The 239,453-nt window shown below is 48.2% G+C and overlaps 12 protein-coding genes across 73 annotated transcripts; 6 read left to right on the top strand and 6 right to left on the bottom strand.

The window, feature by feature from the left end:
- Positions 1 to 1,802: 1,802 nt before the first annotated feature.
- Positions 1,803 to 5,716, top strand: MFAP1 (microfibril associated protein 1). The gene is made up of 9 exons (XM_080551717.1): positions 1,803 to 1,996; positions 2,068 to 2,287; positions 2,754 to 2,883; positions 3,176 to 3,363; positions 3,675 to 3,783; positions 3,854 to 4,014; positions 4,263 to 4,422; positions 4,799 to 4,888; positions 5,006 to 5,716. Exons 1-9 carry the CDS (start codon positions 1,918 to 1,920, stop codon positions 5,186 to 5,188), a joined length of 1,320 nt encoding a protein of 439 aa, XP_080407843.1. The 5' UTR covers positions 1,803 to 1,917; the 3' UTR covers positions 5,189 to 5,716.
- A 667-nt stretch (positions 5,717 to 6,383) lies between these two features.
- Positions 6,384 to 7,342, bottom strand: HYPK (huntingtin interacting protein K). The gene is made up of 4 exons (XM_080551718.1): positions 7,117 to 7,342; positions 6,953 to 7,008; positions 6,782 to 6,833; positions 6,384 to 6,598 (listed from the first exon to the last, which is right to left on the bottom strand). The coding sequence occupies exons 1-4, from the start codon at positions 7,303 to 7,305 to the stop codon at positions 6,503 to 6,505; spliced, it is 393 nt and encodes a 130-aa protein (XP_080407844.1). The 5' UTR covers positions 7,306 to 7,342; the 3' UTR covers positions 6,384 to 6,502.
- A 331-nt stretch (positions 7,343 to 7,673) lies between these two features.
- SERINC4 (serine incorporator 4) lies at positions 7,674 to 12,098 on the top strand. 6 transcript variants are annotated; one of them, XM_080551702.1, is made up of 12 exons: positions 7,674 to 7,886; positions 7,960 to 8,106; positions 8,378 to 8,556; positions 8,631 to 8,710; positions 8,805 to 8,898; positions 8,962 to 9,173; positions 9,413 to 9,508; positions 9,584 to 9,710; positions 10,015 to 10,087; positions 10,423 to 10,474; positions 10,594 to 10,747; positions 11,077 to 12,098. In XM_080551702.1, exons 1-12 carry the CDS (start codon positions 7,836 to 7,838, stop codon positions 11,291 to 11,293), a joined length of 1,482 nt encoding a protein of 493 aa, XP_080407828.1. In that variant the 5' UTR covers positions 7,674 to 7,835; the 3' UTR covers positions 11,294 to 12,098. The 6 variants fall into 6 exon arrangements, with proteins under 6 accessions (XP_080407828.1, XP_080407827.1, XP_080407824.1 ...); XM_080551701.1 differs by having other exon boundaries at positions 9,413 to 9,710; XM_080551698.1 differs by having other exon boundaries at positions 7,960 to 8,710.
- A 130-nt stretch (positions 12,099 to 12,228) lies between these two features.
- Positions 12,229 to 15,653, top strand: LOC308176225 (uncharacterized protein). Of its 18 annotated transcripts, XM_080551665.1 has the most exons (10): positions 12,229 to 12,473; positions 12,548 to 13,092; positions 13,197 to 13,550; positions 13,620 to 13,770; positions 13,885 to 13,965; positions 14,071 to 14,209; positions 14,274 to 14,355; positions 14,481 to 14,595; positions 14,733 to 15,115; positions 15,197 to 15,638. In XM_080551665.1, the coding sequence occupies exons 1-10, from the start codon at positions 12,408 to 12,410 to the stop codon at positions 15,294 to 15,296; spliced, it is 2,016 nt and encodes a 671-aa protein (XP_080407791.1). In that variant the 5' UTR covers positions 12,229 to 12,407; the 3' UTR covers positions 15,297 to 15,638. The 18 variants fall into 18 exon arrangements, with proteins under 18 accessions (XP_080407791.1, XP_080407790.1, XP_080407789.1 ...); XM_080551664.1 differs by having other exon boundaries at positions 13,197 to 13,278; positions 13,477 to 13,550; positions 13,626 to 14,209; positions 15,197 to 15,653; XM_080551663.1 differs by having other exon boundaries at positions 13,197 to 13,278; positions 13,477 to 13,550; positions 13,620 to 14,209; positions 15,197 to 15,649.
- A 27-nt stretch (positions 15,654 to 15,680) lies between these two features.
- On the bottom strand, positions 15,681 to 18,919 carry SERF2 (small EDRK-rich factor 2; the record flags this gene model as incomplete). 13 transcript variants are annotated; one of them, XM_080551688.1, is made up of 9 exons in its annotated part: positions 15,820 to 16,046; positions 16,142 to 16,250; positions 16,499 to 17,106; positions 17,188 to 17,265; positions 17,343 to 17,515; positions 17,592 to 17,803; positions 17,870 to 17,958; positions 18,030 to 18,196; positions 18,288 to 18,919. In XM_080551688.1, 7 exons carry the CDS (start codon positions 18,917 to 18,919, stop codon positions 16,502 to 16,504), a joined length of 1,956 nt encoding a protein of 651 aa, XP_080407814.1. In that variant the 3' UTR covers positions 15,820 to 16,046; positions 16,142 to 16,250; positions 16,499 to 16,501. The 13 variants fall into 13 exon arrangements, with proteins under 13 accessions (XP_080407812.1, XP_080407814.1, XP_080407813.1 ...); XM_080551687.1 differs by having other exon boundaries at positions 17,592 to 17,958; XM_080551683.1 differs by having other exon boundaries at positions 17,343 to 17,803; positions 18,288 to 18,551.
- On the top strand, positions 18,918 to 25,112 carry ELL3 (elongation factor for RNA polymerase II 3; the record flags this gene model as incomplete). Of its 11 annotated transcripts, none has more annotated exons than XM_080551710.1 (12): positions 18,918 to 19,052; positions 19,127 to 19,168; positions 19,462 to 19,580; positions 20,084 to 20,244; positions 20,658 to 20,899; positions 20,975 to 21,099; positions 21,313 to 21,415; positions 21,791 to 22,031; positions 22,333 to 22,387; positions 22,736 to 22,907; positions 22,980 to 23,024; positions 23,150 to 25,112. In XM_080551710.1, the coding sequence occupies 12 exons, from the start codon at positions 18,918 to 18,920 to the stop codon at positions 23,255 to 23,257; spliced, it is 1,548 nt and encodes a 515-aa protein (XP_080407836.1). In that variant the 3' UTR covers positions 23,258 to 25,112. The 11 variants fall into 11 exon arrangements, with proteins under 11 accessions (XP_080407836.1, XP_080407837.1, XP_080407829.1 ...); XM_080551711.1 differs by having other exon boundaries at positions 21,316 to 21,415; XM_080551703.1 differs by having other exon boundaries at positions 20,658 to 21,099.
- PDIA3 (protein disulfide isomerase family A member 3) lies at positions 24,953 to 34,043 on the bottom strand. The gene is made up of 13 exons (XM_080551714.1): positions 33,781 to 34,043; positions 33,574 to 33,652; positions 32,466 to 32,583; positions 31,660 to 31,767; positions 30,660 to 30,789; positions 30,049 to 30,165; positions 29,460 to 29,585; positions 28,710 to 28,892; positions 28,047 to 28,155; positions 27,052 to 27,180; positions 26,274 to 26,353; positions 25,661 to 25,718; positions 24,953 to 25,360 (listed from the first exon to the last, which is right to left on the bottom strand). The coding sequence occupies exons 1-13, from the start codon at positions 33,939 to 33,941 to the stop codon at positions 25,241 to 25,243; spliced, it is 1,518 nt and encodes a 505-aa protein (XP_080407840.1). The 5' UTR covers positions 33,942 to 34,043; the 3' UTR covers positions 24,953 to 25,240.
- A 2,693-nt stretch (positions 34,044 to 36,736) lies between these two features.
- On the bottom strand, positions 36,737 to 47,106 carry CKMT1A (creatine kinase, mitochondrial 1A). 2 transcript variants are annotated; one of them, XM_080551716.1, is made up of 9 exons: positions 46,957 to 47,106; positions 40,603 to 40,801; positions 40,056 to 40,151; positions 39,702 to 39,923; positions 39,166 to 39,251; positions 38,000 to 38,123; positions 37,678 to 37,812; positions 37,238 to 37,363; positions 36,737 to 36,986 (listed from the first exon to the last, which is right to left on the bottom strand). In XM_080551716.1, the coding sequence occupies exons 2-9, from the start codon at positions 40,762 to 40,764 to the stop codon at positions 36,870 to 36,872; spliced, it is 1,068 nt and encodes a 355-aa protein (XP_080407842.1). In that variant the 5' UTR covers positions 40,765 to 40,801; positions 46,957 to 47,106; the 3' UTR covers positions 36,737 to 36,869. The 2 variants fall into 2 exon arrangements, with proteins under 2 accessions (XP_080407842.1, XP_080407841.1); XM_080551715.1 differs by lacking the exon at positions 46,957 to 47,106 and adding an exon at positions 46,409 to 46,728.
- A 437-nt stretch (positions 47,107 to 47,543) lies between these two features.
- Positions 47,544 to 100,251, top strand: PPIP5K1 (diphosphoinositol pentakisphosphate kinase 1). 11 transcript variants are annotated; one of them, XM_080551652.1, is made up of 32 exons: positions 47,544 to 47,594; positions 52,304 to 52,464; positions 52,786 to 52,960; positions 55,084 to 55,279; positions 55,368 to 55,458; positions 56,108 to 56,193; positions 56,430 to 56,584; positions 57,579 to 57,680; positions 57,955 to 58,116; positions 59,150 to 59,271; positions 59,706 to 59,807; positions 59,918 to 60,004; positions 60,445 to 60,520; positions 61,043 to 61,152; positions 62,125 to 62,210; positions 62,620 to 62,748; positions 65,115 to 65,236; positions 65,976 to 66,158; positions 68,171 to 68,312; positions 68,947 to 69,170; positions 70,234 to 70,361; positions 70,851 to 70,965; positions 72,400 to 72,507; positions 73,786 to 73,902; positions 74,229 to 74,393; positions 75,453 to 75,543; positions 80,699 to 80,821; positions 86,791 to 86,853; positions 89,443 to 89,622; positions 96,605 to 96,742; positions 97,126 to 97,239; positions 98,461 to 100,251. In XM_080551652.1, the coding sequence occupies exons 3-32, from the start codon at positions 52,814 to 52,816 to the stop codon at positions 99,144 to 99,146; spliced, it is 4,350 nt and encodes a 1,449-aa protein (XP_080407778.1). In that variant the 5' UTR covers positions 47,544 to 47,594; positions 52,304 to 52,464; positions 52,786 to 52,813; the 3' UTR covers positions 99,147 to 100,251. The 11 variants fall into 11 exon arrangements, with proteins under 11 accessions (XP_080407778.1, XP_080407784.1, XP_080407777.1 ...); XM_080551651.1 differs by lacking the exon at positions 47,544 to 47,594 and adding an exon at positions 98,284 to 98,342 and having other exon boundaries at positions 47,981 to 52,464; positions 98,461 to 98,600; XM_080551653.1 differs by lacking the exon at positions 47,544 to 47,594 and adding an exon at positions 47,983 to 48,156.
- Positions 100,252 to 104,840: 4,589 nt separating this feature from the next.
- MAP1A (microtubule associated protein 1A) lies at positions 104,841 to 163,373 on the bottom strand. Of its 3 annotated transcripts, XM_080551640.1 has the most exons (7): positions 163,178 to 163,373; positions 158,374 to 158,475; positions 123,248 to 123,330; positions 122,515 to 122,655; positions 111,827 to 120,665; positions 109,350 to 109,582; positions 104,841 to 108,396 (listed from the first exon to the last, which is right to left on the bottom strand). In XM_080551640.1, exons 1-7 carry the CDS (start codon positions 163,335 to 163,337, stop codon positions 108,241 to 108,243), a joined length of 9,714 nt encoding a protein of 3,237 aa, XP_080407766.1. In that variant the 5' UTR covers positions 163,338 to 163,373; the 3' UTR covers positions 104,841 to 108,240. The 3 variants fall into 3 exon arrangements, with proteins under 3 accessions (XP_080407766.1, XP_080407767.1, XP_080407768.1); XM_080551641.1 differs by lacking the exons at positions 158,374 to 158,475; positions 163,178 to 163,373 and adding an exon at positions 141,949 to 142,092; XM_080551642.1 differs by lacking the exons at positions 158,374 to 158,475; positions 163,178 to 163,373 and adding an exon at positions 139,892 to 141,477.
- Positions 163,374 to 169,290: 5,917 nt separating this feature from the next.
- On the top strand, positions 169,291 to 218,404 carry TP53BP1 (tumor protein p53 binding protein 1). Of its 4 annotated transcripts, none has more exons than XM_080551645.1 (28): positions 169,291 to 169,444; positions 170,682 to 170,771; positions 172,492 to 172,618; positions 178,329 to 178,531; positions 178,851 to 178,921; positions 179,502 to 179,663; positions 180,127 to 180,208; positions 180,416 to 180,561; positions 182,226 to 182,346; positions 185,580 to 185,671; positions 186,686 to 186,933; positions 187,903 to 189,154; positions 200,243 to 200,362; positions 200,963 to 201,199; positions 201,682 to 201,727; positions 202,999 to 203,091; positions 204,066 to 204,567; positions 205,526 to 205,678; positions 206,974 to 207,260; positions 207,600 to 207,776; positions 207,991 to 208,412; positions 208,541 to 208,732; positions 211,355 to 211,558; positions 212,135 to 212,347; positions 212,948 to 213,042; positions 216,274 to 216,473; positions 217,288 to 217,433; positions 218,056 to 218,404. In XM_080551645.1, exons 4-28 carry the CDS (start codon positions 178,449 to 178,451, stop codon positions 218,241 to 218,243), a joined length of 5,532 nt encoding a protein of 1,843 aa, XP_080407771.1. In that variant the 5' UTR covers positions 169,291 to 169,444; positions 170,682 to 170,771; positions 172,492 to 172,618; positions 178,329 to 178,448; the 3' UTR covers positions 218,244 to 218,404. The 4 variants fall into 4 exon arrangements, with proteins under 4 accessions (XP_080407771.1, XP_080407772.1, XP_080407769.1 ...); XM_080551646.1 differs by having other exon boundaries at positions 186,686 to 186,921; XM_080551643.1 differs by lacking the exons at positions 169,291 to 169,444; positions 170,682 to 170,771; positions 172,492 to 172,618 and adding an exon at positions 177,906 to 178,225.
- A 146-nt stretch (positions 218,405 to 218,550) lies between these two features.
- On the bottom strand, positions 218,551 to 234,254 carry TUBGCP4 (tubulin gamma complex component 4). Of its 2 annotated transcripts, XM_080551694.1 has the most exons (18): positions 233,176 to 234,252; positions 232,976 to 233,104; positions 232,330 to 232,452; positions 231,769 to 231,822; positions 231,251 to 231,307; positions 230,573 to 230,652; positions 229,649 to 229,850; positions 226,910 to 227,075; positions 224,778 to 224,902; positions 224,083 to 224,133; positions 223,584 to 223,689; positions 223,121 to 223,228; positions 222,744 to 222,882; positions 222,124 to 222,301; positions 221,141 to 221,275; positions 219,850 to 219,966; positions 219,283 to 219,422; positions 218,551 to 218,992 (listed from the first exon to the last, which is right to left on the bottom strand). In XM_080551694.1, exons 1-18 carry the CDS (start codon positions 233,251 to 233,253, stop codon positions 218,980 to 218,982), a joined length of 2,001 nt encoding a protein of 666 aa, XP_080407820.1. In that variant the 5' UTR covers positions 233,254 to 234,252; the 3' UTR covers positions 218,551 to 218,979. The 2 variants fall into 2 exon arrangements, with proteins under 2 accessions (XP_080407820.1, XP_080407821.1); XM_080551695.1 differs by lacking the exons at positions 218,551 to 218,992; positions 219,283 to 219,422; positions 219,850 to 219,966 and adding an exon at positions 219,978 to 220,340 and having other exon boundaries at positions 233,176 to 234,254.
- Between the last annotated feature and the right edge of the window lie 5,199 nt (positions 234,255 to 239,453).

Here is a 239,453-nt window from a genome sequence, read left to right on the forward strand (position 1 = left end):
GGCTGAGCCTACAACGCTCGACGCTGGGCAGACGGCAGGGGCTGGCCCTGCACAGCCCCGAGTCTGGGAACCTCTTTGCGCGGGTCAGCGGCCGCGCTCCCGCCACAGCACGGGCAGGATTGGGTTCGCCCAGCGGGGGCTGCTGCCCCGCCCGGGCCTGCCCGGGGCGAGGGATTTCCCAGGAAAGAGCCTGCCCCGCCGCCAGCCTCACAGCCCTGCGGCCGCCGTGGGGACTCTGCCCCCGAGGAGCGGGGCCGGGCAGCTGCTGGGAATCAGCTCTGCCCCTGCCGGACCGGGAGCTGGGGCTGCTCAGTGCGGAGATGCAAAAGCTCAGGGGGATCTCATCAGTGCCTAAATTCCTGAGGGCGGGGCGCAGAGAGGACAGAGCCAGGCTCTTTTAGTGGTAGCCAGCGCCAGGGAAAGAGACAAGGGGCACAAGCTGGAACGCAGGGATTTGCCTGAACACCTGGAAGCACTTCTTTGCTTTGTGGGTGATGGGGCACTGACACAGACTGCCCCGAGAGGTGCTGGGGTCTCCTCCTCGGAGAGCTTCTAAAGCTGCCTGGACGCGGTGCTGCACACCCTGCTCTGGGTGGCCCTGCTGGAGCAGGGGTTGGACCAGAGGGACCCAGAGGTGCCTCCGGCCTCAGCCGTGTTGTGGTCCTGGGGGACTGGAGACCTGCGCTGGCTGGGCTAACCCTCCCGCAGGACGGCTCCCAGCCTGAAGCCAGGGACACCAAAAGGAAGAGCTCCCTGCGCTTCCTTCGGGATCGTGCTTCAGCGCCGCGCCCCTGGCTGGGAGAACACGCTTGCTTTTGGCTTTCCTGGCTGCCCACCTCCAGCAGCGGCCCTCCCATGGCTTGCAACAGACCCTTGGGGTGTCTGCGGGGTCACAGCAAGCACTGGCACGCGTGGTTAAAGCACGGCCCGTCCTCCTGCTTCCCAGAGCTTCTGCTGCAGGATGTGCCCCAGACTGAGTCCTGCACCGAGACTTTCCGGCACGTAAAACCTCTTCCTTTCTTCCAAGAAGGCAGCACGGAGCTGCTGATGTTGCCACCTGGTTTGCGGCACAGCTTTGCCCAACTTCAAGGAAAGCCTCATCTCCTGCGGCTGGGTGCTGGCGCTGGGGCAACCTCACAAAAGTCCCCGCCAGGTGTGCCCGGGGCGGCTTTCCTGCGTGAAACCCAGCTGGCGGGTGGGGGCACGCTTACGCAGGCGGCACTGGGCAGCTTCCAGAAAGCCCGTCGGGCTGCCACGAAGGGGCCGTGCCCACGGGCACTTCCCGACGCCTCCACACCGCCGACACCGCAGGGGTGCCCGGGCAGCCTGGGGCAGCGGGGCGAAGCCCCACGGGAGGCTCCCGCTGCGCCCGTGCCAGCCCCGGCTTCAGCCGGCAGCCCAGCGGCGGCGGCGGGCACCCGGCGAGAGGCTGCCGGTGCCCCCCCCGCACGGGCCGAGGCTGGGCGCTCACCGGGGGCAGCCCCTGCGGGTGCCGCCGCCGGGCGCTGGAGCCGGGCCGGGGGGCAGCGGCTGCCCCGCGCTGTGCCGGGGCTCGGCCCCCCGCCGGCGGCAGCACGGGGGGGGGGGGGCCCGGCCCTCCCGCGCGGGGCCGCGCCCCCAGCAACCGCGGCCCGGCCCCGCCCCGCCCGGCCCCCCCCGCCCCGGGCCGCACCGCCCCCGAGCCGCCTTCACGGGCACGCCCCGCCCGCAGCCCCGGCGGCGCGCCGGAAGTGACCCTGGCGGCGCGGACCGTCACTTCCGGCCACCCGCGGCAGAGCGCTCAGGCTTCCGCCTCCGGCGCGCCGCCGGAAGTGGAGTCGCGCTTCCGGTGCGCCGCCGGGAGCTGCCACCGCCCGCCGCGTCCCGTCCGGTCCCGTCCCGTCCCGTCCCGCCCCGCCGGGTCTCGCCGCCGCCGCCATGTCGGTGCCAAGCGCCCTGATGAAGCAGCCGCCCATCCAGTCCACGGCGGGCGCCGTGCCCGTCCGCAACGAGAAGGGTGAGCGGGGGGCGCCGGCGGGCGGCGGGGGGGGGCCCGGCGGCGGCGGCCCGGTAACGGCGGCCCCGCAGGGGAGCTGTCCATGGAGAAGGTGAAGGTGAAGCGGTACGTGTCCGGGAAGCGGCCCGACTACGCGCCCATGGAGTCTTCGGAGGAGGAGGACGAGGAGTTCCAGTTCATCAAGAAGGCGAAGGAGCAGGAGGCCGAGCCCGAGGAGCAGGAGGAGGAGGTCGCCAACGACCCCCGGCTGCGGCGGCTGCAGAACCGCGTCACGGAGGACGTGGAGGAGCGGTGAGTGCCGCGGGGAGGGGGCTGGGGGGCTGGGCACGGCTGTGCTGCAGGCAGGCTGCAGAACCCCCTCCAGAGACTGGCCGCGCGCCCTGCCAGCACCAGAGCCGCCCCGGGCTGTTGCCGCCGCAGGCTGCGTTGGGCTGCGCGGTGAGCTGCCCCGAGAGCCTGCAGGCACGGGGCCAGGGCTCAGCCCCGCATTCAGGTGCGCTTTGGGTGGTGCAGGCAGCCTCTGAAATAAAAGTTACTATAAAAGTTGCCATAACGCGCTACAGCTCGGTGCTGATGGAAAGACGGGGTTCTGCGTAAAACGTGCCCAGGGCAGAGAGCGGCCGAGTGCTGTTCGGGCTCTCCCGTGGAGTTGCTTCGGCTGTCAGGCCCAGTTAAGGGGAGGCTCCCCCAGGGAGCAGTTCGCTTCCCGCAGTCTCTTTGCACTTAGCGTACTGAATTTATCTGGGCTCCGTTGTAGGCTGGCACGGCACCGTAAGATCGTGGAGCCTGAAGTGGTTGGAGAAAGTGATTCTGAGGTGGAGGGCGAAGCGTGGCGCCTGGAGCGAGAGGACACCAGTGAGGAGGAAGAGGAAGAGATCGACGATGAGGTACGCTCGCGTTGCTGAACAGGGGTAGCCCGGAGAGGTCCCCGAGCGCCACGGCTGGAATTGCATTCGTACGGATGGGAGCTGTCTGCGGGGACCGAGCGAGGGCCGGCACTGGGGTCACAGCAGCGGCAGCGTGACGCTGGCTCGGGGGTTACGGGGTGCTGGGGGAGGCCGCCCCCACCCTGCAGGGTGGGCGATCTCACAGCCAGCGAGTTCGGAGCACCGTGCTCTGCACGGACAAGGGAGAAAGAAGCAGGAGCAGGGCTGACTGCGCGCGATGCGTCTCCGTTAGGAGATCGAGCGTCGGCGCGGGATGATGCGCCAGCGAGCGCAAGAGAGGAAGACCGAGGAGCTGGAGGTGATGGAGCTGGAAGACGAGGGCAGATCTGGAGAGGAGTCCGAGTCAGAGTCCGAGTACGAGGAGTACACAGACAGCGAGGATGAAATGGAGCCACGGCTCAAACCCGTCTTCATCCGCAAGTAGGCGCCAGGACGGGCAGCTGGGGGCTGCGCACAGATCCTGCTCCTGCGGCAGGGGAGGGCAGAGAGCTGCGGCGTCCTGACAGGGCACGGCTGGGCCTAAGCGGCAGCGCGGTTCCAACGGGGCTTTGGGCAGGTGCAGCGCAGTGGGAAGCGAGCAGCGAGCTCTGCCGTGTTCCACAGCCACGGGCAGGACCTTCTGCTGCCTGTGCGTGCCTGCGGCCGCAGGGGGAGCGGGCCCTGGGCTGGGCAACGCCAGAAATGAAGTAGCTCGCCAAAAGGCTGAAGGTTTCCGTGCTCCGTGCCTGCAGGAAGGACCGAATCACGGTTCAGGAGCGAGAAGCAGAAGCCTTGAAGCAGAAGGAGCTGGAGCAGGAAGCAAAGAGACTGGCAGAGGAGAGGCGCAAATACACGCTCAAGGTACCACAGGGCGGGCTGGGGTCTGCGTGGGGCAGGCAGTGCAACGGGCTGAGCTCGGTCCTGCCTCCAGATCGTGGAGGAGGAAGCGAAGAAGGAGCTGGAGGAGAACAAACGCTCGCTGGCAGCACTGGATGCCCTTGACACTGACGACGAGAACGACGAGGAGGAGTACGAGGCCTGGAAAGTACGTGAGCTGAAGCGCATCAAACGGGACCGTGAGGAACGAGAAGCGTGAGTATTGTGTGCTCAGGCAGGAGGGGAGTGCCTGCACCCCGCGGGGCAGGGGACAGTCGGGGCGTCTCCTCCCGACCCCCTTCTGGCAGCGCGTTCTTGCCTAGAGAAAGCGTCCAAAGCCCTCGGGGTGCCGTTGCTCCGTTACGGAGCCGGTAACGGTGACCCCTCAGAAGGGCCCCGGTGGCAGCGGCTGCCCTGTCTGGGGGCGCTGGGGGCGTGGGGCTCAGGGCTTTTCTCCTGCCCAGCATGGAAAAGGAGAAGGCGGAGATCGAGCGGATGCGGAACCTGACGGAGGAGGAGCGCCGCGCCGAGCTGCGGGCCAACGGCAAGGTCATCACCAACAAGGCCGTGAAGGGCAAATACAAGTTCCTGCAGAAGTACTACCACCGCGGCGCCTTCTTCATGGTGAGCGCTGCGGCCAGAGCCCGGTCCCACGGCGGGGCTCTGTGGGGGCACGCGGCTGCCATGGGGGCGCTTCCCCTTGCGGTGCCCGGCCCAGGGCTGGGCACACGCGTGGGACAAGGGCCAGCCCTCGGTGGCAGCGCGGCTGGAGTGAGCAAGGTGACGTGAGCCGCCCGCCAGGAGTGGCGGGGCAGGGAGAGCAGCAGCACGGCCTGGCTCGTGCCGCCTGCTGGCAGCTCTGCGGAGCTCTGAGGTTGGGCGGGACCGCAGGTGCTGCGGCAGTCCCGGAGCGGAGCGGCGGCTGCTGGGGGCCCCTCTCTGCTCCTGGCGCCTGCTGGAAGAAGCTTGCAGCTCAGGCGGGTGTGTCCTTCCCCCGCAGGATGAGGACGAGGAGGTGTACAAGCGGGACTTCAGCGCCCCGACCCTCGAGGACCACTTCAACAAGACCATCCTGCCCAAAGTCATGCAGGTGAGTGCAGGGGGCTGACCGGTGGGGCGTGTGCGTGCCGGGGGAGGAGCCGTGGTGCGGCAGGACAGGGTCCCCGCGGCTCCCCGAGGGGCCGCTCACCGGCTTTCCCGCTCCCAGGTCAAGAACTTCGGGCGCTCGGGGCGGACGAAGTACACGCACTTGGTGGACCAGGACACCACCTCGTTTGACTCCGCCTGGGGCCAGGAGAGCGCCCAGAACACCAAGTTCTTCAAGCAGAAGGCGGCGGGCGTGCGGGACGTCTTTGAGAGACCCTCGGCCAAGAAGCGGAAAACGACCTAAGGAGGTGCGCGGGAGGCGTCCCGAGGCTGACCGCCGGGCGGGAAGGTGCTGCTGTGCCGGCTGTCCGAGAGCCTGAGCAGGAACAGAGGGGACAAAGCTGCCGGGCCGCGCTGCGCCGTTCCTGTGCCCCTGCTCCGCACCCTCCCCGGCGGCACCGTCCGCCCGCGCCGCGCAGCCGCGGCCTTCTCCACGCCCGGCTCCCGCGGAGGCTGCCGCCCGCCCGAGCCGCCCAGCCCCGGCTGTGTCACCGCCCCCCCGCCCTGAAAGCGCCTCGGCAGCGCCGGGCACGGCCGTGCGGGAGCACCGCACCCCCTGCCCCCAGCACCCCCACCTGCAGAGGAACTCGCGGACTTCTGTGTCTGCTCCGTAGCATCTCCCTGCGCCCTGAACCCCCCCGTTACCAGGTCGGGCCCTCTTCTGGTTTGGAACAGCTGTAACGACGTTTCCTAACCCTGTTTCTGCGGGGCTTGGCTTTTCTACCCGGGCGGTGGGAGGGGATTGTTTTGATTAAAGCAATTTTTTTCCTAAGACTCGCGGTAGCGGTGTCTGTGGAGGAGCCCGCCAGGCGCTCGGCTGCCCTCCGTGCCTCGCTCCAGGCGCAGATGTGCCGGTGCCCCCCCCGCAGCGCTGCCCCTGCACCGCCAGGGCAGCAGCACGGCTGCAGGGGAGCAGCGTCCCCACAGTGCCAGCTCCCCTGCCCAGGAAAGGGGAGGGCCCCGCGTTAACGGGTGGGACGCAGGTGCCGCTGTCACCGCTCCTCGGGACTTCCTGCCTGCGCTCAGGGCTGGGGCAGGTACCCAGGGGCAAGGCAGGGGCTGCTCCACGCTGGTCCCTGCCTGGCGCTCACGTCCTGGGTCCGCAGCCGCCTGCACGTCCGGCCTCCAGCTGCGGCTGGCCCACAGAGAAGGAAGCAGCAGCGGCGCTCTTGCGGCCGCCCGGTGCAGCCTGGCGTGTGCGCGCCCTGCTCAGGAACAGCCCAGCCCCTCGCAGCCCGTCCCCGGGAGGAGCTCGAGCCCGGTGCCAGCCCCGGGGCAGGCTGACTCCTCTGTGGGCAGGGACCAGCGGCTGCTCTCTGGCCGTGGGACGCAGGGCGGCCACCACACATCTGCCCCCTGTGCTCGCCAGGGCCGGGCGCCCTCTGGAATCTGCCCCCGGGGGAAGCACTCGGCGCTGCGCGAGCCACAGGGACACCTGCTCCCGCTGGTGCCTTTATTCAATAAGTTAACGCGCCTCCTCTCCAGCCAGGCTGCGTCGGGCGAGAGGCCGCTCCCGCAGCAGGGGACGGCAGCGCCAGCACAGCCGCGGGGCCCACGCTTAGTTGGTGAGGGTGATCAGCGCCTCCACCACGTTGCCCATGTGCTCCCGCAGGCTGCGCTCCGCAGCCGCCCGTGAAATCTCCATCTCGTTCATCTGCAGGAAGACAGCCGCCGCCCGCTGCAGCAGGCACCAAACGGCCGCAGGCCCAGCCCGGGCAGGGCTCGGCCCGCCTGGGGCGCCCCAGCCCCGCACCGCCGGGATTCCCCAGCCGGGGCGGTGGCGGCCCCCGGACACCGGGCTGGGGACACGCTGCCCCCCGGCCCCGCCCCCACTTACGATCAGCTCCAGGTCTTCCTTCTTGATGGTGACTTTCGCCAGCTCCTTCTCCCTGCAACGAGGCAGCGCCCGCCGCCGGTGAGGGCCGGGCCTCCCCCCTTCGCCCGGGCACGCTCCGCGGCGGGACGGCTCCGGCTCCCCCAGGACGCGGCGCCGGGGCCGCTCCGTTACCTCTCCTGCTTCGCCTTCTGCTCCCGGGACCGCCGGTCTCCGATCACCGACATGGCCTGGCGGGACGAGCGCGGTCACGGCGGGGCGCGGCACCGGGCCCCCCCCCCGGCCCCCCAGGGGCCCCCCGGGACCCCCACCCCCCCCGCCGCCCCCCCCGGCCGCACCGTCTCGAGGTTGGAGCTCTGGATCTCCTTCTCCTCCGCGTAGTCCGTCACCCTCTCCAGGTCCGCCGCCCCGCTGTCGTGCTTCCGCGGCTTCTCGGCCGGCCGCCCGCCCGCCCCGTCGCTGCCGCCGCCGCCGGAGCCGTTGGGCTCGGTCTCCAGCTCCAGCTCCACGTCCCCCTCGGCCGCCATCGCGCCGCCTGCGCGCCCGCTTCCGGCCACGTGACGGCGGCGGAACCAACGAGAGGGCCCCGCCGGGCGGGAGCGGCGCCCCCGGGGCCCTGGGGTGCGAGAGCGCCCCCGTGCGGCGGGAGGCCGGCGGGCGGTGCCGGGGGGCCCGCAGGGGCCGTGCGCTGCTCCCCGCCTCGGTTCCCCCGCCTCGGTTCCCCCGCCTCGGCCCCCCCTCACCGGCACTTCCCCGGCGCCAGCCATCGCCACGGCACCGGCAGTGCCACCGTGTCCCCACAGCCCCCCGAACACAGCCCCCCCAAAAACACACACACCCCAAACACCCCCCCCAAACAACCCCCCCAAACACAGCCCCCCAGCACAGCCCCCCCACAGCCCCTCAGGGCCTCGCCATGCCCGTGAGCGACCCGCGGTGAGGGGCTGCGGGGGCTCAGCCGCTAATCCCCCCCGGCCCGCTCCCCGGAGCAGATGGCGGGGCGGGACGAGCCGACAATCCCCCTAATCCCGCCGGGGCAGCGGGGCTGAGCCGGGCCATGGCGGGCACGAGGGCATGCGGCCGCCTCCTGCACTCGCTGCTGGGCCAGGTGGGACCCCTGGGCAAACGGGGGGGCCGGGGCGGGGGGCCGCGGGTCTCCGCTGACTGCGCTGCCCCCCCAGCTGTGCTGCGGGTGTGGCTGCAGCCCCTGCCGCGGGCTCCGCGTGTCCACGGGCACCCGCGTCCTCTACACCCTCCTGCATGTCCTGGCCTCCGCCGTGTGCTGCCTCATGCTGTCCCGCACCGTGGCACAGGCCGTGAGGGAGAAGGTGAATGGCGGAGCTGGGCGACCCCGGGCGCTGGGGGTGCTGGGGGTGCTGGGGGTGCTGGGAGCAGCGCGGGTGCTGGCGGTGCCAAGAACGGGGAGCCAGGGGCACTGCAGGTGCGGCCATTGCCCGGAGCGTGGTTGTGCCGGGGATGGCGAGGGCGTTGGGGGTGCTGGGGGCATCAGGGGTCCCACGGTGCTGAGGGTGCGGGGGGTGCCAGGGGTCCCCGCAGTGCGGGCACACCGCCGGTCCCAGCCCCTCGCCGTGCCCGCAGGTGCCCTTCTTGGCTGTGCTGTGCCAGCACCTGCCTGGTGGCACAGACTGCGAGCGGCTCGTGGGCTCCTCGGCCGTGTACCGGGTCTGCTTCGGCACCGCCTGCTTCCACCTGCTGCAGGCCGCCCTGCTCCTCAATGTGCGCTCCAGCACAGACTGCCGCGCTCAGCTCCACAACGGGTACAGACCGGGGAAGGGGCTGGGGGCTGCCGGGGCTGCTGGGCGCCCCCGTCCTGCATCTCGCTGCCCCGCAGGTTCTGGTTCCTGAAGCTGCTGGTGCTGGTGGGGCTCTGTGCCGCCAGCTTCTTCATCCCCGAGGACGGCTTCATCCGAGGTGCGTCCCCCGCCCCGCCCAGGCCAGCCCCTGCCCGTAGCCCCAAGTCCCCCCCGCGTCGTGCCAGCCCCACCACCGCCCTCTCCCCCTGCAGCCTGGCACTACACGGGCGTCTGCGGGGGCTTTGCCTTCATCCTCATCCAGTTGGTGCTGATCACCGCCTTCGCGCACACCTGGAACAAGAACTGGTGAGTGCCGGTGCGGCCGGCTGGGTGCCCAAGTGCCCCGGGCTCTCACCCCTGTCCCGGCAGGCTGACAGGCGCTGCGCAGGACAAGCGCTGGTACCTGGCCGTGCTGCTGGCCACCGCCGCCTTCTACACCCTCGCCTCTGCCGCCTTCTCCTTCCTCTACAAGTACTACACCCACCCGGCTGCCTGCCAGCTCAACAAGGCGCTGCTCACCGTCAACGGCAGCCTCTGCGGCATCGTGTCCTTCATTTCCATCACGCCCTGCGTGCGGCTCAGTGAGTACTGCACAGCGCCACACGGCACGGCACTGCCTGGCGAGGTGCAGGGCTAGCTGCATCCCAGCACCGGGAGGGCAGCTGCAAGCTCCCAGCTCAGCACAAGAGCAGTGGGCACCTGGGGAGGCCCCAGCTCCTGCTGGCCCCGTTCCGTGCCTTGGCACAGGGCTCTGGGCAGGAGACCCACAGGAGGGGACTGCCTGGAGCCCACACGAAGCCTCTGACCCCTCCCCTTGCAGAGCAGCCGCGGTCAGGGCTGCTGCAGTCCTCCATCATCAGCTGCTACGTGATGTACCTTACCTTCTCTGCGCTGTCCAGCCGCCCTCCGGAGAGAGGTGAGTGGTCCCACCTTCTGCGGACAGCCAGCTCTTGGGACACGACCCCCCTCTCTCACCTCCACCTCCCTGCAGTGCTCTACAAGGGGCAGAACCTCACCGTCTGCTTCCCCGGCACCCGGCAGGATGAGCTGCAGACAGAGGACACAACCGTTGCTGTCCTGGGGGCTGCCATCATGTACGCCTGCGTGCTCTTTGCATGGTACGTGTGCCCGTGGCACGGGGTGCGAGGGTACTCGGCATGTCGCAGCGCACCCAGAACTGCCCCTTGTTGGGCACAGCCAGCTCAGCACCGTGTGGGGACCCTGTCCCCAGCCTGTGGCATGGCCGGAGGAGCTGGGTTGTACCCAGAGGCATCTCCCGATGGGCAGGGGCAGCGTAACGTCCCCACGCCGGGCACAGCAAGTCTGCTGCTGCTGTGTCGATGCCAGGTGATGGATGCCTGGGGTGGGCTGGGGCTGGCGCATTCCCTTGCGTTACGCCCTCTGCCTCTCTCCCGTGCACAGTAATGAAGCCTCCTATCTTGCCGAGGTCTTTGGGCCCCTCTGGATGGTCAAAGTTTACAGCTTCGAGTTTAAGGTGAGTATGGACGGTGCCCGCCCCCACCTGTGCCCCACATCCTCCTGCCACAGACGCAGCGCCCAGAGCCCTCCTGAGCCCCAGTTCCAGCCCCGGGGCAGAGGCAGGTTTGCCCAGCTCAGCTGGGGACTCTCCCGTGCTTACCCAGTCTGCGCCAGCTCCCTGCAGCCGGGCAGCTGTGGCACCAGCAGGGCCAGCTCAGTCCAGATGCTGCGGGGCTGCCCGAGTGGGGCAGCAGCTGTGGGGCTGGGCTGCCCCGGCAGCAGCAGGGAGGGGTGGCCACAGGTCCCTTTCCCCCCGCACCATCACCAGCTCGCCTCTCTGGCTCTCTACAGAAACCTTCCTGTTGCTTCTGCTGCCCAGAGAAGATGGAGGAGGAGCTGAGAGGTGAGTGCCAGCAGGTCGGGGAGAGGCTGCAGAAACACAAACGTGGGCACCAGCATCAGACCCCAGGGGTGCTGGCCAGGACAGGGTGCAGGAGCTGTTGTTATCTTGCACTCTCCCAGGTGCAGAGCAGACGTGTGAGCAAGAGGAGCCTGCCAGGGGACAGTGCCTTGTCCAGGATGAGCAAGACCGGGTGGTCTACAGCTACTCAGCCTTCCACTTTGTCTTCTTCCTTGCCTCACTCTACGTCATGATGACCCTCACCAACTGGTTCAGGTAGGGCTCAGGGTGCTGGCCAGCCCCCCCCCCCCTTATCCTTGCTCCTTTTCCCTAACTCTGGTTGAACCACCCTGCCCAGGCTGCCCACCAGCACTGTCAGCAGCCAGCTCTGACCCGCTCACGGTGTGGCCGTAGCCTGGTGCTTGTCACAGGCGGTTCCACGTCGGGCCAGTGTCACCAGTCCGGTCGTGTGCTGGGCAAGCGTAGGGCTCTGTGCCTGCAGACCCGCGCTGCTTTGTCCAACAGCCCCTGCCCAATCCCCAGCGGATGCCGGGGTCACCTCTCTTGGTGTCCCTCGGGTGCTGACACCTGCCCTCTCCCACCAGCTATGAGAACGCGGTGCTGGAGACCACCTTCACGCATGGCAGCTGGTCGACGTTCTGGGTGAAGGTGGCTTCATGCTGGGCCTGTGTCCTGCTCTACCTGTGGCTGCTGCTGAGCCCCCTCTGCCTCCACGGCTCCCCCCAGCACCGGCGGAGCAGCCCAGCCTTGCGCGTCCTGCGGCGGCGACGCGCCCCACACCGTATCAGTGTCTCCACGTAGTCCCTGCTGGGACGGACTGCGCCTGGCCCCGTGCACCGGTCATGCCGTGGTCCTGTGCCCGGGCCCCTCTTGACCTCGTGTCCCAGGAAAAGGCAGCATCAGAGCACCGCAGGGGGATCGAGGAGGTGTGTGCTCTGCTACACCAGCTCGCAGGGACGCTGGTCCTGCATTGAGCTGCAGCCATCGAGGGGCCGGCCTGAGACCACCTGGGTGGCGGGTGCTCAGCCTCGGCTACAGCTGTGGCCCCTCCAGCTAGGGAGGCAGCTCCTGCCCATGCACCCTTCTGGCATCGCTCCTGCCCTGGCCTGGGGCCTGCCAGGAGAGCAGCACTCTGCGCTGGCCACCTCCACTTCAGCTCGCCTGCCTGGCCGTGTCGTTATTGTAAATAGCTCCTTGAATACATTTTTTTTTTTAATGTAAAGCTCTGAGTTAAGCCTATGCCATCTGCCCCACATGCACACAGCAGCCATGGGTCTGGGCACGGCAGGTGCCAGCAACACCCCAGCAGCCCCCAGCCCTGCGGGGGCATGGAGCAAGGGGCAGGGGCCTGGCCTGAAGGGGAGCAGCCAGGGAGCGCCCTCGGTCCTGCCCCAGCTCACAGCCAGCACCAGGCCCTGCGCCCAGCCCTGGCACCAGGGCTGCTCCCGTCCCCACCTCCACCTGATCCCCGCGCCCACTCCCCCCCAGCTGCCCCTCTCCCACCACCGCAGTCACACCACGCTCCCATTCTGCTCGCCGCGGCCGAGCCCAGCCCCGCCAAGAACGGACGGACGGACGGACGGCCGCTGCCCCCGGCACCCGCCCGCGCCCGGAGCGAGCCCGGAGGGGCCGGCGGCCGGAGGGCGCGGTACGAGCGCGGCCGCAGGAATGCGGGCCGGCCCCGGGCCCCCGCCCCGCCCGCAGAGCAAACACGGCGGGGGCGGCCCCGGCGGGGCCCCGCTGCCGCCCGACGGGGGCCCCGCGCGGCGGCTCGCGCCCGACCGGGACCGTCGCGGGTCCGCCGGCGCCCCGCGCCCACCGGCCCCAGGAGCGGAGCGGGGAGGGCCCCGTCCCGCCCGGAGCGGGGCTGCCCGGGGGCTGCCGCCCGTGCCCCCCCCCCCCCCCCCCCCCGGCCATGCAGGGGCACGGGCGGGGCGCGGGCGTCGCGCGGCTGCAGCAGCGGCTCGGGGCCGCCACGCAGGTACGGGCGCGGGGCGGGGGGCGGCTGCGGCCCCGGGCTGCGCCGCCGGTGCCAGCGGGACTCTGCCCGCCCAGGAGAACACCCGGCTGCGGCGCACCCTGCGGCAGGCCGAGGCCGGCGTCTCCCAGCTGCAGGCAGAGCTGGAGCGGCTGCGGAGGGACTTCGGGCAGCGGGCGCAGCGGCGCACGAGGTGGCACGCGGGGCGCGGGGGGCGAGGCGGGACCCCAGACCCTGCCCCACGGCTGCCCCACACAGCCCTGGCCGTAGCCAGGACGGCCCCGGTGCAGCCCCGGGCTCGTGCTGGGCCCGGGGCCAGGCTCCCGTCGGGAAGCGCTGCCCACCCAGCTGTGCTGCGAGCACCGGCAGCCGTCGGGAAGCCCGTGCAGAGCAGCTGGCACGTCCCCACCGGCCTGCTGTTGGCCGCCCCTGTGACACCGGGTGTCCCGGGGCCGTCCCAGCACCTCTGCCAACCCTGTGGGGCCGGGGCTGGAAAGCTGTGGGCAGCCCCAACCTTCGGAGGCCCTGCCATGAGGATGCTGTGTCCCTGCAGAGAGCAGCAGGCCCTGCGGGAGCTGGTGGAGGAGAACCTGGCCTTCACGAGCTACGTCAGGATGCTGCAGTACGTAGGAGCCTGGCAGGGAAGCGGTGGCAGGGGACAGCTGCGGGGACCAGCTCCTGTCCCAGTCCCTGCCAGCCTGGGGCTCAGGCTGCTCCTCCGGGCAGGGCGACGAACAGGAGCCTGTGCGAGAGCAACAGCAGCCTGCGCTCGGCCCTGCTGCTGGGCTCCTGCCTGGGCCCTGGAGCGGTGAGTGCTGCGCAGCGCAGCAGGGAGGGCAGGGACGTGGGCGCTGCTGGGGTTCCCCGCTCGCCCTGCCTGTGCCCCAGCCCAGGTGGGTCCAGCACGGGGGCTGCAGCCGGCACCCAGGGACCAGCCGCAGCCCCGGGTGCTGGGAGTGGTGGACGGCCCCCCAGGAGCCCCTCCGCACTGATGCCTTCCCTACAGCCACCGCCCCCCCTCCAGCCCCGCAGCCCCCTCGCTGACCCCTCACCCTGCCTCCCCGAGGATGCCCACAGCAGGTGAGCAGCGGGTGCAGAGGAGCAGGGACAGCTGTGGCCGCCCCTCCCTGAGCGCTGCCCTGCGCACAGGTACAGGGGGGGCAGCTCTCCACGCCCCCAGCTCCCTGCCACAGGCCCCCGGCAGAACTCAGCCTCCAGCACGGACACAGCCTCGCTCAGCGACGCCGGCAGCTGGAGCTCGGAGGACGCGCGTCCCACCAGCCCCTGCTGGGACACCCAGGTGAGGCCCTGCCCGGTGCCCCAGCTGGGGAGGGGGATGCCGCTCTGCCTACCCATGGCCCCCAGCCCACCCCACGGGCTCAGAAGCCCTGTTGTGATATTTGCCACCCTGCAGGACCCTGCGCCCCCGGCAGAAGGCTGCTGCCAACCTGCGCAGCACTGCTGCAAGAGGAAGCTCCCTGCCTTTCCACCGGAGGTAACCAGCAACGCCCCATCCGGTGCTCGCAGCCCAGCTGGGGAGGGGAGCGGGGGCACCCCCGCTGCGCCGTTCTCCCAATGCCCTCCTCCCCCCTTTCCCCAGGGATCCAGGGCAGCAGAGGAGCCTGCTCCCCCCTGCCCCATGTACCGGCTGGTGCTGGCAGGTGACAGCGGCACAGGCAAGTCCAGCTTCCTGATGCGCCTGTGCATGAACGAGTTCAGAGACGTCTCTGCCACACTAGGTACCAGGGCTGAGGTGGAGGGGCAGGGGCACAGGGAGCCAGGCCTGACTGCTCCTCCTGGCAGGGGTGGACTTCCAGATAAAGCAGCTGCTGGTGGATGGGGAGCAAACTACACTGCAGATCTGGGACACAGCAGGGCAGGAGAGGTGAGCAGAGCCAGCCAGAACCTTGCCCGCCTCCGGCATCCAGCCGGCAGGGCTGGCAGGTCCCCACAGCTGGCCCCGGGCTGGGCGGGGGTCTTGGCCCCCCTGCAGTGACAGCCCTGCTGCAGGTACCGGAGCATCGCCCAGTCCTACTTCCGCAAGGCCCACGGCGTGCTGCTCCTCTACGACATCAGCTCCCAGAGCAGCTTCCTCAGCATCCGCCAGTGGATTGAGGACATCAAGGTAGAGGGGAGGATCCGACAGCCCCTGTGGAGCAGGGCAGCAGCCCTGGGGCTTCCCTGGGGAAGGCTGCGCTGAGCCCCAGATGGTGCTGTGGGAGTAGCAGCAAACCTGCTCCAGCTGGGCCGTTTGTGGAGCAGTGTCTGGGACCAGCCAGGCCTTGGGGAGCACCTGGACCAAAAAGGGCAGAGCCCTGCAGCCCCAGAGGTTGCTTGAGCCAGGCTGTGCGCCCCAGAGCCACGAGCTGCTCCTCGCTCCAGCAGGCTGCTGAGACAGCGCTCCCGCTCATGCTGGTGGGGAATAAGACTGACCTGCGCCCCGGCCTGCCGGAGGCAGCAGGGGTCCGCACGGCCCACGGGCAGAAGCTGGCCATGGTGAGCAGCCACAGCTCAGGACAGGGCCTAGGAGGGCCGGGACCTCCCCCCAACTCGCCTGCTCTCCCCCAGGCCCACAACTGCCTGTTCTGCGAGACCAGCGCCAAGGACGGCACCAACGTGGTGGAGGCTGTGCTGCACCTCGCCCGGTGAGCAGCCCTGCGTGCCGGGTGTGCCGCGCAGCGCCCGGGCAGCGGCCCTGGCTGACGGCACCGCGCTTGGCCCCGCAGGGAAGTGAAGAGGACGGCGGGCTCGAGCAGCGGCCACGGCGTCCGCCTGGATGCGAGCATCCCTCCCCCGAGGGCAGCTCCGCGCTGCTGCAGGGCCTAGCGCAGGAGGCGGGCGGGCTGCAGGACACCGCCCGCCCCCGGCCCCGCCCGGCGGCTCCCGGCCCGCCGCGCCGCCCGCTGCCCCCGCAGCTCCCCCGGAGCCGCCTGCTCGGCCCCCACTACAGCTCCTTCCACCCCAGCCGCAGTCCTCCGCTGGTTTCATTCCTCCGGGCTTCCAGCGCATCCCCGTCCTTCCGCCGTCCCCCAGGCGTCTCCCCTCGCCTGCCCCGCCCGGGCCCGGCCCCCCCCGCTCGCCCGCAGCCGCGGTCGGGGTCCCCCGAGGCGGCGCCCGCGGAGACCTGGCAGCCTGCGCCCTCCCTCCCCTCCCGGCCTCATCTTTGTTTCTCACCGTGAGGCTGCGGCCGCTCCGCGGCGGCGCTGAGCCCCTCCGTCCATCCGCTCAGCGCCGGGCGCGGCCGGGGCCGAGGCCCCACCGGGCAGCCCCGCGGCGCGGCCCCATCCCGCCCCCTCCGGGCGGCTCCAGCCCCCCCCAGCCCGGGCGCACAGAGGGAGGAGGCAGGGCCTGCACGGCTCCACAAGCTACTTTAATAGGAGAGGGGCCCGGGGCCGGCGCAGAGCGCTGCTGCCGGGGCCCCCGGCGGGGCGGCCCGGCCCCGGGGCTGCGCTGGGCATCCTGCCGGCGGGCGACCCGGCCCCGGGGCTTCAGAGGCCCGGCCCAGCCCCGGGCTACTTGGCGCCCTCCTTCTTCTCGTCGGCCTTCTTCTGCTTCTGCTGCATGATCTCCGAGTCCCTGCGGGAGAGCGCGTCGCCGGGCTGGCACCGGCACCACCGCCGGCACGGGCCGGGGACGGGGCGGGGGTGCCGGCGGGGCCGGCCGACGCTCACCTCTGCTTGCGGGCGGCGGCCGAGAGCCCGTCGTCCCGCCGCTTGCCCTTGCCCGAGTCGCTCTGCTTCTTCAGGTTCTTCTGCCGTGCCAGTTCGCGCTGGTTCCCGCCTGCCACGGCGCGGCCGCCTCAGACCGGCCCCGAGGCCCCCGGCCCAGCCCCGGGGCTCGGCCCCGGCCCCAGCCCGGCCCGGCCCGGCTCAGCCCAGCCCACGCCCCCGGCCCGGCCCGGCCCCGGCCCCAGGGTCCGCACTCCCGGGCGCGGCGCCGCTCCCCCGGCCCAGCCCGGCCCCCTCCCCCCACAGTGGCGGGTGGCGGGTCGCGGCGCCGCCGCCCGGCGCTGCCCGGCCCGCACTCACGGGTCATGGCGCCGCTCCCTCCCGCCCTGCGCTCCGCCGCCACGTCCCGCACTGCCCCCCCACGCCCCGCCCCGCACAGCTCTTTAAGGGCGCGCCGCAGCCAATCGCCGCGCCGAGCCTGGCCCCGTCAGGTTCCCATTGGCGCGCCGCGCCGGCTCGGCCCCGCCTGATTGGCCGCGGGCTACGACCGCCGTTCTGCCGGCGGGGGCGAAAAGGCCGGGAGCTGCGGCGCAGGCGCGAGGGCTGCAGAGCTGCGCCCACCGCCCGGGAGGGCGGGGCCTGGCAGAGCCCCGCCCCCTCGTGGAGCTTGGGGGGGGCGCCGGCCGGGCCCAGTCCCCACTCCGGTCCGCCGCCGCCGCCGCTCCTCCGCCGTCCCGCGGGGCGGGGCCCGGGGCCGCTCAGGCCGCTCCCTCCTGCGGGGCCCTGCGGGCAGAGCCGGCGGTGAGCGCGGCCCGGCGGCGGGGGATGGCCGCGCTGTGCGCCGGGCCGGGCACGGCCCCGCCAACGCACCCGGGGCTCCGCGGGCGGTCGCGGGACTCCTCGGGGGCGGCGCGGGCCGCGGGCCGGGCGCGGCGCTTCACCAGGCGGGCGAGCTCGGCGTGGACGGCCTGCGGGGGGAGGCGGCCGGGCTGCAGCGGGGCGGCGCGGGGGCGGCCCCGCCGCGCCCCCCACCCCCCCGGCGCCCGCACCTTGCTGGCCGGGTCCAGCTCCAGCGCTCTGCGCAGGACGAGCGCGGCCTCCTCGTCGCGGCCCTGCTCCGCCAGCAGCTGCGGGACGGGAGAGGCGGGGCTGGCGGCGGGCGCCGGCGGCCGGGCGCGGCGGCGCGGGGCGGCGCGGGGCGCACCTGGCCCCGCCGGAGCAGCGCCTTGCCGTTGTCCGGGCTGATGCGCAGCGCCGCCTCGCAGGCCGCCAGCGCCTCCCCGCCGCGCTGCAGTCGCCGCGCCGCCGCGGCGCAGTTGTTGAGGCACTTGACGCGCTGCTCCCGCAGCTCCTCTTCCTCCTGCGGCCCGGCCGGGGCTGCAGGGGGCACGGCGGTCAGCGGTTCCGCCCCGCCCCGCATCGCCCCGCCCCGGCCCACCCCGGCCCGGCTCACCGGCGCCGTCGAGGGCCCGCAGCGCCAGCCGGTAGGAGCGCAGCGCCGCCGCGAAGTCGCCCCGCGCGAAGTGGACGTTTCCCCGCTCCCGCTTCTGCGCGCCCAGGCGGAGGCGGGCGGCGGGCGGCAGCCGCCGCGGGTCGGGGCCGTCGCGCACCTCCAGCAGCGTCACCTCGAAGAGCAGCGGCGCCTCGGGCGGCACGTCGGGCTCCCTGCGGGCAGAGCGCCGGCTGCCCCCTGCGCCGCCCGGCCGCGCCGCCCCCCGGCCCCGGCCCCACCTGCCCGCGCGGCCGTAGCCGTAGGGGAAGGCTGCGAGGAAGAAGGAGACCTCTCCGGGCTGCATGGTGGGGACGCCCAACTCCAGCGCCTGCGGACACGGGGCACGAGCTGGGATCGTCGGGCGCCGGCCCCGAGCCCCGCACCCCCGCCGGAGCAGACCTGCACGACGTCGCCCTGGCCCGGCACGAAGCTGAGCCGCGGGTCCCGCTCCACCAGGCCGCCGTCCTCCAGGGCCCCCAGCACCTTCACAGACACCTCCTGGCCCGGCCGCGGCGGCGGGCCGCCCTGCCCGTCCCGCACCACGCGCTTCCGCAGCAGCCGGTCCTCTGCGGGAGGCGGCCCGTGAGAGCCGCCCCCCGGGCACCGCCGCCCCGGCCCGGGGCTCCCGGCCCCGGCTCCCCGCGCCCGGGCACTCACCCGTCAGGTCGCTCCAGCCCTCGGCGGCGAAGAGCGGCGTGAAACCGGCGGGGCCCAGCGCCGCGAGTCCGTCCAGCCGCCGGTAGAAGAGCTGCTCCTCCTCGCGGCCCGACGGCTCCGCGATGGTGGTGTGGGGCATGCTGAACCGGACCCTCCTGCCCCGGCCCGGCCCCCGCGGCCGCTCCCCGGCCCCCGCCTCCCGCTCCGGGGAGCCGCCGCCTGCCGAGGGTCCCTGCATGCCCGCCCCCGGCCCCGCTCCCCCCCCGCAGCTGTGACCCGGCCCCGGCCCGGGCGGGCCCTCGCTCCCCGGGGCTCGGCGGCGGGCTCCCGCAGCCCCCAGCCCGCTCCGGGCGCGCCGCCTCCGGCCCCGCCGCCCCGCGACTGCCCCGGGCAGCCCGGAGCCGGGGGCGCCCACGAGCGCATCCCGCCGCGCCGTTACCTAATGCCCGGAAGCCGCTAAGGGGATTAGCGGTGACGGCAGGGCTTTGCGAGCCGCCGGCAAAAATAGCCGGCTCACGTCGAGCTCTGCCGCGGGGAGTCCCGCCGGGGCCGGCCCGGGATCGGCTGCCCCGCCCCGGAGCCGCCCCGCCCCGCCGCGGTGCCGCCCGGCGCGGTCCCGCACTCCGGGCCATGCCGCGGGCGCGGACGGAGCTGCGCGGGCGGCTCCGGTACCGGGGCTGCGCGCGGGGCCCACGGCTCAGCCTCGTGCACGTGCGGCTCTCGGAGGCGGCGGCGCGGGCGCTGCGCGGCTGCCAGCAGCGGCAGGTGGGACCGGGGCGGGCCGGGGGGCGCGGGGGAACGGCGCTGTGCTGGGCTCACGGCGTGCCGCGATGTTGCAGGGGGCGCCGGGGCCCGCGATCGCCTTCCAGGGGAGCCAGGGGGTGAGTGGGGCTGGGGACGGCGGCTGGGGAGGACTCGGGGGGACCGGGGCGCCCGGGGTAGCCGGGGGTGAGTGGATCGGGGCACCGGGGAAAGAGGGCGGACGGGGCGGGACGCGGCACCCGGGCCGTCGGGGGCCGGGGGAGGCTCGGGGCGCCCCGGGACGGTCTCCGCGGGACGGTGCCGGTGGCGCCGGTGGGAGCCGGGGCGGCGCCGCGGGGTGGAGCCGCCGCGCCCCGCGGGATGGAGAGGCTCGGGGGGGGGCGCGGCCCTGACAGCCGGTCCCCGCCGGCAGTGCCTGACGGTGCCGGGAGGCCCCGGGACCTCTCCGCGGCTCTTCGCCTTCTTCCTCTCCCGCTGCAGCCGGGACGAGCCGCAGGCCAGCTTCGAGTGTGTGCGGCTGGCAGTGCCCCGGTGAGCCCCCCGCCGCCAAGCCAAGGGTCTGGTGGGCTGCGGGGTTGCTCACTCGTACACCCCCCCCACAGCCAGCCTTCTCCCACTCTCCTGGTCACCTCTGCACTCGACCTGTGCCAGCAGCACGGCGTCAGCCCTAGCCCTGGCACTGCTGACGGTGCTGCGGACGCCCATGGGTGCGAGCACTGCCCATGAGCAGTACCTCCCATCACTGTTCAGACCCCAGTCATGTCCTATCCTGCTCACGGTCCCCAGTGGCAGCCCAGGACTTTTGGGGTCTGAAAATCCCCAACAGCCTCTCATTGTTCGCAGCATCCTCAGCCCACAGTCCCTGCAGGGGCATTCAGTATGCTGGGGCAGCAGCAGCCTTGGAAACAGGGCCTCTTTGGGGACAGGCTACCTCCTCTCTTGGGGTGCCTGCCTTGCAAGGTCTTCTCTGGGCTTTGCACGGGATAGGGCACATGGTCTGGGCTTAGCTGGCAGGAGATGTTGTCTTCTCTCAGACTAGGTCAGAGCTGGCTGGACAGCGTGGGCAGCATCCAGGAGAAAATCACAGTCTGTGCCTCAGAGGGCACCTACCCACCGCTGCGGGAGCGTGTGTCCCAATCTAAAGAGCCCTGGAGCAGAGCAGTCGCTGAGCCAGATGTGGCTGTGCCTGGCTATGGTGAGCAGGGTGCTGCAGGGGGTGCTGAGCCTCTGCTGCCTCTCAGGCTGAGGCCACACTGAGGACCCACACCCGCATGCTGGCAAACCACCAGGGTGTGATGGCTGCAGGGCCCCTGCTGTCCCCCCAGGAGAGGGATGCTGCCTCCCCTGGGACCTGCTGGCTCTGGGATGTGGCAGCTGCTTGCCATGGCCAGGGGCAACAGCTCTGCAAGTCTGGGGGTGTTGGGCCACACCAGGTAGCAGGAGCCAGCAGTGGCACTGCGAGTGCGGTACTGGATTCCTGTCCTGTCACCCACAGTGGAGTGGGCACCACTGGCTGGGGGCACAGGGGCTGCACTGGGTGTGATGGGAGAGGAGACCTGGTGTGATTCTGCCAGGTGCTGACACTGCTCTCTCCGGGTGTGTCTGCAGGCAAAGGTGTCACGGCTCCCGAAAAGGCAGGCACGGTCTGCGTGCTGCAGCAGAGCTCCCTCTGTCACATCCACGAGGGCAAGAACCATGGGCCAACAGCAGCCAGCCCCAGGGCTGCTGCTCAAAGCCTGGTTCAGCTCCTGGCCCTGCGGCCCCACCGCAAGCATGAGCTCCTGCAGCGGCTGGTGGGGACGCAGGCAGGCAGGCCCGACTGGGCAGGGCTGCTGGCTGCACTGGAGGAGGTGAGAGGCACTGGGGCAGCTCAGCTCTGGGATGTGAGCACTGCGGGACACACACCTGCTGCTCTCCCTGTGCAGGTGGCAGACCTGGATCCCACAGAGTGCTGCTACCGCCTGAAGGAGTCGCTGGTGGGGTGGGTGCAGGAGGACTGGCCAGGGTACACGGCCCAGGAACGTCGGCAGGTTGCCCTGCTGCAGCGCAGGTAGAGCCGGGGGACCGGGGTGAGGTGTGAGGAGCAGGGGGCTGCAGGTGCACGTTTGCTGCTGGGGTCTTGCTTTGAGCACGCTGCACGTGATGCCAGGTGCTCAGCACCCTCCAGGCACAGCTGGATCCACCCTTCTGCTGCCTGGGCACCTGGCATCCGAAGGCGCTTCCCCAGCCTCGGTCTCTGGTGACCCTCCTTCTTGTGCTCCAGCAGTCAGCCCCACGGCCCTGCAGCCCGGTCCTTCCTGGTGCCTCTGCAGCAACCGCTGGAGTGCGGCTCCCCTCCGGGTGCTGGTGGAAACCGTCTGGGGGTGGTAAGTGCTTGTGGACGCCGGCAGCAGAAAGCTCCCGGGTTCACAGGGGGAGAGGGCCTGGCTGGGTGTCTGCTTCCCGAAGGCATCCAGCTGCTTCCTCACTGTGTCCCCTTCCCATGGAGCCCAGCCACCCCAGGGCTCTGGGTTCTGCTCCTGCCTTGTGTCCCAGCCACCCCTGTGTCCTCTGTAGCAGCAGAGGCTGGCCCTGCTGCAGCTCCTGGCTCACAGACACAGCAAAGTGGCTGGGGTGTGCCGGGGCTGTGACATGAAGCAAGGGATGTCGCAGCCCTGGGCTGAAGCTGGCAGAAGCATGCAGCACCAACTGCTGGAGCAGGGGTCTGGGACAGGCACGAGGCAGAGCGAGTTTTCTTTCAGAAGCGCCTGGCACTGCTGGATTTCTCCAACCCAGGAGTCAGCAAGAGGCACCGGAGCTGCCTGCGGACATTTGGCACGAGGCAGCCAGGAGCACGGGGCCAGCAGCAGGCTGGGCCTCTGCCCCCGAGTAGCGACACCAGGGAGCTGCAGGGTGCAGAACGGGGGGAGAGCAGAGAAGAGGAGGACAATGACCAGGAGGAGGGCGCCCCATGCCCCAAGCAGCGCTGCTCTGCACCCAGAGGTGGGGGGGGCATGGCCAGGGCCTGGCCAGCTTGTGTTGCAGAACTAGACCCTAGGGTACCTTGGGAGGGAGGTGGGTGGCCCAAAGGAGGACTTCTGGTAAGCAGAGAGGTTTGGCTCCAGAGCCAAGGCAAACACAGGGATGGTGCATGCCTGGATGTGCTGCCCAGCCTCATGGCCCCCATGCCCAGCGGAGCCATGCAGCTGCCAGTTTGGTTTAGGACAGAGTGCTGGACAGGTTCTGGCTGAGTGGGAGGAGAAGGCTCTGGGAGGGCTTTAATCCTCACTTGTCTCCTTGTCAGACACCAGGTCCCAGCCCAGCAGTTCCTCCTTAGCAGAGATCCCGGATTACTTGCGGTAAGAGAGTTTGGCGCTAGCTACCACATCATATCATCACCCTGAGTTTGCCACTACCTACCACACACCATCATCCTGATGATTTGGGCAATTTGGCCCAGCCCCACAGCATTGGACAGGCTGAGACCAAACTGCCTGTCCAGCCTCCAGTGGCAGCAGCAGCAAAGGTTGCAAGCCAGGTCCCGGGCACAGCAGTGTGACAGCCCTGTGTGCTCACTGCCGCTCATGCTGAGGGCATTGGCAAGACAACATCGCATGGCCAGGCCCCTGCCCTGCCACCAGCAAGGGCTCTACTGCAGCGCTCTTGAAGACACAGGGAAAAGAAGCCTTTTCTCCTTGTTGTGGCAGAAAATACCATACCATCCGCTCAGCAGAGCAATGCAGATCTTACGAGGCAGCATTCAGTGCAGACTACGCTGAGTACCGCTATCTGCACGCTCGCATTGGTAGTGTGAGCCAGAAATTCATTCAACTGGGAGCTAGAATGAAGACATTGAAGCAAGGAACAGAGGAGCGCAAGGCAAGCAGTAGACCTGGGCCATGGGTGACACAGCTGTGCTGTTTCTGCTCATCTCCTGCTTTTGGCTTTCAGGCACTTGAAGCTAAGATTTTGTATGAATACAGCCACTTCAAGAAGGTAAGGCTGCATGCCCAACAGGTACTGGGGTCCCTCCAGGAGCTGATCTTTGTGTGTGGTTTTCTTTTTTTTGTTGTTGCTCTTTTTTTTGTTGTTGTTGTTTTTTTTTTTTGTTTTCCTTTCAGAGTTATCCTAGTTACCAGCAGGAGAAGAACCGCTGTGAATACCTGCACCAGAAGCTCTCCCACATCAAAAATCTGATTCTACAGTTTGAAGGAAGAGGAAGCTCCTAAGCACACCACTGCTGGGATTCTTTTTTTTTTTTTTTTTTTTTTTTTTTTGCTTCTCAGGACCTGTTCTTCCTGGAACAGGGGAAGAGTTGGAAGAATTAGGTCCCCAAAAAGTGCATTAGACTGAGGGTGATGTTGAATGTCCCACAGCCCAGGGGTAGTTGCCAGGCTACTGTAGAAACAAGCTGCCCGCCGTGCTGCATTGCCAGTTGTGAAGTGTTTGTCTACTCTGCAACAAAGCACCTGGACACAGGCAGTAACACTCACCAAGAGCAGGCTCTCAGCCACACTCTTAGAAGAATGTCACCTGTGCTCAGTACCTGGCTACCACAGGTTCTGAAGTCAGACTAGACCAGATGACAAGGATTGGAAAAGCTGCTTCTTACCCAGAGCAGGACAGCACTTTGCCCATTAGGGAACCAGCACTCCAGTGTGGTTTTACAGAAGATAAATAGGGCCTGTTATAATCCCATTTCTTGCATTAGTGTCTGGATCTGCAGCCAGCTTCAGGGATCCTACCAGCTTCAGGTGCAAGGGGGTCAGATTTTGCTCTAGGACACTACCAAAATGGGGCCTTGATACCTGTGCTTGGACACAGACCACTTGGCAGCCAGCAGCAGACTAGAGAAGGTAAATGTGGTTTAGTATACTGATGGAGTAGAAATTCGTGTATTTTAGAATTGATACTGCATAGCTGCTGTAGCCAGAAAACTATGTGCTAAGTGTTGTACGATCTACTGTACCTGGAAGATTTCAGCAACAATAAAAAACTGGTACACTGCCTTTTGGAAGTGTGGGGGAGGAAACCACAAAGAAAGCACTAGTTCTTACCATGGTAACTGCTGCACCAGAGTAGTACCTCGTAAGTCTGCTGTTCCTTGTTCCAATTCACACACATCCTGAGAAACTCATATCCAGGGCAACGGCCTATCTTTGTTCACCCACCACAGCACTCCTGACCTTTCCAATCAGCACATTCTGGGACAGGGAAAGTTAGGACTGCTTGTACCAAGACGGTCAGTCACAGCCCACACCATCTGACTGGAGAATAGGATTGCATTCCTCTCCTGGAGAAAGGCATTGCTACAGTCTGCTTTCTACCAAAAAAAACAGATCTTACAATTAAGTGGTCTTAATTAACTGTCCTAACCACACACAAAGTACAAACAGATCTTCAACAAGCCTACTGGCTGTGAAAAACACCATCACTGGCTTTACCTGTGTTTGGGTAGAATATGGTGTTACTAATGCTCCTCCCCTACAAAAATTAATCCTCCCCCCAAAATTAATTTTGCAAAATTTAAAAGCTTACTTAAAGCTGCTGCTGGTATGCTGCTGATCAAACCTGATGACATACTGCTCTGTAAGTCTGCATGTCTAGATCCAGCAGTCACATTAAGTACTATGTACCTCTAAAGTCACCAAAGCAGCATTACTGCCCTACCAGGCAACATGCAGACAGCAAAAGCATTTATGAACAGGGTCCCTGAACCCTAAATCTGCACAGCTGCAGCACGACCCATTGGGGCAGTTGCTGCTACTATACTCTGGGAGGACTCAGATATGGACAAAGAGATAAACAGTCTAAAGGCTGAGCCTAAAGGCTCTGAAGTAAACTAGACTCACAGTAGGAAGGTGCTGACTAGAGAGCAGCAGCAGCCTGATGCTGTGTTTGAGATCTCCATATGACAGAGACACTTTGGTTTAAGGGGGTCATTTTATTGTTTCACTTCTCCAAATGTACAAAAAAAATTAGAAAATAACCCTACTCCCACCCCCTCCCAAACCACAAAACAAACCAGTCTGGGGAGCCCCACAACAGTGCAGCTAAGAGACGGCAGGAAATTAAACAGAATTAGATACAGCAGCTGGGGCCCCTCAGCCCACATGGTCACTGGCTCTTCACAACCCAGAACTGGCCCCAGTCTGCCCAGTGCTTCCCCAATTCACACAGAGCTCATCCTGACAAGATGGTGAGTGGGTACTTTACAAATCCTCCTTTGCTTTCTTCTTGGATTTCTTGGTTTTATCTTCCTCCTGCAGCACAGGAGTGCTGGTTGCCTCCCGCTTCAAGTAGCTGATGAAGTCACTCACTTCTCTGCCACCCTGCAGGAAGCACAAGACAGTAAGGCAGAGCCTGATCTCCCTGCGGACTTCCCTTTGCTGGGTGTGTGTGTGGGGGTGGTGCTCAGGTGCCAGGCAGGAGACCAAAGCGACCGTAAGCAGAGCTCTCCCCCGTGAGTCTGCAGTGTGCAGCAGAACATTCCCAGCAGGTACCACCAGGCGTGTTCCCAGGGTAACAGGACAGAGTGCCAGGCACAACTCCAGAGAGACTCCACATTATTTGGACACTTGGATTCTACTTTATCTTTTTTTACGAAGCCCCAGGAGAAGCAAAACACTCACCTCATACTTCTTTGGACTCTGCTTCTTGCCAGCTGGAGCAAAATAAATGGTGGGAAAGCTGGGGAAATAGAATAGATGCCTCAGTTCAGGATGTGCTATTTTCTTCAGGCTTTGTCCTTCCAGACTATCAGGCCAACGCTCACTGTGGGAACTCGCGCCCTGCATTGCTCTGGTTTAGCATGGCAACAGCTTCACCAGCTCTTATGCCAGAAGGTATGACCTCCAAAAGCCTGGTCCTGTCTGCACAGCTGGCTGAGCACAACTATGGCCAGTTTTGCAAGCTAAACGGTTTTCATAAAAGCAACTGCAGTGTTGTTCTTACGCTGCTGAGACCAGAATCATAGCAGATTCAAAAGCAAAGCAAGGGGTTCAGTGAGACAGGCCTTTAAGCATGGCCAGGACACCAGAATCCCAGAGGAGAGTGACAGATGTGTGTAGTTTTTATCCCACATGACTTCTTCACACTAAGCAAATGCCTAACAGTTGTATGCCAGTTGCCCCTGAGCTCACATCCACCCCAGGAGACACTTTCAGCTCTTCTGTAGGGACTGCTGGTCAGACAGAAGCCTGAACTGGTCCACTGATGCAGTGCTATAATGGCAATAACACCTACCCTCTGACTTCATATGGAGAAGGCACATCGTTGGCTGTAGCATCCATTTTGGCAATGACAATATTGGGGTCTTTACTGAGCTGTTAGTAGAAAGAGCATATTAATAACCAATCGTAGTAGTTAACACCAGGAACTAGGCAATCAGCAAGGACAGTGATGTCAGGACAGTACCCACTGTACACAAAAAGATCAGCAAATTTCTGTGCAGTTTTCTTCTGCCTCAACAGGGACACAAAGAAGAAAGTCCCTCCTCATTCAGTTGTATGCAGCATACAGCTCCCAAAGGTACCTGCTGAATTTGTCTGGTATAACTTCTGGGGAATGCTGACCCCGGAGAAACCACCTACCTTCAATCTTTTAGATGTAGGAAAGGTGCCTGACAATCAAATAGGAAAACACTGGTCGGATCTGAGAAAATAGCTGTATTTACTCCACTACTGAAAATATACAGGGCAGTGTTATCCTTCACCAGACAAGAGACTGTAATCATTCAGAGGGAAAGGACCTAAAAGAGGAACTTCGCCAATTGAGGACAGTCACTGAATCAGGGAATATTTACTTGCCAGAGCAAAAAGAGCAAGCTAAACCTAACAGCATGGTTGCTACCATGCTCCAGACCCTGCTAATACACTTCTGCATTCACAGGCAATGCCAAGCAAAGTCCTCAAGAAGGCATAATTATGCCCTGTTATCATAAAGGCTAGACAGACAGAACCTGCAGTATTGTTTAGCGCTGCAAAGTTCTAGTTTACACTTGCAACAGAATCCTAAGACCTACCTTCTCCCCCAGCTCTTTGTATTTGGGCTCCAGATTCTTGCAATGGCCACACCAAGGTGCATAAAACTCTATCAGGACGTCTTTGTCTTCTGCATTAACAATTTCATCAAAGTTCTCAGCAACCACCACCTGACAGAGTTTGATCAGACAAGTTAGTTTTTTTCTAAGTCAGCAGGGAGGTAACATGACATACTCCATATACTATGCCCCAGGAAGCCTGGCTCTCCCACAGCAGGATTCACATCACACCTACACAGTGAGCATCAAAATGACCAAACACACATCCCTTCACCACGCTGTAACATCTTTAACTTGCAGGCAAAAGACTAAGATACTGGCACCACCTGCAGGTGAGGTTTGGACCTGGTAACATTGCAGGAGGATGGTAAAATCCTTTATTTTTAATTCCACTAGTTCCAGGCTGAAAAATGAGCTTAGCCAGACTGGCCACGGCATCCCCATGCACACACAAAACAGTGCCCTGCATTCCCTCGTAACACCCACATCATAAAGCCAAACCATGGGAATACTTTCTTTCAGGGCAGAATTTAGTGGGATGAATGTACAGTAGGAATTATACCATCGCCCTAAGGTGATGAGATGAGCATTAACTTTTTAAGGAACAGTGCAGTTGTGACCAGCTCGAAAGCCATGCCATGGGAGAGCACAAGTCAAGACAGCAGGCCTCTGCAGAATCCCCGTAAATTGTGATGATCTCACACTTTGAGGACAAATCACTAGTGTGCTCAAGCAGCAGTTACTGTGCTGACAGAACAGTATGGAATCAAAACTGCAAGCTGCATTTCCCCCTTGCCTCAGAAAACTGCAACATAAAAAGGAGTGAATTCTTTTTCCATCTATCACAGGATAGGCTTCTCAAGATGCCACAACACAGCATTCACAGTATGGGATAACTGGCATATGACTAGAAGCTGCCACTGAAGTGCTCTCCAGCCACTAGTAGGAGCTGATGCTAGCCTTGATACAGCACTCACCTTCACAGGACCATCATTGCTTTCAGGGACAGGCTCCGATTTCAGATACTTTTTTAAATTTCCATCAAAGTAATCTTGCAGGAATCTCTCCAGAGCCTTTCCATCACGGCTGAAAGCAAAGTGACATTTTACAGCCACCATGACACATACAGGATGAGAGACAAAAACTTTCAAGGCTGAAATAAGCTCCTTCCACCCACATAACAGATGCTACTTGCATCTGCGAGAGCACCAGTCTGGGGCCAACTTAGAAGACCCAAGAACAAGCACAACAGAAACCACTAGAGTTTTGACAGGAGGCTGGTTGCATACCCCATTCAAGGTTTTAGGCCTTCCAACACCCTTAAGTTTCTTCTTTTCTCAATAAAAAAAGGTATAACCATTCCCACCCGTACCCTTTAATACATCTTAATTCCTAACCACACATTAAATAACTTGAATTTAATTCTGTACCTTTGTATAAAAACAGGGGGGCTGGGAAGCTCTCTGGAGGGTAGGAAAGCACACCTGACAACTAAGGTATTTTGACCCAGCAGTCATTTCTTCCACCAGGAAGATCCAGTTTTCCTGTTTCCTCCAAGCTAATGAAGTATGATCTGGTCACAGACCCCCAGACAAAAGTCTATCAACAGAAAGGCAACATTGCTAAGTTCAAAAACTTACGAGAATTCTTCCTGCATGACATATTTATCTCCTTTAGCTGTTCTGATGGCAACAACAGGAGCCTCACCCACGCTGCTGTCTAGACCAAATTCTGACAGCTCATGGCCAAAGGTTTTCCGGCTAGCAACAGCAAATGACAGTTTGTGGCCAGCATCCAAGAACTTCTTTGCAATCATCATAACTCTGAGGAAAAAAAAAAAGACAAAACAGAAAACAAAGATGATTCCCTGGAACATTATTTTCTACATGACATAACACCTTTCAAGTTGAGGCACACACTGGACAGGGAATTCAGTGGTGTGAAGTGATACATTCAGCACAGGTAAGTCCTACAGAAGTGGCGTTGAGAAGCAGAGTAAGCAAGCAAGCTTGTGTTTATTCTGAATGAAGCCTGTGCAAACGTTAGGTGCATTCATCTTTTAACCATCAGCTTGATCACTAAGGTCTAAGGCAGTGGTGAATAAGAAGGACAGAATACCATATAACCTTACCAAGGAAATTTCAGTTTAAGGTCAAGGGACTAGAGATCCAAAAGCAAATATGGTGGGGTTCCAAATGATAAATGCCTTTGGTTCTGCAGACAGCAGCCAGCCTGGTAGTTTTGATTAGAAACCCACCTGGAATTTTTCTGAGAGAGAGTAATTCCCATACAAACAGTTTTAAGAAACTCTGTAAATGGAACTCTGGAACAGCACTAACACAGGGACCAAATAAGAGAAGCAGATGAACACCACCCCGGCCACTGCGTACCTGTTACGCCAGTAGTTGGAGCCCTTTGCATTCTTCTCATAATCCACATCATAGTATGCCACCAGCAAGTCCTTCCCCTGGATCAAGTCTTTGTTGTCTTCAGTCATGTGTGGACAGATGCCAAAGCTATCAATGAAAGAGAGGTTAGCAGCTTTGATTTCACTGTCCAAAACCTTGTCTTGATACAGTACACTCCTGTTTCACACCCAAGAATGTTCAGTAAGCAGTAAGACCCAAGTAAGAAACACTTCGCCCATTCATGTACCAAGTCAAATCTCCATCTCTAGCCACAACGTCAGTTAACATATTTGACCTAATTAAAGCCAAATTTGGCATACTTCTCAGGAAGTTTACTATTTCTTAAATACAACTATAGTTGCTAGATTATGGAGTAGATGCCAACAACCATGCCAGGATTTCCAGAAAGAAGGGAGATATCCCAAAGGACACAGTGCCTGAAAGACAGCTCTTACGGAAACTAAACAGGAAGCAACAGCAACGCCAGGTAGAGAAAAAATGAGTTCTGACAGGTCTGAATCCACTTCCAGATAGATGCGTCTATCATGTTCTCCAGTAAGGAAACACTCACATGTTCTCCTGGATAAATTTCTTGATTTTTCCACTGGTGATTTTGTCTTCTGTGTACTTGACAGTGCTGTCCTCAAACTTGTTCGTGAGCCGTGAAGGACGGAACAAGACTATACCCCTGAGGGGAAGCAGATATCATGAATTAGTTCAAAGTGTCCCTAAGCTTCCAAAGGGCAGCAGCTAGAGGAAGCAAAAACCTGATCTCCAGTGACTACCCCCATTCGATGTTCATAGATGCAGCAAGACTGGCTAGTTTCTCGGTGTCACTATTGCATTATATCTATCTGTCAGGCTGTTTTCTGTTATTCAGACAGGACATGGCCTTCTACAGTGAGAAACTAAAAAGAACATAGCAAGCAAGGGGGAGACAAAACACCTCTGCTGAGACATTTCCCACCTGGAGGCAAACACTAACTCTCCCCATCCTGCAACTCTCAATTCCAGACATTTAAACTACATACGTATACACACACACACACACACACACCTGGCATTTGGAAAAGCAACAATACCTTAAACTATGTTCAGAAGCTTAATCCAGTTAAGAACTGGAATCCATGAATTTGTTCCAGATGTCTCAATAACAAGAAATCTTTACATTAAAGAACTTACTCTCCATCTTCCTCATACTTCTGCACCAACTGCTCCTCACTGGTGTGTGCAAAACGGTAGTTATCTCTTAAGTTGTTGGCAGCTTTCATGAATTCAGAATAAGCATCACCAGATGCATCTCCAAAGAAGCCTGCAGCAAAAAGACAGATGGTGACCCCAAACCAACTCAGCAACAGTTACTGTGCAGCTCTCATCATTTATCTTTACAATGCATTGAAAGATGTCTTCTGAATCAAGCCCTCCAATGCATGTCCAGGCCCGTCTTTGACAGCTTCTCTCCCATTTTTAGTGAAACATTCCCTCCCTTCCATCAGCAGGAAGTTACTCAAGAATTAGTCATTCATCTAAAAGAAAGATGTCCTCTGAGCATGAAGATTTCCATTTGCAACCACACGAGACACTGCTAGTGGTAACAACAGCCAATGGTACTAAGTTCAGGACTGCTGATCAATACTCATTCCGTTCCACTTGTATGATGACACCTGATCTAGACAAAGAAAAACTGCTATTGCCACTTGTAAACCATGATCAGCTCATGCAATGCTGACAAATACCACCCTAGTGTACCTTCTACAAAACAAAAGCTACCTCTTGTCAGTCAGCCAAAAGAGCAACAAGCTTAAAAAAAACCAAAACACTACAGTGCCAAGAAGACTGAAAGACAGTCAAAGAATCAAAAGAAAAAAAGTTGGAACGAATCCCCAGAGGTCACCAAGTTCAATCTCTTGCTCAAAGCAGAACCAGCTTCAAGGACAGGTCAGATTGCTCAGAGCTTTGTCCAACTCAGTTTTGAAAAATTTCCAAGACTGAAAGCTTCAAAACTCTCTGGGCACACGTTCCAGTGCTTTTTCACTCTTGCCATGAAAAACTTTTTTGCTCACATCCAGCTGCTACTTCCCTTGCTACAGTCTGATAGCACCTCTCATCCTTTCACTGTATATTCCCAGATTTTCCAGGGCCAAATGTCCACTCATTTCAGTGCTGCACTGATTCTACTCACCCACTACAGAAGCATCTTTATCACCGATGAATTTCTCAAAATCAGCCACAGAACTGAGAGCCACTGAAGCAGGTCCTGCCTGTTTCTTGAGATGACTGACAATTCCATCTTAAAAGAAAAATGAAATGATTGAAGGGATGAATACAAAGTTCTAAAAGACATTTTTCAAGCTTCCTTAAAACAAAAGCTGTTTCTCCAGAATCCACACACCTGGTGCCACGTGATAAATACGATATGAATTGGAAGACTGTCATCAGCACTTTCTCTTAAGTATTTCCATGCCATCACATTGAAAACTAGTCTAAGAAAGGCAGAGCTTTTCAGAGCATTGCCCTTACAAAAAGGATCTTTTTCAATGCTCTCATACCAAGAGCTGCATGGTACGCCTATTAGGTGTAACAGAAAGCTGTACTGGTACAAATAATGCATTCCAAGAAAGCTCATCAAGACAGACACAGAACACCCTCTCACTTGTGCAGAACGACTTCAGAGATCAATTACCATGGAACAAGAAGTTATCTGTATGAGGTCTTCCCCTCAAGCACGTTCTGCATACCACCCATCAAGGGTGCTATGGCTGAGAGACAATTTAGAAACCTTCACCTTTAGAAGAGCTTTAAGGGATCCTAAGCATCCAGGACTTTCACAGCACAAAGAGTTCTGGGAGGGGCAAGGTGTACGTGTAGGTGGGATTCTTCTTTGTACCTCTCAATACATTTAACGTCCCCCATACAAGCCTATTCAGTGTGGGCCTGCCTTCCAGCACTGTTTCAGCAAGCGAGATGCTGAGACTAACAAGCTCTTACCCGCTGTCCTGGGCCCATCATAGGTTCCTGCCTCTTCTCCGTCTCGAAAAATCTTCAAGGTGGGATATCCACTGACTCCATACTTGTTACAGGTGTTTGAATTTGCTGTACAGTCAACCTAAAGGAATAGAAATATTGCTGCTCAGCGACCTAGCAACCCGTATACCCAAAGAAAAGCAGCTTTGCCATTACCCACACCGTCACACATAAATTGGAAGTTTGATGGCTGGAAAGCTCTCACATGCTTTTAACCAAGGCTGGATTCCTTCCACACAAAATGCAAGGATCTGAGAAGCATCTATTTGACTCACATGTAGAAGATTAGAACCCAGGCCTAGCACCCAACCAAGTGGTCCAATGGGGACTCATCACACAGACTACCACTGAGAAATCAATAACAGGGAAGGATGTAATGGGTGTAACAGCACAGATGTAATAAAAGACCCAGAAAAATATTTGAGGAAATACTGGAAAGATTAAATAGTTGTAGGTTTGACATGACTACACGCAAAAAAAAATCTGAGAAAGAGTAGATTATTGCAATCAATGACAGGCTCAACAAGAATTGACCATTCTTAGCACGTTACCAACCCTAACGGTTCCTGCCATGCCTGAAGCAAACAGGAGCCCATAGCACTTCCCACAAAGGAACAGGAAGACCCTCATTTAACAAAACTACGCAAGTTTTCTGGCAGAAAACTCTTGAAGAACGTCCCTTACTTTGTAAGTCACGGGACAACACCGTGACTACATCGCACGCTAATTCTTGGACTAGGACCACGCAGCTCACAGGAGGTTTCTTCCTCCCAGCCTGGGAGGGCCCTCCCCTCCCTCGGGCAGCGGCACACACCCTTTTCACACTCTGCAGGCCAACCGAACGGGCCGCAGCCCCCACAGGCTTCAGCTTCCCGACCGCTCCCTGGTGCTCGAGCCCACAAAGCGGAGCAGCCTGGCAGGGCTCCCAAGGGCCACGGAAGGCCAGGCGCGCGCACGGGCAGAGGCTACCGGAGGGCTGCGACACCGACGCCTTTATTTGACCGAAGTCTGTCCGGGAGCCTCCCGCAGGTCAGCGCCCCCCCGGCTCGAGCCGCCGCGGCCGAGCCCCCACCTTGACGAGCGGCACGATGCCCTTCAGCCGGGTCGCCGCCGACTCGTACTCCGGCGCCAGCCGCTTGCAGTGCCCGCACCTGGGGAGACGGAGGGGTTAGGCCCGCCGGGAAGCCCCAGCCCGCCCCGCCCCCGCCCCGGGCCCTCCTGCCCGCGCCAGGCGCCCCCCGGGCCCGGCCCGGCCCCGCCGCCCCCCGCCGCCCCTCACCAGGGCGCGAAGAACTCCACGAGCACCAGCCCCGGGCGCTCGGCCAGGCCGCTCTCGAAATCGGCGTCGCTGAGCTCCACCACGTCGGAGGCGCGGCCGGGCCGGGCGGTGAGGGCGAGCAGCAGCAGCAGCGCGGCGGGCGGCGGCCGGGGCGCGGACATGGCGGCGGCGGCCGGGGCTGCGCTCCCTGCTCGGCGGCGGCGGCGGGGGAACAAGCGCCGGGGGCCGCGGGCCGGAAGTCCCGCCTCGCCAGCCGGATCTGCCGTGTGGCAGCTCCCGGTTGGGCGCCGTGCCGCGCGTCACGCGAGCCGCGGCCAATGGGCTACGGCGCGGGGCGGTTGGGGAGCCGCGGCGGCCCCGCCCCGGCCGCGGGGTCTCGGCGCCGGCAGGGCCTCAGCGGGGGCGGGGCCGGGGCCGCTCGCCCCGGTGCGGCCGCGCAGGGGAGCGGCCCCTGGGGTCGGGGCCCGCCGGGGCCGTGGCGTTGCTCCGGGGCCTCCCCGCCGCTGGAGCCTAGCGCGGCGCCCGCCCCGTCCCGCAGCGCCGGGCCCCGCCGCCACGCCCGGCTCTGAGCCGCCGCGAGCGCTCCGACCCTGCCGGGCCCCCGGTCGGGGACGCGGCCGTGCCCCGGCAGGGGTGGCGCTCGCGAGGGACTTCGCTCCTTTAACGGCCGTGGCCGTGGGAAGCGCTGCGGCGCGTTGAGGCCCCGGTGTTGTCGCCCAGTAGCCCCTGCCTGCGCCACCGAGGGCGGTGCTCCCGCCCGCCGCGCCGGGCAGGTGGCGGTGCCCCGCCGCAGGCTCCCGGCACGCCCACGGCAGGCGCGGTGCGAGGCGCCGGCAGCTCCGCTCCCGCCGGCGCCCATCCACCGCGACCCCCGGCCTCACCGAGGCGCTCCCAGCCGGCCCCGGCTGCGGGCCTCTCCCAGCCCCGCGGCGCGCAGCGGTGATTCGTGCTGCTCAGCCGCTGGGCGGGAGCGCGGTCCTTGCTGCTGGGCCGCCTGCGGAGGTGCTCGGTGCCCCCGGCAGCCCTGAGCTGCGTGGGGAGCAGGGGGAGCGGGGCGCCGCCTGCCCCGTTACTGCGGGGCCGGCAGGAGGCGCCGCCGCCCTTGTCGCGGGCTCCACGGTACCGCTGGGCGCCGTGCGGCTCAGGGGGCCGGCGCCGAGCCCAGGAGGAGGTCGAGCCCCCTCGCCTCGGCCCCGCCTGCCCTCCCCGGCCCCGAGCGGGCCGGCCCCCGGCATCAATAATGCAGTAACGCAACGGCCCGGGCATTGTCTGCGGCGCGGGGGCGAGCGGGCAGCCCGGCCTCGGGTTACAGGCCCGGAGAGAAGGCTGCCGGAGTCGGCCCTGCGGCGCCAGGCGCTCCCCGACGGCAGGAACGGCGTGAGCGGGCCGGGGCCGGGCGGGCTGCGGCACGGCTCCGTCTCAGGGGGCTCCGGGGCCGCCTCTGTCGGGGGGAGGGCTGGGAGCTGCACGGAGGGCGAGAGTGGCCGGGCTGGAGCCGGGCACCGCGGGCAGCCCTGCGGCAGCCAGGCCTCGCCCGCCGGTCCCTCCTTCGCTCAGCTCGGGGCAGCCCCGACAGTCCCGGTGCAAGGTGAGCCCGGGCCGGTCTCGTCCCGCCCAGGCGCAGGTAGCGGTCGGGTCGCAGGAAGGGATCGAGTGATCTCCAGCGGCTGCTTCTGCCCCCGCTTCGTGTCTCCCGGCTCGTCCGCACGGCGCGGCCGAGCCCCCGCCCCCGCCGGCTCCCGGCGCGGAGGCTGCCGCGGGGCACGGGGATGGCGGCTTCCCGTCCCGGCGTCGCGCTGGGGCTGCTGCTGCTGCGGGCCCCCGGCGCCGGTGGGTGAGCGCAGACCGCGCCGAGACGGGGCCGTGCCCGGGACCCGTCCCGCACCTTCGACCCGTGTCCCGCGTGGGAGCCCATCCCCTGGTGCTGGGCGTGAGGGGCCGGGCTGACCCCACGCGCGGGGCTTTGTGTGCGGGCAGCTCTGGGAACGTGCGTGGTGGCGGGGCGGGGCGGGGGACGGGGCACGAGGCCGGCACACGAGGCCGGCACGGACACGGTCCCACGCACAGATCCGCGCGGGGGCCGCGACCTCCGGGCAAGGCTGCAACCCAGCCGGACAGCTCGGCCCTGCCTGCCCTGCAGGAGCTGTCCCGGGACGGAACGGCTCCGTGCCCCGAGACCTCGCGGCCGTCTCGAAGTCCCGGGCCCGGCCGCTATCGCAGCGCGCCGTCCCCGTCGTCCCACGAGCCGGAGCGCGGCAGCACGGGGAGGCGCCGGGCCCCGGGCAGAGCCCGCCGGAGGCCGCGGGGGTCCCGCGGGTGGCGAGCTCCGGGACTGCCGCGGCCCGCTCTCTGCCCAGAGCCGTGTGCGCGTGCATGTGTGCAGGTCTGCGTGTGTGCGAGCACTGTGACGGGCTCAGAGCAGCAGCAGGGATGTGAGCCCTTTCCACGGAGTGCCAGGACTGACACGCTCTGCTCTGAAAGCACTTTCTTTCCTGCAGGCAGAAACAGAGCCGGGCTCCGCTCTGGTTTCACCTTGGTTCTCCTCCTCTGCCTGCCCCAGAGCTTTCTGTGAGCATCCCTCTAATAAAGTGGCGATGGGAACCCAGCTCTGCCTGCAGTGACACAAGAGTTGCTTTTTGCAGCTCATCCTGTCCCAGCAGTTCTTGGCAGCCTGCTGCCTCCCAGCTCCCGTCCCACATACAGCCCCTCGCAGCCCCCAGACCAGGGCAGCCCCAGAAGCCCCTCAGGCTTGTTCCCTAGGGCAGCAGTGGCACAGGGAAAGCTCAAGGAAGGTGAAGCTCCTTCAAGAAGGTGAAGCTTCTTGAGGGAAGCTCAAGACAGGTGCAAGAAACATAGATTTGTCCAGGTGCCTCTCTGCAGGCACAAGGCTGGGTGGGGCGGTCGGCAGGGCTGGGTGTGCTGTGGGGCTCGAGTAAGGAGCAGACTGAGACATAGCTACAGCAGCGCACATTTATGGGGTCGGGCCTGGCGCGTCGTGGGTAACAACGCAGCGACATGCTGGGCACAGCGATGGCGTAAGCTACAGCGGGAAGCTGGGTCCTGCAGGGCTGGCGCTGCCGTGGTCCAGCTCAGTGCCGGAACTGCGGGACCGGGGAGGGGATGCGGATGTCCTGCCCCTTCTCCAGGCGCCGCTCACAGTCGATCAGGTAGTTCACGCCATCTATCACCAGCTGCACCAGCTCCACCTGCACCGGGGGCACACACACACATCCTGACTCAGGGGCTGTCCTGGCCCCAGCCAGGCCTCTGCTGAGCCATGCCAGCAAGGGTCCCGGCCACCGCGCTGCATGAAGGGCACATGCTGCCACCTCTAGGAGAGTGGTACAGCCCGCAGACCTCATGTGCCAGCCCCAGCACACAGACCCAGAGCTGAGGGCCTGTTGTGCACACATGTTCCAAACCACCTGCTGCAAAAGCATCTCTGTCCAGCACCCACCTCTGACTTCCCCAGCCGGTCCAGGTTGGAGATGTCGAAGACATTGCCAGTAGCTGCGGTGTCTACACCACCTGTCCCACGCTTCTGTAGCCGGAGGTTCTCCAGGATCTTGGGGAAGCGGTTGTCCTAGTGCCCAGAGAACACGTCAGTGCTCAGTGCAACCATCAGCAAGGCAGCCAGGCCACTGCAGCCGACTGCTCCCCAGGGCAGCCCTCCCACACCTTGCACAGCCCCGTCTGTGGGCCCTGCCCTGAGCAGACCCAGCTCAACACGCGGGTCCGGCCCCTTGTATGCTTCACTGCACTGGTGAGCCTGAATGAGGTCCAGGGCTGGTCCCATGCAGTCCTGCGCCTCCCCACGAGGCTGGGCTCCCTGTGCTGGCAGCTGAGGCTTGCCACAGCCCTGGGCTCGCTCCCCACAAAACGAGCCGTGGTAACTACCTTGCTGAGCAGCGGCAGCTTGATGTGGACGCCTGCTCGCAGCCCGGTGCCCAGGTTGGAGGGGCAGGTAAGGATGTATCCCAGCCTCTCATTCCACATGAACTCCCAGCCTCGCTCCTGGATTAGCCGCTCCACCTGGGTTAGAAGTGCAAAAAGCAATTCAGCCTCCAACTGCACAATGCACTGCCCTCAGCAAGGCACTCCTGCCACTTGGGTGCTGCCCAGCCCTGGGACAGTACAGGACACAAACCCTGCAATGGCCTTGCGTGCCCCTGTCCACCTGTCTGTGGGTCTGGCACGGCAACGGCCGGTGGGTGCTCACCTCCTTCAGGCCCCGGCAGAACCGCTCAAAGACGCGCTTCATGTTGCCACCCTTCTCCATGGAGATGATGCGTGTGTGGTCCTCCTCATTGATCCAGATCAGGAAGGTCTTCTCGTTGTTGTGCCTAGGGACAGGGCAGCATTTGGCGGTGCTGGCAGCCAGCAGAGCCCCCGTGCACGCACAGCTGCCTGTGCCAGCCCCAGCAGTGCCCTGCTTCCACCACCCCCCCCCCCCAGCCCCGGTGCCCATGCTGCCCCTGGATCCAAGCTCTCGCAGCTGAGCATGTTGCCAGAGCACAGCACGGCAGTGAGGCAGACAGCCAGGAGATGCTCCCAAAGATGGGCCAGCGTTCATCCACACGCACTGCTGTGGGTGACAAATGCTGGCTCTGGTGCCTTGGGCACGGGCAAGCGCTGCTGGGGAGGAGCAGCGTGGTGCCAGCCCTTCCTGACCCTGGGGCAGGGACACGGCTCCTGCACCACACAGATAGCAGGAGGGGCTGCGAGGTGTGAGGTGCACTCTGGAGCGCTGGGGTTTGGGGCGGCTGGAGCCGTTTGTGACATGGAGTTGTTTTCCCTGAGGCTGCTATAAAAGCGCTGTGCCTGCCAGGGCGGTGTGGGCAAGCGCATGTGCCGGCTGTTGCTCCGCGGGTGCGTGGGATGCTGTGTGGGTGTGCAGAGATGCTGGGAGCGAGCGGTAACAAGCAATTGTAGCAAGATACATCTGGGGGCAGGTAGAGTGTGCAGAGAGCAGGAAGGAGCACTGGGGGTTGCCTGGGGAGCAGAAGGCAGTTACAGGTTTTTGGCAGCCCAGAGAATGGGAGGCTGTAGGCTGGAAAGAGCGGTCAGAGTTGACAGCAGGGGCCTGAAATGGCCGGCTCCTGAGCTGCCCACCGCTTAGCGAGATGCTGCGGTTTGTGTGAGGAGCAGACACCCACTGACTGCTGCACAGCTCAAGGGGCTGAACCCTGCAAGGGGACCCCAGGTTGGGTGTGAGCAGGGAGGGCCCAGCTGCCGCCACCACGGAGCTGGGGCGATGGCAGCCTGGGGTCTGCAGTGCAGGGAGTGAGGGGAGCATGGGCGGTGTGGCTGGGGCAGCTGGACAGAGCAGCAGCGTCCCCCTGCCTGTCTGCCCTGCTGGCTGCTCAGGGCTGGGAAGATCCTCACCAGATCCCTCGGGCGTCGGGCCAGTCCCGGGCCATTCCTGCCGCTGTCAGGAGGGGGGACACCGGCTTGTCGAAGAGGAAGTGGTCCTGGAAGGAGGCAGAGAGTCAAAATGCCCCCTGGGGCTGCACAGCCGAAGCTGTGGCACCCCATCTCTCTGGTCCCAGTGTGCCATGCAGGCGATGCACTGCAGCTGTCCCTGGTGGGGTGAGCTCGCTTGCTGTCCCAGCTGCGGTCAGGACTCCCTGCTTCCTGACTGGGTGGGCAGAGGCTGCTGGTGATCTTGCCTTCCCCTGGGCATACACAGGGGCACGGGGCAGGAGCCGGAGGGGCACATGGGTTGCTGGGGCCGTGTTCAGCCAGCTCCGTCCTCCCCCAGGAGGGCTGAGAAGCGCCATAAGCAGCCTCTGCACCACTGGGGCAGGGAGCCCTGGTCCCACAGGACCGTGGGGCTGGGGAAGGGGGCCATGGCCTCCTGGGGAGGTGATGCCTGGGATGGGGTCCTGCCCCAGGGCTGGCCAGGCAGTGTGCCAACTCACATCAATGAGTTGCTGTTGCTCCTTCTCCGTCATCTCGCTGAGGCGGTAGTACCGGCCTGCCAGGTCTCCAGAGAGGCCGTTCAGTGCCTCCACGGCCACCTTCTCCACCTCCCGCCGCTCGGCACGGGTACAGGCTGGTGGCAGGCTCAGCCCACGGATGCTGCGCCCCGTCCGGACCCGGGATGAGAGCACATAGCGCTCATCGAACTGGCCAAACTTAATCTGGAACAGACAGGTGCCGTGGGGTGTTGGTGGGGTGGTGCTGGTGCTGAGCATCGCCCTGTCCACCAAGGCTCAGGAAGGGGACCCTGCTCCCAGCCAGGGCTATGTGGCACTGCCGCCCATCTCGCCCACCTTGGAGGCGTCCAGGTCCGTGACATGCTTCATGGTGCGTGGGTTGTACCCGTTGTGTCGCTCCTGGATCACAGGGTCAAACAGCTCGGCAAACACCTGGAAGGACATGGGACGGCATGCAGCTCTTCAGATCCAGCGTCCCACAGAGCCCCTGCCACCAGCACCGGGGACATGGCAGCACAGGGGACCACAGAGGGTGGCTGGGGTCACCTCACATCCCGCAGCACAATGGCAACCCACAGGGCAGACACTGCCCAGACAAGTAGGGCTCAGGGGCAAGGAGGAGGAGGTTGCAGGGCTTCAGGAACAGCTGCTCTGCAGGAGCCCTGTGTCCCCATGGGGACATGCTCCAGCTGCCTGGGCTGAGTAGAAGGAGGTGAGCGATAATACTTCAGGCTGCTGGATCCCAGGGATTGGGTCCAGGCCAGCAAGAGACAGCACACATCGGGCCAGAGCTACGCCATGTCCCGCAGGTACCGGGACTGCCACGGCTGCTGCAGCCACCCTAGAGAGCCTGGAGCACAGCAGGGCTTTGGCCATCACTCACCTCATATGTTTCTTCATCACCAGCTACCATGCCCACAGTCTTGATGAAGGGGTGGCCAGGATTGTCCACACCTGTCTGGATGCACTGGTCTAAGGTCCAGCCATTGGGGGTTGCTTTGTCACAGAGCCTGGTGTAGATGGCTGGCGTCAGGTTGCTGGCCATGCAGTTGTTGTGTTTCCGCAGGTCAGGGTACTCGGCACTGCAGGGCAAGAGAGCAATGAGCCTTTGGGGCCAGGGGATCTGCACTGGGTCTGGCTGGGACGGAGATCACTTTCCCCACAGCAGCCCACGTGTTACCGTGCTCTGCACTTGTAGCTAGAACACTATTGCTATCACACCAACGTTTTGGATACTGCTGAGCAGTGCTGGCACAGCATCACAGCTGTCTCCAACCCCTTCCAAAGGCCAGTAGCCAGGGGGTGGGCAAGAGGTGGGGAGGGGACAATGCCAGGGCAGCTGACCTAAACCGACCGAAGGGATATTCCTTATTGTATGACAGTCTGTTCAGTGACAAAAGCTGGAGGGAAACAAGGAGAAAGGGGGGAGGGGGGAGTCTCGTTATGAAAGTGTCTGTCTGCCCAAGCAACCACATGCACTGAGGCCCCGCTTCCCAACAAATGTCTGAATGTTGCCTGCTGATGGGAAGTAGGGAATTTTTTTTCTCCTACTGCTTCTGCGTGACTTTTTTTTTTCCCTTTCATTAAACTGCTCCTTATCTCAACCCACGAGCTTTTTTTCATTGTATTTTCTCCCTGTTTCCCTCTGAGGAGTGGGAGTGAGAGCAGCGTGGCAGTGCGGAGCTGTCCATCCGTTGCTAAATTGCCACCGGGACCCAGCGCTCCTGCCCCACGGAGACCCTCAGGGCAGGCATGTGCAGGGGAGCTCTGGGGGGCTGGGAAAGCCACGCTGCCTGCCCAGGAAGGCAGCCGCTGGCATCACACAGCAAGGGCAGAGAACAGCCCAAGCTGACTGCTGATATTGCCACAAGGACAAGAGTCCACGAGCAAACCTGGGCCGGTTGTTAGGGTGCGGCTCCTTATCAGCTGCGTACCAGGGCTCCTGGGCTCTGGGCTGCCACGTCAGCCACAGCCCTGCGCAGGGTCCGGGTGTGGAGGGGCTGGCTGGCCAGGCCATGGGGGCTCTTGCTCGCCTTCTCCTGCAGAGGGGCAGCTGCTCCCAGCACCAGGGTCTGCCCAGGGGCACGAGCCCGTCCCATGCAGGCAGCGGGGCAGCGGGGCACGGAACCCTTGGGGGCCCTGTCCCACGTCTGCCCGCACTCGGTGCTGTCCCCTGGGCCCTGACCCCACGCAGCTCAGGCACCGTGGGGCAGGAAATCGGCTGACCCCGATCTGCAGCTGGTGGGAACTGCACCAGTCTGGAGCAGTTTATTGTATTAGGGGAATGCTTCCCTCTAATCAGCTTAGTGGGAGGCCGTCTCCTGACCTCCTTCCCACTTTAGCTGGGCTTTGTGCTTGTCAGCACCGCCGCTGCCCCCACCCCTGCGTCTGCAGGTCGGGGAACGCACATTGGCCCCACGCCTACGCCTTGGCTGCTGCTTGTGGCTTCCGGAGTTTGCAGAAAGAAAGGGAGGTCGGGCTCTCATTGCCACTCTGTGTGGGGAAGCACTGGCAGTTCCAGCCTGGCCTCGTGCAAGGAGGCGTTTGCGCCAGGCAGGAACGGGCCGCAGGCCTGTCCGGCTGAAGGCTGCTCCCCCAGCCCACGCACAGTTCTCTGCCATGTTGAGATGCTTCAGCTCAAAGGACGGCTTGTTGTATATGGGACGCATCCTGCCCCAGCCTCCCTTGTTGCTCCTGCCCCTGCCATCAGCTGGCTATGGATCCATGTCTCCCTGGGGAGAGACATCCTCATAAAAAACACTGATCAGAATGGGACACTTGGACACGTCCCTTCCCTACCCCCAGCACTGCCTGGCATGCTAGGACTGAAGCTCACTCTGCTTTCCTGGTGTCAGTGGACTACGTCCAGAGAGCCAGAAAAGGTTGCTAAGGGGAGCAAGCTTGCTTGCAGAAAACAGAATGCTGTAGTTTTAAGCTCACCGACTGCTGTGGTCAGTCTGTACCTCCACTGCAGAGTTCAGAGACTAAAACCTAAGACCCTGCCCCAGGATCTGTGCCTGCTGCAGTGCTGATTTAGTTCCTGGCCCAAACACACCCTTCTCCAGAACAGCCCTGAATCACAGCCAGCAAATCTGGGCAATCTCTTTTCAGCCTTTCCAGAGAACCCCAACTAAGCTGGATGGTGCCAGGATAAGCAGGGCAATGCAGGGGATGAAGGTGTTACATGCTTAGTGCTCTTAGTGCTGTGCTCACAAGCACTTCCAAAAAAGCTAGAGCAGAGCTGCACAGGGCACTGCTCTGCCACCTGCCTGGGCTGCTTCCCGGGGCTGCGTGGGGAGGACAAGGGGAGCAGGCGCTCTGCTCTGCTGGGTGTCCAGGTTTCCTCTGCCACAAGCAGGAAGGTGACAAGGCACTTGGCCTTCCTGGGGTTCCCTTGCCCTTTGGTTCTGCTCCCCAGAAACGGTATTAAAGCAACGGCCCCTTCAGAGCTGGCTTTTCTTTGCCAGTGCCCCGATGCTGAGCTACGAGGTGCATTCCTGTCAGGCTCCCTGGGCACAAAGGCTGGGAGCTCTTCCAGCAGGAGATGGATGCCTGCCAGTACAACGCGGCTGGGAGCGGGCACTTCGCTACTGGCCGTGCTGCTGTGAGAGCCAGCTCAGCACTGCGGTGCTGCCACGCCGTTGGGACAGGGCTGCCTGCAGTGACCGTCCTCTCTGCCCTTGCATGAGGGGTGCTTCACCCAGGAGACCTGCAAAGTGCTCAACAGGCAGTATTAGCCCACCCACTCTCCTGGAGCGGCAGCCTGTGCGTCTCCCCGTGACTGTGGCTAATCCTGCAGCCTCCGGCACCCTTCCTGGCGTCACCGGCTGCTGCTTCTGCAGGTGCACTCCGCGGACACCCCGCTGAGGCCACCCCTGCTGCGCGGGGCCTCCATCGAGGCGTGGGGCTGTGCGGGGCGAGCACCGCGGACCCTGCGGGAGGAGCTGGTGCCGGCGAGGCTGCGGCAGGCAGCGGAGCATGCGGCTTGCTCACGCAGGGAGGGGGGGTAGGGGCTGGGATTCTCCGCGTGACTGCTCAAACGTGGCTGCTGCGGGACCCTGCCTGGCGGCGGGCACCTCCACGCCAAGGTGTCAGAAAGCTGACGGGGGCGTCCGTGCCCCCAGAGTGTGGTCATATGTACCTCTGACAACCATTCGACCATTGTGTGATGCAGAGATCTCTGAAGGCTGTTGCCAATGCCTCTCATTGTTTGACTTAAAACCTAGAGGGGGCAAGTCCCCAGATGGGATGACTTGCCCTGCAGAGCAGGGTGCTGTGGCTCACCCTGGGGCTCTGTCCAGTGTCAGCATCATCACAAAAGCCAAATGCACCCTCCCGGGAAGCTCATCTCAGTGTTTCCCTGACAGATCCCCTGCCCTGGATTTCATCCCTTCCCCCAGACTCATCTCAGCCTCTGTTTCCCACAGATGGTGCCTGTCTCTTCCTGCCAGCCCCGTCTTTGTTTTCAGCATTAACTCTGACCTGCTGTTTTCCCCCAGCCCACTGGTCCTGCCACAGCAACACCTTCACAGCACTGCCAGCTTGCCCCCCACCCAGCAGGTGTTTCGAGTGTGCAAGGGGACACTTCTGTGTTCAGGTTCAGCGGGGTACAGGCCAGCTGCCTGCAGATGCCAGCACACCTCTGTGGGGCCAGAACACAGGCAGAGTGCCTGCCTCTCCCACACCAGATGGGTGTCACAGGTCCCAGTGGATTTTCCTCTCCATCCTCACTCAGTGAAGACCTTCAGTCATTCAGAAAGCTTGAAAGCACAGTCCTCTCAGGAGATGAATAAACAGTAACATCCAATCTTCATCAGTCCCTGAACTCGTTCCATTTCCATCCCGTTTCCATGGCCCGACCCAGCACGTCTGAGCACCAGAGCTGGCTCTCAGCACAGCTTTCTGCACGAGCAGAGCTCTCAGCCTGCAATGCAGAGCAGCACCGCTCGCTGACAACACGGTGTTTGGTGCAGGCATCACAGCAGCCGCATGTGTTTGGAGCAGCGACACGCCGCCTCCTTCCCCGCTCTTCTCCCTCTGCACACAGTCCCTGCTGGCATCAGGATGGGGGGGACACCTCTCCTCGCTTTCCCAACCTGCATCTGACCTGTGGCAGGCTGCCAGCGCAAGGGGAAGGGCCTGCTGGCAGCCACAGCATCCCTCTCCCCTGCCCTGCCCTGTCCCCGTGAGGCACAAGCAGCTCTGCCCTCTTCCCCCCCGTCTTGTGCTTTTCTCCCCATACTCCTCGGGGCCAGGCAGCGTGGGGGCCAGGAGGGAGCTGCCACCCCTCTGCTGGCCTTGAGACCTCCTCTTCCTCATTGCTAAGGCAAACGGTGGTGAGTGGAGCAGTAGGTAATGCCTCCGCATGGACAGGGCTGGTGGCGGCCACGTGCCTGGTCCCCCTTGGCAGAGAGCAGTTTGAAGGGGGGGGGGGGTTGACACGGAAACTTCTGTGCTGGAGCTTGAACCTTAGCACTGCTCCACAGCTCTGACACTTATCTGGCTTAAAGCATCAAGCACAGGTTGTGGAAATAGGGCCAGCAGCTCCCGCACACAGAGCCAGCATTACCCCAAAAGCACCCCTTAGCCAGACCAGGCAGCACGCGCCCGCCTGGCCCAGCTCAGCCCTGCGCCCACCTTCCAGGCACTTGCCTGGTCCCGATCACACACCTCAGGGCTCATCTTCACCCCACATCTTCCAGCACAGCTCTGCCTGGGAGGACAGGATGAACTGCTCAGCCTTAGCGGGACCTGTGGGCCCTTCCAGTTCTCCCTTTAGAATCTGCCATGAGATGGGAGAGCGAGGACCGTCAGGGAACCTTTTTTTAACGCCCTGGAGAAGTCCTTGGCCCAACGTCAGGCACCAGTACAGCCCAGTGGTGAAAGGCTAGGAGCCACAGCCAGCCGCGGGGCAGCCAGGGAGCCTCTGCTCCAGCACAGGCCCTCACGGACAGAGCTCCAGGGTATTTTGCCAGGACGAGAGAAAATGCAGCCTTCCTTTTGCTCCGTCCTGTTCCCACCAGGATACTGGCAAGCCTCCACTGGCTCCTGCGACAACCGGGCCAAGCTCGGGGCATTTCTTTGCTTGACATCTCTGCAACGCTGTCCCCGCCGGACGGACTCACCGCCTCCGCCGGTCCCAGCTCTGCCCCGGCCCCCGGCCCCCTCCGCTGCCCAGCCCCGTCCAGCTCCGCCCGCCCCCGGGCCCGCCGCGGCAGCGGCTGCTCCCGGTTGCCGACCCGCCCGCGCGAGGCGCAGCCCGGGCCGGCCGGGACGGTGGTGCCGGTGCCGGCCCGGTGCCGGCCCGGGGAGGCCGAGCTCGAAGCGGAGGTTCCAGCGCCGCGGCCCGCGCCCCTCCCGCGCCCGGCGGCCCCGGTGCCCTTGGGCTCGGGGACGGGCGCCCGAGGCGGAGCTGCTCCTTCCCGCCGGAGGCGGCCAACACGGGCGAGCCCCCCGCCGCCGCCGCGCCGCCCGGTTCCCCCCGCCGCCGCCCGGCTCCCCGGGCTCGGTTGCCCGCGATCCCGGTCGCTCCCCGCCGCGGGACGCGAGCGGCCCCCGGGGAGCTGGGGACGGGGAGGGGGGCACGGCCCCGCGCCCTTCCCCGGTGCCGTGGCCGCGGGGACCGGCCCCCGCCCGCCGCCCGCCGCCGGCCCCCCCACACGTGCGCCCCCGCCGCCCGCGCCCGGTACCTGGGCGGGTAGCGCCGCCGCTGCCGGTCGCCCGCGCTGACCGCGTCCCGGGCGAGCAGGAAGCCGGCGGCGAGGGAGCCGGCGCCCACCATGGCCAGGAGGCCGGCGGAGCGGCGGGCGGAGAGCGCGCGGGCGAAGGTGCTGGCCATCGCGGAGCGGCGGCGCGGCGGAGCGAGCGCGGCGGGGGCCGGGCGGCGGACGTGATGGGAATGGGAACGGCGGCGGCGGCGGCGGCGGCGGGAGGGTGCGCGGGGGGCGGGGAGCCGGCGGCACGGGGGGGGCCGCGACGGCACCGCCACCTGCTCGGGCCGCCCCGCCCCGCCCCGGGGCCGCCGCCGCCGCCTTCAGCACCGCGCGCCGGACAGCGCCGGCGGGGCCGCGCGCCCGACCCGCCCCGGGCCCCTCGCCCCGCGCCCCTCGCCCCGCGCCCCTCGCCCCGCGCCCCTCGCCCCGCGCCCCTCGCCCCGCACCCGCCGCCGCAGGCGGGCACGGCGCAGCGGGGCGAAGCCCGCGACTGCGAGGGTGCGGCCAGGGCAAAGTCCGCGCACCTGGAGCCGGCGGCGGCGGGGCGCGGATGCCGGGACGAGGCGCCCCGACGGCCCGGTGTCGGGACGGGAGGCGGCCCGGGATGCGTGCCGGGGCGGGCGGGCTGCTGTCACCGTGGCGCCCCGCGCCGCTGCCCGCGGCCGGGCATCCCCCCCGCTGCCCTCGCACGCCGTGTCCGGCCGGGCCGGGGCAGCCGGCCGCGAGCGCCGTGCTCCCGGCGGCCGCGGCAGCGCCGGGGCGCGGAGCGCGGGCCTCGGGCCGCCCCGCGCTCCGCCGCCGCGAACGCCGCGGGACGGCAGCGCCGCGGGCCGTGCCCGGGTCGCGCCGCCCGCCCGCTGCGGGCCCGCCCCGCCTCGCGGCGCAGGGCTCACGGAGCTGGCCCGGCTCCGCGGGACGCGGGCGCCCGCCGGGCCGCGCGGCGCGGTTGCCGCGGTAACGCGGGGCCCGGCGGCGCCGCCCGCGCGCGCGCGGCTCGCGCGGCCTCGCAGCGCCGCCCGTCGCCGCCAGGGGCCGCTGCGCCGCGCCCGCCCGCGGCCGGCCGGCCCCGCCCCCCCGCGCCGATTGGCCGGCGGCGGCCGTCAGCAGGCCGCGATTGGCCGCCGGCCGCGCCGGCCGCGCAGGGTGCGCCCGGAGGCCGCAGGTGAGCGGAGGGAAATGGCGGCGCCCGGCGGGGCGCCCCCTGCCGCCGCCCCCCGCCGCCGCCGGCGGAGCGGCCCCGCCGCGGGCTGCGCCGGGCGGGACGGGGCGCGGCGGGGGCGCCGCTGCCGGGCGGCGCCGGGCGCCGGGGGGCTGCGGGTAGGTGTCGGCGGCCGCCGCTCGGCGCGGGGCGCCCCGGCCCCCCCCGCGGCCTCCCCTTCGCCCTTCGGCGGCCGAGCTCGGCGCGGCCCTGCGGGGGGGGAGCGGGCGGAGCGGGCCGGGCCTCGCCCCCGGCGCTGCGGGCGGGCCGTGCCGCGGCGGGCCGGGCGCTGGCTCCGAGCGTCCCTCCGGCGGCGGAGCGGCGGGGCCGGCGCGGCTTTGCCGTGGCTTTGCCGTGGCTCCGCGGCGGGGCTCCGGAGCCCGGCCTCGTGGCCAGGCGCTGCCGCCGCGCCGCGCGCGAGGCCCCGGCCCCGGCGTTCCCCCGCCGTGCTGCGGGGCAGCCTCGGCTCCGCCGGGGCCTTCGGGGGAGCGGCGGCCGGGCCTCGCGTTCGGCGTGCGAGGGCAGGGTAAGGCGTGCGAGCGGCTGCCCCCGGAGCGGTTACCGGCCCGCCTGCAGCCCGGGCTGGGGAAAAATGAGCGTTAAGTGCTAACGTATCCACAGGTTGTACGCTAACAAACCGAGGCTAACGAACATAACAAACGACGTTTTAAAAGTTCAAACGTCTCTAAACTTGTTTATGATCTTTCTTATCAAAAAAAAAGGAAATAATATTTTATGTTTAAAATTGCTAATAAATCTGTATTAACAATTACAGGCTCAGAAATTCTGATGCTGTAAAGCTTCACGCTTAACAATCTTATAAATCTCTTAAAAAAAAAACACATAAAATAATTTCATAAGTCAAGAGTGGATCTTACTCCTGCATTTGCTATGTGAACAATATAACAGCTGCTCAAACGTAGAGGATGTAAGTCACCAGGTTTTTGCTGGATTCGCAAGCAGAGGCATTGTGTAGAAGAAGGAGCTCCTAGTCAGGAAACGTGTTTTAACCATTGCTGCACCCTCTCTGGGTTTGAAGTTGTTGATAGATTTGCAGTTACTGACAGTGCTGTTCAAACAGGCAGAACAGTATATTTAGAAGCATGACTTCAGCTGCCTGATTTTGAAGACGTTGAACTTCTTTGTTAATAAAACATGGAAAATGTTCTTTAATACACCAAGTCCAAATAGCTTTTAATTATTAACTCTGAAATAGGCGTGTGGTTTTTTTTCTGAGGCAATTAAGAGTTTGTGACTTGATTTTTGATAAGAGTACAGCTTTCACCTTTTGTGTGTAAGTATGTAATTAACCTTAATACAAATAGTCCTTGTGACCATGGAAATGACCCCTTTGGTACAGTTACTTCACTGATCATACATTCAGGGTCAAGGCATAAGTTTTGTTTTTTTTTTAAAGTACTGATGATCGTAAGTATTTTAAAGTGTCAGCTATGTGTATTCTTAAAGGTAGTCATATGTCGGGTACTTGACCTTGCCTGAGTCAGGATGGGGTTCTGTAAACTCATTTATCCTCACAGCCTGTTTGCATGCAGTGGTATCCTGCACTCCTTTGACCTCCGCTCTGCTGCTTCCCCCAGGCTCCCTGGGGTGCAGAAGCCTCTCCCAGCCACCTGTGGCTGCTGCCACTGGCGATGTGACTGGTTTTCATTGGTCACCGCATGCCAGAACCACGGCGGTCCTTGTCCTTCAGCTCTCCGCTGTAGAGACTGTGCTGTCAAGTAGTGCTTCTGCAACTATAACAGGCTTTGTTTTAAAAACAAACAAAAAAACAAACTAATCGATCAAAAACAACACCCCTCCCACATAGTTTTCACTTGTTAATGCCATGCTGGGTGTGAAGTTAATGCAAGATATGATCATCCTTTCTGCACTTAAATTTCTGGTACTTCAGAAGTTGGGCGCAAAGAATAAATCTCTCCATGCTGTGAACATCCTTATCAGAACACCACCAGATTCATCTGCTGGAGAACCTGGAAACAACTTACGTCTCATTTCTTATCGCTAATGCAAGGTAGTCCAGAGAGCTGAATTGGTCCCAGAACACTCAGAGGCAAAGTTTAAATCTCAGTTCCGGGTTGTGTGTCAGCAGTTTCTGCTTGCCGTTAGGTGATTACATTAACCTTTGGTATGACTGTGTAGCAGACCATAGCTGTCCTTGGAGGAGAGTGCAAGGATGTCTTTAGCTGGAGTGGCTGGTACGTACTTCCTCATATATTTGTGATGGGATGAGCAAGCATGAATATTTCAAAATAAGAACCATGCTTAACTTGTGTGTGTGTGCCATTGTCGTGTCAAGGCTTTTGATTCTCTTGGACGGTACAGCCAGCAACATTAATGCTTTATTTTCTTGCTGTGATTTGTGAAAGGTGAGAGACCTGTAGTACTCTTAGCAAGTGGAAACTGGTCTGAACCTATGGGCTGTAGGAGCAGTTAGCCCAGGGAGCAGTGAGAATGATGTAGAACCATCAGGACACCTGTGTGAGAAGCAAACATCCCGTACTGCCAGGGTCTCTCACAGCTCTAGGTTTGAAGAAAAAAAGCAGCAGGGAGGATGTAGGCTGAGCACCGTACAGGAACCTTGCTAGTACTGTTTCTGTAACAGATGTTGCTCTCCTCCTGTCATATAAACTCTTTGATATCCCAGCTCTAGAGCTGATTCAGGCATGGTGGCAAATCCTCATGTAATCTGTCTGTTACACTAGAATGGTACTTCTCTTGCCTGTTTGCCTTTAACAGCAGCAGTCTGTCCGAATTTTGCATACCTGAGTTATGCCTGTAACTGTTTCATCAAGTGACTGTAGCCGTGGTTGGTAGAAAGCCAGTCAGAGAAGGGATATGCTTTAAACAGAAACTTGGAAAAGGTTTTGCTTATACCCTGTCCCTTTCCTCTCACCAGAAACAACCTGAGATAACGAGGTTTATCCCATTAACACCAAGGGCATGCTGGATGTATCAGTGGCCTTTGGCTTCACTGAGGCTCTGGGTTTTCACTCGTTTTTAGTATGGCATGTCATAGCCTCCAGAAATAGTTGCAGAGCAAAGCAGAAGTTGCTTTTTTTTTTTTTTTTCTGGGATAGAAGCAGGAATGTAGAGAACCTGTTGCTTTCTTAGTTCTTAGGCCAAAGGTTTTCCTGCTGCTTGATCTATTTTTTCCAGGAGGGAGGGGAGAGTATGCGATTGGTGAAGACGGTCCTCCTCCTCTTCTTGCGTGGTTTACTTCGTTAAGTCATCAGCCACCAAGCTGATAGTGAACTTGCTAAGGTCTTACTCTGTGCTGGCATGCAGAGGCAGCGGGGCCAAGGAACAGAAACGGTTCCTGAGTATGTTGGGAATCCTCCTCTTGTCCTTGTGTGGAAGTAGCAGGATTATACGGCGCACACAGTAGAAACGCCTGTGTAGCCTGGTCTGCCAGTACTATTGCTACCGCCAGCTGAGAGCATGGGCGGTGGATTAAAGCTTTAACTCTCGCTAATCTGGATGCTCATGTGTTGGGTGTGCACTGTGCCTCAAGCGGCACGTAGGAGCAGGCAGCACTGGCCTTTGTGCACCGGTGTGAGCTGGGCTTGGTGTGTCTTCTTGCTGGCCTGGGCTCCCCAGGCAGATCTGGTGTGCGAATTGACAGTCTTGCTGTCAAGCCTGCGCCTCGTGGCGTGGCTTTGGGCACTTGTCCAGCGCGCTTCTGCTCCAGTGCTTTCCGTGAGTGCTCAGCTCTTACCTCTCCTGTCCTTTCTGGGAGTGTGCAGCCTTTCTGCATGGAGGCATACCTTAGTTTTATCCATATTTCCCTGGAGATTTCAGAGGCAGCTGGATTGCCCGCTGTATATTTGTTTCTTTTGCCTGTTCCCGCCCTGCTCGAGTGGATGAAGTCAGTTTCCCTCCTTTGTTCTTGGTGAGGGGATTTGCACCTACCATGAAACTGTGCTGGCAGCAGGCAGGTGGCATTTGGGTGCATTTCCTCTGTTTTGTGAAGAGCTGTCAGGGAGGACTGGGAATCCAGTTGTATGTGGTGGTACATTCTCCTGTGATATGCTGGCTCTAAGGCCAGGCATGCCTCAAAAGAGGAAGTGCAGTAACTGTCAGTCTGGGGAAGGATGGAGATCACGTGAGAGTACAAGAAGCAGTGGTAGAGTGTGCATTTGTAGGAAATACTAGCATGAGGCGTTTACAAAGTCATCTTCTCGAGGTTGCACTTCCTGTACTGGTTTTGGCTGGAATAGAGGGAGGAAAGCTTTTCACCATGGGGAAACCATTTCCCCATTTGTGTGGGGAAATCAAAGTAAAGGGCAACCACTTGACATTTATGTGTGCACAGCTATGGACAGAGCTGAACACTTGTGTCCTTGGTCTGTACAGGTCATGCATACTGTACATTCAACTCAGTTGCTTGTGTGGCCGACAGTGCTGCTCCTGTAGGCGATTGTGCAAGATGTGCTCATTTCCTAGTGTTTATAAAGAACGGCTTGTATCTGGATAACCAGACTCCATGGTCAAAGAGTAAATCAGAGCCAAGCTTGCAAAACTTAGAAGTCCTGACCTGCAAGCCGCTGCTTCTTTTGTGTCCTCTTTACCTGCCAAAGAGTTGTCAGTCCTTCCTTTTCCCTTCTCCCCTGCAAACTCGTATGTCTCTCAAACTGTTCTCTCTGTTACTTTAGGTCTTCTTGAGCTAGAAGGATGAAAATTGGTGATTGGAAAGTCACCGTCACTCTCCTAAGTTTCCTCCTAACTTCCGAGTCCCAGTTTGGGTGTACAAGGCTGCGAGCAAGTCTACTGTCCCATTCCATGATTTAAAGAGAGGCCTGGAGCATGCATCATTGTAAGGTTTAAATTATTTCAACGCTAGCAGCGACACTGTCCCTTTCCCAGCTGCTGCAAAAGGGCTCATTGCACAATGGAGCTACCTTTCTAAAATGGTTCTGGGTCCTGGATCCCCTCCCACCCTGAGCGTCTCTTCCTGCATACCTCTGCCTAGAGACTCTCTTCATCTCACCTGGCTCTCCCTGTTTGTCCTGGGCAGCGGGTCCCTGGACTTGTTCACTCTAGCTCAGTCCCTGCCCTGCCCACCCTCACCTGCTCCCAGTGGCATCAGCCCTGGCTCAGGCCCTTCTTTACCACTTTTTGCGCACTGTGATTCCAGAGCGGGATGGTCGGCCACCGAAGCTGCCATGTCGTCCCTGACGACCTCCAGTGAGGGAGAGAACTCCACTCCCAGGTTTGTCGTCGGCTCCAGGGATGATGAGACAGACTTCCTGGAATCAAACATGAAGACGGATGAAACCGATTTCTTTGAAGATGATGAAGAGGAGGAGTCGGTAAGGAGGTCCTGGCATTCTGGGTTGGAGCATCTGTGCAGAATTCCTGGGTTTCAGCCAGGTTTTGCATGGTTCCTGCTGAGGCCACAGACAGTCAGGACTGTGGGGAACATGGCACCAGGCCGTGTGGCACAGCCATGTGAAAGATGCATTGCACTGACATGCTGCCAGACTCGGTGCCTCGTGCTGCAGTAAATTCTAGCCTTTTCACTTGCAGGTCTTTTCCAGTTGCAACAGCAGATTTCTTTATCCTAGCAACTTAACCCTGATACTGCTGTAAACCTTTTGCTTTACCAGGGAACTTTTTGAGGAAAACTGGAGGAACCGTGAATAAGGGCAGAGAAGCGTCTGCGGGGAGGAAGCATTTGCTCTTTTCTGTAGCCTCCAGGAACAGGCTGCAGAAAGGAGAATGATCTCCAGCTCCTGACTACTTTTGGCCTCTATTCAGCCCACCCTTTCAGTCCCCACAACGGCCTCTGTACAGGGCTTCTGTTCAGAGGAGCTTCATGCCACTGAAATCATCTTGCCTTTTGGTGGGCTGAATGGACTGCTCACGTGGTGAACTGCTCTGACTTATTCTTAGTACAGTATGTAGGGACCTTGCAGAACTTTTATCAGCTGTTATCCTGTCTCTGCGCAGCCCGGGGGGGCTAACACAGGTAGATCCTCTAGCACAGTTAAGAAAGGTCATCAGCAGCATATGCTGACCTCCTCTTTAAGGACGGGAAAGTAGATTTCCAAAGGCAGTGCAGAGAAACCAGTGAATAGCTTGAACTTGTCTCTGCAAGACTCGTGGGCGAGGGCACTACTATGAGGCAGAGGAACTCTTGACCTTCCATCCTTTCATTCTGGTGATTCAGCTGGGACTTGTTTAAGTTGGTGATAGCTTTAGTGTTTTTTGTTTTTGTTTTTTGTTTTTAATTCAGAATGGGCTGAGCAAAGTACTGTAGAGTGGAGTGGAATGTCCCTCACTTTGTTCCTGAGGAAAACACCAGTCCATCCCACAGAAACAGTTTAGGTGCCTTGGGCACGTTAAAAGTGACATTTCCTCCTCTGAAGTTATGAGAAGTTGCTTTTCCCCCATGCAGATGCTTTAGGGTGTTGCACAGTCCTCTGCTGCCTGCCCCTCTAGTAAATTCCTGACAGAAATTGCCTTGAAATACCAAATACATCTGCAGCACGTGGGGACTCAGCTTTAGGAAGGATACAGTGATACAGTATTGATGGCCCAGTGATGGGAGTGCCCAGTGTTTGTGGCATTTTATTTTTGCTGTGGAACCTGAGCCCTTGGCTTTGCAAGTCAGTGCAGGTAACTTCTGAAGTCTCAGCTTATAGTTTGAAGCCACACTTGCATGTGCCGTGTAACCCACAGTCCTGTCCTGTGTGTATCACTTCAAATGACCTTACTGAGTTTGATCTTGCTTAGACCAGAATTACTTCATCAGGAAAACATCCAGTCTTTGATTAAAAACCGTCAGTGATGGAAAGACCAACACAGACCTTATCCTGTTCTTCTGTTACAGTTACCAACATTTTTTGAATACAGGCCTTCTATCTTGCCTTATTCGACTTAAATTTGTCCCACTGGATCTTGCTATACCTTTGTCAAGTATATGGAAGAGCCCTTAATACTGTTTCTCTTCTACTCACAACTACTTGCTGTTGTGATCTCCCCTTCATTTCCTCTCAGATAAAACAGACTGAGCTCCTGCTGTAGTCTTTTGCCATAAAGCATATGCAGCTCTTCTGTAAGTCCTCTTAAGTCTGCAACTTGTCCTGGTGAGTTGTGGGCCAGAGAATACGAGGGAGGATTCCAGTCCCTGCTGCTTATTCAGGTGCCAGATACTTTTTTCTCTTACCATAGCATTAGTACCTTGTAAAAGGAGGAGGTACATGTTGCCCGGCAAAGAAACAATCATTTTGGGCTGCTCCTTAATGACATCCGCCAGTGGAATCTAGTGGGAGCTGGAACTGTGTATGGTCTGAGTCTAGGAAGGGCTGTGAGTTCTTAGGGTTGGAAGAAAATCTTGTGTTTGTTCAGTATTGCCGCATTTGCACACTTACAGCTTAAATTCAGTAAAGCAGCTGATCCTGAACTAAAACAGTCTGTGTCTTCACTTTAGCCACCTGAACGGCAGATTGTGGTTGGAATCTGTGCCATGACCAAAAAGTCCAAGTCAAAGCCCATGACACAAATTCTGGAGCGTCTGTGCAAGTTTGAGTATATCACAGTTGTGATTATGGGGGAAGATGTTATTCTGAATGAACCAGTGGAGAACTGGCCTTCCTGTGACTGCCTAATCTCCTTCCACTCCAAAGGTAAAAGTCTGTAGCAGGCCTTAGCCTACCTAAGATCTGGACAAGGGAGCTTCCATTCATTCTTTTTGTTTTGTTTTCTGTATTTCAGGATTCCCTCTGGATAAAGCAGTTGCATATGCCAAGCTGTGCAAGCCATTTTTGATTAATGACCTTGGTATGCAGTATTATATCCAGGACAGGTAAGTGTCTGTGATCCAGTAAAGCCGCTTCCCTCTTCCTTTGTCCACTTTCTGTCCTTAGCATGCTGTGCAAGCTTCTTCCTGGCCACAAGCAAATGAGATGGGAAGGAAGGGTACTTTAGCAAGGCTTTTAGGGGTTGTTTCCCCATAACACGAAGGGGAGTAGATCTGGGGGTAAACCCATTGAGACTTGTCATGTTTTGTCTTCTGGTTCAAATGCATTGTAAGGAATGGCCAAATGAAGTAGGATGTGGAAGTGGTCTCATGGAATGAGACTATTGTGCCAAAGACAAAAAGACTACCCTCTTAGTAGGAGAGCCAAGTAGTGGGATGGCATTCTGGGGCAGGAACTGGGGGCAGCAAGGCTAAGTCAGACCCTAAGGAAGGTATGTTGGTGAGGCACTTCAAGAGGCTTCTTAGCCAGTTAGTAAAACTAACTTGTAGTCATGTACCGCAGTGCGTACAAACTGCTTTGGCTGTATACAGGTAGGGCTAATACTAGACACCAAACCTCCCACTGTATTTTTGGGTTGTGAGCAGTGTTCCTGCAGGTGCTGACAGGCACCCAGAGGTGTAATTGTAGTGAAGGAATTTCAGTTTCCTCATTCCAGACTCTTCTGTTGAATCTCACTGTTTCTGTCCTCTCGAGGCGTGAAGTGTATCGGATCCTTCAAGAGGAGGGAATAGACTTGCCCCGCTATGCTGTCCTCAATCGAGACCCCGATAGACCGGAAGGTAAGTGCCCAGGCTCTTCTGAAAGCCATTTGCACATACTGTACTATTTAAGATATTCTGCAGAGGTTGGGCACTGATAATCAGCTCAAGCAGGTCTGATTCACGAGTCTGTTGACTTTGGTGGAGAAAAGCCGTTTCTGCTGGTTGGGCCTACTGGCCAGGACTGAAGGGCTTCAGTTCTGCACAGGGGCTGCTTCCACTTTTCCTAACATGCTGCTGCTCTGCTTTGTCTTCAGAGTGCAACTTGGTGGAAGGAGAGGACCATGTGGAAGTAAATGGAGCTGTTTTCCCAAAGCCATTTGTAGAGAAGCCGGTCAGTGCTGAGGATCATAATGTGTATATTTACTACCCAACCTCAGCAGGTGGGGGCAGCCAGCGGCTCTTTCGGAAGGTGAGAGGATCTCTAGTTATGGTGTCGAGACCAACAGATTTGTGGGTCTGAAAGATGCATGTGGCTTCAGGAGGGAGTGTTGGGGCAGGTGAAGGAGAAAGGAAGGTTTTGTGTTGGGGAATACAACTTCTTAGAAATTTTAGTTGAACCTTAAAGAGCTGGGAATTCCAGAGGAATGTATTTTAGTGGTAATGCTGACTTCACCTTTGCTATCCTATGTCTGCCCAGTGTCCTGTGTAGCAGTTATGGAGAAATGTGTCCCTTATTGAACTACATACTGTTTTTTTCCATATCATTTCCTCAGTTTATTGAGATGATCCTTTTTAAAACCTGTTCCTGTCTGCTAACATGCGTGCTGCCTTTCTCAGCTTAGTGTTGCTTGCAAATGTAATAAATGCACTACGTATTCATAGATTTCACAGAGAATCTGCCTTTACTCACTTCCTCTACTTTGCCAGCAAAGTTAAAAGCTGTGATGCATCTTTTTTTCCAATCAGTTACACATCTGCCATTAGTAAACCTAAAGTGGTTGTTTCCTTAAGTATACACATGTGCCATTTGAAATTGTATCCAAAGCCTCCCTAGAACTTAAAATGACGTCATCTTCTGTCCATAAGATCTGTCATACTGTCCTAGAAAGAAGTAAAGTTGGTCTGATTATGAACTGTCATCAGTTATTATCATTTCCTTATTAGCTAGTCTCCTTACTTTACACATCTTTATCTACTGTTTTTTGGTGCATATCCTTGTAGCTATTGGAGTCAACCTAAAGGTCTATAATAACTTTTCTCCTCTTTAGGCCTGGAAAAGGACATACCTATTGCCTGTCTTTTAGAGTCTTTTTTGTCCTCCATAATTATGCTGTAACAGCTAGGGGTTCTGAGAGGTGTTCAGCCAATTCTCTCCCTGTGGTTCAAAGCTTATGCTTTTTGTTCTTCCATCTAAGAAAAGAAACCCAACTGACTTCCTTGATGTGTTTATTCTTTGCTTTCAGATTGGTAGCCGGAGTAGCGTGTACTCCCCAGAGAGCAGTGTAAGGAAGACAGGGTCATACATTTATGAGGAGTTCATGCCTACAGATGGCACTGATGTAAAGGTAATGGAAAGCCTGGAATCGCTCCTCCTTTCTCCAAGCCTGGGATAGCTGAAGGTTGGGCAGTCCTGCCTAAGTTGACTCTGGAGTGTTTGTTTAAGCTGTGAGGTGCGGTCTGTGCAGCTTGGATCCCAAAGTGGGGAGTGGGCATTCTGTAGATCATAACAGGAAGAAAGTGTGAGACCATCTAAATTTTTCCATGTGTCTGCAGTAGAACCTTCTGGAAGATGCAGTTACTCTAGATGGTTATGTCAGGTGTATCTATTTCTCTTCCTAGGTGTACACTGTTGGGCCAGACTATGCCCATGCAGAGGCTCGCAAATCTCCTGCTTTGGATGGGAAGGTTGAACGGGACAGTGAAGGGAAAGAAATTCGTTACCCAGTTATGCTGACTGCCATGGAGAAACTTGTTGCACGGAAAGTCTGTGTAGCCTTTAAGGTCTGTCTGTTTTCTCCGCTACACAAGCAGGATACACCATGAATGTCTGATTCGTAGCTCAAGCAGTGTTAAAGCCTGAGTTCTGTTACCCCACTGTGCTCCATGACTGCTGCCAGCTGCCATCTCTGCAGGCTGGGTACAGCTGGTCCTGCTGGCCCTGGCAGTTTGCTGATCAAAGATTACCGGGAAAGCAGGAGGGCCTCCATCAAATGCCCTCTGTGCTGGCAGGTGGCTGGTGTCCAGTGTGCATCTAAGCATCTAATATAAGATTCTGAGTGTGCCGCTTTGTCATATGTGCTGGTCCCTCCTTCACTATTCCTAGTTGTACATGTGTAGAGACCCTGGCCTTCACTTCCTCTGCTTTTTTTTGTTCTGTTTTTGATCTGGCTTTGGTGCGCATTTGTGTTCTACTGTAGAGTTAGGTAGCTGAATGTATGTAAGTCTAGGTGTAGTTACATGACATGTTCAGCAGTGTCAGCAGATGCTGCACTTGACTACTTGTTCCCGGCCTCACTGCAATTTGCAACCCATGCAGCTGTGCCGATACAGCTGTTCCGTCTTACAGCCTTTTCCACATACTGATGGATGTCTGTGAATTCACCACTTATTGTCTGTATTTCTTCAGTGTGCTTCAGAACAGTTAAGTTTAGAGGCAAGAGCAAGAGAGCCTGGAGCTGCTCCGTTCTGATCCTTTAGTGTTCTGTGGAGTAGGGGGGCTAGACCCGATAGGCTTAATCCAGGAGCTCATGGGCTGGGCTCTTGGTGCAGCTGTGAAGCTGTAGAGGTTCCTCTAAAGGGCCTCTTACTGCTAACTTGTGGCTGTGTTTTCCCACTTTAAGACCCGTGAGGCAGGCATAGAATGTAGAAATGCTGCAGCAGAGGTGCCTTTGGAGGCACCAGTGGAGCTGAACTGGGCAGCATATGCTAACAGGGCACGTGTGTCAGCCGTACTTGGCTGTGCATCTGCTGTCCTGCTTGCGGTACTCCCTCCCAATGTGCTTATGAATCCTGTGTCCTGTGTTTCCTCATGCAGCAAACAGTGTGTGGGTTTGACCTCCTGCGGGCAAATGGCCACTCTTTTGTTTGTGATGTGAACGGCTTCAGTTTTGTGAAGAACTCTATGAAGTATTATGATGACTGTGCCAAAATCCTTGGGTATGTAAAAGGGTAGAGGAACCCACAGCAAAGTATAATGAATGGAGATGATAAGTATGACATAGAAATCTGTGGATGGTTCAGCTAGGGAAATTTGTTCAGAAGGTGAAAGCATGGCTCTGGGAGGAAGGGGTTAATTATGTATAGCAGCTGGAACTCCTGCTTGCATTGGCATTAGCTGTCTTTTTCTATACCTAGAAGTATCCTACAGGATACATCTAAGATTGGTTGCTAAGGCCAGATGCAGTATTGGTGATGTGAGGGGAAATTGGTGTCCCCTGGGGGGTGCCCTAACCAGCCCGTGGTGTGCTAGATGTCTCTGCAAGGAAGGTAAGGAGATGATCTGTTTGTGGTTCTCAAATCTTTCAGCAGGACCACCAGGCAGGAGATGGAGAACCAAGGGAATGTGAGTTTTATGTTCTGATTTCTTCCAGAAACATAATAATGCGCGAGTTGGCTCCCCAGTTTCATATTCCCTGGTCTATCCCAACAGAGGCAGAAGATATTCCTATTGTCCCCACAACTTCAGGCACTATGTGAGTACCTGTCATCTTCTCAAGTGAATGCCCACGGAGGCTACATGAGAGACAAAGTGCAAATACTGTCCAAGGGACACATTTGTCAAGTATATCTTCTGTTTCCCCAGGATGGAGCTTCGTTGTGTTATTGCAGTCATCCGGCATGGAGATCGTACCCCAAAGCAGAAAATGAAGATGGAAGTTAAGCATCCTCGGTAAGAGTCAAGGCACGAAGATGCTGCTTTGCTGGGAAGTGAGGAGGGCCCATTTGCTGAATCAAGAAGCACAGCAGAAGAGCACGTGGAAAGCAGTGCTTTTTCCTGGCTCCATTCAATCAAATGTTTTCTTCTAAGTTGAGGGAGTCTTCTTTCCCCATAAGAATCTAGTCACCTTCTTCGTGAACACTGAAAGAAAGAGTGAAGGCTGCTAGATCCTTCAAAGTGAAGTACCCCACTAAATTGCAAGATAGGGGCTACCTCCTTTTCTTAACTGAGCCTGGAAACATTAATTTTTATGAGAATTTCTGAAGCACAGGGAGGACCCAGTGGGTCTGCTGGTTCTTCCTGAAGAATAGTGCATGAATGCATACGTAGGGATGAAAGTTGTAGCACTGAAACAACAGAAACTGTATCAGGGTTCTTTGTTGTCCATACAGGTTCTTTGAGTTATTTGAGAAATATGATGGCTACAAGACAGGGAAGTTGAAGCTGAAGAAACCAGAGCAGCTACAGGTGAGAGGAGCCCTCTCTGGGGTTACTGTGTGGATAAAGGTAATTTGGATCCCAGTGTGAGGCAGTTTTTTGAGAGGGTGAAAACCCTCAGAAAGGCAACAGTCTGTTGCACAAACACTCCCTTTCTCATTCTCCACCCACTATGCACTCAGCAGGGTGATAGTATGAGAGCATAGTGAAAACTGCTCCCGGATGACTTGAAGACTGTAGAACGGGGCTGACCTGATGCCGTTTGCCCATCTGTTGTGGTTGCCTCCAGTGAGAGACAGCTCCAGGCTGGGACAGGACAGTTTGAGGGACCTGTTTGGTTCTGAATGGGGCTGGAGCACGGGGTGAGGATGAAGCAAACTGCGGTGTGAAAGTTTGTCCTGCCGGAGTTGTGTCTTATGAAATGACATGTCTCTAAGGAGTATGCATGTGGCCCTGATGGTGGGTGAGACTGTCCGGAGGCCTTGTAAGATTATGGTGGTGAGTGAGAGGCAGAATTGCTGGGTGTTTGAGACAGTGTCTGCCCTCCAACAGGAAGTGCTGGACATTGCACGGCAGCTTGTGGTGGAACTGGGAACCCACAGTGACTGTGAGATTGAGGAGCGGAAATCCAAATTGGAACAGCTGAAGAGCGTCTTGGAGATGTAAGGATTCAAATAGTGGGGCACTGTGATTCTGTCTCAGAGCGTTGGTCAGCATGTGATGCAGAAGCAAATTGGGCTGCTGATGTCTTAAGCAGCTAGTTCTCCAGAACTCAGGGTATCCTCTGTCCGTTGTTAGAAGCTATATGTAAAAGGTGCCATCCTGTTAACGTTTTCTCCTCAGCATCAAAACCGCTGTTGATTCTTATTCCAAGTGTCTCTGGTGTTTGTCTAAACAACTTGAGACAAAACTGAGCTTCCTTTGCTGTGGGAAAGGAGCTGGAGTCCTGTAAGGACCATATTAATACGAAGCATTTTTATAAGTTTGGAACAAATGTGATTTAAATAAGGTTGTTTGGTGACAAAAGTTTAACAAAAGGCAGCTTGGAAAACATGAAAAGAAGTTTGTGTCCTCTTAGATTGCATATAGATGAAATAAAAGACAGTATGGTGGTGGTGTCATCTCAGAAACAAAAGGAAGGTTTCTCTCACTGCGACATACACAGGCGGTGTCTATTTAAGCCGTGTCTGTGGAGCACAGAAAATTATTTTTTACCATGATTCCTTCCCCTGCTCTCTCTGCTCATTAGAGGTGCGGCTACATTTAGAGTGGCTGGCAGATTCTTTTTCTGTGATCCCATTAATTCACTTGCTAAAGATGTAGATAGAAAATAACTAGGGTTGATTAAAGTCCTTGTGGGGGTATGAGAGCACAGAATGCTGTCAACTGAAGAGCAGGCAAGTAAATGGGTCTTTGAATTTCATTTAGGGAGGTTATATAGCTTTTTTGTGTGTGTGTGTTCATGCTGGGTCATAGATAGATGTCAAAAATGTTCTTGTTCCACGGCAGCTGGTGTTGTAACAGGAAGTTAGTGCTTGTACTGTGTATTTTTGCTATGTGCTGTCTAGGGACCTCTGGATACAGGGTGAATGGGGTTGGTTTATTTTTAATTTTTCCCCCTCTCACTGTGTTAGGTATGGGCATTTTTCTGGCATTAACCGTAAGGTGCAGTTGACCTATCTGCCTCATGGACATCCAAAAGCTGCAAGTGAAGACGAAGGTAAAGAAATCAGACATTGCTGCCATGATCTTTAAAGCTTGGTGTTTAAGAGTGTGTACAGCTATCCTATCTGTAAAGACCCCTGGATATACTAGCAGAACTAATGACCCATTAATCCTAACTTTGCTGCAATCATAAGAAGGGGTGAAGCGATACACAATGTAGTGTACCAGTACACCCTGGATGGTGCCACAGGGCTTCTGTTTCCAATTTAGTGAATGTCAGCCTATACCATCTGAAAGTAGTGGTTCTTAATTTGGTACTTGCTGGCTTGATTCTTGTGGATTCTGGGTCAGACTTGTGCTGAGAATGCTCTGCAAGGCTCTGGTGGCAACTTCTTCCTCCCATCCTCTCCCACTGCAAGCTCAGCTTTCAGATCTGACATAGTGAGTACCTGTTTGTCTCCTAGAAGGTCGCAGAGAGTCTTCCCCGTCTCTTCTCCTGGTGCTGAAGTGGGGTGGAGAGTTGACACCAGCAGGAAGAGTCCAGGCAGAAGAGCTGGGGCGAGCCTTTCGCTGTATGTACCCTGGTGGCCAAGGTAAGCTTTTTAAATGCATCTTAGGTCCTGTCCTGGGACTTTACCAGGTTGCTCAGCCCAGGTAATCACTAGTGTGAGGAATGCTCATATGTCTGTAGGTTGTGTGCAGCCTTTGTGATTCAGGTCATCACTGTTTTTGTTCTTTTGAGTTGACCTGATAAGGATAAATAATTCAAGTGGGCTTTGCAACCAAAGATAGCTAAGCTAGCCAGCAGTGTTTGTTGCAGTGGTTAAACTTCAGAATGTCTTAGTATGGGACATAGAATCACTAGGGCTGGAAAAGCCTCTTTCAATTAATCTGCCTGTATTCAGAAAAGAGAAGCAAGTCTAACAAAATAATCCTGATGCAGCAACACTTCAAAATTTATATATTTATTAAGAATGAAATTAGGTCAGGTGTAGAGAACAGGGGAAATCTGTCTTGGAACACTGGTAATTATGTCTTGGGACAGGGCAATAGTTAAATAACTTACCTGTGTTTTTTCTACCTTAATTCTGTGACTGTGAAAAGCACCTAGTACAGAGCCAGGAGCCCACCCCCTGCCAACAACAACAAAAGACTGAGATTGCCTTTCTCATCCAAGTAGAGAAGAGTCAGAAGTAATATACTTCTATATCGGTCTGATGAGACCGATTTACTTAAGATAATTTAAGGTGAATTGGAGAAGATTTCCTTCTAGAATAAGGGAGAATTAACCTGGGTGGAAGAGGATCAAGTTAGGGAATACTAAAGCAAAATGGACGTATGCAAGTCCATGGGTTCTGATGGGATGCCCCCATGAGTGTTGAAGGAGGCAGCAGATGTCATTGAAAGGCCACCGTAGATTATCTTTGAAAGATCATTGTGACTGGAGGAGGTGCCTGAGGACTGGAGGAAAGGAAATGTCACTCCTATCTTCAAAACTGGCAAGAAGGAGGACCAAGGGAGCTGCAGGTTGGTCATCTACACCTTGATCCCTGGAAAGGTGATGGAGCAGCTAATCCTCAAAACTGTTTACAAGCACATGAAGGATAGGAAGTTGATTGGGAGTTGGCAGCATGAGTTCGCAAAGGAAAAGCATGATTAACCAGCCTGATAAACTGCAATGAAGTGACTGGCTTGGTAGATGAAGGGAGAGCAGAGGATATTTTCAGTAAGACCTTTGATGCTGTCTCCCATAAAATCCTCACAGAGAATCTGATGAAGTAAGTATAGACTAGGTGGGCAGACAGTGGTGAGGACCAAAAGCTGGCTAAATGACCAGGACCAGAGGGTGATGATCATGGCGTGAAGTCTAGTTAGAGGTCAGTAACCAGTGGTATACCCCTGAGGTCAATATTGGGTCCAGGCTTGTTTAACGTATTCATTAATGATCTGGATGATGGGGCAGAGTGTACCGTCAGCAAGTTTGCAGATGACACGAAACTGGAAGGAGCAGCAGATACACCAGGGGGTCGTACTGCCATCCAGAGGGAACTGGACAGGCTGGAGAAATGGGCTGACAGGAGCCTCATGCAGTTCAACAAGGAGAAGTGCAAAGTCCTGCACCTGGGGAGAGATCTTAATCTGCAGTGACATGCTGTGTCACAGTTCCTGGAGAGCAGTTGGTACATGGCAGCTTTGTACAGATATACAGCTGACTTCTGTCTAATGTCTGTCCTTATCTAGCAGAGTGTTTCTCTGACTTATGAGCTCAGAGCTGGGAGCCGCGTCCCCTTCTTCTCATGCAGTGTGACTGGGTACTGTACAAATTCATCATGGGATTCCATCCAATAGCAAATGAGTCACCACTGTACTGTTTTTGGAGGGTCAGACTCAAAGCTGCATGAGTTGCTTTCTCTCATTACTGATCTGTCTCCTCTGGTTGACTCAGCCATCATAAATAAACTATTTTTCATGCCACAAGATAACTGTAGCTATACAGGATATGCTTTGGAAGCCAGGTGCTTCATTACTGGCTAGTTCTGGCTGCAGTTCTGATGGCAGCAGTACTTGCTTTTGTGCAGAGAACAAATAGAAGGAGGCAATTCTGTTGTGCTGCTTTATTCTGCACAGGGGCATTCAAGCTAGCAAAACAGTTACAGACTGTTGGGAGAGGGTTGCTGCAACATTTAGACAGCATCAGACCTTTACTGGTGAATCCTCAATTTCTTCCTCAAAATGAACTTTCCCAGTTTAACCTGGAACAGATTTTCAGGCTTCATGTATTGGCTAGAGCTCTGTGTTTTGGAGCAGCCTAAATGCTAGCTGTGAAAGTGATTAATTCTCTACAAAACTTTGTTACTGCAAGGAAGTTTGTTGTCTGAAGTAGTGGTATTCTGCAGTATACTCAGCTGATAGTTTTGCAGATGTCAGAATACTATTTTGACCTTGTTCTCTGTTCCAGGTGATTATGCTGGTTTCCCTGGATGTGGCCTGCTCAGACTGCACAGCACATACCGTCATGATCTCAAGATTTATGCCTCCGATGAGGGACGAGTTCAGATGACAGCAGCAGCTTTTGCAAAGGTTCTTCCTCTCTTGGGCATCTGCTAATTCTGCTACATTGGTCTTAGAATATGACAATTCTAAAGGAAAACCTCTGGTGATGAGGAAGGAACTGTCCTAGGAGTTTCCACCTGCCTGTTGGGAGGGCAGTGGTACACTATGCTAATAGCAAGTTTGTGGGGCAGCACTGGAAACCCAGCGTAGCTGCACATGTATGTTGTCTTTGGTATTATGCCCAATATGGGACTCTGACTTGAGGAGTTATTTACAGGGTATTGCTGGTGTTTAATGTTAGAACACATTACTGAGTATTAATTGCCTACAAAATGAAGGTTTCTGACTGCCCAGCCCAGAGGGCAAATGTCTATGGTGCCCAGACACCAAATGTCTTTGGTGCATTTTGGGGTGAAGGCTGGGGAGGAGACAGATTCATCTGCGGTTACAGCTTGAGCCAAGGGGGATCCTGTGGTAACCGTAGCTGTTCTTCAGAGCCTCTGCTGTATCAACATTTTCCGGCAAATTGTGTTGCCTGCTTAAGGATTGCCTAGACAAATCTGGGACTGCTGCAGGCAGAGATGGTGTTTTGCCTAGAAAAATGGCTGTTGCTGATGCTAGAAAAAGTAGATGCTGGTGCTGTAAAAATGCTCTTCAAGGACAGTTGAGATTTCACTCAAGTTAACTGGAGGTTGGCCTTGAAACTAACAGAAGTGTTTGTTGCATGGGTTGCACATAGCTGAAATCTTGTCCTCTGTTGTGTTAGGGTCTGCTGGCCCTGGAAGGAGAGCTGACCCCCATCCTGGTGCAAATGGTGAAAAGTGCCAATATGAATGGTCTCCTGGACAGTGACAGTGATTCTCTTAGCAGCTGTCAACACAGAGTGAAGGCACGACTGCATGAAATCATGCAGAAGGATGCTGAGTTCTGTGAAGAGGATTATGAGAAGGTAAAGCACCTGCATAGTCTTAGAGCTTCCTGTGTCTAGAAGGAGAATAGCGTTGCTGCAGTAGTTTAAGATGTGAAGCTGGCTGGGATGTGAACAGTAGTTCTGTTAGTCTCAGATCAGCTCTAGTCAGAATTGCAGGATATAAACAGAGCTTAGGAATGGCAAAGGAAGGATTTGGGGGATTAACAGTCCCTGTACGTCTCCAAGTGGAAATCCTCACAGTTGTTCCGGTGTCGACTTGTCCACTTCAAGAATCATCATCATGGTACATTTCTCTCCCTTTAGAGGTCCCAGTGCATTTTATTCTCATTGCTATGCCAGAAGAAAATGGGTTTGACAAACCTGTTTTATAAATGCATGTACAAATATGTGATTGACTGACATTTGGCATTTTTTTCAAAGATTTTCAGTGTGTGAAATCAATGTAACCCTTGTTAGAGGAAAGCTCCAAGATGTTGTGGAAGAAGTTGCTCCTCTGGTCTTGTGAACTATGTCTCATACAGGTTAAAATTTAAAAAAATAGATCTAGGGGAATTTTTAGTGAGGACGCTACAAAAACCTCTTTCTTCAGTGGCGTACAGAAAACACTGCCCAACATTGATGCTGGAGTGTCAAAAACTAAAGGGCTTTTTATAAACAATGGGTCCTGCAATAAGCTGGCCACAGTCGCATGACCTCCTATGTACGCCCTTGCACAAAACTAGGGAAAATGTGCGGGTCTATGGCAGAGAATGGGAACTACATTCAAAAGGGGAGTGATGATGAAAAGAGCAGTGGGTTCAGCTGAAAAGCTGCAAAAGACATTGCCTCTTCTGTGTAAGAGAAAATTCCTCCCAAGTTGCTTCTCTGCAGGATGGGAAAGTGGTCCCAGAATAGCCTGCCAGTGTGGTAGCTCTCACTGGTTTATTCCCTCCCTTTCCCTTCTCCCCTAACCAGGAATCTGGATTTTTAGCAGCTCTGTGCAAGTGTATACTGTACCGTATGCTACATGTACTGTATGCTGTACCTGATAGCCCCAGTACAGGAATCATATGCATAGCAATGTGAGTTGCTTGCTATTTAAATCAGATTGATTGTGCCAGCTAGGGGTTAAAAATAGTATGTTTTGCAGCAGAGAGACTTAAACATGATTCAATAGGAACTGTGATGAACTTTTGAAACAACTTGATATGGAGTAGGGTGAACTTGGTTTTCAAGCCAGTGAATCTTTGAGCCCCTGTTTTTGTATGTTGTGGCTCATGACTTGGACGGATAAGATTGTGTCAGAGACTAAGGCTGTAAGCACAAGAACCAAATGCAATAGGCTTTGTTTATCCCGGCCTTACAGGAAACCATGTGTCAGTAATATAGGTGACATAAAGCAAGAAGACTTTTCTGTCCTTATCTTCTTTGGGGCTCCCTGATTAGGGTGCATTGCTGCATGCTGCCTGGAACAATCCAATTTGCTGTGGGTGGGCAATTCACCTTTGCCAGATTCTAGATCTTTCGTGTACATACGAACAGATCTTTTGGATACAAACCCTTATGTGGTCCTGTCAGTGTCTGGTAACTGAAGAGTAGAGAGCATATGCTACATCCAGCACTGTAGCTGCCTCTCCAACCAGTCCCTAGACACTTTATTTTTCCCAGACTCTGAGATATGATTACAGAATACTTTTTCCCAGACTCTGAGATATGTTTACAGAACTGAAACCCATTACCATTAAGGAATATATTTATCACCTCAGAAAAATACTTAAAACACCTGTGGAGCCCTTCTGTTCAAGCACAGAAACAAAGAAGCCAAGAGTGGATATTGTAGGTGGAGGAAGGTCTGATCTGACAGGGGCAGTTGTTTGCTATCTCTGAGTTTGGTTCTAAGAACATGCCTAATTACCTTACCAGATTATTACACTTGGCTGGGAATGCAACTTTAGTACCTAATTTTAAAGCAGGGCAGCTGAAGAAGGCAGGTACTTTGTGTTCACAGTCTGTAAAGCTACTAACTAATCTCTGTTGTTATCTTCTCTCAGCTAGCACCTACAGGTAGTGCTTCTCTGCTCAACTCCATGACCTTTATCCAGAATCCAGTAGAGATCTGTAACCAGGTGTTCACCCTGATTGAGAATCTCACCTCCCAGATACGAAAACGTCTGGAAGACCCAAAATCTGCAGGCAAGCATCAGAGCTGGAAAGGGTCTGCAGCAGATTCATTTATTCTTCTGTCTTCAGAGCTCCCAAACATCACTGTGGTTTATATATATATAACTATAGCAAAGAAATTGTAGGGTGAAATTTTGTATATGCTATTGATATAGAAGGCCCCTATTCTGCTTTCAGCTACTGGTAAAGAGAGCTGTAATGCAACAGAAATGTAATATGTATCTTGGTTTTAGAAGGAATATAATCAGCAGCACTATGGCCTGGAGGGATATGCTTGGCTTTTTCGGGAATGTCTTGGAGGGCAGGTCAAGGCTGTAGGCAAGTTCTTTGGGTCATGACTTGCTGACCTCTGAGAGTTTTCCTTATAACAGCACAGAGGCTGTATAAAGGCACCTGTGGGACACTGACACATTCTATGGTAGACAAGCTGTAAGGAAAGCAGTTTCACTTTTTTCAGATTTTTGAGAAATAATTTATTGCTGCAGGTTAAGATGCAGTGCAACAGGTCTAGTGGCTTTTCCAGGCTTGGATTCCTGTGGGTGGCATAATGCCTTCTATGCTGGGAGAAGTCAGTTGGAGCTGTCACTTGAAATCTACATGGAATTAGGCAGGATGTGAATGCGTTTTTGTGTTCTCTGCTGTTTAGACCTGCAGCTGTACCACAGTGAGACTTTGGAACTGATGCTGCAACGCTGGAGTAAGCTGGAGAGAGATTTTCGCATGAAGAATGGCCGTTACGACATCAGCAAGATCCCCGATATCTATGACTGCATCAAGTATGATGTACAGCACAACTGTGCACTGAAACTGGAAGGCACAGCTGAGCTCTTCAGACTCTCTAAAGCCCTGGCAGATGTGATCATACCCCAGGTATAGCTTGTCCTGCCTGTGTGAAGATATCTGTGGTGCCACTTTCTGACCTATTCTCTGTCTGTTTTTTCTTGCATCTCCTGCACGTTAACTTTTAAAGCAGCGTATCACAGATATTTCTCATGTATCTCTCTTACTGTTTGTATAATGCCAAAACCATATATGACTTAAGATATGGCAGTGCTTTCTTCATGGATGAGGATTCTAACAGCATTAGAGCAATCAACAGCTGATGCAGCAGCTTTCCCATGTTCATCACAATGCATTGTAGCACAGCTTCAAGTTGAGTGTGTGCTCTGTACAACATCCCATCTTCCACACGCAAGATTGTACCTGGGGATAGGGTTTTCTGTGTTAAAGTGAAGGCTTTTTATGGTAGATCTAATGTCCTTGTTAAACTAGGACTTTTTGAGTTTGCAAAGTTCTCACAAAATTTTTGCATGTATAAATGGGAGGGGAAAGGAGGGCCATTTGCAATAGATCTCTTTATTCACCATTGTTCTGTCCCACTTGAGGCACAAATCTTTCATTTATGTGAAATGAGCTTCTAACAGCAGGGTCCAGTTGCCTTGGGCCCATGTAAGGCAGAAGTGGGCTTCTAAGCTTTCCCACACTATTCCTGATGAGAGGTCCTTTGGCCATTTACAGCTTAGCTGTTCAAGTTTTATGACTGCAAATAGCAGTTGTTGCATTACTGCTTGTGACGGATCTGGGTATGTGTGTTCATACATCAAATTGTGTTTGTCCTGAGAGGAAGTTCCCTGTTGGGTACTTGTCTCTCTCAGTTGTTGAAAGTCTACTGATAGCTGTGTCCAGGCAGGCTAGGATTCTTGGAGGAGCCTCTGTCCTCTGTCACCCTCTTCAATATGTGGAAAAAATGAGAAAGTTGCTGAGTGGTGTTTCCCTTTCTGGCCTTGCTTAACTGTAGTTCTGTTTGTGGACAGGACTGAGGAAGTCCAGCCTCCTTTCATCTGAAGATGTGGCAAAGAACAAAGGCTCAAAGATATCTATTGTGTGTTTGTTTGTTTGTTTTTGTTTTGTTTTTTGTTTTGTTTTCCTGCAGGAATATGGAATTAATAAGGAGGAGAAACTGGAGATTGCTATTGGCTTTTGTCTTCCTCTCATTAAAAAGATCCAGTTGGACCTACAGAGAACCCATGAAGATGAGTCTGTCAACAAACTACATCCTTTGTAAGGACTGTGCTGCATGCTGTTATTGGTGGGGAGGGCCAGCTTTGGAGCAGCGTGTGGGAGCCATGCAGAAGAGTGTACTGGTGTGTGAGGAGGCACTGAACACACACTGCTCCCTCCTGGTGTGTCCTTTGGTTTGTCTGATGCTCCTTGAAGTGGAAGGGAAATGGAAAGGCACATTGAGACTGCTGAGAGTGAGCCAAGGTGCCAAAGAAGCTTAAACCGATTGTAGCTGGATGGTGGTACCTTCATTCCTGTCTCTGCAAGGGGCAAGTGCTAGATTGATGTAGGCACTTCTGCCTGTCTGTGTGTCTACCACAAAACTTGCTGCTTCTGTGCCTAATGCTCACTCTGCTTGTTCTGTTCCTGCGTCTCTTTGACAGTTCCCAGTGTACGATTTTCTTGTTAAGTAAACAGAAATGGTGCTGTATGATAGATGTTAATACACTGGCAGACTGTGAGTAACATGGGGCTAAACGTTTTTTTTAGGTACTCAAGAGGAGTTTTGTCACCAGGTCGCCATGTTCGGACACGGTTATACTTCACCAGTGAGAGCCACGTGCACTCTCTGCTCAGCATCTTCCGCTATGGGGGGCTCCTGGATGTAAGTGTTCCAGCAGTGCTCACAGAGTAAGCCTCCCCGCTTTTTCTCAGTAGCCCTTTCCAAGGTAGACAGTGTTTGTAGGTTGCCCCTTTAGGCAGTGTTCCCAGTAATGATGTGCATCAGTGGCCTCTGGCCTACTCCATTTCTGCTGTGTTTGCATGTTCCAGCTTCCTGCCTTTCTGGCATGTAGGAGGATTGGTCTTCCTCTTTCCTGACACTGCCTGCCTTACTTGTGCAGAGGCATGTTTTCTCCAAAAGTTCTCCTGTTGATTTTAGATGAGTCTAGACCACTTGCCTGTGTAGGAAGATAGCAATATGAGGCAGCGGTGATGCAGAGAATTTCTTCCTGCCTCCTTCAGCTCTTTATATAAAAAGTTATGCAGTCACTGTTATGTAGTGTTTTTCGGTCAATTCTAAGTCAAGAAAATCAGTTTGCTTACAGAAAAATTGACTTGGGGTTGCAAATGCATAGGGCGTGTTCTGTACCAGAGGGACAGATGACAGAGTTTTAGGGGACTAACTCATCCAATCCAGCCTCTTCCTGGGCTCTCATAATCTACTTCCTGAAGGAATCATCATGCAGACCCTGAGAAAAGCTCTGCTTTAGACTATGATTTATTTACCTGCTTTTAAGCATGATGTTCTCAAAAGCCTTGAGAGTTTGGGGTTGTTTAGCAGGTGTGATTTCTGATGTCTTTGGAAGCTACCTATATCTGCGGGCAGCCATCATGCAAGTACCTCTGTATTACTTGCTCACTCTGTAAGATGCTGCTTTATTCCCCACTCAAGTGTCAGAGGATGCCGTCTTGCCAGTATAAGAATGTTAAGCTGCATCTTAGTTCATATGTACCAATGGGGTTCATTTCATGTCCATCAAGGTGGTGGGACACTCCACAGCAGCACGAGTGGCACTTTAGGTATGCCCAATCCCTAGCAGTGCTAGGAAACAATTATGGATGGGCTGCCCTGCCTTGTGGAGCCCAAGGGTCCAGCGTGGCTCTGTAGACATCATTCAGCATTGTGTACAAGCAGCTTTACTCAGTCCTTTATTTACCAGTTCATTCCTTGTGCTTTTCTGTGATTTCTCTAAGATACTCATTCTGTAGAACACTGAGAATGACTGTGTTTGGGTACTGCTGTGGGTTATGCTTTTCTTCAGTCAGCATGGCATAGGGGGCTTGCATCTGGATGTGCTCAGAACTGCACGTGGATTGTATGGGTAGCTGTAGTATCCCTCTATGCAATTGCTCCTTACTGTAAGCATCCTGCCCTCATTGCAAGGTCATCTCTCTTCATGCAAGTTAAGCAAGATGTTTTTGTCCTGACAATGCTGTTACCTTGTGGAGAGGCGAAGTCTCTCAGACCCATTTCACTGAATGCTGCAAGGTGTCTGCTGTTGCTTATTCCATGCGACTGTTTATGTGTATATATCAGGAGAACAAAGACCAGCAGTGGAAGAGAGCCATGGACTATTTGAGTGCTATCTCAGAGCTGAACTACATGACCCAGATTGTTATCATGCTCTACGAGGACAACAACAAGGTGAGGGATATAGCTGTAGGACAAAATCCTTCCTGCCATGATGCAAGGCACAGTCCCCTGAGAGATGTGTTCAGCTGGGAAGTTTGTGACCTGAGCTCTCTCACCTTGTAAATAATGATGGATGGATCATTTACACAACCGCTGGTTTTTATTTTTAGGTGAGAGGAAGTGACCCAGTTAATGTTTGTTACATGTAAGCAGAATGCTATCCTGATCGGTAACACCAAACTCACGTAATTGATACTAGCTATTTTAAAGCATGTCCTAAAGCAAAATCATTTGGTGTTTCTTACTATTAATTACAAATGAACAGTAAGAAAAACAAAATAAAATCAAATTATAATTGACAGTTTATTCAGAATATTTCTAGAAAATGTCCATAAATCCCACATTCATAAACTTCTTTTATTTAACTGAACAGAAATAGACTGATATAGTTAGGGAAGTATATACTGATATCTTCAGGAAGTTAAGATAATCACTTAGAAAAACAGATGGAATATGGAAGGTGACAGTGATGTCCATAAATAATTTTGACACTGAATTGTACGTACTGAATCCCAGGTTTGGTGACCTGTACTGCAGGAGGTCGTAGTGGGTGAGGGGAGCAGTCCTTTTCTGTAAGCTTTAGAATTAGAATTTTGTATTCAGAGAGCTGATGTGGGATTTTAATGGTAGAATAGAGATCTTGAGTGGTGTAAGTCTGTTAGTGAATTGAGATGATGAAACTTGGGGTTTTCATTAGTGCCAGATCCTGTAAAAGCTCTGGCTACCTTTTAAATATATATATATATATATAAATAAATATATATATGTTTTTTTATAAGTTATATATATATATAAGTTTTAAATGAATATGAGAGACAGTTACTTAAATCTTGGAGTAACTTGACGAAAGTTATAGGAGGGAACCCATCTCTCCCTGTGCCAGTAAGTTCTGATTTTGCAACAGGAATGGATCAGAAGGGGCTATGCTTTAGGTTTGTATATATACATATAGCCTGATGCTGTTTTGGTCTTCTGGTGGCTGTTGTCACAAAATAACAACAGTTTGAATGCCTCAGCTTTGTGCTAATAAGGGCTGTCCTTTTGGATGAGACAAACCTAGAGACAGTATGTTTGTGGTTCCTTGTTGCTTCTGCCTTTCTTCCAAAAGGATGCGCTTGGGATGCGTGCTGCACCAGCATGGTGGGCTGACCTAAGTCCAGATCATGGCCTGTGCTGACAGTGGGATTCATTTTTATTCGTTTATTTATTCCCTGTCACTTGTGTTCACAGGACCCATCTTCAGAAGAGCGTTTCCATGTGGAGCTGCATTTCAGCCCTGGTGTGAAAGGCTGTGAGGAAGACAGAAATGTCCCCACGGGATTTGGCTTTCGGCCTGCATCAGCAGAGGTGAGCACGTTGTCCTAGACAAGAGTGACACTGTGGCCTGCATGCTGGGGACATGGTGAGCATGGATCTGTCAGACCCCATGCGGCTCTGCTGGGCCCTGCTGCAGTTCGGTCTCCAGCAGCATGTTCTCCTCTGGCCTTTAGTCTTGTGCCTGAGGACTCTAAGTGGGTTATGTTCTCTGCCTAACTTCGTGGGCTTTTCAGGACAGTCTTTGTGTAAGGAGAAAGCGGAATGCTATATCTCACTGAGCTTAGCAGAGCTGGAGATATGAGCCTAGAGTAAATGCCCTGAGCAGTGCCTGGAGCTGTCAGTGTTTCCTACTGCAGAATGAGGACAAAAAAACAGACCAAGGCAGCCTGGAGGACCTCTCCAAAGAGAAGGGCATTGATGATCCAAATCGTGCACAGCAAATGTCTCCGCAGCCCTCTGAGCCGATCAGCATTCAGCGAAGATCACCATTGATCAGGAACCGGAAGACAGGGTCCATGGAGGTAATAGTGCAACGGTCTGTCTAGGTTCTTCTAGTGAAGGTCTTTTGCCTAGTTTTAGTTTCCTGAGATTCCTCTTAACATGCCAGAGTTTGAGTTGATTCTGTGGATTGATTTGGGGATGGAATTTGAACAGGGATTTTTTTGAAAGCTGACCTACCAAACTCCTCACTGAAGAAATAGGGAATTGATGAGGAAGAGCAAGTAAGGAAATGCTTGAAAAACACAAGTATATTTAGAATACATGCTCTGTAGAGGCATTCATGTTCCAGCCACCAGATTGCTCACAACCTGTTCACCTTGCCATATTGTTATCTTTGTGTTCCCTTAGATTCCAGCCTTTGCATCTCACAGTTCAGCTCCCCATTTCTTGTTCCTGTTTCCTATGTGTGGTCTCGTGCAAATCAGAGGTCCCTGCTAACTGGCGGGTTTATTAGAGTATTTAATCTGTCATAGGGTTTAGAACTGTCAGTCTCTGATCTGCTAAAGCAACAGAGATCGATTTTATTGATCTTACTACTCTCTTTCATGGCTATTTGTATGCCATAAGGCTAGCTTCACAGTCAGCAGGTAGCTGACACCTTCAGGGTGTTTCATGGGCATTTTGTGTATCTATTTTCTGAGCCAGTGAAAGCAGAAAGTTAGGGCTTGAGATGTTTGTTAGCTGTCTTCTATCTCTGTGTCATTTGTGGTGTAATCTTTGTCTGCAGTACGCGGGGGCTCTTCGTAGTGAGCGCATGCTATATTTAAGGGGACATACTTTTCTGCTGCTTAAGAAGGAACTGTATGTCCCAGTGTTTCCAACAAGAATTTTGGGATACGAGGAGCTTAGTACAGGAATCCCTTCATACTTCTGAAATCTATACTGTTCCATAACCCAACACAAACCTGAAATTAAAATTGAGCACACACTGTCACAAGCTTAGCATACAAGTACCTGTATGCTTCTTGAAAATTGTGATTTTAAGGAAGAGACACTTTACTTTTTATGGGTGTATAAAGGCTTTTGACATCAGTGGGTAACTTAGGGCATGACACTAACTATACTATCTCTTTTTGCAGGTGCTTTCTGAATCTTCTTCCAAATCAGGAGGTTATCGCCTCTTCAGCACTTACTCAAGGCAGTCTTCTGAGATGAAGCAAAGTGGCTTAGGTACTGTACTTGACCTATACTCAGCCTGCTCACCTGTACCTCTGTATTTTTGCGTGCATCTGTCTGTCCCTTCCCATATACATCTGGCTTAAGTTCCTTGTATGTCTGTGTATGTGTGTTTTCTCTTCTTGTAGTGTTACTGCCTAGACTGCTATAAAGGCTATCTTATTGTAATGCCTTTTGTGTATGATCTTCTCCTTCAGTTTTTAGCAACAGAAGATGCACCTGTCATCCTTTATAGCACGAAACAACAGAGCAAGCTGTGTACTTAGAGACTGGACTTCTGCTTCTGTGTTGCTATCATTTGTTATACCGTTTTTAACCTTAGTAGGAAGGGGTGATCTCACGTGAGAACTAGTATGCTTTGTGTTCTGAAGAACGGTAATTTACAAACAAAGCTGCTCTTCATGTAAGACTATTTTATTTCTACCTTTGTTTCATAAAGAACTCTTGTATGGAACAGCTCTGTCATCTGCTGCAGTGTTTTGACAGCTTCAGTTGAGATAGGATCCACTGGTTAGCTGTTCTTTGCATGGTAGCCAGTGGCAGAAAATATTTTGGGGCAGTTGGTATTCTCCATGTGTCCTTGAGGATACCATTCCCTGCCAACCTCAGCTAAACTATGTGTTAATAGTGGAATTTTTTCCTGAAATATTCTCGCTAAAGCAAGATCTGTTTGGAAGATGAATAGCAGTCTTTGGTGCCATGAGGTTTAAAGTAGCTGAGAAACCTAGATCCTGAAGATGACTAATAAGCACCAGGAGGTGGAAGTGCCCAAGTTATGCTCACTTTCTTTTTCTTTAAAGCCATTTTTTACATTTTGGCTTTGAGGCATGGCCATAGATTTCCTTGCAGAAGTTCTGATTTACAAGTTCTTTTCCCTGTTGTGTGGGCATCCTGCAGCCAAGGGTTTTCTGAAAGGCCTAATCTTTTTTTTTTTTTGGTCACTTTTGAATGATTTGCTTCTTTGGAAACTAATTCTTGCCAAGTTAATTGAATTTTCTTTGGAATAATAAGGAAATATCCATGGAGTCTGCAACCTATAGCTCCACCCAGTTGGAAAAGTCTAAGAAGTAATGCTGATGCATATTATTTTCTTAAAAGCATAATAACCTTGGCCATAGTGGTTTTTGAGTGTGATATATCTACTGCCTTTCACAGACCACCTGCAGGATTAAGGAAGCTATAATAGACTGCCTTGATTAGGCTTGAAGAAACCTGTGGTTAATCTGTGAATCCATGTGAATTAATATGAGAATTTCTAAGATAGCAATCTCTCAATGAAGGACATCTGTTTGAAGAATGAATACATCAAATGCAACGTGCAAACTGTCTTCGCTGTTTGGATTTCTGAGTGCCAGGAGGCATGTGTTCTGGAAAGCAGATTTTACAGCATAGATATTATACCATTTTTGAGGTTTCTGAGGAATGTCTGTTTTGGGGATAGAGAAGACTACTGCTATACCGGACTATTGCAGAGGACTACTTTTCCTTGACAACAAAATTTAAAATGTGATCCCTTCAGGTTTAATACCAGGTTCTTGCCTGACTTGCCTTGCAGGAAAGCCTTTGCTGATCACTTCCAACTGTGAAGCTCTGCAGAGGCAAAACTTTGGGTAGGAATTGAGAGACCAGATCTGTGACAGGAGATACAGCTGGATACTCAGTTCAGTCTGTAGAGACTTGCAGCTGCATGCAAAGAAGGGTTGAGCAGAAGAGACTTGTGGTGCAACGCCAGCTTGCACGATCTCTGGTTATTAGGATGTCTGTTTCTGTGAAGTTCTCTCAGCCTGAGAACTGTTGAAAAGAATGGTGCCTCTTTACTTTTAAAAGTCAAGCTCTTCAAGGATTATTCCTGCTTATTTTGTAGAAATCTAATTTCTTCCCCCTTTGTGATCTGAAATGCTCTCTCTCGGAGAAAGAATACAGAACTCATGTGAGCTTGAACTTTGGCTTTAATACTTGTCTCAGCAGCTGTGCTATGAGGTGGTTCATTCAGATGCTACCGCTGTTTCTGAGCTTTTCTGAAGCTGAGCTTACTCTCCTGTTGCCTGACCTTGTCAGTGTCTGGCTATTTATCTCTGAGGGAACATTTGCATCTCTTCTGGTATAACCTTATATGTTGAGGCATACAGGAAAGGGGAGCAGGGCAGAGCTCCTAGAATAGCCCTGTTGCCATACCTGCTAGAATTCTGTCTTTAGAGTATTTTAAAAGAAGCCTTAAAATGGCTGTTTGGAAAAGGGGAGAGCAGCAGCTTGCTTTGTCTTTGCAGTGTGATGCTTTGGAGTATGCCTCATTTTTCTGGGCAGGAGCAAGTGCATCATTATGGATTGTCTGCAGTATTGTGCATGCTTCTGGTTTGAGAAGCCTAGGGATCTTTCAATGCCTTTCTTCACTTGCAAGAACACTGAAATGGGATAAAATCTCTCCTTGCTGTTTGAGTAAGAGGTGGTTTATTGCTGGTGGGGGTGACAGCCTTGTTCTGAGACTTCCTCTCCCATAGGGAAACAGGGGATGTCCATTTTTAAACATCTGAAACATTGAATAGACATCTGAAAATTAAATATACAAAAATAATCCAGTACACACTGCTGTTTCTGGCAAGTGTTGCTACATCTTAAAACCAATTTGCTAGTATACCATTATGTTTTTAGGATGTGTGTTTGTTTGTTTACTTTGGTTACAGTGAACTCCTAGAGTTTATTCATAGACAATTGCTGTCATCCACAGTCATCCTTGTAAATTCTATTCAGGTTTAAGGGTGCGTACAGAGTGCTTTTTCTACTGTAGAAGAACAGAACCACTGGGGTATTCCTAGCTTAATGATTATTGACTCAAGATTGCACAAGATAGTAAGTGATAAAAATATTCTGTTACATTTTTATTTGCTGGTAAATGAGTCTTGTTTTTGATGTTGTTTGTTTTAAACCATAGAAGAATGACTGAACATCACGCTGGCTGTCACTTGACAAAATTTTGTTTGCTTTCTGACAGATTCCAGTTCATGCTGAGTCACTACTGAACTTCACTTTAAGGCATTAGGAGAAAATTTTCTAAGACACGTGTATCAGTCACCCTGCAGGCAAGAGTTCTTTGCCTGTTTGTCGAAGGACATGTACGTGCTAGTCTGTCATGCTGGAAAAGCTATCAGCAGTGATATGGTGGAGTAGCTTAGGTTCAGTGCATATGAGAACTCTTTATCATCCTCCACTGTTCCAAGAAGCAGGTGATGTCAGCTGAGACTGAGCTTACACAGGAATAACTCAAAGCTCAGGATCTGTTTTTTTTTTTTTTTTTTTTTTCTCCGGAGGCTCCAGCTAAAAAGCAGTTTTGTAGGAAAAGGGCTGGCATCGTCATAGGCAACGAATGGACACTAGGCAGCAGTGCACCCTTCCACCAGAGGAAGACAATGGCTTGTTTTCTCTGCTGGGTTAACAGGACTGCAGCAGGCAGGCCGAGGGAGCTGTTTTTTCTTCTCTGTTCAGCATCTGTGAGACTGTGTCTGAAGTACTGCTGTCCTGTCCTGAGCTCCCTAGTGCAAGAAGGGCATGGACACAGCAGGCTTATATAAGTCCAATACAGGGCAGTGGAGGTGGGTGGGAGCTGGAGTGTGCAGTTGATGAGGAGAAGCTGAGAGAGCTGGGCTTGTGCGGTCTTTGGGTCAGAAGCTGAATGGAGGATGGAGACCTTAATGTTGTTCAGCCACCTAAATGGGAGGTTACAGAGAATACAGAGACAGACTCTTCTCCAAGGCACATGGTGATAGAATGAGAACCAACAGGCAGAAGCTGCAGCATGGGAAATTCCAGTTAGCTAGGAGGAGCACAGTTTTCACAAATGCACCAAATATTGGAACAGGGGCCTTGACAGGTGGTGAAATCTCCTTCCTTGGAGGTATGCAAAACTTGACTGGACAAACCCTAGCAAGCTGATCCAAGTTGGTCTTGCTAGGGGGATTGGGAAAGAAGCTTCCAAAGGTTCCTTCCAACTTAAATTGTGCTGTATTTTAGAACCAAGAGCTGCTTGCAATATAAGCAGGGTCTTTTTAACAGTAGTAACAGTTGCATTGTTCCACATAAATGCTAGAAGACAGTATGTCAGGTTTTTCATCCTGGCAGACAGGATGGAGCAAGATCAACCTGCTTGTTTCTGGAAGCAATGTAAGTGGGAGTAATGTTGTTTTTTAGTAGTTGGTATTCTCAGTACAGACTGTAGTATTAAGACAGTTTAACAGAGAATTCATAGACAATCAGTGGTTTGTCTGGCCCATAAGAAGTTTTTTTTTTTTCTTCTCATGGACAATTGCTTTCCTTGGTCAAAAGAGTTCTGTTTCTAATGCCCAGCAGTTCCTTAAATATCACATAAAGTCAAGTTGCTGTAAAAAATGCTGTACTTCACAGAAGCAAACACCAGCACTTTCCAAAGCCACTGGTCTTAGGTTGCCCTCCTGTGCTTGAGACCATTTTGAACACCTTATTTGTTGCCACAGGTTATGCAAATCTCCACACTGTGTGGGCATCTGGTGCTTTGTGGATGTAGATCGTGGAACACTTGGACCCACTCGGGAGTCAAAGCATGACCAAGTGGATGTGAAATATCATCTGGGCAGCAGCTTGAGAAAGAAAATTCTCTGGTCGTATTGCTTTCCTTACTGCTTGACAGAGCAATTAATCTCCATTTACAGCAACAGATTAAACACATTGAAATTTATTAGATGTAGACAACCCTTTCTCCTTCTCAGTGCCCTGCAGAAGAAGGATCTTCCAGAGAAAGGACAGGAGAGCAGAGAAACAAAGGCCTGTGACATGAACATCAGTGATTTGCATCCTCGCTTTTCTGATATGAATACTTAGTTTTGCTGACTGGCAGATGTCAAGATGTTTTTCCTAGACCAGGACAGAAGAGCCAGAGGGAAATAAACCACTGGAAGGAGTTAGGAACTTTCCTGGAGCTGAGTATTGGGCCTACCTCATGTGCATTTGTCGCTGGTGAATTGAGAATGGGGTTTACTGCCTCCCCGCACTCCCCCAGCATCAATTTCTTCCTGAGATGCCTGTGAAGTAGGCAGTTTATTCCTCATTCTTCGACTAACCCTGCTTTTCTGTAGTTGCATGTGGTGGAGATGTAATACTAACACCTTCCATGCCTTTCCAGGGTCACAATGCACCGGCCTGTTTAGCACCACTGTGCTGGGAGGCTCCTCCAGTGCCCCCAACCTCCAGGACTACGCACGCAGCCATGGCAAAAAGTTTGCCAGCAGCCTGACATACAAAGACGGTATGTGTGTTCTCTGTGCAGCAGGTTAATTTGTGGACTTTGGTGTCTCAGGATACTACTAAAGCAGAGACTTAGACCATTAAGAAGAGTGACACGGTTGAATGTGTATATTCGCCGCATCTACCCTAATGCATTTTGTCATATCCCAAGAAAACATGAACCCTGCTAGGACAAGACAGGAGCTGACATTGTGTGAGGAGTTTTATGCTGATGTATGGTAATGCTGGTGTATGGGTCGTGCTGGTGTCTGATTTTGCTCTCGTATTTTAATACTGCTTGCTGTTGTGGAGGAAGGATTATTGGTCCGGATAGGAAATAGGTTTGTCCTGGTACTGAAATCCAGCACGTCAAATCGTTTTGCTTTTCTTGGTGATCTTCCTGATGTTAAGCCAATGTTTTCATGCGACAGTAATGCTCAACCTACAGAAGATGGGGCCATCCCAAAGGCAGTGTGATGTGCTGGGTGGGATAAGATGAGTGCTGGAGTCCCCATCTGTGCGCTGGGCACACAGAAGAGTCTGAGAGAACTGTCAGAATGCAAGTGTAGTAGGTGTGATATGCTTGTGGTAAGTGGGATGCTTGGACAAAATACTGCAAAAGGACTGTAAGGTCTAGTTATTGTGACTAGTTTGTACTGCTGTATAGTTCAGGAAGACAGTCTGGTAAAATGTATTTGGGCCATTAGTATAAATGTTGCTCAGTGTGCATGGATGAAGGGGTGTTGCCAGCTGAGGACTGATCTGCAGTTAGTGCATTATGTATTGAGAAGCAGAGAGTCTGTTTCTACTTTCAAGGAAATTGGAGCACAGGAAAAGGCTGAGGTATCCTGAAGGAGTTGTAGGGATGTAATGCATTAGTGCAAGTGTTCTTTATGATCCCAGTAAGAAGGTCGTTCAGACTCTGTAAAGTATTGATTAGAACAGATTAGGTGATGAATTGATTGAGAGCAGCCCTGCAGAGAAGGACCTGGGGAAGGCTGATGGATTCAAAACTGAACGTGAGCCTACAATGTGCACTTGCTATCCAGAAAGCCAAACATATCCTCATAAAGATCATTGTAACCAGATGATCTTTAAGGGCCCATTCCAACCCAAACCATTCTATGGTTTTGTATTCTATGATCTAGTTCCATTCCCCCTGCTATGGGCAGGGACACCTCCCACTAGACCAGGTTGCCCAAAGCCCCATCCAGCCTGGCCTTGAACACTTTCAGGGATGAGGCATCCACAATATCCATAAAAAGAAGCATGGCCAGCAGGTCAAGGGAGGTGATTCTCTCCTGTTGTGGTTTAACCCCAATAGGCAGCCAAGCCCCACACAGCTGCACGTTCACTTCCCTGCAGTGAGATGGGCAAAAGAATTGAAAAGGTAAAAGTGAGAAAGCTCAGGGGTTGAGATAAAGACAGTCTAATAGGTAAAGCAAAAGCTGTGCCCGCAAACAAAGCAAAATAAATAATTCATTCACTGCTTCCCATCAACAGGCAGATGTTCAGCCATTTCCAGGAAAGCAGGACTCCGTTATGGGTAACAGTTTCTTGGGAAGACAAACAGCATAACTTGAAACATTCCCCCTTCCTCCTTCTTTTCCCAGCTTTTATTGCCGAACATGATGGCATATCATTTGGAATATCCCTTTGGACACTTGGGGTCAGCTGTCTTGGTGTGTCCCTTCCCAGCTTCTTCTGTACCCCCAGCCTACTGGCTGGTGGGGCAGGTGAGAAACAGAAAAGACCCTGACGCTGTGTAGGCACTGCTCAGCAACAAGTATGAAATCGGTGTGTTATCAGGACTGTTTCTGTCACAAATCCAAAACATGGCACCATACGAGCTACTATGAAGAAAATTATCTCTATCCCAGCCAAAACCAGGACATCCCTTTCTATTCTGCCCTCATGAGACCCTACCTGGAGTACTGTTCTGGGGTCCCCAGCACAAGAAAGACATGGACTTGTTAGAGCAGGTCCAGAGGAGGGCCATGAAAGTCATCAGAGGTTTGGACACCTCTCCTGTGAAGACAGGCTGAGAGAGTTGGAGTGGTTCAGCCTGGAGAAGAGAAGAAGGCTCTGGAGAGACATGATTGTGGCCTTTCAATATATAAACAATGCTTATAAGAAAGAGAGAGACTTTTTTTAATAAGGAAGAACTTTTTTGCAACTAATGTGGTGAGACACTGGAACAGGTTGTTGAGAGAAGCTGCAGATGCCCCATCACTGGAGGTGTTCAAAGTCAGGTTGGACAGGGCGTTGAGCAACCTGATACAGTGAAAGATGTCCCTGTCTATTGCAGGGGGCTTGGACTAGATCTTTAAGGGTCCTTTCCAACCAAAACCATTGGTCAAAAGTAACACAGGAAGGGAGAGAGGACAGATGATCTTATATGTCCCTTCAGGTACTGCAAACACTGAGTTATGCAGCATTGGGCAAGCCTCTCCATGGATGGGGTCTGCACAGTGTGCTGTGCCTTGGTTGGAAATCCATCCAGTACTTCACAACTCGGGTTTCCCAGCATTTGAATGGACTATTATTTGTTGCTGTGTCTGAGTGCCTTTCTTACTGGGATCACAATGAACACAACACCCGCATGTGACGAGCTGGGGAGATAACTAAGGTTATAATTTGTGGCATCGGGGAAAACAGGAGATTGATTCATTTGGATTTTTGTTCAGTTCTGAGGCAAGGAAAATGGCCTAGCAAATCAGGGTGTAAAGATGTTATCCAATGCACAGACCTGTTGGAACCCCCTGAATACTGTTGTATTGAGACCATTAGGTACGCCAGCTTTCTGTGCTGTTTTGCAGAGTGTAAGAGAAAACACTAGTTGCTTTTCACCTCTTTAGGGAGCTCCCTAGCAAACAACAGGCTGTGTGATAGAGGCAAGGAGGATGAACTGGAAGGATTTTTTAAACCCTGCTGCACAAGCCTGAGTGCTGGCTACCTGTGGATCCCAGAATAAGCTCATGGTGTTTGGCACAAGACGGATATGGATACCAAGAAAGCCACTTGAAAAGGCCAGCTAGGGCTCTGGCTGATTTTCTTCCACAACTGTGCAAGCATTGTGGGCTGAAGGCAGTACTGATTCTCAGGGAAATCTGTCAGACTGCTTGCTCTGTGCTCAGCTGGGAACAGGACAGATTCTGCTCAGTCCTGGTGCAGCACTGCCTTTCTCCATAGGCTGTGTAGTGGGACTGTGCCTGCAACCGGCTACTTGCAGTCAAGGTCCACAGCAGACACCTACTGCTTTAGCCTAAATTCTGCAACAAGGTTTCTGTGTGCTTAGATGCAGCTGTGCACTCAAGTACTTAAAAGTCAGACTTACTTAACTAATATGTGACTAACATAATGCAGAATTATTCATCTTGATGGTGCATTTCATTTTTCATATTTCATAGTGTGCTATGGCACCCTGTGCTACAAGTGCCCTGCCACAATAATAAGAAGAAGTTGGGGGGGTTGGAAAAACAAATAGGAGTTGGACATTTATCTTCTGGGGAAGGTGGTTTGGAATGTGAAATAAGCCCTTAATCTGTTTGTTCTGCTCAAACAAGTACCAATGAAATGATGAACATCGGCATTTAAAACAAACATCACTAGAACTGACTGCAGTAAGTGACATAGCAGCTACTGCAGTCTCTCGGGAGTACACTTGTATCAAGGCTTTTTTCGCAGTCAGGCTAATAATCTTTAAAAAGTCTTCAGATTCTGAAGCATGTCTTTGCATGAACTCTGACAATTTTTCATGATTGTGATGCTTCAGGATATGATACATGGCTTATAGCACTTCATCAAAGACTTGCTCAAGTGAAGTTTAAGTGGCCCTTATGTCTTTTTGCTTGGGACTGAAAAGAGGGTTAAGCAAGACCTCAGTGGAGAGTTGTGTCCCAAGCTCAGGTTGAGGGAAGGTCCGCTGATGGTGATGCTTTGAAGTTGGTTTGTCTGAAGCCAGTGGTCCCGTAGCCTGTGTTGCAGCACCATTGAAATTGATGTCCTGATAAAGGACTGGTGTCCTGGGCAAGATTGAGGTGGTTACTAGCTGACTGACTGCAGCACCAGGACTCAGACACTTCTCAGAGGATGCACTTGTAGGGAAGCTTTGCCATCTAACTGTTGAGTTTAAAGAGGAAAAAAAAAACAATTTGTAGGGCTATTACGTTGCAAAGAGAAATTGCAGCAACCTTTAGAGTTGTTTTAAATATATTATGTGGGCAAGTCAGTTGGTGTAAATAGAGAAATACAACGTGGGGTGTGGCAGCATAAATTGGTAAGTCCCCTAACCTTGGTGTACAGTGATAGGCATACAGACTAGGTGGAATGGATGCATGAAACATGAAATAGAAATGACATCCTCAGTTCCTAAATAGTAGCAAAAGATATAATTGGCTGGGCTCTCACACCAAGTCATACATACAGGTGGTCTAGACCATTCTTTCCCATGATAGGCTGGGGGAAGAGTGACTGGAAAGCTGCCTGGCGGAGCTGTGTGCTCAGGTGGCCAAGAAGGCCAACAGCATCCTGGCTTGTATCAGAAATAGTGTGGCCAGCAGGGCTAGGGAAGTGATTGTTCCTCTCTACTCAGCTCTGGCGAGTCCACACTTTGAATACTGTGTTCAGTTTTGGGCCCTTCACTACAAGAGGGGTGTGCCCAGAGAAGGGCAGCGAAGCTGCTGAAGGGTCTAGAGAACAAGTCTTATGAGTAGCAGCTGAGGGAGCTGGGGTTGTTCAGCCTAGAGAAAAGGAGGCTCAGGGAGAGACCTTATCATGCTCTACAGTTACCTTGAAGGAGGCTATAGCGAGGTGGGGAATGGTCTCTTCTCCCAGACACCAAGTGATAATACAAGAGGAAATGGCCTTTAGTTGTGCCAGGGGAGGTTTGGGTTGGATATTAAGAAAAATTTCTTCACTGAGAGGGTTGTGAAGTATTGGAACAGACTGCCCAAGGAAGTAGTTGAGCCACCATCCCTGGAGGTCTTCAAAAAAAAACCATGTAGAAGTAGTGCTTAGCGACATGGTTTAACGGTGATCTTGGTAGTTCTAGGTTAAAGGTTTGACTGGGTGATCTTAGAAGTCTTTTCCAACCTAAATGATTCTGTGATAGCCAAGGAATTCCCAGAGTGGGAATAAACCGAAGTTTTCATCCTTTTGGGTTTTTGTTTTTTTTGAGCATATGGAGAGTAATCCGTGTGTTTTAAAACTCAACTGTTTGTGCCCCATTAGATGCACAGAGCCTATCCTTGCACTCACTGTCTTTCTGATGTTTGATTTCTGTAAGAGACCTTGGTCTGATTTGCTCCATGGCTCTAAGAGAAGCCTGAGGACCAGTGTGACAAGTGTATCCCAAAACGTCTTCCGTATCGAAATGCTTTGAGCAACAGAACTGCAGAGGCATGCCTTCATGGGTGTTCTGTTTGTTCCCTAATTAGTTAGTTGATTAAGCTTTTAAATTCTCAAATAGCTGTGTTTAACTTGCATTAAGAGGATGTTTTGAGCTGCTCTTTCCAGTGCCACAGCTTTTCAGTTCCTCTGAAGGTTCCGCGTGTTTTCCTTGGGCAGGGGTGAATTCTGAGGACTATGGTTCCAGGTTTTCAGGGTATTCTGTAGTGCTGCTGATTGCTTGGTAATGTGCTTTTGTAGTTGCAAGCATGGCCTACTTGCCTCTTTCACTGGACTGAGCCTGGCTTTCCATCAAGATGGCTGGAAGTGTGGTGGGAAGGAGTGTGACTGAGGAGTTTATAGGGAGCCACTGGTAGGACAGTGCAAGGAAAGTGGAGAGCTGACAGTGTCCAAGGAACCTCAGAGCTTCAGTCAAACCTGTGGGCAGAAAATGCCTGGGGTGCTACAGTAATGCCAGTGGAAGCATGTGTTACGGGGGTCAAGCCAGAAGGTGAACTTGAAAGGGTAGTTGCAAGCATATGAAGGCTGGGGGATCCTTAGAGGTAGGCTGTTAACTGAGATGATCTGTTTTTATTTCCTCAGAGCTCTTGTCTATGCCAGCCGTAAAACGATTTTCTGTGTCGTTTGCAAAGCATCCGACTAATGGTACGTTTGCTTCCTTGATTTGACGTTCCCTCACACTTCTAACCCCGTGCTCACATTCAGTTCTCCTCTCTGCACATGCTCTCCTTTCAGCCACCTTGTGTTTTTTTGCCTGTCTGTGTACCTGGTGTCCAAACATGCTTCACCTTTCCCCATTGTCTCATTGTGACTAACTTGTTCACTCATCTGCTGTTACTGCACAATGGTTCCTGTGCTGTTTGTGGGAGATCTGTCAGGCTGCTTTCCCTCCCAGGCATTTGTGTGAAAAAGCAACAGCAGTGGCTTTGTGAAGGGACTCCTAAAGCAGCCTTAATTCCACTGCTGATGTTAAGGCCTTCTCTTGTGCTGCCTTGCAGGGGGTGGAGAGAATGCTCTTGGATTTGAGGGTGTGTGGGGATATCTACTCCATATCCTAAAAGCACTGCATCTTAGGTCTTCAGTTTCTACAGAGCGGTTCTTAAGGATCAAAACAAGGATAGCCTGGAGCTACACGTGTCACCTTGAAAAGTGCAGTCTGCGTGCGAGAGCAGGAGGTGCTTGCAGCATTCCCTCTGCACATTGTATTCCTTAGCACAGTGGTCTTAGGAGGCCATGAAGTTACTGGTACCCCTATTTGCAAACTTGTTTGTTATGGTGGTCCCTTGGTTACTCCAAGCATGGTGGTGCTGGTGGGAGTAGTCTCACCTTTCCTGATGACATTATCCTGGAAATGGTGTCTCTCCAGAAGTTTCATCTGCTGATGGTGTACAGTGCTGGCTTGGGCCTGGCGTCATCCCAAACTAGGAGGGGATCAGCAACGTGCCACGCAGGGTGATGTGACCATATTCACTCCTGTTGTGCTAGTAGCTATGAAGAGGCTTGGTAAGGAAAGATATCTGACTGTGCTTATATTTACTCACCATCTCTGCTTCATATTGGTAGTAACCTAACACCTGAACTGTGAGTCTTTTGAGATTAAAGACCACTACATGGGTTGTAGCAGATGCCTTGAGCTACTGTTTATTATAGCTTACACTTAAACTTTTGAAAAGGTTTGTTTCATAGCACCACTCCTACCCATACCTCATGGCTCCTGCTGTTGAGACGAGTTAGATCCAAAGCACATCACTGAATGATACCAGGTTAAGTATTTCTGTCTTAAGTGGTCATGGCTGCTTCTGGAATCTTGTTGCTTAGTAAATATGAAGAAATTCTGCTCTCTGTGATCTGGAAGATGAAGGGAAGTCTAGAAGACTGTTACAAAGACCAAAGTTCTGGGAAAGATGAAAGAGGAAGGGATGACTAACTGTGGCTTTGTTTCACATATCTAAAGGGAACCTATTTTCTCTTTGCTTGATTTTGTTTTTCCTAGAGTGGCCAACTGCTCAATTTGTATGTGTGGAAATCATCTGAGAAAACGTGGTGTATGTCAGCAGGATGTGTCATTCTATCTTGCCAACAAAACTTGTACCAAGTACCAGTCTTTTCCAAGCCACAGTGTAAAGCACCTGCCCCCTACAAAAATACAATAAAACGAAACTGGGCATCAGATTTTCTTAAGAACCCAATGAATATTTCTAATGGTAAAGTGATTCTTAATCAAGAAGACAAAGACAGAGGTCCAGCAGGTCTGAACTTGAAGTTAAGCATCTTTGGTCTACACGTAACACTGTTTTTAACTGCAAGGACATTTAGCTGCATGAACCACTTGCCTGAGGACGCAAAAGTTATTCGTAGTCCTAAATCTTTTTTGTTGTTTTGTTTTGTTTTGTTTTCTTAAGAGCTGCCTCAACTTGGTGAGATGGGATGGGGGAACTAGAGCCGTGGCCAAGCACGGTTTCAAGCCAGATGTTATATGACCTGATCTCATGAGTCTTGGGAGCACAATATGAGTCCTGAGGCTGCACAGATGGAGAAGACAGGCCTGTAGGCTAGTATCTTGACTGCCATACAATAGCAAGGACATCACAAAAGATTGCACAGGGCTGTTTTGAGAGTCTAGAGAGGGAAGGTCAGCACTTCTGTTTTTCTACACACACTAACAATATGTTCTCAGTCAAGCCCTGCTGTCCCCACAGTGTATCTTGCACAGCCTCCAGTCATTTGGTGCCAGGTCATTTGTTCTCTTCCATGTGCTGAAGTGACTGGCTGCATTTGGATGCAGGACTTTGTGCTTTGTTGGCAGTCTGGAGTTCTTGTCTCCTCTGGGAGGGTGAGTCTGGGCCTGTCTTTCTTATACTGCTGAACCTGAACTGTATTGGACTTGGAATATGTCGTGGAATTTATTCATTTGTCAGACTTTCACTTAAAAAGGTGAAGCCTTGCTGTTCTGCTTGTGGTGGGACTGCCCATGTGCTGCAGTTGTGTTTGGCAGAGGCTAGGCCAGGTGGGAGTCTGCCCTGCTGCATTAAGATTTGGGGTATGTAGCACTGAGGGTATTCCTGGTCTGCTTACTGTGGGAGGGACTGGGCTGCAGAGTGCGATGAGGGTCGTCTCCCATGCAGCAGCCCCAGTGCTGGCAGCTCCGCTCCATTCCCCACATCTCTACATTTTTTCTGTTTCTCAGCTGCGCCTCCCCACTCCTCTCACTCTTTATGGCCCCCTTTCCTCCAGATGCGTTTGAGCACCACCACGTTGCCCAGTTGCTGCGCCGTTTTTCCTCTGACTATGCCACGAGCCGGAACATCTCGCTGGATGCCACTCTAGCCCATCACCTCCAGCAGTGCTCCTACCACCTGCGCCTCTTCAGGAGCTGGCTGATCTCAGGGCAGGATGACTTGGAGTGTCTTTACGGTACTGCACGCTGCAGCTGCCTTGGTCCCGTGCTCTTGTAGCTGAGTAGGGACCACTGTCTGCTTGGAAATGCAAAGTATGCTTTGCTTCTAAAAAAGGAAAGCCTTTCCCTCACTGCATCCCTTAAATCTCTGGGTGGCTGTTGCAGCAAGGCGTGTGGGCTGTTGCACCCAGCAGTTTTGGAGCTTTAGGAAGTTGCCTTTTCATGTGGAGCCGGTGCTCTTTGTGCAGCTCTAACTCTGCTCTTTCCATCCTAGGCAATTATTCATTGCCTCCTTCCTTTAGCCAGGGTAAGCCCATAAGCTTTCTTCAAGTAAAATGCTGTGCTTCTACCAGTGTGATGCCCTGCTGACATGATATGCCTGTCCAGGTCTCAGCAGGGGGCTCCTTGGTGTCCCATTATTAGTGGAGGAACCAAAATGAATAAGAGTGTGGGAAGAAGGATTAAGGGTGCACTGCAGCTGCTCACATGCAGAGTGAACTTGCTGTGGAAATTCAGGGAAAGTGACTGCTTGTGGGACTGTGTTACTTATAGAGAGACCAAGTTAAGCTAGAGTAGACACTGAGCCTCTGTTTGTCTGCATTGCATGGCATCTGTTCTGCCTGTTAGGATGTTTGCAGCGTGTCATGTGTCTGGTGGGAAGATGTAGGTGATTTCAGTATTGAATCCAGATGTTATAAATCAAAGTCTGCTACTGTTTCTTGGGTGTTTGTCAGCATCTAGCATGGGTGGGAAGTCTGATGCGTTGACGTCTCCCTGCTCCTGAGAAAAGTAAAAAGATTCATCTCTGAGAGGGGCAGCTAGCTAGGGCTGGCTGTTAATGTTCACCCTGCACCATAAAACCTGCTTGGTGCATGTGGCTTGCTGAGCTGTGTGGTGTGATGCATGGACTTCCTTTTTCATTCAGACCCATAGGTGGAAGGAGTAGGGTAGACGTAGTATAGCTTTTCATGTAGTGAAGCACCAGGATCAAGCAATTTTCAGAGCCTGGAAAAGAGTTTTTCATATTTGGTCTATTTTTTTCTTGATATGGCCCTTTCTGTAAAGTAGGCAATTTGGAGATGGCAGTTGCTTTTCATCTATAATTAGGACAATCCTTGGTCTCCTAGCAACAAATACTAAAGAGGATCAGAACTGCTTGAAGGGATGAAATGCTGGAACAAAGCAGACTGTTCCAAAGCCAAAGCTGAGTTTCCCCTGCTGCAGATCTCGACCATCTCCTGTGAGCTCCTGGAGAGAGAGGAAATGAACTCAGCGCTTTGGGCAGTGACACTCCAAATATTGCAGCCTGATGCTGGGTTGTGCCACCTATCCTAATGCAGCCAAGCTATGAGCTATGCGCATCAACATAGTAGCTTTCCTATGTGGAAATTAGATCTCTGCGCTCATCAAGTTCTTTTTTTCTGCTGTTTTCCCAGTCTGACTGTCATCCAGCCCACAGTTAATTAACATGTTTGGAATTCCTGCTGGGGTTCTTCCTTGAGAAGTTTCTCCTGTCTCTGTAGCTGACAGTCCTACTTCCCCCCTTTGTAAAAACTATGTACTCCTATCAACTTTTTCTCATCTCTCAACTGTACTTCTGTCCACACAAAAAAATTAAAAGATGTAAACAGGGAGTTGAAAGTGTGTTGCTAGCATCTGTGGTTGGAGAGATCAGTGGTGAAGCCTTGAAGCGATTGGTCTGGGAACATGTGCTCATCTAGTTAGGAAAAGGAAGAGTGTGAAGTGAGTTTGTGTTGGTAATGAATTACAGCGGTAGTAAGGGCAAAGGTCAGCTGTGAAGAAGCACAGAAGGACCATGTGATAATGAGTGACTGGGCAGTAAAACAGCAGGTGATGTTCACTCTAAATTTAGAATAACAGGGGGAAACTGACCCAAATTCATACGTAAAATGATGGGCTCAGAGCTAACCATCACCACCAGGAAGGATATGGAAAAGGTAGAAAGTCTGGGAAGAGTGATTTTGATAGTAGTCTGGGTGGTCTGGAGAGGGGTGGTAGGGATCTGCAGTTCAGTCTCTGCTCCAGTACAAGAACTATGAGGTTTCTAATAGACTAAGTAGGAGGCATATCATACAGAAGTGATTTTTTTTCTTACACAGAGTGGAACTCCTCACAGCACTGCATGGGGGTGTTAAAAGCTTAACTGAGTTTAAGGGGAGACTGGAGAATGTTGTGGAAGAGACACGTCAGGTTCAGAACAGTTCTGAGCTGCAGGTCTCTGGAGGTTGGGGGAGTGCTTGGGGAAGGAGTTGCTACGTGCTGTCGTGTCATACTGCCATCGTGAATATCCACTTCTGGCACTGTGGGCAGAGAGATGCTGAACTAGAATAGACATTCAGGCTGACTGCACAGGCTTAAATTTAGAAAGGCTGCTTAGCAGAAGTCCTTCATGTACGTATGTACATGAAAAATGTATTTCATGTATGTATTATGTACACATATATAAACACATACAGATATACATGCCGTATTGAAGCTCCCCAACACAGTAAAGCTTGACTGACCAGGCATTTGGAGGGGGAACTTGCTGAGTGTGCTTTCTCCCATCCCCTTCAGAATCTGTGCTAAGACTGGGGCGAGTGCTTCTTTACTCCGGAAGAGCTGACATACAGACCTTTGGCATAGAGACCATTTGGGGATGTATCGGTGCCATTGGTCCGCCTTCTGCTTTCTGGATCTCCGTTACAAAGGAATAGGTACTCCTTCCACTCCAACGTAAATTTCACAACTGGAGACACGCATAGTAACTTGGTAACTTCTGCTTATCAAAGTATGTATACTAATGTTCAGAACTCTCAGACAAAAATATAATCCTCAAAAAGGGTTGCTTTGGACCAAAAGAATTCTCACCTGAGCCTTCTCTGGCCTCTGTCTTTGTTGGCTGACAGCAGCCTGGATGCTTTCTACTCACCAGCCTGTTGGAGCAGCCAGTGCCTTCTCTCTTTTAAGTAGCTCACTCTGTTAGTGCAGATGCTTGCCATATTTGGGACCTCAGCTCAATCTTCAAGCTGAGGAACATGCTATTTGGACTACTTGAAAACTGCTTCTGTGACATAGCCACGAATTCTGCTGGCTCCCAGGTGAGCTGATGAATTACCAGTTCTGAGGGGTAATTGCACAGGTGCCGATTTCATTCTGTGAGGAAATGCATTCCATATAAACTCAACTTTCCAAATTCATATCAAACAGTAGACTTTCTGCTGGTCTCTTTGGGGCACACATAGAATTTAGGAAACTTTGTGTTACCTTGAGTCAAATCAGATGCTTCCACTTAATGAGATGGTGTTGATTTAATCAAGGTTTTACCCTTTTATTTGTCCTTGTAGACTGGGACATCTGTAGTAATCAAGAAGATGCTTGTGAATTCAAGGTCTTGTTTTCTGTCTTATTCCTCCCTTCTCCCATTACATAGACCTCAGGGTGACTGGAGGAGATACAGCTCGATAGATGAAAAGTACCTGTTAGATCTGCAGTGAAAGGGCAGTAGAGTAATACAGCATGGAAGGTTCATTTGGTGATCTGTGATGTATTTGCCTGGAGTTCAGGCCACGTAATCGTAAAGTAGGTGTTGGCTGCTTCAGAATTCATCATTATGTTCATACAAAAGGTGCTGCTTCTTGACCCTTTCTTTGGGGTCATCTGCTAACTGTTCACAAGAGTTGCATCTGTGTTCCTACTGCCTGCTGGAATCTCCTAGAAATCTGGGATTCTCTGGTTTAAATGGAAGACTTGAGACAGGTACAGGTCTCCATTGGCTTTATGTAGTGTAGTGTGCTTGGTAATCTCTGCAAAAGGGTCTTTATACCCAAGTCATCGTTTTATTAGAGTCTTTTAAAACATTGTGTGTTGGTACTGGGCAGCTCTGAAAGCCCTACTCTAAGATGAGAGTCACACCCTCCTTCAGCAATTGGAAGACTTCTTCATAAACTGTAATTATACAGAGTAGATGCTCTGACAGTGTGTGGTGATGTGCACATGTGCCAAGAAACTGCCGGGGGAGAGCTCAAACGGGAATGTTGTTCCCATTTTGCACATTACTCAGCTGTAATGTGACGGGGCTTTCAGCTTTGGCATCAGCATAGCTGGGAGAATTGCAACAGGACTTGTAATCCTCTAGGTGGGTTGTACCTCCGAGTGCTCTTACCTGTAGAACTGTTGGGGCAGTACTGTGCTCTCTGCTGCTGTGTCAGGCTGCTCCTGTGTTATCGTTCAGATTCCTCCACATCACATGCAGTCTCTTTGGACATCCAAAGTAATGCAGACTCCTCTGTCTTGAGTATCTGAAGGTTTTTCCCATTACCAAATCTTGTTTAATCAACTCTTAACAGCCAATTTCTTTTATTTTACTGAACAGAAAATTGAGAGCCATAGCCACGCTGTGCTCCTTGCCCAGAGGAGATTACAGCTGAGCCTGTGAGTTGTTTCTAGCTACTCTGGTCTGCAGAGCCCAGACATGTGCCTCTTTCTGCAGGCAGGTCTAACTGGAGGAAGCAGATTGCCCTCTGCATCCCTAGTGTAGCTAGTGTAGACAAACATGAATTAAATGAAAAATGGCTGTGGGCTGCTGTTCGACTTTGGTATAAAATGAATGAAATTCTGTTCACTTTCTTGTGCCATTGTCCCCATCACAAACTCCTGCCCAGCAGGCTCCAAGAAAAAGAGTTTCAGGAAGTATCATCAGAAGCTGAGCTGTCAGCACTGAGTAGCTGTCAAATCGGAAAGGTTCTTGTGTTTTCCACTCCTGCTTTGTTTATTTGTTGTCTCTTCCCCAGGGTGCCAGTTCTTTGCTAAGCATATGTTGTGCAACAGTGGTCAGAGCCTTTGCTTGGGACTCTTACTACTGTTGTGATATAAGAACTACAGTCTGTAACAATAACTTCTGCTTGAAACTGCTGTTGTTGGCCTCTCCACAGCAAAGCGGCAGGTAAAGAGAAGTGTGCAGGGCAGTAGGCTGCCATATGTAAATGAAAGGACTTGCTTGAAAATTGTAAATGTAGTGCTTCACCTTAAGAATGGAAACTTCCACCTTTTCCTCCACTTCCTTGAGAGCAGTGAGATTATGTGTTGCTGAACAGATCTGTGCTAGCAGGCAATTGGCACTTCTGGGATCTAGGTGTATTGTTTCACATCGGTGGTGTCGGTGTCACGTTTCCTTTGACATTGGATATTTGACTTCTTCTCTTTGCTAGAGGCATGCCCATGCACTCACATCCCTGTCGATGCCTCCAGCGTATCTTGTAACAACATTGCTTTGCCCTATGTTATATTTAATCTTCTTCCCTTTTTCTTTGGAGACCTAGATAGCTGAGCAGGCTTTGGCCTCTCTTAAAACAGGTTCTGTTGTGAACTGACATTAGCCTCTCCTGTGCTGCTCCAACACCATCTCCACTCTGCTGGTCTTTAAGTCTTCACCTCACCCTTTTCCTTTAGATCTGTCTCCAGGATGCTTTTGAGAAAATAATAAACAATCTTCCTTATTCAGCCTTTCTGCTCAAAGGATTTCTCAGCAAGGGACAGAAGACAATGGTGTTTTTTCTGTCTTACATTCCTTTGTTCCAGCCAAAGATTTGTTATCCTTATGTCTTGAATTAATGTTTATAGGCTCTTTGTGGCATAGGTAACCTCTCTGGGCTGGCTGGAGGGTTCTTTATCTCCAGTAGCTGTTATGATGGCAGTGAATGTCTCTGCAGCACTGCAAACTGGTGATGATCTGGTCTGTAGCCTCCTTGTATTGCATGTAGATTCACTCTAAATACCATCTGCTGGCTCGCACTCCTTGCCTCTTGCAGAACTGGGTTAGGTGAGTGTGTCTGAGCAGAGAGTGTCCAATGAAACCTGGAAGTGATTGGAACAATGTCTACTTTTAGCAGATACTCCAGCTACTCTTGATTTTCTCCTTAGCAGGTGCTGTCAAGCTGCATGGACCAGTTTTAGCCTGTCTGTGTGCTGGGCAGCAGTCCTGACACAGTAGTGCATCAAAAGCTGTTGCACTTTTTGCTTTTCGAAGTGATTTTTCCTTACCTGTAGGAACAGATACGATTCCTTCACAGTTTTTTTTTTTTTCTGGTCTTCTCAGAGGGAGCTTGGGGAGTCACAGAACGGGAAGCCTAAGCTTAAGTGTAGAGGTCTTTAAACACCAGAGGCAGAGGAGGAGGAGGCATTCCCATATGTCCAGAGCCTCATTTGTTTCTTCCTTGCTCCTCTGACAGATTCAGGTTGGCTTGGTGCCCCAAAGTGTTGCCAAGAAGCTTGGATGAAGAGGGAGACGCTTTGCCATAATACTCTGCTGGCTTGAATAGCAAAGAATTTCTTGTCAGTGGCTGTGATGTAGCTTAGCTCTAAGCAAGTGTCTGTTAAATGTTGAGATACCTATTTCTGGTAATCCTGGGTTTGCTGGAAATGCAGTCTTTTTATGGAGACAAATAATTCAAACTGTTGCCCAGCCCTTCCTTGGGGGAGAGTTCTGTCCGGTGTATACTGGAGGGCCTGCTGTGGGAGAGGGAGGTTCTTTTGCCACTCCATGCATTGGTAGCAGTGCGCTCTAGCTCACTGATGGTGAGAGGGTGGACTGTGTCCCAGGCTAGAGTATCACTAATGGCAGGAGTCTTCATGGAAATTCTGTTAACTTCACTCAAATTATCTTTAGCTTCTGCAAACTGTGGGGAACTATGCCGAGTTCTCTGTCATAAGCAGATATTTTAGCGAAAAGGTCACGAATATCGCAGCAAAGACAGTTGCTGCTAGATATGGTTCCTTCTCCTTCTCCTCCTTTTGCGTGTGCCTGGATGCTTGCTTTCAGGTCTGTTACTGCATGTGATTGCCTAATGGTGATTTTCTTGACCTAGAAAAGGTGACTTTAGGCCTGAGCGTGGCTGTTGTTTGATTCCCAGACTGCCAAACTCCTTAAGCCATGAGCAGTCCTGCATGGATTTGGGTTGCTGTTTGCTCAATTTATTTTCTGATTGGGTTTCTTTCCAGGTTTTGAAGGCTGTTCCATGGTTCCTACCATTTATCCCCTGGAGACCCTGCACAACTCCCTCTCTTTGCGACAGGTCAATGAGTTCCTGACGGCTGTGTGCAGGAGTTGCAGTGAGTCACATGTCCAGTCTACTGCAGGTACTGATGAGGTGGGCTTGTTTCTGGGTAGGGCAGAGCAGAGCTGAGGCAAGCAGTCAGTTAAGGCCTTCTGGTCTTTCACATTTTTGGGGCAGATCAGTCTGACAGGACTGGCAATAATTGATCAGTCAGGTCTTTCTGCAGCTGATAAATACAGTGATGTGGATACAAACTCCAGCTGGGCAAACCTGAGGGTTGGATTCCCAGGGGCTGGGGGCAAGCATGGCTCTGAATATGCACTCTTAAGCTCTTCCCTGAATGCCTGCTAGTGGCTACTGGGCTATGTAGACTGGTTTGACCCATTGTGGCCATTCCTTTATCTCTCTGTCTGAATATTACTGATCTGTATGTTTTTTTTTCTTGTTTTTTTTTTTCTCTTGAAGCTTTGTTTGATTCGATGATTGGCAACCAGATACCAGGGGACCCCTTTATGTCTCAGCGAATCCTGTCATCATCCTCTTTCCCATTGCGCCAGCGTTCGGATAAGCCCCCTTGGTGTGAGTGTGCTTGCTTCTTGATTGGGGATGAAGAGGGGAGCAGAGGGTGCCAAATGCTGAAAGCCAAGTATTGGCATTCAGGGTGTTTATGCTTTGGCCTTGAAGGAACAGAAACAGAAAGGGGAAAGAAGTCTCATGCCCTGTAGGAAAGCTACCAAAGAAAGATGGGAAAAGGAACTCTTTATATATAGCATTGTATATCACAGGGAAATCTGCTGTTGGATAGATGCTGTCTCTCCAGGCATCCTCTACTGAGTGCAATAGGACATAGCCTGAATGCACTTCATTTTTAACTCAAGTTCTGTGCTTCTCTGTGACGTGTCCAACTCAGTGTCAGCATGTGGAAGCACCTTCCATACCCCATCAAACACATACATGCCTCACCCAGAACTCCACACTGGACAGCCTGTCATTTAATTCTTCACTTACGGGCTTTTCTGTAGCTCCTGAGCCTCACTTGCCACAGTCTCTGCAGAGGTGGTGACTGTTGTTAATTACCTTTGCAGATCTGGCTGGAACTCAAAGGGGAAAGGCTTATCAAACAGTTTCACAGCAAATGCGTTAATAACACAAGTCAGTGTTGCCACTGAAAGGGCAGTTCCGCTCTTCTTGCTGTACACTCCTTGTTCCAGGAGTAGTGTGTATTGAGCTGTGTAGGAAGCAAGGCCAAGAAACTGATCTGGTGTACAGCAGTTGTTTAATCCTCTCCCATTCATTGGACTAGATATAATCTAAATCTCTTCTCTAGTTTCACTCAAACAATGAAAACAAACAACAACAAAAGAAACAAAACAAAGCCAAACATGAGTGGTGAAGTAATATTTCTTCTTCCAGTGGCAACTGTAGTTCAACATTCAGGGATTTTGTGCTTCAGGAACCAAGGGCAGCAAAGTTAAAGATAAGTGTCGCATAATAACGAAGGAATGAAAGAAACTGCTTTTCAGCTCAAAGCCCAACATCAGATTTCACATGTGATGTGTTGGCATTATAGATCAACTGTATGACAAGATGTAAGTGTGGTGTTTGTGCTTGTGTTTTCATCAGCTGAGCTGCCAGAAGCACACCTAACAGCAGCTGCAAGCGCCTAGGAGGGTGCATGGCATGTAGGTGACCCTCACCCATTGCTTGTAGAACTGTGGGACTGCAACAGCTTGGGTTTGCTCAGGCTTTGGGCTGGGGAAATATCAACTACATGTTTAAGATTTCTCTTCCTCTTTACAGACAGCAGTGGCCCCTCCAGTACTGTCTCCAGTGCAGGCCCGTCCTCCCCAACCTCTTTGGACAGCTGTGCTCGTTTCAGCTTCACCGAGAAACTTTCCATCAGTCCACCAAAAAGCGAGGAGCAGCTAAATAGCCAGTCCCCTGAGCAAGGAGAGAGAGAGCCTGACAGAGGAGGGCTTGATGTGGAGGTAGGGGTGTCTGGGTTGTCAGTGGCCGAGCCAAGTGCCCCAGAAACGCTGACCTGGAGTGAGGGCACAGAGCCAGGCGGGGTCCTGGAGCCGTGCGAGAAGGAGCTGGCTGACAAGAACTCTAACCCAGAGAAGAAAAGTGTGCTGGCACTGGATGAAGAATCATCATCTGGGGAAATGCTAGACCCAAGTAAAACAGGGAAACTAAAGTGTCAAGCAGAGTCTGAGATAAGGCCAGCTGGAGAGAGAGTGGAGCCAGGTGAAGGGTATTTAGGGGAAATGACTGGCTTGAGTCAGTCAGGACTGTCCAAGAACGAATATGAAGACGAGTTGCTGGGAGAGGTGTTGGACCCAGAGCATATGGGCAAGGAGCCACTGGGGGACAGCGCTCTGTCAGGCCAGCTTCTGTCTGGTCAGCCATGCCAGGAGCAGCCACTGCCTCCTGAGACAAGCATGAAGGGGCTGCAGCCAATGTGTCAGGAGGGTCAGCAGAACTAGCTGCTAACTGGACAGTACACTGCAAGCGCTTCTAGCCTGGAGGCAGCCCAACTTCCTGCACAACACTTCATGCAGCTGGCTGTCCGCAGCACAGAACAAGCCATATCCCAAGGCCACAAGACTCTGGGATGTGGAAGAGTCTGCTCCGCTCCTACACAAGCCAGCTCTTTGCCAACCAGCAAGAGATAACACCCCATCTGCCTCGTTAAACAAACAACAAATGCAGTCTCAGTTACTGGCACAGCACCTCCATGGAGTAGGGATGTGGCGCTGCATCGGTGCAGGGTGTCCCCAGGGCTGTTCTTGCTGGGACAGCAGAGTTAGAGGATTGGTAGAGTCAAGGCTTTTGGGGTGGTATGTCCAGAGGGGACAAATGCTCCCTGGAGATTTGTTGGCCCACAGCCTTCAGAGAAAGGCATTCTGGGTCCAAAGTAATTGGGTTCTTCACAACCACCAACCTCCTCTGTTCCTTCCTTCCTCTCTCGATGCGCACCATTGGCCACCAAAAACAGATCCAGAGAGTCCATGTTGGGAAGAATAGGAAAAGGAGAAAGCATTCTGAATGAGCATGGAAAAGAATTTAATGGGAGGAACAGGTTCAAGACTGCCACTTGCAAGAAGAACTCTCTCTGGTGTGGACTTGAATATTTTTCTGCTGGGCTGGAGCAGGCAGGCAGGAGCCTGGAGATCCAGCCTGAGAGGGGTATACAGGGAGGACACACGGGTTTTTCTAGTCCCCAGGGGTCAGGCAAGGTAAAGTTCTGAAGTCTTGGTGACAGAAATTAAGAGAAACTGCTATTTGAGCAAATCAGGATTGTTAGAAACCAATAAGGAGAAATCTTTATTATATATAAAATGAAAAGTATTTAATACATATTTATGTAAATGACCTGCAAGCACAAGCCTGCGGGCAACATTGACACAGGTTTCCCTGCTACATCCTTAGTGCAGGTCAGGACTGTGCTTCCTGCACCTCCTGCATTTATGGACAAGTCTGTGTGTTCGTCTGTAGCTAGGATCTATGTTTTTGTGAAGCTGTGCCCAAAGATCTCTGCGCTGTGTTGTGATGATGTACGTTCACAGTAAATCTCTGCTGTGGGTCTGGTGTCTGCCTTTGATGCTGACTAGTGCAGCAGTGTGCGTGTGCCAGAGCTTGCAGATGCGCAGGGCAGCTAGCACTGCTTGTTCTTGTTCAACCTGAAGGAATGAGGAACTGTGGCCAAGACTAGTTACAAATGAAGTGAGTGCACAGGCATGGGGCTTTGCTCAAGAAGGCCAGATACTTTTTTTCCTCTGAAGAAGAACTGGTCATACTGAGGAAGAGGTCATGGCTTCCCAGGGCCCATGATGGTTTGCTGTAGGACGGGAGCTCTGGTCTAAACATTTTCTTCAGTTCCAAGCATGTCCTGCATACCATGTCCTCTTTCCTGTGCCTGATAAAGCCTCCCTGCGAGTTTGGATATTTGAGTATGGTGATGTCTACTTGTACCTGAAATGCAGCAGTCTTACAGCAGCTTTGAGTGCAGCACTGTGCCAAGAGGAAACCCAGCTCCCCTTTCTACAGGTTTGGGTGCTGGGGTCTGGGAAAAGGGCCTTCCACATGCTGCACGAAAGCTCTCTGGCTTCTATTGGCAACCCTGAAGTCAAGAGTGGCCAACCAGCTACCCTGGCCTGTCTGACTGAGGCTGCCAGGCTTCAGTGCACCATGGCCCCAGGAGCTGGCCATGGGAAAGCTGGCAGCAGAGCAGCTCTCCAGACCCCACGGGCCCTCGGGCGATGCCCAAGCACCAATCCTGTTGTGTGGCCCCACCGCAGCCCTCCCCAGGCTTGCGCATGGTCCTGCCACTGCCAGCACCTCGCTCCAACAGCCGAGGCCCTGCTGGGGCCTGGCTTCTGCCAGGAACCGTTGGTTCCTGAGGACAGCACCTGCGGAGCGGAGGCTGCGGCCTGGGCAGGCCCCGCCATCACCTGCTGCTGGCTGGTGGGGCTGAGCGTGGTGCCGGCTGCCGGGTCATGCAGCTGGGGCTGAGGTGGGCGCTTGCTTGGCTTGGGCTTCAGGGGCCTGGAGCCTGCTGTGGGATGGTTTCACTCTGCACCAAGGTCTTAACAGGTCTGCCTGTCTGCTCCCTCCCCATTGCCAGAATACGGTCAGTGGCTTTGCTCAGTGCCAGCTGCCCGCCTGCCACACTGACAAGCACCACAGGCAATGGACTGGGCCTTGGTGCTTTGTAGTTGGGAACCCTTTCCCCCAGAGAATGTGGCCACTGCCTGCAGTCTCCTTGTGCTCCTACGTATGGGCAGGGTGACCGCTGTGGTAGCACTGCCCAAGAGCTGGTGCTGTGGGATATGCCAAGTCATCTAAGCACTAAAGATGGCCTTTATGGCACATCCCTGAAGGCCAGGTCCTGCAAGAGGGGATTGCAGGGTGCTGCAGTGGTTGAAATCCCAGATAGATTGTTCCCACTCACAAAGAAGCAGTTTTATTTACAATGTTCCCCAATCTTTGGCCTGTTTCTTCACCTGGAAATAAAAAGGGAGCAGCACTTTGGAAGCAGCTGGCAGCTGTGGCTCTCAAGCTCAATGAGAGATTGGGCCCACACAGGGTTTTTGTACTTGTGATGAAAAATACAAAACTTCATATCTCTTAAGTGCAAATATGTATACCAATTCTCATTAGTGTCTAATTTCAACATCAGACTATGTCTTTTGGTTCCTGGTGTCCTCTAGCCAGCAATTATCTGGCTGCATTGGTACTTTGCATACTGGTAATTCTGTTAAGTGGTGTTCTCCAGACAGTTTGTTGGATCAGAGGACTTCCTGATGCAGGGCAGGGTAACAGGGAAGCGGTCTGGTTACTTGTAACAAGTAATGCTTATGGTTTGGAGGCAAATGTTCTGGCCTTAAAGGCAGGTACCTTTCCATAGGCAGCCAAGGAGAAAGCTGGGCTACCTGCAGTGGCGCCAGAACAGGGTTCTAGTCTGTGGCTACTCCCTTTGATAGGTAGGCTAAAAACAAGTAGTGCCCTTTGTTTTAAAAGAGCTGCTAAATAGCTGCTCTGTCAAGAAGCTTGTGGTCTTTCATGGTGTTCAAACACTTCCACATGAACACCTGCAGAGCGTGTGGTGAAACCTGAGCACAACTGTCTGATCTTAGCGCAGTCTTTAGTGTGTTTTTCTTGACTAAGCAGCAGCAGTGATTGATGGCCAGCCAGCCCTTTCCAAACAAATGGGTGGTGTGAGTGCTGTGAGTCACAAAGGAGAGGTTGGTGTGTGTGTGCGCACGCATAATTTCTGGATACAATTTCAGGAGCTGATGTTTTTGGTTTAATCCTGCCAAAGCCAGCTCTGGCTCCTCAAATCTGTGCTGAGGCTTAAGGTGCACTTTCTAATGCTTTTGGGCTTCATAAGCAGTGTTACACGCAAGTGACTGCTGCCTGGTCCTGCATCTCTGGATGAGTGTAGCTACAAATTTTGTCTACAGTATTTGGGATGGCTTGGATCAGGCGTGTCAAAACACTTGCAGATGCAGCTGTGCATATTTTTTTTTCCTGAATGGGCATCACTATGTGCAATGGGAAAGCAGTTTAGAGACATCAGGCTAGGTCTCATGGCAGAGCAGGCAGGAAATTCCAGCTGTCTATTCTAAGTAGCAAGAGTATGGCAATGTATTGTGTAGGCTGTGGAAAGTTTTAGGTCTTCTGTCAGTACCATGTATAAGCAAAGTCCTAGGAGGTGGAGAAACTGGTGGGTTGTACCACATATGCAGGCATTGGGCCTTTGGCTTGTTCAAGGTCCAGGTAGACCTCATTGTTGAAACACCAAACTCAATGTTCCTGCTATAGCCTTGGACACTGTTCTGGCTAATCAGTTTGCAAATACTGAAACAGCTGATTAAGGAAGGGCTATGTCATTGCCTCACTGTCTTGTTTATCTTTTCTTCTGGTTTCTCAGAGCCATGCCCCTTTCCCACAAACAACTAATCCTTACCTCTCCACATCCTACCCATGAAGTGATGGACACGGCTTATCAGCAGAGTGCATCTGTTTTCTGTCCTTGCTGTGAGTCCCATTTGCCCTTACCGCTGTGGTCCAGAACCATCTAGCAGATGGTGCCCAGCTAATGCCTGCTCTGTTGCTGAGCGCAGGCAACCAGTAGGTCCCGGAGCTAGAAGGGTTTGCTGTTTGCTGCTTCTTGTTCAAGTTGAGCAAAGTCCAGTTTGTCACTGAACTGTTGCCCTGGCAAAGCCCAGGTGTGCTCTGGAAGTCTGCACCGGTCCAGTTCCTTGTTACAGACACCTGCCCATGGATCAACATCGATGCTTCTATCCAGGTCTCGCTAAGATTTGAAAGCCTCAGTCCTCGGTGTTCTGCTCATTGCTGGAGGACAGTTGCTTCCTCTGGACATGTTTACGTGCCTTATGCCACCTCCCTGCGTGCTGCTTCTTGCATTTTCTGCCACTGTAACTGATTTTGCCTCCCTTCTCCTGCAGAAGAGCCCGCAGTAGATGTGTTCACTGCAGCCTGCTTGGTCCATCTGAAACACAGGCAAGGGAGCTCTGTTCGGCAGGTTGGTGCTGAACAGTGCTTGGCCTACCCAGCCTTGTACACCTTTGGGACATGCATGTATGGCCACAGCCTCTCACTTATCAGGAGCATGGCACAGATAGCACAGCATATGTGTACTTGTTTAGCTGGAAAGCAGCTCTGGGAATAGTACTAGTCCATGGAAACGGTGGTCACTCCCATGTCAGTGACAGCTCTGGCAGACTGCTGTAAGCTCTCTGTGACATGCTGCACAAGCTGTGATATACTCCCCAGCCACAATGGCCCCCCCTTCTGAGCTCTGCAGCCCAGTCCCTTTCTCTTTCCCCTGCCTTCAACTGTGCCCCTGCGTTTCCTCCAGGGGACCACCAGGCAGGAGCAGAGCTGACTGGGCATCAGCCCCTCCTGACTGCTGCCTGGCACAGGCAGAGCAGAAGGCTGCTCTCCTAGTGTTCCGCTGAGTAGCAGAAGAGTTGAAACAGTGTCTTTCCCTCCAGAGGAAGGCTGCAGAATTTTGCAGTAGTGCAAAGGCGTGCTGTTGCGGTAAGGATGGGCAGCACCTGGTGCCCTGTCAGCGCCTGAGTGTCCACAGGCCCTGAGCTGAGTCCCTGATGCTGGTGCCCTGCCTGGCTGGCTTGCATCAGACTCCTGGCCAGGCCCTGCTGTGATGTGCCTTCCACAGGACTGGGGATGCTACCAGTTTGAGGAACGCTGGCCAGAGCAGTGGTTCCCAAGAAGTGCAGAAGCCACAAGGGAGAGCCTGGCTTAGTGCTGCGAGGCAGCTGCCTGCAGTGTCCACTGGAGTGGCTGTGCATGGAGCACCCGGGCTGCATCCTGGCCCTTGGCCAACTGAACAGGGGCAGGAGACAGCTTCAGAGGCTGGAACAGTGGACAAACCCCCCTGGGGCTGAGGAGGGAGGGCGGGGGTCCCGGGCAGGTCTGTACCGCTGGCGTGGGTGTCCTCTTGGCAGGGCCACAGATTTTAGCAGCTGTGAGTGAAATTGTGGCATAAGCACAAACACCCAGGCTCGCCTGAACTCAGGTTGGGCTGTAGCTGGCCAGCATTGAGGAGGCTGCTGGTGTGGCAGCAGTATCTGCATGTCCCCTGCCTACAGGATGGACTCACTTAAAGAACAGTTTGAAACAGCTGGAAGTGTTCTTGTTCGCAATTAATGTGGCTTTATTATTAATGTGTTGGGCTCCTCTCTTGACAGTAGTTAGTTACAGTGTTTCACATGGAAATGGGCAAAAGGACAGAGGTCAAGAAACTAAATTCAAATAGAAACATGATGCTGAAGAAAAGAATCAGGGCTCCATTTTTAAAACATTTAGCATAGAAGCTAGGAGCACAAGTTGCCATTTCAATACAGTTGAGACGTTCACTTTTTTAATTATAGGTTTAAAATAGTATTTTGTACCTATTACATACAGGAAGATTACATGTTGTTGCCCACATGCAGAAACAAGCAAAAGCAGAGTTTAACTGTTTCTCTCTATAGTGTTGTATTTATTACCTCTGGCTCTGGATGGGTTCTGCTGGCTCCTGCAGGCTGAGCAGAGTCAGACTCTTTAGAATTTGGCATTTTTACAAGTCCTTCTCCCCCATAGCTTCAGAAGATTTCATGGGAGGGAGAGAGGCTGGAGGCACAACAGACTGCCACAAAAGACTTTAATAAAAATATTGTGGAGTCTTGAGGACAGGGAAATGAACTGGTGTAGGATAGAGCAATCCAAGCAGCATAGCTGCGGAGTACTGGAGCACAGCACATGGAGGGCAGGTGTTTTTGCTGGAACATGTCCCTCCTGCCTGGAGGATGCAGGCACCTTACAAAGCCTCACCATTACTGCTTCTTATTCATAACTGCTTCAAGTTTAAAATTGAGAAACATTCATGTGTAGGTCTGTATAAAGTTAGTGCATTAGCTTTTTATGCCTAGCCACTCTGAGGAATCCAGGGATCCAGTCAATGAAGATGTCACGTTTGTTGCTCTGACTACCTGGCATTGAAAATTTTGCATCCTACACCTGCAGCTGGCTGCCAGCCAGTGCTATTGGCAGGTGAGCCAGGGTCTCCCCAAAGCACTGAAGGCAAAACCCCAGAGCAGTGTCTGGGGAAAACAGGAGCAGGTCTGTTACTGCCTGCAATTGCTTGCTGTACCCGACATTCATAGACACTTGACCCCATTGGGTTACAGAGAATGACATTTATTCTTCTGGCAGACACACTGTGTGATTCCATGGTTAACGTGAATACAGCGCAGGGCAGGGATTTCATAAATCCCTGAGTAAGCTCACATGCTCCTACCAAGGGCTGCATCAAAAGGGCTGGCTGCTCCTCGGGGAGGGGCTGCTGGCCTCAGGCTTTGTCCTGCAGCTGCTGGGTTTTAAACACAGCCTTGCAGGCTGCAAGCAGAGACCCCCCTTTTGCTGCCAGCAAAAACTCTGCCAATTTCTCTGTGGTCTTTTGTTGTTCTTTTTTTTAAATTGCAGCATCTAAGTATTTGTACTGAGAAACCTCTGAGCTGACACCAAGAGCACGTAGTTAACATGTATAAATTAAAATATTAAATCCAAACAAAATGCAGCTTAAGATCAAAAAATAAATATATAAATTAAATGCAAAATAAACCATTTCCCTAGAAACTCCATTTTAGTCTAGGAGCAGGCTTCTAAGCAGCATTTTCTTTCTATCAGCTGCTAGAAAATGCTAGCATAGAGACTGAAGTGTCCCAGGCAAACACAGCACATAGTCCTGGGATGCTTATTATGGAATCAGATCTTGGCTCAGGGCCAAGCACAGCAGATAGAAATACGCTGAGTTGTATGCCAGGTCTTGCAGTATTGCTTTCCATCTCATGTCTCTTTCACAACCTACCACCACACTTTTTTCACTTACAGAAAGTTTACGTTATCCCTGTAATAAGGCTCTCTTGCAGTGCTCTAGGATGTGGCAAAGGCTCCCTGGTGCTGCAGACACAGACGCCTGAGCACTAGCGTTCCTGGAGCTGCTCTCGCTGCAAGGGCTGGCAGCCCCACAGCAGGAATGGGCTTGAATGCCAAGGAGCCTCTGGGTGACTGTTCAGCAGCAATGATGCACTCATGGCACACAACTACATCTCTGCCAGGCTGGCCATACAGCAAGGACCTAAGTCCACAATAGGTGTGCAAGCAGCGGGCTGCCAGCTGCAACTGCAGGTGTGCACAGCACAGTCTTGCCAGCAGCTATTCTGTGCAGGCAGCAGGCATGTATGCATGTTCCTGCCACAGTTGTGGAGGATCTATGAGCTAACACAATTGCTAAACTACTTCTCCCGAGTGTTTTTGGGAAAGGGGTTCTCTTTCCTCACACCACAGGTTCTATTCCCCACATCCTGGGCACACTTAGGGAGGGCAGCAAAAGCTTGAACACAGCTAAGAAGCTGGACCACTGGCATACCATGTAGCAAGGAAACTGCTGCTGCTTGCAGAACTGGCACACATCAGCTACGCTGGCCAGACAACAGCATCTCAGTACAGCATGCGAGTTCCTCAGCTGCCTCACCACACTCCTCAGGAAAGCCTTTGGTTTACGAGGACAGGGAGGTTTCTCAACTATCATAGGCCAACAGAGGCCAGGTTGTTTCAGCCCTTCTGCTTTAGAGGGGGCTGTAGTTGTGCGTTTGGATACTGAGTGTGACTGTTCAGGCAACAGCCCCTCTGTGCCTCCTCCTGTCGCACTGCTGATGTGCAGGAGTAAGTTACCCACTTAGTGTGCAAAACTCAAGTTAGCAGGTTAGGAATGTGCTCTTTGTAGCCAAGAGCAACAGGCTGAACTCTCCCCTCCCACTGCCACCCCTCCCCCCCCCCCCCCCCCCCAACACCAACATGTCCTTCAGCCCAGCTCTCCTTGAGCATAGTGAGCAGGTGTTGCAGGCATCTGTAACCAAATATTTGGGACAGAAGTCTGCAGACGTGGCAAATGGTGGCCCTGCCCTGTTGGAGTACAGGCCCCCCCCCTCCCAGAACACCACCTGTATGCTCAGGATAGAAGATGGAAGAATGCCCTTCACTGTCATGTTACAGTTGGAGGGTTTGGCCTTCCCTCATCATGTAGGTTTGCTTTGCAAATTAGTTTTTTCTCTGTCTCCCTGCCCCCAAATGCTGTCAACATGCAGCAGCAGCACTTTAGCCCTCACCAGAAAGATGAGGCTCATGGTGCTACAAGTTAAATGGCAAGGCAGCCAGGAAGAGAGTAGAACAAGCTCTCACAGCAGCAAGGCAGCCAAGATAGTCTACAGAAACTGTACAGGCAGCAGAATAAAGCAGGGAAAATGGAAGTGCCCCTGGCCTGCAACTGCTCTTGCACAAACTCTTAGCTCAGTCCAGAATATTACAGAGCCCTGCACTTCTTTTTCATGGCATCCAGTGCTGAGCTAGATGGGTACCCGATTGCCTGACAAATGGGAACCATGTAGCGGACTAAACCAGAGAACTGGACTGTGATTAGATGGTGTCTCTGATGTTGCATCGGTGATTGGAGAGTCAATGGATGAACGCAAAGTGTGGCTGGGAGATTTAGAATTCGATCTTACAGGCTGGGAAAGATTCATCCTGCATTACAACAGTGCTGCTGCTTGCCAGTACCATGATGTTTAGCTCCTGCTGTTTCTCATGGGTCTGTTGGTACCATTCTCTTGTCACCTCAGTATCATGTGTTGGGATCAATGTCACCTGGGGAAAGAAAGCAGAAGGCATGATTGTTTGAGAACAACTGCACTGGTAAACAATGCCTGTAGGAGCTGAGGCTAAAATTTCCCATTAATTTTGGAACACTGTCCCCTTGGTACTGCTTGTTCCACTTAATGCCTTTCAGATGTCGCATTCTCTAAGGCAGAGCTGGTGCTTTATTTTATGCAGTACCAGCACAATGGGGCTCTGAGCTGGCTGTACACTAGCAGTACTACCACAATAATGGTGAAAATGGCTGCAGTGGAGGGGAGAGCCTCTCTTTATGGTGCGCCAGAAACAGCCTTAGAAAGATCCTTCAGTGTGAAAAGGGGCAATGCTGAGAGTATTACTGTTACTAATTTTATAGACTTGATCTGCCTACTGACCCAATGTGCAGCTCAGGGACTTTGAAATTGGAGGGTGCATCATCTGAAAGAGCATACACTCTTCCTGTACCTGTCATCAGAAACAGCGTCTACCCAAAATCTCCTGCAAACCTGACTACACAAGAAATATAAGTAAGAATGCTCCGTTTGTTTTTTAATCTCTAATAAAAGTTAGTATTTATTACCAGTATAATAGAAAGAAAAATCTTAAGCAAGCAAGGCTAGTAACACATGCCACAGGGCATGGGACACAGATGAATATTCAGCCTGTGGCAGTGCTTGTTTTTGCTTGCAGATAGGCTCATCCTGCAGCAGGTGAGGAGGAATGTATAATCTCTAAGTGCTTCCTCCTCTCAGAAGGATGTGGAATGGAGGACACATCTGACACTACTCACATCATTCTGAGAGTGTCGCCCTTCTCAAGAGTACAGATAGTTACTCCTCTGAGATTGCAGAGTAATACATGCCCAGTACCACTCGTATTCTCTTAATGTACTTTGTGACGCACCTTCCCCCAGGTGCTTGTGACATAAGGAGAAACATACATTCCCAGGCACTTCCGTGACATACCTGCAGATTCTCCCCCCACTGAGACTTCCCTTCCAGGAGCGCATCCAACACTGCACGGCTTGGTTCTCCATTGGCTGCATCATTCCCACTCACAACATAATATGATGCTCGAACTCGCTTGAAGAACTCCGGATCTGTGTTCTTTCCGCTGCAGTGGTTGGGGATGTACGCCAAGTCCACATAGACAGGTGGACCCATGGGCACAGCCAAACTGCTTTTAGGACTATTGGAAGCTTTGGAAAAAAGAAAGCAGAGACTATCAAAGCCCTTCTGGAATGCACAAGCACTCAAATTAGCACTGAAGAAACTGGATTCCAGAAAGGTTTTTCCCTTCAGCAAACAAGTTAACATTTATCCAGGCTCAGAGGAGATCTGGGTGGAATTTTGAGCCGGCACTGAAAGGAAGGGAAAAGGAGTTCTGCTGTTCTTGGGTGAGAGTGAAGGGGGGGCTGGAAGGCTTAAGAGTCGCAAGTCTTTCCTGAAGAAGGGACTCAAAAGTTCCATTATTAGCTTTTTCAGAGTTGTCATCCCAATCAATACTTTGTCCTACCTTTTTTGTGTGTGTTAATAATCTATTTTTGCTAAAAAAAACCTGTTCTGTGACCTCTGTATCCGTTTATATCCTAGAGTATTGCAGTGATCTTTTTGGAAACTCCACCCTGGCTTTCTGCCATCCCTGAGTATCACTGCTATTCTGTGGACTATTGCTCTTTCCTAGCAACACGGCTGTAACTTTTGTACATCTTTGCATCATTTATTGCTCTTTATATTTATGAGATGAGAGATAGTCAAAGGAGTTGTTATACTCAGCAGTAAATAGGCATATATAGACAAAACCCATGGAAGAACTGTCCCTTCTCTCTCTTCTGCTCTCTGTGGAGTCACAGACGCCTCTGTCTTCTGCTTCCTATTCTGGGTACTCTCTTCTGTGAGCGCAAAGCCACTAACTACTAGCATGGACAACTAATTGTGCTGGCTAGCTGTGGCACAAACAAAAAAATCCTTTCTTGTTGCAGCCATTCTTACTGGTGTCTATTCCTCATCCCCAGTGTGATTTGGGCAACCCACAGCACCAAACTGCTCCAAACACAGAAATCATGCATCTTTGTCTCAACCTTCCCTTCAGGCTTATATGTCCAGACACTCCATCTTGACAGCTCTTTCTGTGCACTGCCTTCAGGACCTGACCGCACTGTACAGACACGCTACTAATACCCTCATGCAGGCTTTCTCTTGACTGTACCATACTTCTCTGTCAGCTACTCATGAGTCAGCTGGCTCAGGACCTTTTCAGGCCACATTCCCTTGCAGACTCCTCTTGGCTGGCACTGTGACCACTTCACTACTCCGTCCACTACTTTCCTCTCACTCCCCACTACACTGAGCAGACCCTTCATCAACCACTCAGCCTGAACATCCCTCTTGCTGTCAGTGACACCATCAGTGTGTCATCCGACAACAGTCTCCTCACCTGAGTTGTATTTGCAGCAGGCACACATATAGGCTCTTTTCAGGCCTTTCTCTTCAGCTGTTCTCACTCAAGAAGAGCCTCTTGTAAAGCCTCTGCAAACCTTCCTCCACTTCTCCCACTACACCCTCTCTTTGCCACAGTGTCTTCAGTGGCCATCTGCTGAGACCATAGCCCATGAGCACTGTTTTGATTTTCTTCATTCTCCCTGACACTACCTACCTGCTGGCTCTTGTCTTACGCTCAGTATTGATGTGGAACAGAAGATTGCAAATCGGTCTGTGTTTTGCACAGAGCCTGGCACTGCGGCTTCTCAGCACAGACATGGGGATAATGCAGCTACACTGTATCACCTAAGACTGGTGTCATCTGGTAGCATACTAGTAGAGCACTGGTCTCTGTGTGAACACTTAGCAAGAGGCCATGGGCTGTACAGACACTTGCAGCAAAGTACCCTTTTCACGTCTTCATTCAGTGCCCTGCAGTGTGGTACTCAGACATGAGGGCTGCTCCCATCCCATCTCTACTTAATATTTCAGAGGAAAGAAAATATCTGACCATGGTGGTTCCTGTTATTCTACATGAGAGCTTAATCTCTGTCCTGTGCAATACACTTACCCTACTTAGAGGCCAAAAGGTTACCACCACTTCTTAAACACACATGTATTTTGTCCTTCAGTTGCTTGCTGGCATTTCTTTGACAGCACCCAACTCTATATACCTACTGCCCCTCCACAGCTGTAGCCCCCAGGTGGAACTGAATCTTAGTCTATTGAGTTCTGAATTAGGTCTCACAGGACTCTCTGCAGACGTGGTTGGATTCAGCTCTACAGAGATTCAGAGTTTTCCTCAAGGCTTTGATCTTTTTATGTGACTTGCATGACAACCTCTCTACTTTCTCACTGGTTATGCCTGACTGGGAAACTCTGTTCTGCTACATTTAACTTAGTGCTTTTTCTTTTTATTGAACCTGAAGAGAAAAATGCATGTTTAATGAAGACTTTCTTACCAGGGTTTGTTCTGATGCCATTAACAAGGTTCTTGCCAGGGTTGCTGTGACTACTCCGGGCCAATTCATCCTCTGTGTGAGGCGGCTGCACAAGCACACTACGTGGTTTGGGCTTCTCTCCTCCATCTTTTTCTTTTTTGGCAGTGGCAGATTTTGGAGATTTGTCCGATGGCTGTTTCACAGGTGTGGGTGATCGTTTCCCTTTCACTTCTAATTTCCGGGCAGGAGAGGAAGATTTGGGTTTACTCAAAGGCTTCTTCACACTTTTGCTCTTTTCTTTCAAGTCCTTCTTGGAAATTTTATCAGTTCTGCTCATGCCTTGCTCATTTACCAACATATCAGGGTCTACCATGCAGACATCAGGGTGAGGAGGATGAGGGTGGGGATCTACCATTGGAACAGGCTGAGGATCATGGCTGGACCTAGAACTGGCATGATGAGCATTTCCAACAGCTTTATCTACTGGGAGGAAATCAGCATCTTCATCTGAGTCCATGTTTGCATCTGCTGTGATGGATGGACATTCTTCTGTCTCAGGTGGAACATCTGAGTCTGACTGGGAGGTTCCAGAATCACTCACTGATGTTGGAGGCGTTTCCTCCACTGTGGCACTTTGCACAGGGCTACTACTCATGTGGGGTGGTCTTCCTTGCACTGAAGGATGACCCTCCTCCTGTGAGAGGTCACTATCTTCAGAGAGCTCATGAGGGCTTGGGTTAATGAAGGAGGGCGATAGCTCTCCCTTCCTGTGCTTGAATTCGCATGAGGAAAATTTCTGTCTGCAGTCAAAACTGCCTTCTAAATGTGGCTCCGTCTCATGGGAAGCATCTCCATGGTCCTCTGCTCTTCCAGCCCTTTGCACATCTGGGAAAAAGGGCTGGAAACTGTGTTCAGGGGACATCAGAGAGGAAGGACGGCTCTGCCTCTCTGTGTCCTCTTTGCCTGTGCATGGAGAAAAACTGCTGTCAGAATCAGGGCATGTTTTTTCATCTTTTGTCTCTGCTGCATGGTATGTGCTTTGGAAAGCTTGCAGACTGGTGCTCACCTCTGTTGGACCATTGGCTGTGGTTTCATCTTCATGCTGATGATGAGGAAATGATGTCAATACATCAGGGAGAGATGTTAATGTCATCAGCTGTTCTGTAAATGGTGCTTTCTGCTCTGGACTAGTTACACAGGGCTGCTGTTGTTTCTCTGCAGAGAATGGTGTGGGCTGTGAACTCTGACACTCCCTTCTGCACGGCAAAATGCTGTCACTCATGCCGCTACTGAATGCAGAACCACGTTCTTCAGCAAATGCGAAGTCTTTGGTTTCAGCTGTATGGGTTTTCATAGCCTTATCTGGAATCTCTGGAGATGCATCCCAAAGACTCTTGGTACTTGGTTCTGCTCCTGCACTTGTGTATGCAGAAAGCATATGGGAGTAAAAACTTTCTGCTGTAGTCGGTATTACAGGAGTGGTTGCTTCAGATGATGGTTCCTCTGACAGGCTGGAAGAGTCATCCTTCAGTGGCTGTTGGGGCACAGACTCTCTTTCCAGACCTTTGGAGAACAGTTTATCTTCTTCATATGGACTCTCTGGTGAGAATTTAGTTAAAGATGAGTTACGGCAGCTGATCTCAGAAACCTCCAAGTACTCATCTTTCTTCCCCTGGCCTGAGGACAAAGCACAAGAAACCTTTAAAGGAAGAGCGATATCTCCTAAATGGCTTGCTGAGGTTTGTTCATGTCTGAACACACTAGATGTTTCACTCTTTCCTAGCAGGGAGCATTCAAATCCAGAAGAGATATCCATCACTCTGCCTTCTCCTGTTGGCACCTTCTTGTATTCCTCTTTCTGTTTTTCAGAAGCAGATTTCAAGTATATGGCTTGCTCATAGCACTCTGAGACACCCTCTGTACTTGGATAATCTGTTACACAGAAATGTGATTCCTTTGTGGATTTTTCAGCATCCTTTCTCTTTTGCAAAGAGTCTTGGCTTAAATGGCACATTTCTGAAGCCTGCTCATCTCTGCCTATGTCTGGCAAGTCACTGTAACCAGCAACATATGTTCCCACAGTTGTGGCTGATGCAGTTTTCCTAATTCCATATTCCTCTTTCCACAGTGGATCAGAAGGTGAAGAGGCAGTAGAAGGGGGTGAATTGGACTCCTCATGCTTGCCTTGCAGAAGTGGTTCTGTTACATGGAACTGCTCCATTGCTGAGATGTGTGCATAGACTGTGCCTGCAGCTTGGTCAGGGCTATGCAGTTTAGACTCCTTTTCAGATCTCTCCGTAGCACCTTTCTCTAACTCTGAGTCACTCATGCTTTCTTCCCCTTGCCCTGCTTTGTCATAGTATGTATCTTTGAGATTTTGGCTTTCAGATTTCAGGGACAGAGGTATCTGCTCCTGGCCAGACAAAACGATGTTCTCATCTGGACAAGTGGCACCAATATAGGTAGCTGATTTTTCTTGATAAAATATGTCAGTGGGAGAGATAAATGCTGTGCTTGCAGATGATGGATGATGTTCACAGTCCACTTCTTCTGGCAAAGCACAGGACACATTCAGTTCTTCCTGTCCCTCAGATATCTTAGGCTTATCTGTTTCAGACAAGGGCAAGTATCTCTTATGGATGTCTGTATACTCGAAGGCTGCATCTGCTTTATCTTTAGGGGATGCTGGAGATGACAACTCCTTCTCAGCAGAGGTATAAAGGCAGGACTCTTCTTCCTTTGCAGAGACATGAAAACCTTGATCTTTCTGAGAGCTCGGTGCTGTTGTTAGCACCTTGTCCGTGTGACCTGAGATGTCTGCATCCTTGGATGTGAAGGGGGAGAGTCCAACTCCAGACACAATTATCTTCTCATAGATGTCAGCATACTTGAAACTTCTTTCATCAGGATAGGGTGTTGGTTCTCTTTCTTCTTGCTCTTGTCTCATGGAATTGTCATCACCTCTGGTTCTGCAGACCCCTTCCTCATAGGAACAAGGGTCCACAGGGCTCCTGGAGTAGGACTCAGGAAGATATGCCACTCGGCTCACAGAACCCACAGCCTCAGAATGGCCACTGGCAGCACTGCTTTTCTGAGGAGGGACTTCTAGAGGGGAGCGTGCATGCTGCCCTGACCCTGCAGCACTTTCTTCTGGGGATGCTGCTACATATTCAGATTCTGCTGGTCTTGTAGATTGGAACAGAGCAGATGCTGCTGCCACCTGCTCTTTGCCTCCTGTAGAGTCATAATGAGCCTCGGTGGATTTGTAGTCATCCTCTTGCTTTCTATCTGTCTTGTATTTACAGTCCATTTCCTGAGACAAACCACTAACATCTGTTTTCTTTTCTGTGTCCTTCAATGGAATTTCCTCCTGTTGCAGTGCCTTGCACAGATCTATCTTGTAAGACCTCTCTGTTTCTAGCGTTGTGCCAGTCTGCTTTTCCAGAGGGCTAGCTGTTACTGGCAGGGGAGATGCTTTCGGTGCTTGGTCTATTGACTTTGCATAGATATCCAGGACAGCTTCCTCCTCCTCATCTAAATAGGAGTAATCTTGTTTGGATGTCAACATCAATTCTTGCCTTTCTTTGTTTCCAGTTAATGGTTTGGCCTGATTTTCCTCACCAGAGACATACTGAGAAGACAAATGAGAACTGTCTGGGAAAGTGACGTCAGCAGGAGCTATGTTAACGATCTTTGTTTCTGCTGTAGTTTTGGCAATCTTCAGTGTCTCTTCTTTGTAATCACGTGATTCCACTTTTAAACATTCTGCTTCTGCTTGCAGTAACACAGGTTTGTCTTTGGCATGACAGAGATCCTCATCCTCCTCACTGGATAACTGCCCTGCTCTTCCAGTGTCTCTTCCTTCCTGAAGACACTCATAAGCAGAGCCCCATGCTTCACTTTCTACTCTTCTCCAGGTATGACTGCCAGGTATTACAGGAGATGGGATCTCCGCTTCTCCCATTTTAGGAGGGGATTTTTCATATTCTGGTACCTCATCCAAGAATGTGCTCTCTCTCTCTTTATCATATATCTGCCGCCTTCCCTGAACAGAAATCTCTTCCACTTCTTCTGGAAACCACACTTTCTTCTCATAACTTAAATCTTTCATGTAAAAGTCGTCCATTTCTGGAGATTTTTCTTCTTTAGCTTCCTTGAACCTGCAAGATTTTACATCTTCAGCAGAAACATGTGATGATGTTTTATCCTCGACTGGGCTAAATTCTGTAAAGTATAAGCCCTTCACATCTGGAGATACTTCCTGAGAGAAGCCTGCAGTTTTTTCCTTAGATGTGGCTTTTTCTGTTACAGAAAATAAACTGCTATCATCGGGAGACATTTCTTCAGTTGAAGTATCTCTGGGTGATGCATCTTTAACCGGGATATTTTCTAGGCAAGAAAAAGATTTTGCCACTTCTTCTGTGAGCACTTTGGTAGAAATGTTTGGTGATTTTTCATATGTATCTGGGCTCTGCTCTGTGAAATCCATAGATCCAACAGCTTCTGATGGGAATTTGTCAGTAAAGTCAGACAGAGTTTTTTCTTTCACAGGTATTTCTTCTGTGAAACTAAGAGATTTGATGTCTTCTGGAGAAATGCCTTTAACAAAAATGTCTGAAGAGATGTCCTTGCTGGGACTCTCAGTGAGAGAAATAGATTTGGTTTCTTCTGGAGAAATGTCTTTAACTGAAACCTGAGAAGATTTTTCTTCTTCTGAGGTGTCTTCTGTGAAATAGAGTAGTTTTCCTTCTTCAGTAGCCATCCCCTTAACAGAAATATCTGGGGATTTTTCTTTAGCAAGATTTTCTTCTGTAAGAGAAAGTGATTTAGTATCATCTGGAGAAAATTGTGAGGTTTTCTCACTTTCAGATTTGCTTTGGTTTGTGAACCATGGAGGAGCCACACTTCCCAGAGATGTTTCTGTGGTAGAGTATGGCTCAAAGGACAAGTGTTTTGAAAATCCCATTAAACTTTCTGCCATGGATTTAGTTTCTAGCTCTTTTTCAGGCTCCAGAAACACATCTGTGCTGGGATGCGGTAGTACAGGAAGCTCCTCCTCCTCCCCTATCACCACTGTGTCCTGCTTGTGGTAGGAGAGCCAGGGCAGCTCTTCCTTCCTCACTGGTGCTTCCTGCACCTCCTCCCCAGGAGATACCTGCACATCACTGCCTGCGTCCAGCTTATGCAGTACAGGTCCAGACACTTCTTTTTCATGTCTATACTTAGATGCAGACACCTCATCATCTCTGAGAGGTTCATGCTTGGTTACCTTTACAACAGAAGTTCGATCTTCCAATTTCTTAGTGGCAGCATCTTCTTCTTTTTCAAATATCTCTGAATCTACTGTTTCTAGCTTTTCCTCCACTGGAGACTGGTGGAAAGGTGTGTGTCCTGCACTAGTGGGACCAGATTGGGTGGGAGATGCCATTTTGACTGTACTATCATCAGGACTCATGCATCGTTCTTCAGCCTCTGCAGAGTCAACCTGGGAAAACGGTGTTTCTTCAGTGGATAAAGGCAAACCGGAAGTATGCGTCACTTCTGCGGGGACACTGATTAACATATTATCAGTGCATTCTTGATGAGCAAAGAGTGGGGCACTGTAATGGCCTCTGAGTTTCTCAGGCATTTCAATATTTGGAGTCCCATCTTCTTCTTCCTCTTCCTCTTCTGCCTCTTCATCAAGATCCTTTTTTTGAGCTTCCAGTTTTCTCTCTCCTTCTGCTAGTGCATGGAAATCTTCAGGAGGCGGAGATTTAAAACATTTGTCTTCCTCCAAGGATGATGTGGGAGAGATTGTGCCAGCAGAAGGAACATAGTCAAGACCTTGGGTTGCTTCAGTCCGAGAGGAAGGCATGCTGTTTACTGTGTCTAGAAGTAAAGAGCTTTTCCCAGTCTCTTCTGTTTGTGGTGCTGTTATAGATGCAACTGACTGATCTTCTGCTACTGAAGTTGCAAAAGACGAAAGCTTATCACATTCTGTAATGGAGGTAGCAGAAGAAATATGTTCTTCCTCGGCTAGCGGAGCTGCCACTATGTTTGTAGGATATGCCAGGATTTCAGACTCCTGGCCAGCATAGCCCTTGGCTGCAAGGTCTGCAGTAGGCATGGCCTGTATTCCGTGTATTGCTTCAAAAGAGCCTGGGTGGTCAGGAACAGAAATGTCATATGCATTGACATCATACTTCAAGTGTGGGATCCTCTCTTCCTGTTCATCATGTATTTCTTCATCAGAAATCGTCTGCTCTGTTTCTGAATATCCTGGGATAGTTTCATCTTGGATATATGAAACATGTTCTGCTGTTGCTCCTGCTGGGACTGGCAGACTGCTCAGATACGACTCTTCCTTTGTTACCTCCTTTCCAAGTAACTTGCTTTTCTCACCCATGTCACTAAATTCTTTTTCATTTTCTTTAACGGTAAATATTTTGTCCTCCCTCTCATCCTGCTTCAGTTCATAGAAATCTTTACTCTTTTCCACCTTCATTTGCTCTGCCTTCATTTGCTGTTCTTCCTTTTCTTCCAGTTCTGCCTTTTCTACCACATCCTCTCTCTTTTCCCTCTCACCCTCCTCCTGTGCCTCTGTCCCCTCAGTATACTTTTCACAGGTCTTTGTTTCTGCTTCCCTCTGTTTTCTGTCCAAAGAGATTTTTTCCTCTTCTTCCTTGTCTTCATCTCTGAATGCTGGTGACCAAACAGCTTTTGCTACAAGGTCACTGTGTATTGGTACCTGTTCTCTGTCTGGCAACAGCTGAACTTCCATGTACTGCTCAGCTTTTCTCTTGCAGTATCTCATCTCAAGATTTTCATCTAATGTTCTTCCTTCATCCTCTATTTTTTCAGCTTGACCTGCTCTTGGTTCTAGATGATGGACTGCTTTTTCCTCTGCTGGGGATTCTTTTTCCAAATCAATAGTAGTTGTTCTCTGATCAGGAATGTTTGTTTTCAAAATCGGATCCACTTCAAGGTGATTCTGAGATGTCACGTCACTGGACTCTTTCATCTCTGTTTCAGGTACTCTCATAACCTTATCACTTACTTCTATATCAGAAATTTCTTGAGCCCCCTGCAAGTCCCCTTTCTCTTCATTCTTCAGCTCCTCAAAGTCCTTTGTAAGATCTTCTGGTGAAGACAGGACTAACCTCTGTTCAGCTATGGAAGTCTCTCCTGGTTCCACCTCTACTGGCATCTTCTCCATTGGTGATGTCCTCAGGTCAGTAGGTACTTCCTTTTCAGGTTTGATTTTGATCTTCTCAGTTTTGATTCTGCCTGGAACTTTTGCCTTGTATAACGTTTTTCTTACCTCTGGAGTAAATGGTTTTAAGTCTGGTTTAGACATTTTTTTGGGCTCTGGCTTGATTTCTTTCTTTTTATCCTCTTTCTTTGAATCTTTTTTTTCCTCTTTCTTTCCATCATCTTTTTTTAAGTCCTTTTTCTCCTTCTTAATCTCTTTCTTTTCTTTGTCTTTCTTCTCCTCCAGTTTGGATACTTTCTCTTTGAGATGCTTTTTGCCTACTTTGTCTTTTGTTAGTTTTCTTTTCTCAGCTTTGAGAACATCACTTGATTCTGTCTTTATCTTTTCATGTTTAACAGGTTTCTCAGGAATCTTCTCAGAGTGTTCTTTAACCTTTTTCTCAGTTTTAGCATCCTTTATGACTTCTGGTTTTACCTCCTTATTCCCCTCCTCAACTGCCTCTTCTTTCTTAGCTTGCTTTGTCACAGATGGCTTGGGAGAAGATTTAAGACTCTCTTTACTGTCAGTTCTTTGTTTAATTTTGGTCTGCTTCAGCACAGGTGGAGGTATTCCAGAAGTGATATCTTTCTGAGTAGCCACTGGGTACCTCAGAAAATCCAGGTGCTTGAGTTTCTCAAGACCTTCCAGTATTTTATTTTGAGGTGCATTTCCAGGAAACAAAACCCTTACAATTTTCTCTGTTGGGCTAGCTGGCAGCCACACCACTAGGGCTGTGATGGATGTGAGATAGGGAACAGAAATTTCACCTTCTTTCCCACTTGCGAGAATTATGCCAGTCTTTGCTTTACTATTACCAGCCCATTTCTGCATTAGAAACTGCATTTCTTTACTGTCCTTGACAGGATTCAGTATATACATGTCCAGCTTACCCACTCCCATTTTGTGGAAAAGCGTGATAGGTTCAATGGTACTGCTCACTACCCTGTATAGAGGCTCTGATTTAATGCCAAGTCTGTTGAGATACTGCAGTGTCAGACAAGCTTCTTCAATGCTCCTCTTTACTTTCATGGATGATTCAGGCATCTTCAGTTTTTCAGGAACATTAAAAAATACCACCCCCAGCTCGGGAGAAATTAGGTTCTTCATCCAGTCACTGTAGTTGGTAGAGCCCTGGGATTGTTCCTCCTCTTGTTCAGCAACTTTCCTCTGCAGCAGCCCATTGATGCCAGGTAGGTTGTCTGCACCAATGTGGGTCAGAAGAATAGAGTCAATCCTATCCAGGTGCCTTACCAGCTTCCAGAAACAAGATTTCCTGTCAGAGCCACCATCTACAAGGATGTTAAACCCATTGACAGCAAAGAGAGCAGAATCACCTCTTCCACCAGGGAATATGTAGCAGCAGGGTTTAGAAAGCTTCAAAAAGCCCCCTGAGGTGGGTGGTTCCAGGAGATCAAATGGAGATGGCACGTCAACTGTTTCAGAGACATATTCTGCAAACTCAGACACCCCATCCATTTCTGGCAAAACTGGATCAGGATTCAGTTTCAGATTAATAATATCCTGAAATCGAGGATGCCCAAGGTTGCTCCAGTCTCCTTCTCCCAAACACGATACAGTAAGGGACGCCTTGATATCTGAATCAGTGTTGCTAAGAATCTGGGTGACCTATTGAGACAGGCACAGACAAATAAAGGTCAAACAGAGCTCTGAGACCAATTCAGCTCTTTAAAAAATAGCCAGTTAATGCAGAAATACTGCAAAGACTCCATGAGCATTTTACTGAGAGGAAATGCTGAGGATAGATGAAATACTCCAAAAGCCCATCACAAATAAATGCATGCAGCCATGCTCTGCTCTCTTTTAAAATTCTTCATGTTGATGGGTTTTTATGTTTCCTGACTGTTTGGGCTGCATGGTGACAATACCTCAGGAAAGAGAACAAAAGCAGCAGCCACCTTGTCCTCTTTCTTTACTTCTTCTTATTCAACCTGGGATATCAGTCTCTGGCTTGGGTTCAAAAACCCAAGCAGTTTCTTTTTGATTTGTGAATTCTAATCCTGAAATACCCTTTTCAATGTTAGGCATCACTGTCAGAACTTATCCTCACTTATTGGCTACTGAACAATCATATGGTACTTTGTGCAGTTTCAGTGCCATGAGACTTTCTCTTCTATTCAGGTTCATTTTCTTTCTTGAAGCCTGTTTTAAAAAGTCAGGACTCCATCTCCGATGGGGCTGGGGACGTGATACATGATTAGTAAGTAGAGCTAAGGTAGATATCACCTTCAAGGCTCCTTAGAGCTGTGCAAAAAATATCCTGAGCAAAGAAGCATTACAACTCCAACTTCCTAAGAATCTGGAATGAGGTTGGAACATTCCTCCTTTGCATTATATTCTCAAACAATCCACCTAAAATAACTGAAGGCATTCAGATTTCCTGATGTAATTACAGCAGCAATGTTACCCATGGTCAAACTAATCAATGAACCATTCCTGCAGCAACTGCACATTCAATCCAGTGGAGGCATTCTAAACGTCTATCACACAATCACCAGTGGAAGCTGGGCTTATCAAAACCTGAAGAAGCCTATATGTGTTTGCAGTGAGCTCCAGTAGTAAGAAAGCTTAAGGCCTCTGAGGAAAGCTACAGTAAAGCTAGCCAAGATAATAAGCAAGAGATCTAAGGTTAAGAGACATCCTATACAGTCTTCAGGACCATGCTGGACAAAGTCCTGAGCAATCATGTCTAAATTTATTGCTGAACCCACTTTAAGCAAGAGGTTGGACTACAAACCTCTCAAGTTCCCTTCCAACCTGAATGATTTTGCAATTGTACGATTAAATAACTACATTTGTAGTTACTTATTCATCATTTAGTCATTCCCGTGTCATCTTTATGCAATGAATTCAAGGCTTTCTCTGTCACTTTTTTTCTGTATGTAGTTATACACCCCCCCCAATGAACACACTGAACCTTAAGAACAGCTTATGCTCACTAGACGGATTGTGAAATGAAGAGAAATACCTACATTTACTAGGTTGACAATGACCTCCATTGGACGTTATTTTTAAGTCACCTGCACATATTTTAAAACCTGCATTAAGAAATTTTAAGCGTCTGCCCACTGCAGAGTTGGTCTGGAGGGATGTCTCAAGCTGTGCACTTAAAGGTGGCATCACCCATGCCTTTCGTTTTGGAAAACTTAAGCCAGGGAATTAAAGCAAGATGCCCACGACTACACCATGAGTTATTTACAATGTGCAATTATTTTGCTGGAGTTCATAGAGTCATAGAATGGTTGAGGTGGGAAGGAACCTTAAAGAACATCCAGCCCAACTTCCCTGCCATGGACATGGGACATCACCAGATCAGGTTGCTGAAAGCCCCATTGAACCCAACTTTGAACACTTCCAATGATGGGACATCCACAGATGCTGTGGGCAACCTGTTCCAGTGCTCTGTCATGCACTTTGGGAACAGGAAGAGACATCCTGGCTTACTGCTCATGCTCACCTCTGGGTCTGAAAGTATCTCTGCAAACTTCTGGTAAGTGAAGGTCCCCGTCTGCAGGATCAAGTCTCCTTCCTGGTCTGAGCTCTGACCACAGAAGATCAGTAGTTTGTGGGCTGATGAATCACACAACAGTGAGTGAACCTGTTGCCATGAGACAGTGTTGTCATTAATTTGATTTGCAGTCAAAAAGTTATCTATATTCTTCACCAGTACCCAGAAACACAACCACATGGAGAGTCAAAAACTTCCAGGTGATATTTACTCATTTACAAATAGCCAAAATGTAAGTTTTCTATATACAGAAGAGTAGGTTTCTGAAAAGGGAAGACGATGCAACTGCCTGCCTGACACAGCTCCACATTACATCATAATTCACATTAGGAAAGTAGGCTAGTTTCAAGAGAAAATGTTTGCTAGGAAGCTCTACAAGCTCCTGAGAAATAGTTAATATCAAGCAATAGGCACTAATTCTTCCAGGAAGCAGCTAATTGCCATAGGGCTGGCACACAAGGAACCATACATTCTTGTGTCTTTCTTTGTCTAGCAGTAAATTGTGCCAAATAATACTGGTTATAGCGTATATCTTACTGGCATGACCAGAATGCTTAGTAACCTCACCACACCTTGAAGCAGACCAGCAGCGTGGTCAAGAAGGTGCGAAGTGTGATAATCATGGCTCTCTAAGTCAAGCACAGGCCAGAGATCTGATGTGGAGAAAACACAGTGTCCTTACCTCAGACACGATGCTGTCCACATTGGGATTTACCAGGATCACTGTCTCCAGGGTATCACTCCGGTGATGGAGGGTTCTTTGGCCTGGGGAGAAGCAAGAAAATAAACGAGAAGGGAAAAGTTGGTAAGAAAGGGTCTTGTCTACTAATGTTTTAGCTTCTAAAATTCCAGTTCAGCATGGCTTTGATTGCAAGGCTTCAACTTACGTTCTAGACCCAATTTATTAATTGGGTCTGACAGACCAAAGCAAGCCCTTTCTGGTAACAAGGAAAAAATCCTAGCTCTGGATCAGCACTCTCTGCAACTGAACTCAACATGTTCTGAAGTCCACGGTGCCAGACGTATCAAGATGCCTGCTTGTGCCAGACAGCTGTGCCCCACACAGACTGGCACAGACTGATTATCCCATCCAGACAGAAGTATCTTCCGTCACTGCAGCGACCATGAAGAGGTATATATGGATACTGTCCAAGCCTTAGTCATCACAGGCCTTTGTAAGCCAGTTGGTGCCAAGAAGCTCGGTGCCAAGTCACCCTTCACTATTGTCATGCAGCACCGATACCAAAACTCTTGTCATTCTAAGTGAGCTTTTTTTTCCTTAGTATTTTTTTTTTCTTTAAACCTGCACTCCTAGATGTGAACTGCTGCTATGGGAGCTATCTAGAATGCTTGCTCTTCTGTCTTCCTTCTGTGAGAGTCACAAACAGGCACCCAGATGAGAATCTGCTCTGTATGTAGGCAGAAAGGGAAGAGCCAAAGAGCAAACAAGCGCCTAGTAGTGTAAAACAACACTTTGTGTGCTCAACTTGATGTGGGCATTACATGGAAATTTCACAAAATATTGACATAATGCCTGGGCCCTATTCATTTTTTTTAGAAAGAACGGTAGTAAGCGCCTGCTATCCTGAAATGAAAGGTTAGCGATATCTTTTTGTACCTTTGTCAAACAACTCTGTGAAGTGGGATTATGTAAAGGACCCTCCTTGCAGAATTTCCTGTGACATTGCAGGTGGTATACAGTTTTTTGGATTATGGCCTTTGCAAATACCTCTCTCTGGATATTACATCCACTCTACAAGCCAGACACTTAGAACTTAACTGTTGAAATGTATAATTCATAGGGTTTAGCTTCTCAGATAGTTTTAATCCTTCATCTTCCATACATCTACTGCTCTCTGTCAGTGTTGTTCTTCCCACCCTCTTTAGTCCACAGCTTCCCATCATCTCTTTCTGGGCAGATCGCAATCCTTCTAAAAGAACATGATGAAACTGGTGTTTCAAAGAAAGGTACCAAAAGGACACAAAACGAAAGAATTCAGAGGAAGGCAAATATTTAGCACAGCTTTAACCAAACTCAGTTTACTGGGATGTTCTACTGCCAGCAATTAAGTATAAACCAGCTAGAAATGCCCTGAATGCATCTTTCAGACCAAAATGAGAGAGGCTTTAAGCTCTGAGCGGAATTTTTTATATTCTGCTTCTCTAGCTGCTTTGTGAACTTGTATTTTTTTCAGTTTGTCTGAAATGGTCCCTCCAGACTGAAACAAAACCAATCACTGTGCAACAGAAATGTCTGCACTCAGCTCAGAGGCATTTCTGCCAGACTGGAAAACAAGCCCCTGCACAAAGAAGGGATTCTGCAAGTGAGCCCATGGCGAGTGGTATGGGGGGTGGCAGGTGGAGCATATGAGAAGGGCCCAGGAAGTGTCTGGGGCATGCACTGCAGCCAAAAAAAACACTCATCCACTCATCGTACTCTTATCTTAAAGTAAGAGTAACTGTAAAGGCACTGATGATACTTTGGCATTGCTTAGATCCCATCAGTGAACACAAAGAGTACCTGGTTTCCTCACTGATTGCATTGTGATGTTTTTGCACAGCTCACCCCACACCAGGGCCTCCACTCGTGCTGCTCAGTGCAGAAGCAATCTACTCCACTCTGTCCCAGACCTACGGTTGAAAAATGGAAACCTAAACAATCCCATTCCCCAGGCTTCAACTTTTACCACCTTCCTGCTTATAGAGACCTTTTTGGCAGTTGTTATCCACATCACTTGGAGAACACAACTTGGTGTAGAGAACCAAGGCCAGTAGTCTCTTTCTTGTGCTTGTCAGGCCCAGAGAGTAGTCACTGGTGCCAACACGTGGCACCAGGTACCAAGGTGCTGCAGAGGCAATGCCAGCCTAAGGGCTCTGTAATGGACAATGCCAGTCGTAGAGGGAAAGGGGCCCGTCTGCAGGACTAACAGGCATTAAAATACTGCTGCTTTCTGCCATTTCTGTCATTCAAACCCAAGCAGCTGAGCTGTCACTGCTGAGACTGGTAAACAAAGCATGGCTGGTTAGCAGTCTGCTCACATCCTCCCATCCCACAGAGGGGCAGTCCCCTTCATGCTTGAAAGAAATAGAAGAGCTCAAGCTGTGAAGCCAGCAGCTGCTGGCAGATGGATGGTAAGAATGGCGAAGTACTGAGTCTCATGAAGGGCCACGAAGATGATTAAGGGATTGAAGTGTTTTTGTATGAGAGGCTGAGAACAATAAGACTGTTTAGGCTGGAAAAGAATAGGGGGGGAGGAAGAGGCAGGATGGGGAACTTATCAATATTTATAAATACCTGATGGTAGGGAATGAAGAAGATGGAGCCAGGCTCCTCTTAGTAGTGCCCAGTGACAGGATAAGAGGCAATGGGCACAAACTGAGACACATGCAACTCCGTCTGAACACAAAAAAAACCACTTTTTTACCATGAGGGTGGTCAAACACTGGAACAGATTGTACAGAGAGGTTTTGGAGTCTCCATCCTTGGAGACACTCAAAACCCAACGGGACACAGTCCTGGGAAACCCACTGTAGCTGACCCTGTTGAGTAGGTAGGATCAGAGTAGGTGATCTCAAGAGGTCCCTTCCAACCTACAATTCTGTGACCTTGTGAAGCAGTGCAGTCCTCCAGAGCTTTGCTCCTGACCCACTCTTGGGTGGATTCCCTTTCTCCAATTGCAGCAACTGGTTCTCAGAAGGATACAGGAGCATAACCATATAGACAAGCCCATTCCAGAAACATTGAATCACTGTACACATGCATGCACACCAAAACCCAACATGGTTCTCCCACTTAATTCAGAGAGAAATCAGACCAGCACACATGCTCTCGGCTGAACCGCGTGCTGTGAGTGGGGTGGCACACGGCCACCCCCCTGGCCTGTCAGCCCCTCGGAGCCAGCGCCCCGGGCCCTGCTTGGCGACAGCAGCACCCCTGCCCAGGATGGAACAAAGGCTGGGCTGTGGCAGCTGCACACGGCTGGCGCTGGACTGCCAGGTACTGTCAGCATGTGTCAGCCTGCAGAAACAAAAGTTTCTTTAAGGGAGAGAAGGGGTGCTTGGCCAGCCCTGCAGCACCACTATTCCTCTGTTGCTGCAGCACCCTTCCTTTGGCCCAACTATGTTTTTTTCTACTGGCAGAACAGTGTCTCACACGAGACATGCTGCTGGGACAGCCAGAAGGGTGATACTTTCTTTGGCTCCCCTGCCATGATGGTTCTGTGCTGACATCAGGTGACTGCCCAAGATACAGCAGGACCCTTTTCAGAGTAGTTTACTGGGAGGAGCAGGGCTCAAGGTCCTACTTCAATCATCAGTGTTGTTTCCCCTTTGTATCTCTGAAAAGACAGATCAGTAATTGCTGCCACTCAGGGACTTGCTGATCTGGCTTGGACTCGACATCCAGAGGAACATTCCTAAGGCAGGAATGCATGCAGCAAACCTGTAAAAATCAATTACTGCAGCTCTTTTTGGAAATGAACTGACCTAGGATTTCACCAGGAACAGGAACCTTGATGCCAAACTGATGAGAGGTTCTCCTACAGCTGGCCAATATGTGAACCAGGAGTTTAGAATTCACTGTCCTACCGATAAAAGAGGGGAAGAAAATAGGAAAGAATACCAACATTCTTTTAAAAGAATAGGAAAAGAAAAACTTTATTTTAGGTAAAATTTTGCTTAACTTGTTTTATAGTAGTTTTCTTAGACACTCAAAACAAATCGGAAAAGGAAACATCAGCTGAAAGCAAGCCTATAACTAGGATGGGCTTCTAGAACAAACGGTATCTCTTGGGTCTGGAAATAATTTTACAAACAGTATCTCACTAGTCAGATGAGAACTCAGCAGGAAGAGGAAACTGTGCCTCGGCTGCTCAGAGACAGCACCACGGTAGAACAAGGCCAGTAAGAGGCAAAAGGAAGAGAACAGGCCAGGAAGACAGCATATTTGTGCTGGGCCACAACACTGGCAGAAAAGTCTGACAAAGCAGACTGTGGAGTATGGCCCACAGGCTTTTTCTCCTGAACTCCTTTCAGACCTACAGCCAAGTGGCTGCAGGCTTTGCAGCTAAGGGAATGCCAGTCATTCCAAAGCCTCTTTGAATCCAAATGCTCATCAGTCTGAGGAGCCTTTTGCTGGCAGCTCCCTCTGTACAGGCCTGCACAAGATTTAAACACATTGACCGGTATCCTTCTTCTTACTAACAAAAATTACTTGCAACAGAAATGAGTAACAGTGTGACTTACATTGCAGGCAGTGATTGAAAGCACACTGTTTGGGTCATAGCCATGGTCCTTACTAGAGCCCTAGCATGGTGAAATGCATGCCTGGAAATCTCACTGCAAATAGGGAAAACCTTTAAATACATTTACAGTATGAGGACTATCCTTCTCAGGCTCATGAAAATTGCTGTCTTCAACTTGCCCGGCACAAACACCTGAGCACAGGTCGAGGACCACAGATCTCCAGGTGCATTCTGAACATGGATCCCCATCCCTGCTCAGCCCTCTCAAACCATGCTCACCTGCTGCATACATTAAACAAAATCTCCTCTCCCCCAGTATTTCTGGGAATAAATTTAATTAACACTGAAATCCCCCTTTCACATGAATCTTCACTTTGTGTGCTACGGCACACTCTAATTACTGCAGTAACCACAATGCCTGTGCACTTCCAGAGAATGTTTCTATCTATTATATCCCCACCAAGGCAGAAATGCCCTAGTCTTTGCTATCTGTTTCTTAAAAGGAGAGTTTCTCTAGAGTTTCTCATCCCACTGTCACTAAATCTTGAAACTCTTCTAGTTCTGCTACGGCCCTTATGATAAGTAAGAGTGCAAGTATCAAAACAAGAAGGAACACAAAAAAATCACAGGGTGGAATTATTGTATTTTCTGTATTATTCCCTATCTTATTTTTTTTATGCATCATAGCGTAACCTGACATTAACTTTGCATCAAATAAAGATTTTCAGTTAGGGGTATACAGTGACATCCAAATTTCATCCTGCCATAATGCAATTAACTGAGCTCTTACAAGGAGTTTGGAAGGTTTAACTTTTCCAGTGTACTTGATCTTGCATTTTTTGACAATAAATTTAATGTGACATCATGATGACTGTACAGTTTAGTTGCATAAGTTCCTCACAGTCATTTCTAGATATAAGTAACTGAATCATCTGTAAATTGATCCACCCCCGTGTTCATTCCAAACCCTTTTCTGGTCATTGCTGTATTGATCAACTTTATATTTAGTAGGAAATCATGAAGCCCTTGCACTTCTTGTTCTTGTACCCCTTCATGTTGCACAAACCTGGCCATATATTTGTTTTCTGTCTCTTAACTAGTTTTTGACTCATGGTATTAGTTGCTTTTTACCTGCACAAACTGCTTGCGGTATATGATATGTAAAGATTTTCTATATAAATGCCTCGTTCATGACTTCACTGAAAGTTCAGAGAGGGGTATTCTCCTCCTCTACATAGATCAGAATACTTACTATTGTGCAGAAGCAATGCCACTTTCATCTTGAAGGACCACAGATAGCAAGCATAAAGCTCTTTTTCTATAGGGCAGTCGCCTCCTGAATGGAAGTCAGCAGGAACTGTCCAGGGAAGCATTATACATTAATGTCCCAGAAGTGATGAACAACAGCTTTTCTAGGCAATAGCAGAGGAACTTCTAAAGCTAATACTAAGGAGCATTTCAGAATTTGCAGGCTGCATTTGAGGATCATGACTGATGAGGGAGAAAAGTTTTTTGTTTGTTTTAAGAGTATGTATAGCTTATGTGGCCCATTGGATGTAGACTTTATTTCGTTTTGTTGGAGGAAAGCAAGTGATGAGCAAAGCCATATAGATTTTGGTGTGAATTACCCATCCACAGCTGTCTACGTATGCAAACAGACATACTGTGAGAGAATGAAGGACCTGACACTGTTTTTAGTGATCAGCAGTGAAGCAAAAAGGACTATGCAGGAAGATCAGTCTAGGCTAAAACAAAGGACAGTGCTCTCGGGTCACTATGTGACAAGCAGAATGTCAAATACAGAGATGATCCCAGAAGCAGACAGATGGCCCTGGAGGCAGAAAAGTTGCTCTTGCTGCCAACAGAGATCCTTGTATGTAATGTGCAATGCCACTCTAATTGAAAGCACCTATAAAAAACTGTAGCTGAATAATAATTTCTGGGCTGATCTGAAGGGCTAACAAGTATAGCTGCAAGGGCTGCTGCCTGTCATTTGCTGTAATCTTTCAGAACACCAAATCTCAGAGGTCTTATTATTCTGTTGATGAGAACTGGAGAAACTACAGCTACAACTCACTGGCCTGAAATAAGAGACCAACTGTCAGGCCAGTGTACCCAGGTTCTCATCTTTGTAAAATACAATCACCTAGGCCAGAGCACTACAGAGGCATCTTTCAAGGGAGCCTGTGCTAAAGTTAGCCATGATGTTCTGACTGGTACACCAAACCTTAACAAACAAAATGCACATAAGGACCACAAAAATGATTAAAGGACACAGGCACCTCTCTGATGAGAGAAGGGCTGAGAGAGCTGGGACTGTTTAGCCTGGAAAAGTATCTGATGGGAACATGCAAAGTCTGCACTACAGAGCTAGCAGGACCTCGGCATACAGAGAATGCAGGCTGTTCATCTGACCACATAGAAACCAACTCTCCCCCATCCAGGGAATATTATTTATTCCTCTTTACCTCCCTTGTCTTCCTCACAAACACTCCAACACTGTAATGAGTGCAGCAAGCTACAGCTCCTTGGAAGAGAGACAGATTACTGAGCAGGATCCCGCTTCTTATCCCCTCTGTGCAAAAACATCTTCCTACCTCCTACTGCAATACAGACCCACCATACCAACAAGACCAAGGAAGCCCCGCATTGTTTAGCAGCGAGGGAGAAGAGCGAGTGCACTCTTGTTGGAAGCAATGTCCTAAAACCACCACCTGCAGGGCACGCAGCTGCTGAAGCTGTTTCCTCCAGCATGCAGATTGAGCAGCATACAGCTCGTAGGACCAGCTCTGGCTGGAGGAGATTTTGAAGCTCTGCCAGCTAGTCAGATGGGCTCAGGGATTAAAAAATAAACACAAAGATTGCTTTGGCAGCCAGTACACAAGCCAGCAACTGCAAAATCACAGCTCAGCACCTCCTTACCTACCGACTGGCTGTGCATCTCTGTACCTGGGCGTCCTTGCTGTATTGCAGGAATAACATCCCTGACCTGCTGTAACAGCTGAGGGGGCTATATCAACCCTTGACACATGCTTTGGTGCTTTCATAGTTGTGAGCGGAAGCATGGGCAACCTGTGGGCAACCACAGCACTGGCAGTATGAACTGAAATGTGAGCAGCAATAGGAAAGTTTGCACACACCCATCCTGCTGCCTGTGAGCCCAACACATCCAAGAGGAGCATCCCCAACAAATGTAAAAAGAAATCCCTTTTCAGATGGATTGGCTGAAGAGATTCTGAACAGCATGTGGACATTTGTAGTGGGATCTAGAAAGGAAAGATTTGGGGAAAATTCTATTTTAAAGAAAACTGACAGTTCATTTTTTTGGCAGAGGGAGGCAGCTGCTGTAAGTAGAGCATCTGTGCAACAATGCCTGGCCCTACACAACCAGCAGTAACTGCCACTGCCACAAACGTGGCATGGAGAGCAAATGGCTATATCTCATTTTGGTTTGACCTTTAGAGGACAAACAGGAGCAAAGAAAGTGCTAGCATCAGCCTGGATGAGCAAAATAGTCCGCTTCCACTTCTGGGAACTTAGCCACGTAGGAGGCAGCCACCTTCATGTTTGGAGTTACATCCCACATCCAAACTGAATCACCCAAGCACAAGGAAAGGAGCTTGGCCAGTTCCTCAGATTCTGAAGAGAGAAGATGACCCACAGTCTCAATTAGTTTCCACAGACTGTAAATTAGATTCCAAAGCTGATGTAGTGCTCATATTGGCTACAATATTAAAACAATCATTTTACTAATGAACTGTTCTTAAAAAACTTTTAATTTCAAAGCAAAATATTCAGTTTTTTAGATTGCAACAGAATATATTTGCCAGAATTAAATATCATTTAAAGTCATTGATAAAAGCAGATAAAGATTTTTTTCTTAAACTTGCACTGATTCGTCAGTTATTTTTACTTTTCTTTCTCTCCCTTAAAAGTTTTCAGAAAATTATTTGCAGGATACTCTTACTTATGCACATAAAATCCCAGACTCCCAGTTATTTTTTCAAACAAAAATGGCTGTATTGGGTTCAGCGTATGCTTTGACTGAGAAGATACGATAGGGCACTAAACTTTGCCAATTTAAACCTCTTTGTTTTTGCTTGCCATGAGACTTTGCTCTTCAGGCTGTCGGAGTTACCTTTTTATTCCTCTTGACTGCTCAAAACACCCTCCAATCCATCATTGTCCATGCCCACAATCAAGGTGTTGCCTACATCCCAATCCTGATTTGCCACGGAGAAGTATTAAGGAATCTGGAAGCACATGGAGCCTTGTATCCAGCAGTACTGTAGAAGGCAAAGAACCCAAATGAAGATGCCACTGGTCTGCTCTTGGCTGACTCCCTCGGGAGATGAATGAACCTCTGTTTGGTTCCATGTCTGCCAGAGACAGACCAGAGCTGCTCTTGGTCCCTCCAGCTGAAGTTAGCCTCTTTTGTATACGTAGTTGAAACACTCGCTAGCACAGAGATGTGAACAGATCATGACACATCTGTGTCCCAAATGCCAGACTGTACAGTGAGTGTCTTTTCTCCCTCACCCAACAGCTCTAAGGAATAATTATTCAATTATGCAAGCCACAGCTATTTCAGCAGGGGACACAAAGCGCACACTGGTACTGGCAGCGCCCTGTGGTTAGGGAGACCTCTTTGCTTTGGTGCAATCCTAAATCTGTGCATTTCTTCCAGCTCAGGAATTCAAGCAGGATCTCTAACATGCCAGTGGACCCACTTGTTTGCGTTTACCAGAACAAGGGGATGTTTCCCACTCTACTGCTCATTTTCCTTAAAAGGTAGTATTGTGTCAGATGACATGAGATTTTCATGCAGTGTAAGTGCAGAAAAACCAGGTGAAGACTAAAGCTGGAGCTTGTTGTAAACTGCTCAGTAAAGACTAGGAGATATTTTTAGTGCTAGGTGGGAGGCTGCAGTGCAAAGCAGTGCCCAATCATTGGATTCAGGTGCCTAAAGAAAGGTAGAGATCCCAGCAGTTCTGGGTATGTCCAACTCTTTGTTTTTTTTCCAGAGGTGAGTGGAGCAAAGGGTGCTATCAACTCAATGGGTTGGACCACATCTGAAAGGGGCTGTCCCAGAGTCTTCTCCCCCAGCTTCTATTCACAACATAGAACCATAGAATGGCCTGGGTTGAAAAGGACGTTAAAGATCATCTAGTTTCAACCCCCTTGCTCTGGGCAGGGTTGCCAACCACTAGAGCAGGCTGCCCGGAGTCGCATCAAGCCTGGCCTTGAATGCCTCCAGGATGGGGCATCCACAACCTCCCTGGGCAACCCATTCCAGTGCCTCACCACGCTCTGAGTGAAAAACTTTCCCCTAATTTCCAATCTAAATCTCCCCTGTCTTAGTTTAAAACTATTCCCCCTTGTCCTATCACTATCAGCACATGTAAACAGTGACAGGTACAGTAATTACTTATTATATAAAAATATTATGAGAAAAGTGCTGTAGTTTTAGCTTTCTAGCATGATTCAGCAGCTGAGAATAAGAAGGAATTGGCATCAGACTGCTCTGTGGTCCACCAGCAAGTGGTTTCCCTCTCATATTCTGAAACTTTCTACAATAAAGATTTATTTCACATAACTTCCTATTTTTAGGTCTTCAAACACTCTGCAGAAATAGGTAAATATTTATTTATCAGTGGATTAAATCTAAAGATCTATCTCAGAGATTTTCTCTAGTGATGTTCTCTTAGCTAGAGAAAAATCACTATTAGCAAAGGGAAAATATATTTTTAGCAGGACTATGAAAATCAGTTGATCATCAGGAGACAAGAAGCTGAAGCTCCTCACTGAAGGCTTTCAAGGTGTGATTAGACAGGATGTTGGATAATCTCATCTAGTTTCTCTTTTCCCAAAAAAAGTTGGTCCTGATGATCTTTCCAGGTTCCTTCCAATGTGAGCCGTTCTATGATTTTTAATGTTAGGATACCAAGCCATATAACCAGAATCATGGCACTACTGAACTAGAGTCCTATGAACGTGCAACAGGAGATGCTTCATCTGAAGGAACTGAATAAACAATTACAAAGGACAGGAAAACACAACGCAGCGTGCAGCAAGTGTGAAGATAAGCTGAATATCTTCATGGAGCAAAGCATGCCGTAGGGACTGCAGACCTGAAAGTACACCCACATTGGCTTCAGTCAGTTAGCATGGATAACAGCTGTGGAAGTTTCCTGGTATTGGTTTTAGCTTTGGGTAACATCCCAGCCATGGACTGATGGGAATTTTATGTACATATGGCATATCTACCATTATTACTTATATTCTTGTTAGACTGGAGCTGGGCGGAGGGTAGAAGAGCATCCACTCAGGAATACAACACCACGTGCACTAAAGCCTATTAGAGTTCAAGGGCTTCATGATGCGAGGCGCTGACACAGAGAAGAGGGGGAGGCATTGCACCCCACCCTGAAAGGCCTGAGGTGCCGGAAGGAATGTTCAGGTTTCCTTTTGTGGACCTTGCTAGAGATGTTTAATAACTCACCTTACTGTACTGCTACTGCTTGTCAGGAGATTCATTCATGCTTTTAGGATAAGAACAGACTGTGCAGAATGCCTGACAACTTTCTGGGGAAATACGATGAAGGTAAGCCAGCACCTGAACAAGAGGAGGTGATTTTTTTTTATTTTATTTTTATAAGGTATGGGAGGTGCTGGGTACTTGCTACACCCTCCTATCATTTTCCTCTGTATTCCTTATCTTGCCTCTAATATTTTCATGCCATCTACAGCTCCTCTCCCAGACAACTTCTATTTCTATACCATGCCAGCCATAGCAACCATCTCATTGCTTTTCAATTGCACATACTGTCTCACTTTTATACTAAAGAACAATTTGATAACTCAGCCATTTTAGAACCACTAATTGAAGAAACAGATGTTCACTTTGGAAACAGCTGTATCTATTTTCAGAAGTTACTGTTCCTAACAGTTTGTTAAATGTCCCTGAACTGGAAGTTACACCACAGCTGAGCTACGTTAATGGGTAAGATGAGCACTTCTGTATAGTTTGCCAGGTGCAGAATCAGTCAGGAGAGATTTTGTTCCTTTCAGCTGACTCAAACTCCCATTGAGAAACTTCTCTCCTTCTTGGAGTTGTTTGCTGATTGAAGCTCCCCTCATTTCTTTCGCTGTGAAATAGTGTAAGGCATTCCCATGAATCAAGAACACAACTCCGCATTCGGGCATTATCTTCAGCTGTGAGGAGCTGGAGATGTAGATTCTTAAATGTCTCCAGCTAAATCCACAAAAGGAAACCTAAGAACACCTTAAAACACCCTCTTATCTGTTGTCCTCACTCCACCAACCCTTGACAGACTAATGATGTTCCCTTTGGAAAACAGATCAATTTTTCTTGTTTTCCTTGTCAGTAGAATTTCAGCTGTGATTTGCCACCAGTCCCTGAAAAGAGGCTCCCATAAAACTCTTTGGCATTGAGGCAGATGCATCATTCCAGATACCAGTGCTAAAGACTCCTGTAAGTAGCAGAGCTAGGCAGCTTCCAATTTCTTAATTTTAATAAGAATATGAGTAACAGGCTACATGTTCTTACAAACAGAACATAGCATATCTTCGCTATGTCCTTCTCCTAGTTTTGAAGTATTTGACTGATACTGGTCTGACTTGGAGGTGTAACTCATGATCTGCCCTGTTTCTCCACGATTTTTGTTTATTTTTTGGACAACTGATCAATATGAAATGTTAACTGCTGATCTTGTGTAAGCAAGTTGCCTGAGGCAGGGGGAATTTAGTCATATCAGGGAGAGGACAACTGTCACAAATAAGGACACAAATCATTCTGAGATTTCCTCTTGTTGGCCCACCCAGATGCCAAGTTTCTAGCAAGTCTTCTCTTTGCCCCTGACTTCTAGCATCTGTTTAGACTCCTCAAACATCCTTCCTATGCCCTAAGGTTAATAGTCGCATTCTAAGTAGCTTTTCTTCTCTCTCACCTGCTTGTTTTGAAGATGACATGCTGAATGTGATCTCTATTCAACACATGTTTATGAAACCAGCTGTGGACTGTGTGTGACAGCAGTGGTAAAGCACAGAAGGGCTGTATTCTGTCAGTGTTTGAGGAAGAAGCAGCTGTCCTCTGCCAACATTTTTCCTTGCTGTATTTTGACTGCGCTCTTGGATCTAGTTGCCACTTCATAAATTCTCTACATGGTCTGCATTCCTGGGATTTGATTTACAGCATGGAGTATGGTGACAATGAAAGAGATACAGGAAGTTATTTAAAGGTGCAGAGCTTCCAGGCCACCTGTGCATTCTGCCAGCAAATAAAAGGCTTGTCTGGTCAACAATGAGAAGAGAAGTATTTAAGAGAAGCCAGGGAGGCTTGTGTAAGAGTAGAGACATCTTCTGTCAATACTGGTGACAGATCAACTCAGCCACTGCTTCTCACCAGTCTGCCTTGCACTGAGTTCACTCAGTGAAGTTGCACTTCATAACCTGAGCCCCTACTTCTTAACACCATGCAGTTAGCCAGGTCTCTCTTAGTTCACAGATCACACAGTGCAATCAGGGACTGAACTTACCAACTTGGGAGAATAAACAGGACTAGAACAGGCTTCTAAGATCATGAATACTTTTGTCTCAGAGCCTCTCACTTGTTTGGCTCCCTCAGTCAGAGTCATGCAGGCACAGACCCCTTCCACAGTCCCATGCATTCCACTTCCTCCGCCTTTGCTTTTGAACATGGACCAGCAGCAGGAAAGAAAACCCCTAACAATAAAAACACTCATGCAAATCTGGCTGTCGGGAACTGGGCCAAAACACAAACTGCACTCATATTTACCAGCCTGCAAGCTGGTTCTTCGAAAAGATGCCACGTACTTGTTTGAAGCAATTTACTTCTTATATGACCTGGGCAATGTTCTCTGTTATGTCCAAGTACTGCGGTCCACCCCTTTCACACCATTTAGGCTTTTCAGAACATAAATCTAGCCAACAAGAAGTCACTGGTTTCTTGCCCATTTTACCTCTAAGATAGATATTAGTAACATGAGTGTCTGATGACAGGCCGACACTCCTCAGACAACATTCAAAATGGAGATAAGGGCCTTTTCCTCCCATACTTCTCAGATATTTAAGAATTTGGCAGGGGCACTTAACAGAGGATGGCATGGGTGAGATGGCTATATCCCAGTGAAATCCCTGGCTAGCTACAGGAAGTGGAAAAGCAATTTAGGCAAGGTTTCGTAACAGAATCTCTTAACTTGAAAGTTAGTAGAGGAAAGAGATGATCTAGACTTGCCAGTTATGCTTCCAGGCTTCTTTTTTTTTTTTTAAATCTGTTTCTTCCTATAGCATATTGTGAAAAACAGAACCAAGTTTTTACAGCTTTAATCTTTTCACTGGAAAGAACCAGAAGGACTTTTCTCAAGACTAACAAAATACCTGAAAAACAGAGCTAGAAAATGTCAGCCCACCTAAGCAGTGGTACCGTGCAACTTTTGGACAAGCCTCCTGGTGAGGGTTAAGGCTATAGCTTGTGCTGTTTATGTCCTGCCATCTGGTATTTCTGTTTTCTTACCATGTCCAGTTCCCCTGAGACAGGAATGGACTCTCCTTCCCAAGGTTAAAAGAGCTAAAAGACTTTCAGGTCAGGTACTCTATGAACATATTCAGTAACAACCATTTATTAAACCACTGCTGCCTGAGGCATTTAGCTGAATCCCAGGAGATAAAGGAGAACTGGCTCAGACATCACACAGGAAGGGTCTGGCAGTCTTGCTGTGCCTGAGCTCTGTGATTTGTTTTTACCTTTGCTTCACACTAAAGAAATGGAGGGAAAATGCCCCAGACACTGACCAGTGACTATAGTTCAGTTCTCCTCCTCTTGCACCTTACTCTCCAGGGTCTCAAAAGTCAGTAAAAATTCACAAAAAGATTTCTTGTATTGCAGAATGCCAAAGCCACCAAGAACCTTATATACCTGGTCTACCGAGAACCCAGGACACTGAGGTAGGTCCTAGCAAATTGCAAGAGATTTTGGTGCTTCACAAGAAGGCCCATGAAAGATAATAATACATACAAAGAGACACAAGTTCAGTAGGTCATACTGATAACAGACGTGCATGTTAAAGCCTACCCCATCTGTGACTTACACTCCTCCTTTCATTTGAGATTCTCAAATTTCATCCTCCTAAAGGAACTATCCAAACCTTTACTTTTGAAGCTAAGAAAGGGCTTTCTCGTTTATTTTAAAACATAGATATTTGCATGATGATGTCTTTTGGAACGTAGAAGGGAAACCAAATTGCACTTCCCATAAAAATAGTCCAACTCGGTTATTATTCTATCCATTTGAAAGATTGACTCAGCAAGACTTAGAGGCCTGTCTCAGGAGAACTAAGAACCTGCTGGCCAAGGACACCAATGCTCAAGTTCATCTGTGAATAAAGCCTAGGAAGGCTCCCTGAAGCACCGGATACACAATTAAGTTGTTCCATTAGCCAAGCAATTAATGACTATTTTCATGTGTCCACACTGCACTGTCCCACTGTAATAATCCTCGCTACCCTCCATGTTCCTTGCAATATCCTCAGGTCTTCTTATGAGTCATAACTACCAACTAGTCAAGGGGCAGCACACTCAGAGATAGAAGTGCACTGTCTGACCAGCTGGTGCGTAAGTGCTGACTGCCCAGATGGCCGGCCAAACAGATTATGTACTGTCCCAGTGAAGGCACTAAGTTGGATCACTTTCCTCTACTGCCCCACAGTTTTCATTAAACCTGTAGAAACTTGTTACCTTTAATGCTTTAGCAAAGGGGAAAATGTTTGTTCTAGGCAAAGAAAAACGTGTATTTGTAAGAGGAGTCCAAAGAATTCATCCAAGCTGCTCTAATTCACACAATTCAATCAAGCAGTTCAAAGGGGATGAAAAAAGAACAAACACCAACCAAGTTAGAACTGAAGTAGCTCAATACCTTCTCTAGTCTTTCCTCTCAACAGCAGCAAGACTTGTGTCTGCAGAATGATACGGACCTGTAACTAATTCAGGATTTTTGAGGGGAAAGAAAAACAAATCCTCTTTTTTCACCGCAGTAAATCTTCCCCTGAATAATTTCTAAGCTTTCATATACACGTAACTTATTCTCTTCCCTCCCATACACAGAGACTATCCATCAGCCCAGTAACTATACTACCTCCCTTCCTTCCCCTTGCAGCAGTTTTGCTTCACAAACACTTCACAGGCTGGAAGGTACACCCTTCATTTTGAGCTAGTTATTACTGTGAAGTCCTTGTATATTAACCAGTCTTGTCCTCTTTGTCCTCCAGTAGCATTCGATGGCCTGCAGGTCTCTCTCCTTCCCATCCATCGATTACTAACAAAAGCCTGTGATAATGCACATAGCACATTTGGCTGTGCTAGCCCAGAGGACAGCAGTAGCACCCACTGGGATCTCAGACACCTATCACAAAGACATACTGTTGGATCCTTACTTGGTTCTCAGTTTCTTATTCTTTTAAGAGATGCAGCCATCCCAGGAGTTACCTAGGATGGTCTGTGAATGAAGACAGACAGAAGAACGCAAGACCATGTCCCATAGAAGCTCATGCTGTAGTATCCCTCTTCCACCCCTACTCTGGTGCCCAGCCACCCTCCTTTGAATGAGACACGCTGCATTTCTTGTCTACTTACACACGGCTTCCTTACTTTCATCAAGGAGAGCCTGTGCTGGCTATTGCTGACTGTATTCCTCTGCTCAAGTCCATCGTCTGTTTACCTCCATATCTGCTGAGGTCATGACTAAGGTATACTGACAACACAGACGTGGAAGAATGGCAAAGACAACATGAAAGACATTCCTCTCATGGATTATTTTGCCAGGAAAGAAACTACTGCAAATCTACACATCCCTCTGTCCACAAAATGGGAGCAGGGTGGAAGATCTGAGAGCCTGGCCTTGTCAGATCAAGGGAAAGGAGGGGAGAGAAAAAGAGTTTCTGGCCTGTATACAACCACTACTTGCTGGAGGAAGTGTAAGGGCAGACATGCAATCTGGATGCAACCAAGCAGTACAGAGCTGTCAAGGAGACAGGGAGGATACTGACCTTATGCAGTCAAAGGTCCCCTGCCCCATCAGAAGAAAAAGGAATCCCTGTCATTCTGGAAGAGTGCCCAGCCTGCAGGGCTTTTCGCAGTGGAACCAGAGATACTTGGAATAGAAACGCCTCGTCTCTGAGATCAGAGAGTTTAAACTGGAGCTTGTTTTTTCTGCAGTCATAAGCCAGCAGGCACCAGCTGCAGAATTTGCCGCAGTGTGTGTGTGCGCGTTTCTGCGTGTGCGAGTGTGCAGCAGCCACGCTCCTCCCCTCCAAGCCCGCTGTGCGATAAATATGTCCAGCTCCCTCCTTTTTCTCCTTCCTACATCACTGTGAGCCCCAGCCCGATCGCTCACAGCCCCCAGCCACAGTGGCCCCTCTCTTTTCTATTAAAAAAGCTTTTGTTGGCATCAGTACTGACTTTTAATTGCTCCCTCCTCAGTCAAAGAGGTTTGCTTCTCTTTCTTCCTCACAGCCAAAACAGCAGTTTCCGATAGATATTCACAGTCATGTAGCGTGATATGTGCAACATGCTAAACCCTGCTCCAGCTCTGGACACTGTAGATAAAAAGCCCTATTTTGAAATGCTTCAACACATTTTAGCACTAGCATAGATGATTTAACACTTTTAACAAGTTGTTTACTACAGACAATACTAAAGGAGGACAAAGATATCCAAAAAAACAGATCCTTGTGTGTCCATGGACTGCAAAGGTGTCATCATACTGCGCCACCGGTAATGCACCTTCTCCCCTCCTCAAAAAGGGACAAGCTGGCCCCATACACCACTGTGCTACATGGGGAAGCACAGCAGGGTAAGGGATGACAAAGGACTGCTACTAGGAAAAAGAAAGCACTTTGCCATTTTCACTTCTAAAGCACAAAATGCCTCCTTGTAGCCTACTATTACAAAATTCAACTCCAAATCCAGCCACATCTCTTCTCCTCCTCCGCTGCCCTAGAAAAGCTGCATCACTTGCATTTTGCAAGAACCTTCCCTTTTTCCTCCCCCACTAACTGGAAGAGTTGGGATGCTTTTTGGCCTCCTGTAGTGGAAAAATGTAGCGTTGAGCAGCTCAAAGCCATACTTCAGCTACTCCGAGACTACTCGTGCGTGGGCGTGCAGCATTGAAGGAAAGAGAAGTAGCAGGAGGGTCCCTGTACCTCTCTTTCATCTAAGCAGCAGCACGACAGTCCACCTTATCAGCCCTCCCCGCTCCTGCCAGGCGTTAGTCTCATTCCAGCATCAGCACTGAGCTGGACGGTGGTACAGGCATTAACGCTGCCTTTCCCCGAGCCTTGCCAAAAGGGAGCGCCCGCGAGATGCCCTGTGCCGCCGCCTCCCCTCTCCCGAGCGCTCCATCTTCAGGCACGACCACGCCAGGATCGGTCATAACGCTGCGGCGCTGGCTCCGTGAGCTCCTGGCAGGCAGACTGTCTTCTCCACAGTCTCCTCCAGATTCACCGTACATCCTTCTCTGAGCCTGAGCTAATGACACAAGTGCAGTAAACAGCTGAGCAGCTAGGGAATTCAGTCTGTCCCAATACCCAGGACAGGAGCAGCCGAAAGGGGCGAGGTCTTCACAAAGATCATAAAAGATCAGCGCTATCTGCAGCCCCCTCGCCCCCTTGTCGCTACCCCGTCCCCCTCGACCACCGGCCAGTCGCCCCCCCGCTCCAATAAGACTCCAAGGAAGGCCAAACGCGGCCGCTGCAGCCTGCGCCGCAAAGCCCTCAGCCGCTCCCCCGCGACGGCAGCGCGGACCCGGCCCCTCGGTCCGGCAGAGGACGGCCGGGGAGCCGGGGCCGGGCGCGGTCCGCGGGCTGGGTACCTGCATTTCCAGCACCGCGCCCCTCCTCCCCCCCGAACCCATCCTCCCCCGACCGACGAGCCTTCTGCACGGCAGCGGACGGCGTCAGCCCCAGAACAAAGCCGCGCCGCCCGCCTCAGCGCCGCGCCGCCCTGGCCCCGCGAGGGGCTCGCCGTCCCGACGGCGGGTCCTGACGGCGGCCGCCGCCCGGCCCAGGCCTGGGGCTGCCGGGCCGGGCGAGCACCGCGCACGTACCATCGTGTCCCGGGACGCGCGGCCCGCGGAGCGGCGGCCGTGGCGGGGCGCGGGGCGAGCCCGGGATGCGCGGCGCAGGCCCGCGGCGGCAGCTGCTGTGTCAGGGCGAGCCGAGGGCGGAGCCGCCCGGCCCCCGCCGCGCCCGCGGCCCCGCGCGGGGCTGCCTTAACCCCCTGCGCGCTGCCTGCCGCTGCAGCGCCGCCATCGGGGCCGGCCGCGGCGCGGGCCGGGCGCTCGTGGGCACGGGCACTCCGGGTACGTGACAGGGGCCGAGCTCCCGCAAACGACCGGGTTCCCGCGTTGCCAGAACGCTTTTTCCCCCGCGACCTCCAGTCAGGCTACTCCTCAGAGCAGTGCCCCTGAGCAGCGGCACTCCCCACTTCATCTGAGGGGGGCTTTGCACCAGGTTAGCCCTAAACTGAGCAGGAAAGGTCTGGTACAGCATCAGCAGCTCGGCAGTGGTGCCTGGCTAGCGGCAGAATTTGAGTGAGCAACGCCAGCTGGCCAGCAAGGCCAGCAACCTGAGCTCTGGAGATTATTTCCAGCATGGTTTTCAGAAAATGATTTAAGCATTTCACCAAGAACTTTGCAACTCATTTCTTAACCAATATCAGAGTGCCTGATTTGTTAGACTTCCAAGGCAGGGGAAACATGCTTCTAAGCCCAGCAGAGCAGGAACGAGGGCCTACTAGCCCGGTATTTGGAACACTCCATGCATGGCATGTAATTACTCCATAATATGTTAATTGCCAATAGTAACCTTTTATCCATAGCAAGCACTGAAAACCACTACCAGTGTCCTGCTTGCCTTACACAAAGTCCCAGCTTACAGAGTTAACTAGGAAAGCTGAAGACATCCTGCCTGTCCTACAGCAAGTGTCCCTCTCAGTGACCTTCTGAGGGCTGTCAGAGGCAATGGAATGCTCAGGAATAAAAATATCACCAAAGTTCGATGCATTTTAATAATAAGTTACAACCTTACTTTCCCTAGCTTTCAGATGATGCTGATCAGTGGCTAATATCTGTGAACTTCAGGAAACATAACACAGGGGAATCAAACATCTGAGGCTTTTTTTTTAAAATATATATATATATATATGTTTTAAATAGGGACTCAAAGGGACAAACTTCAGCTGTACATTAAAAAAAAAGTTCCATGCAATGGGAGCTGCTGATTTGCTCTGTTACACCTGCCACATCCCAGTCTGCTACTTGACAGTTCCAACACAGAGACAGTGACACTAGCTACTTGCACATGCCAGTAAGCCTCCTGTGGTGGCTAGGAACGCCCGTGGCAAGCACTAGGAGAGGACACGGCCTTCTAAGTTTTGCTTTCACCTCCAAAGTAAAAGTCACCACAAGGAGCAGTTCTGATCTGTAGCTCTGTGCCCAACTACGCAGTTGACAGTCAAATCGGGCAACTAACAGATGGTGGGGGGCACAATTACTTTCCAGTCACCAGAATCATCAGTACAGCATAACCTCCCAGCTACAGAGAAATACCAACAACTGCAATTAAGTGATTGAAGAAGTTTGCAGATGACACAAAACTGGGAGGAGCAGCCGATACTCCAGGGGGTCGTGCTGCTATCCAGAGGGAACTGGACAGACTGGAGAAAGAGGCTGACAGGATCCTCATGAAGTTCAACAAGAAATGCAACATTCTGCGTCTGGAGAAGAGCAACCCCATGCACCAATACATGCTGGGAACCACCCAGATGGAAAGCAGCTTTGCAGGAAAAGCACCTGGCAGTACTGGTGGACACCCAGCTGAACACAAGCCAGCAATGCTCTTGCCACAAAGAAAGCTAACGTACTGCAAAGGAGTGGCAGCAGGTCAAACGAGGCGATCCTTCCCCTCTGCTCAGCACTGGTGAGCCCACACCTGGAGCTGTGTGTCCATTTCCAGGCTTCCCAGAACAATATAGACAGAGCTAGTGGAAGGAGTTCAGCAAAGGGTCACTGAGATGATTAAGGGAGTGGAGCATCTGTCGCAAGGAAAGGCTGAGAGAGCTGGGACTGTTCAGCCTAGAGATGAGAAAGCTCAGGTAGGATCTCATCAGCATCTGAAGGGAGGGTGCAGAGAGGACAGAGCCCGGCTCCTCTCAGCAATGCCCAGTGCCAGGACAAGAGGCAGTGGGCACAAACTGGAACATAAGAGGTTCCATCTAAACATCAGGAAGCACTTCCTTACTGTGCAGGTGACTGAGTAGTGGTACAGGCTACCCAGAGAGGTTGTGGAGTCTCCTTCCTTGGAGATCTTCAGAAGCCAGCTGGACAGAGTCCTGGGCAACCTGCTCTGGGTGACCCTGTTTAAGCATGGGGGTTGGACCAGATGACTTCCAAAGGTCCCTTCCAAACTCAACAGGTTTGTGCAAGAGCATAAGATACAAGACAGAGTGGTATACTTGCAGGTATACCTCTTAGTTTCTGGAAGACACCAGCTTAGGAGCCCTCGCTCTCCAACAAAGGTTGTTTCCATCTTCATTTAGAAATTTCTCTATTGCGCTCTGAATCTACGTATACTTTTCAACTCTGTGGCAACTGTTTAGCAATGCATCATGTGCAAAAGGTACTTCCTTCTGCGTATTTGATTTGTAACTTCTGGCCAGTGATTTTGTGTCATACTCCCTAATTCAGGAGAGGAAAATAAAAAGAATTATTTCCCATTAACTTTCACTAGTGCATCCATACTCTCATGTCTTTAATGGTGCTTTTCCTCTGCCTTTTCTATAAAGTGAGAAGTCTACAAAGTGAGAAGTGCTAACAGGATCTTCTCTCTTTTGCCTCAATGTATTTGCCTCCATACAAATCATAAAAAAATGGGAGTCTTCCAATTGCTATTGAGAGTTTATATCAGAAATGTTTTGTTAATGTTAAATGAATGAACGGGAGACAGATGCATCTTTTGCCTCTAATTTATCCCGTCACTTTCCAGTTGGTTACATGATCATGCCCTGGCAGGCAGGGATGCGTTTTTGTCTATCACAAGTGTTTTTACAAATAAGAATTACTTATGAGTTAAGGCAGTTTTCACAAAGTACAAATCCATGGCGTGCAATCAGCTCATATATGTGCTGCTTGACTAGCAGAACATTTGTTCAAAGCCGAAGGGATTCTTAAAACAGCTACTGCCTTTACCACAAACCAGTCATTTAACTGGCCTGAAAAACCTTCTGAACAGTTCTTTGAGGCAGCCCTCCTGCCTTTATGTGATCAGATGACAATTGCAGATAGCCTCTTCTTTTCAGCTTCTAAAGAGATCAACAAATTATCATTTAGAAAAAATAAAAGCCAAACCCCTAAGAATAGCTGTCAAAGACAGAAGAAAAGGTGCACTAAGAAAGAAAGCACTTACTGAACTTCTGACTTTCTACTGAAGTCTCTTCCAGTTCCTAAAGGGAAGGCAATTTTCTGGCTTCCAGTTCCTACTTTCTAAAGCCAGAAAGACCTACAGAGCTATGATCAACAACATCATGGTTTCTTCATTCTTTCGGGAAATAAGGACATTTCACTTGTCACTTATAAGACATCACAGACATCAGGACCACAAAACATCGAGGGAAAAAAAATAAAACTAGTGCTCTTGGTATTAAGTAAGGCTTACTGATGTTCCATTCCAAGAACCACTTGAACACTGATATTTAGGGACACTATTCTGTGATGCAAGGACAGATTTATTTTAACAGAATTAGAGAAGGGATGGAGTTTCTACCACTTACACTAACAAAAACTCTCCTTCAATGAGTCAAATAATGACAGCCACCAAGTCACCAGGGTTTGAAACAAAGATCCTTTCTTTATGCTGGGAAACTGTAGTCCCTGTCCACTGGGCTTGGAAAGAGCCTAGAAACTTTCTGGGATATAAGGTGTAGTTCCCCACTGACTAGAGCATGGAATTACATAAGGACTTAAACTGTTACTGACATGAACATTTATTTCATCACCGTGTACCTCAGTCTGTATTGCACTGATAGGATTGTTCTTGATCATAAATACTTAGAAGCCACAAACTGGCTATTTCTCCAGGCCTGCACAAATAACAAAAATGACTCCTTAAGATGTTTTTTGTTATTTTCAAGTTTTAGGGTACAGCCAGGATCGCACCTCCATGCTTTTCTCTGTGATGTAGAAAAGTTTATATAAAGTGAAGGCTGAGTTTCTTGGTGAAATATCAGAACTCCGAGAACCGAAGCTAAAGCATAATACTGAATAGAGCTTACAGTAAATATTCTGACAGTGGCTCAGAATTGCCTGCTATCTTCCATAGGCTTCTTTGGCTCAAATGCACCTGATTTTCCTTCATAACCATGCACCAAGTCTTTAATGAGACTAGAGATTCTAATAAACAGCATACAGGCATCTGAATTGGTGGAACAAAGGATTACCATGGATACACCAAGCCCTAGCCATGCTTTTAATTTGAGTTCTGTTTTTATGAGTAAGGTCAGGTATTTCTTAGCACCTCTAAATGAAAAGCACACAGTTTACAGTGCAGAGAATTCTGACTTCTGTTAGTCCACATTCCAACTTCTGATATCTCATTACAGAAGACTGGCCTGGCAAAGTAATTACTAGAGAAGTAGCAGGATACCTCCACAGCATACTGTATGAAGGAGACTGCAATTGTGCAAGGATTTGTTTGCATCCATCCTGTTGGAAGATTATTTTTTGACTACCCAGTTACTAACTTTTCCACAGGCTCTCTGCTTTCAAAGAAAAAAAAAAGAAAGAAAAACTGACTACTTGTTTCAAGCTTTTGGAAAATCACTTCTACAACCCTCTTGGCTATCCTCTTTTCTCTCCAGGTACAAATGATTTTTACTCTTGTTTATGGGCTTTACCAGGATTTTTTAAAATACTTGTTTTTGCTAAATACACCTGAATCTTTCTGTGTAACTATTTTGTGTGTCTTTCCAGCTTTCTTTCTTACTTACAAATAGGAGTACCCTTCCATTCTATATGACTGCTTAAATTCTGACTAAGTATTTATTTCGTGCTCTTGTCGAGTGTCTATATTTTTAAAGTATCTATATCTGAAAAGCAGTCACACCTTGTTAGTTGTCAATGAACATTTGATCCCTTATGTATTTTATTCTTTCAACTGCTTTGCAGGTCCAGTGTTGTTAGGCATTTATGCTCACTTCTTAGAGAGTAATCTTTTCATGTTTCTGATACCTCAGGGCCTAATGAGTGATTACCTGAGCTATTGAGAAATAGTTTCTTTAGACTTTGACTTGCTGTGGTTTTTAACAAGTTTACAGGTGGATAGGCCAAATCATCTGTTACATTTGTCTGTTCATCATTTTCTTCACCAAATAGCATCCTTAATGTAGGTCCAGAGAGACTGTCAGCACCTGTTATCAACCTCTTTTCCAATTCCTACTTTAAACAAATTTGTGAAACCTGAGAGTTCTTTGGCAACACTCTGGTCTCTCTTGTCCCAGAAAATAAGGTTTTAAAAATGGTGATCCTAATTTAACTCAGCAACTCAAAAGCTTTAGGGAAAATAACAGAAGATGACCTGTCTAGAACTCTCGATGGAAAAGATAAAGAGACTTATAAAAATCAAGGCTGCAAAACTGGAGCAAACATGAGCAGTACTAAAACACCAGAAGGAACATAAAGAGGGATTGAAGCAAATACTGGGGCACAGTAGGAACCAGTGTGTAGCCTGCATTAACAAAGGATGACTTCATAGCACCCAAAAGGTGATCCTTCTTCACAGGGTGGTTGGACTACGTGATCTTCAGAGGTACCTTCCAACCTCAGCCATCCTGTGAAAAGGGTGGCTTAATGCAGTAGAGAGGAAGGAGGGACTGGGATATAATCCTAGTGATTTTATAACAAGGAGTTCAAGGAAAGACTGCTCCAAATGTTGCCAATAAGTAGCACTTGTCTACTTGAAGAAAAACTCGTGTCTTCCACACACAGTGTCCATGCTGCCTGTGCATCCTCAGCAGCCTTCATTGGCATTAGTAACAAATTAGCACCCACCAGACTTCTCCAGCCAGAGGCACAGCATGTCTTTCCACGTCTCAGCATATGTTGAGAACAACAGAAGGTATAAGCCAGGTCTAGCACTGAAAAGTAACAAAGAAATACCTAAGGCAGTGTGAGAGAAGCTGCAAGAGCCAAAATACAGTGCAAGATCCTTCCTACTGTAGGGAGCATCTTTTTCTTCCAGATATGTTTAACAGTTTCTTATCTCATTCTTTCCCTGAAAGAGCCACTTATCTCTTGTAATAGGCAACAGCTGCCCTGAGAAGGATGAGATTCCTGGGGACTTGCTGCTTTTTCAACTCTGCCTCCAAGGCTTGAACAGAAACAAAAAGGCTGCTGCTATCTTTAAGGAGAGTATCTATTAGACCAGAGGCACTGATTTACCAGATACTGTTAGTTATCCAGATAACAGATGTCATAGAGGACACCTGTAGGACAGTTCTGAAATTCACAGCGGGATCCTTAGAGGCAAACAGGCAACAAGCAGTGGGGACTGAAGATTACGCAAACTGAAGATGGGAAGCTAAGCCTGGTAGACAAAGCAAAAGAAAGGCTGGGGAGAAGGTAGAACAAGTTTTAAAATTGGCAATGGCGCAGGTAAGATTTCCAGAACAAAATACACATGGGAAAGTTTGCAATATCCCGTCATTTCTGTTATGCAACTCAGTGTAAAAAACTATTGAAGACTCTCTCAAAAAGGCAGTTTTTGTTAACCCATACCTGTCTTCCTTTACCTTTCTACTCAGTGTGATATTTAGAGTTGGAAAACATTGAGATGTAGGCATTTTCTTTAAGAAACATAAAACAGCTGTCATATGCCTGCAAAAATGCAGAACCTGTGACTTATCAGTTTTCAGATTTAAGTGCCATTGTACGGAAGCTTCTCTCACAATGAATTGCAGTTTGAAGACAAGCAAAAAAAGAAAAAACAGATACAGGATCTAGGTGCTACTACATGCAAAGATACTACAGGAAACAGCCATATACTTTGATTACAGAACAGGAACTGTTCTGTGAGGCGTATTTGAAATTTGAAGAGTAAAAATGTAGTTCCTCCAAACTAGCATTAGTAGACGGCAAGCATGGTAGGGGGCATTATGGTAAACAGCTATTTGCTCCTTGTAAGGCCTACTAGTCCAGAAAGGAAAAGATGTGAAATAAGCATATATTTTTTTTTTTAGATAGCAGAAATCAAATAGGACATCCATTTTAGGCACTGTTCCCTCCTGCTTTTATGCCCTCCTGCAGGGTGAGCACTGCAGCATGTGCTTTCTTGCAAAGATGCAGCTCAGATGAAACCCAAGACGAAAAAAGACAAATGGAAGGAAAAATCAATAACCATTTCTGAATTATTCATCTCCATGAAATATGAGTAAAAGTGCAAGTAAGTCTCATCTTTGGAACAGCTGAATTTTCTTTATAGGAGTAAAACTGTCTACTGCAGATTTTCCTGCACAAACATTAATACTCAAAGTTTCAGAAGCAAAGTTGTAGGCTTTGGTAAAATTCACACTATTCACCTACCTAAAGGCAAAGTAACTGAACAGCCATAACCAGTTTCCACGATTGCAAGCGTCAAAGTGTAGCAGACAAAATCTAGAACAGGCTTCAGTTTTATAAACTGTGAGTAGAACTGCTGAACAGAGGTCATTTGAAAGCAAAATATAACTGTGTCCTATTGTTTTGCGACTTTTTCCTGTCTTCATTTTTTATTTTTAACCACAAAAAAAATCTAGTCTCATCCAGCTTGTCTGCCCCAATAAGTTCTACAGATAAAGACCTATACCAGTAGACCTATACCAGTAGGGATAAAAAGACACTGTTTTAGATGTATTTAAAATGCATTCCACCAAACACATTTAAAGAGGACTGAGAAATAAAAATCAGTTATTTACACTACTACCTCAAGGACAGGCTGGCCTGCATTTAATATTTCTTGGCATTCTCATATTTAAAAATAAATCAAGTAAGAAAATACTCGCATCCACCGGGAAAAGTACTAAAGAAAATGAAACAATGACAATATGTTTCTTTCATTCTGTGTCCTGAACAAATAACCAATCTTTTCCCAACAACTTCATTATTAGTTTTCCTTTTCTACCAAATTTAAGTGTTAATCATCCCTCTAGTTCCATTCCAAGTGATCTTGACACCTGGAATCTTTATTTACATATGAAATAAAACAAAACTGATCCAGTGCTATGCTCTACCTTCATTTTCCATGAAGAATTCAAAGAGACTGTTTCATGATGAACCCGCCCATTTACTCTTTACCTCCACATATGCCATATACGCTTCTAGAATTTGAATTCCACAAATTGCCAACACTACTAAACCATGATATTTAGTTCTAGAAGCAAAAATAATAGTTCAGTAGGGCAAGTACTAACTTCAGAAGAGCTACCAGTGAATATTCACGACCTCAGTTATTTCAGCTTTGGGAGCTTTATCTAATAAACTGGCAAAATTGGAAAGTTAGAGGTATGCGTAAAGACAAAGCAGAAAATAGAAAGAACAAAACTGACCAAGCGTTAATTTTTGTCTGTTCTGTATAAAGACTAGTTAAGAGTGCAAAATATAACCATATCAATCTATTTCTCATTAAATAATTCAATCAACACTATTTGATTAATGGAGGTTTATTCTGGAATAAGTATGCCTGCATATGGAATTCACCTACCAGCACTGTACTGACAGTTTTGCTAGTAAGCTTCCCATACATACTAGCCTTAAGTGATAACTAAGGAAAGAATAGGGATGGAGCACAATAGTTACCCATACCTGCCACATTTTTGATCAGAGCTGTTTCTTATTGCTTTTCTGGAGTAAGTGAACACCACAGCACCGCTGGCAGATAGCACTTCCTCTACCATTTCCCCCCCCCTCCAAGAGAACAGGAATCTAATTTTGCTGAACTTTTTCTTTCAATGAACCTGTGTGCCTGCTGTACTCCATTTACTTTAGATAAAGAAGGTCAAAGAATCATACTTGCGTTAAAAAAAAAGTGAGCTTGTGGCAACTATTGGACTATGTAGGAACTCTTACGTTACCATCATAGCCCAAGAAACCACATATGCATGCATCATTTTCATGCACGCAGCATAATCCTGCTCCCCAAGAAATTTTTATAAGAAGCTGTCCTGCGGTTTTAGGACCTACCCTATCCCTGAACTCAAGTCATTGAGCATCCTGAAGAAAAAAAAAAAAAAAAAAAAAAAACAGGATCTGGGACTACAACTCATTGCTCTATGGAGAAACCCTTTCAGAAGCCTGGATGGGTCTAATGCATTTGTATGTTACTCTGTTAAAAAGATACATTCCTACATTCTACAAGATCAGTAATTTCTGTCAGAAAGATTAAAGTCAGTTTTAAGCGACAAACAGCTGATGAGCAGAGATTTGTTCAACATATTTCTAGGGGAATCCCATATAACTTGTTATCAAGACTTCAGTTACTTGCAAGGAAATATACTAATAATTAACTGAAACTTGTGATTGGTGCCAAAACCATTGATCTGTCTACTAGAATAGACACATTACAGACAAAAGCAAGGAATTTATCACACTTGTGCAATGTCGGTTACATTTAGAAAACAGCGACTCCGTGGCAGAGAACACGCAAATTCGGTTCATGGTAGAGAGCTAGCTGTGTATATATTGCAGGCTATTAGTTAAGAGCAAGAATGTGATCGATAGTATGGTCAGAGACCACTACAGTTTGTAGTTTTTTGGTTTCCTTTTTGAAAAGCAAATTCTGAGGCTCTTTAAACCGAAGAGATCGTAACACGATTGTTTGATGTATCATAACACAAAGTATTGTCTGAGGTCAACACTCCCCACCCCCCCCAAAATTAGTTTGATTTATACAAAAGAATTCATTTATGAGGGAAGGGGAGAAGGCATCTACAGGTAGTAAGATTTGTTCCAGAAGAGAACTCAGACATAGCAGATAGTCAGAATGAAATATAGTGGCTGCAAGCCACAGTAAACGAATTCAACCTAGATGTGAGGAACAGTTTTAACCGCTGGTAATTATAACCACTGAAAGTAATAACCCATGGTTTATGGTAGACTGCTTGTAACCTGATGCATTCAAATGAAAAGCAATGCCTCACCTTAATATAGTGCACCTCACCTTAATACACAATGCCTCACCTTAATACAATTGTCTGCATACTACAAAAATCACAACACTCTCACCTACCAAACAAAAACAGTTAAAACATTTTTTTTGTTTATAATAAAAAAAGTGAGATTGTCTTCAGGTAGTAAATATCCTTTCCTTGCAGTTCTCTTAGTATTCTAAAGCCTGAATTCAGAAATTGACTAATTTGCTTCATTTTTTGCTTCATACAGGCTAGCAGGATAAGGCAATATATACGAAATCAGATGGAATAGGTGTATGGTGTGGATACCGTGCAGAAGCATTATTGCTCTACCAAGAAATAAGGAAAAGCTGATTATTTTTTGCAGTCTCCCAAAGTTTCCAAATCAAGCAGCAAGACATTCCATTACAAAGAATAAAAGGTGCTACTTCAAAAGAAAGATGCTTCTAGACACACAGTCTTTTACCAATGCCCGTTAAGTGCATTTTAAACTTCATGATTTTCTAGCTCAGAGACGTTTATAATTTTTCAGGATAGAAAGCATGTCATCTCAGATTCCCCATGTACGAAGCAATACCAGTTCAGGAAAGGAAAACAGTGTCTCCAGTCTGCAATTTTAAATTCTTACAGAGAAGAAAAGGAGCATATTCTCTGGCAACAACATGGTTAACAGGGCAAGACAAAATCCTGGAACAGAGCCAAATCAGAGTCAGGGACATCTGTCTTCTAAGGAGGTTGGAATTATGGCATTAAAATTACAATAGCACATGACAACAATTAATCTCATGGCAAAATAGGATTAACAGGCTCCTTCAATGCTGGCTTTTTGAGTCCACACCTAGGGGAAAAAATATTTCTTGAAATAGCAGCTAAAATCCTAGAAAAGATCACTTCAGAGGAGTTCTGCTAAGTTCTTTCATCCAAGCTGGATGCAACAGAGTGCCAAAAGCAGTGCTGCCGCTCTGCAGACTGAAGGTTGGACAACATTTCCGAGCAACACACAAGCACCTTGTGTACCAGTATGGGAAGATGACAACATTGCCCATTTCTCTTACACGTTAATGCCTCCGGTGGAGAAGTGAGATAGGATACATTTGCTGGCTGTAAGTAACGATGCTTTCCACTTTATGAACCTATCCTGGGAAGTTCTGAAAAAACAAGCTTCTCTAGAGGTATTCATGATCTCAGGCAGAGTAACAGTCCAAATGGCTCAGCCCAGCTGCTCATTCCTAGGAGGAAGGCACTGAAACATCTTAAGCCACTTACCTCCAACTGTTTAAGTACACCACCCAGGTAAAGAGGAATTGAGAGCTGCTGGTCAGAGGCTCCCTCCTCAAGCCCATGACAATACTAGGGATTCTTTAAAAGCAAAGGAAGAAATTCATAGCACAGTAGAGTGAAACAGACCAAGAAATCTGTCAGGAAGTTATTTACAGCTGTTGTCACATGTTCAGGATTATTTTCATACTTAATCCTCCTTCCCTTTTGCCTATCTTATGTCTTAGCAAGGTCCAGTTCGCATGGATTGGAAAAGCCTACTCTAAGCCACTGAAGGCAGGGACGCTAAAGGAGAAACATACATAGCCACAGTAAGCTAATAATACACTAGCAATACATTAACAAAGCTTTTGTTACCAATCTCCAAGTATGGCTGGGATTCCAGCATCATTTGTACAAAGTCACCCAAAGCTTGTATTAACTTGTAATCGTTATATCTAGCTCCACCATTTCTGCTAAAACAAACATGAAATTCCCCAAGGGGTAGCAGACAAAAAAAGCGCATGTTAGAGCTACTCTTATTTGTGAGGCCACTGTCACTGTAAGTTGCTGTGCTTACAATGCACACAGCCACCAGGAGAACGCTGCCTTTGTCAAGTTAAAGAAGTGTCACTACAGCACTGCAAGAAAAACATGCAAGTCAAAGTTACTGTGTGTAGCCACTGTGAGGGACAACATGAACTAGTTACCAGAGCACTGTTTAAAGAAGCGTCAAGCCCGTCTTTGAGAACAGATAATTAACATAACTGTTCTGCAGCATATAGATCCTTCATAAACAGTTATCCAGTGATTGGAAGCTGCTCATTTTATGAAACGGAGAAAATGGTGTTGACTTTTTATTGCTGTTTTTCCACAGATATTGAGTGCAATCACATGCCCCTTCTTTCTTCTTAACTGGCCATCTCACTCAGAGCTGTTAAACACTTATTTAAATAAGAAACACAGCTCAACAAAAAAGTAGAGATAAGAGAATAAGGCCAGACAGTCAAGAAAAAAAGTGCTATTCTAGGCAAAAAATAGAAAGAATTAAAATAGGTTACACACTAAGAGATAGCAGTTGTCTGATGAGTAAAAAAAAAAAAAAAGCCTTATATAAGGTGCTAAAAACAGTGCCTGCAACACTTGAAATGCCTGGGTTGTCAGAACAATAGAACTGGGTGTTCACCAAGGTCATGAAAGACGCTGCTGTCAGTATGCAGATGCTGACTCCTAACCGCCAATTCAGCTTTCCAGCAAGAGGTACCCAGCTCTCAGAACTTGAGCCAGTAGTGCACTGACCTCAGCCAAATTCTATGGAAGCAAGTCAGATTCTAGAGGATGCTGAAGTCTGGAGTGCAGGTAGGTGTTTTTATTTTGCGGAGGTGTCAGTCATGAACAGCAGCTGAAGATAAGAACTGGAAGTCTTAGCTGTATGCTCAAGTACTACAAGAGGTCACATAAGAACCATACCACAAATAGGGTCAGCAATTATAGAGAGGCAGTAACACCAAGGAATCGTTCAAATAGGGAAAGCCAGTATTTTGCTAAATTTCTTATCTGATAGATCTTGTTCAAAGGGGATGATTTTTTCCCCCCGTTCTTTAGGTGTATAGTTTCATGAATCCCTCATTATTAAAAGGGTAAACAATAAATTAAGAAGGCACAGCGTTATCTTCAAAAGCAGCAAAAGCATGCAAAGTGTTGTGCCTATCCATTCAAGTTTAGCTTAGATAAGCAAAATGATTACAGGGCTTGAACAACTGACTTAATCTTAGAAGTCCCAAATCCTTCAATTTAGAGAGGAAGGCCAAGAGCGTGAAATACATTCAAGGCTTACAAAAAAAAAAAAAAAAAAAAAAACCAGTCATAGATCAGGTCATTACTCACCAAATCCTAAAATGCTAGATGATAGGAAACGCTCAGTGAAGCTAAATCAACTTAGAAAACAACTTCTTTTGATAGCAACCAGTACTTTCAGTAACTTGTTATATGGCTGTGAAGGCAGACAGTATTTGTATTCAGAAGGGATTAAACTTTTTTTTTAAACTAAACGGAGTTGCTGTGGACATGCCCTTTAACATCCCAAATCCAAGCATTATGCAGACTGAGGGAGTATGAGGAAAAAAGGACAATCAAAAGCAGCTACGCTCATATGCTCTCCCTGAAATACATCTTTTATTGTTATTTCTTGAGACAGAATATCAGGCTACATAGACCACTGATCTGATTCAGTATGGCATTTCCTTTGACCTTACTCATTTTTAATATGCTGAACAGAATTTTCAGTTCTTACCTTACTATTCAGTAGAGAAGATGAACAGAATCAGAGCATTTCTGAAAATTCATTTCTTTCATAGTAATGATACTTCACATGAGTGAATCCTATATGATTTTACTGAATCCTCAGAAGTTTCAAATGTATAATAAATACATACAGAAGTGTCAGTTGTAAAATGCAGGTTAAACGTTTATATGAGTTCTGGAGCAAGAGAAGCACTATTTACCCCTTCAATCAGTAGCCAGCATTTGGATAGGACAGCATGAAAACAAGAAACCAATGTTCATTTAACCTTTGCTTAGCTCAAATATAGGAATATGTTATCGGAGCTCTGGCCTCTTATTTTCCATCAGTCTGTGAGGGTATCACAGTAAGAACCATAATGCATACTTTATGAACAAAGCAACATTTTAAAATACGCAATGGTAAAACAAAAATTATTCCTCATAACTTCCTAACCTGGCCTAACAAAGAAGGTTCATTATGCGGGCTTCAAACAGGCAAGATGAAGCCCAATATTATTATCAAGGACAATCCTGAAGATGTATAATTTTCCAAAGAAGCTCACTTAGTATTGAAAGAAGTACGTTAAAGACTGTAAAAGCAGTATTTTTGAAATAAAGTCTTATGACTTCATAAGATTTGTACTACCTGTCTCTCATTCTACAGGCTGAATAAAGCTGGAAATAGTCATTAAATTTATTACGTATTTGGAAGAAATCATTTTAGAGAATGAAACAATTTATATTCTAAATGAAAATTTAGAAATAGTGGTAGTGATTTCAGCAGTCAGACAGTCTGTACAAACAGATTACTTCTACATAAGAACTAAGAGATTGACTAAGAAGCTCTCAGCTTCCGACCTGAGATCCAGTACTCTGACATTTAAGTCCTAGAAAACTGGACAGCCTATCAGCAGTAAAGATTTACACGGAATACATAATGAGTAACAACTAGCATGGCATTACAGGACCTTACTTGTTAATAAAGCCAAAGAAAGCTTGTCAAGGCCTCAAACATCATATTGATATAATGCACCTTATGAAATATTAATTATACTATTTAAGCCTAGCTTGACTTTCAATTGTGTCATTAGTTGGTTATAACAAGTTTTCTGAAGATTACCACAGAATATAATCTGAGAGGAAAGATTACTGGTATAGCTATTCAACTATCTTAAATCACCAGTCTAGCTGAAAGCAGCTGCTACTATTTCTGAAAACAGTTTTTTTTTTTTAATTCCTGCTCTCTACAGGAATGTAACTATTTTTTCCAAACAAACTCAAACAAGGATCAGAAAGTATGTTTATCTTGTTCTGAGAAGTAATTATTCTGAGCATTTTACATTGTCACATGTCAATTTCTATTGGAAAAGCATAGTCTCTCTGTTTTGCAAAGAACTATTACCATCCAGACAGTGTACATGATCAAGTACTTACGGCAGCCAATGGCAACTGACAGCAGTACAAAAGTGCACATAGGGGTACCCTCACCATAAGGGCACACAAGTGGACAAAAATCACTTATCTATGTCTGCTGGCTCCTTCAAAGAACTACAAGCAGGACCTCCCTTTGCAGAACCAGTGGGTACTGTTTTCAGATTGACATTAATTCTGTCCTTTATTATAGTTTCTACTGATTTGCCCAATAGAATTAGCAGTTGGTTGACAGGCCTGCAGTTCCCTGGATCCCTCTTGGAACCGTCTTTATAGACTGGCATTGCATTTATCACCCCCTTGCTCTGGAGGAAAGAAAAAGTTTTAGGTGAGAGAATACACACTACTTTTATTAATCCAGACATTTCAACCCTTAGTTAAGAATTCTGCGGTGAACGTTATACTTAGTTACCTTGTTCAAGTCTATTTGTACCATAACCCCTGTAATAGTTTCTTCAAATGCAGACAGATCTTCTGCCATGTCTTGGCTTGTAAGTTTAATAAACAGTATTTTAATACACACACAGAAAAGACCCCAAAACATACATACTGCTTTGCAAGGAGGGAGATTTTCTATCCCCATATTAAGAGAGTCACAAGTAAGTTAAGAGACCTCTCAGTCAGTGAGAGATTTGAGAAGAGTCTAAGTACCTTCTTTCACAGCTATCCGTTAAGAGAACAGTTTTTCCAATGGGAAAATATATTCAAGAAGCTTTGAGAAGAGTGTAAAAGGAACAGTGAGTTATAAGAGAGCCTTATTAAAAAAGGTTTTGCAACAGCATCATTAGTGCTTATTACAGCAACTTTAACATACATTACATAAATTACAAACAGCATAACTAGAATCCAAGCTTTGACTGTTAATGACACTGTCAAAATGCTTTTACTTATTATTCTTCTCAGGAAGAGGAAACAGGCCTCCAAAAAGAGTGATTCAGAAAGCCATTTGATTAGTCTTACACACTCCTTCCAATGCATTTTATATATGTAAAAGTACATTCTAAAACCCCAAAGGAAGAGGTAGATAGTACATAACTCATGTAACACTATATTGTGCCATCTGAATAAGATACAGAAGACAGACAAATTCTAACTTACTAGGTTAATACACTTTTACACAGCACATTTTTATTCACTCTATTCTCAGTAGTAATTAAGTTAAATTCCTTACATTCAACAGATCCTTAAGACTGTTTTTCCGCTTTAGTGTTTGCAGAATCCTGAGCAAAAAAATTCTCTAAATGAATATGACATTCTAAATCAAAATCAACTTTATTCTGTATTTTTTCAAATCCAGAAAGAAAAAAAAAATGTAGAAGTTAATGGTGATAAACTAACAACTGACCTTTGACTTCTGAAGAAAACTGAGCCAGGTGCCGGGTTACAAAGAGTCGCAGTTGCTGATTCAGGTCACAGGAGAGAAGGTTAATATTCCAGGAACGAATTCCTGCCCAACAGAAAAAGAACAGTGAATTGTTGTTACATTTACTCCAGAAACAGAAGAGAAGACAGAAATTAACAAGACACATAAGAACCAATGATGGTCTTCCAAACATCCCTACCCATGGCAGGGGTGTTGAAACTAGATCATTAAGGTCCCTTCCAATCCAAGCTATTCTATGATTCTACGTTTAAGACTGAGAAAAAGTCTTCAGAATCAGAGGGACATAAGGTGTTTCCCTTCCATAAAACATCTATCCCTGAAGTATATGCAGTAAGCAACTCTTCATTCAACCTAGGCTCCAAATGAGTGAAACTAATAAAAAAAGTTCAAGGGATAGTAGCTAAATTACTGCCCAAGCAAGGCAATTACACTATGTTAGCTTTACATCTTCTGCATTATCCAGCACTGGTTGCATATAGAGACAGGCTACCGAATGTTTAAATTACTCAACAACTCAGACACACTGGTTTCTACACTCTTACAGCTTGAGCATCCTCCAAGTCACAAGAGCCTCCTCCCCCCAACTCCCTCTGCCTAATCGCTCCGTCAAAGCCCCTGATCCTACTCAAAGACCCTTTGAGTTTGCTCTTTAATCTACATAATCTTTGTAAGCTAATCGCCTTCATATCAGCAGGAAATAGTGTCTGCTCCCACAGCAAGTGGCACCATGCTGTGCTGGGAAGTCACCTTCAGACTTCAGCGTGAGCAGCTATACATTCTAGATGACACCAAACACTACAGATCAGATCTTCTTCACAAGCTAGTAAGGAACAACCTCTCCTGGATGGTGTGACACTACATTGTGGTACCGCGAACAGAAATGGAAAGTCACCATGAATCACTGCTCTGGCCTCTTATGCTCCTGGCTACAGAAGCACAGCTGTTGAAGAACAATACCACAGACTTCTAAGAGTTTATTGAAACAAGGATTTCAGTCCCAGTTTTTTTGGGGGCCTTGCTGACAGTTCTTCCACCATTTTCTGGAAACCTGTCCTCTCTTGTATAAAGAAAATAAAGTTTTATTGTTTGTGCATCCGGTATCTGCTTTCTTTCCAAGTGAAAGATGTTGACTTTACATGGAGATACCGTTCCCAGTTACTGCAGTTCTTGTTCTCCAGCACAGTAACTTGAAGTTACACAAGAGCTGCTGACTACTGGTGGAAAACAGTACCTTCTAGAATACAAGCTCCAGCTTTGTACACATAACCAAGACAGAGTTAGTAATCACTGCATCACAGTTCAGTAGTCTAGAGGCCTGTAAAATCCACAGAAACTCAAGAAAGTTTTGATCTTAATTTCTTTCTGGTGGCAGCTGACAGAGTAATGCAGCTTATCACCTGACAGTCTGCACAGCAGAGCATAAAAAAAGTAAACCCTCTGAACATCAAAAAAGCTTACTGCCACTTTCAGTGTCACAGAACATCTATTCCTTTCTCTTTAGCCATGGGATAGGAAAAAGTAAGAAGTGCAATAAGCGACAAGGAGCAAAAAGGTGAAAACAATATTTTCCTATGAAATACTGTTGGAAAGCATGATGGATTAAACCAATGTCAAATATAAGTGCCTCTTAATGCAGTGCTGATGAGCATTCCGACCCAAACAGGAGCAAGGTGGCACTCTGCAGGGCATATCCTGCTGACTGTAGCTGCTGTGTCAGAGTCCTGGTGTCCTGCTGCAGAGATAGATGACATTTGAGGCACTGCTACTTCCTCTAAGACACAGAGGGAAGAGATACTCTTTCAGATTAAGGAAAGGGAAAAGTGAAATTTTCATTTCACTCATTATCTTACTTGTCACAATTTATTCAATGTTTTCTTCCCCTCCAGGTAAGGAATCTCACTCCCCTTGCCACAGTTTCAATTTATCCCATGGCACCACGGTCAGAACATTGTCTTTGCTGATTAGCTTCCTGTTTCCAGATACAGGAGTGCAGACTACACCATAACAAGGTTTACAGATGCCCGTGCTCTTTGCATGTACACAGCTTGGGTAAGGTGCCATGGAACTCAGTTTCCCATCTCTATCCTAATGCCCTTCCAAACTTTTTTATTTCTTGCCAACCTAACTGGCTCGTAAGATTTGGCATTTCCTTCTAATATCATAGAATGTCTTTCAGATGTTGTTTTATAACTGGACAAGAGTCACACAGCAACAGAGAAATCAGACCAGTATTTGTTAGACAGCATTTTAGAATAGGTGTTGTTCAAGTTTTCCACAGATACACAATGCCACTGCATAAGAAGCACCAAGTGTGGGAACAAGCAGGTTCCCAGTGTCCTATATTCATTATTCCACTCTCCTGAACCAAGAAGAAAATGGAAAGTACACTTTCTGGTTCAGCCAGAGTAAGAGATTTATGCATTTACTCTTCAAGAATCTCTTCCTGGTAGGGTTTTGTGCAGGCAGGGCCCCAGAGCCAACAGAAAGACAAAATATGAACTGTTTTATCCTTAAAAAAAATAGATGTATAATATGTAACATTTTAGACAAGTTTGGCTTACCAACTTTATTTGCTAGTTTTGTTAATTTGATTTTCACTGGATCTATAAGCCCCTTCTTAGGCTTACAAAGTTGCAGAAAAATGCTTTTTTGCAGGGCAGAAGCATTTTGTTATTTATACTGCTTTGTTTCCCGAGGAAATCAAATCCTCTGCTTAGCAGCCTGTTCTACCCTTACACAAGCCTCATGTGAAACCTCTTCAGCAAGCTACCCTTAAGAAATGGGATACATCATTTTTGTACTATTTCCATGCTTCCAGAACTCCCTAACCAAGGGTATAGCTGTCTCCACCTTTATAACGTGCTGTCTGTTGATAGATCTCAAGACACACACACACAGTCATTTTAATGATTCTTGTTATTTATATCCATTTTCAACTTGCAAATCTCAATCTATTTCAAGAAGAGGCCATTCCCTCAATTTCCACAGTGGAGAAAACTCCTCTATGACTTGCTGGAGGTCATGCACCCCATCAATGACAAAGGGAAGCCTGTAATCCAGGTTCCTAGCTCCTTCACCAGTTCACTTTCTACTGAGCAAGGCATTCACTTCTGCTGGTAGAGATGTACCAATACTCCTGCTTAAATAGTTCTTATGCCAAAAGATGGCTGCACTTGACAGCATTTCATTAGGTTTCTGGTCAGACACAATTAACTGTAGAATTTGTATGTGCTATGACACAATCCGTATTGCAAAATTTGCATTTATTTTTTCTGGAATCCCCAGGGTATTGACATATCAATCCATTAGTTTACAGTCCAATCAGCCACTATTTCAAAGATTCATTCAAAAATGGGATAGAGATGCAAGTTGGCACACCATTTCAGTGAAGTCCCAAGCAAATAAAACCATCCTGATGTGCAGAGAGTGAGAGCAGCCCTTCAAAGTCTCTCAGAGGCTAAGTGGTCAAAATCCAATCTATCCCTGCTGAACAGAGTCATCCCTTGGAAAATGGAACGAAACACTATCAGTAGTTGGTAAGTGGCCTGCCAAAGATGCTGAAGTGGCAAAACTGGGCAAGGCATGACGTTTTTATACCCCCTTCTTAAATCACACCGTCTATCTGTTCCTTAGTACTGTTGATGGTCAAAAGGCACACACCCACTGAAGTATCTCCCAATAGCACAGTTTGGCCAATATTTACAGCAGTTATCACTGGCATCTTTTAAGACAATGCACCCTGGAAATGAGGGGAGCACATACAAACTTCCAAGCCTATGAGGTAACCCTCATTTCTCAATGATGTACTAAACCGCATACTGAAACAGGACCCCGCCCCCCCCCCCCGCAAGGTCCTCATGTAGCTGAGGATCCAGCCTCTCTTTTTCTTCGGAACGATCAGAAGCTGCCGCAAAGCAAGAACCACCGCCCCACCCCACTGCCTGGCCCCCGTCCCTTGAAACAGTTCCACAGCCAATTACACAGAGAACGACCCTTTGCCAAGGGCGCCGGGCACCACCGCAGCACGGACAGGTAACGGAGCAGCCAGACGTCACGGCACCGCGCCATGCCGGGGCGGTTATCCGCCGGGCTGTGCCCACCCGCAGCCCCTCCGGCCCGCAGGCTTCCGTCGGCAGCGGTCCCCTCGCACTGCAGAAGTCACTCGGGCAAGACAAAGCCTCCGGCAGGCGGAGCTTCGGGTGAGAGGGAAGCAAGACCTGGTCTACTGATCCTCCGCTGAGGTGGAAATTCGGGGACAGCAGAACCACGGAACGCCTTCAAACTTTGGGCGTTTACGAACAGCGCTAAATGCATTTCGCTAGCGCAAGTAGAGGAATTCGAAGAGGGGAAAAAAAAGGGCGAAGAAACACCCCAGCTGTTCACGGCCCGAACGCCTGAGGCACGCCAGGCTGCACGAGCAGAGCCCCGGCCGCCTCCCGCCCGCAGATGACGCCCGGCCCCGCCGCCGAGGCCCCCCCGGCCGCCCCCGGCCCGCTCCGTGCCCCCGGGCGGCCCCCGCCCCCTTCAGCGCCGCCTCGGCCGACACCTGCCCCCCCCCCCGCCGCCGCCCAGCGCCGCCGGGCCGGGGCCGCCGTCCCCCCGGGCCGAGGACGAAGCTCTGCGGCTCGGCGGCGACGCCGCACGGCGGGGCCGACAGCGCCGGCTCCGCCTGGGGCCGGGCGTCCGCCTCCCGGCGGCGCGGCGGCAGGGCCGGCACCCCGCGCGGCCCCTCAGGCGGCGGCGCCCGGCCGGCCCCGCTCCTCACCGCGCTCCAGGGCGCCGCGCAGCGCCCCGCGCTCCGGCTCCGTCCCGACCTCGCCGATCACCACCAGCAGCGCGTGCCTCCGCGCCTCCCGGCAGCGCGGCCCGCCCGGCGGCCAGGGCGCTGCCGTCTCCATGGCGACCGGCCCGGCCGTCGTCTCCATGGCAACCCGGCGGCCGCTGCTGCAGCGCGCCGTGACTGGCGCACGGCTCTTAAAGCGCCCCGAGCTCCTCCCCGATTGGCCCAGCCGGCACGCGGTGCTGCGCTACTGCGGCGAACGCGGGCGCGGCCCCCGGGGGCGCGGCCTCTGAGGCCGCAGCCGGGCCCGGGGGCGCCGCGCTCCCCCGCGGGCAGGGGCCACGCGCCTCGTCCCGGGGCCCGCTCGGGGCCTGCTGCAGGTGCCTTGCCGGCTCGGGGGGCTCCTGCCGGCCTGCCCGAACCCGCGCTGCCCGCAGGCGCGAAGCGCGGCGCCGTCGCTACCTGGCCAGCGGCTGCCGTGAGCTGTCCCGGGCCGGAGGGCGGCGGAGCTCCCGGTCCCCGGCCAGGCGCAGCAGCGCGCCGTCGTGCAGCTGCCGAGCTCAGGAGTCGAACCGTGAGCCGAACTCACGCCCTTTACAAGAATAATCCTTGTGGATCTGACGGGAGAGAGTTGCTTAAATACAGAAATCCGCAGAGGTTTTTAAATGCCCTATATTGGGTTATTGCAATATCCACAATGAAATCATGGAAGCCAGCAATGCTAAAAGATGCCCAGGCTTGCCATCATTTACTTTTCCTTCTTCTCTGTCCCTTGGTAGTAAACAGAACAGTGAGATCTTCGTCATCTCCTGGTGATTCTTTTCCCTATTCAACTGCAGACAAGTGTACTGATCTCCAGTGGTACATGATGAGCTTTCCTAGATTCCAGAAACGTGGTATACAAGAAAAATCTCTCTGAACTTTACCCTCAGGTGTAAAACAGCAGTAGTGAGCAGTCACCTGCTGTGTAGACAGGACTTCTTAACATGCAGAGTGACCAGAGAGGGCCTTAGTTCAGGACACAGGTCCACAACTCTAGCAATCTGTTCTAGCTAGCCACATCTTCAAAGCACTTCAGTGCAGTATCTGGAACAACCAAGCAAACACAGAGTATGAGGCTTCGGTGTGCCAAACAAGGGAGAAGCACCGGAAAGTAGTAAATTCCATATCTCTTCTGACAAAGGAATGGAGAGACATCTTGTGCTGATGCAGCTGAGTCAAAAAGCATCCCAGCTACTTTAAAACAAGATTGAAGTCAGAAATAATCTGCAGTGTTTCCTAAAGCAGCGTCAGGTTCTGCCCCCTGCAGTCTGCAAGATTTCCACAGAGATGAGCTACAGTTTAAGAGGCTTGTTGATAAACCGGTGTCTTGTCCTGCTTTGTTCCCTTGTGACTTGCCAAGCATGCCGAGGGGACACAGCTGAAACCTCAGAAGGTTCAGACAGATGGCATTTTGGCAAGCATATATGAATCTGAAAATCCGTACTGTCATAAGCCTCTGTGAGAAGCTAATTGGGAAAACAGCCAACCACAGAAAAGGGGAAAAATCCAGAATAGTTATTTCTGCAGACTACTGGAGATGTTACTAGCTTACACAGTTTCTCAGTTTGAGATCTTTACTCAAAAGGAGATCTTCACTCTCAACAGCTGAATTAGGGGATGCTGCAATAGGTTGTTTTTGCACTACATTGTGGCAACGTGGCTGGCTATGATATTTAATAAATAAATCTCACAAACAGAGAATTAGTGCATCAGAACAGTTTAACTTACTTTTGTGTGTTGGACCTGGCATAACAGCATTAATTTAATTTGCCTCAAGGGATTGCATGGAAGCAGGTAAATACGTGAGTAAAGAGAGAAACCTGCAAATAAACATCAGCGTACAATAAATTCTATCTTGAAAGTAGGACTGTAGATCACGGAGGGCAAATATGAAGATGCAAGATTTTCAGAGATTTTTACACCAGCTGGTAGATATGCCTTCTGTTTTCAGGTGATTCAGTCTTAACATTTGCTGCTTATTTTTGACATGGTAGCTTTGCAGAGCTGCAGCTTTCCACTGCAGTGCAGAGAGACTCGTCCAGCTGGCTTTCTGCCAAGGGAGAAAGAAACAGGAGACATGCAAACTGTAGTGAAAGCTTAAAAAGAATGTCCAAGCATGGTCCTGTACCATAGTGACTAGAACCTCTTGGGAGGACAGTTTACAGTTAAGAGAGGTGTTTTCATAGCGTGATCAATTTGTGTTCTTTAGCAAATGATAGAATCATGTCATTTCTGTTGTTTTCTGATGTGAATCAGATCTCTCTGTGGTCACAACAGAAATGGAGTAGCTGTGCAGCTGTACTGGTGTTACATTTCATCAGCCCTAGTGTGTGTGCACTGCATCAGGTAGTGAAAGGAGGGATTTCTAGCCTAAGAGTTCCCTCCTTTTCCCTGTAAATCCACATTTTAGATGCATCCAATAGATCTTTAGAGCAATTAATGTGCAAATTTCTGCTTTCAAGCACCACGGCAGTAATAGGCACCCCTGTGAAGCATCACAAGCTGACTGGGGCTGAGTGCAGATGTCACAGGTCCTGACAAGCATCAGGTGCTGACAGAATGAGAGGTGGCAAAAGCAGACAGAAGGAGTATCTCTGAACAGAAGGAGCTGACGAATCACAGGTAAATGACCATTATAAAAATGGATTTAAAAAAGCAAGCTCAAAAGAGCATAAATAGGATCTTCATAATATCAAAGGAAGAACAATCTACTTAATTTCATTATCTTAGTCTTTTAGCCTGGAATGATGACTTTCTCTATTCCCTAGCTAAAAATGACCATATGAATAAAATTACTTCTGGGAGTCAGAGATCTATGGCAGTATCTGAATAAGGCTACTGCCTTTAACCAAGGTAAAATATAATATAAGTTTGGCTGTGACCTTTCTGAGTAGCAGAGAACAATAGGTGACTTCCTAAAGGGACTTTGCTCTTTGTAAAGGCCCTGATCTCACCTGCAGGAACCACAACTGTCCTTGGAGCAGAAGAGCCCGGCACTCATAATGCTTCCTTGTAGAGACGGAACTGTTTTGCCATTTATACTGACACTTCCAGGGTGTATTGTAAGATACAGAAAGAAAAACAGACAGCTAAGCCCTTCAGTTTGACCAAACCATTTCTTAAAATTATTTATTTATTTATTTATTTTGCTTCTCTTCAGCCCTGTGGATGATTTACTGGAGCAGTCCTGCTTTTCTTCCAACTTCTGTTGTATAGAAGGCTTTGCAAGATATTGAATGTCTCCTGCGAAATTTGGAATGACTGCAGCTCTGATCAAGACAGGGATCTACCTACCTATAAAATTATCACTGTGTATTCATTGTGTCATTTTGGATGATGCAGAGCTTTTGAATTAAAGTAGATGTTTATCAGACCAAGGAAGGTACTAATTTGCACTGATGCAGCAATTCCTCCTTGAAGCCAAGGTGATTTTTAATGCATTAAATATAAAATATGAAGTGGCCAGAATTCTTACCTCTTTGTTTAATCATTCCTCATAATTAAAAACAATTAAAATAATGTACTTGAAACAGTCAGGCAAAGCACAAGCATAAAAAATGTGCAGAAATGGAGTATTACTAAGATTTTTGAAGACTCTGTGGTACATGTTGCCAGCAACCTCACTGAACAGTGCAAAGAAACTATGATACTACGCTTTCCACCATATCTGTGCATATGTCTTTCACAATTTCCCTTGCTTGGTAAAGCCAGGTTGTGATACTAAAATTTCTCCAGAAGAAGGAGCAGTGAAACTATGTGATCCTGGCTTGTAGGTAAACAGTTAAACTTCAGTATTACATGGTGCATTTTATGTTACTGAACGTTAGGCATATTTAAGCCTAACGTAAGTGATATGTAAGCCAGTAAGTAACACACATGCCCAAGAAGGAAGCTTATTGGCTGTGGTATTGCTAGCTATGTATGGCATACATGATTAAGTACCCACCCTTTTTGTTTGTTTGTTCGTTCTTTGGTTACATTCACATGATGAGCACATCTTCGGGGTCAGTCTTTTCACAACTTAAGAATATACATATATTGGATTAACGCTGAGACCCTTTGCCTGAAGGTCATAGTAAAGCAAGAAACTGCATTGTTGAATACCAATGCTTGATACTTGTCCCATTGTGTATCTTTCAGTGCTCTACCACTTCTAGAGTACACAGCCTCTGAACAGTGGTGAAGTGATCAAATCTTCTGTTTGCATTGAAATTCAATATTAATGAAAGACGAAATAAGCCAACTTTAAATAAAGAAATATCTGACTAAAATTAAGTTTGACAAAGAAGCGCAATAAGAAATAAGGTTTAAGAACACAGTAACTACAAAAAATGCTGTTTCATTTACCCTCTGGAACTGATTTAGAGATTGTCCTGCAAAGTGGGTATTGCTGTGACATAAGGAGCGGTCCTCAGGCGTGCTGCCTAAGGAGTTTGTGATACCACAAGTACATCAAGGGAAGCAGAGTCCTCCACTTTCATGTCTCAGAAGGTAACACAAGAAAAGTAATTGTTTACATGTATTTATCTTACAGCACAAGTCAGAGTAATGTGTCTAAGTCTTGCAGTCATGTATCTGTCTGTACACAATTGTTTAAAATTATCTTAGTTTTACTTTAAAGTTTGATAGAAACATAGTGTCACTTGGCCATATATTACTCTTGAGTCGGGCCAGTGGAGGTTTAGGAAGCGTTTTCTCAGGATCGAGAATTTATCTTTCTCAACAAAAAAGCACATCAATGTCAGCAGGGCACCCTCTAGGGGCCATCGTGTAATTTTTGTATGCTGTTCTGAAAATGATTTAATGTTAAAAAACAAATGCCAAGTTAATCATTCTTAATTATTAATTAAGCTTTGGCATGGTCCTGGAGGAGGTGACAAGGACAGTGCAGCAGGGAGCTGGTATGAGGCTAAAGGTGAGACAGTTGAGAGGGGATTGTCACTCCTGGCTGCCACCACAAGCAACTCCCTTTGGGTACTGGGATGACTGGGTTTAATGAAAGCATGGGGCTGGGATGAGTATGGATTGTGTCCACTGTCCATGGCTGGATGGCGTGTGGCTTTCTGGGATGACAGCGGCCAAAATGGTGTATGCATTTATCTCTTTCCTTCTCCCACATTCCCTTGTAAATTTATCAGAAAACCCATGACCTTGTTTTCAGCTATGGCCTCCTAGAATGACTAAGGTATTTTAGCTCAGGAAATAAACAGTAGAGTTCCAGGCTCTGGTAGGGATAAAATGTGCAATGTGTGATGTCATACACCGTTTTCTGATTCTATGTTCTGAAGAGGGACTCCGCATCTAAAATTCCATCAACTCTCCAAAAACTCCTCTCCCACACCCATACCTAAATGCCTCCATTTTTCTTTGTCAGTTTGTGCCACTTTGTCAGCACTACGGCGCTGGTGAGATGCCAGTACAGGCCAAGACTGTAAAAGCTCACTGAATCTCCACACTGTGGAGATGGCATCACGGCCTTTGGTCACAGGCCAGGGCAATGACCAAGGATGCTGCTGTGCCTCAGCATGTCCTCCAGAGCCCTGGAGGAAAGCACCAAGTTTCTGGCTCTGTCACCTCAGTAAGTCATGAAATATGCGGTCTGGCTCTTCTTTCGCCATCTGGCAGATAATAAAGATACAGAGCAGAGTGCTGTGCTGGGGGTTGCCAGCCCTGGGGTCACAGCGCTGATGAGGGAAGGTGGACACAGTCTGTTTTGTGTCTGTAGCGCTTTGGAGGTCTTGTGCTGGGTGACAAGCCTCCCCTCCCGCTCCAGTGGCCTGTGTTTGCGGTAGAGGTGGCAGGGATGCCGGCCTGCGGCAGGACCCACACGCTACAAGCTGCCCGGACCGCGCCAGCTCCTGCGGACCCAGGCCTGGCGTTTGGCCCTAGCCTCCGGGTACGTCCCCCGGCTCCCTGCTGCCCGCCGCGGCTCGGGCTGCGGCCAGGCCGCTCGGAGGCGTTGGGCTGGGCCCCGCTTCCCCCGGCCTCGGGGCCGGCCCGCCGGGCCCCGCCGCCCGCCTGAGCGCTCCGGCCGCCCCAGGCTCTAGCCCCAAAGCCTCGGAGCGGACGGCGGGCGGGGCCCGGCCACTCACCGCCCGCTTGATGTCAGCGGGGCGGGTCCAGCCGGCGGCGGGGATGTGGCTTGAGCTCCTCAGCCCCAGACCGAAGCGCCGACGGCGGCCCCGCTCGCGGGCTCCCGGCTGCGACCAGGTAAAGGCGGCCGGGGCTGGGGCGGCGCCGCGGCCTCCCCCTTCCGTCGTCCCCTTTCGCTCGCGGCCGCTTTGTCCTTTGTGCTCCGGCCGGGGCAGCTCCGTCCCTGCGGGCGTGAGAAGCGCGCGGAAGTCGCGGGGCAGCCGCGCGGCGGCGCTTTCGGGGCGCCGCTGGGCCCGGCCCCCCCCGGCCGGCCTCGCCGCTGCGGCTCGGGGCGCTGCGCAGGTCTCGTCCGGGGAGCTCCGACGGCGGGTCGGGGGGCGCGCTGGGGCCTGGCCGGTGGGGCGGCGCGGGGCGGGGACGGGGCCGGGTCGCGGCGTGGGCGCGATGCGCTCTGCTCGGGGGCGGGTCCGGGGCGGCTGCCCGGCTGCGGAGGTGCGGAGATCCGTCTTCTGGCCGGGAGGAGGGCTTTCGCGCTCGTTGCAAGCAGCGAAGTTTGGGACGTGCAAGTGGAGATGGCAGTGACTGCTCTGCCTCTGCACTTGCCCCAGGTCAGCTGTAAGCGCAAGTGAGAACGAGTGCTTCCAGTTAGCTCCAGGCATCTTCCATGTTAAACAGCGCGTCAGCCCTTAGTGACCTCTGGGTCTGTAGCATACCAGGCGTTCTTAGTTGCCACTGGACTCACAGGCCCTGAGTATGCTGTATACTATGCAGTGTTTACTCCCAGGTTAGTAGAGCAAAGGATAATTTGTACAGAAATCGGCCAGGTAGGTTTTTTTTGATGTTTTTCCCTTGTGAACAATAACAACTGTGATAATACAGTACGAAACTTAAACTTAGATTTTCAAAGGCAGGTAACACCCTTAGTCCTTTAGTAAGCCTAGGTATCTTATTAGGCGCCTTAGTTTATGTATCTAACTCTCACTTGAAATCAGGATCTGGTATTCCGTGTTCTCCATCTGAATACTATCCTCATCTGAGGATAGGACCTGAGGCTGCTCTGAGACACAGAGAAATAGATTCAAAGTGAAAGAAATTATGAGTACTAGGAGACCTGGTTCTCATTTGTTCATCCCAATTAGTAGACTACGTTAGAAAGGAATGCTCAGAATAAAATAAACTATAGCTTCAACTGTCCATTGCAAATTCTCTAAGATACAAGAAATTCAGAGAAAATACTCCGAGTATGAAAAATCAGCCTTCGTAACTTCATTCATCAAAAGCCTTGTGTTGGATGTGCTTTGTTTGAAGGGAAAATAAGCAAAGATTAATCTTACTCTTTTATCTTCTTTCTCAGGTGAAGGTGGACACACCCTCTTCATAATTTATGATAAGACTCAGAAAAAAAGGCAGTCTGCAAACTGAGGGGGGAATATTTAGATCAAAGGTATGTACATTGTAAAGAAAGCAGGTTGCTTTTCTTCAGAGCTTAAAAAAAGATGGAAAAAAGATTACAGATTTAATGCAAAATATGTGCAGTCAACTTTAAAATTCATACTCACATTTGGCATTTACTAATTTGACTACCAGGACTGAGCTCTCACATGTATTCCACCCTGTTTTATGCAAATGGTTAGAACTGCAGAAAAATGAGGCTGAAAGGGAATCCCGGAGATGAGCGAGTCCAACTTCCTGTTTTAGACCAAGATCAACTATACCTGTTTGTTACTACGTTTAAAAAAAGTCTTAAATGTTAGAGACTGCATAATCTTCACAGTGTCATTAGCCTTTTTAAACATTTTTACTTCTTTCTCTTTCAAATTTTGTTTAATTTAAACCTACTTGCAGTTGTTGTAAACCTGTTTGCAGTTCTCCTCTAAACCGTGAATATGAAAAATAAATTATTTGCAATCAACTTTTTATGTTTGAAGACTGTTAGGAAAACCTATTCATCTGCAATCTTCACGCTAGACGTAATGCTTAGCTTAGACCTTACCAGTGCAGAGAACAAGAATTATTTCACACATCTAACATATGCATACTATATAGAAGTATGATGCATGACGTTTGCACCTTTTTCTTTAGCAGCAGCTTGCCACTGACTCATTAGTTTGTCAAGCGCTACCATCCCCTATGACCTTACTGTCGATTCTTTCCTTTTGTTGACTGCTGTTCTTATCTGCATCATACTTTGTCCATTTTCTGGACCATTATTTAGTTTTTCTTCTACTTCTCAGAGTCCCTCTCAGTTCCACATTGCTTGTGAATTTAATAAGTGTAGTTGCTATTTTATAACCAAGTTAAATAAAGAAAACATTGAACAGAATAGAATCATAGCACAGCTTGGGTTGGAAGGGACCATGAAGATCAAACAGTTCCAACCCCCTGCCATGGGCAGGGATGCCACCCGTCTAGATCAGGTTGTCCAGGGCCTCATCCAACCTGGTCTTGAACACCTCCAGATATGGGGCATCCGCAGCTTCTCTGGGCAACCTGTAAAGTTCTGCCAATATAAGCAGCATTGTGTTAGACCCCAGCTGTGTTTCTAACTGTCTTGTATCTTGTGTTCCATCTGCAACTCCATCAGGCTATGCTTATACCATCCTTATACACAAGACCATACTGTGTTTAATAGATATAAATAGATATATCCTTATGACACGCTTTAACAAGACTGCATATCTTGAGCACTCTTTTGACACTGTTAGCGCTGTTAAGCAGTCAGTTCGGCTATCAGCCATACCATCCATAATGCCCAAGTCAGTCACTGCTTTAGCAAAGCCTTTATGTGAGCAAGGTATGTACAGATCAGTGCCTATCTCGGTCTACTTGTGATGTAGCACTGCGGGGAAGGAATTCGCAAGTAGCCTGACGCTGTTTGACACGTCCCTGAACTAGAGATAATGAGGAAGTAAGCGGTAGAAACAAAAACTTGAGCAAGGTCGAGATAAATAACTTGGCTGCAGTGTTAAAGATGAGCTTTGCGCAGTGGCCAATTGCTGGCTGGCTTGAGGCGTGTGCCTGAGGGTCTCTGACCAATTCTATGACAGATTCGGGTGCATGAACAGCATCTGGGGCTACGGGGAAACTATATGTAGTGGAGGAAAATTGCAATAAACGCCTCCTGTTCAAGAGCCATTGGGAGTCTGTGTCTTTCATCCCTTCAGACGGTAACCCCGATGTGATCGGGAAGAGAGCAACGCTGAGAGAAGCATCCGGAGGGACCCCAGCCAAACGACTCAAACTGACGGCGGGACTGTGGCTTTAGTCCCGGGACATCACCTCGAAAAGCAGGTGAGCAGCTGGGGCATTAACTATGGGAGCTAATCTATCGGCCGAGGAGGAGAGGATAGTTAAGTTATTGACTCAACTCCTGGTAAAAAGAGGAGTGAAATATGACCCGTATAAAATGAAACTATCGCTAAAGTTCCTACAAAGGATGGGGCCCCGGCAACAGCTTCAGCGGCGTTTGATGTAAAAACTTGGGAAAACGTGGGGACAACTAACTATATGGGACGCTGCCTCGCGGGGAGATACAACAGCTGCTGAATGACGGCCTGGCGCTTAGTAACTGAGACGTTGAGATCATGGTAAGCGGAAAAAAGGGTACAGACAGCGGCTGCTCAGGCTACGCAGGCGGGTAAAATAAAAACCGGTGACTGCGTACCACCAGAGAAAGTAAACCTGACAGACTTGGGAACAGAGGCGGAGACGATATCTCCGTGGCCGTCAGCACCACCAGTGCCGCTGCCCACAAAGCCAGTGGTGCCACCTGCAGGGGGTCCCTTTGACCCCCGAGATCGTTGGAAGCAACTTCAGAGAGAAGCAATAAAGGACGGGGGGGGCACAGGGCTCAATTTTCCAGTCCAAGGTCGGGATCATGGGCAAAATGACTGGAACCCCTTTCAGTGGGACCTTATTAAAGAACTGTGTAAGACGGTGACCACTTACGGGTTATCGGCCTTGTATACGCAGTCCCTGCTGGAGAATGTCATGACAGGACAGCCTTTAACCCCCTTTGACATATGACAAATGGTGGCGATGATATTAACTCCGACACAAAAATTATTATGGGAACAGAAATGGAGAGATTTGTGTGAACATGCAGCGCTCCAAAATTTAGAAAGGCAGCCGGGGGATCCGCTTTTCGGAGCCAGTATACCTCAACTGATGGGTACAGACCCGATGGCGGATCCATGCCTTCAGGCATGTCTAGATCCAGACATCCTCCGGCTGACTGTGACCCTAGCCCTCCAGGCAACGTTAAGAATTCCAGAGACTGGGAAGCCCACGCTGTCCTTTACAAAGGTCCAGCAAGGGGTGTCTGAACCATACATGCAGTGTATTGATCGGCTTCACGATGCATTAGATAAGGAGATTGACAATCGGGAAGCAAAAGACGCCTTGCTACAAAAGCTAGCGGTGGAAAACACAAATACCGACTGTAAAAAGGTGCTACAGCCTCTGCCCATGAATACAACACTAGTTCAGATGACAGAGGTGTGTAACCAAGTGGGTTCTATCGACCATCATACCGAATCGCTGGCATCCGCTTTTGCAGCAGCACTAACCATCAGTCAGGACCCCAGGGGTCAGAAAAAATGCTGTCGGTGTGGGGACCCGGGCCGCCTAGTCTTCGCATGCCCTGGGCGTGGGCAAGGGGGCAACTCGGCGGCAGTTCCGCCCGCTCTGTGTCCCAGATGTGGGACAGGACGCCACGGGGCGAGCCGATGCCGCTCTCAGTGCAACGCGGACGGGCAGCCCCTGCCGCCGCGGCGGGGAAACGGGCGGAGGAGCGCGGGGCGGGGCCGCGCGGCGGCACCAGCACCCCCGGCCCCCGGTCAAAGGAGGAACCTCCCATGAGGGAGGGCTCCAAAAGCGATGCTAACGCAGGGTCCTGCGCCACCTGCAGCCCCGCTGCCACGGTTACCGCCGTGGACGCCCCCTCAGCCAGAACCAGAGGGAGTGCCGGAGTGGATGTCTGCACAGTAACGGACACCACCGTGCGCGGTGCTCACGTTCATAAAATTCCACTGAACGGCAGAGGACCAGTTGGGAATGGCTGTAGTGCATTGCTGCTAGGACGATCAAGTATAACTTTGACCGGATTGTTTGTTTTGCCGGGGATAATTGATGCCGATTATAATGGACAAATCCAAGCTACGGCTTGGACACTGTCTCCACCATTGTCAATACCAAAGGGAAGTAGAATTGCTCGATTGATTTTTTTCCGAGCAGTAGTACCAAAGGCTGTGGACGCTATCAGGGGAGCGGCAGGATTCGGGTCAACAGGATTCCCCAAGGCGTTTTGGGCCGCCAACATAGCCCAGCATCGGCCAATGCTTACTGTTACGTTGGCATAACTCTGAGCACCCACGCTCCTGTCAATGCAAGATGCTGGTGGACACTGGAGTGGACATTACCGTCATTGCTATTAAAGACTGGCCCTCTGCTTGGCCCATGACAACTCCCACAGGCAGATTGGTTGGAGTGGGAGGAATGTCAAGCACCTTTCAGAGTGCCACGATGCTTACTATAAAAACCCAGGAAGGTACTACGTGCACAGTATGCCCTTACATTACTAATATCCCCATCAGCCTGATGGGGCAAGATGTGATGGGACAATATAAGTTCACCATCTCCTCCCCTGAAAATTTTCAGTAGCGGCCATTGATGAGCGACTGACGCTCCATCTCGCATAGAAAAGGGAATCACCGGTATGGGTGGATCAATGGCCGCTCACAAGAGATAAGGTCACGGCGCTGCAGGAGTTGGTTCAAGAACAACTCCAACAAGGACATATTGTCCGTGTCTTTCATCCCTTCATAGCACATCTATGTTTGGACCCTCATTCTAACTTACTTACATTTTGACGTGGAATCAATGTCAAAGTGTAAGTTTTATATTTATGTTACTGAAATTTCATCACAGGTATGCATCCCTTTTTTGCTTATGATCACCCCATACAGATATTGCTAAAAGTCTTACTATAGTCAAGTTGCTGTTCTTCCACTTTTCTTCTGTCTGTAAGGCCTGTTGTTCTGACATGAAAATAAATCAGGTATTATATGCTTTGTCTTTACAGATCTATGTTGGTTGCTAACTCATCTCCTTGTTACCTTCTAGGTACAAACAGGTAATTTGTTTGATATGTTATCAAAGTTTTCAGAGATCTTAAAGGAATTTTGAGAGACTGGTACATTTGACACGTATAGTCTTCAGATACCCCATTATCCTCCAGGAGTTGCAAAAGGTAACTGCTAAGACAACATGTTTTAGAATGAAAACTCAACAGATTTTAAAGTATCTGGCTTAGATAAGCACTCTTTAATAAGTTTCATCCTGGCTTCAGGGGTGAAGTCTTGGCCATTGTGATTGTTTTTTAACTGAGCTAGCTCCTGTTCTCTGATAATCATTTTAGAGAAGAGCAGTACATGCTTCAGCCTTCATGACGTTGATCACCCAGCAGCATCCCCTCAGAAAATGGCAGACGAACGGTTCTTTTGGTTGTTGTTTTCCTGCTAATATGCCCATAAAATAATTTTCTTCTTGCTCTTGGACTGTTTCTATCTTTGGGCCTTTGCTTTTTTAATTCTTGTCCCTATATGCTTCTGTCATTCTTGTACACTGATCTTTAACGAAAGCCAGAATGATTTCCTCCATGTTTTCATGTCATACCTGAGTCAAATCAGTTTCCCATGGCGTGCAGGGTTATCCTTTCTTTGTATTAAGATAGTTTGCACTTGTGCCTTTAGTAAAGACTCTCTTTGTAACTTCTTTTGTGGCATAAGATCTTACCTCCTGCCAGTTACCGTTTTATTGATGTCTGTTTCACAAGATCCATTCTTTGTTTTTCTGCCCTTTTTTTCTTTCCAGAGATAAATTCTGTCCACTCACATGTACTTCTGTTGTTACAACACAATTCCTTTAACTTTCCCTCCCTGTTAGTGTTAACTGTATCTACTGTAAAAGCACCTTCAGATGAAGGTCTGGATTTTGAAGAAGGACTCGGCTTAGGTAGACATTTCAAATGCTCTAATGAAGAACACGTATTCTCTAGGAAAAGCTAATAAAAAAAGAGCTGCTGGCATGATAGAACTGGAAAAGATGATGTGAGGAAAGATACAGTTGTATAATATTCTGTCTATAAGAAAAGGAGCTTATTCATATACACTGAAGTGGAACACAGCAGCAAGCTTAGAAACATTAGTAAGTCCAGCTGGGATCAGTAGTGGAATACCACAAACTTTCCTCAAAGATGAGGGCTCATGCTAAATACCTATTCTTTAGAAGGCAGCTTGACTTTCTACTTCACCAAAACATTGTGGAATTTTACGATTTTAATTTTGAGAGTAAGCACAAAGGAAGACCATCTGAAATGCTTTCAGTCTGATGGAGGCAGAATTCTGCATGAAAGAAATCGAACAGACTGCAAGAGCCCATTCTAAAATTTCTGAGCCACTTAGGGATCGTAGACTGCTAACTGTCCTTTGAGGAACCTGGTATCCTTTTTGGGTCCGTGGGATAAAGCATTTTGTGAAGATGAACTCTGGCTTCTCCAGATGGGTAGCAAAAGCCTATCAACAACTTCAGCTTTCAAAAGGATTTAGTAGTCAGAGGCCTCATGGTGTGCTTCAGCATCAGGGCAAACTTCACGCTATCCAAAGTAGTACATATTTTGGAAGCTAGTGTATCAGAAAAAGCTTTATTAACACAATTTAATGTGTGCTAAAGGAGCATCTTCTGGGAGGTGAACACCCAGCCACTAAAGCATCCTTCCTCTGTGAGAACTGTAAATATTTATAGCTCGTTTAACATTCTTAACGTGAGTGTCCAAACTCGGATCTCACATTACATGTAAAAGTTGTTAACATGAACTCTTTATTTTCAGGGTTTTATCATGTGCAACTTCACGTCTGTAATTCTGAATACTAAGAGTTTTTTCCAGGCCAGGTATTATTTTTCAGTCATCTTTGTTCTTGGTTCTACAAAAGATTTTTAAATATATAGAATTCTCATCTATAAAATATGGAGAGATGCAGGAGTGAAAAAGAAGAGTTGCAAAAGAGGATTTGAATTAGTCTGCTCGAACTAATTTTTAGCAAAAAGTTTAGATCTAATGCTGAAAGACAACCACGTGGTCTTAATTTGTGCCCAAGCTTCTCCAGTAACTGCCACCTCTTGCTATTAATGCAGGAAAATGAATCATATTTCACTTTCCTACGGTGCCTAAAATTTTACATAGAAAATCATGGTTGTCTGGGATGCGCGGTGTTCCCGTCTGCGCCAGAACCGGAGGAGCTCCGGGCTTTCACGTGCCAGTAACGACAAAGGGTGCTCGGCGGGGGGGCTCCGGCGGGCCTGCTCTCCTGCCTTCGCCCTTTCCCTCTCCCCGGTTCTCACGGAGAGGCCGCGTGCGCGGCTCCTCTCGCTGAAGGGAGCGGGGGCCGGGGCACCTCCACATACGCTGCCGCTGCCGCTCCCGCCCGCGGCGGGGTCCCTGCGCGGCGCGGCCCCGCCCACTCCGCGGCGCCTGAGCCGCCGTCTCCCCGGTAACGGCGCCTCCCTCGGAACGGCGGCGCGGGGCGGGCCGGGCCGGTCGCGCGCCGCCAATCCGCGCGCTACAAGATGGCGGCTGCGGGAAGCGTGGCGCGCGGCGGTGGGCGGGCGCCGTAGGGCCGCGGCGGCTGGGCTCCGCCGCGCGCTGCAGCTCCCACGACGACCCGCATGGATCCCGGCGGCAGCCAGCCGGACTCCGGCCTCTCGCAGCAAGGCACGCCCTGCCTGATCGTGGCGGACTCGCAGCCCGAGAGCGTGGGCCCGGAGGAGGACGCGGAGCAGGCCTGCCTCGGCGTGCTCGCCCGCCGGCTGCCGGTCCGAAGGAGCCCGAGCCCCGTGCTGGTGAGCGCCCGGCGCGGCCCGGCCCGGCCCGGCCCGGCCCGGCTCGGCTCGTCCCGTCCCGTCGCGACCCGGCCCTGACGCGACGCGTGCCCCTGTCTTGCAGGAGATCGTCTGCGGCCCTGCCGGCAGCCGGGCACCCGCGGGCGGCGGGGCGGACAGGGAGCGACCCGCGGGTGAGAGCGGGGCGCGGGGCCGCGCTGGCGGCGCCGTGCTTGCGGAGCCGATGGAGAGCCCTGCCCGCCCGGACGCTGCCGGCCCGCGCAGCCGCGTCGCTGAGGAGGTGCCGTCGCCCGGCGGGGAGAGCAGGTGGGCGCCGGGCCGGGCCGGGCGAGGCGAGGCGAGACGCGGCGCGCCGGCTGCCGGCCGCCCCCTCGTGGGGCTCTCGCCCGATGAAATGGCGGCCGCGCGCCGTGAGCGGCCTGCGGCACGGGCGGCGGCAGCGGGGTCCGCGGGGGCTCCGGCGCTGCAGCCGCGCGGGGCCTGGCCCCGTGCCAGGCTGCGCGTCTCGGCGGGCTTGGGAGCAGCCGGGCTCGTTGCCACCGTGAAGCAGCTCCTTGGGGCACCAGCGGGCTGTCAGAAGGCAGCCCGCAGGAACCCCCGAAGTGAGCGAGTCTTTCTGTTGCAGTGCCCTTGTAAAGACTGGAGAAAGAGCTGGAAGCGATGTTGAGGACTGTCCTACCTCGCCATGCGTAGAAGGTAACTTCTCTGTTTCAGGTCTCTGGGTGGTGAATCTGATCAGTCTTCTGTGTAGCATTCAGTTCTGTTTCCTCACTTGTCCCACTGGGGTAGTCATGCCTGCAATTGGTCAGAATTTGGCATCTTTTTCCAGAAGCTGGTCTGTATGCTTCGGAGCTTGAAAATCTGTGAGGACTTAATATCATTGTTACCAAGGGTCTTGGAGACAAGGGGTGGCTTAGAATATGCATGGTGACCACTAGGAGATGGAGCCTTTTTATGTCAGAGGAAATAACTGGCATAATGGTTGTCATCACAGGACTTTCAGGGACAGAATCTGTATTATCAGGATTGTTTTCTGGTATCCAAATATACAGTAGTACACAATGGCATTATATAAGACCTTGCTAGTTAACACTGGTTTTGGATGTAATGGTCGCTGTCCCTGTACTATTACTATAGTTTTAATTGGTACAGCTGAATTGAGAGTCTGTTAGTTTATTTGGGGCTTTGGCAATATCTTAGCATATCTTTTGCCATGGCAAAGATGGCTTTTTTTTTTTCTTTTGTACATATACTACTTATGGATGTTTGATGTTAGATACAGGCATGTCACAGCTGCATTTTGGAGCCCTAGAGCTCTCACAGAGCCAGGACTTTGAGAGTGACTTTGTGCCCAATGAAGAAGATGCTAGGCATCAGTTTCACTCTGGAGCTGCTATCCCATCTTCTTCCAGACCTGCAAAGAGTGATTCTAAAGATGGTATGTGAAAATGATCTTAGATGTCTTTTTGTTGCTCTGTTGTTTCTTTCTTTTTTCTTTTTAAACTAGTAGATGTTACGTTTCTCTGAATACCATATTGGTAGTGTGCAACAATGAGTTCACAGTTCATAGTTGAATAGAATTTTGTCTTGTCTTTACTTTGGGCTAGTTTATTTGTTTTCTTGTTGCTTCACAAATGTTGTCATTGATTCTGGAACCTATCTTTCCAAATTTATTTCTAGAACATTCAGACAATCTCATACTGACTTCCATGCCTGGCAGAAACCTCATTCCATCCTTTTCTTTGTTCTATTGATAGTTCAATACTAAAGCTTTTTCATATAAAATTTGTCTTTATATATACATGCATAACTTACAGAGCTACACATGCTTCTCTCTTTGTATTAATCCAGTTGAACTCTGAGTGACAAATGTTCATTCGTTGTTTTCTTTACGTTGCTAGAACTGAATGTGCATAACAGGGAAATTGTCTCCAGCATAGAAACGCATGCTGCTTTGGAGAGCCAGCCAGAGGAGTTTGAAAGGTAAAACAGTCCCTGTTCTTTGTATTTCTCTTGCTGAAATTCTAGAAGTTGGTTTGTGTGTGTTTTTTGACTTCTGAATTTTTTCACATTTTCTGACTGTGGTATATAGAAGTGCATAGCTTTCGTCTATTCCAGTAAATTTACTTTACAGTTTTGCAGTTGATATGTTGAGTTTCTCGGGTCAGTGACTGTGTCTTGCTTTCCCAGAACTCTGCAGGAAGCAGAAGAGGATACCACGAAAAAAATGCCTGTCTCTGATCCACTTAATACTGAGAAATCCGTTGGTATTTGTCATGAGGAGTTGGATATCATGTCAACTCAGGAAGAGATGTTTCCTGAGAATAATGTAACAGGTAACAATAGACAAATAGAGCAAGAATGTCCATCCCAGAGGTCATCATAATAATTCCTGCTTGATATTTTTAGTTGTTTAGTGTTTAGGGTATGGAGTGCTGTGAGTACTTTTCACATAATTTCAAATAAAATTGCGAGCACTTTGGAAATGAAAGGCCACAACTTCTTTCACTGGACTATGGAGCAGTGTCTAAATGTCACTTCTTGATAGAACAGTGACAGTTGCTTGTTAAATATGTTTCCCTTCGTTTCTTGTCTCCCTTGAAGAACAAAAGTAATAATAATAAAAAGATCTTCTGAAACTGGTAATAATGATGCTCATGCCTTGTAGTGGCACACAATCTAAAGTGTGGATAAATACTGTAGGCAAATTTTGTAGGCTTTCTTGTGTTGGGTAACTTGGGCAAAACATAGAAAAGACCTTCAGGGTCATCAAGTCCGATCATCAACCTGACCTGTTGAGTCCCATCACTAGACCATGTCCCTTAGTGTCATGTCCACATGTCTCTTAAGTACCTCCAGGGACGGGAACTCCACCGCTTCCCTGGGCAGCCCATTCCAAAGCTTGACCGCTCTTTATGAAGAAATTCTTCCTAATACCCAATCTAAACCTCCCCGGTGCAACCTGAGGCCATTTCCTCATGTCTGATCACTTGTTCCCTGATAGAAGAGACTGACGCACACTTCACTACAGTCCCCTTTCAGTTAGTTGTAGAGGGTGATGTGGTCTCTGCTCAGCCTCCTTTTCTCCAGACTAAACAACACTAGTTCCTTCAGTTGCTCCTCATAAGCATTGTTTTCTCTAGTCCCTTCACCAGCTTTGTTGCTGTTCCCTGCACATGCTCTAGCAACTCAATATCCTTCTTGTAGTTTCCACCTTACTCCTGAGCATCATTGAGCATCATTGGTGTTCCTGTTTGGGATAGGACAGCACCCTGCAACCAAAATGTTACCGTGATTTCAGTCAATCTTACTTGCCACCTAGGTTAGTGTTCCTTTCCTGAAAGAGAAGAGATTATGAAATAGCATCATGAGAGAGGTCATCACTGTATGTCATGGTAGGAGGATGTCTAGGTCTGGTTTTGGGATCCATAATTAAAAGGTTAGTGAAGAAGCAGTAGGGTTCTTGACAATCCCGATTGTTATAGGTCTAGAAAATAGTTTTGACAGGGAAGTTTGTCACAGCCTACAAAGCACGTGCTAAATTAAGTCTCACTTAATGGTTTTTGTTTAGCTTTAATTTGCGTACAACTGTGATTATACTAGTGTGTTTTCGTGTGTGAGCTCCCTGTACCCAGAAGGTTCAGTAACTGCTTACTGAAATTGAATCTGTGGTCAGTGTGATGTCTTTGAAGCAGTGGGGGTAATTTTGGAGCCATTGGGGATTTTTCTTTTATAATTACCAAGTAATAAGATATGTATATTCTGGTCTGAAAAAAGTCTATTCTGTAGTTATAAACTACCTTTATCATCTGAACTGTATGGTGTTCACATTTCACATGCTGAACTTCCGCATGCTGTCCTCCACCTTTGTGTGAAAAAGGTAGACAAGGATAGGCTGTGATTTTACAGTAAGGTGTACATCATTCCTCAAAATTTTCTGATCAACTTGTTTAATGGCCAGATTTCTAATCTTACTTCCTTTTGTTCAAAATTGCTGCAGGGAATGGCTGTCCCGTAACCAGGGTGGAAGAGGGAAGTTCTCTGGCATGCACCCCTGCCCGCAGTCTGCACCTCCTGCAGCTCTCTGGACAGGGATCTCTTGTACAGCAGAGTCATTCCACGTAAGCAAAAAAAGCCCCCCAAAAAAACCAAAACTATGTTGCAATAGCTTCTGTACCATTTCCACCATTCTTTCTTTTATTCAAAGACTGCTGATGCTGTTTACCTTAATTTGTACAACAAAAGCAAGTTAAGTTAGTTTGGGCTCCATGTCACCTGTTTGTACCTTGCAATTTGGAGCTGGCACATAGTTAGAGTTCTCAAGTTTCCGTTCGCCTGATTTGAACAGGTATTACAGATTATAATGTGTAGTTTTTATAGTTAAAAATTATAGTGTCAGTTATAGTATAGAAAATTTTATTGTTAATAAGCAGATCTTACAGAGAAGATGAATTTGAGAGGGCATTATGTGCAAAAGGAATGAGCTCTGTGTTATTTAAAGGTCACCGTAGTTCTGGTCTAGTGAATGATAGTGCATTTTTGTTGTTAGAACTCGGAGATCTTTTCTTTCGATTTTGAATGTGTGTGTGGCATAAGGAAATTGTGTGGAAGTACTTAGGAGAGTGTGTAGTCTAGGAGAGAGTTCACATCTTGCTACTGGGGTGTCCTTGATCATGTTCACTGAATAAAGGGATATGTACAGCTGAATAGGGAATGAAGTTGCGGCTTCTAGCTTGAAAAGAAGCTCTAACGCTTGAAAAGAGCTCTTTGCTTAACTGTTTCGCCTCAACAAGATTCTTACTGGGGTTATCAACTCTATTCCAGCACCAGCTATCTGTTGGTAATTCTTTCTTTGACTTACCCTGTTGCGATGACTTTTCTTTTTTCTTTTTCTAATGATACTGGATATTACGTACTTTCTCCTGCCTATGACTTTTTGCCCTGCTCTGCTGTCTCACAGTTGGTGCTGGCTCTTTCTCTGTTGTCTACTTCCTCTTCTTGCATGTGCATGGTCTTAGGTGGAAGTTGTCAAAGCAGAAAGCAGTTCAGCTTGTGTTCTGGCAAGGTCTCTTTGACCTTTGAACCTAAATTGCTGACTCTTCTTCTGAGGACACTGGCCAGAATTCTCTGCTTCATGTTGAGTGTGGCGTTCCCACACTTTCCCCCCCCCACCCCCACCCAGCCCACCAACAATGAAGCCTGAAGATTCTTCCTTTCTCTCTACTCCCCCCGCCCCCCCGGTGGATCCTCACTTTCCAATTTCCCTGTCACAAACATTATCAGTGTGTGTTTGTCTTTCCTATCTTAAAACCATGCCCTTGACACTTGTACTTTCTCAGCTACTGCACTATTGATCTCTAAGTTGACTGAATACACTGTAGCAATTATCTGTAATTATCTCTTTCATACTGTACAATGTGGAGAGCAAGGAGGTGCTCTCAAAATAAACGTGTTAGATGACCAGGCCATGGCTGATACGTTAGCTAATGCTGTTGCAGGCAGTGACAGAGTCTAGTCTCCTCAATTTCCCATTAAGTGTGTGTTGTTAGGTGACTTTCTAATCATCATTTCCTAGCCAGAGCTCAAATAAATGCTTTGTCTTCCTCAATTATAGCATAGAATCATAGAATATCCTGAGTTGAAAGGGACCCACAAAGATCATTGAGTCCAACTTCTGGTTCCACTTGGGGTTCGATTTTTGGATGGTCCTATGTCTGAGATTGTTGTCCAAATGCCTCTTGAACTCTGGCAGGCTCGGTGCTGTGACCACCTCCCTGTGGAGCCTGTTCCAGTGCCTGACCAACCTCTTAGTGGTGAGGTTCCTCTCTTTCTAAGTAGCCTTTTCCTGATATCCAACCTGAACCTCTCCTGGTGCAGCTTCAGAGAACAGACTAGCACCTGCCTGCCCTTCTGTATCCCTTTGTGAGGAAGTTGTAGGCTGCAATGAGGTTGCCCCTCAGTATCTTCTTCTCTAAGCTGAGCAAACCAAGTGATCTCAGCTGCTCCTCATGTCTTCCCCTCAAGACCCACCACCATTTTTGTTGCCCTCCTTTGGGCACTGTCTAATAGTTTTATGACCTCCTTATGTTGTGGCACCCAACCTTGCACACAGTACTTGAGGCTGCACCAGAGCAGAGCGAGACAGTCAGTTCCCTCGACCAGCTAGCAATGCTGGGCTTGTTGGCCTTTTTGGCTGCCAGGACACGCCATTGACTCATACTCAACTTACCATCAACCAAAACCCCCAGATCTCTTTCCCTGAGGCTGCTCTCCAGCCTCTTGTCTTCCAGTCAGTATGTATATACAGGGTTGGCCCGTCCCAGGTGCAGAATCCAGCACTTGCTCTTGTTGAACTTCATGTGGTTAGTGATTGTCTAGGCCTCTAATTTGTCAAGATCTCTGCAAGGCCTCTCTGCCCTCAAGGGAGTCAATAGCTCCTCCCAATTTAATATCATCTGCAAATGTACTTAGTATACCTTTGAGTCTTGCATCCAGATCATTTATAAAAATATTAAAGAAAACTGGCCCCAAAATAAAGCCCTGGAGAATCCCACTAGTGACTGGCTACCAGCCTGATTTAACTCCATTTACTATAACCATTTGAACTTGACCAGTCAGCCGATTTTTTCACCCATCGTATTATGCATTTATCTAGCTGTGTGCTTGACTTTTTTGTCCAGAAGGATACTGTGAGAAACAATATCGTAAGCTTTGCTGAAATCCAAAAGGATTACATCAAGTGCCTTCCCTTGGCCAATGAGGTGGGTAATGTTGTCATAAAAGGAAATTAAATTAATTAAGCAGGACTTTGCCCTTGTGAATCCATGTTGGCTGTGACCAGTGGCTGCATTGTCCTTCGTGTTGTTTTTCAATAACTCCCAGAATATTTTTTCCATATGTTTACCAGGCCCTGAAGTGAGACTAACAGACCTGTGATTACCAGGGTCTTCTTTCTTGCCCTTCTTAAATGGACCACCCTTCTTAAAACTGGGACAGGATTTGCCAGCTTCCAGTCAACAGGGATATCAACTAACGATGCTTGTGTGGTCAACGACCATTTCTCAGGTCTTTATATATTTACATATATAAAGCACCTATCACCATATTGATAAACACTCTTTGGATCCACTCTGATGGCAAGGGTAAGGACAGGAGTTGGCCTGTTAATACCTCAGCACTTCTGTTTTCAAACAATTAAAAAAAAAAAAAGGCACAAGACTTTGCTAGAGAACACCTGACACGCTCTTGTGAGAAGACTCCTAATGTGACAAGCCGGATCTACAATTGAGGAGAAGTTAATCAATTTTCTAGTGATATATGTTCTTTTTCCATGTTACCTTTTATTTTTCTGCAGTGGCTCTTCAGGCCTAGTTGTTCCATCTCCTGTTGCCTTTGGATCCAATGCTCTCGTCCCTAGCAGTCCTACTGAACAGGAGCAAGCAAAAGGTAAAGTCTTCCGCATACTCACCTGTGGTTGTTTCTGTACTCTGTGGTTTAGTCTGAGCCTTTAGCCTTTTCAAAACTTGTTTAAATTACACTTAAGTGTAAAGTGGGATTGAGAATGCTGAAAGAGGTACATGCAGGGAGATCTGTATTTGTGATTCAGATTCCAATATGCTGTCGGTATTTCCTGCATAGCTATCATGATAAAATTTCCTTCACGTGAAAGGTGAGGAAAACTTCATATGGAAAAGAGTGCTTCTTGCCATTGTCCTCCTTTCTTAGGGGCAAGCCATTCTTTTGCTACAGGTAGGTATGTCTTAAATATATGCTGTTAGGGCAGTAGGAAAGAGAACTGGATCATAAAAGTCACCTTACCTTAAATGAAATGGCTAATACAATATTTTAAAAAGCTTTTATATGTTACATGTGTGTATTCTGGAAGGTCATACCAAAAGACAGCTTGTTCTGTATGATACCTTGGTTCTTGCACATCTTATCTAAGTACCCCTTCGCTGTCAGGGTTAACATATCCATAGACTTCTAGTATAAATCACCATTCCTTTCTGCGAGATTGCCATCTCATTCGCTGCACAAAATCTGAAGTACCTTTAGAGTAGATGTTTAGTTAGTGGGGTATGAATTTGGTTGCATTGTAATAGAAATAGCAAAAGAAAAAAACAAAAACCTGTCCTCAGAGAATAATTTGTATAAATTTTAGATACCTTTTTCTAATTGTAGAAATTCTAGACCTTTGGTAGCAAAATAGTTACATGAACTCTCCCCAACCCTTCACCCTGTTCATTTAAAGATACAGATAATTTTGTTATTTTTACTTATTTATTATTTTTAACTGCCCCACTCCCCCCCCCCCCCCCCCCCCCCGAGATTTCAGGTTCACCTGTTAAAGTACGATAGAGTTGCATAAACCACTGCAGATAAAAGTCTCTTATGGAATGTTGGAAAGTAGGTACAACATAGGGATCTGCTAGTAATTTATTTTCTGCTCTTTCAATCCAGATGAACAGATGGATATCTCTATCCCATCACAAGCAAGAGAGCTGATACAGGAGGAGCAGAGGGGAGAGGCGCTGATGCAGGAGCAGCAGAGGGAAGAGGCGCTAGTGGAGATAGCTATCCCATGTATCCCACCAGGACCTTCTGTCCTTCCACAGGCTTCAACTCCAGTGTCCCAGAGTGCCCCAGCCTTCTTTCCTGGATCTTTACCTATACCATCACAACCAGAGTTCTCTCATGTGAGGGTTCATGTAAATATCTTTTCTGACTTTTCCGTGGGGGTATTGCAGAAAATGCATTTTTGAGCCAACCTCTGTGATTCTGTGTGGGCCTTCCCTACTAAACTGATTGTCATGAGCTTCTCTGTTCCTACCAGTCACAGTTATATGTTGATGATATTTCTCTATATGTGTGGCAGTTTATCCTGCAGAGAAAATACAGAACAGCTTAAGAGGGCATAGTGAGTTACTGAATGTAGATTTGTTGTCTTCTATTTTACACTAAAAACTTTCCTTGTGCTTTTTTTCTTTCTTCTTCTTTCTCATGCTGAACCAGACATTCTGCATCTCAAACTGTGTCAGAAACTAGACTTCTACAAAGATAGACTTATCGTTATTTGTCATGGAGAAGGCTTGAACAAGGCTTGAACTCGCGTAGTGCAAATTTCTTTTAAGTTGCTTATTTTTACCATCTGTTGTTTGCTTTTTGATTCTGGAAGTTAATATTGTTCAAAGGGATTTAACAGACACTTGGTGGCTTTATAGCTCAATATAGCAAATTTAATTAAATTAAGGCAGAAAATACAGGTTGAACTAGAGACTTCAGTAGTTGAGGCAGAGTTTTTCCTTGCTGAAAGTGGTCTTCATGCTAATATAAGTATTATAGAGAATCTTTCCAGAACCCTTGTTTGTTTGAGAATAGCTACTGATTTGCCATACTTGCCCTGTACTTCATGATTTGGTAGTAGGAAAGGTGAGCCAAGGATCATGTCTGACTGGCAGAGGTACTGAAAAGTAATGAATGATGATAATTTCTTGTAGCAAGTGTGGCAGTTAGCACTCATTTAAATGGATAAAAAAAAAAAACAACAAAACTTTGTTTTAATCCATAGGTTTGTGCTGAGCTTGCTCTGCTCTGTAATCTAGCATCATCTTCTAGAAATAATAAACAGCCCAATTTGGGATAACCTGATGTTCAGTATGCCACTTTTTTTATTTTAGGATATTTTTGTTCCAACTCAGAGCCCAGAGAAGAGACATGAAGGAGAAGAAAAAACTGCTGCTTTAACCTGTTCGTGCTTACCAGGAGACCTCTCTGGAACCACAGATGTTTTGTCAAAGGTGCCTACAGGGGACTCTGTGCCACAGGCTTCTGAGTCCTGTAATCTGATCCTTTCTGTAAGTGAATGTAGCCAGTCTACAAAAGCGGAAGTCAGTTCAGGCTCTCTGAAAACTAGCCAAGATAGTGAAACCTCACAGGTACAGAAGGTTCCTGAATGCAAGGCCTCAGACTTGAGCCTTTGTTCTGTGGAGAATGACAACACAAAACTGAGACTGGATGCAGGCCATCAAGTCCTCTCTGAGAACTGTGAAAAAGCAAAAAAAGAGGGTATAAAGACTGCAGGAAAGCCTGTAATGCAGTTAGTTAGTGCAGGTGAAGCAGGAAATGAGTCATTAGCCCCCACAGCTCATCAGGATCATGGGTGTATTTCTGGAAGTCAAGCTGCTGAAGATCAGTCTGGTCAGCCTGAGATTTTGTCCTGTACTCAGGGCAGAGAAGCACAGTCTGAGGGTTATCCATTGGAAGAGACTTCTGAACCTGAGGCAGTTCCTGAGACTCAATGTGAAGAACAAGAAGAGCTGCAAGTAGAAGAGAAGCAAATAAACGAAGATGAGTCTCTTGTTAACATAACCCTTTCTCAGGGGTTTATTCTTGAAAGGGAAGTACAGAGTCATGAAGACATGGAAGTGGATTTTGCTGGTGGCTCTTGTAAAAATAGCAAAAAATTGTCTGATCAGGCTGAAGAATTAGGAAAGGTTGGACCAGAATGCTGTGTAAAAGAAACTTTACAAAGTTGTACTTTTGGCATTGGAGAGGCAAAGAACATGGATAAACTGTCCTCTAAAGCTGCTTCAGAAAACATGCCAAAGCTCAGTAAAGTTTTATCTAAGCCTTCTGTAGGGGAGTTAATGGAACAGCACAACAATTTGTTCCCTAAATTAAAGACTGACGTTTCATCAGAAGTGGCATTGTGTGTGAAAAGCCACCCAGATGGTTCAGAATTAGACCAGGCAATGAAAATGGAGAATCAAACACCACTGCAGGAGAAAGGGGTTGACATGCTTGTGGCTCAGCAGGAGAATTGTATACCGAAGAGTACAGAGGATACTGCTATGACAAGGAATCTGGAGCAAGACGAGAAGATGCAGCCACAGGAGAGGGTAGCTGCTAAGTCTCCCAGTCCTTCCAATGGTAAGTGAATTTAGGTTAGTAGTTCGTAGGTGTGTATACTTTGAATAATGTCAAGGAGGCTGTGTACAGTCCTCAGTGTTCTCAGGAAGCGCTGATTCTGAATGGATGTTGAACAGCCTATCTTCAGAGCAGCAGTGCAAGTTATTGTCACGTGTGTAAGGTACCATTTCCTTTTTCACGGTTGCAGCACTGCTGCAGGCAAAAGGAATAAAAAGTAATTCATGCTCCTAACACCCACTTGCTGTTTTATGGTAGAAACTCTGAGCAACATTGAAAACTTGGAGCGTTCTGACCTTGGCAATGCTTATGGATTTCTGTAACACCTTTTTTTTTTTTTTTTTCTCTGAAGCAACAATAGTAGTGTCCTTGAAAGGAAACGGGTCTGTGGTAGTCTATACTTCCCTTTTAGGTGTCCTTACTGTTTTGTTTGTTTGTTTATTCGTTTATTTTCTCCTTTCATTCTCAGAGGAGGATTTTCTTTGTGGAGGTGTACAGAGCAGCTTTAAGCTAGACATTAATATAGCAAATTTATCTTGAGTAATTTTAAGTTGAATGCTTTTTATTTTCACATAAGGTGCTCTTCAGTGGGCATTGTCATGAAGCAAAGTCAAAATTGAGAGAAGTCTAACGTATTTTTCATGTATCCTTTTGTATCCCCCTCTCCCCCCCCTTCCCCTTTCTTTTTAATCTGGGACAAGATTTTTTGAAGTGAGCTAGAATAAGGAATGGTTCTGTCTGAAGCTTAACCAACGACAGATTGAAAAGTGTTTTGTTTTGGTTTTTTTTTAACCTTTAAATTGTTTTGCCATGCAGCTATGCATAACTGCTGGTCAAGGATGGGAAATAAGTGTCTGGAAACAATGAAAGGGAGCAACCCCAACAATGCTGCCTTAAAGTGTTTGTCTGAATAGAGACATGAACTCTTTATAATGTTACTGTGGTTTCATTTCAGTGTTGAAACCACTTTAACTTGCTGTTGTGTAGTTAAGGAATCTGGAACGCTGTACCTGAGTTTTGTGGAGATTTTGCCTCTTAGTTGGCTCTGTTTTAAAATAGTTCTGTACTCCTCAAATGAGAAAATAATAGAAGACAGTGTTTTATTTGGTATTAAATCATACGCGTTTTTGTGATGTAACTTTTCATTATAAAGTGCAGGATCAGAGAAGAAGGAGAGAGAGTTTTCCCCATCTTGTGATGGCAGTAGGTAACTTCCTGTCTCCTGAAGTTGGTGACTGTGAAAGCTGAGTGTCTGGAAACATTAGTTCTCAATAGGCGATTGTTGTCTTTACATCTGAGCAGACCAGTATGTTAGTTTATGTTTACTTAAGTCTTTACACTGATTTAGGTAGTTTATGCTCTGAATTATCTAAGTCATTCGATTATAGTACAGTAGATTAATATAATTGCGGAGTGCTGTTTAAATTAAATGAGATGTTCAGCAGGGAAGATATTTATGAACCACCTGGTAGATTCAGATTGACCAGTCTGTGATCTTGTTTTATGGAACCTAAACAGCTGTGGACTAGATTTGAATCGCTCCTAGCGCTTGAAGGTTGTGGTATTGTAGTATAGTCCTATAGTCTGTTCTTCAGAGCTTTGTTCAATGTTTTCTTGTTTTTATTTTGAGAAATTAGTGTAAGATATACTGCTCAAACATATTTCCTAATGTTCAGTCTTACTTTTCCCTTTAGGGACTCAGAGTTGATAACTGGTCTGAGCAATTTTCTATTCTTTGTCACTGAGAGATCTGTGCTTTGTCAGTGAGGGATATCTCACGTCCTCTGCCAACTTACGGTTTGTTTGTTTGTTTGTTTTTTATCAAGACCCGTATATTTCTTCAAAACTTCTGATCAGTCTCACTAGTCCAATATTTTTTGCTATTTTCTGAACTACTTGTTTACTTTTTCTACTTACGAACTGATCCTGCCATTTATGACAGCTTTGGCTGTTTCTTCCTGATAGCTTTTTGAGTGCATTCTTATATGCTTCCCTCCCCTTTTCTTCAGTTCTTGTGACCTTGAACCGTGCTGACTTCTGGAACATGTGATCCTGTTTGGAAAGGTCAAAATGGCAGATTTCAGAAAGGAACAAGATGAAGAGCTTTCTTCTTTATGTCTGAGCAGACGTAGGTGAGATGACTTTGGAGTGCTAGATGGAGATTTGGATGAAAAGGGTTTGAGTGTAATACTTGTGTGTTTTTAATACCAATTTTTCTGACAAGTTTAGGAAATACCCCCCCAAAAACTGTTTAATAGTATGGAACTATCTGACAACAAAAACTTGAGATACTCACAAATAGGATGAAGGTATCTTGCGTTGTAAGTTACAAATGACAGGTAAATATTCGTATCTGTAAAAGTTAGATTACAGTGGGGTAGAGAAGAGAGATTTGAATGCTTATGTATGTCACCGGTTTTGGAGAGATTTCCAGCAAAGGATTGCATTTTTCAAGCTGGACTTTACTATTAATATCTGTTGACCTATTTTAAAGCAAAATGAAGCTCAAATTACTTTCAAGCAGCATGGAGCCTTGTGGCCATAGCTTTTTAATATCACTGACATGTGAGAAACACTTCTACAGTGATTGCTTTATTATGAGCTAAGTATATGTTTAGTCATATAAAAATTCCCTTGCTTTAGGGGTTCTGATCTCTTTGCTTAGATTTAAGAACTCCACTTTCTCAATAATGAACTCATATGAGTCAGTCCGTATTTTTGAGCACTGTTTAATATACCAGCTATCATACCAATTTAATTGATGTAACTTTTGCACCCATTCTTGTGAATGCGGTTTCACCAATGAAACATTTGAGTGTTTTTTGGTTTTGCTTTCTTTAACATCCCAGAATTAGCGACAAACAGTTTCTTTCAGAATGTTATAACAAAATTCTGGTTGTTGCTGAGCAAGAAAGAAGAGTGTTTCAGTTGACCAGAAATGCAATGATTTCATGCATTTTCTGACTTAAGGTCTTTGTTTGCGTGGGGAACCAAGCGCTAAGCAAATGGCATGCTGGAGGCAATTTGGTGTAGTGTTTGTTTTGTCAACTGAGACAGTAGTGTCATCAGTTTCAGACTTAGGGTATGTTGCTGGGATACATCTGAATTCCACAAATTCTTGTACAAAGTTTGGGGGCTGTCACTTCAATGAGATTTAGGGAAAGCTTTCACTATTGTTTAAAAGTGGTCTGATTGAATCATGATTCATTTTTCAAATTAGGGGAAAAAAATTCAGTATCAGACTTTAGAGGCTGTGCACAAAATCTGCATTGCCGGGGTTTTAGATACTCTGTGGACCAATAATACCAGCCTCTTTGTTAGATTATTTTGTTGCTATTTAATGGTATGGATGTTCTATTGTTTTTTTTTGTTTGTTTGTTTTTCCCCTTCTTTGGTCCTTCCCATTCAGGGGCTTGCAGTAGGGTCATTGTGCCCATGTAATAGCACTAAACTGAAGACTGAAAATCATGTTCTCTGTGAATCGAGATATTAAACAGTCAGAATAGAATCGGTCTATTTTGGTATACAATTTCCCCCTGTATTTTCCCTGTTATTGAATGTCGGATGCATATGGATGAATATAAGGGCAAAAATGTAGTGGGGAGATACTTCTGGAGAAGTCTCTGTTTCATCATCCAAAAATGTATGATTTAGGAACTTTTTTTTTCTTGAATGGGTGTGTTCTTCTTTCCCTCCATGAAAATTCTCACTGTGTTTTCAACCTCTGTAAAGTTCTAGGCATCAAAGGTTCTTGCAGTAGGAAGATTGACAGCTTAAATTATATTCTGAGTTTTAAAAAAATAATACCACAACTGTCTTTGTTTCACCAGGTATTAGTTTCATTTGATGACCCCTAATTCTGAAATTTTAAAAATCTGATAACTTCAATTTGTGTGGAATCCTGTAAATGGCAAGAATGAAGGTACTTGATATCAGTGTTGTAAAATCTATTTCCTTTCTATTAAGCCATTTTAGATATTAGGGAAGTGTAAAGATACAGAGGACCTCAAATATTATTTCACATGAAGGTGAGTGATGATGTTTTAGATACTGTGTTCTTAATTTCCTCTAACTAAAAGAAGAAAAATAACTTTTTGTGTAGAAAAATAGTACTTTTTTTAAAATAGAATTTAAAAATAAATAAATAAAATTGACTTTTCTGTTAACAAGTGTGGGGCATTTGGTATGCTGGGACTGGATGTCTGAAAACAATGTGGCATGCTCAAGAGAACAGTATAGGTCTTTGAATTTGACAAGAGTATTGGTTCTATTAAATAACCTGTTTGGCAGGACACTGCTGAACTGATGATAAAGATGAGTAGCTATTATATAATGAAGCTGAACTTATGTTCCACTTCCGTATGGCGTTTCATTGAGTTCGCAATCCCCTGCTTCTTTTTCAAGAGAGCATGAATAAAACTTCTTTTAGCTTGAGGTAATATTTCTCTTGTATATCATACTTAAAACATTTTTTCTTAGATAAATCTAAATACAACTTAAAGACATCACACTTAGCTTGATTTACATTCCAAAGAGAGCTGTAAAATGTGCCATGTTTGGAGAAAATGAACTTGAAAATTAATGCTTGTGGTTGTATTTTGCGTATTTATTTTACACTAAATAATAATCATAGAATATTAGAACGGCTTGGGTTGGAAGGAACATTAAAGATCATCTAGTTTCAACCTCCCTGCCATAGGCAAGGATGCCACCCACTAGATCGGGTTGGCCAAGGCCTCATCCTGCCTGGCCTTGAACACTTTCAGGGATGGGGCATCCACAACCTCTCTGGGCAACTTGTTCCAGTGCCCTCGCTACCTTTACAGTGAAGAATTTCCTCCTAATGTCTAATCTAAATCTATCCTCTTTTAGTTTAAGACCATTCCCCCTTATCCTATTGTTAGGTACTTGAGTAAAGAGTCCTCCTCTATCTTTTTTGTAAGACCCCTTTAAGCACTGAAAGGCCACAGGGAAGTCTCGCCTGAGCCTTCTCTTCTGCAGGCTGAACAGCCCCAGCTCTCTCAGCCCTTCTTCATAGGAGAGGTGCTCCAGCTCTCTGATCATCTTTGTGGCCCTCCTCTGGACTCGCTCTAACAGGTCCCCATCTTTCTTGTGCTGGGGTCCCCAAACCTGGGTGCAGTATTCCAGGTGGGGCCTCACGAGGGCAGAGCAGAGGACAGCCACCTCCTCGACCTGCTGGTCACACCTTTCTTGATGCAGCCCAGGACACAGTTGGCCTTCTGGGCTGCAAGCACACGCTGCTGGCTCATGTCAAGCCTTCCGTCCTCCAGAACCCCCAAGTCAACCCCTCAGAGCTGCTCTCAATGAGTTCTCCGAGTTTCTCCGAGTCTCTCTCGGGGATTGCCCCGACCTAGGTGCAGCACCTTGTGCTTGACTTGTTGAACCTCACCCGGTTCACGTGGTGGGCCCACTTCTCCAGCCTGTCCAGATCCCTTTGGATGGCATCTCTTCTTTCTGTCGTACCAACTGCACCACTCAGCTTGGTGTCACCTGCAAACTTGTTGAGGGTGCGCTTGATCCCATCGTCATGTCCTTGATGAAGACCTTGAAAAGCACCGGTCCCAAGACAGACCCCTGAGGGGTACTGCTCATCACCAGCCTCCACCTGGCCGTAGAACCATTGACCACTACTCCCTGGGTATGACCATCAAGCCAATTCCTTATCCGCCGGATGGTCCACCCTTCAAAACCATATCTTTCCAATTTACAGATTAGGATGTCACGTGGGACTGTGTCAAAAGCCTTACAGAAGTCCAGGTAGATGACATTGGTCGGTCTTCCCTTGTCAACTGATGCAGTCACTCCATCGTAGAGGGCCACCAGATTGGTCAGGCATGATTTGCCCTTGGTGACACTGTGCTGGCTGTCTCAGATCACCTCCTTGTCTTGCATGCGCCTTAATGCTGCCTCCAGGAAGATCCGTTCCGTGATCTTGGCTTGCAGCAGTTAATTACATATGATTACTTGATATCTGACACACACTGTTTACTATTTGCCCTGACAATACAAGACTTGTACTATCCATGATATCAGCTCCAGTACAGAATCGCAGATTATTTGGGATTGGAAGGGGCCTTGAAAGTTCCTCCTTCTCTTGCATGTGCCTTAACATTGCCTCCAGGAGGCAATGTTCCATGATCTTGTCAGGCACAGAGGTGAGGCTCAGTGGTTTGTAGTTCCCTGGGTCTTTCTTTTTACCCTTTTTAAAAATGGGGGTGATGTTTCCCTTTTTCCTGACTACCATGATTTTTCAAATATGATGGAGAGTGACTAGGTGACTCCATCAGCCAGTTCCCTCAGGACCCTGCTATCCATGTTATCAGGCCCAATAGACTTGCAGTTAAGTTGCATCAGGAGGTCCTGAATTTGCTCTTTACTTACAGTTGGAGCGACTCTGCTCCCTCAACCCCCATGTAGAGGTTCGGAGACGCAAGAGACGTGGGAAGCTTGACCACTAGTGAAGACCGAGGCAAAGAAGTTGTTCAATACCTCAGCATTCTCCACGTCTGTTGTTACCGGTTTGCTGTCTTCATTTGTCAGAGGCAACACTCTTTCCTTAGTCTTTTTTTTTTTTTTTTTTGCTCCAATGTAGCTGTAGAACCCCTTTTTGCTATTCTTTGCATCCCTCGCCAAGTTTACTTCTGTCAGTGCATTGGCTTTCCTGATCCCATCCCTGCACATCCAGACAGCATTTCTGTACTCTTCCCAGGACACATGGCCCTGTTTCCACCCTCTCTGCATTTCCTTCTTTTGCCTAGGTTTGGCCAGAAGGTCCTTGTTCAACCATGCTGGTTTCCTACCTTCCACGCTTGATTTATTGTGTATGGGAATAGAGAGCTCTTGCACCCTACGGAAAATATCCTTAAAGAGTTGCCAGCTCTGATCAGATCCTCCGTCCCTAAGGGCCGTCCGTGTCCCATGGGATCTCATCTACTAATTCTTTGAACAGGTGGAAGTTCGCTCTTCTAAAGTTCAGGGTCCTGACTTCACTCTTAGCCAGGTCCATGTCCCTTGAGATCACATAGGATTGCTCTATGTTAGGAGAGAGTTCAGGCTTTTGAGATGTTCTGCCTGCTGCCTTCAGACTCCTGAAGTACAATGGAAAAGTATGCATCGTAATATTTTTTTCTTGCCATCACTCAGGGACTAAGGTATGAAGAGCTTTAAAGCATCATCCGACTTCTCTTAAAGCAGGTTTGTTCTCACAACAGTTATTTCCAACAGGAGGCTAATCAGCAGATAATGAAGCATACATCAGTATGCACAAACTTTGGGTGAGGACTAGAAGGATCTTGAAGAGTCCAAGAAGCAGGACTAGAAACCAATGGTGAGGTGGGTAGGGGCACGTCCTCCTGTTTATGAAGTTGCCTTGAATGAGCTTAAGTGAACTGTTCAGTTATTCTACAAAAAAAAAAAACACTTATAGGATGGAATATGATAGAGTACAGGGAGAAAAGGGATGACCTGGAAGGCCTCTAGAAGTACATACACTTCTTTCTTATTTGCTAATGGAGTCCTTTTTGATGTATCACAGGTAGGTATAAAATACCAACAGAGAACACTGTTGTCAAGTTTTTGTCCTGTCTAGCAGCACTAGTGAGTTAAGAGCAGAGGTAAGAGATGGCTTTTTGAAAGAGAAAGCTGAAGTTCTTAAATGTAAGTCATGGTTTCTGTTGGTTGTGGGTTTCTTTTGGCCCTGCCTCCCCCACACTATACCAGTTTGAATGTAACTCATTGCTCTAGTTTTAGTAGCTGCTTAGATAGTAAAATGTTCCTAGGTCTTCCACATAGTGGTCTTTCCTCTCTGCTTTCTTCTTTTGAAAATATCCTATAGCATGATCTGCAAGAGCCCTTGGGGAGATGTGTGCACAGAAGACAAAATGGCCATCCACTGATAGTGTTATGTGTAAATCTTCATGTGGCTGAGAGCCATGGTATGCACCACATCCCTTGTAGAAGTGATGGGTAGGGAGAAGAAGTAGAGTAAAGGGGGCTGTGCATGTGCTGCTGGAGAGCTTCAGGCTGGCTATCTATGCAGTAGTAGTGTGCAAGAAGCATCAGCGTATGTAGAAAAGGGAGCGAGACTTACATTTTCATCTACAAGACAAGAAGATAAATCTGCTTCGCGTAGCTTGATGCACAGTTGGAAGAATCGATTGTCTCCTTCTAAGGGTGTAGTTTTGTGCTATGCTGGTAGTTGCTATTTGCACTGTGCTGTAAAACATCCAACTCTCCCTGTGAAAGTTATCTAAGAAATTTTTTATACCTTAGCATTAGCAAACTTGAGAGAAGCAAAGTGAGCCAAAGAAAGACCAGATCTTTTGATGTTGAAAGATAAAAGCAAATGTTATTGGATGATGGTCTTAAGGATATAGGAGAAGATTTTAGAGAAATGTAACCTTTCATTGTTTGAATGGTTGGTACAGTTAGGTGAAAGTAATCAAGCTTTCAGGCATATTACGCATTTTTTTCGGTCAGGCATTCATAAGCTATTTGAGAGGAATGGTAACTGGCCTTTTGATATGCAGTGTACCACAAAGTATGAGTATCATTGTGCTGCGAAATACCTGCCCACTGCAAAAACATGCTGGAGTCCCTAGGATGATCTTAAGGATATTGCAGTTGCTGAACCATATCTTCAAAACCTGTGACGGTATAGCAGCTGATGGTGAAGATGAGTTTCCAAAAAGACAGTAAATAACTTTTTACTGGCTTTTTTCCTTTTTTTTTCTCTCTCCCCTGTGAGTGGATTATGTCTTCGTCATGTATTTATGGCATCATTTCCCCCAAAGTGGTTGTGTATATTATATGTTAGCATCTTGTGTAACTGCAGAATGATGCACTACGTCTGGCTATAACTAAAAGTTGTGTGTGAGTATCTGGTGCTAGCTCTTGAAACCTTTACTAGAAAATTTCCAATACTGTTTAGTTTTGTTATTTTTTAATACATGCCTATTAAAATTAGAAGTTACAATGTGACTTGCATTGTTTGAGCAATGTTTTGGGAAAACGAAGGCTAGGAATAAAGATGATGAAAACCAATTATCACCATAATGTGGGGGGGAAATTGTTATTCTTTTAATCTTATTTAAAAATTCCATGTAATTTGTAAAGACTGAGGCTTGCGTATTAACGTCCTTCTGGTGGCAGCTGTCAGCTGGTTATAAAACTGCAATCTCTGTTATTTCCCTTAAAAGTTTACTCTGGCAAGTTTCCGATGTTATGGTCTAACTGTTCATTGACTGCTGCTATATATTCAAGCTCATAGGCAGATATCTGACTCACAGAACGGCTGTGGTTGACTTCTGCAGGTCGTCTGGTCCAACCCACTGCTCAAGTGAGATCACCTTGAGCAGGTTGCACAGGACTATGTCCAAGTGGGGTATATCTGCTGACCATTTACCCAAGGCTAATCATATGGTGGTTTGGGTTGGAAAGGACGTTAAAGCTCATGTAATTCTAAACCCCTGCCATGGGCAGGGACACCTTCCAGTAGATCAGGTTGCTCAGAGCCTCATCCAGCGTGGCCTTCAGCACTTTCAGGGGTGGGGTATCCACAGCGTCTCTGGGCAATCTATTCCAGTGCCTCACCACACTCATAGTGAAGAATTTCTTCCTGATGTCTAATCTAAATCTATGTTCTCTTAGTTTAAAACTGTCGTCTAATCTAAATCTACGTTCTCTTAGTTTAAAACTGTCGTCCCTTGTCCTATCGCTACACGCCCTGATAAAAAGTCCCTCCCCATCTTTCCTGCAGGCCGCCTTTAAGTACTGGAAGGCTGGTATAAGGTCTCCCTGGAGCTTTCTCTTCTGTAGACTAAACAACCCCAACTCTCTCAGCTGTCTTCACAGGGGAGGTGTTCCAGCCCCTCTGATCATCCTCGTGGCCCTCCTCTGGACCTATTCTAAAAGGTCTATGTCTTCCTTAGGCTGGGGACCCCATAGCTAAACACGAGGTCTCACAAGAGCAGAGCAGAGGGTGAAAATCACTTTCCTCAACCTGCTAGCTACACTTCTTTTGATGCAGCCCAGGATACGGTTGGCTTTCTGGGCTGCAAGTGCGCACTGCCAGCTTGTGTTTAGTTTCTCATCAACCAATGCCCCAAGTCCTTCTCCTCAGGGCTGCTCTCAATCTGTTTTCCACCCAGCCTATATTTGTGCTTGGGGTTGCCCCGACTCAGGTGTAGGACCTTGCACTTGGCCTTGTTGAATTGCATCAGCTTCACATGAGCCCACTTCTCCAGCCTGTCCAGGCCCCTCTGGAAGGCATCCCTTCCCTCCAGTGTGTCGACTGCACCACTCAGCTTGGTGTCATCTGCAAACTTGCTGAGGGTGCACTTGATCTCACTGTCCATGTTGCTGACAAAGATGTTAAACAGCACCTGTCCCGGTACCGACCCCTGAGGAACACTGCTCATCACTGGTCTCCGCTTGGACATCAAGTCATTGAATGCAATTATTTGAGTGCAACCACCCAGCCAATTTCTTACCCACCAAGTGGTCCATCCATCACATCAACGTCTTTCCAATTTAGAGACAAGAACGTCATGCAGGACGGTATCAAATGCTTTGCACAAGTCCAGGTAGATGACATCAGTTGCTCTTCCGTTACCCATGATGATAATACACCGTTCTGTGCAAGGTTAGGTTATTAATTCAGGCAACCCATAGCTCTGCCAGTACAGTTGTGTCCTAACTTTCATTTTTGTTTCTGGCCTTGTTTCTGTTCTCTGTGCAAAATCCTGAGCACTTCTCAAGAAAACCTGCATTCTGCAGAAGTCCTTTTCACATGAGGATGTTTAGTCTCACTTTCATCTAGCTTCTGGAGACAATTGTGTCAAAGTAGACCACAGTCCAGACTTTGACCGAGAGAGACTTTCCACATGAAAAGTGAGGAAGATCAGTTAGAGCAGCAGTCCTGAGTCCACTAACTGTTCAGGAAGTTTTTGTACAGGATAGCACCAGGGTTATGCTTTTCCTCGTTTCCACACCACAGTGATCTTTTGCTTTTTGTACTTGGACTGGAGTACGCTCCTGAAATTACTAATCCTGGCTCTCCCTGTCTTTTAGGAACTCCGTTTCATTTTACTTTGCCAAAGGAGGGTGATATCATTCAGCCCTTGACCAGCATAACACCACCTCTTACTGGCCAGCTTAAAATGGGACCTAGAAGACACAGCACACCAATTGGTGAGTTTGACCTGAATGGTTCTCTTCAGTTTGGAACTTTTTATTCTAGATGCAGGGTCATAGGATAACTCAAACCTGTCTTGGCAAAAAACATTGCTGCTGTATGAGGAGGGCTCATCCCTCGTTGTTCTTTCCTTGGTCTCTAATGAAGATGTTTGCTACCTGAGTATGGGGTTGTACGGAACACATCTTCCTTCATTGTATTCCCATATATAACTCCATTAAAGAATGCAAAAGACCCCTTTGAGTAGTGAAAGCACTTAAACTAAAAGAAGGTTGTTCCCAATATTCATCTTTTTGCAAGACTTTCTCTGCTGGGTTCACAAAGTAACAGCTTGGATGTGTTGGAGAAAAGGAAGCGTATATTTCTGGTAAATAGTAAATCATTCTGCTCTCATCGTAAGCTACGGATGATGCTTGTGCTAAAAAACTTTGATGCTTTCAGAACTCCAGGATGACCAGATAGGAATTTCCACTACTGCACTATCACTAATAATGCATGCAGTGACGCGTTTTCAAAACCAAACCAGGCCCTGAACCACAGCAGTGGGAACCACAATGGCTACTTCCATTTTTACTTCTTTGTTTTCTTATTTTCAGTGGCTGATAGTTGTCCAGACAGCACTATAGCAACTAGTGATGTTACAGCTGAGGGTACAATGGGTACCAACAATGTCACCATGGAAAGTGCAGTGGTATCAGCAGATGTGTCAGAAGTGTGTGAGAAAGGTGATTCTCGTGTAGTTCCTGAAGCTGATGCAAAACTCTCTCTGCAAATGAACCTTGTTACCCCTGTGAATGATGGGAGTGAGGAATCCCTGCGGTTCTGCTTGGAAAGTAAGAGACTGAAACCTCGGAATGTACAGGTTGTACTAGACCTCAACCCTGACTTAGAACCTCTCCGTGGCATTCCCTGAGACGGTCTCTGAAATCTTGTAGTTTTTCTTCTTGGGCAGTGAGAAGAGAGGCCTCTGTTGTAGGGGAAAGATACTTCCAGCAGACTGAAAATTGTGATGTACATTTGCAATGTCCCTGGACAGAAAAAGAGTTTCCTTATGTTAAGGAAGGAAAAGATACTGAAAGTATGATCTGAATGAGCAAGTTTGATAGCATTTTAATCAGAACAGTGACGTTCAGTCTAATAGCCTAAAACTTGCATATGTATACAGGCTCAGGCCTGTGGTGATAAGTTGGGTGGGGAGGCCTGGGGACCCTTTGTCTGACATTACTCAACCTCTCAGCTCGCTGGGTGTGGGGTGCTAGGAAGGATAGGAGAGACTGTGACACTGAAATCGTCCTTCCCTCCCCTCTTGTTTCAGAGCCTACAGCCAGTGACAGGAAAAATGGATCTTCTGCTGCTGCCAGGTAACTGGGCTTGTTGCTGTGCAGAGTCAACACAGAGGTCTGGTTGGATCCTTTTTCTGCTCATTACCAGTGGAAGGGGGAATAAAAGTTAAAATGAGACATAGAAGCAGGGAACTCTTTTAAAGGCAGCAACAACATTAACTCTTTAGTTCTTGCATCAGGTTTTAAGTGAGTAGACATGGATGCAAGGTGGGTCCAAAACAGCAGGTTTCCCACCTGCTGTTCTGCTGTAGGCTTTGTGCTTTCCTACTAACATCAGCGTTTTACCTCTTCCTGATTATAGTCAGAGCAGAAATTCATGTCTTGTGCTGTCCAGAATGCAGGTCTGCCCTATCAACCTCTGAAATTTCAAATGTGGTTTTCTTTGTTATTGTGCAATTTTCTGCAAATAATCTCAGCTCTGAGGAGTTCTGAAAGAAAATTCTGTTTGATATGAGGCTGATAGAAACATAACAAAGTTGCTGTTGGATTGAGATCACAGTTTAATGCGTTGACCAAAATGCAAGTTACTTCCTTGATCTTTTCATCTGTATGTACCTATCTTATCACATATGTAAGAAAAAAAAGTTTTGGAAACAGGCTTGTTATCATGTACTGTATTTCCACAGCGCCTAGTGTTGCTTGATTGTATCTTTTAGACTGTACGATTTGTAAGTACTAATAAGGATCTGAGTCAGAAGACACTATCTATAGTGGTCTGAGTGAAGTATAATGGTTTGAAGCAGTGAGAAAACTTCGAAATAAACTCAGTACCTCTTGTCGCAGAATTAGATGCTGGATGGTAAATATGCCTCAGTGCTGAGGATGAATGGCAGTCAGTCCTCACTGACTGAGGTTGGGTTGCCTTTGTAGGTGCAGATTGAACTTGATCTCTCAGAGTCTCCTTTACAAGTCTTTCCCAATAATTTTGCTCTGTCATGAAGATTTTAAATGAGCCATAAATGATCTAATGGTGTTCCCCAGTGGCTGCAAGAAGTAGCGATGGTGAAACTCCTGATGGTGCTGCAGTTTTTTACCCTAAGTTTTCTGGAATTGCTAAATTGCTCTTGGCTGTGAGAGCGTCTGCAGAAATAATAGAAGTGCTTATATAATTGCAGGTCGTTTTTTGATCTTCGAGTGTCTGACCATCTCACTCGTTCTCTGGTTGCATAGGTCAGCAAACTCGATTTTAATGCCAGTAGTTGTTTTCCCAGGGGGGTAGAAAACTCTCTCATTATGCTGTATTTTCGCAATCCCTAATGCTTTTTTTTTTTTTAAATCTGCATTGCTAGCTCCCAGAAAGCATCATCTGTGTTCAGTCGTGTCTGTGAAGTTCGGCGAGAGGATGAGGCCAGAGGCCATGACCTTTCAGCTTCTCCATTTAGGTAACTACTTACAGTCTTTGAGTGCCAGTCCTGGTTAGATTTTGGATTTACACACGTGTGCATTTTTAACATTAAGAATTAAAGAAACTACACTGAGTCATTGTCTTTGGGTGACTTAAAAGGTTGGACACAATGAAATTAATATATTAAGTACTGTATGTCTGTATCTCACATGGTAATCACAGAATGGTTGAGGTTGGAAGGGAACCCTGGAGAGTACAAGGTGTCCAACCCCATACCAAGCAGGGACACCTAGAGCACGTTGCACAGGATGACATCCAGGCGGGTTTTGAAATTCTGTCTTTTGATGGGGGCAGTGAAGTTTTGACCTATGAAGAAAAAGTAATTTATATTGCAAGAGTATTGAATGGTTATACTATAGACTGTGATGACCAGGAGCTTCCAGTGCTGAGCAGTATACAGACAGAATGGAAGACAGTGACTCCTCAAAGTCTCTCAGGTATGAGGGAGGATAAATGTGTACTTCTAGTAAGATTCAGTATACAGTCCCATATAATACCTGATAAGGTTATTGACAGGGAAGAGAAATCTTAGTGAAAGTGTTAGACAGCATTTGTGTTTACGCTCCTGCCTCCTCTTGCTAGGTGTGATTACCTCTTTCAGGTCAATGGAGTGCTGAAGCAGACTGTAGGAACTTCAAGACGGCATGACTTTGAGAAGCATTTTGCATAGGTGGTGCTTGTTGTTTGGAGCATACATTGCTTTATTAGTGTTTGCAAAAGCTCCTAGTTTTCTATAGGTGTCAGCAATTCTTCCTGCCACCACATGGATCACTTGAGAGATGTTGAGAAATGTTTTACAATTTGAAAACACACCGAGTTCTTTGCAACCTTAAGAAGCAATTGAATAACTGCATTGCTATTTTTTGAATAGTGCTTTCACCTGAGTAGCAGAATATTGGCCTTCCTGCTTTTTTAATCAATAATTTTGACCTATATATAACTGGTTTGCAGGGGGAATCTATTCAGTTTTCCTGGCACAGAAGAAGATGATGAATTATGTAAAAATCCCAGTGGTCAGCAGTGCCGGCAACACAGAGCAGATGACAGTGGTAGACAGCTCCTGATTCCTCAGAGGATGCAGCAGGGCTGCCATCAACAACCTTCTTGTGCAGAGGAGAGGGAGTCTGTGGAGAATGGTACTGTAAGCACTCAGATGGAACAAGGGACAAGAATACAGAAGAAACCAAGTAAAGCTGTTGCAATTAATGAAAGCCAAGAGAAGCAGGCAAATACTAATAATAAAGGGATTCAAACTACATCAGACTGTCATTTTACCCCAACAACTGCTACAGTAGCAACACAAACAGCAGAAGCAATCTGTAGGCGAGTGGATGTGGGAACCAGTATGTCTGGGCAAAGACCTGGTCGACAAGATGCAAACATCCAAACTGAGGAGAGTGGGGAAAAGCTTGTGAATGCATCTGGAGAAGACACAGACTCTCTGCACAGTCAGGTGGGATGAAGGCTGCGTGTATTTAATTTTACTGCTTTAGAACAGTGAAGTATCCCTTCAGCCAATAAATTCACTAACAGTAATTTCTCTGTCAAAAAAAGCCAAGAGACCTCTTCAAAATGTAAATGTCATAAGCTTTCCTTTATCAACTGTAGACAGCTGCTAAGGTACTGCAGTACTCAGTGGACAGAGTAAGTTTGGGAAGTAAATGTCCTGATATTTTCTGAGAAAATATGGCAAGTGATTTTGTGTCTGTCTGTGTGTGTCCAGACGTGGTTAATGCTATTAAAAAAAAAAAAATTTTTTTTGGATGGAGGAGGAAGTTGTATGAAATCTGGAAAGAATGCTTTGATGCCTCCTATTTGCACCAGTGAACTGGCAGCTTATTCTGCTGCTCCATCCAGTGACAATGGATAAACGCATCAGGGGAGAGCTCCTCTAGTTAAACATTCTAACAAGATGAATTAACTTTGAACTAGTATTTCAGAAAGTTTGCTGCAGACTCAAGAAAAATCACTGCTTTGAAGTTACAGCTTGCATATTTCTTCTGAATATAAAGACTAGAATAATGATCTTTTGTAGACTTGAAATAAGAACTGTGCATCCTCTGGGAAATAGGAGGTTAGAGGGCCATAAATCCACTGTGTGATAGTTATGTGATCTGAGAGCCCACTGAATGAATATCAGAAGCTATACTAAGCCAGTTTGGTGTTTCCTCCTTGGACTGCTGTGATTTCCCTTCCTCTGCCCCTCAACAAGTGAGCAAAATGTGTTCAATTTTCCCTTGTTCAGGGTCTTTCATGTTGTTGCATCTAATTTGCAGCAAGATACTGAAAGGTTCCCTACCGCAGTACTCAAATGTGATTAGAAAAAACTGTACTGCAGAGATGACTGTACACAGAAATTATTTGCTTCTGGTTGTGGTTTGTTTTCATTTTACTTTGTCTTGTTTATACAGGGAGAGGAGGAATTTAACCTTCTTCACCCACCCAGAGGCCAGGTTCAGCGTCGCCACATGCGAACTGTTCGAGAGGTGCGCACTGTTGTTACCCGTGTTATCACAGATGTTTACTACATAAATGGCGCAGAGGTGGAACGAAAGGTAGTTGAGGTAAGTTCCTGTTTTCAGGGCTAAATATACTAATATGTTGGCTGAAAAAATAAATTGTGTTGTGGCTGCAGAAAACGAGTTGAGTGAGCAAACCAGTGTGCTGTGATGACAAGTTTTTTTTTCAATGAGTGAACATGTAGACCATTTAGTGCACATTGAAAGCTGTGTGTTTGTTGCTGGTGTATTTCATTCCTGTTACTGCCTTCTGAAGACACACTTCTTTGCGAAACAAAAATGGACAAAAGACTTTATAATATGCTTCTCACTATTGTAAAATTATTGGGGTTTTGACAAAGCAGAGATTTCAGAATGGGCAGAAATTCTATTAGTCAGCAAAAATCATTTCTACCTGTAAAATTGAACTGTGTAAGACTGTTCAGCCTGTCTTGCAGTTCAGCGTTATCTTTCACCTGTGGTCCACGGGGTTTTGAGTCATGTCGACCAGATTCTGTAAGAGATCTCCAAAAAGCATCTTGAAATAAAAAAAATAAGCCTATTTTTACTATGCTTGTATTGCTGTACAATCCATTCCTTTATTGGAAAATCTTTAGGGAAACTCAAAGGGTAGTCAACAAATGCTGATACGATATATACGGTAAACATATCAGCCTGCTAGCAGTAACACATTACTGCTATTCTGCTATGCAGGTAAATAACATAAGTGTCTTGTGCTAACTGTGTTGTTACAATGAGTAATGGCACAAAGGGATAAACTAGTTCGGTTACTTATGCTCTCACACTTGACACTACACACAAAATTGCTTATTGTAATATTAAAATAGAGAATTAGATTTTCTTAAATGTGTTTTCATAGGCTATGTAATCGTAATCATATAACCATTTCCAATTTATCTACCAACATTTGATACCAGTATTGTGTTCACAAACGGTTATATATCCATAAAACTTGAATTGCTCCAAATGACCAGCCATCTGATTTTGATCTTGTATTATTAGTAACCAAAGGCTGATAGTGTCTCATGTAGTTGTTGCACTCTTACACTCTAAAAGGGTGGAAATCATTCAAAGCCAGGCTGATTTCTGGCTTTGAAATCAAAGCCATCCAAGCTCTGTCTTGGTGACTGATTTCTTAATGTGACTTCTTCGTATGGAGCACAGGTACAGGCCTATAGGGAGAGAGCTGCTGTCTACCATTGGTTAGTCCAGACTCAATCTGCATAGCTGTCTTCAATTTCATGAATGTGTTCTCAACTTGTTTGTGTCTGGTGTTTCTACAATGTAGCTTCCATCTAGTAAGTTCATCACCTTTGAAGTGGCCTCTTTTTTCTTCTAAGGAAACTGAGGAGCCTGTAGTGGAGTGCCAGGAGTGTGAGACTGACACATCCTCCTCTAGAACAGCAGTGGGCTCATCACTGACCTCAGGGGACCTTGGCGATGTCAGCTCCTTCTCATCTAAAGCCTCAAGCCTCCACCGCACATCCAGTGGAGCAAGCAGTGGTCACTCTGCAACACACAGCAGCAGCTCAGCACGAGGAACTGGAGCTGTCAAAGGGAAAATGTGTGGTGCAGAAACTGGAGAGTTTGTTTTACCCCTTGGCCGAGGCATCTTAGGAAAACTAAGGTACGTGCAGAGCCTCGAGAATGGAAGAGAAGGTATTTTGCAGAAGTCAACAGCTGGCTTGGGTGAAATGTGAAGCAAGGTAGACCCCAAACCAAGAAATTTCAGGGAAGGATCTGTCTTGATGAACAGAAATAAGGAACAGTCTTTGCTTTCCCATCTTTTCTTCCTGAAGGAGTAATGGTTGTTTCCTTGTGATGCATAACTTTGCTTTAGGTCTTAGCAGTTTAGGAAGGATGAGGCAAAGTTCTTGTCCAGTTGTCAGATCACAGGGAAAATGGAGTGATATAGTGAGGTGATAACTCTTTTCAGAATGGTTAACTGAACTCATGAATTCTCTAGTCCTAGGAAAGGATCTGGTCAGCCAGCATCTCCTCTCAGAGTTAGCCAGACAGGAGCACTTCTGTGTGAGGAAGAGGAGGACTCTGTGCTTGGTACTCGTCAGGGTGGCAGAGCACCTGTTACACCTCGTGGGCGAGGAAGAAGAGGCCGCCCACCATCTCGAACAACTGCAACAAGGTACCCTGGAAAAAGCCGTCTGTAATTTTAATATTGTCAAGGAAGAGAAGGGGGGCCTGCTGTATTAGTGTGACAGAGAACACGGAGAGTTAAGTATTTCAGGAGCTAGTTTTTGGTGATAGCATGTAGCAGCAGCAAGAATCTGTCTTAAGTATTCTTTGTTTAGTAACTGTTTTTACTGATCCTTCTGGGTCTGCTTTTGTCTTTCCTACAGAGATTTAGCTGGAATTCCAGGTGTAGAGGATCTCTCAACTACAGCATCACCTGAGGAGAAATCATTTGTTCGTGCAGTTCGCCAGCCAGACGGAGGGGAGAAATCTGACACTTCTGGCTTCTGTGCCTTACGTCGAAGTGACTCTCCAGAAATCCCATTGCAAGTGGTGACTGGTCCTTCAGACTGTGCAGACTCATCCTCTGGGAGCAGCTTTGTGGGCCTCAGGGTTGTAGCAAAGTGGTCTTCAAATGGGTACTTCTATTCTGGAATGATAACCCAAGATGTTGGCGCAGGGAAGTACAAGCTGCTTTTTGATGATGGGTATGAATGTGATGTGCTAGGAAAAGATATTTTACTGTGTGACCCTATCCCACTGGAAACTGAGGTGACTGCACTCTCAGAGGATGAGTACTTCAGTGCAGGTAAGAGCAGTGCTTGAGGTCAGTTCTTGGGTTCTCTTGAGTTGCTGAATCCAATGGAAGATGGGTGTTTGTTCAGGAGGATGGGAAGCCTAGGTGCAGTTAACAGGTGTCATTTGCTGTCTTATCAGGCGTAGTGAAAGGACACCGGAAAGAGTCTGGAGAGCTATATTATTGCATTGAAAAGGAAGGCCAGAGGAAGTGGTACAAACGAATGGCTGTTATCCTGTCTTTGGAACAAGGAAATAAGCTCCGGGAGCAGTTTGGGCTAGGCCCTTACGAACCTGTCACCCCCCTGACGAAGGCAGCTGACATCAGTCTCGGTAAGGGGAGGTGCTGTTGAGCTGCTGACTCTATGTAGTTTGAAGTGCTCCTGTTTTTCTTCTGGAGCTATGTTGTTACACATCTTGTGCCTTTGAGATGTTTCTGCTTCCTGATCCCAATTACCTATGTTTTAGATCTTTCCGGATATTCAAAAATGTTTTCAGAGTTCATAGAATATCCCAAGTTGGAAGGGACCCACAAGGATCATCGAGTCCAACTCCTGGGTCCCCAAAGGACCATGCAGAAAATCAAACCGTGTGCCTGAGAGCGTTGTCCAAACGCTTGTTGAACGCCAGTAGGCTCAGTGCTGTGACCACTTCCCTGGGGAGCCTGTTCCACTGCTAGACCACCCTCTCAGTGAAGAACCTTTTTGTGATAACCAGCCTGAACTGCCCGTTGCAGCTTCAAGCCGTTTCCTCGGGTCGTTTTGCTGGTCACCAGAGAGAAATCAGTGCCTTCCCCTCTGTTCCTCCTCGTGAGGAAGCTGTAAACCATGATGAGGTCTCCCCTCAGTATTGTTTTCTTCATGCTGAGCAAACCAAGTAACTTCAGCCGCTCCTCACATGTTCGTGGAGTTCATTGACAACTACCTACAAATTGCGCTGAGCCAGATCAAGATCCATCTAACCCTGTAACCCTGTGTACAGCCTCAAACAGCAGCTTTTTTATGTATCTTAGGGGAGATCACGCAGGGAAAACAAGTTTGGATTTGATCTTTGGTCTAATACAGCCTTTCAGTAGTCCAGAGTGTTGAATCTTTTGGATCAGAGGCTGCTTCTGGACCATTGTTTTTATCAGTTAGCAGCAGACCTGAATTTTGTCTGACGCATTAAAACAGAGTTGTAGTGGCACAGTCGGTGTGGCTCATTGTAGTCAGTTTTAGTTTGGAAAAGCATTAAGTAATTTTGTATCATCAGTAGACTTTATCTCACAATTCACTCTCCTTTCCAAATATCTTATTAACATGTTGAGCAGTATATGCCCGAACACAAATACTTGAACTGCTATATAAGTAACTTTGTTCCATGTATTCTTGCCCAGTGATCATCCTTTGTGATGACCAGTTATTAATACATGAGAGGACATTGCTCCTGTTTGCTTTAGTAACTTTAAGTTATAGAGAAGCTTTTGGTAAGATCATATATATATATATATATATGTACACACACATACATTTTATTTAAAAACAACAACTCCAGTCACTCATGCAGATCAATCATCATCCATATTCTCATTGGTTCTTTGAAAGAATGCTAATGTATTCAAGATGATAAATACAAATAAGTTTTTGTTTCCCACCAGCTCACTTCTTCATGAATCTCCCAGATCCTTATTATCATTTCAGTGAATTTGCTGGTACAAAAAAAAAAAAAAAAAAAAAAAAAAACCAAAAAACACAAAGCTACCATTTTGTAGTTCTCTGGATTATGCTGGAGGTGTTAAGAAAATGTTTCATTAGTACTATAGTGTGTACCTTTTTATGGAGGTGATTTTTAGGCAACAGATTACGTGCAGCTGTTTGTAATTTAGCAATTCCAGACTTGAATTCCTCGCTATGACTTGCTAAGCACTGGATTACCTTATTAATTCATCCTTCTTCCATTATCCCTACGTTCCTCTCTATCACACGTGCAAATAACTTATTAAGCTTTCTGGTGACAGCATGTTTGTTGAATATTATTTCTTGCCATTTTCCTTTTTGATCCCTTCAGTCTCTTAACACCTGTCCTATGGCATGTGGGTGAGCCTATGACTGAGCCTGGCCAAGGTTTTCGAGAGCCTGATGCCCATTACTTCTTTGCAGCTTGCATTTTGTTACAGCAGTACTTAGTTTTACAATTGTAGCCTTTCCTGTTGTGAATCAAGTGTTTGTGATTGTCGATCGTAGTGTTTTGTTGTCTATTGATCTGAAACAGAGCAAGCCCATTCCTCTGGCTATGGCCAGAGGACATATGTCTAATGGACAAAATCTTTAATGTAAAAAAAGGTGTTTTAAAACTGAAGGCAAGTGACCAGGTGGGTACAGATACGAAACTGAGCACAAAACAAAATCTGTCATGTTCCTTTGGTCTATACTCTATAATGAGATCTTTGAGACCCTTTTCCTGTTTTTATCTCTTGCTCAGAAACCTAGTGGTATTGACTGGCTTGTGGAGAGCAACCTGCTTCCAGGGTAGTGGTGCTTACTGTACTCAGTTACGCTTGGTAGGTGAGGTGGCTGCTGTCATATAAACTGTTCAGCTATGCTGGGTGGAAAAGAGACTGGAAGAGTACTGGGCTTGAGAAAAGAGACATGCAAGCGAGAATGGTTTTTTTTTGTTTGTTTTTGTTTTTTCCTCTCTGCTGTTTTGCTCTGTCTAAGGGTGGTAGTATGTACCTTCTAGATACTGTTGAGTGTAGCCATCTCTGGACAAATAGGTAGGGGTAGGTGACAGCAGGAGTCCAAGAAGCGTTCGGACAATGCTCTCAGATGCATGCTCTGATTTTTTTTTTTTTAATTAATATTATTTTGGGGTGGTCTTTTGTGGACCCAGGAGTTGGACTCAGTGATCCTTGTGGGTCCCTTCCAACTCGAATATTCTATGAAAATCACTTGTTAATCTCTGCATACTATATTACAGATAATCTTGTGGAGGGGAAACGGAAGCGACGTAGTAACCTTGGCTCTCCCAGCACTTCCAGCAGTAGCACAACTCCCACTCGTAAAGGGCTGGAGAGTCCACGCATCCCACCAGGTGTGCTGTCTGGTAAGAGGAAGCTTGTTGCTTCTGAAGAAGAGAGATCCCCAGCTAAACGTGGCCGCAAGTCAGCAACAATAAAGCCTGGTGAGAACATTGTTTTCTGTTCTTAAACTTTATCAGCCTTTTTTTTTTTTTCCCCCTCCTTAATATTTCTGTAATTGGTCTTTCCACTTCACACAAGCATCTTACTTACTTTTTGCTTATTTGCCCTGTAGGATTTGAGATAGATTATCCCTGGATGCATTCAGTAGCCAGAGATATTTTTAGCACAGTCTGAGTATTTATCTGACATGTTTTCAGTTCTGCCTTTTAGAAGTGTTCTTTACAGCATGTTGTTCTGACCTTAATGCCTCTCTTCTTTCTTACCTGTTTAGTCAGTCCTAATATGCCTTCACAGTTAATGCTGTGAAGGGTCCCTTTGTTTCAGGGTATTGACAAACTGTCAAACATTGTTCTATTAGTCACTAGGGTTTTGATTTGAAGATTCTTTGCAGCCATACGGGTAAAAGATGCCAACCTATCCTAGCGTAATCATAACGAAGTCTTGCCTTCCTTTCTTCTCCAGTAAAACAACTGAAATTGAACACATCCCAAATCATTCCACAGGTCTTTGTGTTGAACCTGACTTGTGAGACTCATGGTGCTTCCATCTCCCCACAGGGGCTGTGAGGGCAGGAGAGTTTGTGAGCACCTGTGAAGGTGTAGACACTGTAGATCCCCCAGTTCTGGAGGACCATCATGGACCATTGCCCCACAATAAGACACTCTTTTTGGGTTATGCCTTTCTTCTCACCATGGCAACACCCGGTGACAAATTGGTCAATCGCCAGAAGACATCAGATGGTCCTGCAGGGAGTAGTGAAGAAGAAGAAGGTGAGGCGAACCTTACCCATTACATTTCCAAGTGGAATGCTGTTGCTTTAGGAAAAGGGCTGGATTTTGTCTGATTAGGCATTGATGTGAGTGTTTTTCCCTTTTGCTTGTTAATCCTTTGCAGAAAGGAGCTAACTGTCAGTCTCTTAGAGAATTTACAACCTGAAATGTAGCAAACATCAGTGGTGATTATAAGGCTGTTCAGCAAGTTAAGAAAGGTATGACAGAAAGATAAGCAGACTCTGAATATATCACTAGTGTAATATAAGAAGGAAGGTTTTAAGAAAAGGGATAGTGCTGAGAAATATAGGACTTGAAAGCATGAATGGATTGCTGCAGTTTGCCTTCGCTAAAGTCATGTTTCATGCAGTGAACTGCGGCATGAAGAAAGCCACCAAGTGCTCACTTAGCTAATTAGGCCATCCTTGCGCTTCCTTCCCTGCTGTCCTTTTTTTGGACTCCTCTGAGGATTTTTGTAGATGTACTTGGGAGAAGGGGGAAGGGATCCCTTATTAGAATGGATGAGAGTTGTGAAGACTGAGGAGGGTATGGACACGGACAGGTTATACCCAAAAATTTAACCTTCTATTTCTGTTCTAGAATTTTTAGATATGACTCCATACAACAAACATTATATAGCACAACAGCTGCGAGCAGGAGCTGGCTATATCTTGGAAGACTTTAATGAAACCCAGGTAACGACTTGTGTATTAGTTTAGGATGATAGTCACAGAATAATTGAGATTGGAAGGAATTTCTATAGATTGTCTAGTCCACTCCCCCTGCTCAAAACAGGATCAACTTGAGTAAGTTGCTCAGGACATTGTCCAGTTGGTTTTTGAGTATCTCTGAAGGTGGAGACTCCACAGCCTGACAGGGCAACTTATTGTAGTGTTTGACCACCCCCAATTAAAGAAAAAAAATCTTGTATTTAGGTTTGTATCTTCTTGTCCTTTTAGTGGATACCACGAAGCATAGTTTGGCTTCATCTTCTGTACACCCTCCTGTCAGTTATTAATATGCTCTGGTAAGACCACCTAAGCCATCTCCTCTTGAGCCAAATGCGCCCAGTTCTCTCAGCCTCTTCTTGTATATCAGATGCTCCAAATCTAGATCATCTTAATGGCTCTTGGCTGGGTCTGCTCGAGGTTGTCCATGTCTTTTCTTGTACTGTGGAACCTAGGACTGAATGCAGTTCTGCAGATGTGGTCTCACCAGTGCTGCATAGAGCAGCAGGATTACCAACCTTGACCTGCTTTAATGTTTTTCCTAACGCAGACAAGGATGCTGGTTGGCTTGCTGCAAAGACACTCTGCTGGCTCATATTCATCTTGTCTTCCACCAGAACCCCAGGTCCTGCTCTGCAAAGCTACTTTTCACTTGATCAGTCCCCAGCATGTACTAATAATGGAGTTACTCCTACCTGGGTGTGGTACTTAACATTTCCCTTTGTCAAATTTAATGAGATTCCTGTCAGGCCATTTTTCCAGCCTGTTGAGTCCCTCCTGAAGAGCAGCACCGTCTACAATGTTTTTCAGTAGAATGATGAAAAACTGAATTCTTTTAGGCAAGATAGATGGTGGGGAAGCTAAGCATCATTTACCCTTTTCCGTGCATACAAGTGTTTCTTCAGTGTCAGTGTTTGGCTTTGTAAAAGTAAGCTGAAGAGATGAACTGGATGTACAGGAAGGCTCCTATAGAGCCATCTCCCCTTTTTTCATCTTCCTCTCTTTTGGTACTTCTGATGAATAACAGGTAAATTTACCATCAGTATATTAAGCACAGTTCTCATAGGAAAGAGCAACTTATACTTCCGATGTAATACAGTGCATTGTAATTTAATGGTAATAATTCTAGGGCATTTCCTGGGGGATTTGGGCAACTAGAGACAGTTCAGCATTTTTCAGTGTTGTCTCCGTGAGAAATGTTGCATAGTTTAAATAGGAGTCAAGTAAAATGGGATGTGCAGAATAGCTCCTGTTACAGTACGGTATGGGAGACAGAGCAGTTGAAACTGAAAAGCAACGGATTTACAACTGGTAAACTACTTATATGATGAAAAACAATTTTGTCAGAATCTGACCAGGCCTCAAGAATCAGATGAAAGTATTCCCTCCCATCTGAAGAATGATTAGTTAGTCAACAGCTAGCTTATATATGAGAAGACTTTGGATCTCTAATTTCAAACAGATCTAGGAGTGCACTTTTCTGAGTTGGCAACCTCAGTACTTGTGACAGGAAGTTACTTTCAAGATGCTTTAGGAATTTCCCAGGCTTGCTTGTTGTGGTGGTATGATATACCCAGTTTATGTCTAGGAAACTGGAGTGTCCCATAAGGATGAGGGCAACTGATCCAGAAATCTCACCAAATTGCCTATAGAGTAGTTCATCTGTGCCATTGTCCTGGGTAGGTGGTCGATAGTAGAAACCCACAATGGCATCCTTGCTATCTGTCTCCTTAATTCTCATTCAGAGGCTCTCTATGGCATCATCCCCAATGGCAATGGCCATATAGTCTCATCTCTCCCTTACATACAGCAGAACACCTCTACCTCGCCTGTCCTGCCTATCCTTCCTGAACTTCTGATAGCCCTCCATCCCAGCACTCCAGCTGTGGGTCTTGTCCTGCCAAATCTCACTAATACCAGATACATCATAGCTCTGGGAAAGGGCAGAAGCTTCCAGCTTGTCTTGTTTGTTCTTCATACTGCTTGCATTGGTATACAAGCATATCAGATGTGCTCTCTGGAGCAGCACAGATGCTCCTGTTAGCCTTGCCGCCATGAGACAGTGCTACACCCACCATCCATTGGCTTAACTTCAGTGCTCCTAATGGTATCCCCCTCCTGCATTGATCCTAGTTCAAAGCCCTCTCAATCAGTCTCACTAGGCTATGGGCCAAGAAACATTTCCCTCAACAAGACAGGTGGGTCCCACCAGGCCCCAGCAAACCTCTATTCTTGAAGACTCTTCCATGATTATAAATCCCAAAATTCTTGCAGAGGCACTAGTCTTGGAGCCAAGCATTGATGACCTGGACTTACCTTTCTTTTCCCGTCTTTCCCTGTTATTACGGGAAGATTGAGGAAAACATGATCTGTGCTCCTGAGTCCTTTAGTTTTCTCCCCAGGACCCTGAAGTCCCTCTTGATAGACCTCAGGCTTCCTGTTGCTGTGTTGTTGGTACCCACTTGAAAAAGGAGAGGGTAATAGTCTGAAGGCTGTATTATGCTCAGATGCTTCCTAGTAGCATCCCTGAAGCCCTGTGGAGGCAGCAAACTTCTTTGTGAAGGAGGGATCTGGTATGCAGATGGATCAGATTAGATAATATGTGAAATACGTAGGCGTGAATAATGTGGGCACACCTGTATCGAAGCTTTGTATGATGTAGTGATGATGAAATTACAAGTAATGATGGCTCCCAGAACAAGTCTTTTCCTGTAGTTTTATGTGGAGAACATAAAATAGCAGGCAAAGCCAGAACAACATTGTGCAGACTTTGAGGCAGATGGTAGGGTTTTTTTATTATATACATACTTTTTCTCAAGTCAGAAAATAAGGTTCCATTTTTTAATAAAAAAGGTAAACTGTTCTTGGAGCACATTGCTCGAAGACGCAGTCTTCTCTACTGACTTAGAGTAACAATTTAAATGATGAATCTCCTCCTTTATCTGAAGCGGCAGACAGAGTTATACAAAATTTACTAGGTAGTTTTTGCCTGTACTACATAGCTTGGAATAGGTGATTATTATAGGTACTTCTGATCTCAGAATCTGTTTATCTAATTTGCTTTTCTCGCAATACAGCTGTGAAAGCAGGGTTTTGATTGTTTTCTTCCTTAGTGTTCAGCAGTAAGATAACTTCAACAGCTCTTTTTTTCCAAGCACTTTGTCTCCAGTTTACATGTCTTTTCTATCTCCCCTGAAGTGTAATGCAGCATATCAGTGTCTTTTAATTGCGGACCAACACTGTCGAACTCGGAAATACTTACTGTGCCTTGCCAGAGGAATCCCTTGTGTGTCTCATATCTGGGTCCATGATAGCTGTCATGCTAACCAGCTTCAAAATTACCGGAATTACCTTTTGCCAGCTGGTTATAGCCTCCAGGAGCAAAAATTGCTAGAATGGTAAGTGCCATAAGTAATAACCACGGTCTGAGTGCACAGGCTGAGGATTTAAGTAAGGAGAGAGAAGCGTTATGCTTGGGAGGCTCTCGAATACTGCAGGTTCTGAAGGTGTCCCTAGTACTGCTCCCCACGTTTTCCCTTCCAGATAGAAACAGCATTTCCACCTCTTTCCTTAGATTTACCTCTAATGCCAAGGTGGCTGCCATGTGCACAAAAAAGTCTCCTGGGAAGAAAGATTTCAGTCTCCTCTTAAGGAAGATGGAATCGGGCAAGATTTCCCACGCACTTGGCTGACCTCTCTAATTGCTCAGAAATGGATAAAGGAGAGCTGGCACATTTTGAAGTCAGGTTCTGTATTTTCTGTAGAATTTAATCCAGAAGGTCTGTTCTAAGAGAACAGTTGTCAGGTCAAACTTCTCAGGTAAGGCGAGGAACAGACAAAAGCAGTTTTCAAATCCCTGTAGGCTTTTGGGCAGGAGACTGATGCCATCTTGCTCAGCCCTGTCAAAGTGGAGGTGTTTTGGACATGCACAGGAAAGGTGATTCAGGATCAAGGAGGAAGCTAGCCCAACTCTGAATTTAGGCTGCCGTGGACATTGCCAGTGTGGTCTAGCTCTGGTTTTATTACCTATAAATAGAGAATTGTTCCAGGTGTTTTGGGGTGGTGGTAAGAGGGCAGGTCACTGTATACAAGATATTCAGAAAACTAATATGAAAGCCAGTAAGGTGACAAGGGGAAGTAGATAATGGTCTTCAAATAAAATCTCAGATTATCAGGTATTTGTAGCAATCTGCAATTACCTTTCTTCCACAGGCACCCCCGAGAAAATCCATTTCATAACCTGAAGGTTCTCCTGGTGTCAGACCAGCAGCAGAACTTCCTGGATCTGTGGTCTGAAATCCTTATGACAGGGGGAGCAACATCGGTTAGACAGCATTATTCAAATGCTCACAACAAAGGTACTCAATGGCTTTCTCAGGCCTAGTAGTTGGGAATCCTGTGCCACTGTGGTCTCTAGCATGGTCTTAAAACCTTTAGGATGGCTTGCAAGGATGTCTATAAAAGAAGGCAAAATGCTGACACTAGCTGTCTGCTTGATTGAGATCTACCTTCCAGTGAAAGATATGCTGCAGCAATTCAGGATACAAACCATCAGCCTCCAGCTTATGTTAAAAGGGGAAACTTAGTCAAGAATTGCTCCTGGGCCTTCCCCAGGCCACTAAAATTGAGTTTCCATGTCCTTCTGAATTCCTGTGTACATACCCAACTGTCTTTTCCTCTCCATATGGGATGTAGGCCTTAGTAAATGCAGCCGCAGGTCAGGACTCATAGTTATCTACTCCTGCCTGTAATCTTGGCTACTAGTTTTCTGTTAATTTCTGTCTGGACTAGAGCAAATGTACCTGCAAGGTCAGATTTGCTATAAAGCATGTCTTCTAACAAAGAGAATTCATGGGCTAGGAATGAGAGAGACTGGGTGGTAGAGAAATCCATAGCAGTGAAACACACTGATCTGCTGCTGAAAGGAAAGATCCTTTTTCTTTTATTTAGCCTGACCGATGCCTCTTTCCTCCTGTGCAGATATTGCTTTGGGTGTTTATGATGTGGTGGTGACTGACTTTTCCTGCCCAGCTGTTGTCTTGAAGTGTGCAGAAGCATTACGTCTGCCTGTTGTCTCGCAGGAGTGGGTGATCCAGAGCCTTATTTCTGGGGAGAGAGTAGGCTACAACAAGCATCCGAAATATAAACATGACTATGTCCCCCACTAAACTAAAACTTTGCCCTGCTGTCCCACTGTTGTGCAGACTTGTTTTAATCAGATTTTAAATGTTTGTGTAATTGGACAGTGTGCATGGATTACTGTATATAGTTTTATCTGCTGAACTTTTATCATAAAATAAATGTTCAATCTCTTGTGGTAGCTACTGGATCTCCTGTTCTATCTGGATTTATGTGCCTTGCTCAGCTGAGGGAAATTCTTAAAATCCATTCCTTCTATCCTCTCAATTTACCTCAAATTGCTATTGCAGTTGTTTCATTTACAGAGAAGTATGTATTTGATTAGCAGACACTGTCTCCTGTAAGTCAGTTTATTGCACAAGTGGAAGTTCTGAAGACAGACAAAACTTCAGTCATAGTTGAAAACAATAGACTACTTCCTCCATATTCCAGCTTGCAAAGGATCATAGCCCAGCTCCAGTTAAGATACTGCAATTCTGACATCGTAATTCTTGTTTTTTCTCCGCTTTCAGAAGAAGCACAGACTGCCTCCCTAGAAGCATTTATGAGTAGATGCAGAGCTGCAGAAAGTATGGTTTTACTAGTTCAGCGTAAAAGAAAAAGCTTTCTGCACTCAATAGGCAATTGTACAGAATTGGCAGGAAGTGCCACTTAAACAGTGGTTCATCAGGCAAGCACCAACTACAAGGAAAAAATTCCAAGAGCACAAGAGGCATCACCGCTTGCCTTGCTGTTGGTCACAGTCTGAAGAAAAGGTCTGGGTGTTCAAACTCCAAAACTGCAAGAGAAGGATACTGTATTAGCTACATTGAAAGGAGCTCCCTCTACCAACTCACATCACCATTTTTCAGCCAACATTAAATAGCAGGTAAAATTCTGCAGGGGAAAAAGCACATGAAAACTGGAAGTCAAATCATTCTGGCTCTATTACTTTTCTGTCATAGTATTAGCAATGCTTTGCTTCTAATAATTATGGCTTAAATGATAAAAATCACTTACGATCATTTAGATCACTTTGTTTCAGGTGTCTCATAATAATGCTGTGAGCACCCCTGAAGATACTCCTACCTGCCCAAGGTTCCTCCAGCCTGGGTGTAGTATTTGTTATAATCCAAGCGTAGTAGCAGCTGAGCTAGGTCAGAGTTTATCTGGTGGTTTCGAACACTAGAGAGAATCTTGAAGAGCAGTGATGACTGACGACTGAATCCCTACAAATTACAGAAGTCATTTCAAGGCATGCTGAGGAAAGCTCTTTGTCCTGCCTAAACATTTAACAGCCTGAAGAAGAAAATCACTGCAGAAGAACTGATGCTTGCGGTCCACTATAAGGTAAGTTGTCAGCCACAAGAATTATTAGGTGTTGGGTATCCAAAAGGAGGGGGAAAGGTACAATCTGATGCACACCTCCTTTCTATTCAGTAGAGTGATTTCTGCGTAACTGCCCACATTCTTCCCCTCTGTGCATATGTAGTTTTTCTACCCAGGAGTTATTGATTAATTAAAGTTACTGCACTCATACAGAAAGTCTCATCTCGGCTTAACAGCTGTAGAACCAAAGTAAGTTTAAAGCCAAGATGACTATTTAGCCAGATATTTGCATGGGAGATAAACACGTACATATAAATATAGATTCACCTTCACCAGAATACTGAGTTGTGCAGCTCCCCGCTCATCTAATGGGCCCAGATTCTGACTCACCAGAGAACAAAAACTATGACAAAGATCTAGAATTTCATTTAAGCAGTGGAAAACCTGCATGGGATAAGAAGTACAAGACAGCAGTTAAATGCAGCTCAGCCCCAGAGAACATTTTTATTATCTAAGAAGTTGCAGCATTCATAACTTAAGATGTTACTAATACCGTGTTTTTAAACGATCAGTAAGGAAGATGATAAAGCAGCTGTAGCATTGTAAGGCCTTTTTCCCTAATGAAATAGGACTTGCACAATCTTCTACATCATCTCCCCTCGTCCTCTACCCCCAAAACAACCACATTTTGCAGACATCACTGGGGAAACAGTCGTTGGCATCAGTCTACCAGCCATCAACGTAGGCCCAGAAGTTGATCGTTGGTTATCCTATCCAACCAGCAGGCCACCACTGCAGCTTCAAGGTTGAGACTAAGACTAAAGAACAGCAAGAGATGTAGTTCAAGGGCTTAGTTCCACTGCTCGCTAAACTTGGAATGTCTTATACCAATTGGGCAAGGTAATTTGCATTCAAGAATGTTAAGAAAAAGCCTAAATGCCTCACATGCATGACTACTGGAACATTTATAAGTTCCAGACTGGAAAATTTAGTATGTTACCACTTCAAAGACTGAGCAAAATAATGAAAGAGACAAGACCCAGGGTATCACAGAGTCTCATTGGCACCAACCAGCTTTCTAGATGTTTTCTGTAAGGCTACATATTTAATAAAAATAGAAGCAACATTTTAATATACTTTTGACTAGAATAACAATATAAGAACATCCTTGAAGTCCACTGTGGAACATCTGAAGTAGTTTTATCCTCCTAAAGTTTGAGACATGGAATTTTTTTTCCCTAGCTAATGCATTTCTGTATGAGTCCCTCAGGAATACAGCTCCCAGCACTATGCTAATTGGTACCTCTTTGATGAAATTGCCTGTGAGAAAAATACAGCAACATTTTTTGTTTTTCAAGTTAAGGCAAATTGATCACCAGAATAACCTGGATTTAAAAACTGCCAGGAATGTAGCATCCACTCCCACCAACTGTAACTTAAGCGATCTTAATTCACTTATCTTTTCTAGTTTATACCTGCTTTATTCTTAGAACTGCAGTCTATACTCTGCAGGAGATTACCAGTGATCTGTTTTTTGAAGAGATTGTCTGATCTGTTTGCAAAGCTACTTCCTGGGGCAATTGGAGAACTCGTTGAAAAAAAATGAAGAACTACTTACAGGCTTTAGGAGGATGAAAGACTGAGCCAACAGATTACTTAAGAAATGGTCATGAGCCAGTCTAATACTCTCAAAATCTCGTGTGGCATTTATCTGCTGGAGAAGCTGTGAGAACTGAGATTCCAGTACATCCACCTGATGGATATGTAAAAAAAATAAATCTCATTAGTATCCTCCTTTATGAGGAATAAGGAGGACCTCAGACCAGCTAAAAGTTTTAATTCAGAAACTTACTCTCCCTATTGCTACCCTTAGATTAAGAGGCTGAGCATCACCTTCTCTCTGCCCCCTGAATGGAGACTTATATACAACAATAGTAACAATAATATAAGGGGGGAAAAATAGATGCTTAAGTATTACCTAAATAGAAAAGAAATTGGTCGCTTTCTTTAAGATTAACTAGTAAAAAAATGTACAGCTAATGTGTAAACAGGTATTTGTCGTCATTTCTGAATTTTACACTGGGAGATGCTATCCGGAGGCTCAGGGCAAAGGCTGCAGTGCAACAGCTCAGCCAAGTTACTGTAGACTCTAGAAAGTCGAATCCCCTCAGTTCAGCTATTGTTGCTATTGAGTCTCACAAAATTATGCTGCTACTAACTACTGTTTAGATTTGAAACGTCTCTTTTTAACTTCAAAAGGTCAAGAGTACAGCTTCTTTCAATTCTTAGATAAAAACGAACTTAAATTAGAGCTCAGTTAACAGGGCAAGGGAAGAAGACAGGATGGTACCTTAATGATGCAACTTCAGGGATGAGTGGGGCCTCTCACAAATGCTTAGTAGCACTTGAGAGCCATAACATTTGCATTTCTATTAACACTCAAAAACTCTACTGATTCAAACAACCAAAAAACCTATAATTGTAGCACTGAATCTGGAAACTCAGAGATAAGTTTTAGCTTAGGACTTCAGTGCTCCCACCATGAATTTCTGCCAGTTCCTGATTAACTGATACGGGTTTAATATTCTGTATAATCCTGACCTGCAGGTAATACTGAAGATTGTCCACAAGGAAAGCCATGTGGTCCCTCAGACGCCACTTGATGGCATCAGTTCTGTTAGATTTCAGGTGTTTGCGTTGCATCTGGAGAGCCCAGCAGTGTTGTAGCTCAGCCTGGACCCGTCGCACGCTTAGCAGATATTTGAACACAACATTGTACCTACAGTCAAAAAATATGAAGTTGTTGAAGATGGAACTCTTCCTTGGGTACAGGTACTGGAGAAGGTAACAGTGCAAGACTGGAAGAAGAAATGGGATGCAATTGTTTGCCAATAGGGTAGAGCAGGAAATGGCCCATGTCAGAATAACAGGTTTCTACTTGTATTGGTTATTGACCTAAAAAGTACAAAGTAATTTCACCATAAGCAGAGAAAAGCAGTTAAAGTTTGACAGATCTATTTTGTTGACAGATCTGCCAGGATCTTACTGTCACTAGTAACAAGTGTACCTTCAATATGACTAAGTGGAAAGAGTAATTTTAAGTTTCAGGGAGCAAGCTACAGTGTTACAGATCTACCTTTTTCTCAGGAGAAGGGGGAAAAAATGAGTGTCTGAGATCAGGGAACCTACAGACATAGACAAAGACCACACCTAGTACTCACTTCTCCAAAACAGCAGGAGTAAAGAGAATGTGCAGTGGCCACTGAACTTTGTAAGAAAGGCCCAGAGCTGCCCAGCCAGATGCAGGGGCTTCACGTGGAGATAACTCCCGGGTAGGCCCTTCACGAGCTTGAGGAGTATCTGAAAACAAAATAGGGTACTGAATTAAGTCTTCTTCTCCATCAAGGCAGCCCACAGAAGGACGAAAAGGGGAGAGAACTGAATGAGAAGAGCAAAAGCAAGCTAGGCCATCATGGAGGGCTGTGAAGGGAACAGATTTAATAATTTTTTTTAAACTCCAAAGAAGGGTAATTAATAGAGTTGAAAACAAGATTGTCATATTTCTTCTTAACTCATTACTAAAAATGCAAGTAGATACCTTTATGCTCCTTTCCATGATACTCAATGGTCAAGTGAAGCAGGGGGAGAAGGTTGTCATCATCTAACAGTACCTTATGAGCAGACTGCTGAAATGCAACATTGACATCTGACAGAGATAGAGAGCACAGTTATCAAATACTCATGATGTTGCAGCTAGTGCTAATTTTGCATTCATTCATTATTTATGCAGGGACATAAAAGACAACAGTGATGCACTATTTCTACTCTTTTCATTTAGTTCCACTCAGAGATATGGAGAGAAACCTGCCATCTGAAAGTTTCTAAAAGATGTTTTTTTTTGCCCTCTCTGTGGGACAATTTAATTCAGAAGTTCTGCTCTTTCAAAGCTAATGAAGACATTTAGAGGATAAGATGGGGAGCTCTTCTGTATTGGACATAGCTAACCATCTGCCTACCATACCATAGAGAGGATAGTTTGTACGTGAATAAGCAGCACTCACCATGTTCAGTTACAGCCGTAGGTGGTGTTTTTAACATGTGCTGTGCAGTGTCAATGAAAGCCTGAAACAGCTCACCTCTTCCCAAAAGATAAAAGTCTTTTATAATCTGTGGAGATAAGTTTTTATATATAAGCATATCAAAAACCTAACAAATACTAGGTGTCCTAACTGATAACAATTTTATTATTAGACAACTTCTGCCATTTCAGAACAGCTGGAGAGCTCTGAAAGTCAGCCACTGCCCAAAAGGTTTACAATGCCTTGCTTCAAGATGCAAACCACAAAACCACATAAACATAACCCTCTAACTCTGACCAAGTTCTATCACTGCACTCATTCCTGAGATCTGGAAAATGAAAATAGCTTTACGTAAAAGAAGAAAATGCAAAGCCTAAGACGGTAAAGAATTTACTGGGGGAACAGCCATTAAAAAACAAAAAGAACCCGACACCACTAGTTTTAAGCTGCTTTAGCAAGAACAAGCTAGCAGTGGTATTACCTTCAGTTGTCCAAGTAAATCAGATTCCTCCACCATCAGTTTCCAAAGATGCTAGCGAAGAAACAAACAAGTCAACAAACAAAACACAAGAAACCTCTTCTCAGATTTATCTAAACCCATTAAATAAGATCAGTAGCTGTCTTAAAATACTTTTGATGCATACAAAAAAGCACCCATATAAAATACAAGAGCACACTAAAACTCCTGTGAGGTCAAACCATGCTGCTAATTAGAACACTGCTGATGCATAACAGCAAAAAACATGAAGCCTCATGTCAAAAAATAAGCAAAGTCTTATGAATTCATTCCCATCCTAGTTATATTCTCACTTATCCAGTTTTTGGTATTTTTCCAAATTAAAAAAAAAAAGCACCAATGCAAAGCATTTGTCAAAGTAAAAGGCCAACTGTTACATCAAAAGCATGGTATGAAGTTACAAAGTCTTCACAAGTGAAACAACCATTACATACAAATTCCCTGCTTTTCTCCATGCAAATGACTGGTATTTGTTAGTGTACTTTTATCATTAGAATTTGGAGTAACACAACACTCTGAGCCCCATAGGAACCTGAAAGCTACCTGCAGCCTCCGTGCTCCTGTTTAATCACTGATTGTAAAGTTCTTCCCTTCTTCTGGTCATTCACAAAACTCAAAAGCTCCCCAGCCTGTATAGTTATCCGTCCTAGGATCCTTACCTCAGCAACAGTGCTCCGTATCCAGTCAACCACAGATTCAAAGTCCACCAAACTAAAGAGTGGTTGCTGCTTGAGTCGGTGTAGTTCTGCTGCAAAAGTGTCCTCCTGGTTTTTTAGGATGGAGCCTGTGCAAGAAAAGTGTTTTGGACAATACTAAGGAATACCATTTGGAAAATTGCAGACCCCTTCCAGTACAGTTCAGAAAGCACTCTCTTATGTCTGAGAAGAGGAATGGGAACTTGGGGAGGCCTCAAAGTACAAGGTTAGTACTGCAAGTACCATTACAGTACAGACACTTGATGTGACAGTGCTCTAGTATCAGAGTAGAAAAACAAGATTCAGAGAGCAGAAAAAGAAGGAAAAGATTTTCTACACAAACAAACAGCCCTTTTTCTAGGATTGAGCTGTGTTGTTGAACCCACAACTTTTCTGCCGTGTTAATCAGTTGGTTTGGTTCTCCACATACCCTGTCCCTTTCAATTTTATCCTACTGCTTGGACTTGGGGATTTATTATTATTTTTAAAACCACTCTTCTTCCTATCTCTCTGAACGCAAAAAAACAGTCCGATTCAATTGGTCCTTTGTTCTTTGCAATATCGTTAAAGTCACTTAAGTATTTTTGTACACAGAAGTTAAAGATAGAGACTCCACATCAGTCCTTCCCACTTAATGTAGTATATTTCCAAAACCATCTTCCAGTGTAAACTTATCAGTCTCTCAAAGAAAATCACTAGCTGCAATTGTCTTTGTTTTGCTGTCTTTGAGGCTCCATCTTGATCATTTTCTTCCCCAGCCACTTCTAGGACCATCTTGTAATGAATCTCTCCTATTCATGGCTGGATTCTAATCATAGAACCACAGAATCATTAAGGTTGGAAAAGACCTCCAAGATCATCTGGTCCAACCATCCCCCTACCACCAATATCACCCACTAAATGAAGTCCCTAAGCATCACGTCCAACCTTTCCTTAAATGCCCCCCAGGGACAGTGACTCCACCAACCTCCCTGGGCAACCCATTCCAATGCCTGACCACTCTTTCTGAGAAGAAATTTCTGCTGATTTCAAACCTGAGCCTCCCCTGGCGCAACTTGAGGCCGTTCCCTCTTGTCCTATCGCTAGTTATCTGCGAGAAGAGGCCAACCCCCAGCCCCCGACAGCTTCCTTTCAGGTAGTTGTAGAAAGCAGTAAGGTCTCCCCTGAGCCTCCTCTTCTCCAGACTTTCTCCAGTTCCCTCAGCCACTCCTCATAGGACTTGTGTTCCAGGCCTTTCACCAGCTTTGTAGCTTTGTAGCTGTTCTCTGGACACGCTTCAGGTCCTCAATGCCTTTCTTGTAGTGCGGGGCCCAAAACTGAACACAATACTCAAGGTGCGGCCTCACCAGAGCCGAGGACAGCGGGACAATCGCCTCCCTGGCCCTGCTGACTGCACTATTCCTGATACAAGCCAGCATGCCATTGGCCTTCTTGGCCACCTGGGCATACTGCTGGCTCATGTTCAGGTGAGCGTTGACCAACGTCCCCACATCTTTTTCCTCTGCACAGCTTTCCAGCCACTCTGCCCCAAGCCTGTAGCGCTGTATTGGGTTGTTGTGACCAAAGTGCAGGACCCGGCACTTTGCCGTGTTGAACCTCATTCCATTGGCCTCTGCCCATCGATCCAACCTGTCCAGGTCCCTCTGGAGGGCCTTCCTACCCTCTGGCAGACCATGGAATCATAGAATCTTTTCCAACCCTAATGATTCTATGATTCTTTGACACATCCTGCAACATACATACTCAGAGCCAGATGTGCTCCTGTGCCTGTTAGCACCCTTCAGGGACAGGGATACAAACTGAAAAGGCAACATGACACTTACAATAGCTTTATTTATTCAGAGTAAAACACATGGTGACCTGTTGCTGGAAACTTGGAACCGATGTTTGGAGAGTGTTTTTTATTCATTCTGTTCTTACATCCTTCCCAAGCACTTTGATGCAGAACACTGGGACCACTGCTCTGACCTACATACTTTCTGAAGAATATCAGCTGATCATCAGCAACTGTTAAGGAATTCATTCATACAACATTTTGGAAGATACTCATCAGTCATTCACAGGTGAACAAAGAAAACAAGAAAGAGGTTTCTTACCTTTTCTGGTCAGGTTAACATTTTGATTCTCAAACATCTGTACAGATTCTCCTACAAACAAGATTTTCTCAGCAACCCGCACAGGAATGTATGATGGCAGCATTTCCACTCGCAAAGAAAACTGTTTTAAAGATGGAGCTAACATGTTCTCCTCCTCAATCAAGCGCTGTCAGAGACCCCAGGGAAAAGATAAAGGGCACAAGGAAAAAGAAACAAAAGGTTGAGAAAACCAGGCTTAAAATTTTTGAAAAATAAACAGAGCACATTAAAAGCAACCAGAAAAGTAGCAGATCTGGTCTGCCTAATTTCAATAAGGCTGTAAACTTCTTTCTACTTCTGGCATACTAGCAGATCTCCCTACAGAAGATGTTGTTTTCATCGGAAAGGGGGGTGGTGGGAAAAAATGAAGTGCAGCCTTTGTTGAACAGCAGTAAATTGGCTCTCCCAAAGGATAATGCCACAACAGCAAAAGGAATTATTCTTGTAAGTGCATCACATTAGGTTTTTGCTGCCATAAAAATGTTAATTAGCATTAGCAAAAATAATCCTCCTCTATCCCTATTCCTATGTTTTAGCACAACTCGAACATTTGTGGTACAGATGCACAAACACAAATACCTCCACTAGTGAATAGACAGCTTAAGGATCTGAAGGCTTGTATATATGAATTTTCTCAGTTACTTCCTCCAAAACGTTTTTCAAAGGCACAGTATGTTATTAACTTCCTTCTGAAGGTATAAGTAAATATTAGAACTCCAAGTAGAGATGCTATATTTTCTTTCAGAGAAGCAATTATAGCAATACTGATTATTTCATTTGGTTTTCTTGTTATTGGAGGATTAGGTTGATTAGACCATAATCAAAAAACACTATTTTACCAAATTTTTGAGAACGTTTGTTTTGGGAATGAATTCTTCATTTTAATAGGAGAGTTCAGTATGAGTTTGTATATAGATGTTAACAGCTTGGCAATTCTTAAGATTCTTCTGACACTTTTAGATGAGGAAATACCCAATAATTTTGATTTGGTCTATCCCATCAGCACCAAAGGTTTCTTATTTTACTATGTGACAGCAGAACAGCCAACGTCAATAGTCAGTAATACTGAACAAGAGATTTAGTTAGGCTGTCTTGTTATCTTCTTGATGTGCCAACGTTTGCCACCAGGGATCTAGAAGACTTACCAATTTTCACATAGATCATACATCCAATACAGTAAAAGGACTGATTTTCTGTCGTCTTTTGAAGTTTTTCCTTGTTTTTGGCTGCGTATAGTCTTTCCTCAGCAAAGACTGTTTATACAAGGCACTTAATAATTATGCAAGGCAGGTTGTAATGGGGATGAATCTTTTATGCATTCACAGCTGGAGTTACATGCAACAAACTAACACCATTGGTGCCCATTAAATGTTTTCTCACGGTAAACTAGAAAATGTGAATTTACAGAGTGGTTCCTCACTAGCACCTGATGTGAAAAATATTCAGATGCACAAAGCGTGGAAGATCACTCCATTGGGAAAGCTGCTTTGCACAAGAGCAATTTAACGGTATGCCATCTATATGAGGAGTTAACGCATTTCACCAGTATTCTGGCAGGCTGCCCCCTTGCTTAACTTAGCACCCTGGACATGTTCTTAGCAGTCTCTAGACTATTCCTTAGCAACTTTTTCCCCAGTAGTGTCAATGGCATTACCCTGTTAAGTAACATTTGCACTCTGATTTGCACCAATGGCTGTGCAAAATAGGTACCTGAGCTAGCTACCACTAGAAAGGGTGCAAATCAACTCAACACCAAAGCTTCTTACACTCTTTCCCCTGCAGTTGTTCATGCTATCATCTATGTCCAGGTTGAGAAAAGCAAAGAGTTGACTAAGGAATCAGAAAAGAGTCGAGCAGGGTGAGTACCACACTTGAAATTACTTGACACCAGTGTCTACACAGATTCTGTCAATATGGCTTTCTGCCTCAAGATTATCCAGTTATGCCCACCAATGTGTCTCTCTTCTTTATGCCTACCTGCAACCTATGACAATATTCTGTTGATTTGCCATCCTACCAGGTGTGGTGGTTTCACCCTGATGGGCAGCTAAATTCCACCACACCGACTCTCACTCCCCTCCTAATAGGTAGAGGGGGAAAAAAAAATTAAAACAGGCACACAGGTTGAGATAAGGACAATTTAATTAAGGGGAAAAAAAAGGGAAAAAAAAAAAGAAAGGCTACACTGAAGCAAAGACAGAGAAAACAATTATTTTTAACATCCCATCATCAAGCAATGTTTGGCCATGTCTTGTAAAACAGGGCCTCAATACGCGTCACAGTTTTTCGGGAGGACAGATGTTTTCCTAACAAGACTCCCCCCGCCCCCCTTCTCCTTCCCCTTCCTCAGCTTTTATTGCAAAGCGTGAAGTCATATGGTATGGAATATGCCTTTGGTCAGTTTAGGTCATCTGCCCTGGCAATGTCTCCTCCCCACACCCCTTGCCCACCCCCAGCCTACTGGCTTTGAGGGGGTTGGAGAAAGTGTTGATGCTGTGCCAGCACTGTTTAGCAATTGCCAAAACACTGGTGTAATATCAATGCTGCTTTGTGGACAAAGTGAACTGCATCTATGCCAGACCCAGTACACCAGGTCTCAATAATGACCAGTCCAGCATAGTTTGCACTGAAACAAGATAATACATTTCCTCTTTAGTTACCTAAGGAACAAAGGTGCCAAGCCATGACTTGCAGCCTTACCAAGTCCTGCAGCTCTCGTAGCTGTTTTCCTGTAAGTCCCCCAATTCCTAGGTCATCATCATCATCTTCAGGTTGGCCAGGGACATTTCCAGTAGAGGGGCCCTGTTTGATAAAGAACTCTTCATGTTGGTCTAGTAGCAATCCATGTAGCATCCAGGCAGATAGCTGCTTATACATGACTCCATGACACACAGCCAGAATCCTGAGATCAAGAGAAATAAGACAGTGGGTTTCCGCATGCAGTAATCAAAACCTCAATGTACCTCATTCTGGTAAGTCCAGTTAGTTAAATATCTAACACAGATTTTTTTTTTTTAAATCAGAGAAGGATGAACTGATCACTCAAAAAACCAAAGCAGCAAATATATCCTGTGAATATGTGGCTTCTGTAGAGAGAAATACTTGATTGCCATAAGTATAAGGAAGTTTGCAGTGGCTTCCCAGTTTTGCTGTTTCTACTCAATTACTATTTCAGCATGAACACTGAAAAGAATTATCCTTTAAGAGCCAATGGCCTGACTTTCTCACCAAAGACAGAAAAACATAGCAACATCCACCCAGTGAAATGTATCTTCCTGAAGGATGGAAAAAAAGAGTAATAGGTCTGCTACATGGAAAACATTTCATGTAGACTTCAAAAGAAGAAAAAACATAGGATCTGAACTTTCCTCAGCCCTAAGTGATACCTCAGTAAGATACCCAAAAATAGAAAGTATGGAGAAAGCCTTAATTCCTGCTTAATTCCTTAATGAACCTGCTTTAGATAGGTAACGGGGACTGTGACAATTTGCCCTGCATGCTACTATTTCTAGATCATGCAGGCTTGTTTTGAGAAGTATTACCTGCTTTTACAAGAAAGATAACACACTGACACTAACTCCAGTTACTACTTAAGAATTAAATAGTTTTATTGCATCTACGTACTTTTCAAGAGCACTGCGAACAGGAGGCAACCCCCCACAGCTATGTTTGTGGACGGTTTCCAATATCTGACATCCATGAATCTGCAGAAAGAAAAAGCATTTAGACTAGGTCTATTATTTGGATCTGTACTAAACTTTTCAAATGATTAAAACACTACACTTCCAGCTAACAAGAAAAAGTGCACAAATCTGACGGAAAGAGATGAAACACACTCTATACAGTGAAAAAAGAGGTGATGACCTTTGTGAGCCTATGTGAGGCTGCACACCCAAGTTTTTTCTCAAAAGTTTCCCTTAACAAAAACTAAGCGTCTCTGGACACTGAAAACATTAGCCTCCGCCTTTTTTTTTTTTTTTTTTTTTTTAAACTCAGGTGAGGGTGGGAGAGAAAACAGGCTCAGAAAAGAAGAAAGTCCAATTAGCAGCATCTTGTGTTTTGAAATATGCTGTAATTAGAAAATCTGTCCAAGATCTTACTAGTAATGAAACAGAAAAGAGAGTTAAATCGAGTGTAAATGGATTTGTGAAACGTTCAATACTTAAGAGTAGTACTAGGAATGGGGCACCCATTACTGAAACAAATTCTTTCCTAGCATTCAGTTGTGGTGTGAGGTCAGAAGATACTTTATCAGCTAAAGAAGAAACTTGTTAAGAGAGACTGGGTACAATCTTACTGTACCTTCTGAGTCTTGATCTGTTCCACCACGACCATTACAGATGGGAAGAGTAACTGAAACTGCAGAACAAGGAACAAAATGTTGAATTAGTTTGCTATGCAAGAGAGAGAGAAATTATGATTGGGTAAGTGCGGACAGCAGCTGATTACACTAATTTAACCAAGCCATCATCATGCTTTCCCCACAAATTGGAAACCATTCTGTGACCTGAAAATCACTGGAAAGAATACATTCCCTCACCTGGATCAAGATGCACTAAATTACTGTATTCCAGCTGCAGTTCAAACTAAGCACAAGCAGCGAGGAATACGCAAGGGTAAAAGTGAGAAACCTAAGATATGTGTTAAAGTGCAAGTAATCCTCTAAACATGATCAGGGGACTACAAATTTGGAGGCATTAAAGCGAAATGACATGACATGAAAGAATATACTTTGTTTATCCCACCCATGTTCTCATTAGACGTATCACAGAGCAGAAAGAGTAACCGAAGAATACTACGTGTTTATTAATATGACATACCTGGTCCAAGGAATAATTAACGTGTGAGATGGAAAGATGTGGGTCAGCCAAAAACTGTAAGAACAAGGCAATTAATGAAAAATTAAAATAAGTTATGGATAAGTAAAAAAGCAGGTTTGATTATATATTCCGTACCCTTAGTTCTCACAGCTTCCCCCCCCCATCTTTTTGGCGTCATGTCCCATTTAGGCTGTAACTTTTAATGAAACCACTGCACAATGACTGTACACAAGGTGTAACAGCTACAAAGCCACCAAGGATTTAATCAGAACCTTCACAACTGAAAACAGAAGTCACAATAGTCTGAGACAGCAATGGGCTCTGAGGCTGTTGAGGCACTTACTGAACTGTACATAAAGGGGACTGACTACTTATTAGAATGAACAGTCATTTATAATGGCACCTCACAGGAATAATTTGGAAGCCATTCCTAAAGGGGAAAGAAAACTATCTTGTCGCCTCTTTAACTACTACCACATAGCCCATTAATTGCAGAAATGACAAGTTTCCACAATCTGTCAGCAGCAGGACAGCCTCTTGTTCCAACTCTCTCTTCTTTACCTCTTGTTCAAGGTCAAGTAGTGCTTGTCGATATGGCTGCAGTACTGAATCAAGACCTGTGCAGAATGCTCGCAAATAAATCCCATGTAATCCACCCTGGTTTTGCTGAGATACATGATGGTCCTAAAAGCAAACAATAAAATCTACATCAGCTCCACAGTGCAGGTCTAAAGAGTAATGGAATTTCTCTGCAGCGTTACACCAGCATCCAACGATCACAACATCTTGAAATGCACCTTAACCCCCCAGAAAGTGCCCGGAAAAGAAACAGCAGAGTTTCATTTAGCTCTTCTGTGTATGCACGCAAGGGCTGCGAATGGTTATCCACATACGCGTACCCACTGGTAACTCCAGTGCTTATTCGTACACCACAAACCCTGGTGAATCTGCAGTGATCACGAATTACCACATCATGTTTCCCCAGGACTGAGATTTTTACATTCAGTCCACCTTTCAACATTGGTTGTTCCGGACCCTCCTTCACTTTCACCACACGGAGCCTTCTGGAGCCCTGTTCGAGAAAGCCCGTTCGTTGGAACTAGTGCAGAACGGTGCCGCTGCACATCCGTGCCCGGAGCGGTTTGGGCGGACCGGCACCCGCTCCGTTCTGCCCCGCCCCGGGAAAACCGCGGCGAGGCGGCCTCACCTGCTGCTGTACGTGCCCAGTGTACTGCTCCACGAATTCGGCGAAGCGGATGTAGTCGGTGCCGAGACGGCAGAGCCGGTTCAGGACGCTCGTCTCGCTGGGGTGCAAGAAGGGCAGTTCCTGGGACACCTGCGGGGAATGACAGCGATGAGGGCGGGCGGGCGGGCCGCAGGGGGGGGCCGGGCCGGGCCCTGCCGTACCTGCAGGCCGCCGCGCTTGCTCCAGGTGAAGGCCGCCCCCGGGTAGCCGCTCAGCGCCAGCAGCAGCTCGTGGATCATCCTGCCGCGCGCCGCCGCGCAGCCTGCCGGGAGAGGCACAAGGGCTGCCGGGAAGGGTGCGTCTGCGCCGCGGCCTCCGGAGGGCCCGCGGGAGAGGCGGAGGCTGCCGGAGGCCTTCCGCGGCCCGTTGACAGGGTGCGCTCCGCGGGCGGCTCCCCGCCGGGCACGGGAAATAACGGGAGGATGGGCGAGCGCGCCGGCTTTCCGGAAGAGTCACCGGGAGCAGCTGACGAGGCCGGGCTAGTCCGGTCCCCTCCTCTCCGTTTCTGGGGCGCTTTGCCGTGGCCGCAGGAGGATGGTTGAGTAACTCGGGTGGTTGTGATGGCAAGTGTTGATCCAGAAGGTCCCTTCCAGGACAGCAGCAAGCTCGCAACCTTCTAGGTTGTTTTTGCATCTTTGTTTTTGGCATTTCTTATCAAATTTCTTTATTGTTTTCTTAGGATGCGTGTCATTGTTCTATCCGTGTTAGTTTGACCTTGGTCTCACCTAATATACGTTGGTCTCACCTCGAGTACTGTGTACAGTTGTGGGCATCACAATATAAGAAGGGCATAAAACTATTGATGTCCACAGGTGGGCAACAGAGATGGCGAAGGGTTTAGAGAGGAAGATGTGTGAGGAGTGGCTGAGGTCACTTGGTTTCCTCAACTTAGAGAAGAAGAAACTTGAGGGGCAACCTCGTTGCTTTTCTTTCTGTGCATTTTTACTGGTTATGTGTTCATTCAGGAGAAAGTAGTGTTAAGCATAACGTTTATTATTTGGAACAGATACATAACTTTACTGTCCAAATGTGTTTGCTTTGTGATCAGCTTGTTGTAGTGTGCTCTTTTGTGTAGGAGAAAGTTCTTGTGTTATGTTCCTACAGGGAAGAAAAATGTCCTAGTACATAGCCTCACTTTCTAAATAAAATTTGTCTCTTAATACCCTCTCTGACGTGTATGCATTTATTTTCCTATAGCTATCTTTGCGTGTATATTGGGAGCTCCAACAGTATTGTACTATTGTGTATCAATATAATAAAACTATTCTCTTTATATTGACAAAGCTTCTGTTGTCTGAACAAAGACTGTGGAATTTGGCTAGGCATTTGTTCCTCATTGACATAAATATCACAGTGTGCAGTTGTGCCAGGAAAACTACGTGATACTCCTGCTTTTAAGAAGCCATATTTGAGGTTTAGCGCTGTTAGCTTCAATCTTGCGGTGCTGAAATCAGTCACAGTCCTTCCCGTATTCGTTAGAGGCTTTGGTTTAATCCATGCTTCTGACTCAAAGTTCTGTGCTAACAGGTGGCTTATGACTAATACTAAATTGAATTATGATTGTTAACTGATTGTAAAGCTAATTATGCTATAGTCAGGTTATATAGAGTTAAATACGTAGAGAGTGATGGCTCAATATTTGACCCCAGAATGCTTTACCTGTAAATGCCAAATACATAGCTTAGTGGTATACTGTATATTGCTAATAACATGATGCTTTTATTTATGTAAATACTTACTAATTTAATCTGAGAGCTCTTGAATCTAAACATAATAGTCTTCTGAAGCCAGAAATCAAGGTTATAGTAGCATTCCATCACAAAAAGTGAGACTGTCAGGTGTCTTTCTTGAGAACAAGGCAGAAATAAACGATGTAACATTTATTAAAGCAGCGGGAACATTTGTTTATTGCAGTTAGGGGTGGGGGGAAGCTAATTTTTTAGAGTTACTGATTTGTTGGAAGTGAGTCGTGCTAAAGGTAAAACTAGAATTAATTATGAAAGCAATTTAAATGGAGATATGGTAGCTTTTCTGTCATTGGAATTTCTTATTTGATGGTGAGAGTTACGGGTTTGATAGAGAGTATTGGTAAGGTACTGTGGCCAGTTTGCAGAATAGGTCAGACCAGATGTCTCATTGGGTCATTGCTTTACAATCTGTAAATGGGTGGCCCATCCCCACTCATTTGCGTTCAGCTAAATATAGTAGTCTGGTTAGGACTTAAATTACCTTATTGGTTCTCAAAGTGCCTTTGTAGGTAGGCTACATGAGAACAAGTACAGAAAAAACAGCATTAAAAGGAGTTAAAAAAGCAAAAGAGGGGGAGGATATCTGTGCCACAGACAAAATGAATTTTGAATTGCACAGTGTTGTTTTCTTTTCTCCAGGTAGCTGTGGGGCTTCCCTGGACCTTACAGATGCTTCAAGTGAAAGAAATTGTACCTGGTGCTTGGAAACAAGTACACAGTGTTTGCAGTTCAGCAAGTGTTTTTGCCAGCTTGCCCATGTTGCACTGTCACAGGGAAAAGGAGAGGTTTTCATAATGGTTATTCAGTGGAGAGATTGCTCACGTTCCTCCAAAGAGGAAGTGCTCCTCTGCTATTTCATCAGCCTGTGGCTGTGTCTTAGCTGCATGTCATGACTATAGCAGGACTGGGCAGGATTAGGGCTCCTCCTTGTCTGTTGCTTGTTCTTAGGCTTCGCTGAGGAGTCCTGCAGACAGTGTGCATACAGGGCTGTGTGCCAGGCAGCTGCTGGCTGTATACATGCATTTTGTGTGTATATATACACACGTGCACACTAAGTGTGTGTGTGTGTGTGTATATATATATATATATATATAACACATATGCATGTGTGTTTAAAACATATACTGGGTCATTTGAGGCAATTCTATCAGATTCATGCAGGGCATTCTGGGCCTGTAGGAACAGAGAATGTAGCTGAACTGGGTAATTGGAGAAGACAACAAAAATGAATGTGGACCTAAACCTTATTTCAGGTATAGAGGATAAGATTTAAACATATCTTGAATGAGTGAGGTCTAAAGGGAAAGGTGACATAAGTCTGTAAACACACGAAGTGCAAAAAATAGTATTAAGAAGAAATGACTAATAAAGATGAGAAGATTCATCAGAATGAAGGCTGCTAAGATGCAGTGTGGCACTAGATCTTATTTTTATTTCAGCAGTCTGGGCCAGTTCTATGTGTGCTACAGAGAGAGTAAGTGATGACTTGGAATTCTTAGTGCTAAATGGAACATAGAGCAGATCCTACTCCGTCTTCTGCCTTTGTTTTGCTAGATATTAGGATACGTCTGAAAAATTCTTCAGTGGAAAACTGTTTGAATAGGCTATTATTTCCCAGTCTTTCTTGGAATGCAAGGCCTTACAATACTTTGGAAAGGCGGGTGGAATAATTGTATATACTATACTCTTTGGAGGAGGACAGAGGAGGTTAGAGATTCCTTCTGTTTCAGTGATAGCCTGTAGCTAGGTTGTCTTGAAGTGACTATAGAATTGCAGCTTCAGAATCTTCAGGTTTTCTAAAAATCTTTTTTTTTTCCAGCACCATTCACAGACATCTATCTTGTAAAGGAAGTGGCAAATAAACACCTTCAAAATAACATGTAATAGTAGTTTAAATAAAGGACTGAAATGACTGAATTTTGGAGCTCTTCATTTCCTCAGGGAAGAACTAATGACTAGGCATTAAGGCCAAGTACTACTTTTTTTTTTTTAAAAAAAAAAAGAATTTATAGCTGAATTTCGAAACTGGAGAAAGAATAGGTATCTCTGTAATGCTATTTGTAAGGCTATCTGGCTAGTAAATATTCAACAGAAAAAAAAAAAAAAGACAAGCAACAGGAGAGGCAATAGATCAAACACACAGATACACAAACGCTAACAAACAGCAGTTAATGAAGACAGTAACAAAGACCAGAGATCTTAAATCAGTGGAGCCATTATAAGGAACTGTTGAAATATAACTCTGAAGCAGTTTATTCAGAATCTGCAATTATGTGAAATAATACTGTTTTATCTTTCTTATCAGAATAGGTCTTAGAGAAGAGAGTAAGTGTAAGATTATTTTTTTGAGGAAGGATTGTTGGACTGTAAAAACAATATTACAGGATTTTTAGGGGAATAAAAACAGAACAAAACCAGTTCTGCCCTCCATAGATTTTATATATAAACATTGTTTAAAGTCTATTCTCATAACTGCAAAGCAGTCACATGTACAGTAATGCAATGAAAAAAAAATAGAACTGTAACTGTTTATTATAAACCCTTTGTTTCGATTAGGAGATGATGTGTGTTATAGTCTTCCAAAATTGTTGGCATCATTTATTAATAATAATCTATTGCTTGTGTTCATTTTTGCCTCTTTTAACATGACTTAATAGGAAAATTTGGTTTCCTTTGGGATCGTTACCTGCATTCTTGGTAAAACCAGGTTAACTGAATCAAAGCATAGGCCTCTTTAGCCCAATGCCCTATGTCTGATATTGGTCAGCTGAGAATACTGAAGGATAGGGAACACAAATAAGGCACGCTTGGAAAGGGATCGCTTCTTAATCAGTGACATGATCTTCCTGAGCTTTCATTTAGGTTCACACGTTTAGTTGCCTTTGATCAACATTTGTGAATTTATGTAATTCCTTTTTGAGTCTATTCTTTTGGTCTTCAAAATTACATTTCCTTCTGTTTGGTTTAAAACTGCATTCTTACAGTTAAATTTGTGACTACCTATTCTGTATTTTTTGAGAAAATAAAATTCTCACTTTCTTTCCCCTTTTCTCTCCTTCCAGTTACCTCTTTTCTTAACCATGAAGTCTTAATTTAGTTTGTTTCTCTTCAAATGAAAACCATTCCGTAGTTCTGATAATCACTGTTGCCTTTTTCTGTACCTATTTATGTTCTTTATATTTTTCTTCTTAAAGAAGGAATGCACACAGATTTCTGCATTTGCAGGAATTCTATATCTACGAAGATCTCAGTTTGTAAAGCGGGTCTTTTTAATACTGATGTTATGGTTCCATCTTTCGATCATTTGGTATTGAGACCATGTATTCCTGAAGCCTAATGTATGTATGATTTGCTTTACCCCAACCTTCCTTTTTTTCTGGATAATAAAGAGCTCATAATATTAGGTTCTGTGTTGACTATAGAAATTTGAATATTGTTATGGTTTAGATGCATAGCCAAGGCTGAAAATGGATTGAATGATGGAATTGTTTTCTAGAAACACATTAGGAATAAACACCACTAAGGGAGAAGAGCCATTTAACTAATGGGGCTATATTAACACAAAACCCAAATTCATATGTGTTGTCTGAATTAATTTAGGTAGGAATTTGGAAGTCTTCTAAATATCCTAACAGAAGGTGTAGAACTGATGCCCATTGGAATACTGGGCTCTGGGAAACAAATTCTAAGATGACTGATGAATTTTGGTGGGTTTATGAGTGTGGCTTATATAAATGTGGTTGACTCTGAAAGCGGGGGAATAGCCCTGAGAGTCTGTTGGTATATGTCAGCCCAGTGCTTCTGGATAGACATGCATGTACAGGCAAACTGTTAGGTGTTATCTCTGCAAGAACACTTAAGCAAAAGAAAACATTCAACTGGATTGAACTTTCGAAACTATTTGTGTAATATAAGTAAAATTTGACTCAAGTCTAAAATAATAATGTTTAAAGATTTTTTTTAGGAGAACCAGTCTCTGAATCGTTATCATCACATAGATGTATAATATAGAAAGTTTGAGAATGTTTAACATCTGTTGAGATTATCACTCTTCTGAAGACAATATGTTCCAGCTAAACACACAAAAATAGCAGAAGATATCCATCCACTTGTGAGGCAAATTGGAAAAGGCTTCAAGAGTCTCTGAATGTAGAATTGTATCACATTTTTTTTTGAAATCGTTATGTATTTCTTTCCACAGAAATTTCTGTGATGATGGAATGCACATCTACAAAATATCTGAATCAGCATTACTATTAGCAGCATCTTACTGTGAAAACATTCTTTTTCTCATTTGTTTTCTTTCTACTTACTAGAGCATTCCATATAAAAACAGGTTGCAGACTGACAAACACTTGTTTCATGTTGTCCTGGTTCCAGTTAGGACAGAGTGAATTTTCCTCCTAGTAGCTGGTAGGGTGCTATGTTTTGGATTAGGATGAGAAGAGTGCTGATAACATGCTGATGTTTTAATTGTTGCAGAGCAGTGTTTACACCAGGCCAAGGACTTTTCGGCTTCTTGCTCTGTCCTGCCAGCGAGCAGGCTGGGGGTGCAGCAGGAGCTGGGAGGGGACAGACCCAGGACAGCTGACCCAAACTGGCCAAAGGGGTATTCCATACCATCTGGCGTCATGCTAAACAATATATAGGGGTGGCTGGCCGGGGTGGGGGGGGCCGGCTGCTCGGGAATA

This window comes from Anser brachyrhynchus (genome assembly GCF_964034855.1).
Source record: "Anser brachyrhynchus genome assembly, chromosome: 11".
NCBI lineage: Eukaryota > Metazoa > Chordata > Aves > Anseriformes > Anatidae > Anser > Anser brachyrhynchus.

What these genes read in the sequence shown, in the direction of transcription:
- MFAP1 (XM_080551717.1), top strand. Translation starts at nt 1,918, where the DNA reads ATGTCGGTGCCAAGCGCCCTGATGAAGCAGCCGCCCATCCAGTCCACG. An exon ending in GCCCGTCCGCAACGAGAAGG is followed by an intron (nt 1,997 to 2,067) that starts GTGAGCGGGGGG and finishes GCGGCCCCGCAG; the next exon opens with GGGAGCTGTCCATGGAGAAG. An exon ending in TCCTGCCCAAAGTCATGCAG is followed by an intron (nt 4,889 to 5,005) that starts GTGAGTGCAGGG and finishes TCCCGCTCCCAG; the next exon opens with GTCAAGAACTTCGGGCGCTC.
- HYPK (XM_080551718.1), bottom strand. Translation starts at nt 7,305, where the DNA reads ATGGCGGCCGAGGGGGACGTGGAGCTGGAGCTGGAGACCGAGCCCAAC. An exon ending in AGAGCTCCAACCTCGAGACG is followed by an intron (nt 7,009 to 7,116) that starts GTGCGGCCGGGG and finishes TCGTCCCGCCAG; the next exon opens with GCCATGTCGGTGATCGGAGA. An exon ending in AGGAAGACCTGGAGCTGATC is followed by an intron (nt 6,599 to 6,781) that starts GTAAGTGGGGGC and finishes GTCTTCCTGCAG; the next exon opens with ATGAACGAGATGGAGATTTC.
- SERINC4 (XM_080551697.1), top strand. Translation starts at nt 7,836, where the DNA reads ATGGCGGGCACGAGGGCATGCGGCCGCCTCCTGCACTCGCTGCTGGGC. An exon ending in TGCACTCGCTGCTGGGCCAG is followed by an intron (nt 7,887 to 7,959) that starts GTGGGACCCCTG and finishes CTGCCCCCCCAG; the next exon opens with CTGTGCTGCGGGTGTGGCTG. An exon ending in CACGCCCTGCGTGCGGCTCA is followed by an intron (nt 9,174 to 9,412) that starts GTGAGTACTGCA and finishes CTCCCCTTGCAG; the next exon opens with AGCAGCCGCGGTCAGGGCTG.
- LOC308176225 (XM_080551661.1), top strand. Translation starts at nt 12,408, where the DNA reads ATGCAGGGGCACGGGCGGGGCGCGGGCGTCGCGCGGCTGCAGCAGCGG. An exon ending in GGCTCGGGGCCGCCACGCAG is followed by an intron (nt 12,474 to 12,547) that starts GTACGGGCGCGG and finishes CTGCCCGCCCAG; the next exon opens with GAGAACACCCGGCTGCGGCG. An exon ending in CCCGAGGATGCCCACAGCAG is followed by an intron (nt 13,551 to 13,619) that starts GTGAGCAGCGGG and finishes CCCTGCGCACAG; the next exon opens with GTACAGGGGGGGCAGCTCTC.
- PDIA3 (XM_080551714.1), bottom strand. Translation starts at nt 33,941, where the DNA reads ATGTCCGCGCCCCGGCCGCCGCCCGCCGCGCTGCTGCTGCTGCTCGCC. An exon ending in AAATTTATCCAGGAGAACAT is followed by an intron (nt 29,586 to 30,048) that starts GTGAGTGTTTCC and finishes TTTCATTGATAG; the next exon opens with CTTTGGCATCTGTCCACACA. An exon ending in ACAAAGAGCTGGGGGAGAAG is followed by an intron (nt 26,354 to 27,051) that starts GTAGGTCTTAGG and finishes TTCTACTAACAG; the next exon opens with CTCAGTAAAGACCCCAATAT.
- CKMT1A (XM_080551715.1), bottom strand. Translation starts at nt 46,557, where the DNA reads ATGGCCAGCACCTTCGCCCGCGCGCTCTCCGCCCGCCGCTCCGCCGGC. An exon ending in AGCAACAGCAACTCATTGAT is followed by an intron (nt 39,252 to 39,701) that starts GTGAGTTGGCAC and finishes GCCTCCTTCCAG; the next exon opens with GACCACTTCCTCTTCGACAA. An exon ending in AGCTGCCGCTGCTCAGCAAG is followed by an intron (nt 37,364 to 37,677) that starts GTAGTTACCACG and finishes TCTGGGCACTAG; the next exon opens with GACAACCGCTTCCCCAAGAT.
- PPIP5K1 (XM_080551652.1), top strand. Translation starts at nt 52,814, where the DNA reads ATGTCGTCCCTGACGACCTCCAGTGAGGGAGAGAACTCCACTCCCAGG. An exon ending in GCTATGGGGGGCTCCTGGAT is followed by an intron (nt 70,966 to 72,399) that starts GTAAGTGTTCCA and finishes TGTATATATCAG; the next exon opens with GAGAACAAAGACCAGCAGTG. An exon ending in TTCGGATAAGCCCCCTTGGT is followed by an intron (nt 97,240 to 98,460) that starts GTGAGTGTGCTT and finishes TCCTCTTTACAG; the next exon opens with ACAGCAGTGGCCCCTCCAGT.
- MAP1A (XM_080551640.1), bottom strand. Translation starts at nt 163,337, where the DNA reads ATGGAGACGACGGCCGGGCCGGTCGCCATGGAGACGGCAGCGCCCTGG. An exon ending in GCGCGGCGCCCTGGAGCGCG is followed by an intron (nt 158,476 to 163,177) that starts GTGAGGAGCGGG and finishes TCTGTTGGGCAG; the next exon opens with GAATTCGTTCCTGGAATATT. An exon ending in GTTTTCTTCAGAAGTCAAAG is followed by an intron (nt 123,331 to 158,373) that starts GTCAGTTGTTAG and finishes GCTTCTCCCCAG; the next exon opens with GCCAAAGAACCCTCCATCAC.
- TP53BP1 (XM_080551643.1), top strand. Translation starts at nt 178,052, where the DNA reads ATGGATCCCGGCGGCAGCCAGCCGGACTCCGGCCTCTCGCAGCAAGGC. An exon ending in GTACAGCAGAGTCATTCCAC is followed by an intron (nt 182,347 to 185,579) that starts GTAAGCAAAAAA and finishes ATTTTTCTGCAG; the next exon opens with TGGCTCTTCAGGCCTAGTTG. An exon ending in AAGACACAGCACACCAATTG is followed by an intron (nt 200,363 to 200,962) that starts GTGAGTTTGACC and finishes TCTTATTTTCAG; the next exon opens with TGGCTGATAGTTGTCCAGAC.
- TUBGCP4 (XM_080551694.1), bottom strand. Translation starts at nt 233,253, where the DNA reads ATGATCCACGAGCTGCTGCTGGCGCTGAGCGGCTACCCGGGGGCGGCC. An exon ending in CTGGGCACGTACAGCAGCAG is followed by an intron (nt 232,453 to 232,975) that starts GTGAGGCCGCCT and finishes GTTTGCTTTTAG; the next exon opens with GACCATCATGTATCTCAGCA. An exon ending in TACGGCTGTAACTGAACATG is followed by an intron (nt 223,229 to 223,583) that starts GTGAGTGCTGCT and finishes TATCTCTGTCAG; the next exon opens with ATGTCAATGTTGCATTTCAG.